Source organism: Carya illinoinensis, chromosome 14 (genome assembly GCF_018687715.1).
Source record: "Carya illinoinensis cultivar Pawnee chromosome 14, C.illinoinensisPawnee_v1, whole genome shotgun sequence".
NCBI classification, from domain to species: domain Eukaryota; kingdom Viridiplantae; phylum Streptophyta; class Magnoliopsida; order Fagales; family Juglandaceae; genus Carya; species Carya illinoinensis.
The window spans coordinates 2,205,730-2,494,087 of record NC_056765.1 but is presented as its reverse complement, the minus strand read 5'-3'; the positions used below and the strand labels follow the sequence as shown (position 1 = coordinate 2,494,087).

The following is a 288,358-nucleotide window of genomic DNA, read 5'->3' as shown; positions in this document are numbered from 1 at the left end:
AAATGTCTTATTCTTAATCAAAATTTCATGAGTAATGCAAAACAAATAACTGAGGTGTTTCAAAATTATTTTCATAGCAAAACATGCATACTTTTCCAAAAATCAACCTCAGTTCATTTATTTTATGCAAAATCTAGCATAGGAACCCTGCTTACCTGAATTTCTTAGCTTATCCAAACTTCCTCACGACAGTGCTGAATGAAAAATCAATCATCACCTATAAAAATTCATTTAACTTGAATAAATCTCCAAATAAACTTATAACTCGTATTTACACTTGAAACACCCATTTTAATTCTTCAAAGCCTAAAATTTTTCTTAACCCAAAAATAGTTTCACTTTCTAAATTCCTCAATATTCTCATAATCGAATAAATATCCTGCTAACACGGAAATAAAAACTAGTAAAGATATCTTAAAATATCCAACATATTAATATCATTTTATAAATTGGAATAATACTTTAATCATTTTAGATTCCCAAAATAAGTAAGTCTCGAAAACCTTCTCTCTTAAAAGAAATTTACTAACATAATTTTACTTGAAAACATAATTTAATCAAGCATTCATCTAATAGGCTCAAAGTGTTAAAACAAATAAGAGATTGAACACTTACAGAATATTTCCAAAAATCCAACCGTAAAAATAACACCAAGTAATATAATTAAAACCTTCAATATATTTTCTGTTAAACAACAAAAAGTTTCTGAAATATTATGAAACAAAAATTAAAATAAAATAAAGCCCCTTTAAAAAAAAATACTAAATCCAATCCACTAAAGCATTAAAAACAGTGAAACTAAAGTAATACCACTAGACCCAAAAAAAAAAAAAAAATAGTTTATGGTCCAAGTCCAAAATCTTTCACCAAAATAAAAGAGTTAACTCAAACCAATAGAAATAAAATAAAATAAAATAAAATAAAGTTAAGCCCAAAGGAAAAAAAAAAAAAAAAAAAAAACCGGAAACTCTAAATTTTTGCCAAGTTCACTAACCAAGGGTATGAAGGTAAAAGATCCATCCTTAGCAAATACTAGGCTTACGGAAGCTTTTAGATCAAAACAATTATTATAGAACACAGAAATACCAAGAGAGAAAAAGGTTGGGCGGTGACAGTTTGTAGAGGCTTACCCAAAAGCAGTGTGACAACCAGCCAAGGAAGCTAGAGGCAACGTGTGGAGAATGTGGAGAATCGTGGAAGATAGAAGGTAGCGGCAGCAGAAAAGGGGATGTGTTTCGAAACCTAAGTCTAAGTCTGAGATGAAGTGCTGCGCAGAACTGAAGGAGGAAGCTTCGGTCAAGGATCAATGCACGTGTTAGGAAGTGAATTGAGCTGGGTTGGGCCTTGGGCATGGGTTGTTTAGAGTCCAGCTGGGTTGAGGAATTAAGGGTCATGTTCGGCCCGAAGCTATGTTAATTTGAAAGTCTGTGTTTTATTTGATGTTTGTAAGTCAGCTTTAATTTAAAGTCCAGTCCAGTTAGTGGCCCATGGCCCATTTACGTTTCTGAGTGTAAGCATGGTGACCTTATAGAAGGTGCCGCCAGGTCTGTAGTTTTCCACCTGAAAAGTAAGGCAAACCTAATTTCCTATTTTTCCTCTCTATCTATCATTTCTACTTGGAGGTGCTATCCTCGAAAGAGCCTGCAACAAGGGTTTTGTTACAAGTGGTATCAAGAGACTCATCCTGTAAAGAAGATGGCTGAAGAAACTAGACTAAATCAACTACAAGATGGGTTCAATGCCCTAAAAAAAGCTACAGATGCTCAATATCAAGAAATAAAAAAGTCTACAGATGCGCAATATCAAGACATTAAAAAATCTATTGATGCTAGGTTATCTAATGTAGACAACGACATGGCTACCCTAAAAAAACAAAATGAGGCCATTGTCCAACAACTGGCCATCCTCACTATTGAAATGCAGAAAAGGAATCCTAGTAGCAGCTCTATTTCTGAACCGTTTGAGGGACCCCCACCATTAGATGAAGCGGGTAACCTGCAGCTACAACAACACCTACACAAACAACAGGCCTATGTGCAGTAGAACTTTCAGCAACAACAATAGCAACAGCAACAAAACTTTCAGCAACAGATTTTTTAGCATCAATAGCAGGCTTTTCAGCAACATCAGCAAGCTTTTCAACAGCAACAACAGAACCTAAACATCATACAAGTGGGTGAGACACAGATGCAGCCAAAAGTGTTGAGACTTGACTTTCCTCTTTTTAATGGAGATGACCCTACAGGTTGGATTTACAAAGCAAATCATTTCTTTATGTTTTTCAATGTCATTCCACAAAATAGAGTCAAGTTGGCCTCTTTTTACATGGATGGTAAGGCACTAATCTGGTTTCAAGAGATGGAAGACAGTGGGCACATCCCAAACTGGGATGCCTTTACAAAGGCTCTGCTTATTAGGTTTGGTCCAAACATTTATGACGACGCTATAGAGGAGTTAACTGAGCTAAGACAATCGAGTACTGTGGTGGATTACCAATCTAAGTTTGAAACTCTATCGAACAGGTTTCGTGAGTTATCGGAGGCCTACAAGCTCAGTTGCTTTGTGAGTGGTTTAAGGGATGATATTCGTTTGACATAAAAATGTTTAATCCCACAAACCTGATCTCAGCCTTTGGCTTGGTGAGAATCCAAGAAGAAAAAGCAAACATCTCCAAGAAATACCCAAGACCCAGCCTAACATATTCACCCGCCCCTGGAATCTTAAAAAACCCACAACCCCATCCAACCGAGAACTCCAAACTCAAACCAAATCTGACCATCCACAAAATAAACCAGAGCCAAATGAAAGACGGGAGAGAAAAGGGTCTATGCTATCACTGTGACTCTAAATGGGCACCGGGCCATAAATGTCAAAATCCAAGATTGTACATGTTGGATGATATAGCATTGGACAGTGAGAAGAGTGGGAAAGTTGAGGAAGAACCTTGTGAAACCAAAGAAGAACCCATCCCAACCTTAGACCTATGCACCACCAAAACCAAACCAGAAATTTATCAATGGATTACCATACTGATTGATACGGGCTCCACCCACAACTTCTTAGATCCTGCTATACTCAAAACAACCAACATACCATGGAAAAATCAAGAGCCTGTGAAAGTGAGACTTGCTAATGGGGAATTCATTGTTAGTGAAGGAAGTTGCAAGGGAGTAAGGGTTGTAATTCAAGGGACTACTTTTCTCTTGGAATTACTAGTGTTGGTATTGGCTGGTTGTGACATGGTGTTGGGTATTAAATGGCTTCAAGAGCTTGGGAAGGTGCTATGGGATTTCGAAATGCTGACCATGCAGTTTTCCTATGGGGGTCAGGAGGTTAAGTTGCAAGGCCTAACAGCAGCTAAAATGATTGAGGAGGGTCCTTTGACTAAACTAAACAAGCTGGAAAATAAGGGGATAATTTTACAATTGTTAGAAGATGAAAACATTCTGGAATAGCGGGCCAAAAATGAAGTTCCAGCCCCTATAAAAAATCTGTTACAGCAGTTTGATGAAGTATTTTTTGAACCCAAAGGCCTTCCACCCCCCCGTACCCACGACCACGCTATCAACCTAATACCCGAGACCAAGCCCATTTCCATACGACCATACCGTTACCCTTATTACCAAAAAGATGAGATTGAGAAAATTGTTCAGGAGTTACTAATGACAGGGGTAATCAGGCCAAGCCGAAGCCCCTACTCGTCTCCGGTGTTATTGGTGAGGAAGGCAAATGGAACGTGGCGGTTGTGTGTTGATTACAGGGGCTTGAACAGCATTACTATCAAGGATAAGTTCCCTATTCCTGTGGTGGAAGAATTAATGGATGAGTTGCATGGATCAGTACTTTTCTCAAAGCTGGATTTGAGGTCCGGCTACCACCAAATTTGGGTTAAACACGATGATGTGCCAAAAACTACTTTTAAGACTCATGAGGGACACTATGAGTTCTTAGTAATGCCTTTTGGGATTACCAACGCTCCATCCATATTTCAAAGTCTCATGAATGAGGTATTTCGGCCCTTTCTAAGAAAATTTATTCTTGTTTTCTTTGACGATATTCTTGTTTACAGCAAGTCTAAAAGGGAGCATGTCAACCACCTAAGAGTTGCTTTAGAGACTCTAAAACAACACCAGTTGTTTGCAAAGAAATCAAAGTGCTGCTTTGGTTGCAAGGAAGTGGCCTACCTAGGCCATGTGATTTCAGCAATGGGAGTCAAGGCGGATCCCGACAAGCTAAAGGTGATGGTGGAGTGGCCCCTACCAACATCCCTAAAGGCATTGAGAGGGTTCTTGGGTTTAACAGGCTACTATCGTAGGTTTATAAAAGGCTATGGGGAGATTGTAGCCTCGCTGACTAGTATGAAAAAAGATGGGTTTCTATAGTCTGCAGATCCTAAAGAGGCCTTTTGCAAGCTTAAGGAGGTGGTTACACAACCACCGGTGTTAGCATTGCACGACTTCACACTGCCATTCACAATTGAGTGTGATGCATCGGGAACAGCGATAGGGGCAGTTTTGATGCAAAGGGGGCAACCAATTGCATTTTTCAGTCAAGCATTGAAGGGAAGATCTCTCTATGTCAACCTATGAGAAGGAACTGTTTGCTCTTGTTTTAGTGGTCATGAAATGGAGGTCGTACTTGTTGGGAAGAACCTTTGTAGTGAAGACAGACCAACAAAGTCTCAAACATTTGATGGACCAAAAAGTGGGCACCCCTATGCAACAAAGGTGGATCACCAAGCCCCTAGGTTATGATTTTATTGTGGAGTACAAGCGAGGGGCTGAAAACTGGGCAGCGGATGCCTTATCAAGGAAGGATAAGTGGGAAGAAGAGACACTGATGCTAATCACCTTCCCTAGTGTAGAATGGGTGGACGAATTGAAAGCGGCGTATGAGAGTCATGTGCACGTGAAAAACTTGTTACAGAATTGTTCAGATGGCAAAATGGGGCCCAAGTACTCAGTTAGAGATGGGCTGTTATTATACAAGAACAGATTGTATATCCCTGATCAAGTGGAGTTTAAAAACAAGCTACTGGAGCTAACCCCCAGCAGCCCGTGGGGGGGACATCCAGGCTACAATAAATTTGCCCATAGGATGAGAAGAGACTTTTATTGGCCTGGGATGAAGAGGGATCTCAAACAGTTCATTAGGGCATGTGACCTGTGCCAAAGGGTCAAAGCTGATAATTTTTTTCCAAATGGGTTGCTGCAACCCTTGCCTATACCCTCTCAACCATGGACCCAGATATCCATGGATTTTATTGAGGGCTTACCTAACTCCCATGGTTACAACAGTTTGTGGTTGGTGGTTGACCGCTTGACTAAGTATGGTCATTTTGTACCCTTAAAGCACCAATACACAGCCAAAACAGTCGCGGATTCATTTATGAAGAACATTTTTAAGTTACACGGAATGCCCCAATCCATAGTGTCCGACAGGGATACTACGTTCACAAGTCAATTTTGGCAAGAATTATTCAAGTTACAGGGTGTCCAGATGGCTATGCGCACATCATACCATCCTCAGACTAATGGACAATTGGAGGTTGTCAACAAAACAGTGGAGAATTACTTGCGATGTTTCACGGGAGACCGACCGAAGGACTGGTCAGTGTGGATACCTCTAGCTGAGTGGTAGTACAATTCCACTCAGCATCTGTCAACTAAGGTCACACCCTATGAGGCTCTCTATGGGTACCCCCCACCCCGTGTAATGGACTACATCCTTGGCACCTCACGAATGGAATCAGTGGACCAAGTCTTGTACAATAGAGACCAAATGCTCAACATTCTCAAACAAAATTTACAAAGTGCTTAAAACAGGATGAAAAAATATACAGATCTTAGAAGAAGGGAACAACAATTTGAAGAAGGAGATCTAGTATACCTCAGATTGCAGCCATACCATCAAACGACGGTGTCCCATAAAAGGGACCTGAAGTTAGCTCCTAGGTATTTCAGGCCATATCGAGTGCTGAAAAAGGTGGGGGGCATGGCTTATACCTTGGATCTTCCTCCATCCTCACGCATAGACCCCACCTTCCACGTATCCCAGTTGAAGAAAAAAATTGGTTCGAAAATAGTAGCTATTCCGTCACTGCCACCTGTGGACGTTCACGGTGTACTCCATCCAGAACCAAAGGAAGTGATAAGGAGGCGCATGGTCAAGGCTGGGAACCAAGCAAGGGACGAGCTGCTCGTGAAGTGGCATGGCCAGGATGCTGCAAATGCGACTTGGGAGGTCTATTTCAAGCTTCAAGAGGATTTTTCCCACCTAGAGGGCAAGGTTTTTTAATGGGGAATGGAGTGTAACAACCGGCCAAGGAAGCTAGAGGCAACGTGTGGAGAATGTGGAGAATCATGGAAGATAGAAGGTAGCGGCGACAGAAAAGAGGATGTGTTTCGCAACCTAAGTCTAAGTCTGACATGAAGTGCTGCGCAAAATTGAAGGAAGAAGCTTCGATCAAGGGTCAATGCACGTGTTAGGAAGTGAATTGAGCCGGGCTGGGCCTTGGGCATGGGTTGTTTAAAGTCCAGCTGGGTTGAGGAATTAAGGGTCCTATTCAGCCAGAAGCTATGTTAATTTGAGAGTTTGTGTTTTATTTGATGTTTGTAAGTCAGCTTTAATTTAAAGTCCAGTCCAGTTAGTGGCCCATGGCCCATTTACGTTTTTGAGTGTAAGCATGGTGACCTTATAGAAGGTGCCGCCAGGTCTGTAGTTTTCCACTTGAAAAGTAATGCAAACCTAATTTCCTCTTTTTCCTCTCTACCTATCATTTCTACTTGGAGGTGCTCTCCTCAAAAGAGCCTATTTTCCAGTAAACAAGGGGTTTGTTACAAGCAGCAAAGGTGACTAGCGAGACGGGTCAAGGCAGAACCCCAGTGGTGAAAACTCTAGCAGTTGAGCATGAAAGAGAGAGAGAGAGAGAAAAAAAATATAAGAGCTAACGAGAGAGAAATCATGGGAATGTGAGAGGAAGAGACAAAGGCTTACAGTGAGTGGCTGGAAAACTTACGAAGGAGGAAGGCCATGCTCTGTTTTATTCATGCAAAACAGGGGCTGAGCAGTGGTTTTAGATTCACTGAAAACTAAGGCTGCGGCAACTTCTTTGAGGGACAATAAGTGTATTTATAAAGATGATTGAAAACCCTAGATGAGGGAAAAAAAAGATGTCTGAGAGACGTGCATGCCTGGAAAAAAAAAAAAAGGTGTTGAGATGTGCATGGATAAGATTCTGATAAATGGTTCTCACGGGAATTGGTTTGGGTTTAAGGGTGATTGGGTAGGCCCCATAACAAAAAAAAAAATATCTCGGCTCGTAGTGTAATTAAATATCAAACCCAAATTCAAAAAATCATAAGACACCAAAATAGAGATTTTAGGCCCGTAGTGTAATTAAAAGAAAGAAGAAGGGAAAAAAAACATTTGAAAACTCAAATGGGCTTTTCACACATACAATAAAAATCCAAAAATTCTTTAAAACGGTCTCACACTGGACTCAAGTGTTACATCAAGGGTTCAGTGTCAAAGAGCAAAGCAGTAAGCTCTTCCATCTCTATATTAATCTATACAGCAGCAGCCTCGCTCAAATGTATAGAAGGGGCCTCGGCCATTGTGTTAAGTTTTAGATGGAATTAAGAAAATGGAACTCGGGATGAAAAGAGAGAAACTTGGAAACTGAGAAAATGTATTTGTATTGACTGAATTGAATTAATTACAAATAGAACTCTGTATATATATATATATATATATATATATACACACACACAAGAAAGAAGTAAAATTACTAACTAACTAACTAACTCTTCTTCTTCTTTCAATTTAACACGTGCTGCTTTAGACTTCAATTCCATTTGTTCAATCTTGGATGCTATACTCCAACACCCCACCTCAAGATGAACATGGATATTAATGATGTTCATCTTGCGTAAAGTGTGATGAAATGGGAGAGAACCAAGGTTTTGTCAATATATATGCCAGCTGTAATCTTGAAGGAATATGAAATAGCTTGATGACTGTTTGCTGCAATTTTTCTCTGATAAGATAACAGTCTATTTCTATGTGCTTTGTCCTCTCATGTTGAACATGATTTGTTGCTATAGATAAGGCTGCTTTGCTGTCTGTATAAAGCATTATTGACTGAGAATGATTAATGCCCAAATCTTGCAAGGCATAAAGAAGCCATTGAATTTCACATGTTGTTGATGCAATGGCCCTATATTCTGCCTCTGCAAATGACCTACTTATTGTTGCCTGTTTCTTACTTTTCCATGAAACCAGTGAGTTGCCTAGAAAAATAGCAAACCCTGTTACACTTTTTTGAGTGTTAATGAACCCTGTCCAGTCACTATCTGAAAAGGCTTTCAATTGCAATTCTGATGATGAGGGAAAAAATAATCCATGTCCTGGTGTTGCTTTCAAATATCTAAGAACTTTAGTGGCTGCTTGATAATGACTGATTGCTAGCTTGGAAAGAAACTGACTTAAAACTTGAACTGAATAAGCAAGATCAGGTCTGGTGAGGATTAAATACAACAATCATCCAATCATTCTTCTGTAAGCTGATGGATCATCATACAAGGCAGAATCTGTTCCAGTGGATTCCATTAGGAATGCAGCAGGCTTAGCAGCAAGTATCCCAGTATCTTGAAGTATATCAAGAGCATATTTCCTTTGGCATATTGAGATTCCATTCTTGGACCTTGCCACTTCCAAGCCAAGGAAATATTTGAGTTCTCCCAAGTCTTTAATTGTGAACTTGTTATGTAAGAAATCTTTGAGCAGTTGAATTTCAATCAAACTATCACTAACCAATAGGACATCATCCACATTGACCAGTATAGCTATGAAAGATGATTCAGACCTCTTGATGAACAAAGAAGAACTTGAATTACCTTGGACAAAACCATATTGAAGCAAGGCCCTTGACAGTTTTTCAAACCATTGTCTACTAGCTTGTTTTAAGCCATAAAGACTCTTAAGAAGTTTGCAAACTTTTCTTTCTCCCTTTTGAGCCATACCAGGAGGTAATTCCATATAAACCTCCTTATGTAAGTCACCATGTAAGAAAACATTATTTACATCCAGTTGGTGAAGAAGCCAATTTCTAATGGCAGTTATGGCTAGGATTAACCGAATAGAAGTAACATTTGCTACTGGAGAAAAAGTGTCAAAAAAATCCAATCCCTCTTGTTGATTGTAGCCTTTAGCTACCAATCTAGCCTTGTGTCTCTCTATAGTACCATCTGCTTTATATTTAATTCGAAATACGCACTTGTAGCCTATGGTCTGTTTGTGTTTAGGAAGAGTAACAAGTTTTCAAGTCTTATTTAACTCTAAGGCATTTATTTCTTTTTGCATAACAACTTGCCATTCAGGTATTTGGATAGCTTGTTTAAAGGTTTTGGGTTCTTGAGAGGCTGAAAGTGATACTAAAAAGGCTTTATGAGATGAAGACAGTCTACTTGTAGATATAAATTCAGAGATGGGGTAGAAAATACCTTTGTTAGGAGAACAAGCAGCATGAGGAGATGAAGAATTTGCCTGTATAACATTTTGGACAGAACCACAAAAATAATTCTGCAAGTACATAGGTGTTTGTTTCATTCTTGAGGATCTTCTCAGCTGCTAAGAATGATCAACATTTTGAGAATGTTGATCACCAGAGGATTCAGTATTGACAGTTGATTCAATGGAAGAAAAGTTTGGTTCTTGCATAGCATTTGGACAATTCAGTTCACTTTGTGTTTCAGTGCTTGGCATTTGTTCAATTGGTGGATTTGATGCATTGGAAGATGGATTTGAGGGAGTTTCAGGAAAAAAGAAAGAAAATTCTGAAGCAGGAGTATTTGGTGGAAATAAAAAAGAATTAGCCTTAGAATTAGGTGGTAGGGCTTTAAAAGGAAAATGGCTTTCATAGAGTATTACATTTCTTGAAATGAATATTTTGTTTGTGTTTAGATCTAGCAATTTTTATCCTTTGATATTAGAGAGATATCCTAAGAATAAGCATTTTGAAGTTCTTGAATCAAATTTATGCCTGTGATTTAAAAGAGTTGATGCAAAGCAAAGACATCCGAATACTTTTAGATGAGAAAGATGAGGAGCTTTATGGAAGAGCATTTCAAAAGGTGTTTTATTTTTAAGGAGAGGAGTAGGTATTATGTTTATGATGTGTGCTGCTGTCAACACACAATCACTCCAAAAGGTTAAAGGGAGGTTTGCTTGAAACATTAGAGCTCGAGCAGTGTTTAGTAGGTGTTGATGCTTCCTCTCCACAACACTATTTTGTTATGGAGTTTCCACACAACTCCTTTGATGTAATATGCCATTATCATGATAGAATTGAGGAATAAGAAATTTAGACCCATTGTCTGACCTGAGAATTTTGACAGAAACACTAAATTGTGTTTCCACCATTTTACAGAACATTTTTAAGATGGAGGAAACTTCAGATTTTGCCTTGAGCATATATACCCAAACACAGCATGTGTAATCATCAACTATTGTAAAGAAAAATCTGGCACCAGAATAAGAGACAACACTAAAAGGGCCCCATATGTCACAATGTATCAAATCAAACATATTATTTGAATTTGTCTAAGAAACGGGGAAAGAAAGCTTTCTTTGCTTTGCAAAATGACATGTATCACAAACATTTTTTGAATCAAGAGATATGGAAGGTTCTAATTGTCTAAGAAAATGTAGGCTAGAAACAGAAACATGGCCTAATCTGTTATGCCAGATATCTAAATGGTGTTGGGTAATAGCTAAAGCAAGAGGTAGAAAATGAAACTTATTCTTGGTGCAGGTAGTAACTTGTTTAAAGTGGTAAAGTCCATGTTTTTCATGAGCAATCACAATCATCCTCTTTGCTGATTGGTCCTGTAAAAGGCAATAAGAGTTAAAGAAAGAAACAGATATATTAGTATCTTTGGTTAATTTTGAGATTGAAAGCAAATTGAAGGAAAAGCTAGGAACACATAACACATTATTTATAGATAATGTGTCAGAGAGGCAAATGGTGCCAATGTAGGTGGCAGAAACTAATTGGCCATTAGGTAGGTTGATGAGAGTATTAATGGGCTTAGGTGTAAAAGAATACGAAAGAGGTGAACAGATCATATGATTTGTTGCACCAGTGTCTAATATCCATGAAATTTCATGCTTTAGGATTGAAGAAACAGAAAAACAAGAAAAGTTTAGAGAGTTACCAAAGAAATAAGAAGTGGCAAGATTCACAGCTGGTGTGGGATTTGTTTGAGTAGGTGGAGTATTCAAATTAGCAAGTGCTAAAAGTTTAGTAAATTCCTCATGAGTTAAAGAAAACTTTTGGTTCTCATTACTGTTGGAAATTTAGACCTCTTCATTGGAAATAGCTACATTTGCAATAGGTGAATGGTGCTTTCCTTTGGGTCCAGTTCAACCAGGGGGATAGCCATGCAACTGGAAACATTTCTCCACAGTGTGTCCATTGTACCCGCAGTGAGTACCGTATAGGGAGGATCTCTTTGACTTGTCTTTCGAGAATTTAGGCTGGTGATTAATTTGCTTGACCAACAAAGCATGAGTTTCATGCTCAACAGAATTATGTAATTGTCGTTGACTTTCCTCTTGAATCAACAAGGAAAATACCTTTGCCATGCTTGGCAATGGAGAACAGAGAAGTAATTGACTCCTTATATTGAAGCATAAGAGTCATTTAAACTAACTAAAAACTTTAATACATAGTCAGAATGTTGTCTCATAAGCAAAAAATAAAACAAGTTGCAAGTGCATGAAGCCATCTTCCCACAGCTACAAGTAGGAAAGGGTCTGTAATTGAGATATTCATCCCAAAGTGTCTTAAACGAACTGAAGTACTCAGTAATTGTTAAAGAACCTTGAGTAATGGAACTTAGAGATTTTTCAAGATGAAAAACTCTAGGACCATCACTTCTCAAATATCTGGTCTTCAATTCATTCCATAAATTGACAGTAGAGGCAACATAAAGAAGACTACTTTGTATTTCTTTCGATATGGAGTTCATGAGCCAAGAAAGTACCAGATTATTGGCTTGAAGCCAAGCAGTGTGAAGAACACGTTGATCAGCAAGAGGAGCAAGGATTGATCCATCAATAAATGCAGCTTTGCTCTTAACAGTTAACGCAATGATAATCGATCAACTCCACGCAATGTAATTATCACCAGCAAAGATTTCTGAAACAAGCAACGCACCAGGATTATCACTTGGATGCAAGTAGTATGGACTAGAGGAATCGTCCAAAGGATTTTGACGAAGGTGAGAGGAATGAACAGATACATCATCATCATAACTCATTTCTGGAAATTTCCAAGAAATGCAAGAAAAAAAAAATGGTCGGAGATTACAAAGATTTCGGATCAAAGAACTCTGTAATCGTATCAAAAAGTGAAGTTGCGGAAGCAAAATTATTCTCAATCTGATACCATGTTAAGTTTAAGATGGAATTAAGAAAATAGAGGGATGAAAAGAGAGAAACTTGGAAACTGAGAAAATGTATTTGTATTGACTGAATTGAATTAATTACAAATAGAACTTTGTATATATATAAGTACAAGAAAGAAGTAAAATGACTAACTAACTAACTAACTCTTCTTCTTTCAATTTAACGCGTACTGCTTTAGACTTCAATTCCATTTGTTCAATCTTGGATGCTATACTCCAACACATTGTAATCTCCAGTCCAAGTACTGCTTCCTTTTGCCTACATGATCAGTGGTCGACGGATCAATAGATCACAATCTTTTGAAGATATATATATATATAGCCAATGTAATCGATTCTTGTAATACTTTTTTTAGTTATTATATTGCTTTAGACTAATGCTAGATCATATATTATAGAGTCGTAGTGTGTATAAATTGATAAGAATTATAATTTAATTTGTAGGATACCTGATTTAATTTGTATGAAATAACATTGCAGCCTTGCCACATCTTATTTGTTAAAATTACACTTAATTTCTACAAATTAATTATTGGCAAGAAAGTAATTGGATAATTTGTAGAATCGATAGGAATATATATATATATATATATATATATGTGTGTGTGTATATATATATTTGGATACCTAAGTGTGTGTTTGTGCAAATCGGAAAAAATAATTAAGAACTGTTATAATCGGAGTTACAAACTTGCATACTCTGCAGAGAGGTAGAATAGATCAACACTTTCAAATGATGCTCGAAAGAACTTCTTGTACACTTGAGATCGATCGAGAGCCTGATCTTAAATGCCACAGCCAGGACGGAATGAGATAGTTGGCTGGAAAGCAACTCCGCGTGGCCGCTATCTGATCATTGCTTGATAATATTATATGTTGCATGTATCATCCTCGATCCTTGCACAACTCGATCGTGTTTATATATATGTAGCAAGAAAGTTGTACTCTCATTTTCGCCTTTAATTCTTTACTTTGCTTTATTAAATTACGTCTAATTAGTTGAAAGGGGAAAAAAAGTGCGATTCGATCTCCCACACAACACGAGAGCTTTTGATCTTTAAAAAAATAATAATAAAATAAAACAAATAAAAATAAAAATAAAATTATTTGTTAGTTAGTGTAGATATTACGTTCATTATCCATGTGACCATAGGGGTGGGCAAAAAATCCACCCATTCTGACTCTATTTGAACTCCGACAGCACTTCGACTTTGACAGAATACTTCAAGTTTTCAGAAAAAGAAATCGGAGTCAGAGTTGCCCTAATCGGAGTCAGAGTCCAGAGTCCATGTTGGTTCCGAACTTTGATAGTTTTTTTTTTTTAATTTCACAGAATCAAAATGATGTTGTTCACTTCAAGAGGAACGACATCGTTTCATTCAAAAGGGGGGCCAAAATGCATGACCCTTACTAAAGTAACTAAACACGTCATTCTGCTTGAAAGCAGAACGACATCATTTCGTGAAGAAGTGGTCCAAAACACAAGACCCCCCCCCCCTTTTCCCCCTTTCACTTTCGCAATTCCCATTCCTCACAGCCACACTCCACAACACCTTGCACCATTTATCTTTCTCCTCTCCACATTGTGCTTCACCTCCCCGCTGCCATCAGTTGTCACCTAAGGCCAGCGGAAGCCCCCTTCTAAAGTTCATCAAACTAAAAATTATTTGTAAGCTCACGCACTCATTTATTTATTTATTTTTAAATAATTTTAGGGTTCCAAAATGCTTTAATTGTCACATTGTGGTTTGAAATTTGTAAAATGAGTATGATTTATTATTAGCATTTCAATGATTTCAATTTTTGAATTGTTAAATTCAAGAATTGGAGGACTTAGATTTTCAAAAAATTGGGATTTTTGGATCTAGATAATGTTTGCTCGATGCCCGCTCGAGTGTGGCTCAAGCAAATTTCACACAGATTCTTCGCTCAAGCCTTCGCTCAAGTATGACTTAAGTGAACTTCATACAGATTGCTTGCTCAAGCCTTTTCTCAAGTGTAGCTCGAGCTACTTCATACAGGTTGTTCGCTCAAGTGTAGCTCAAGCAAACTTAACACAAATTGGTTGCTTGAGCCTTCACTCAAGTATGGCTCAAACAGACATTCAATTTTGTATTTTATTTATTTTTAAAACCACAAATATGCCTAGACATATATGTTTTTCCTTTTCAATATGTTTCCAATATGTAGATAATTTTTATAATATGCTAAATGACGGTTGTTTGTTAATTATTTTAGATAATTTTATACCAAAGTTGAGTAAAGCAAACTTTCAATGCTACACCATCTTTCCCCGATATTCCACAAAGGATGATGAACAGTCGTTGGCGTCAGCAACAAGTACTTTGGGCCGTAGACCCCCATCTAGAGTAGCTACCTCTTGTGCAAGTAGTTGAGTCCCAATAGATCTAGAAAATGTTGATATGTTTAATGAGGATGAGGAGTTGAGGCCGATCGACCAACACAATCTAGTAAAAAAAGGTCGTGGAAATGAGAACATTTCACCAAAATTTTTGGTGATCGTGAGAACCCTTAGGCTCGATTCCACTACTATGGACAACTATGTGGTTGTTATTCGAAAAAGTAAGGCACATCAGTATTGATAGCACATCTTACGGGCAACCAGTGGTATAAGATACACAAAGAGTTGGTGGCAAGTGATTAGCGAAGCTGAGTTAGGAGACTTATATAGCCACTGATGGCACGTAGATTAAAAAGTTGTCAAGCCCTCGATACAGTGAAAAGATATTGAGGGATGTTCTTGTGGAGATGATCATCATTGATAAGATGCCTTTTACCACGGTTGACAAAGCAAGCTTCTGCAAATTTGTGCACACTTTAGGGCCATAATTTTTCATGCCTTCATGGTATACGATGATGCACGATTGTTTAAAGATGCATGCCAAGGAGAAGGCAACGATAAAGGAAATGTTTGTTGCCACTAGCTAGAGAGTTTCATTTACGATTGATACGTGGATCTCCATATAGAATATGGGCTACATGTGTATCACAACCCACTTTTTTAACAGTGAGTGGATGTTGCAAAAGTAGATTATTGGCTTCAACTAAATTTTTTATCACAAGAGTGGCAAGGAGATGGATGACTATATAAAGGATTGAGAGATCATAAAAGTGCTTTCTATCACAGTTGACAGTGCTAGTGCGCATGACACTACCATTGATTGGTTTATACGGAATACGATCGTAAAAGAGTATATCATTCATGAGTACCAATTTATCCATGTTCAATGTTGTACTCATATCATCAACCTCATAGTTTGTAAGGGGTTGAAGAAAGTTGATGATTCCATTACTAAAGTCCAGAACATTGTGAGATATGTGAGGGCTTCCCCCCAACGGCTCTGCCAGTTTATAATAATAGTCGAATAGCTTGAGATCCCATCTTCCAATATGTTGCAACTAGATATTTTGATTCAATAGAACTCTACATACATGATGTTGGATGTAGCGTAGAAGTACCAAAGAGCATTTGAGTGGATGGAGGTTGAGGATGGGGGTATGGGGTATGTTTTGCTATAGTCAGTTGGGGGGAGAAGGGGGCTCAGTGCGCCAGACACAATTGATTGGGCCAATGTCAAGTATTTTGTACAATTTTTAAAGTTATTTTATGAAAAAATTATGCAGATATCTAGGTCAAAATATCCTACTGTGAACATGTATTTCAAAGAGCTCTCGAGGCTTTATACTTGCAACAAAGTTGTGTTGACAGTATGAGTTTGTTGAATGCTATGCCTATGAGGTTGAAATGCAAATATAATAAATATTGGAGGATATTGATAAGATAAATAGATTATTATTTGTTACTGCAATCCTTGACCACCGATATAAGTTGGCGATTTTAGAATTTTATATTAGGGACGTCCTCAGTGATAAGGATGCTGATTAGTTTATTAGAGAGCTTTAGGCTCCGTCTGGGTACTGGAATATTCTGACAATACTCCACTACTATTTATTATTTTATCATTACTTTTCACATTTTTTTCCTACCTTTTACTACTATTCAATATTTTATCATTAATTTTTCATTACTATTCACAAAATATATGAAATCACCTCATTGCCTAAACGCAACTTAAATGTGATATTGATTATTTATATAGCCATTCCAACAACAGTGGTCTGTCTTCAATCGAAGATGGTAGCTCCTCCTCACGCTTGACCGGCTTGACATCTTTTTTAGATGACACACATGCGCAAAGTTCAAATGTTTTATTGCTACGATGGTATCATCAAAACTGTGTATCGTGGAATATTATGCAATGTAAGTCTAAGCTCGAACGTTACTTTATAAAAGATATCGAGACACCTAGTGAAACATTCCATATATTAACTTGGTGAAAGGTGAATTCTAGCAAGTTTCCAGTACTAGCCATTTCTATCACTATGATTGCGTTGGAGTCGGCGTTGGAAGTCATGTCTTGAATGCTTATTTGAGTTTATTGTCTCCGACTATCGTTGAGCCCTCGTTTGCACACAAAACTAGTTAAGTTCAATGCCCATTGAAGTAGAGACCGTTGATGCCAAGAGCTATAGGCTTGAATTGGATAACTTTATGGTTTTTAATGATTATTTACATAGTTTTAATATTTTCATTATTTAATTTATAATTTATATGATTATATAGACCTAGTTGTGAACCCCAGACTAATTGTGGATGATTGATACAGACGCACCATGGGATGAAAAACCCCTTGGCCCCTTCATTGATGATAAAGTCAATACCATGATTACCATCAGACAAAACTTGTCAGAGTTAGAGGTGAAGGTGAATTCATAATATGTCCTAGTTTATGTCATGTATCACTTGGCTAATGGTTTAGAAGTATATAGTTAAATGACTAGATAAAAAATTGTGCATCTGATCAGTAAAACTTCATGCAAAAAATTACTATCAAGTTATTGACTCAAATGCATGGATTGTCAAGAAGGATGCGGGGGACTGTGACTATTTGAATCAAATATATGATAGTATTTATATTTTGGTGCTAAAAACTTGAATTTATTGCAAATTTGTAGTTTTAAATTTAAGTTTATCGTTTGCACACATTAAATCACTTATTTTTGTATTGTATATGATTTAGTCATTGTATATAAATTTTAGCTTTTTAATTTACTTTTTACTGTATCTTACATTTTTCAATTATTTTTTACATTATTTTGTCTTTTTTTTTTAAATATATATTTTTAGATATGGGTGAGATGATTTGAATTTCAGATTAGGCTTTGAATATTGTGTCATGGGCCCAAGCGCAATCTGAGTAGGGCAAGCTCACTTAAACTCTGATCGGAGTCGAAGCCCACCCCTACATGACCGTTTTGCATTAATTACCTAATAAAATTTAATTTTTTAGAATATTTAGTTTTAATACTCCTTTTATAAACTTAATCATACTATATTATCTATGTGTATTAATGTCGTGTACCGCCTAGTGTATGGGACCTTTTTTTTATGGAAATCAATATCATTAATCAAAAAAACATTACAAACATTTATAAAGCCATATGGCTTGATAAATTAAGTCTATAATACAATCTTGCCACATCTCTAAAGTTTCAACATTCCAAGCATAACGGAGTACTGGTCTATAATTAAGCAGCCTCATTTCCTAACCAATTTACATGCTGAATCTTGTATTTGCCAAACAAAAGTAAGATTTTCTTTGTTTCTGATTCCCTAGCATTGATGAAGAAACTACTGCATTTTTTAGCTCCTCTATTATCAATAGACAGTCACTCAAGTATTAGCTTCTGAATGCCAATATTAGCACATGACAATTGACGACCTTTGAATATTGCTAGCAGCTCAATATCTTCTGGATCAGCAATTTCATTCTCCATCTTACTTACAGCCATGACAATGTCTCCTTTATCATTTCTTAGAATAGCCCCAACTCTAACTCTGTGCAAATCACTGAACATTGCCCCCATCCACATTAAGTTTCAGAAAACCTATTGGGGGTGATTTCCAGCAGCAGTAGGTCTTTGTCTTGTTGTTAGGCAAAGACTTGATATCTATGTACATCCTCTGTAGTGATAAAGCAAGTTCAATTACCAGTCTAGCCTCAATGCAAATTTTATCATTTACCATATTATTTCTTCTAAACTAGAAGCCCAAGCTATTATGTAAAATATTGTCAGTTCTTCAACTTTTCTAGTCTCTTTCACTTTTATAGCAACATCTACTACAGGCAACTCCCTGTCCATTTCTCCCGTAATAGGCACAAAACTACTCTAGTAATCCTTTATTTTAGGACAATGAAATAATGCATAAGGCAAATCCTCTCTTCTTTCATTACAGAAACAACGATTCTTTACTGTTAGGACATTCTTCTCTTGTAAATTGTATTGACTAGATAACCCTTCTTTGCAAGCTCTCCATGCAAACACTTTTACTTTGTTAGGAACTTTCATCTTCCATAGATGATAGAACCTTATGTCTGCTCGCAAATAAGCACCCACCTAGATTGCTTTTTATCTTCTCTCTAATTAATCTGTAAGCACTCCAAACACTGAATTTCTCACTTCTTTCTTGTCTCCATATCAAGGTTTTAAAAACCATTCTGTTCCGGTTGGAACGGCCGAATTCCGTTGTTTCAACTAGAACACGTATTATGGTATAGAATTGAGTGAAATGGCAATTTGGAAAATATTCTGAAAAGGAAATGGCAAACTTATAAAAGCCTCAATCCTTTTCTTCTATCCAAACAACTTGCGATATCTACATTGTATCTCGTTTACACCCTTTGCTTTTATCCTGACAAATACCTACACTGGGAACTTGAACGAGGTGTTGATTCTCTCTCCGAAACCCCTCTCCTCTCTCCCCTCGAAACCCTTCATCCTTCTTGTTCTTCGACTGGGGGGGGGGGGGGGAGCCGAACCCTTCTCTTCCCTCCCCCTCCCCTCTTTGCTCAACACTATGTTTTTTCCCGTTAGATTTGGTTTAGTTTCCGTTTCCAGTTTGTGTTTTCAGGCAAATAAGGAGGAGTGCCGACCGAGTTGCCTTCTAGCCGCCGTCCGCCAACAAGGGCCCCGCCAGGAGCTTCGCCAGCCGCCGATCTTCAAGTCCGCCGAACGCGACGCCAAACAGAGTGGCGCGTACCTCGCACGCTCGGGACGAAGTCTCAGTCACTCCTGAGCGTGGCCGCCACGCGCCACCAAGGAGCTACCGACCGTTTCAAAACTAGGCTTCTCTGGGACCCCAAACTTCGGGAAAGCATATTCCGACCGTCGGCTCTCCTCCAGCTTCTCTCTGTGGGTCTGTTTTGGTTTTGGTGTATTTTGTGTTGGTTTTCAGTGGGTCTGTTGGTGTCTTCCGCCTCTGTTGGTGTCGGCGCCACCAGGGTCCTCTGTTTTTGTGTCTTCCGCCTCTGTTTTCAGTGGGTCTGTTGGTGTATTTTGTGTTGGCTTTTGTGTTGGTTTTTGCTGCCAAGTTTTTGTGTTGGTTTTTGGTGTTTTTGTACGCTTGAAGTCCACGGTGAGTGATGAGTTGTTGGGCGGCCTCAATCTGAGGCAAAGAGTTGAGAGCAGCAGACGATGCTACGGTCGGTGTATGTATGGCCGGCCTTCATTGAGGAGGTCTTTGTGGTCCATACGCAAGCTGGATGCTCGTGCTGTTGGGGCTCGTTATGCCGATTGCCTATGGAGGATGTGCCGTCGAAGCTCAAGCCATGCTCGTGGTTGTGTTTGTTTTTTGTTTGGTTTTGTTTTGGAGGTTGTCTGTGTCTTTAGTTTTTAGTCTAGGTATATGCTATTGGACCTTTTGTTCATAGCATTTGTCTCCGTATTCCGCCTCCTTGGAGGTAGGAGGGGTCATCCAGTCTCTGGTCATACAGAGATGTTACTCTCTCTTTTGAGAGTTTTAGAAGTTTTAGACAATGTCCATCACTTTGTGTGCAGGGAAGCTCCTGAGCAGCTGCGTTAGTTGATCTTATAGTCGGGTTCTCTTGACTTATAAGTCACAGTTGTAACTTCGGTTATTGAATGAATGCAATGAAGCATATTTCCATCAAAAAAAAAAAAAGATACCTACACTGTGATATATATGCATCCTTTTCCGTACAAGCAAGTAAAAGCATATATGCATTGTGGAAATAATATCATACTTTAAGGTTAAAATATTATCCCTTGAAAAGTAAGGTCTAAGCTAGCGTATATGCATTGTGTCTTTTTTATGAAGATATGTGATTTTTTTAGTAGTTGGATTGAGAAATAATTACAACTTAGAAATATTATTGAGTTTTTCAAATATGTGTATTTTTAAGACTTGAATTTATTTTGGAATATAATTTATATATATATATATAATTTATCCATATATTTACTATCCCGAAACGGTACATCGTACCGGTATCGATGTACCGGTATCGAAATATTCTATTCAGTACTTCAACTGGAATGGAATTCAAAACTTTGGTCCATATCCACTTATCTGGTTGCTCTCTAGGATAGATTATGATTTTTAGTATATATGTGGCTACTTGGATTGAATTGAGTTCTTATCTTCTCCACATTCCACCCTTTATTATTGTCAATAATGCTATCCACTGTTTCTGCTCCATGGTCTGCCCTTGAGTCTATGCTTCCCATCTGTAATACTTGATGTCCTAAGATCCAATTATCAGTTCATATTTTTGATGTTTTTCCATCACCAACTCTCCACCTACATCCTTGGAATAGCCATTTCTTTGCTGTGCATATTCCTTTCTATGTGTATGAAGGATTATTACCCAGGCCGGCCAGAGTCAAAGAAATTGTCTCTTGTGAAATATATGTTGCCTTATAAATTCTTTGTAGCATAGAACTTTCATCTTGTAAGATACTCCACCGCTGTTTGGCTAACAAAGCCAAGTTGAAGATTCTCAAGTCTTTAAAGCCTAAACCACCTAATTTGAATTTAGATTCACACATTCTTTCCCAACTAATCTAATATATCTTTCTCTCATCCTTTATGACCCCACCAAAACCTTCCCATCATGGATCCCAACATACGTTATGACCTGCTTCTTATTGCCTAGTGAACGGGACTTGATACCAAGAAAGATTGCGTACGCAATACCATATATGCATGGAAAGTATTTTAAGCATGCAATATGGTAAGCAGTTCAAAAGCCGTGAAACATTGAAGCGTACGTGGAGATGAGCAATCGAGCAAATAATCTTCTGGAGTTTACCGTCAAGTATTATTTCACTCTTGCCTTGCCAACTTTTCTCGCACATATAGATTTTTTTACAGGAACGGACAACAGTGAAATTAATTGTTCTTGATTGAATCAGTGATGAAATGTTTTCCTTCCTTTTGATCCCTGGGAATGTGCTCAAATTCAAGGAAAAGTACTTACAGTCCAGAAAGCTCGAGAAAGGAAGTAATTATTAAGTAACATGATCATGATTTCCTTATTAGTTCAGCCATAAATTACTTATTATATGCATCATATTACAAACAACATAATGAAAGTATTCGGTAGAACATTATATAAAGATGGAGGCTACGGATCGATCCATTAAAGCAAAGCACTCCAAAATATTAGACATCTACAAAACATAAGGCCTAAGAAAATTCCAGAAAGTGAATCCCAGGATAATTAGCCCAACTACAGTTGCAGTGCCTCTCCAAATATCAGGGAAATACACGCTTGACATGGTTGCCAAGGTACGGTTCCAGGGGTTATCACAGTGCCTATTCAGCCGTCGACTGAGTTCATAATAAATGGATGAAGCATCCCCAGCCTGATCGGGGCACAGATTGTTAATCAGAGTCACCACTTCTGCATTGCTACCAAGCTGATTACGAATAACCTTTTTGTCGACAAGCAATTCCACATCTTTTTCAGTGGATATAAGAAAATCCAATAGGGTAACGTAATTACAGAAGTAAGCTTCCCTTGGATAATGGCACTCCTCCAGGGCCATGATGTTTCGGAAAAGAGTTTCAGTTCGATCTTCTACCACCAAGTGCGGGACTTCCAAGAAAGTTTGCATGCGCACCATGCATGGGAAGCATTTCAAGCACGGTAAGCAATTCAAAAGCCATGAGGAAGTGAAGCATGGACTGAAATCCAAGCAACTATTCTTCTGGAATTTTATGTCAAGAAAGCTTCCGTCTCCTTCTACTACCTTGAATTTCACTCCTGCCTCGTCCAGCTTTGTTGCACTATATAGATGTTTGATGGGCTTGACCACCATCTTCTGCCTGATCTCATCCTGGTCTCTTGTTGCCAGGATAGTCTTTGAAAGGAACGGACGACAATGAAATGTTCTCAGCAAATCGGTGAAATGTTTTGGGTCTCCTTCCTCTTCCATGTGTCCCTGCTCATAACTCAAAGAAAAGTAAGTACATGTAAGCTTAAGAAAGGGGTTAACAACACGTTTCTGCTCGATTCGATTATCGTCCCTGAAGGCATATTCATATAATTCCCTGAGAACAAAATATGGAATCTGATTCTCAAGTAACATCAAGTCAACCCTTATAGCACGTCTCAGCCATGGTTTACTTAATATTTCATCGTCTTGGTCATCTGGGTTCCTATCAGTATTCAAGAATAACTCGATGATAAAGATGGCATCCAAGAGGATCACTTTCATTAAATCTTCAACAACGAGATCACACTCTGAATAGGACCTTAACACTTGAAGGTATTGCTTGTCAATGAGTTCATAAAAATCCTCCTGTTTTTTCTGGGTCCGATAAAAGAAATTCCTGACATATCTGAGCTTCAACATGTCCCTCTTTATCAGTCCTTTCTTGCCATGATGAAGAGGGCCGATTGAAATAAGCCTTGGAGAGTAAGCCTTTTCGTTTAACATGCGGAGCTCTTTGGGGATCTTGTAGATGCAACACTCGGGCCACAGGAAGGCAGGCTGCAAAGCTAGCTCCATGTCAATGATCGTAGTCTGATCAGACGTCCCGTCCTCCGCTGCCATCAGTTTTGAACCTCAAGTTCCCTTTTTCTCCTATAGAGTGACATGCAGATCATGGATAAGCAACGACAATCAAGACTAAGACGCACAAGATCAAATAGAAATATTCAGTTCCTGCTCATATCAAAGATCAGGCACCATTTGCTCCAGCCCCCGGCCAATTCCATATCAGAATAACTATTTATATATTTTAATCATGATTTCTTATTGGCCTGATCGTTAGATTGAAAAGTTTGCCAAAGCCACTACTGCACACTGGAGCTAGCTAGGAGAAAATCACAATATTGTTGCTTTTTTGCTTCTCCCCTCTTTTCATTTTCAACTTTCTTTTCTTTTTTTTCTTTTTTTTATAAGAGAAATGTTTTAACTATAAATAAATTTTATAAAAATAAATTCATAAATTAACGAAACATAATCATATGGTACGTTAAATTCTAAAATTATTTTTATTGTAAAAAAGATATAATATATATAATATAAAAAGTCAATAAATTTATTTTTATATAATTTGTCTGTAGATATAATACTTCTCGGTTGGTTAAAAAGACTCGAGCAAGAAATTCCATTGATCATAGAACCGGGGACACATGCAGCTTAGTAGTACTTTAACCCGGCCTTGTAGATCTGGAACGTTTTGACATTGATATATATATATATAGTACTGTCCTAATGTGTAGAGGATTATAACGCTATATACCTCAATATATATGACTAATCAAATTACATATGAACCTCTCTACAATTATTTACGTAATTAATATCCATGCATGCAGTTTCATGTAATAAGTACCAACGCTAATTAATTTGTTTGGCCAGTATTCTTTCTCTAGCTGCCACACGGGGTGACAATTCGTGTTTTCAAATCATATTAGCGTCGTCTCAAAATATGAACATTCGACTATATAGGTTAATATATCCGAATCCGACCCATTGAACTAAATATGTCAAAGTTTCAAACCCTAAATCTAACTCATTTAGATAACAGGTCATGTCGTATCATTCGTTTTAACCAGTTTGATAAGTAATTAGAAATAGGTTAACACGATACAACTCATTTGAACCCATTTTATGTAAATAGAATAAACTAATACGCATAACTCATTTGACTTAATTAATATAATTTCACATAAGAGTTAAAATGCATATTTATTAGTGACCACAATATCTTTAAAAAAATTAAGACTACCAACTAACAAAAAATATTAATATTTTTCAAATTTTAACATATAATAAAATTAATATTACAAACTCTAAAATAACAAATATGAGCATGGGTCTAGAATTATAATTACAACAATAAAAATATAAGTATATTGAGAAATGCCAATATCACAATTCAACAATAATAAAATTGTAATTATTTTGAAATAAAATCTAAATAGGTCAAAACAAGTTGATTCATGTTAATTAACAAGTTGACCCGTTACCGACCCATTTTGTTCTCGTTGAATTCATGGATCGTGTCACATAGTCACCCCTAGTTGCCACACAAATTACAATCATAAGGATAACCAAATCCAGTAGCCAGTATCTAATTACCTATCTATATATGTATCCAGGTCATGATGAGTTATTATAAGAATAATTATAAGATAATGTACGTACAAGAGTACACCACTCGTATACGCAGCTCAGCTCACTGAAATTTCGGCTTTGAATTATTGTTCTAAACCCAAAACTATATATATATATATATATATATATATAAATATAATAGGTATAAAGAAGTGAAACTGAAGAAGTAAATTAAACACACCTGCAGAAGTTTGCTAGAAAGAAATGATTGTACACCTGAGAACGCGCGCCTCACCACACTGATGGAATGTTCAATTTCTCTCTTTAAGGTAGATCACAATGTTATCCTCCCCTCCTATATATAGTACATAGTCTCTCTCTCTCTCTCTCTCTCTCTCTCTCTCTCTCTCTCTCTCTCTCTCTCTCTCTCTCTCTCTCAAAACTGCATGCTTTCCACGTCAATGCGATCACAAATTAAAGAGCTTTGGTCTTCATTACTACTCTTAATTTCTGCATGCAAGTTACAAGTGATTCCAAAATCAAAGTTTATGAAAGATCTTTAAGCTATTAACTCTTATGCTTCTTTTCTCCATCTGTTTCTGTTTCTGTTTCTGTTTCTTATTCTTGAGGTAAAAGATATTGGATACATGATGACAACGTACGTACATTACGAGTTTAAAGTTGAAAACGTTTCTCATGCACATCGATGATTGTTACCAATTAATCATATCCAATGATAAGTACTTCTATGACAGCATGAATATCAAACCCATACTCCACTTATTAATTAAGCTTTATAGTTTAAACTCTTGCGTACGTAAGGTAGCTAATCATGTTGTGTTGAGACTAAAAAAAAAAGATTGTGTCAGCTTTGCTCGATTCCTTTCGAATTTCTTCTATGCTACTCCATCTTTGGAAACCAACAAATTAACGTTATTCTATATTTGGAAACAGCTTTTCTCGTATTGACAAATATGGTATCATTTCTCTTTGAAGGATGCATGGATGGGGATGGAGTCACTTTATAACTAGCTGATCATCTAGTCACTAGAAATTGAAGGCTTATTAATAAAATTGGGATGCCATTTTACTAAATATTATAGGGATCATATTATAATGTGTCTGGAGCTAGCTTTCAATTCAATTACATGAATCATAAAGGAAATTCAGATTTAAGACATGATCACTTTTAACTCATCATCGGTTAAGAGCAAAGTGTTAACTAATCTTGAGGTTTAGGCTTTTGATAAATAATTTCTCATAAATATTTTGGATAATTTAAAGAAAAAAGCCTGATTTCTTGTAGTGTGACTCTAAAGTTTTTGCACTTAGGAAAGTTCAAATCTTAGGATCAGATTAGAGAGTGAGTTGAGAATTTTATAAATAGTAATAAAATAGTTTTTTTTTTTTTAAGAAGAGGACGATACCCCAATTTTATTGATTGCCCTCACTTATGGCAGAGGAAAACCATAGTTACAACAAGATACCTGAGGGATACAAATAAAGCAATAAAACCAAAACCCAGGCATCAAAACACTAAATCAAATTGAATCAAAATTACATAAACAAACCATAACAAGGGAAAAGACATGAACTAAACTAAAAAGAGAACCTGCAAAAAAGACACAAACAAAACAGGGTAAAATGGCCAAAGTAAAACACAAAAACAACTTACCAAGGAAACCATTAATAGGTCCGCAAATAAGGAAGACCAAGTCTGTCCATATGGATAAGACCTCTTAATCTACTAGGCAACTCACCAGACCAATTTGAATTTAAACCACCAGCTCCCCTCTTAGCAAGGTAATCAGCCACAACATTACCTTCACGAAATACATGATTCACTCTATAATCCATACAATTAAGATAATCAAGTAATTCCTCCCAAAAATATTCTAAATACTAGTTATTACAAGCACCCTTGGTAAGCCAAGTAACCAACAACTGAGAGTCAATCTCAATTTCAACACGAAAGAAACCCAAGTAATAGCACCTGCAAACACCTTCCAACAAACTACGAAGTTCAACATAATTATTAGACCCCTGGTTTAGAAAAACAGAATAAGCATCAAGTAACCTTCCACTATCATCTCGAATCACACCCCCTGCACCAGAAGGACCAGGATTACCAAGGTTACTCCCATCAGTATTAAGCTTGACCCAACCCTGAGGAGGTCTGGTCCACCTCACCACACGAACCCTTTTAGGTCTAGGAGATAAAATAGGAATGTCCAAACCTTGTAAAATAGCAGCATCCTTATTAGAAAGCCTAGTAACTTTCATGATCAAATCCATAATACGGCGAATCCATAGCCTAATAGCATGCCAAACTGCCTCAACACTATCAATCCTATCCTCATACCAGGCCTTACACCGTCTCTTCCAAAGCTTCCAAGAAACAATAGAAGGGAGAAGACCAAAGATTACCCGTACCTGGGAAGACTTTCCCGCACGACGAAACCAAAAATTTGATTGCTCTTGCCAAGTTTGAAAAATATCCATATTCACACCTAACTGGACAGCAGCCAATCTCCAAATTTGTCGAGCAAAATCACCCGTACAAAGCACATGATTCAAATCCTTAGTGTAACCAATTACACTTAGAAGCCATAGAGATGCCAACCCTTTTGATCCTGTCATCCACACTCAAACAATTATTAAACGCTTTCCACATCATAATAGAGATTTTCTTAGGCAAATGAGTATGCCAGATCCAATGAGCCCAAGGTAAAGGGGATGCCGTGACTCTAACACAATCCCAATTAAGCACTTTTGGTAGAGAAAGACCCACTAGTATCCTTTAACCAAATTAAGGCATCTTGTCCTTCCTTGCGCCCAGCCAAAAATTGACACAATTCTAAAGCTTTCTGACGACCCACTAGGCGATCCAAGAGATGAATATCCTACCTATTATCAATACAGCAATCTTTAATTTTTAAATGAGGTTACTCAATCATGGAAAATTGACTGTTAAGAGGTCCGTGCTCCTCCCAGTTATCATATCAAAAAGAGATATTACCCTCTCTCACCTTCCACTTAGACCCATTTAATACCTTTGGGATACAACAAACAATCGATTTCCAAATTCGAGTGCCTTTATTAGGCTCCAAAAGAGATAAATGACTATTTTTAATATACTTTCCTTTAAAAAAATCCGCCCAAAGAGACTGTCCCTGCATGAGTCGCCAAGCAAGTTTCATGTGAAGAGCTTTTTGAATATCCCCAAAATTCCTTATACCCAAACCGACTTCATCAGTAGGATTACAAATATGATTCCAAGGAATCCATTTCCTCTTAGCCTTACCATCAGAATCACCCCAAAAGAATGAACTCAAAAGCTTATTCAACGCTCCTAGCACAATCTTAGGAACATGTAACACTGCAAGAAGATGGGTGGCCATACTCACTAACACATGATGCAGAAGAATAGTTCTACCACCTACCGAGAGCATTTTCATCTTCTAACCTGCAATTTTCTTTTGGACTTTACCAAGAAGACCCCAAAATAACTAGCCTTAAGTCTCCCTACCACAATAGGAACCTCCAGATACTTGAAAGGGAAAGAGCCTTCAGAGAAACCAGTAATATTAAGAATAGCATGCCGCCTAGCAATAGGGATTTTCTTAGAGAAATAAATAGCACTTTTATCCTTATTAAGAACCTAACCTATCCAATCTTCATAAAGAGTCAATACCTTCATCAAATTCCTCATAGAATTTTTACTACCATTAGCAAAAATAATAACATCATCTGCATACATAAGGTGGGAAATGATCGGGGTACCTCTAACTTGAGAAAATGAGCCAATTTTATCAGTAGAAAAATACTGCTTAAGCAAGCGAGATACTCTTGCATGATAATAAACAAATAAGGGGATAGAGGGTCACCTTGCCTCAAACCATGCTCGCCTTTAAAAAAATCCAAAAAGGTCCCGTTCATCATAATAGAATACTAAGGAGAGGAAATACAAGCTTGAATCATATCAATAACTTGAGTAGAAAAACCAAAGTTGGCCAAAACATGAAGTAAAAAATTCCAATCTACTCTATTATATGCTTTGGACATGTCAAGCTTAACCATATCATTACCCCCAGAGGATCTTTTATGAATAGAATGAACCATCTCTTGAGTTAAACTGATGTTCTCAAATATGCTACGACCCGGAATAAATGCTCCTTGCTCCTGTGAGATCATCTTAGATAACAAGAAGGTAAAACGACCCACAATAATTTTAGTGCAAATCTTATAAATCACAGAGCAAAAACTAATAGGCCTAAATTTATCAAAACCAGAAGGCTTATCCACCTTAGAAAGTAAAACAATATACAAGGCAGTGTAGAATCTAGGCAAAGAATGGTTTTCAAAAAAATCCATAGTGGCATCCAAACTATCCCCTTTAACAATATCCCAACAAACTCTGAAGAAACCCGAACCAAAATCATTCAGACCCGGGCTACTATCAATGGGAATACTAAAGAGAGCATCCTTAACCTCTTCTAAAGAAGGGGCACGACAGATAGCCAGATTATCCTCGTCAGTGATAACAGGGTCAATCAACTCATTTAAATTAGGCAAAACCCTATGACGAGTATGACCCAAGAAATTTTGGAAGTATGGAACAGCAGCCTGATGAATATCATAAGGAGAATTTAAAATTGTGCCATCACTCAAACACATCTCCTTAATCCTTTTATGACTCTTAGTATTCAAATAAGCATGATAAAATTTAGAGTTCTGGTCTCCATCTTTGAGCCAACTTTTCTTGGCCATATGAGCAAGGCGAATGTCCTCTCTCCCCATCCAAGTTAAAAGTTCCAACTTAGAAGCCAAGAGGTCAGTATCATCCTCCTCATTAAAACCAACTTGGAGGCGAGATTCCAAGCAATCAATACGTTGCTATAAATCTTTGATGATCTTATAAGTCTTACCAAAAACACGATGATTCCAATCCTTAAAAGCCACTTTCATCCTTTTTAGTTTAAAAGCTAAGTTAATAAGCCCAGAACCAAGACCCTTTTGCTTCCACACCCCATCCACAAAATGAAAAAAATCAATATGATCAATCTACATAAATTGAAAACGAAAGGGACTAGGCCCATACCGAAAAGGATCTATACCCATTTGAATCACCAACGGGGAATGATCAGAAGTGATACGAGACAAAACCTGGAAAAAAATGTTAGGAAAATAATGAAGAACATTAGAATTAATGAGGCAACGATCTAACCTTGCCCAATTGCGCCCAACCCGCCTTGGCCATTGCACCAAGTCATCTTTGGACCTTTAAAACTCATGTCAAGCAGTCCACAGTTTTTAATGCAAAAATTGAAATCTTCCATAGCGACAAAAGGATGGGGTCGACCACCTCTTTGATCCGAGTCATTTCTAATAATGTTGAAATCTCCACAAAGAATCCACGGAAGAGAACCGCTATGACTAGCCTCAAGATCCGCCCAGAGACTTTTCCATTCCATGTAATTACACTTAGCATAAACAATGGTGAGCAGAAACACATGACCATTCTCCTCAACACGAATAGAAACATGTTGGTTCGATCTCTCCAACCAATTAACTGTAACAGCTGAGTTCCACACCAACCAAATTTTTCCTTCTTTCACTTCATTAGTAACAAAGGACTCACAACTGAATCGACCCAAATAATCAAGAATATTTTTCTCCATAAGAAAAGGCTCAGCCAAAGCTACTATATTAGGCCGATATATTTTAATAAGTTTCCTCAACCGCATTTTGGAGGTTCCCACACCCCTGATATTCTAAAAAATAATCGGACTGATCATAAATTAAGTTTAGAAGGACGAATTACTGCCCTAGAAGAACTTCTTGTGTGATACTTTCCAGCAACTTGCTTAGGTCTCTCCGTATCAGTGCAATATTCTTTACAATTATCATCCCGAAGACTATCTCGTTCAAGTTCTGGATCTAATTGTGTATCACCAAGTCGTTCCTCTTCATGCATGAATTCTTCAGTTATAGATTCAGTCACTTGGACATTAAGGTGAGGGGCTTTTTCAAACCCACTTTCGTCATCCCTGATAACACGATAAGGCACATCCTGAACAAGTTCATTTAGATCTACCTTCCCAGAAAAACCTTCAGTCATATTGTCTACTTCACATAAACCCACATTTGGTTCTTGTAACTTTCCCTTACTACTTGCATCATGGCCCACTGCTACTACTACTAAACTATCCCCCGCAAGACCGTCAGACTGGCCCAAGTCGCCCACAACTTCGAATTCTTGTGCAACATATGGGCCCACCTCAGTGTCTTCTTCCCCATGCAATTGATGAACGTAAGCCTTCACTTCCGTAGACTTAGCAACAACCTGCACTGATGCTTCATCAATTTTCATCTCATTAAGCTGGGAATCATCTCCACCGTTTGTATTATCATCAATCTCTTGCACCACCAAAGTCTTAGAACCTGAAGTGGTACCCTTCTCCAGACCGTTAACTTGAATCTGGGTGTTTTCCTCCCCAGACTTAACAGATTTCTTAACCCAAGTTAGTCCCCCCTTCGGTTTCTTTTGAGTATCCCGACCCTTACGACAGGTCTTAATATTATGTTCCTGGCATCTGCAATCTGCACAATATGCAGGCAAAGTTTCAAAAATAATATTCTGTTTCCTGCTTCCTTTCATTCCAGGGGTGCCGATCCAGAAATATGGTATAGGGTCTTTTGATGCATCTATTTCAACACAAACTCTACCCCCATCTGTCCTAGTTGCACAAGTGGTAGAGTTGTCACGCCTAATAAACTTACCGATCGGAGCAGTTAGGGCTTTCAAGACTGAAGCATGATAAAAGTTTGGTGGAAGCCCTGGGAGGAAAATCCAAGCCGGTACACAAGGGAGTTCATAATCTTCATCAAAATCTGGATTCCAAGCAAATGATCTATGTGGGACCCCATTCACATCGCAGGACTCCCTGGATAATGCCTTCTAGAAATCGGATTCAGAGGACATCCGAACAAAAACATGTCTCGGTCACATCATGGATGATATCACCGGCATACTGGACAAGCCCCATCATCTACAAATGAATGCTCGTATGGTGTCTAACGAAGGTCTTTGCCAAAGAAATTTTAGAACTATAAAGAAACAGAAGGGCTGAGTGGTAGTATCCAACTCTTCTGCAAAGAAAATAAAACAAAGCTCTCCATCTATGACTTTAGGAGGACGAAATGGCACCTCCATCTCAGGCAGCGGTTGCTGCACCGTTGAGACGAGATCAGTGAACGACCGGGGGCCAACCGGCGGTGGCAAGGCCACTGCAGCCGCCATGCATACACGTAAGGAAAACACTCAACCCTAGCAGAGCATAATTCTCAAAAAGGAAACAACGTAAGCGCGTTATCTGGAGCTTGAAAATAACAAATAGTAATAAAATAGTTTATGAATAATAGTAAAATAGTTTGAGTTGATTATTTTTTAGGTTTTAGAAAATGTGAGAGAAAAATTTGAATAAAAAATATTATAAAGTTAAAATATTATAAAAATATAGTTTTATAATATTATTTTTATTTGAAGATTTGAAAAAGTTGGAATTGTTTTTTATTTTTTATTTTTTATTTGAAAGGTTGAAAAAGTTGTAATAATTAATTTGAAGATTTTTTATTTGCATTATATTTAAAAATAAGATAAAATAAAATAAAATAAAATAAAATAAAATGAAATCAGATTATACTATTATATCTCGTGTGAGGCCCCAAACCTATCCTAGTCTTCTAGATAGCTTACGAGAAGCGGGTTCTTGCTACTTTATCTCCCCCAACGGATTATCATTTAAGAAATAAATCAGTCGTTGGCGGTAGTACTACGGTCTTCATTATAAACAGCATTCTATATGGCAGTACTAAAGCAGTATAAACCATTTGTCTTTCTTTTTAATAATTTGTGCTTTTATATGTCTACGCACTTTGCGTAAAGCTTGATCTTATTTATATATATATATATATATTTAAGGACATATTTCGCATCACCAACTACAAAGACACCTGCAACAAAATGAGAAGGCGGTATAAAATACTCAATTAAACTCTAATATTTAAGTTAGAGAATTGATCTCAATGAAAATGTATGAATAAATATAAATGTGTTACTTTTAAGTGTTATTTATAGAGGTATGGTGTGGTGATGATGACCAACCTCTAAAGTATATCCACTATAAGATATCTTGAATATTCTTCATATTAATTGGAGCGATGATCACTTCCCTGTTGATTAGTCGGAGTATTTATCCAATATTATCTATAACGTATATCAATAAGATCTATTTTTGGGCTTGCACTTGTCCATTAGGCTTTCATAACAATGGACCTATTAGTATGTAGGATCGAAATATCCCTTTCATATATATATATATATATATATATATATATATATTATACCTACCCTGCTGCATGCATATGATACAACGAAAAGCAGGAATTACGCTTCCTCTCAAGAAGTAACGAAGTCGATGTAGCTCAGGTAAAATGAGGTATAAAGTAGGCAATCTCAAAAGGTAAACAAGCTTACAAAGTTCCATGAATGCATGCTGATGATGATCTGATCGGTCGCATGCAACTAAAATCGAATTAGCACTTAAACAAACATTATTAAACTACGTACAGCCAATACTAATTGCTGGCCTCTTCAAAGCGGCATCCAGTAAGACAAAAGGCCGAATAAAATTCCAGAAAGTGAAACCCAGGAATGAGGATCAGGAAAAGTCTAAGATTAGTTGCATGCATGAGTGAGTACGTACCTGATCTCCAAGGCAATTAATATCTGGGAAATACAAAAAATGTCGGGTTTTAATTAAATCATTCTCGGTTCACACAGCGAGCGAGGTACCAATCGTACAAGAAGCTATGTACTATTAATATATATAGGGGTGTTCAACCGGGTTTCGGACCGGGTATCCGGGTATACCCAGGCCGGAATCCGGATTCAAAATCCGGACTGGGTTCCGGCCCAGTCATATCCGAGTTATGACCCGGTCCGAAACCCGGATTAATCCGGGTTTTTACAACCCGAAAATCCGGGTTCCGGATCAAAACTGGGTTTTTTTTTTTTTTTTTTAAATACTGAAACTGCATTCATCAAATAAAATTTTAATCAACAAGCAATTCTCTTTCTTGGCATAAACAACTTGTTGGGAGATGCAGGGGTCTTGTAGGAGGAAGATGAGCTCGGGTTGAATATCAGATCGGATTACTGGTAGCAGTCCGAACAGGGCTGGCATTGGAGCCAGTTGATGTCACTACCGGTGTCAAGGACCATGTAGAAGGGCTTGGTCGGGCTTCCCACACCCACGAGCGAGAAGTACTCGCCGCTACCCTGGCTCATCCCGAACACGATCGGAGTGGACAGGACCTCAGGGCGAAGCTCCGTCTTCATGGGTTCAAGATCCGACTCGCTCACGCCGTTTCAGGGTTCAAGACTACAATTTTTTCGGATCCTCTTCGTCCCTGTTCTGAGATTCTCCTCCTTCTCACATTCACACTCTCATCTGAGTCTGTTGCAGAAACTCCACTGAAGGAGCGGGAACCATTTTCAACAGTCTTCACTAATTTGCGATTTACATCAAACAACTTCGTGATGGACTCCTCGGCTTCATCCAACTGCCCAACGACTGGACCATATTCAAACTAACACAAACCCATACAACCAAGACCATCTACAACAGACCAAAGCACGAACCCTGAAAATCACGAGAGAGAGAGAGAGAGAGAGAGAGAGAGAGAGAGAGAGAGAGGAAATCTGAATGGGGGCGGGGTGGAATCGCAGTAGAGACCTAGGGTTTTTTTTTTTCATTTTATAAAACCGGGTACCGGGTTTTAAACTCGGGTTTCGGATTTAAAATCCGGTACCCGGACCGGATTAATCCGGTTTTTTAAATCCGGGTATCGACCCGGATTTGACCCGGTCCGAAAACCGGAATCGGAATCCGGTTATCCGGATTTCCAGTCCGGGCCGGATAAAATCCGGCCCGTATGAACAGCCCTAAATATATACTATTAATAGATGGTAATGTTATATATTATATTTTATCTTATTTTTATCTTATTAAATAAGATATAGCAATTCATCACTATTAGATGATAAAAGGTCTGAAAATTCTATGCATCATACTATCATCCTATTTATATCTCACTAAGTAAAATATGGCACATTTATCGTCATTGAATGATCATTTATTGCATGCTTCTTTATTATTAAATGGTAAAAAATATACCACATCATATACAGTAAGATGGTAGTGTGTTGTATAGCATTACACATAAAAAATAATTTTTTAATGTATGTAACAGATTTAGTACTTATTTTTTTCAAAAGTAATATTCGAAAAGTACACACTCCAAAATTGTAAATATATATGATCATTTCTCTATATACATATGGTATCATTTCTCTGTTAATTTGGAGCTGGTAAGTAGGTATATATATATATAATATATATATATATATATTTATAGCTTTAATTTGTTCGGAAATTAAAGCAATTATCGTTCTTATATACCTTCGATCGATTCTTCCACACTCTCTGTAGTTTTCGTTATATATAGAAGATCCCAGCCAATAGCAGGCTTGCAGCGCTTTGTTACATGAGCAATTGTGAAGGGGCCCTTAAATCGATGAAAAAAAAAAACAAAACAAAACAAAAAATTTTACTTCTTTTAAGGTTTAATTTTTGGAAAGATTTTTTTTTTTTTTTCTTTTTAAGAAGAGGGACGGTATCCCCAAATTTATTAATAACCCTCACTTTCAGCGGAGGAATACCATGTACAAAGATTAAGAACTTAGAAGCTACAAAATTCTCAAACCAAATGGAAGAAAACTAGCTACAATCCATGCCTAAACTTTGACAAACCTTTAGCACTAGCTTTTGCAAGTTAGTCAGCAACCGAGTTTCCTTTTCTCTATAGGCGTGGTGCATAGAAATAGATAAAGACTGACTAAAAGTAACTATGGCATCCCAAATCTCCAAGAATGTACAAGATGGAGAAGAACCATGATAAGGCCAATGAATCAAATCTTCAAAATCAGACTAAAAAATGACATTATTAAACCCGAGCTGCAAACAACATAATAGCCCTTACTTCAACTAATTGAGAATTTGAGATGTTGGTTAGATAGCGAATAGCAAAAGTTTCTTCTTTTTAATGGGTGAAAAGGCAAGTGAAATAATTGAAGTAGATTGGGAGATCCAACGTACGCTTGTCAATCGTACTCAAAAACATTTATTTTAACTAAGTATTGAACATTAAACATGGCAAAAAATCATCATTACTTTTTCATCATTTTCTCATCATCTCATGATATTGTATTAGATGATAAGTTCACAAGTGAAATATAATAAATGATTTTCAATCATCTAATGCCACATTATGGGAAAATAAGAACATGATGAGAATTAGGATAATGAGTAACATTACTCTAAACACAAATGATAATATGGTCGGAAAATATGCCACACAGAGAACGGCTTACCAGCCACATGAACAACACTGCAGGTTCTCTGAAAAAGGCATTCCAACTAATGTAATTAGCCTCAAGATTCTTTAATAATTCAGAACATTAATCCACAACATTCAAGCTAATGCAGCAGCACTCAATGAAGCTTCATGTTAGCCAGGATGCATCAACAATGAATGGTTAAGACTGATCCAGCATGCATCATATCTAACTAGTAATGCATTCTGCACGTGATTGGATAAACTCTAGTTTTTCCTTCAACATGATTGTTGAAGTTTCTCTTTTGGCCGTTGCCGATAGGAAGAGTAGGGGTCAACACAGAGAGAAGTAAATATACACCCATAGGTCAATTTTCTTAAGCTTTCTTTCTTTCTTTACTTTTTCCTTTTTTTTTTTTTTCTTTTTTTGACAATTTTTGTAAGTTAATGAGTTTACAATTGGCAGATTAAATAGCTTATATGACCAATTAAATAACCTAGAAAGAGGTCATCAGATTTTGAAATCATCTAGAAAAACCAAATAAACAAGGATAATACTACAACAGAAACTCTAACCTAAAGCTAAAACAATAGATCTAATTATGACTCTGATTTTAAGAGCAAAGCTACCATTGAAAGAAATGAACGGCTGCTATTTTTTTCCTGGGAATAGATTCACTAACAACACAGAAAACAGAAAAGGAAAAAAAGAAACCAGCTATAAGGAGCTTGGAGCTTATTCTACAACAATTGTTCCCACTGAGTGGGGCACAAAACTACTAGAAGAAGGGAACCTGAGAAAGGTACGTTTAGAGACTCATATATAGGAAAGAAAGGTCATGACCAGCGCCATTAGAAGATCTTAGACAAAGGGTTCGTTTTGAACTGACTTAAAAAGGGCAAGTAAAAGGGTTATGCCATTTACTTTCCTGCATGTTCCAAAAACACTGGTAACTATTTCCCATGCACCCGCAGCATTCTAGTTTAGCATACATCGCTAGACATTCCTTTAATTGAAAACATAAATGGAAACACGGTTTGCTCTGAAACTGTTAAGCTTCATGAATAACTACATAAGTATGATACCAAACAAATCTTTTAATGGAAGTATCCCAACATCCTGATCAGTTCTAGAAAACAAACTCTGTTTCGCTCAACAAAACAATAGCAACCTCTTGTAAGCTAGTATGTAAAGAAGTTCTCCAAAACCATACTCATTCAAAGGAAATATAAAACATAAACACAAAAATTATTCTAGAGTCTCATCCTTCAAACTACAATAATTTTAACTCCTATATATGTACGTCAGTGACTTCTAATAATCAATAAAACGAGCGGTATAACTCTTATTACATTAATTCTGATTGACCTCCTCCCGATGTAGAGGACAGGAGGGCATCACATTAAGATACAAAAAGTCATCCATTTATCTTCTAAATTTTCTAGTTTGTTAGTTTGTGGTTTGTCTATACCTTCCTCTGAAGTCGAAAGGGGTCAGTAGACCAGTCGAAAGATCATAAATTGTCAGCAGTCTCAATTACCCTGCAAACACCACAAGCAAAATTCATAAACACTCCGGTCGCTTAAACCAAGAAATTATATAATCAAACATAACAATAACCCATTATTTTCCACTGCTTCAACCAAAGAAACCGAGTTCATCTTCTCCTTTAAAAATAAAACAAATTCAAATTGAAAAGGTCAAAGCAGAGAGAGTCAACGTTTTAGACCTTCCCGGGAGCAACGCTGACGTTGTATGACTCCGGCGTAATCGAAGTCAGCCACAATCCCGGAAAAACACTCTGCCAATAAGAATATAAAAATCGATGATAAGAGATCAACGATAATTACGAAATTATTTTGATACATAAACAATAAATAAATGAATACTATTAGGCTTCTAAATTGAATTGCAAAGTTAATTTACATCGAGCTGTTTCTGAACGGTTTTCGCACGCTTCTTGGGTCTCCTGGCAGGCTTGGACCCAGTGAGCATGAAGATATCCTCTTCGATCTCTTCCTTCGACAGCGCGATACAAAGTCTTGGAATTGTCTCCGAAACTTTCGAGTTCGTTCCTTTTCGTGCCCGAGCCGAAGCGCGAACCGGATGCTGGGTTTTGGTCTCCTGTGCCGGTGCTCCACCAGCTCTTAATGCTATTCCTACTCCATCGCCGTGGAGAGTCTTAGGCGACGGTTTTTTAGGCCTCAGATTCCACGGCTTTGGCGGCAGTTCTTTGACTTCGACGGCAACCGGTGAGGTTTGCTCCGTTGCTTTTGCGACACCATCAGCAGCAGTTGACTTGTTCTTGGTTGAAATACGAATGTAGATCTTCGGCTTCGGGTCAGGTGCCTTCGATTTATCACCCGGTTTCAGCATCACACGGCCAGAGTTCGCAGATTTGTTCTCCGAAATTTTCTTCGCTTCCTTTACGATCAAGCGCTCAGACGAACCGACGAAGGAGAGGCCATTCGTCACGCCAGGCCCCGGATCATTTCGACTCCGGGATTTAGAATGCGTCCTAGTCGAACCGGCTAGTTTACCGAACAAGTGGTGACCGTACTTCAGCGGATGAGCGAGCTGAGGTTCCGAGCCAGGAAACAGAGCCGAATCTGCGAGTTTACGGACCGCCAGGGAACTATGATCTTCATTGACCGCGGGAAGATCATTCGCATGGGGCTCCGAGTCGGGAGTCGACTCGGAAAGTACGTTGCAGAAGCGGTGGTGGTGATTGGAGGCTGTGGTGGAGGAGCGATATTCGAGAGGCCACTTGAAGTTGGAGAAAACGAGGCTTCTGAGAGGTTGAGGCTTCGAAGAGGGAACGGAGGAGGACATGGGTGGTTGTGGTGATGACGGTGGTTCAGTCGACGCAACTGGTGTTTTTTGGGTCTCGAACACGGAATGTAACACCATGTTTCGGGGTGAACGTATGGAAGGGAACTCAGAGGTTTAACAATGGAGGGAATCAATGGAAGTGAAAAGGGGAATCGCAGAGAGAGTGATGAGGTTTAGATCTCGCCGGAATTGAGAAGAAAGGCATGCGTTTGTAAATGATCTTGTGTAATGAAGGATATGGGTAGTAGCTGTTATCAAGGTCTTGAGATTGTTTGGTTGTGGTAGGAAACTGAACGTGTCTATTTTGTTAGTCGATAGAATCCTAATTCCTACGTTTACCCATTTATCCTGCATCCAGAGACAGAATCTAAAGCAATGTGCACATGCTCATATCAAATTTTAAAAAATAATAATAAATTTAATATTTATATTAAAAAAATTATTTTTTATAATAGTAGATCTTACATTTTTTTTAAATAGGGCATTCAGTATTTTCACATCTTAATCTTAAGACTGTTTTAATGTTATTCTACTCAAAACACCTATTACAGATGCTTGATTTATGTCTATTTAACGGTCTAGATTTTTCCACACGGACTCCATGCATAGAATCAGACGTGAGTTTGTTGTAGGTTCATTTTGAGGTTTTCTGGCTCGTATAATCGTATTAATCTGTTTAAACAATTAAATTTTGATGCCCAAATGATAGGATAATAATTAAATGCCCAACTTATAAGGTATTCTTATAGGTGATTGGATAGAGTGAGTCGTTGGGTGGGCAACCACTTCTGACCCAAATGTGTGTAGATTTCTCATTCCCAATCTTCCATAAGAGGCCTTCCTTCACTATCTCCAATGCTGACTAGATGCTTTTCCCTATGAGTTTCCAAGTGGTGCCTCGAGAAACCGAAAGTTCTTGTAGTATTTATCCTTGAACACTTCGGCAACTAATGACTGAGGTTCTTTAAGTAGTCTCCATTCTTGTTTTACAAGTATAGTTTTGCTGAAATATTCGAAATCTCTTAATCCTATACCCCTCCTCCCTCCCCCATTTTGCCAATCCCAAAGATCTCCACTTCTTCCAATGGATCCTTTTTTTTTTTTTTTTTGACAATGATTCCACCAAAATCTAGACACCAGGATTTCAATTTCTCTACATAGCTTCTTGGGCAATTGAAAGACATTATATACATTGGAATGGCTTGAAGTACTGCATTTATAAGCACTTCCTTCCTATGATTCCATCAAATTCTAGACACCAGGATTTCAATTTCTCTACATAGCTTCTTGGGCAACTGAAAGACATTATATACATTGGAATGGCTTGAAGTACTGCCTTTATAAGCACTTCCTTCCTTGCCTTTGATAGAAAACTATTCTTCTAGTTTTGCATCTTCATCCATATTCTTTCCTTAATGCTTCGAAGAGCATTGCATTTTGACCTCCCAATAACTATTGGAAGCCCCAGATACTTCTCATAACTATCACATACCACTGCCCCAGCATCTCGAAATATCTTCCTTCTCACTTCACTAGTTGTATTGGAGCTGAAAAATATGGAGGTCTTATGTTTATTTAGTGTCTGCCCTGAGGCTTTTTCATAGACTCCTAGTATCTTGCAAAATAACATGCAATCCTTAACAAAAAGAAGATGGTTAACTCTCAAGCCCCCTCTACTAATAGCAGTTTCCCTTATTCCACCCTTCGACTCTAACTTTAGCAACAGCTAGCTAAATCCTTTTGCACAAATAATGAATAGGTAGGGGGATAATGAATCTCCTTACCTTATGCCTCTAGAGGGTAGAAAGTTCTACTCAATATTGCCATTTACCAGTATTGAGTAGCTTATTGATGAGACACACTTCATAATCAATCTGTTTATTTACTCCCTGAAACCAAGCCTTCTCGACATGGCTTCTAAGAAAAGCCACTCCACCCTATCATAGGTCTTTTACATGTCCAACTTGATTGCCATGGTCCCAACACTTCCCTTTTGTTTTGTTTTCATAGAATGCAACATCTCATAAGTAATCATTATATTATCAATTATTAACCTTCCCGGGATAAAGGCACTTTAGTTTGAGGAAATAATTTCAAGCAAAACTTTCTTAATTCTATTTGTCAACACCTTTGAGATTAGTTTGTACAGCATGTTAGAAAGGCATATTGGCCTATACTCCTTCACTGTGGTAGGGGACTTAACCTTGGGTATAAGAGCAATAAGAGTGTGGTTTAGGCCTAGACTCATCTCTCCACTATTTAGGAATTCTAGTATTGCTCTACATGTATCCTCCCATACAGTGTGCCAGTGGTTTTGATAGAATCCTGCCCCAAAGCCATCTAGGTCGAATGACTTTAGAGCTGACATTTGTTTTAGTGCCACTCCCACCTTATCAGCAATAAACTCCCTTTCTAGCCTCTCATCCCCTCTGTAACCCTTAGCTTAGTTAATGGTACACACTTCTCTATATCCTCAATTGTGGAAGAAGAAGATGAGAAAATCTCACTAAAATAGGAACAAAAGGCTTCCTCTATCTCCCTCTCCTCCTTTACTAGTCTTCCAACCAATGCTTTTTTGCCCTCTATTTCCACCTCAAATCTTCCGCTTTAGCAAAACATTTAACTCCCCTTTCAGCCTCTTCATCTCTCCCATATTTTTTGGACCCTCCTCCTCCTCAAGAACTCTTAGCTTCTCAAACAACTCTTTGATAGCCCATTCTCTTCTCAGAACATATTCTCTACTCCACCTGCTCAATGAGCTTCTACAGCTAGAGAGTAGGTGTTGGATCTTGTTCAAAGGCCCAATTATTTCAGTGGCCTTTTCCCAATCAGCTTCTACAATTCTTTCACACTCCTCCATGCCCTAACTCATCTCATACTTAACATTTCTTCTCTTATAACATTCACCCTCCCATTTGTTGTGAGAACAAGAGGCTTATGATTTGAGACCCATGTCATTTGAGTCTCCACACCCATTTCCTGAAATCTGCAAGCCCAAACATGGTTGGCTACAGCCCAATCCAACCTGTCTTTTACAAAAGTTTCATCCTCATGGCCATTACTCCAGGTAAACTTGTTGATGGTCCATTCTAGATAAAAAAGACCAACCATCTCTAAAGCCTTGTTGAAAATTCTATCTACCTTTCACTTCTTTCCCTTCCCCCCACCTTCTCATCTTGAGTCACTATTTCATTAAAGTCCCCTATAACACACCGTTCCACATTTGATGGTGGTTTTAAAGCTTTGCTCCCATGAAGACTATCTCTTGCTTGCATCTGGATTGCCATAGAACCTAGTCAGCAATCATCTAACACCCACATCATCTCTTTTGAGCCATATACTTATGTGCCATTGGGAATAATTCATCAACTCTACCTCTTCCCCATTCTTCCACAACATCATCAACCCACCTCTCATTCCCCTTGCTTCAACCACTATACAACCCTCCATTCCAAGTTTTCTTTGCATAGTGGTAGTTTTTATTATTCTCAGTTTTGTCTCTATCAAGAAAATAACATCGGGCTTCTTTTCCTTTACTAATAAGAAAATGGCTTAAACCATTTAGAGATTTCCAAACCCTCGACAGTTCCAACTTATGCTTTTCATTGCCTTGGCGGGACTGTCTAGTAGTATCCACCACTCTTTTTTTGTTGACAAATCAGCCTCATTTCCCTCCACCAGTTTCAGTTTCTTTTGTCCCTTAAAACTGTCTTCTTTTGCACTTTATCCCTACCACCTTTTTTTCTTAGGCTCAAATGAATAAAGGAACTTGATAGCATACCTTTTCTTCTTGCTCTGCGCTTTCACTTGCCAATCTTTGTGGTATTTTGCTCCACAGTCTTCCCCTCCACTCTTCCATCATCTCCAGTCATCTACCTATTGCATATATGCCCATAGAAAGGCCCCTGATTGTTACCAGGGCCTGAATCCACCTATTGTTCATTCATGGATTTTGATCTCTCCCAAGTTCCAGTTTCTTTAGGATACATTATTCCTCCCTTTTTTACCTCCGTAAGCAACTCTATCTCCACCAATGAGCAATTATCCTTCATATTTTCCTCAACATTCTCGGATCTCCCCTTCTCTTTTTCCTCCACACTACTTTCTACACCCGTCCAACTCCCTCCTCTCACATCCACAGGCCTGCTTTTCATCCCCTTATTCTCATAACTACTTAAGAGTTTCTTCCCCTCTCCTCTCTGACCATCCTGGGCCCAGGTTGATAAGATCTCCTCCTTGTGGCTACATTAACACTCAACCATGTCCCAAATTGGAAATTCAACACCTCTGTCATCTCTATTCAGCTAGCCTTTGCTTCAAACTCGTCTCTCAATGTAATATCCAACCACATTGAAAACACATTTGTGGTAGCTTCTTATACTTGAGGTTTACCTAAACACTATGCCCATTAATCTTGATAGTCTATGCCCTTGCTATTACTTTTTGTAGTTGGATTTCAATTTTCACCCTTAAGAATTACCCCCATCCCACTCCATCATCTAGAACCTCCACCTCCATTGCCTTCCCCAGTGACTTGCCAATTTGAGTTCATAATCCCGCATCATGTATGCCATCGGTTAGTTATGAATTTGAATCTAGAAGAATTCACTAACAAACCTCCATTGATGTGGTTGGGAAAAGTCATCAAACACTTGGAGGATGAATAAGTGGTTGTCAAAAAGTCATGGGCATCCATCCAATACTGTCATCTTATTAGCATGCTAAAGGTGATGATGAGGTATTGTTGCCCACCTCCTGAAATGTTGTCGGGTAGCTTACTCTCCAGATCTTACCCATGTTGAGTCTATCACCTCTTTCCCAATCACCCTCTCTATACACACTCTCCCAATTAAACTTCTATCTCCTTTTTCTTTTACCACATCCACAGATTCACCATCTAGCTCAATTCCCACTTTTTCTTCCTCTATTAAACATAGGTTCCCACATAATTCTTCCAAAATCTCCATCCCCCTCTCCCCATCTTTAACGAGGTCTCAGCCGCTTGTCCTTTTCGAAAGTTCAAGAATCTTCTTCACCACCTCTGTTTTCTTGTGAAAACAAAGAGGAGACTCAAACTCAATCAAAGCAACAACACTCAAGTGGCATTCTTTTTTTCCTAGTCATTCTTATTTTCTCGTTGTATAAGTGTCCAATGACATAGAATTCACATGATATATTTATTTCTTTAAAATCCCAATTCAGTCAAATAAGTTTTGTTATTAATAAATTAAATTTTATTAATCATAAAATAAACAAAGGCTCGAGTGCATGAGACGTATACAAGAGCATCATTTATGCATACTAGTTTAATGATATAAGGAAAAAATGAAAAGTCATGCCATTGAAATCAATTACAATCGACGAATAAAGTAAAATATTGAAAAATAAACTTCAAAATTTATCTATTGATCTCTCTCAATTCTCATATTCTTCCACATATACCACGATAGATAAATTAGAACCATCTTTCTTAATGTTTCAACAAGAGAGTTGCCCTAAATGACTTGCCAAGAAGTTGAAGAGGTTAGTTGCATTAAAATCAAATAATGGTACGAGTCAGACCAACCACTTCACTAAGCATGAGTTCTGAGCTTGATATGTTGACGAACATCGGTTAAATTGGTTTGATTTCGATACTTTCTTTTTCTATTTTCATTGAACTGAAATAATCAAATCAAGTTTAACTGTGACGCCCCCAAAATCCCCACGCCCGAACACGGGGAAATTGAGACGTCCGAATGGTGACAACCCGGGTCACCATCCCATCGTCGGGTGCCGAGTGTGTGCAAGGCAACAGATGTGTACAGAGAAACACGCAGCGGATAAAGAAAGCCATAACTAAGTACCAGAATTTTTTCTTAACGTAATACAAGCTGTTTAAAACGTACATAGATAAATATTACAAAACACGAATACAGTTTTAAACAAATATAAAGATAGCATCAGCAACCCGGCGGAGCCGCATCCTCGGGCTCAGCCTCCTCCTCTTCGTCCTCTAACTCTGCACCAAAAGCTACGGAACCACGAATGGTACCGCAGGTAAGTAAAACTCAAACACTACCAGATAAAAACACATAAAACTCATACAAAATGCATGAAACATGCCCAATGCACAAAGCCCACAAAAACCCAAGTTTTCCACACACGCCAAAAAACCCATTTGGCCCAAAAGCATATCCTTTCAAAAAAACACGCCAAAAGTCACATTTGGCCGCCAAAAGTCCATTTGGCCCAATATCTCGCCGGAAGTCCATCCGGCCCAATATCACGCCAGAAGTCCATCTGGCCCACGCCAAAAGTCCCATTTGGCCTCACAAACCTTTATCCAATTTTAACCATATGCACCATGACCTCCCCTAGGGGTCACCCGCACACCCTGGCTCCGGTGTCACACCGTAGAGTACCACCACGCATGTGACACCTAACGAGCGATGCCCAGTTCCGCGCCTCCCGCGCGTGCGTAGCCAAGCATCTTCTAGCCCTCGCCAGCGAAGGGCCACGGAGTCGGTGAGTAGGGCGATGCCCGGTTCCGCGCCCGGCGCGTTCGTAGCCAAGCATCCCCTAGCCCCGCTCCTGTCATCTCTCTCGACAACTCAGGGGACATCACTCAGTTTATTCCGCTCCCGAGTGACCAGAGGAGCTCCACCGAGATAATAACTCATCCCGGCTTGGGCTCGTGATACACACGCACCCGTAAAACCACTCACGCCAATACACAGGCTTTTCACACATGAACAAAAACACACATGCATGCACCATGAAATGCCATATCAATGCATAATAAATTAACCAACCAACATACATCAATTAAACAGACAATTCCGTCCTCCATCCATCCGACCCCCGAAACTCCTCGGACTCAGTCCGGAATCAACAACCAACAACAGTAAATAATTGAATGAGCAATATATATTAAAATCTGAAAATAGGGTTTGGAAAATACTTACAGCGCTATACGGCAATTTTAGAAAACAAGCGGCGTTGCAAGCGGCGGAAAAACAGCAACGTCACAGTGAAAATTCACTGTGGCCGTGGGTCTGAAAAACCCACTTTTGAACGGGGACAAACTAGGACACGAGATTGATGGGGAATGGTCAAGGGATGGTTGTGAAGCTAAAGGAAGTGACGGACGGCCGTGGGTGGCGGCGGAATGGCCGGAAATGGCCAAAAAGAGCAAATCGGAAAACAAGCTCGTGGGAGCTGCTCCGGTGGTCGTTGGAGGCCGGAAACGGGTGGGTTAGGACGGCAAGGGACCGGTGATGAAGTGGTGAAGAATTGGTGGCCGGAGGTGGAGCGACGGCGGTGGATCGGAGTGAAATCTGTGGAGGCTTGTTGGGCTTTTTCCGGCCAAATGGCCGGCCGGTTGGGGGTAGTTTTCGGTGGGGAGGCGCACCGGAGGGAGGGGAAGAAAATGGGACCGGTGGGGGTCCGGTTGGTGGCCGGACGGCGCTGGGCTGGAGGAGAGAGAGAGACGACGCGGGGGAGAGGGAGGAGAGAGAGAGAGCACGGGGGGGGTTCGGTCGAGCGGGAGAGGAGAGAAAGAAAAAGAAAAAAAGAAAAAGAAGGAAAAAAGGAAAAGAAGGGAAAAGAAAAAGGAAAAAGAGAAAAAAAAGGAAAAAGATGTGAAAAGAGATGAGGTCCAATCCTCACTCCGGGAAAACGAAACAAACCGCCAAGAAGATTAAAACCACAAAACAACTTAAAGAAATAAAACACAACCTCAAATAAAATAAATTAAATTAAAACCCAATTTTTAAAACGCAAATAAATTAAAATAAATAGCTAATATATAATTAAAATACAAACAAATATTTCAACGAAAATACACTCAAAAACGGGTCATCACATTAACCATACATGCTAAAACAAAATCACAACAATTTCTACATAAAAAACTGACCTTTTGGGCAGCCGCTTATACTATTATTATTATTATTATTATAATATTCATGGACGGCTTCTAAATTATTGGCTAATGAAAGTAAGACTGATTGCCAACAAATTAAACTGTTACTTTTTTGCAGCGGAGGTTACACCGCCTCAAGCAATGGTTCTTTGTTCGCTTTCATGCAAATATCTTAATTCTGTCTTTCTATAAGAGGGTATTTTTTTTTTTAAGATTTAGGTAGGAATCAAGAAATTGTTTCTAAATAATTTTTTTTTTCATAACTATGCATTGTTATTTATTACTTTGGAGTGTTTATTAAGGAACCCTACCTTCTTATCATGTATTATCTTTTTGATATAATGAAATCAAACTTGTTTTAAAAAATAAAAATAAAAATTAAACTGTTACTTGAAGAAAAACCAGTCCAAGTATTTCATGGATGCAAAAAGGCATAACAAAGATACAAGTAATGTTATATATAAATTTTAAATAGATAAATTTCGTATAAAAATTGGATTTCATTAATAAAGAAGAATTTTTTTTATACTTTTTTATGGTCTTATCTATTTTTTTTTATAAAATCTTGCGTGAAATTTGTATAAATCATTTCTCTAAATGTATTAAGAGGTTGTAGCTCTCGATTACCTGCAAAAATGCAAAACAGAATGCTTGTAGAAAAGTATGATCATTAACATATAATCATAATCATTAACAAATCATATTGTATTGTCCCCTTCTTGCTTAGGTGAGTCCATAATTCTAATCGGAAGTCTTTGCATTACACTATATTTATTTGATATGATTTAATTTAAAATACATTTTAAAATTTAAATCATATAAATTAAATCTGGATGGTATATAATATAAAAGTTTTCAAATAATACTGCTCTAGATAAGTATTTGACCTGCGTGATAAACGGGCAGATATATCTTATTACATACGGATGGATAGGTGCAAAATCTAATTAGAGAAATGATATTTATAAACTTATACCCGCACGTTCATTTAAAAAATTTAAAAATTATATAATTATATAAAAATATCCTTTTTTTTTTTTAAGATAATGCAAAAGATTATAAAACTACATCGAATATTGCTCGTAAGTCTGCCACAAAAAGTCATAAAAGGGTGAGTGTCGTCCGTACAGCGTGACATGTTGACAAATAAAACAAAGTGAATCATGTCAAATAAAACAAATTGAATCTAATTCGAATAATACTATTTACAATTACAGTGTACACAAATATTATATAATTATTTTAAAAAAATAAAATTTATTTTAAAATTAATTTTTTTATGTAAATCTCATATTTATTTTTTTTAAAATAATTATACGGCGCTTATACACTCATGACTATAATTATTATTTATTAAAAATAAATTAATTTTTTAAAAATAAATCTCTCTTTTTTAAAATAACTTCACGACGCTTGTATACTCCACTACTTTGCTTAATATATATATATATATATATTTTGAAGTCCTCTGCCTAATATCTAAACAGTTCCGCTGCTAAGCAGTCGAATCGATTTTTAATGAATAACAGCCCTCCACTCAGCAGCTGCCACCTCAGCTAGCACACTAAACTCACGCTACACTCATGCACACGGGATAATAACGGCAAATTGAGCTCTTCTATTCGAACCCGTGCTTCTCCAGACGACGTCGACCCTCAGCCAATCCCAAACGATCTCCACCACCAGTTCACCACCACACATCCATCGAGAATCCGTCCGTCATCCTCCTGTCGTCCTCCTTGGCCGATTTGGTCCAGGCCGATTTCTGTATGATTGTACCTGACGTGTGAGTCACCCACGCAAGCTCCGTTCTCATCTTCCACTGGTTTGTTGCCCACCACAATTCCTGACCAATCCGTTCATGGCTGACTCCATTGGGCTTGGTGTTTCTCAGGTGTTTCTCCATCCCAATCCACGGTTGTTGTTCACTGCAATTTTTAAATGGGCAAAGTTTAGTACCGGTAGCAGTTTACACGGAATAAAATCTGCATTGCTTTCGATTTGCTATTTTTATGAAATGTAATTTTCTGTGATGTATTAAATTTATAATGTGTGCTTGGAAGAAACAGAGCATTACATATTACTGATTTGTTGTTGAGGGTTTGCAGTGGCCAAAGGTGTTTGACAAGATGACTGAAAGAGATGGCCAAAGGGCTTATGTGATGTTGGACTTTTGTAAAATATATTATGATTGTAAACATAATTTTTCATCAAACATGTTTACTTTCTGATTTGCTTATAGGGAAGGATCAAGAATTAGCCAACAAGAGAGTATTCATCTCAATTTATTTTACAAAATGACTAGTAATTCAAAGTTTTAGTATAAGGCATGACCAATAATTAGAAATATTCATTTTGAAAATATAACTACTGTGAAGAAATGATTTCCAAAAAAAAGAAAATGAAGAAGAGATGATTTTTTTAGAATATGGCATTACAAAAAGAAGAGGATTAAAAATTATGATTGTTGGAAAGAAACAATATAGAACGTGTGTTGTTTAAAAAAAGAAAACTAGTTAGGTGTATATATTATTTTGTTTATTTTTTTTTATACTTTTTCAACAACTAGTTAGGTGTATAAACGCTTTCAATAATGGTTATATTATAATGAGTTCTAATTGATTGTGTGGTTTTGTATTGAAGGAACCACTTTATAATCTTAATAGTGATGAACTTGAGACTGAAAGTGTAGACATTCAATGTGATGTGAATGTTGAAGATGGGGTCAATGTTGAAGATGGGGTCAATGTCGAAGATGGGGTCAATGTGATGCCCTCTTCGACTAGTTGTCCTTTGGAGCCATACATTGGTATGTTATTTGACGATGTGGAAGACGCCCAAGCATATTATAAGGCATATGCAAGGCGTAAAGGATTTGCTATTCGGACTAATCATACTCGATTGTCGAAAGATGATAAAAAACTACTTACAGTAGACTATGTATGCACAAGGGAAGGATTTCGGAGGATAAATCGGAAAGAAAAAGAACAAATAATGCCTGAACCTAACGAGACAAAGATTGGATGTAAAGCTTTGATGGGTATAAAAAAAGATGGTGAACACTAGATAGTCAACAAGTTTGTGGTTGGACATAACCATGTTTTACTCACACCGAGAAGTACTAGTTTCTTACGTGGACATAGGGGAATCACTAAAGTTCAAAAAAAAACTTATAATGACTTTGAATGAGTCCGGGGTACCGACAAGGAAGATTATGTCGGTGTTGAGTAAAGAATCAGGTGGTGACTTCAATATTGGCTGTATTGGCAAGGATGATGTTGGCTGTATTGGCAAGGATGTAGAAAATTTCTTGGGCACCAAAAGGAGAAAAGTTTTTGAAGAGGGTGATACACAACGACTATATTCCTACTTTCGTGATCGCCAATTTAAAGAATCTGGATTTGTGTATTCCATGTTTTACTCACACCGAGAAGTACTAGTTTCTTACGTGGACATAGGGGAATCACTAAAGTCCAAAAAAAACTTATAATGACTTTGAATGAGTCCGGGGTACCGACAAGGAAGATTATGTCGGTGTTGAGTAAAGAATCAGGTGGTGACTTCAATATTGGCTGTATTGGCAAGGATGATGTTGGCTGTATTGGCAAGGATGTAGAAAATTTCTTGGGCACCAAAAGGAGAAAAGTTTTTGAAGAGGGTGATACACAACGACTATATTCCTACTTTCGTGATCGCCAATTTAAAGAATCTGGATTTGTGTATTCCATGCAAGTTGATAAAGATGGGTGTATGGGAAGTTACTTTTGGGCTGATACTAGATCAAGATAGGCATACCAGTATTTTGGAGACGTTGTCACATTTGATGCCACATACCTGACCAACATTTATAAAATGTCATTTGTGTCGTTTTCAGGAGTTAACCATCATCATCAGACAATCATGTTTGGTTGTGCTTTGTTAGTTAATGAGACGGCAGAGTCATATACATGGTTATTGAAAACCTGGCAAGAGGCAATGCTTGGGCATGCCCCTTCAACGATAATTACTGATGATGATAAGGCGATGACGAAAGCCATTGTAGAGGTACTACCGAATACAACTCATAGGTTGTGCTTGTGGCACATTCTCCAAAAGTTTCCTGAACACTTGGCCCATGTATATAACAAGTTTCCTGACTTTTAAAGAGATTTTCGTCATTGCATCCATGAGACTATTACAACTGCTGAGTTCGAAGAGCAATGGGCATTGATATTGATGAAGTATGATTTAGAAGAAAATAATTGGCTACAAAATCTTTACATTTGACGAGAAAAGTGGGTTCCGGCTTACTTGCGTTCAACATTCTATGCCGGGATGTCAACAACTCAACGGAGTGAAAGTATGAATAAATTTTTCAAAGACTATGTTCGATCCAGTACTATGGTGAGTGACTTTGTTTATCAGTATGAGGCGGCTATAGATGCACGTTATTTTAAAGAGAAAGAGAAAGATGTGTGGACGAAGTCTACTCGTGCGATATTGAAGACACCTCTTAAAATTGAAGAGGAGGCAGCACTGATTTATATAAGAAAGTCTTTTATGATCTTCCAGGATGAGTTGTTTGATAGTCTACGGTACATATCAAGAAAATTGTCCACAGAGGGTGAAAGCAATACTTATGGGGTGACACCCTATGGTAAAGAAACACCTGTTTACCATGTCACGTTGAAGAGTGGTGAAGGTGTTGCGACATGTACGTGCCATAAGTGGGAGTTTATGGGGATTCTCTGCAAGCATATCTTGTGTGTTTTTGACAAGAAATGTAAGTTAGATAGATTGCCACAGCATTATGTAATGGAAAGATAGACTATTAATGCTAAGAGTCGGCCTATCCATGACATACCAAGTCCTACAGGGCCCTTTCAGCTAGGATTAGATGATCCTACGATGAGAAAAAGCAAGTCCATGATACAACTTTATGACATTGTTGAACTTGGGTCGCAGTCAGAATAAAAACACAGTTTCCTCACCCGTGCATTAGAGAAGATTCATAAAGAATTACTTGCAATGGAAGATCACGTAGATACTGAGGGAACACATTATTCAAATAGAGGAGAGACTTGCAGTATTAATCAAGTATTAACAAGTCAAGTTGTATCAAACTTTTCACAAATGGTCCAGGACCCTCCACGGGTGCCAACAAAAGGTCGACCAAAGTCTTTGAGATCCAAGAATCCAAAAGAAATGCAAACAACAAAGAAAAGACGCTGTAGCATTTACAAGGCTGAAGGACATGCTAAAAACAATTGCCCTTCAGTAAGGTATGTAGCTTTTGAATTATTTGTGAGTTCGGTTCATTGGTATTTAATTGAAGAAGTTAGTAAAATTTGTGTTTTTTGGTTTTTTATGTAGGGATCTTCGGCCAACATTTGTCAACCTGTCACAACCAATGTAATTGCAAGTTTTTATATGGAAGTCTGTGAGTAGATCATGCGAGTCTTAGTTTGTGGAGAATTCCTTTATTGTCAAGTTTTAATGTATACTGCCAATGGTTCCTTTGTTAACTTTTGGAGACTTTCGGACTTGGTTGCTATGTTAAAGATTTTGTGACTTTAGCTTTATAAAGTATTTGATTGTTAATGGGACGAGTCAAATATTTACTTGTTTTTGTTTATAAGCAAGCTGTCAATGTTTCCATTTTTACGTGTTGAATTAATGTCTTTAAAGCCATCTCAAGCAAACATTTTACACATGGGATATACAAAATCAGTACAGGTTTCTGATTTATAACCGATTTTGTTCTTCAAGTATTATTTTAGGTGTTTTGCACAGGTTCAGTATGTGAGTCACGGCTAAAAACAATTTCTAGTTGTAACTTTGTTTCTATGACAAGCAAATTGCAAGTTTTGAGGATACAAAATCATTACATAAATTTAGCATCATAGCAAAGCAGTACAGGTTTCTTCTCCTTATAGATACAAAAAATACACTAACTCTTGATACCAATCTGGTCAAACAAGGCTGTATAAGCCTTTACATTTAAAATAAATCCAAAAGTTACATCCAAAATCACAGTTCTGGTAGCATTGGCAGATACATATTGTGGTTTTTTGGAGACATCAAAATTACAACACAAAATAAGATAAAAAATGACCATGATAAGATAAACGCTTTCAATATTCTCTTGTACTTCTTCTCCATGACTTGGAATTTGGATTGTTCGATGCTGAGACGTTGATGAAGTATCCTCTCATTCCTTTGCTCAGCTAACTCCAATGTTATCTTACAGCAGTTGTTCTGGTCACTTTGAAGATCAATCCATTCAAAAAATGAACATTGTGCATTATTTTTATAATTTGGACAGTTGTAAAATCTTCTACCAAAACTGTTTGACTTCCCAGAAATCTGTAATTTTGCTTGAATGCCACAATAGCAAAATGGTCTCTCCAGTGGAACTTCTTCTCTTCTTGCAATCCATGAAGATGAACCAGAAGAAGCCGAACTTCTCATTTTTTGTCATAATATAAAAGCAGGGCATCAACTAATTTGAAAACATAATCTGTCAAACTTAGAAGGGCATCAACTACTTTGAAAACATAATCTGTCAAACTTACAATCCAGAACCATGAGAAATAGCATATTGAGACTTGATATAAAAGAAGCCATGTTCATGGTTCACAGTTCCCATTAAACAGTCACAAAATATCTGTCATAACCCATAAGAAATAGCAAAGCAAAGAACCATGAGAAATATCTGTCAACAAACTTACCACTTAAAGCATACTGAGCTTTAACCAAATATCTATCAACAAACTTACATATAAGATGTATCAAAAATAGCAAAGCAACTATACCACTTAAGGAACTCATGTTCATGGTTTGGCACATTCGGTTCAAAGTTCCCATTAAACAATCACAAAATAATTGAACTATTTATAAGCAATTGTTAACAAATCTATCATAATATGAAAGAAGGGCATGACTACTTTGAAAACCCAATCTGTCATAACCCATAAAGTTCAAAAAACGAAACATGAAAAATAGCAAAGTTCAGTTCACATTAAACAGTCACAAAATTGATGTACAATTTAGAAGCAGTTCATAACAAATCAAGTGGTAGCATTCTGAATCCACAATATAGGACATAACAATTTTGTGAAGACAAACTGCAAAATCTAAGGTTATGAATCCACAAAGCAGAATCCACAAATCTAACAGACAATAAATAACCCACGAAGTGAATCTGTCTATTAATACACAAAGTAGTATCACAAACTTCCGGATTAAAATACAAGTTTGAATCTGTGAAGAGATATGAACGAAAAAAAAAATTAATCTGTGAAAAGAAAGAACCCAAGTTGTCGCTAGGGTTTCTAAATTCGTCCCAAAGTTGAATCTGCCTGTCTCCTTGCCACGGTCGCGGGATGGGCTGTCGTCACTATTCGAACCAACGGCAGGGAGAAGGGAAGCCGTCTGTCTCGATTCGAACCTCTCGCAGTGAGAAGGGGACCTCAACGAGAAGGGTCTGAAGCCGTGTTGATTCGAACCTCCCGCAGCGACAATAAACAATACTTGGTCGCGGGATGGGGCTGTCGGTGTGATTCGAACCACCGGAGCGATTTGGGAATGAAGCCGTCTCGAGATGGGGGGACCTAGATGGTATACGAGCTATCTCTGCTCGAACCAAAAGGAGACATGAATGGGGACCTGAATGGGTTTGAGATTAAATGGACAAAGATTGGATGTATTGTGGTTTAGACATAAAGAACATGAGATGCATACATGGCAGGCAATTACTGGAAGGCTGTTATTTGAGTGTTAACAGCCCGTCTCAGGTATTCTCATATCTAAATTACGGTTGCAATAGATGAAAGGAGGAATTAAAGAAGGGTAGTTCCGTAAATTAGTTCGAATCCAATGATTCCAATCGGCTTCATATATAACCTAATTGGTAAATTCGATGGTGCTGTTCGTGATCTCTTTCTTTTTCTTCTTCCCCCAAAACCTCTGTAAATTTCTCTGTAAAAACCCCTTAACAATGGCCCATCCAGGCCAAATCCCCATGAACCCTATGATGCACCCGTCAGTACCGGTACCGGTTCCTGTACCTGTACCCGTACCGGTGTCGTTTCCCGTACCAGGATCCGGACCTGGACATTCGTTTGCCGGGAAGCGCCGCCGAGAGGACGAGCTTCCGTCATCTTTGGAGACCGAGGAGTCGGCAGCGAAGCGACGCGCGAGCACGGCGCAGGACGTGCTGTTCAGAGTTGTGGTGCCGTCGAGGCAGATCGGGAAGGTTATCGGCAAGGAAGGCTGCCGAATCCAAAAGATTCGCGAAGATACCAAGGCCACTATAAAAATCGCAGATTCCATCGCTGTAAGCTTTTTGTTTCTTTGAATTTTGTTTTTTCAAATTTTTATATTGTCGCGTCAGGGTTCTGAGAGAAGTTAGAGAAAGGAAAAATGCTTTTGTAATTGAAACGAGACGCTTGGTTATTGTTGAAATGTTTTTTATACGTGGAACGGAAAGCTCACAACTCGTAAGCTAAAATCGGGTTCTTTGGGGAAACGTCGAAAGAGCCCTAGATAGAGCTCAAGTTTCTTTCGCTGATCTTTAATACGTGGTATTGTATTAAAAAAAGCATTTGCAAGCATTTATGTTTCAGAAATTTTTTTAATTGGTAAGATATTAGAGGAGGTGATTTTGAGTTACTGCTCGTTGGGTTTTTGTTTTACTGCTTATGATATTATTTACCCACCTCAAAAGAACTTGCGTTTTACAACGTTGACCTTAAACGTGTAGGAAGGACTCAGATGCCATTGGAAGTGCTAAAGAGTTCCATTTACCTGGCTGAGAAATTGCCAGATATTATTCGTTTCAATTTATTAGAATTGAAGCCAAATTTGTTTACAAACAAATGGGATGACTAGCCTAATTCCACCTTTTAAGTGGCTGTGACACGTACTAAATCTTTCTTATGGATTGCAGCGACACGAAGAGCGGGTAATTATTATAAGTTCTAAAGACAGTGACAATACAGTGTCTGACGCAGAGAATGCACTCCAGCAAATAGCAAGTCTAATACTAAAGGTGATGTAATTTATGCTGCTCAGCTCAACTAAGCTTCATGTGGTGGGTTCTTGAAATTTAATGTCAATGCACATTGTTGTTGTTAATTTATGGGTGTGCTTTTCGGTAAATTCCTTTCTCAACAGTGCGCATTGAGTTTTATATGGTTAACTATTTCGTGGGTGACCCTTAGTTGATGGACTTCTTGAAATAAATTCAACAATAGACAATGCTCTTATTTGTAATCACTGGAAAGTGGTTGATCAAGGATCTCATTCCAGACATCATCCTTACCACCAAAAAGACATCACAAATACTAACCTGGTGCAATGGTGGATCGCATGATATTGATAAGGTGGCTAGACACTGTCTCCAAAGCATTCTATTCACTTGGATGCATATAGTCGCTCATGAATTATTGGGTTGCCTCAAGTGGTAAAGATGTAGTAAGTCTGGTTCCAACTGCACTGATGTGAATTATGAATTCGTATATGATGCTCTTTCCATTAGAATCATCAAACTGTCTTTCTATAAACCAATGGCTGAGTTCTGAAGCATTTTTTTAGAAGTGGAGGTTGGAAGCATTTAGTTTGAAGACTTTCCCTTACACTAGCTATCTTCTAGAAGTAGGCAAACACTGACCATTTTCTTATTTTTGGGTTCACTATGTGTTAATGTGATGCTTCCTAGGTGTTTCATGTTATTTCATGTCCTCAAATCTCCCGTTTCTGGTAGTTTGCTTGGAATGCTCTTACAGCACATACAACTAATCAAAATATAAGGAAACATCAAATCCACTGAGTAGTAGTCTTTCAACAACTTTTTATGAAAACTTTTGGAGTTTCCATAAAACCTTACTACATTTGAAGTTCATTGGGCATGAAGTTCTTAATCATTTGAAGATTACACGTTCTGGAAGCCCCTGGATACGCGATACACTTGGAAAATGAGCAAGAGTGCTTGGAACCTTGGATTGTTTCAAGCTTCTTAGGATAATGGTTGTCATTTGTACTTTCCATTTCCATAGCTATTGTTACCAAGTTAAGAAGTTGAAGACCTGTGGGATTGGATTTTTTTTCTTAAACTTTGCACAAAAAATCTGGCAAATTGTTTTTCATGCTGGTGGCACTGATGAAGTAAACCGTTTTCCCTACAGGAAGATGATAGTAGTACGGAGACAAAAGTAGCTGCAGGGCATGTGGCTGCCAATACAATTAGGCTTTTGATTGCTGGGTCCCAAGCAGGTTCTTTGATTGGGATGTCTGGTCAAAACATTGAGAAATTGAGGAATTCCTCTGGAGCCACAATTACAATTCTTGCTCCAAATCAGCTACCTTTGTGTGCTTCTGCTCATGAATCAGATCGAGTGGTCCAGGTGAGTTTGTGTTAGCCGTCAATGTTGAACTGAAGTAAAATCGATGCATTTGGTGCAGGTGATGTTCCTGCACTAAATTCCAGTGCTAATTTACAGCGCTAATTTAATTTTAATTTACCTACTGTTATTCATGCTTAGTTATGCCTCTAGTTTCTTTCTAATGCTAACAATGAATAATGTTTTGGGTTTCTGTTAAACTCAGATATCAGGTGATGTTCCTGCAGTACTGAAGGCTTTGGAGGAGATTGGTTCTCAACTAAGGTCTAAATTGAATTCGGGATGGATAGTACTTTCTTTTAGACATTAATCAAATTTTTTTTTTTTTAAATCAATGTTTATAATCCAGTTCCATTTTATTCAGGGAAAACCCACCGCGACAAGTGATTTCTATTAGTCCCGCATACAACTATACTGCAATCAGACCACCCCAACCATTCTTGGACCCAACTTCAGGTTATTGATATTTTCCCATACCAAACTACTCATTTTGCTCAACTGCCATGTTTTGCAGTTATATCAAGTTTTAATATTTGTCATAACCACATCATCTTTAGGACAACCAATCTTGCAGCTGATTATGTAACCTTTGAGATGGTGATATCGGAAACGCTTGTTGGTGGGTTGATCGGCAGGTGTGGCTCAAACATATCGAGGATCAGAAATGAGTCTGGAGCAATGATCAAGGTAGGCAGATCTAAAATCTTGAGGTTGTGATCTCTTGCCGTGAAACATCACATTGTCCCTAGTTCTGTTAGGAAGAGTGAGGATTAAGTTGCTGCTTGCTGTCCCTAGGTCTTTTATCATTTATTGGTTTCAAATTTCAATGTTTTCCCAATTCCAACCAGTAAAAATAAATTCTTAGCGTCCAGGTAAAGTTCATGACTACATTATTGCTAAAAACCCTTAAAAATTTTTAGGACCTTTGCATTTGTTTCAGCTGTTATATATATATTTTTTTCCAGGTATATGGTGGGAAAGGTGAACAAAAACAGCGACAAATTCAATTTGCTGGTAGCACTCAACAGGTATGTCCATCTTTCTTGGTTATATAATAATCATTTGTTAATACCACCAAAATGATGACAGAAAAAAAAAATATAGAAATAAGCTCAATGTTAAAGACATCCCATTATTAGGCGTGGATGGGTACCCCCCCCCCCCCCAAAACAAAAAAAAAACAACCCAAAACAAAAAACACCTACAAAAAAAAAAAAAAAAAAAAATCAAAAGTTCTAATAAATTTTCAAATTGATTGGGATCATATCAATCTGATAATGATCCCAAGTTTAACTACTTTCGTTATCTCAAACCCTCACAACAAACTAAATATCTTTTACCACGCAGAAGTATGAATTGTGATCTCTTTTTCTTATCATCTTGTTCGTAGATAACAATTTTTTATTCTTGTAATTTGGAAAAAGTTAATATTTTTACATTACAATCTATCCTTTCTCCCCCTGCCCAAAAATAAAAAAACTAGGAAAAAACCCAAATAGAAGCAAGATAAGTCGTTTCATGCACAAATATAATCCATTCTCTAAAGCACTAGGAAAGATTTAGAACATTTTTTCCCTTTGCATTGCTTGGCTTGCAAGAGGATATTTGTGCAAATTGTGAAGTGAGGGAAAGAAAAGGACCAGGAAGAGCCAGCACTGTTAGGTTTGAAATGTTCTAGGGTCAAGTAATTCATGTAATAGAATAGTTTGATTAATATAAAAAATGCTGCATTAAGTACTTGTAAAAAAGTATTAAGTTCAAAAGAGTGATGTATATTGATAGGGAATATATCACTGTGATATATCGGTAAAAATCTGATATCTTGGCAAAAAGAAAAATGGCATTCTTGTCTTTTCCCCCAATGAATAAAGAGGCTGATTTGCTTTATTTTTTGGTTGAGAAAATGGATATGTATGCATCATGGATCTGCTGTCTCCCTTTCTATCTCTCTCTCAAATGTTTAGATGCTTAACAGGTAGCGTTGGCTAAGCAGAGGGTTGACGAGTACATATATTCTCAGTTGATACAACAAGCTAGTGCTCAACAGGCAGCATAAACCATCCTTCCTGCCTCCAAAAATGCTCTTTGTTGTCCCCATATGGGGTTTTTTTTAGGTCTGATAGCGTATTAACAAATTTTCAGGAGTTTTGTGTGTAGGTAATGGCCAGAGTTGGTCATTTTCCATTTGTTGATTTTCCCCCGTTAAACTCTCGTTGCTCCTATGGGACCAGCTGCAAACCTGTGTAACATTGACCTAGCTTGATGTAATCACAAAATGATTATTGAGGCAACCACCGGACATTAAAAAAAACAATAGAACGATATAGATAATGCCTTCCAGCATTGTTGCTTTTTATATTTGTTTAAACTTCCAGCATTGTTACTAAGTGTAGCTATTAAATGTGTGATGTACAAATTCATTAAAAAAAAGAACTGTTTGATGTACAAGGTGTAGTTGTGGACATTTCAGGTAATCAACTTGACAAACTCATATAAAACAAAAATTCTATGCACGGTTATTTTTGTATACATTAAATAGTTGGATGTTCGGTTAATAGATGCATCATATAGCAAAAAGAGACATCTTATCTGGAGAATTGACCAGTCTACATGTAATTCTACAAAAGTGATTTTACAAGCTAAATGTGTTTTGTCAGTTTTCTTCTGAATTGAATTTACGAGAGAATTTTTGGTTGAGCAAAAACTCGCCAAATCAAATATGTAACTTATCTGTTGAACTTAAAGTTTTAAGTTTTGTATAATTATATATTTACAGATAGATTTTGATGATAACAAATGAATTTAAAGAATAAATAAGTCTCAAGGTCAAGTTGTCTACACAATAGGGTTAAGTAGATCAAGGAAATAAGTATGAGTAAGAAGGGAATAAGTTTACATTAAAGTTATAGAGTAATGTTGTAAATATCTTAAAAATCTGAAACTAGAATTAAGGTTCAAAATTAATATTTTATCATAAAGCATTAAAATACATTTTTCACATGTGCATGAATATTTTAAAAATTAAATTTAAAAATTTTGAAAGATGATTGATTGTCATCTTTTACATGTGCATATCTTGATTAAAGGGTTGAACTTTGAAAATATTAAAGATGATTTATTGTCATCTTTCACATGTGCATATTTTATTTGAATATTTTCAAAAGTGATTGATGCTTTTTTTGACTTATGTAAAATGTAGATGATTTTATTTGAAAATTTTGAAAAGTAAAGTGTACTCCTTTTGTAATATACAAAAAGTAAAAAGATTAGATTTGAATTTTTTGAAAAGTAAAGTATGTTCCTTTTGTCATATGCAAAAAGTAAAAGATTAGGTTTGAATTTTTTGAAAAGTAAAGTGTGCTCATTTTGTCATATGCCAAAAGTAAAAGATTAGGTTTAAAGTATTTGAAAAATGAATGATATTGTCTTTGACAATTGAAAAAGAAGAACCTTTTATTTTTATTTTTTTTTAAAATGAATGATGTTGTCTTTGACATGTGTATCTTTTTAAATTTGAATATGAAGTCTTATATGCCTATAAATAGATCGTTTGAAAGTTTCATATTTACAACACTAAGAGCATACAACATTCATTCAAAGTTTTCATTCTTTTTTCTCTAAGCATTGGGCCTTAATTCTTGTTCATTTTGAGAGATATATTTTGCGCTCTATTGTTCTTATTCCATTCATTGAGGAATGTTTTCTGATAACCTACCTACTATCAGCTCTTGTATCAGTAAAATAGTGTATAACTCTTGTGCGTATAGAAAGTGTTCTACATAGGGAATAGTTAAATCACCACGTGTAAGGTGATTGCAAGTATAGAGGGTGTTTTACACGAATCCTTTGTAGTGGTATTGTTCAAAGGTGTAATAGATTTTTATTTCCACCTGAAAGAAGTTGAATAGTGAATTTGAAAATCCTCAAGGGGTAACTTGAGGTGAGAACGTAGGCAGTGGGGCCGAACCTCGTTAACATACTAAGTTTGCTTCTCTCTTACCCTTACTTTTTATATTTATTACTATTTCTTATTTTGTTTATATTTTATATTGTATATTTGATTTATAATTATTATTTTTTTAATACAATTTAATTCACCCCCCTCTTGTGTTAGTCATCTGGGCAACATTATCTTTTGTAAAATCTTTTTTGCGTAAACAAAATAATTCTTTTTTAGTTTTGAAAAGCATCTATTTAACATTTTTTTTTTCATTTGTTTGCACCAATGAGAAATAGAAATGTGCAAATACTGTGTAATTACTTTAAAATAATAATCTATTTTTAAAAAATTAATTTTCCTTTTATTTTTTTGCACATTTGATACTTGCAATCATAAATATGCAAGTACCGTACAATCATTTTGAAAAAAATAAATAAATACAGAATCTACATGAAATGAAGAAAAAAAAATTGATAGTGGACTCTATTATTTTCAAAATGACTACACGGCACTTACATACTTCACAATTATATATAGAATTACTCATAAAATAAAATAAAATAAAAAATTGAAAACCATACTCCAGATATAAAGCATGAAGTAAAGTAAATAAATACAAAGGCAATTTCGTTAACTGATATTACATATTGGCAAGCCTTTGACTTCATACGACCTTACGGCTGCCCCACTTGTGCATGAGTACTAGACTACAGAAGCTGGTTTTTGGGTTTTCAATCCAAACAAATTGTCAAATAATTTAGCTGCCATAGGAGGAAGATCCATAGACTGAGGAGCCATAAAATTGACAATCTTTTCATGAACATGGTACCTGCAAAATTATAGTGCATGTGAACAATTATGTTCGGATATGCATTAATTTAGAGAATTACATGGCAGCAACTTCTAAGGATAAGTTACCTTATTTTACGACTCTTCGAGGCCTTCCGATCTACCATCTTTCTCTTCTTAGTTTGCAACCTTTTCATAGCATAAAAGGCTGAGTCTGCATGTAATATTCAAGAGTCAAAATCAGGAGTCAATCACTGATTCTCTAGCAAGTAATTGTCCCTTAAATAACTATCGGACAGGTATGGAACCGATCCTCTTCAAAAACGAAGTTCAATTTGAAAATGTACAAAGCAACTTTTTAACAAAAAGAGGTATCCATAAATTGTCGGTTGCAAGTCCACTTTCTTATCCAAAGCAGTGCTGTAATTGGAATGTCTAGCATGAAACATGGAATATAGAAATAAAATTTTCTGTTCTTTTTTGGATTTAAAAAAAAAAAAAAAAAAAAGGAAGAAGACAAAACAGAAGAAATTGATGTCACAATGCAAATGCGCAATCAAACTTCCACGGTATGTTCATAGCATAAAAAGTAATAAACTGGGTCCAAGTACAAAAACGTGGATATGCAAACTACAAGATGCCACAATATCTTACCCGATGATGTTGGGTCAATCATCTCAAAGAATTCCTTCAATAATTGCTGGTAAAATTCGGTGTCGTCTAGAAGTTCAGGGTCACCATCGGGTTGTACTTCCTAATCAAAGTAAAAGGATTAATAAACATCAAATTGTCACAAGGAAAACAGAACTTCAGTATTCCTCTCATTAAAAAAATGTCATTTTATTTAGAGCAATGCTATTTTTTTCTTGGATTTGTCATTCTCTGCCACACCGACTGATGTGATGTATTTAAGTGATACAAAATACAGAAAGAACTTTGTTTCTCTTTTATTAGTCATGCATGAATAAGAATGCAACATATCTAATATTGGGGTCATCATTTGCTAATGCTGGCAAAATTTTCAGTCATCCAGCGATACAGGATGTCTATCAGCAAGTGCTTCTTGATCACTTCTTGATCAAAGTAGAATAATGTAAAAAGAATTTGTGTCATGAGGTTGGAGGAGGTGGTCTCAGTACGTCCAAAAAAATTAATATGATTATGGTCCCATTTTTCACGATGGGCCTTTCCAGGCAATGAATGTATTGGAGAATTGGCCATTTGCAATTTGTTAAATATACAGCACACCAGATAGATTTATTTCAACAGTATTTGGAACTTAAACTTCCACTTTCAGATGAGGTCCTAGAATTAAAATGAAAACTATATAACTCAACTACGTGAAAATTCGGTTACCTCTCTCTCAGAATTATCCTCCCTTCCAAGACCCTGCCATCAACATGTCAGGTATTAGAATATGAGCAGAAGAAGTATATGAATACCTTGTTTATTTAGTCTACATGTGCGTATGGAAAAGAGAAGATTATCTTTATTTTGATAAGTAAAGAGAAGATTATCTTACACTCCCAAATATGCCAACTGTTGATTTCCTCAGTTGCATCTGCTTGATCATTCTACTTGGATCTCTCATATAGGCAGCAACTTGCTCACTAATATTCTGTTACAAGAGAAGGATTGAGTTAGAAAATTGTTCATCTAACAGGGCAGCATGGTTGCCAGTCCACTCACGGTCCTTACCTGGTTAAAAGCATGCAATTTGGCTTTCATGGCAGCAGCACCGGTTGTCACCTGTGTCTTCCTCTGCCATTTGTCTATTGATTTGTCTCTGAAGGAAGCTATCCTACAAGATACAAGCACGAATACGCTCAAATAACTTGGAACACCCAAGTTAAAAAATTAGACCCACTAGAAAGGTTTAATACATGCAAAGCTGACATTTGATATTTTTTCACAAGTAATGGTACATAAAAATACATATATCATAGGAAAAATGCTATATTCTACAACCTCATCCCAATCCTATCCTACCACATTGATGTGACATTATTCATCAACCTTTAAATTAATTGTTTACAAAAATAGCCAAACAAATGGTTGATGGATATTGCCACATCAGCATAATGTAATGGGAGTAGAATGAGAGCGTGGTATATAGCATAAAACATATCATAAACTACAATTTAACAGATATGCAAAACTGAAATGCAATAAAGCATGCAAGGGAAGTTGTCAAAGCATGAAAGAAGTGTACATAAGGTGAAACATTAATAATACCAAAGCATATGAGTATTACATTACCAAGATTCAGGTAAGGAAGTTCGAAGAACCTCCATAGCATTGGCTAAATTAGATGGGATATTCAAAACATGGTTTTAACATGCGAGGGTTGGCTATTGTAGGAGATGATCAAAGTACCTCATCTGCATCTGAGAAACCCTAGACCAATCTTCATCCCCTTCAACACTAGAGTTCATAGCAGCTTCTGAGATCTTGGATGATCTTCCAAAATTACCTTAAGAAAATAATTTTATGATAAGCAAGCCATAACAACAATTTCTATCGCATATAGATTATCAAACAATGAACCACAGATTCATCTTCAATGCTAAAATCTCCAATAAAATTACACTAGTTTAGTAACACAATCTATTGGTGTTTCTACAATCAGGTCATCATTTATCATTAGCTTTACGTTGAAGAAAATTGCACAAGAATACTAGAAATATCCGAACCCTAAAGTAGTTTTAGGTAAAACGTTAATTCAAGATGCCTAACTTGAGAGAGGTTGAAATTATAACAAGTAACACTTGGTGGAGGATAAAGAATCTAGAAAATGGCAACAAATTGAATAAACAATGGGAGGTGTACAAATCATGGAAAAGTAAAAAAGAGGCAAAACTTGTCCATACCATCTGTGGGTTGAACAATAGAAGGATTCTTCTCAAGCAAAGCCTGTCGCAACAGAAATACAACAAGATGAATAGAAAAAATTGAGTGTCAAAGCCTAATTTATATAGCTAAAACAAAACATTCACTGCTGAATATTCTTTGAAGGTAATTGAACAGGGTATCAAGAGACACAGGAGGCAGAACAACTTTCCAGAACATTCATACCTCTTGTAATCCCACTAGAGAATCTAAAGTCTTCTTAGATGAGGTAATCAGGTTTGAATATGCTACGTTGACATCCTCATCTGAATCACAGAATGAAGACCTAACTGGCTCCTGTAGCCAGCACATCATGTTTAGTCAGTATGTTTGGATATAACAAAGAGCCAGAGTCAAGGTAAACAAGAGTTAAGTTCCAAACAAGACCTGGGGTAATCTATTTGAACTTGAGAACGCTTTCTGAAGTAAGAATCTGAATTCCAGAGTTTTGTCCCAGAGAGCCTTCAGGAAAAAGGGGAAGGGAGAGATTGTCAATGCAGTGAAGAACATGCACGTATACGAAAAAAATTACATGGCAAGGGAATGAATATCATTTGCTGAATCCATAGAATCCATATAACCTATATTATGGTTTTAGCAATAGAATTCCGAGTATAAAAACAGCACTCACACCTTTTGGTTCTTCACTGCCTGACCCTTAAGAAGATCTTCATCCTTGTGACGCTTCATATCCTTTAGAATATCTCTGAATGAAAATCAAAACTTAAAAATAATACAATAGCATATATTTGCAGATATGCAAGGACAAGTATGTCCTCAAGTGCCTGTGTACATATAATGTGTGTGAAATTGATCCTCTCCGTGTCACCAATATTCAGCAAAAGTTGTCGACAAATCAAAAAATAAATCAAACTTGTATCCAGTAGCCCAGAACAGTTTCTACGCTGGTAAAGAAATCAAGTGCATAACCCCATACGGTAAACAAAAAAGAGTCTTACAGCTCCTGGCGCTGAAGAGCTTTGTACTCTTTCTCAAGCTCTTCCATCTCCGCATCTCTATCAATACCTTCCCCTTCATCTTCCTCTCCATCTTCATCGTCGTTGTCGTCTTCTTCTTCTTCTTCTTCTTCATGCTAAAAGGAGTAACAAAAACCATAAATAGAGCATAACACCCCCCCCCCCCCCACCCGTCTCCCACAAAAAAAAAAAAAAAACATAACAAAGCCCAGCAATTGTTAAAAAAATATTTGCTCACAGTTAGATTCTCGCTATCCATGCCATCATCGTAATCTTCGAAATCACTGTCACTGTCTTGCGCTTTCTTCAACTGCTTCGAAGGTCCCATCTTGAAAACTCTTAACAAACTCAAAGATCCAAATATATGTTATACTAGAAGACCACCGTCGACGGGGGTTACCAGGGCGCTGCCAGAGATGGTTTTGAACGAATTCCAATTCCTGCACTCGAAGACGAAGCCCAATGTAAAGCTAGGGTTTTGATGGCAAAAACCCCTAGCTGATGCTGTTCAACCGGGTTCCAACCCGGGTTATCCTAGGTCAATTTGACCCGGGATGAATCCGGAATCTTTTTTTTTTTTTTTTTTTCCTTTTTATAACGAAAGTCTACATGTTATTATTATTATTATTTTTGTTTAAAAAAATACCCTAATACCCATAACCGAAGGTGACACCGTGACACGATTGTTAGGGTTTCGGCTTCCCAAACACACCCTTGATACGAAAGAAACCTACCCCATATAGAAGAGATCTAAATGTTCAAAATAGAGAGAGAAGTTACTAATTACTCTCGAGGCTATTAATGCCGGCCGGGTACTAAGCGGAGCCTCCCAAAGTGAGATTGAGTGACGGGGGCGGCGTGCAAGAGTAGTCGACGGCGCTGCTCTAGCTGGGGCTTAGGAAGTGAGAGAGAAGTTAATTTGAGGAGTTTTGCTACATACAAGCACAGTCGCGTACTAATTTGTGTACCAATACTGATTTATTCATATTTAAAATTTAAATTAATACTGTTTTCAATAAAACCTACTTTTTGACCAATCACATCACATTAGTGCACATATTAGTGCATAATTGTGCTTGCAACTATATTTTTCCTAATCTGAGCAAGAGCTAGGGTTTTTGTTACCAGTTCTGCTATAGGTAGTCTATTTTGCGCGGAAAAAACTAATGTAGACGATTTCGTGCACCCACAACAAAATCATGTGGCTGTTAAATGAAACGGTGCGCACGGAGAAGCAAAACGAAGACAAAAAATGGTGTCGACGTTTGAAACGGTGCATACCAAAATGGTCTCATCTTCTCTTCGTCATGCTCTCCGAAGTCAAACTGAAGCTTCTCTTCTTCACAGCTCCCTTCTCTTCTGTAACCCTAACCATAGCCGAAACAACGAAAACCAAATTTTCTCCATTCCGCCATAGCCTTTGATACCAGCTTATTCTCTCATTTTCTCCTCTCCAATCCTCGGCAAGGACTCTATCGCCATTATTGCGAAAATCTTCCCACAAGTGCAGTCACAAATTAACCAGAGTTTTGAATAGAACTGCTGAAAACCTAGACCTATTACACCTGACGAATCTCTCTTTCTCTTGCAAATTCAATGAAATCAGCTATCCAAATGACGAGAACTAGAATGATTGGTACAAGATGAACAAAATTATTGAAGGAGATGAAAGTTAGGCACTGATTCTGCAGCCGAACTTGGGGACTGTACGGAATGATTCTGCAGCGGAACTTGGGGACTGTACGGAAAGGCCGCTGCCTTGAAATTGCAGGAAATAAGAACTGAAAGCAACCACGAGAGGGTAAAGCCAAGCATTTCTAGGGGCTAGGAAGCTCGGAATCCTCCAAGTGCAAAGCTTTTTTAGATTAAAAGTAATGGAAAAAACTTAATAAAAGATTTTCCTGAGAACTTCAGTTTCTTTTCTCCTTCCTTCGCTTCCCTTTTACTTCTTGTGAAACATGTGAGAAAGAGGGCAGTAGGTGAAAAGCTAGCGATGACTAGACGGCATAGAAGCTGCTTCGACTGTATCGTAATCGGAAAAATCTTGGAAGAATTTGTGCATCAATTCGTGCATCGGCATTGATACGAAATGTATATGTCTATAAAACGATGTGAATTAAAAAAGAAAATAATTTTTATAAGTAAGAATTTTTTTTTTCTCACTGAAATTTTCTTATATTTAATTTTAATAAAAAAAAGCATCAATATGCTAATTAATGCGTAAACTTACTCGTATTTCAAAACTCAAAATTTATAATAACCAGGTCTCTCACCCTTTTACCAATTATTTTTTTAAATTTATCCTGCCATGTCAGCAGGAGTGTAAAAAGTGTGCGCTAAATGACAAATTATTCTTGCAGTCTGCGCACTAAATCGCATATACATGTTAACATATAATCATTTAATAAAATAATTTAAATTAAAATATAAATAATTTTTATGAGATAAAAATTTTTATTTTCTCTTTATTTTTTTTAATGCACCAAATCGTTTGTACCTAACCAGACTCATAAATTTTATATATATATATATAAATATAATCCAAAATCCGGATTTCATAATCGGATCAGGACTGCATTGATCTGGATTTTATAATGCGGTTCCGACTAATAAATCCGCCGAAATCCAAAACGGAACCGGATACTCAGTTCAGTTGAAAAGTCCTACTATCTTTCTCTCTTTATGTGAGAGGAAGTTGACGATAGTAGTTTGGGCTGGGCTTGATCATAGTTTGGGCTCATTGTTATCTCAACCAAGATACGCAAGACGAAAGAAAATATATAGCCCAACTCGATCGTTCCCATCCATTGCCCATTAAAATATAAATGCTTCGGGGGTTAAAATCTCTGTTAAATATTTCATATATTATTAAAAAATAATTTTAAAATATCAATTTGACTTTTTTTTTAAAAAATAGCTAAAGAAAGCAATTCTCCATCTATCGAGAAGCAAGGTAATAAAATATAAATTAAATTATAATATATTTATATTATCATAAAAATAATTTTATAATTTAACACATCGTTAATTTATAAATTTATTTAGGTAAAATTCTGATCTTATTAGAGCATTTCTCTTATAATTTATTATCAGGAACGTAAGGAGCGCGTGCTCCAAGCTCAAATATGAGCACGTGAGAACGACGAAACGGCTTTGATTGAAGCATGGAATCCCGAAAGTTTGTGTGAGATGGAGGGTATCCAATGATTGTACAGAAGTGCGTGATCGGTCGAGCCGAAGCAATGTGACACGCACGAATGCAATCAGGAACCACTTGGCCTAAAGTAAAATGCTAGTGCACGTGAACCCCCTGCATGTTCCCCACGTGACCTCCACTCTTCCTTGTCCCCACAAATCTCTTCCCATCCTACTCAAAATTAAACAAATAATTAATTTTTGTTATAAACTATCTTGAATTGTATGATCAGATTTATCTAATCGTCAAATGCATAGTGCCAGCATAGTACTAGCATAGTGCCAGCATAGTACTGGCATAGTGAATGGCCAACATAGCACAGTACATAGTGCTAGTATAGTACTCCATAGTAACTGGCATAGTGAATGGCCGACATAGCACAGTGCATAGTGCTAGCATAGTACTGCATAGTAAACTAGCATAGTTCCCTTTGTACGCCTATATATATCGTTAAATTTTTTAAGAAATTCATAAGTTTCATAACTTCTCTGAGCTCTATCTCTCTATCTCTCTCTCATTTAAGAAAGTTTTATAACACGTTATCAGCACGAAAGTTCTGACAATTTTGAAGCTAGTAGTCCTCTACTTCAAGTAAGTTTTTCAATATATTTTTATATTCCTGATTTATATATGTAAAAAATGTCAAATCTTACAAAATTGGAATTCGTTGCTCTTGACATTTCTGGAAAAAATTATTTATCTTGGATCCTTGATGCTGAGATCCATCTGGATGCGATGAAGCTAGGAAATACAATTAAAGAAGGAAATCAAGGGTCCCTGCAGGACCGTGCTAAGGCAATGATTTTCCTTCGGCACCATCTTCATGAAGAATTAAAAACTGAGTATATAACGGTGAAAGATCCACTTGTTTTGTGGAATGATTTAAGGGAGAGATATGAACACCAGAAAACTGTAATCCTCCCAAAAGCTCGTCATGATTGGATGCACCTGAGGTTGCAAGACTTCAAGAGTGTTAGTGAGTATAACTCTGCACTCTTTAAAATTAGCTCTCTATTGAAATTATGTGGTGAAAAAGTCACTGATGATGACTTGTTAGGGAAGACATATACTACTTTTCATGCCTCGAATGTGCTCCTGCAGCAGCAGTATCGAGAGCGAAAGTTCAAAAAATATTCTGAACTTATATCTTGTCTTCTATTAGCTGAGCAAAATAATGAGCTTTTGTTAAGAAATCACCAGTCACGTCCTACTGGTTCTATATCATTTTCTGAAGTGAATGGTACTAGATTTACATCATTCCCAAAAGTGAATGGTGCATCTTTTCAAAGAAAACGAGGGTGTGGACGTGGTAGGAAAAACTATGGAAGTGAAGGTTCTAGAAGTGACCACACTAAAAGGGACAATAATAGATATACACCGTACCACCAGAAGTGGTTCAACTCAGAGAAGGGCAATGGTCCCCAAAACAAATTTTTAAAGAAAGATGAAGATGGATGTCATAGATGTGGTATGACTAGACATTGGACTCGTATATGTCGTACAGATAAGCACTTGGTTGACTTATACCAATCTTCTATAAAAGAAAAAATAAAGAAATTTGAAACAAATTTTACTGAACCATCATATGCTTTAGATTCTATAGATGGAGAAGATATTACAAGTCTTGATGTTTCTGATTTCTTTGAGGATTCTAGTGGTAGAGTTGATCATGAAAGTGTTCCTTTTTAATTAATGTATTTCCTTTATCTTATTATAAAATATTTTTATATTCTGCAATGTTTTGTAGTAATGAAAGTTTTATTTATTCTTTTACACTTGTTATAAATTATTGATGATATGATTTATCTGAAAATGGAAATGGAGCATCCCTGAATGATCACCCTAAATCAATAATTTTATTGAGTATCTCATATGAGTGATACTTGTACCAAAAGCTCATTATGATTTATGCACCTGAAGTTGCATAATTGAAATTGTGGAAAGAATATATATTTGAATGAACGTCTCGAATGTGCTCCTGAAGTAGCAATATCGAGTATGCTCCTGAAGTAGCAATATAAAATGTAAACGTTCACAATATATTATAAATTTATATCAGGTCTTTCAGTGACTGAACAAAATAATAAGCTTTTAATAAGAATCATTAGTCACGTCTTACTAGATCTATATCATTCCCTGAAGTGAATGATAATGAATTTATATCATTCTATTCCCTGAAGTGAAAAGAATAATGCGTTTCATTCAAAAAAACTAAGAGATTGGACGTGATAATGAATATCTTTTCGGGCCAGAAGCTCGTATTGGAAAAGCTGTAAGCTTTCTCTTTGAGATGATATTATACAAATTATTGAATCAAATATTATGATGCATCAAAAGGTGATATGATTCAAAATATTTATATCTTTTCATAGTTATCTTGATCATCCAAAATCAATTACGATAAGTCGAATAATTTTCATATGGACGTCCATAAAAGAACCAGAAGATTCTTTTACTATAAAGTCTTACCACTAGAAGTGGAAAGAAAAATTTGCTTGAAGCAAATAAGATGAAATTATTCAACGTTATCTTGATTATTATATGTGAACCAGAATTTTAGATGATAATTAAATTTTGGATGCAATAAGATGAAAATGTCTCATATTCTAGCTGCTAAAATCCCAGCGAGGATTGAAGTCCCTATAGGACAATTAAGAAATTCAGCAGTCTGAAAGCATGTGAGACGTATTGATACAAAAGATAGAGCATTTCAAAAGAGAAAAACACAAATAATTTGGTACTCCTGAAGAGGCCATACCCACAGAACAAGCAATAAAGTCCATCCAAATTTTCTGTATAAAATTCTCCTATATAAACTCTTAAAGAGTATAAATCTCCTGAAGAGTGCCTCCTGAAGAGGTTTTTCATGAAAATGTCTTCCCTTGAAGAGGGACAGGTACCTGAAAATAACGAGATCTCGATACATTTCATGAATATTGGAGAAATTATGGATATAAATAAAATCGTTGTCGACAATGTATTTCCATATGAGATGGCAATTGACATTACCAGAAGTAATGATGAAAGTGAATCAAGAATCGTCGAAGAATACGACGTAAAATATTGGCCAAATTTGAAAGAAACAATTCCTGCAGAATTGATTCACTAGTAAAATATGATGCATCGGGACTTATAGTCCAAACACCTAAAAGAGGTGATGCTTGTTGAATGTCAGTGGGTATTTATGGAAAGAAAATAAAAATGTGATATATATAAATCACGAGTCAGTTTCTCAATTCCTGCAGAATTGATATCACTAAGTAAAATGTGATAAATTTGGACTTGAAGTCCAAACACCTAAAGATGTGATTTTTGTTAAATATCAGTGGATATTTATATATATAATATAAAAAGCCTGAAACTTTTAATATGAAAATGTGATATAGAAATTACAAGTTAGTTTCTCGAAAAAACAATATTGATATGATTTTAAAGTGGTTGAAATCATATTGAGATTTTTATTAGCTTGAAAGTTACCAAGAGTTTGGATATGCATGATTAACTGCATATTTATATGGATCATTGGATCATGATATATATATGAAAATCCCTGAAGGATAGAAAATGTCTGAAGCTTCTAATATGAATATATCTGGAAATATGTATCCTATCAAGTTTCAAAGATCCTTATATGATCTAAAGCAATCCAAATGCAAATGGAAACAAACTATTATTGCAGTTTATATATATGATTTAAATGTCATTGAGGCTCCAAAAGAGCTCATAAAAACTGTACATATCTGAAATATAAATCTGAAACCTTTGCGGCTTCAAAGGGAAGATAGATGATGTTATTAGTCATGAAATACCATCTTTTAATACAATTAATATTTCAGATTCATATTATGGGTTTGATATGAAGTGTGCATTATTAAAAAAGAAATAAAAGGGAGCACACAGAACATCTACCAAAAGATAGAAACACAAATATGAATATTTGTGAAATATTATTTTATTATCTTGAAGTAAGAATTACAGAAATTTGAGGCACTTTGGCTCATTCTTTAAATGTTCTTGTTCTTCAAGAATTTGCATGGCATCCCTATCTAAAGGGATGAGCAATCGAAAAGAAGATTTAAGCAAGGATTTTAAATTCCTATTCTCTTACTTTATTGATTCTATCTTCATGTTGGACTCCAGAAGAAGTCGCTGAAGTATAGCAATATTCTCGTGGAGATTGTCAACTCCACAAGTTCTGGATTGCAGTCGCTGAGAAAATGCGACAATGGATGATGAGTATCGGGTACCGAGACTCACAAGCTCATAGATAGCTTCATTATCTGACCTATGAGTCAGATCATTATATTGTATGATAGCACCTGTGGTAGAAGCAGGAACAGCTGATGAACGAGGTGCAGAGTACCTCATATATTGGCCACGAGAAGATCGCTGAGCCATTGTAGGATAAGAATGCAGAAAGAGATTGCAGAGTAAAAATGCAGTATGATTACAGAAAATTGAAGAAGATGAGATGCGAATGAAGATGAGCTGAATATCTCTTTTATAGAGAAAATTATGATACAGCATCTCTCGTGAAGCAAGGGAAAAGAGACGGAATATAGCTTCATAGCTCTGCGGCGCCTGATAGCACGTCTGACAACTGCGGTGCCTGACAGCACGCCTGACACCTACAGAGGAGTTGAAAATCTGCGGTGCTTGTCTGATCTTAAAAGGCTGGCCACCTTTTTTATTAAAAAATGAGGTTAGCAGTTTAATGTTGATGAATTCTCCACTAACTTTGTTATTTACAAGAACTCCAGAAGAGTACAACTCCAGAAGAGTAGTGATGAGCAGAAAGATCCAGTTGTGATTATTTTATCAACATGGATCAAGTCCACAGTTAGTTAGATGTACAAATGCGAGTTATCTTTCAGATACACACAAGAAAATTATTGCAATTCATGAGAAGAAAGTTGAAATTGATATCAAGAAGATACGGTCAAGTAAAAATCTGGCAGATTTATTCACTAAAGCATTACCAACTGCAACATTTAAGAAGATTATGCAGAACAGTGGAATGCGGAGGTTTGAAGACTTGTTATCATGCACTACCAACTGCAACATTTAAGAAGATTATGCAGAACATTAGAATGCGGAGATTTGAAGACCTGTTATCATGCACTTTTCAGGGGAAGTAATGTCTTGAAGACTTGTGCTGATTGTACTCTTTTTCCTTCGCTAAGGTTTTATCCCACTGGATTTTCCTTTGCAAGGTTTTAATGAGGCAATCCTAAAACACTCGGCGATACACATGAATACTGTACTCTTTTTCCTTCGCCATTGATTTTTTCCCACAGGGTTTTTCCTTGGCAAGGTTTTAACGAGGCATATTCTTTAAATATGGTCATCCAAAGGGGAAGTGTTATAAACTATCTTGAATTATATGACCACATTTATCTAGTCGTCAAATGCATAGTGCTAGCATAGTGCCAGCATAGTACTGGCATAGTGAATGGCCGACATAGCACAGTGCATAGTGCCAGCATAGTACTGCATAGTAACTGGCATAGTGAATGACTGACATAGCACAGTGCATAGTGCCAGCATAGTACTGCATAGTAAGCTAGCATAGTTCCCTTTGTACGCCTATATATATCGTTGAATTCTTTAAGAAATTCATAAGTTTCATAACTTCTCTGAGCTCTATCTCTCTATCTCTCTCTTTTAAGAAAGTTTTATAACAATTTTAAAATAATACTAGGTAGAGTTAAGATGCAAAGACTCGCATATTCTCTCTCTTTTTTTTTTAAGAATTTATTATTAAAAAAATAATTTTTTTATAATTTTATATTTATTTATTTTTAAAATATACAAAATTTATATACTCTAAAACTATAAATATAATTTTTATTAATTTTATTTTCACTAAAATTGACTTTCACAATCATTTTTTGACTGAGCACAAATAATAATATTTATTAAAAATTGTAATCATATTACGCTAATTACTACTTGATCACCAATTAAATTGCATCTTGCTTTCTTACAACGCCAATAAGTCCATCCATAGGATAGTTAATAAAGAATTGAGCTTAGAAGACAATCTAATATAAAAGGAGACCTAAAATAAAAATTTATTTATTTTTGTTGACCTCACTTCTTCTTTTTAAGAAAGAAAACATACTCATTTGTGGTTCGAATTTAAAACCCGCGTTTAAATATTACATAAAATTATCGCTCATTTTGAAAATTTAAACTGAACAGGAGAGATACATATAAGATTCGTTTAGACACATATAAGATTCGTTTAGACACTTATAATATCTTATAGTGTTTGATAATAGTAATAAAATAGTAGTGAAATAGTTTAAATTAAAATATTTTATTAGATATTAAGAAACAAGAGAATAAGTTTAATAAAAATATTATAAAATTATTTGAATTTTATTTTTATTTTAAAATTTAAAAAAGTTGTATTATTTTTTGAATTTTATTTTAAAGTTTGAAAAATTTTTATTAGATTTTATATTTGGATAATTATTAGGTACTGAAATGAAATAGTTAAAAAATTAAAATTAAAAAATGTTTTATAAAATGATATTTTTGAAAGAAATATAAGAATATATGAGATTATCGCATGTACTAACTAGCCCTTAAGTATTTATATTATATTATTAACATATTATTTAATTAATGTCATTTAAAATATTTATACAAATAAAAGTAAATATTATAAATTTAATTTTTTTAATTGAGATTTTGAATATTTTTGTCAGCTTTCAAGGTTTCATTACGTAGATGATACAAAGCGCGTGACGCTACGAGAGCGGAGAGTCGGAAACCCATTTGAAGTTCGTAGTCAATGGTCAACCAGCGACAAAGCCGCTTTCTAACAGATAGTGGTAATAAAAGCTGAGACAACGACATCTTACAAAACTCTCTCTCTCTCTCTCTCTATATATATTCTTAACCACAGTTAAATTTAGTATTAACCATGATTAAATCCAGCAAGGTTAATAGCAAAGCCAATTATCAACTCATTATTTTGGCAATGCCAATTGTATTTTCGTTGAGCCAATGGCCTATCTGACACGAATCATCATTAAATCTATTCCCTCTCTGTCTGTTGCTATATATATACAGTCCCATCCATTATTCCCACTGCTACTGCAGAAAGATAGAGCGAGAGGGGCTGTGGGCATCACACCACCCTGACAAAAGTTCCAGTAATTTTCCTATCTTTCTTTTCGGTTTTGCTTTCTCAGAATCCAAACGCTACGCCTGTTATTTACTGGAAGAAAACAGAGCAGCTTGGTGTTTGTTAGAGAGAGAGAGAGAGATAGGGAGAGAGTTTGGACGTTGCTTTGATGGGAGAAATTAGAGGGAAAATGGGTGAGAAAGACGATGGGTTGGGGTTGGGATTGGGATTGGGTTTGGGTTTGGGCTTACGGTGTGATGGGAGTCGGAGTTCTCTGAAAGTGAGTCCCATGCACAACCCTTCACAGTTGGTGCAGAAACACAAGAGTTCTTGGAATGAGATGTTTCATTTACCTGGTAAGCTATGGAATTTCATTTTATTTTTCTCTCTATTTTAGTTTATATGATCTTTTTTGTCCTCATTTTTGAACTAAAGAATCTGATAGATTTCAAGATTAATGTCGGTATTAATAGACTGCCTTTTATGATCTACTGTCTGAATATATTCATTTGTTGCTCGAATAATACGATTTTTTCCCGATAACTGTTGCATTTTTGCTTTTACTGGGCTTTTGGTCCTTTTCATTTAGCAGCCGCGATAGTATATCCCATTAAAGATAGAAGCTTTCAACCTCAGATCCGCGATATTTGCTAGCCATTAGAGCACATGCCTTTATTTTTTGTATGAGGACGTTCAACATTATTTTTCTGACATATTAAAGAACTGATTCGACAATCTTTTCATTTTTTTCTCTACCATCCAGAAGTAATTATTAGAAAATTTTATCGGAAATATTTCTTCGAAATTCACGTAGAAACTCGTTCACAGATCGAAACCCAGATGCGAGGTCGACGTTCCTGGGTGGAGTGGACGTGAACCAGTTGGCGGACTGTGAGGATGAAAATGCGGTTTCTTCACCGAACAGCACGATATCGAGCATCAGCGGAAAGAGGAGCGAGAGATCAGAGCCAAACGGAGAAGAAAATGAGGCTGACAGGGATTCGTGCCCTCGCGAGAGCGACGAGGAAGATGGCGGCGACCCGTCAAGAAAGAAACTCAGGCTGTCAAAGGAGCAGTCTTTGGTTCTGGAGGAGACCTTCAAAGAGCACAATACTCTGAACCCGGTGAGTGATCACTGGTCAATACTCTTTTTATGTTATGTTTTCATGTTGGGTTGAATTGTCAGTATTAATTGGAGAAGAATTGAGTTGGCTCAGAGGGGGTTACAATTTGGTAATTTTTTGGTGATACGAGGGTGAAAGCTGAACATGGATTTTTATTTATTTATTTATTTATTTATTTTATTTTTTTTATGCGGAACTAACGTGGTTTCAGAAGCAAAAGATGGGTTTGGCAAAGCAGCTGAATCTGAGCCCCAGACAAGTGGAGGTGTGGTTTCAGAACAGGAGGGCAAGGTGAGATATTTCTCCCCTGAAGTAGGGGTATTTTTGTCATTTCATATATAAGGGTGGAATGGTCTTTTCAAGTAATAATATTGTAACATTACTAAAAAAAATTTTATGTGCAGTCATTTATGCGTATTCTATTAATATGATTGGCTGTGTTATTTTTTTAAATATAAAATAAATATTTTAGCCAATTCCACAAGTGAAATGTACAAAAAAATATATAAAGTGATATATATATATATATATATATATTGCAAAACTCAACATTACTAACTCCTGCTTCTATGATTTACATCAAGATTTTTGCTGCTTTCGAAGACAACGTGGATGGCTGCCAAGACATGATTGATTTTTCCGAACTTTTTGTCCAAATTACTGTTGGTAGCAGCATTAGTGGTGGATTTGGCGGATGTCTCAAATGCTTTTGTCTTTGTTGTTTTGGGTGCAACTCATTTGCAGGACCAAATTGAAGCAAACAGAGGTGGATTACGAGTACTTGAAGAGGTGTTGTGAGAATCTAACGGAGGAGAACAGGCGGCTTCAGAAGGAGGTGCAGGAGCTTAGAGCACTGAAACTCTCCCCGCAGTTTTACATGCACATGAACCCTCCCACCACCCTCACCATGTGCCCTTCATGTGAGCGTGTGGCTGTCTCATCTTCCTCCACGGCTGCCCCGATTGGCCCGACCCCTCGCCTGGTGGTTCCCAACGTCCAACGGCCCATACCCATTAACCCGTGGGCAAAAGTACCATTCGATGCACCCACTTCACGATCGTGATTCCTTACTCGAGTAAGGGCATTGCGGTCAAGCTACGGAGTCGAAGCAAGGGCAGTGTGGTCGTCAGGAGATAAAGATAATTAATTGGATATGATTTGGTCAACTGAAGAATTGGGCATATGAGCATATCCAATTTTCTCAAGTCAAGTCAAGATAGAGCAAAAAGAAAAGATTCCAAAAGGTGGCCTAGATAAGATAAGAGAACATTTTTGGTCATGCATGTCAAGTAGGATGACAACACAACTCCCACCCCAAGGAAGATGATCGAGTAGGATGATTTTAGTGGCAACAATGAGATTCTGAAACGTTATTTTTTCTTTTCTTTTCTTTTCAATTGCTATTGTCAGTTGATTATATATGAAGATTTATACAAGGATTTTCTATTTTAACGAATATTCTCTCTCAAATGTTTCTAGAAATGTCATGAAAAGATGATTTTTTTTTTTAATGTCGAAAATGGAAAACAAAACGTATTTAAGTTATAGATATGTTTACTATTTTGTGCAATTGATCAGAGATGGCATCATCTATATATCGTGGTGAGATAATCAAATCTCATTGAGATGATTTTCTACAAATCCAAATTTTGGGAGATCCTAAAGCACAATGAGATGATTTTGAAGATGCATGGCATCCTCTGTGCAAGGTTGTCAATTAGAGTAGATAAAATCCAGCTATTCCCTGAGTCAACACAAAAGTATAGAATAATATGGACATCGAGAAGAAAAGAAAAGTGGGGCATCGACCACTCTGCTCATTCCTTAAGCATTGATTTGAGAGCATCAGAATCTAACTATTCTGGTTTCCACCATCGGTAGCAACTTCTCTAACAGGAATAAAAGTTGATGGGTCCTACCATAGAATGGGAGCTTCTTTTTCTCTTTTTTCTTTTTTTGACAACAGGAACCATCCCTCAGCAGAGCCCTTTGGACTCACCTATGGAATCTAAACTCCCGGGGAGACCAACACATCAACCCACCACCATGGCCTCTCACTTAAATCGCAGTATGATCTTAGGGGAAATCAAACCTGTGACATGGAGCTCATTCATATAAGTTTGCCCTTACCACTTGGGCTACCCACTAGTGGGTGAACGGAAGCTACCTTTATATTCCCTCACAAACCAGAATGTAATCTGTACAACATACAGATTTTTTTTTTCTTCTAACACTTATGCTTACATTTATTAATTGTATGGTTTCCAAATGTTTTTCATCTCAATCTCCTTAAATAGCAAATATTTCCATTATTTCAAATAAGGAATAATGCTACCTTTATCTTCAATCTTTTAACTGTTCCTACTTCTCATCTCTGCATACCATTGACAACTCCTGTATGACAACTTCAAGGCTAATCAATTCAAATCAACAACCAATGATAGTATTTATTTCAATTGGGAGCTACATTCCTTTTCATATATTAGAAATCGCTTATCTACTATTTTGGGTGCGTGTAGTGGGGAAGACTACAGATGAGTCGGTGCTTGTAAATTAATCACTGATCCACCCGTGGGAAGAACAATTTCACTTTCTCTAGGTGTGCCTCAACAAAGAACTAATTGCACCAACTACTATCACAACACAAGCCCTTGAATTGTTATGCAATGCTAAGCTGCATTCAACTTCTGAGTTCTGAACACAACTTCGATGCCTACACGTTATCGTCACAGATCTACCAACTTCTACTTTTGGTGTCACTGATATTTTTCAGTCTCCATATCGCCAAGCATAGGCGAATCTCTGTGAAGTTAGGCCTACATAGAGGCAATTGAACAGAGCAAAGCAACCAAACATTTTCTACCCAAAGTGAGGAACCATCTTTTAGTGTTCTCAAGAACAAATAATTCATATTATGAATGCCTAACTATAGACAAAGATGCAAAATTTATTCTACAGTGAAATTTTCCAAAAGTTCTTACAATTAAAGACAGATTATAAGCTGCCGTTCGACATACATACCTGAGGGGATGATAGTAAATGACAATAAAAAATTCTTCAAGACATCGTCTTTTTTTATGCAAGGTGTGGGGAAGTTAAACAGTATTCACTGTGTCAGCAAGGGAGCGTAGTATGCATCCCAAACCGGCTCTCTCTGTCAGTTTTTCATGGATGTGAAGGCACTGATCACATGTGAGGCGATCTCCAGTGGACAACCCTCTGTACAAGTACCTGGGAATGATACCAACAATCTCAAATTGTTAAATTTGCCAAACATATTACATCCTCTTTGTTTTATGTGGATGGTTTTTTACACTTTCTGTGAATGGAGCACTGTTATTGGCAATGATTCTTCTACTTTGTTGATTTTCTGGATCCCTTACAGCTTAGAAGATTCTCTTGTATACTCAATGTGCACTTGAATTTTTTTTCTTTCTTTAAAACAGTTTTTCCTTAATAAAAAGACAGGAAAGGAAAGAGAGAAATTCCGCATAGGCATGAGGAGTTGAGATGTTTTACCGAGAAGTTGAAGGCAGCCTAGAAGAAGTCTAATGACGCATAGCAGCGGAAAGGTAGGCCAAAGACTGTACATGCAGAGAGTTGGTTTCGAAGAACAGGATGGATGCATAACAGAGTAGATTGCTAAATATAACATTATCAGAGAATCTCTTTTACCTAGTGACATCATGGTAGTAGAGATTTCAAGTCATGTGCATAACAAACCCCATTTTTGAATTGCAGTTTTCTTTTGAGATAAGAGCACAAATTAAAAGAAGGTAAAAAGACAAATGTTATGAGTGGAGGTGAACGGTGAGTCATGCACCATTTGCTCCTTTGGCATACTAGGCACCCTAGCACCGTTTCTTTCTTTGTTTTATTAGGCACCCACCCCTTAGTTTCTGCAGCAGATTGCTGCACCGTAAGTGGCCTGCTCTCCTATAAATAGGAGAGCTTAAATGTGCAGAATTGAGTAGAGTGTGGGAGAGAAAGAAGAGAGCAAGAGAGTGGGTGAGCAGAGAGAGTTTACAAGAGAGTTTTTTGTAAAAATTATTTCATAGTGAAATTACAGCAGCTGTGGACGTAGGCAATTGCCGAACCACGTTAAATTTCATCCCTCCTTTATTTAGAATCATCTCTGTCTCCGACCAACTCCCAACAACTGGTATCAGAGCTCTGGTTCGAGCTGTCTGAAAATTCAAGTTGCTCAAAATCAATTTTTGACATCTCCAGGGTGTTCCTCGCGTCAAGACGAATCCGTTGCCGTGAACAGAATAAAAAACGGAGGTCAGACGAGCCCACAAGCGCCCCTAGAAGATCGGCGCGTGCATCTGTTGCAACCCATGCGCTCCCACGCGCATCGGAGGTTGAAGACGAGTGATCCACATGTGTCCACGTGCCCCCACGCGCTCCAGAAGTTGAAGACGCGTGAAGGACATGCGCCCACGCACCCCCACGTGCCCTACAGAGGTTCAGCGCGTGTACTACACGCGCCTCACTCTCCCTCACGCGCACACAGTGCTGTAGCGCGTGCAATACACGCGCCCACTCGCACTGTGCAGCACGTGCATCCCACGCGCCAGACAGATCAGAACCGTCCATTTTTCAGATCCTTTTTGGGCTAGATCTAAGCCATTCGAGTCCGATTTCAACGATCAAATAGTGCTTTCCAACTATTTGGATCATTCCGGACTCATCTGTACAGTGAAAATTTTGAGATTCGCCATCAGTACATTCGATCTGAACCATCCACATGTTGCAGATCATTTTGGGTTAGATCACGCCAGTTGGAGTTCCATCGCGATGATCAAATAGTGCTGACAAACTATTTGGATCATTCCGGACTCGTTTCCAGCTAATTCGAGTGTTTCGGACGCAACGGTGATCTTTGTTTGTTTAAATTTGAACTCATTTATAAAGTTATGGCTGGAGAAGAAGCTAAAGGTGTTGGTATCGAGAAATTTGACGGTACAGACTTTGCCTACTGGAGAATGTAGATAGAGGATTATCTCCATGGGAAGAAACTACATCTTCCACTCCTAGGAAGAAAGCCAGATGACATGAGCAATAAAGATTGGAGTTTCCTTGATAGACAAGTGTTGGGAGTCATTCGACTAACACTGTCAAGATCAGTTGCACACAATGTGGGAAAGGAAAAGACCATAGCGGATTTGATGAAAGCTCTATCAGACATGTACGAGCAGCCATCAACCAATAACAAAGTGCATTTGATGTACAAGCTATTCTACTTGAGAATGGCAGAAGGAACTCCAGTTATTCAGCATCTGAATGAGTTAAACACCATCATCAATCAATTAGCTTTAGTGATGATTGAATTTGATGATGAAGTACGTGCACTGATTGCTCTGGCTCAATTGCCAAAAAGCTGGGAGGCCATGAGAACAGCTGTTAGCAATTCTTATGGCAAAACAAAGATGAAGTATCAAGATATCCGGGACCATATTCTTAGCGAGGAAGTTCGCAGAAGAGATACAGGAGAAGCATCAACTTCCAGTTTTGCCTTAAACCTCGAGACGAGAGGTAGAGGAGCTAGTAGAAGTTCAAATCAGGGCAGGTCAAAGTCCTGAAGAGGCAGAAGTAAATCTAGGTCCAGAAAACAAGTACAGTGCTAGAATTGTGGCAAGATTGGCTACTTCAAAAATAATTGCAAGGAAGCAAAGAAAAAGAATGAGCATGACTCTGCTAATGCCACAACAGAAGATCTCCGAGATGCCTTACTCCTTTCAGTCGACAACCAAATTGAATCTTGGGTGTTAGATTCAGGAGCCTCATTCCACACTACAACACACCGAGAAATCATGCAGAATTATGTCACTAGTGATTTCGGGAAGGTGTACTTAGCAGATGGTGAAGCGTTGGAAATCAAAGGCATGGGAGATGTACCAATCAATCTGCCCAATGGAAGTGCATGGTTGCTACAGAAGGTGCGACATGTTCCCAAACTCATGAGAAACCTTATTTCTGTAGGACAACTTGATGCTGATGGGCATTCGGTACTATTTACCGGTGGCACGTGGAAGATAACAAGAGGAGCTATGGTAGTAGCTCAAGGCACAAAAACAGGTACTCTATACATGACTTCTAACATTAGAGATACTGTTGCAATTGCTGACGCAAATGCCAATCTATGACATCAAAGGCTTGGTCATATGAGTGAGAAAGGAATGAAAATACTATTATCCAAGGGGAAGTTACCAAAGTTGGAATCAACTGATTTCGACATGTGTGAAGGTTGCATTTTTGGGAAGCAGAAAAAAGTTAGTTTCTTGAAAAATGGTAGAACTCCAAAGTCTACAAAGTTGGAGTTGGTGCACACAGATTTATGGGGGCCATCCCTAGTCGCTTCTCTTGGAGGATCGCGGTACTATGTTTCCTTTATTGATGACTCAAGTAGGAAAGTATGGGTTTATTTTTTGAAAAATAAATCTGACACATTTGATACTTTCAAGAAGTGGAAAGCCATGGTTGAAAATGAAACAGGCTTGAAGTTAAAATGTCTGAGGTCAGACAATGGTGGAGAGTACATCAACGGAGGGTTCAAAGAATTATGTGCTGCAAATGGGATTAGATTTCAGAAGACTATTCCTGGGACACCGCAGCAGAATGGCGTAGCTGAACGCATGAATAGAACTCTCAACGAACGTGCCAGAAGCATGAGGCTGAATTCAGGCTTGCCTGAATATTTTTGGATTGATGCAGTTAACACTGCAGTCTATTTGATTAACCGGGGACCTTCAGTTCCCTTAAAGTTCGATCTACCAGAGGAAGTCTGGAGCGAAAAGAAGGTAAATCTTTCCCATTTGAAAGTTTTTTGGCTGTTTATCATATGTTTACATAGATTCTACTGATCGTAACAAGTTAGAAGCCAAATCTAAAAAATATTTTTTCATCGGTTATGGTGATGAAGAATTTGGCTATCGATTTTGGGATGATAAAAATCGCAAAATCATCAAAAGTAGAAATGTGATATTTAATGAGCAGATTCTGTACAAAGCTAAGTCACAAGCTGAATCTGAGGAGCAGCCAAAGAAACCTGAGGTTGTTGACTTTGATGTTACTCGAGTCAACACTGATCAGAACGAGGATCAAGAAAATGATGATACACAGATCGAACAACGTACACCACTCACTGTTATTTGAAGATCTTCAAGGACAATCAGGCCACCACAGCGGTTCTCACCATCTCTATACTACATCTTGCTAACAGATAGTGGTGAACTGGAAAGTTATGATGAAGCTCTACGAATTGAAGATTCGATCAAGTGGGAGAAAGCCATGCAAGATGAGATGAAGTCACTGATGTCAAATCAGACATGGGAGCTAACTAAGCTTCCAAAAGGCAAGAAGGTTTTGCACAATAAATGGGTGTACAGAATTAAGGAAGAACACAATGGTAGCAAGCGCTACAAAGCCAGAATGGTCGTGAAGGGGTTTCAACAAAAGGAAGGTGTCGACTACACATACATTTTCTCCCAAGTTGTAAAATTGACCACGATCAGGCTAGTGTTGGCAATTATGGCTGCAGAGAATCTACATTTTAAGTAGTTAGATGTGAAGACTGCATTCCTTCATGGTGATTTGGAGGAAGACATCTATATGCACCAGCTACAAGGATTCTCAGTGAAGGAAAAAGAGAATCTAGTTTGCAAACTGAATAAGAGCTTGTATGGCCTAAAACAAGCTTCACGACAATGGTACCGAAAGTTTGACAACTTCATGTGCAGTAATGGATTTACAAGACTGCAGGCTGACCATTGTTGCTATATGAAGAACTTTAACAACTCTTATATTATCCTACTGTTGTATGTGGATGATATGCTCGTTGCAGGGTCAAGAATCGAGGAGATCAATAAACTGAAGAAGCAGTTGTCAAAGCGGTTTGAGATGAATGATTTGGGTGCTGCAAAACAAATTCTTCGTATGAAAATTATTAGAGACAAGTCTAATGATACTTTTAAGCTCTCGCAAGAGGAGTATGTGAAGAAGGTGCTCAGAAGGTTTAACATGGACAAGGCAAAACCAGTAAGCACACCCTTAGCTAGTCACTTTCGACTAACTAAGGATCAGTCACCAAAGACGGAGGAAGAGCAAGAATGCATGAACAGAATACCCTATGCATCTGCTATTGGTAGTCTTATGTACGCCATGGTCTGTACAAGGCCAGATATTGCACAAGCAGTGGGAGCTGTGAGTAGGTACATGAGTAATCCAAGAAAGCAGCATTGGGAAGCAGTCAAGTGGATTTTAAGATATCTACAAGGCTCTTCAGATACGTCACTATGCTTTACAAAAGCAGGTTTAAAACTACAGGGATATGTAGATGCTGATTTAGTAGGTGACGTTGACAGCAGAAAAAGTACTACTAGATTTGTGTATACGCTGGGTGGTACAGCTGTATCGTGGGCTTCTAAGTTACAGAAAATTGTTGCTCTCTCAACTACAGAAGTGGAATACGTTGCTATAACTGAAGCAGGGAAGGAAATGGTTTGGTTGCAGTCATTCTTAGAGGAATTGGGAAAGAAGAATGAAAAAAGGTATTCTGCACAGTGATAGTCAGAGTGCTATTTTTCTTGCAAAGAATCCAGCCTTTCATTCCAGAACAAAACACATACAGTTGCGATACCATTTTATCCGATCTTTTCTCGATAGTGGACATCTGATACTTGAGAAGATTTGAGGAATAGAGAACCCAGCAGACATGTTTACAAAAGTAGTTACTGCTGACAAACTGAAGCTGTGTGTAGCTTCAGCTGGCCTCCGTACTTAAAGGCATGACTTGAAGTTGCTGTGATAGTTGCTATGAAGATATGTAGACTCATTTGTCTCCAAGTGGGAGATTATTATGAGTGGAGACAAAACGGTGAACGGTGACTCATGCACCGTTTGCTCCTTTGGCATACTAGGCACCCCAGCACCGTTTTTCTCTTTGTTTTATTAGACACCCACCCCTTAGTTTCTGCAGCAGATTGCTGCACCGTAAGTGGTCTGCTCTCCTATAAATAGGAGAGCTTAAATGTGCAGAATTGAGTAGAGTATGGGAGAGAAAGAAGAGAGCAAGAGAGTGGGTGAGCAGAGAGAGTTTACAAGAGAGTTTTTTGTAAAAATTATTTCATAGTGAAATTACAGCAGCTGTGGACGTAGGTAATTGCCGAACCACGTTAAATTTCATCCCTCCTTTATTTAGAATCATCTCTGTCTCCAACCAGCTCCCAACAACAAAGACTTTGCCTACTCCCAATATAAAAACTTTGGGTACTCCCTGATAGAGTTTATGAAAAGTGTAATATCAATTCTCATTATTTCAGCAATCCATACATTGCGGTATATATAAAATACAGAGGAGGCTTTCCTGTACAATAAGACAAACAGAGTGCGTGCTGTACATTTGGTATTTCATCACAGCAGAGTTTGTTTTTATTCTCTGCCAAAAAACGTTACAGGCGTGGCCAGAGGCCACACACCAACCTAGCTACGTGATTCCTGAAGTTTCTGGATCCTTTGCTGAAATGGTGGAGCCTTGTGCTGAAGTGGTGGAACCTTGTGATGTGGAGGCCAGCGTGGATGGCTCAATACGCCCCCGCGAGCCTAACGGGGTGTCAACAACTGTGAGGCTCGTGTGAAGAAGGTGGAACCGAGATGATGCAAGAGGCTTTGTAAGGATATCAGCTAGCTGATCCTTGGATGGGAGAAAGGAAACTTGGAGGGTTTTGGCAGCAACTCTGTCATGAAAAAAATGGAAATCAATTTCCATATGTTTTGTACGAGAGTGTAAGATGGGATTAACGGACAGATATGTGGCACCAAGGTTGTCACACCAGAGAATGGGAGTTTTGGGAAGAAAAATCTGCAGTTCTTTTAAGAGATTTTGAATCCAAAGTAATTCAGCAGTAGTATTGGCAAGGGCCTTATATTCGGCCTCTATGCTTGAGCGAGCAATAGTTCGTTGCTTGCGAGAACACCAAGAGATCAAATTGTTACCCAGAAATATACAAAAACCACCAGTAGAATGACGGTCATCTGGGCAACCAGCCCAATCAGCATCAGAGAAGGCTTGGACCTGGAGAGAGGAAGACTTGTTGAGAAAAAGGCCAAAGTTCAGGGTCTGTTTAAGGTATCTGAGAAGAAATTTAACAGCTTGCCAATGTGAATGTTTCAGATTATGCATGAACTGACAGATTTTATTTACTGTGAAAGCAATATCTGGCCGAGTAAGAGATAAGTATTGGAGACTCCCAACAATGCTACGATAAAGGGTAGGATCAGAAAAACTAGGAGTGTCTAAAATGGATAAACGACTTGAGGGTGTCATTGGAGAATTGGTGCCGTTGGCAGAGAGCATATTTGCTCTAGATAGCATATCACTTATGTATTTCCTTTGAGATAATAAAATGCCAGTGTTCAAGTAGGAAATTTCAATGCCAAGGAAAAAAGAGAGTCGGCCTAAATCAGTAACAGGAAAAGCAGAGGCTAAAAATGAAATAAGGTGGTCAATCTGAGATGGGTCAGAGCTAGTTAAAATTATGTCGTCGACATAAACTAACACATATATGATGATTGACTAAGAACTATAAATGAATAAGGACGGGTCTGCTTTTGATGGAAGGAATCCATACTCACATAGACAGGAGCTTAGTTTTGCAAACCAAGCATGTGGTGCTTGTTTAAGGCCATATATGGCCTTATGCAAACGACATACATACTCAGGGTGATCGGGATGAACAAATCCAATGGGCTGAGACATGTAAACAGTTTCGGTAAGCTCACCATGGAGAAACGCATTTTGTATATCTAGCTGGCGAAGGAGCCATCCGTGAGACACGGCAAGGGACAAGACCAATCGGATTGTAGATGGCTTGACAACCGGACTGAAGGTTTCGGTGTAGTCAACACCTTCTTGCTGGTGGAAGCCCTTGGCAACAAGCCTGGCTTTGCACCGTTCGATGGAGCCATCGGCATGGTACTTCGTCCGAAAAACCCACCTGCAACCAACAACATTAGATGAGAGAGGGGGAGGGGGAACAAGAGACCAGGTTTTGCTCTGAAGAAGAGCTTGAAATTCACGGCTCATAGCATCATGCCACTCGGGAAAGTGAGAGGCAACAGTGTAGGATGAAGGATCAGAGGGAACAGAGACAGTGAGTGTAAGGCAATCGCGGGAAGAAGGGTATGGAATCTGACCGTCGGTGAAGAGTTTTGGGCGAGAGCTGTTTGTTTTTTAGCGGGTTATGATGGGTGACCTGGGAGGTGGTATGAGAGAATTTTCTAAGTTAGGGTTAGAGTGATTCGGAGTGCAGGTAGAAGGGGGGAGATCGGCTTGAGGTGATGAGGGGCCGAAAGTGAACGGGCTGGAAGTTGGGGTTGAAGGGGTGAGAGTGTTTGAAGTGAGTGGGTCGAAAGTGGTCGGGTTGGAAATAGAAGGTGAAGGAGTGGGATTATCTGAAGTGGGTGGGCCGAGAGTGGACGGGCTGGGATTTGGAGGTAGAAGGGGCAAGACTGTATGTGTTGAGGAAGAAGAGTGGGAGTTCGAATTGGGAGAAGAACTATAGGGAAAAGAATTTTCATTAAATAGAACGTCACGAGAAATGTATAAACGTTGGGTAGGAAGGTGAAGACATTTGTACCCTTTTGTGAGTGGGGTTGTAGCCAAGAAAAAGGCATGAGAGAGAACGAAAATGAATTTTGTGGTTATTGTAGGGCCTTAAATTAGGCCAACATTCGGAGCCAAAAACTTTGAGAAATGAGTAGTCTGGATCTTTATTAAAGAGAAGAGAATGTGGTGATTTGTTGTGTAGAGATGGTGAGGGAAGAAAGTTAATGAGATAAGCTGCCGTGTGAAAAGCATCGGACCAAAATTTGAAGGGAAGGGAAGCCGTTGTTAAAAGAGCGAGACCGGTTTCTACTATATGACGATGCTTTCTTTCCACTACACCATTTTGTTGGTGAGTGTGTGGGCATGAGAGTCGATGCGTGATGCCTTGATTTTTAAGAATATTGGTTAGGGGTCGAAATTCACCACCCCAATCACTTTGAACAATTTTAATTTTGGCATTGAATAATCGTTCAACATTTTTTTGAAAATGAATAAACGTGGAAGTTGCATCACCCTAAGAGGCCAATGGATAAAACCAAGTATATCAACTATAATCATCAACAAAGGAGATGTAGTAATGGAAACCATCATGAGAAAGATAAGGGGATGGACCCCAAACATCAACAAAAATTAAATGTAAAGGTCTAGTAGGCCGACTAACATTGAGATTAAAAGGATAGTTTGCCTACATTTGGCAAGGGGACAACTGGAACCAAAAAAAGAAGATTGGGTGGGGATAAATGGTAGACACTTAGTACGTAGGATATGAGATACAAGCCGTAAGGTGGGGTGGCCTAATCTGTGATGCCATTGGGCGATGGTAGTCCTTTCACCAACTAGTGTAGTAGGAGTAGATGTGGAAGTGGCCGGAGGAGGGAAGAGATAAAGCCCATTATGCGCTGTGCCTTGAAGGAGCAGGGTCTTGGTCTGTTTGTCCTTCACAGAGAAAAAAGAGTCATGAAATTCAAAGAAGACACAGTTATCACGGCAGAATTGATTTACAGAGATTAAGTTCTTTGTAATATGAGGTACATGCAATAAGTTATGAAGAAAAAATTTAGAGGATGAAGAAGAGATGTGAGAGTCACCAATATGAGAGATGGGAAGAGTGGTGCCGTTGCCAACAGTGATTTGCTCATGACCAGCATATGGTTGAGAGGAGAGGTTTAAGTTGTGGAGGTCAGATGTTATGTGGTTTGTGGTTGCAGAATCAGGGTACCATTGGGAGTTAGAGGAGGGTTGGGAGGTTGTGTAGTTGGCTGAAAAAGATGGAGGTGGATCATATTGATAGGCTTGGTTGAAACGGTGGTAGCACTGAAGTGCAATATGGCCAAATTTATTGCACACTTGACAAGTGGGTTTGGTTGAAGGTGATGAAGAATTGGAAGGGGAGAAAGAAGGTCGACTGCCACGTCCTGGATTTCGACCACTACGTCCAGCATTTCGAGCAGTATGGAAGGCAATGCATCCACCACGGGAAAAAGAGGGAGTGGTGATGTTAGCTGTTGGAGTTGGAAGGAGGCCATGCTGGATTGAATGTAGGGAGAGGCGACTTTCAAAAGTTAAAAGTAAATTAAAGAGTTCAGCTGAGGTGACAGGCGTCACTCTAGTGGATATGGAGGTGACAAAGGATTCAAACTTAGAGTTGAGGCCATTAAGGAGGTAGGACACTACCTCAGAATCACGAAAAGGTTCTCCAGCTGCTGTCATTGTATCAGATAGAAGGCAGACCTTCTAGTAATAGTCAGTGACTGAGAGAGATCCTTTTTTGAGGTTAGTGAGTTGATGTCGAATTTGGAAAATCTTGGCTTGAGACTGAGATGTAAACATAGTTTCAAGAGTTACCCATAGCTCACGAGAGGTGCGGGATGAGATGACTTGAGCAAGAATGGGTTCAGTAAGAGAAGAGAGGAGAGTGTTGAGGAGGAGTTGATCGGTTCGGCGCCATTGAAGATAGACAGGACTGGTTTTGGGAGGAGCAGTCATAGGTGATGAAGAAGCAATGGGTGAAGAGAGAGGAGGAGGTGGTGGGTTTGAACCATTGATGAAGTGGAAAAGTTCTTCACCATGGAGATAAGGAATGATTTGGGCTCGCCAAAGGAGGTAGTTATTAGTGCCGAGCTTAACAGAGACAATATGAGAAAAGTTGGTAGGAATTTGAAGGATGGGGGGAGTGGGCGTCTCCTGGTCTGAAAGAGAGGAATCAACCATGGCTGAGAAAAGAAAAAAAAATGGAGAGGAGGTGAGGACGTGAGTCACTTTCTGGCTCTCGGTACCATGATAGAGGTTATGAAAAGTGTAATATCAATTCTCATTATTTCAGCAATCCATACAGTGCGGTATATATAGAATACAGAGGAGGCTTTCCTGTACAATAAGACAAACAGAGTGCGTGCAGTATATTTGGTATTTCATCACAGCAGAGTTTGTTTTTATTCTCTGCCAAAAAACGTTACAGGCGTGGCCAGAGGCCACACACCAACCTAGTTACGTGATTCCTGAAGTTTCTGGATCCTTTGCTGAAGTGGTGGAGCCTTGTGCTGAAGTGGTGGAACCTTGTGATGTGGAGGCCAGCGTGGATGGCTCAATACTCCCAAATAGCATCTCAAGTGCGATGTAAAACATGAACGAAAAAGAAAATCTAACTCCACCTCCTAATCTAACATAATCAGGAGATTGATATTTATTTCTGCTAGACAAAATGATTCGAGACACCACTTACATCGAAAAAGCATACAAATTTTGTAAAGAAATTCCCGGTAAAATTCACATGTTACCAAGAATGTACGTGAACCGCTGTTTAAGGACTCTCACTTCATGAGGATATCGTAGTACTCGGGATCCAAAGAAGAAAGCAACCCGCCCACATCCTTTATAGCCATTAGAGCTATATGCACCACTATCTAATTTGCCGACTGCATAACCCCCAGATCACATCAAACTCTCTTCACTTTCATAACAAACTAATCAACAAAAGAAAAAACGTAATCACAACAATGAGAACACGTTTGATCGTTGAGAAAATGTGGCAAAGAAAGGGAATTCGAACTTGGAAGTTAGAAAAAGAACTTATTTAGAGAGACGAATGAGAGACCTTGCAACGACTCGACTGGTTTAGAACTATATGGAACAAAACGGAAATTTTCGGGGTGCATTTTCTGGGTAGAATCAAAGAAATGAGAGGGCTTTAATGGAACGTAAGCGAAATTTGATGAAATATTATTACTGTTTTAGTAGGCTATCGATCGTTCGAGACTTGTGCTCGATTCTCGTGATTATGGCCTCCGCATTGTCTGCTTCCACAAATGCTTCAGTTGCTGCCATTCTCTCTCTCTCTCTCTGATTTTCTCATTAGGCAAGGCAATGGGAAAACATTTTCCCAATTAGAGGTAGTGGACTGACTGCAGTCTGCAGGGGCAATGAATGAAAAAACTGTAAAGAAGCATCAAAATTTGGATGAGGAAGCAAATATAGGAATGATAAAACAAAGGATGGAGTTGATAAGTTGTGCCCTATACCAAGGGTCAACATTCTTAGATTATGACAAGAAGAAAAATGGAAGAATACTTTGAGAATGTAGCTGCAGGGTCTGAAGAAGACCTGCAGAGTGAGGGTGAAAACTTTCATTCATGCAAGCTCAGATGAATGTGATGTGTCTGCCTCTTTCAGTGCTGCTGGACAATATTCTGATGAGGTTGACAAGAAAGCCGAAGAATTCATTGCCAAGTTTATAAAGCAGACTATACTTCAGAAAACCGCATCACTTCTCTATTGATTTCCAACAAGAGGGATTTGAAGTTCACCATTCATCGTATAATCTTCATTTCATCCCGGCTCTGATCCATTTATGCCTTTTCTTTCCTCTGTACTTGAGTATTCACGCGTTTACCATTTATGTGTGATAGACCTTCGAGAATTTTCATCCGGAAAGCCTTCCTGGTGGGAGAAACGAGGTCATTTCTTCATTTTCTCATCATGATAAGAAAGTCTTTAGGGAGTTGAAGTCCCAAAATTTTTTTTCCTACAATAAAGAATCAGACGGAGGATTAAGATTAAAAATGCTAAATATTTTTCTAAAATTTAGGAGATTAGCGACTTTAGGCATTCGGATAGGATGCTTTTGAGATTTGAATGATAAAAATTGAATAAAATATTATTATAATATTATTTTTTAATATTATTATTATTTTAAAATTATAAAATATTAAATTATTTATTATATTTTGTATCAAAATATAAAAAAATTATAATAATAATATGAGATGAGATCAAACATCTTCATTTCAGTTAAAGTCATTTTAATTTTTTTTATTTAAATAAAAAAATAAAATAAAATAAGTCAAAGAAACTATGCAAAGTTAGTAGAAGAAGAGGAGGAAGGAAGCTCAAAGCAATGGTTTGCGGCGGGGCTACTGAACCCGGGCCGTTCTCCAGAAGTTTATTAACAGAAATTTCGTAAATTATATTCAATGTAAAGACTAGTCCTAGATATATTATTCAAAGGAATCATAGCACTACTGCATAGGAACACGTCTAGGCCATAGGAAGCATATATCCAAAGTCCAACTTAACGGCCCTCTTCCCTCAGATCAGACCAGGACCAGATGAAGTACTTCTTGGCATCCAACCATGTATACTTTTTTCTATAGGAAAAATATAGTTACAAATATAATTGTGTACTAATCTGTGTACTAATGTGATGTGATTGGTCAAAAAGTAAATTTTATTAAAAACAGTGTTAATTTAAATTTTAAGTATGAATAAATCAGTGTTGGTATACAGATTAGTGCGCGACTGTGCTTGTATGTAGCAAAACTCTTTCCTATAACCTCCAAAGTCCAAGTTCTACAGCTATCTATATATTCTCATACCAGGTCTGTACTTTTAAGTTATTTGCAGCTAACCGTGTAGACTCGTTCCAAGAACAAATCCCGTGCAGCACTAAAACAAATGAAATGATATGATCAAAAGAAACTACATTATATAAGCTTTCTTCTTGATGGCAATTATATTAACCAGGAGGGTTTCACCTGTTGATCCACATCTATTGAATCATGGATTACCGATCTTTATGTTCTCTCCTCCTTTGTTTCTTATTTTCTTGCTTCTCTTTCACGGTCTCTGTAATATGTATGTCAATATATTTATCTGTTATGTTTTATTTAATCTTCTAATGTGCTCTCTTGAAGCGTTTGATTAAAGGATGATGTACAAATGGCCAAATCTGGATCGTTGATGTGTTTAAAACTGAGCTGATGAAATCACGTGAGAGGCTCGTGCTTCCTTCAGAACGTTTAAGAGTTAAGCCGCTGGATTACTTACACGTGTCGGCATCTCTTGTAACATATATATCTATGTGCTATACGGTGTAAACCCTAGTTGATTCATTCGGTACATATTGGCCGTTTCAGAGAGAGAGAGAACAGAGAGGGGGATTAGGGTTTCGGTGAGTTTTCTTTGTAGAGAGAAGAAATCAGAGTGATTTCTTGGGATTTCTGTGAGGGATCTGTGACTCTATGTGTACTGAGGCTTCTCTGTGAAATATTGTTCATCAATAAAAGCTCTGAGGCCCATTCCTGCCGTGGACGTAGACCATTAGGGTCGAATCACGTATATTGGTGTGTTCTTTCCTTGCTTTTAGATTCTTTATTGTTCTTATTGTTCATATTTGATTCTTGATGCTTTCTTGCGATAATATTGGAAGATATTCATCATTCTGTTGATCTGTATAATACTGTCCAATATCGTGGCATATGTATTGGTAATCTGGACATCTATTGGTATACTGCTGTTTCTAGGGTTTTGATTATCATCAAACTGTGGTTATTATGAATATCATGTTTCTGTTTGGATATATAACAGAGGGTTTATATTCGGTAAAAACAGAATAGCTATATAAAATAAAACTATAGACTACTATATCATAATAACATTAAACCTTTTTCAACCAAAAGATGGTTACTTTTATAACAACTGGTATCTAGAGCCTAGGTTTTATGGCAACCATGAGGTTTGATATAGAGAAGTTTACTGGGGATAACGATTTTGGCTTATGGAGAATTAAAATGAGGGCACTGCTAGTCCAACATGGACTGCAGGATGCCCTTCTTGGTGAGAAACAAAAAGGTTCTTCCTTGAAAGAGGAAGAAAAAGGGATTGTCCAAAAGGACATCCTCCAGAAGGCTCACAGTGCCCTAATCCTCTCTCTTGGGGATAAAGTCCTGAGAGAGGTGGCCAGTGAGGACACTGCTGCAGGCATATGGCTAAAATTAGAAAACTTGTATATGACCAAATCCCTAGCTAACAGACTACACAAGAAAACTAAGTTGTATACCTTTAAGATGGTCCCTGGAACACCAATAGGACAGCACCTTGATGAGTTCAACAAGATTATTTTAGACTTAGCAAACATAGACATTAAGGTGGAGGATGAGGATCAAGCCATCCTTCTAATGAGTTCTCTGGACTCTTCATACCTAAGTTTAAAAGAAACCATGATGTATGGTAGAGATTCTCTGACTCTTGATGAAGTACAATCAGTACTTCACACTAGGGAACTACAACATAGAGGAGATACCAAACAGAATCATGGGGAAGGCTTGTCTATAAGGGGCAGATCAGAAAAAAGAGAGAAGAAAGGAAAATATGAGAATAAGAAACATAGGTCTAAGTCAAAGGGGAAACAATTTAAATGCTTCCACTGTCACAAGGAAGGACATTTTAAGAAAGATTGCCCAGATAGAAAACCTAACCTTGGGAATAAGACCAAAGAGGCAGGGAATGCCTCTGTTGTCTTAGAGGGGTATGAGAGTGCTGAGGTACTTACAGTGAGTGAAGTTGACTCAAAAACAGAGTGGATAATAGACTCTGGTTGTTCCTTTCACATGTGTCCAATCAGAGAATGGTTTGAGACATTCACTAAGATGGATGGGGGGCAGGTAATCCTAGGAAATAATAAGACCTGTAAAGTCATGGGAATAGGGTCAGTGAGACTCAAAATGCATGATGGGATTGAAAAGGTGTTGAGAGAGGTTAGGTACATACCTGAACTAAAGAGAAACCTAATTTCTCTTGGCATGCTAGATTTGGCAGGATACACCTTCAAATCTGAGGCAGGGATTCTTAGAGTTACTAAAGGCTCTTTAGTCATTATGAAAGGAGTAATTAAAAATGGGTTGTATACATTACTTGGGAAACAGTAGTTGGGGAAGCATGTCCAGCTCAGAACATAGTAGAAAACAAAGCCGTACTATGGCATAGGAGGCTTGGACATGTAAGTCAAGGGGGACTCTTAGAACTTCAAAAACAAGGATTGCTGAGTGATAAAAACCTAGGTAACTTACCTTTCTGTGAAGATTGTATCTATGGAAAGGCAAAGAGGGTTAGTTTTAAGTCAGCAACCCACAACACTAAACAAACCCTAGATTATGTTCATTCAGATCTATAGGGATCAGCTAGAGTGAATTCACACAGTGGAGGAAGTTATTTTCTTTCTTTAGTAGATGATTACTCTAGGAAAGTTTGGATATACATCCTTAAAAATAAGAGTGATACCTTTGGTAAGTTTAAGGAGTGGAAGACTTTAGTGGAAAACCAGGTAGGTAGAAAACTCAAGATTCTCAGGACTGATAATGGTCTAGAATTTTTGTCAAATGAGTTTAATATGTACTGTCAAAAGGAAGGAATATTTAGGCATAAGACAGTGAGGGAAACACCCCAACAAAATGGTCTAGCTGAAAGAATGAACAGAACCATTTTAGAAAGGGTAAGGTGTATGTTGTCAAACTCAGGGCTGCCCAAAACATTCTGGGCAGAGGCTGCCACTACTGCTATACATCTCATAAATAGATGCCCTTCATCTGCCATAGGGTTTAAAACACCACATGAGTTGCGGTTTGGAAAACCTCCTAGCTATGACTACTTAAGAATTTTTGGTTGTGTTGCTTATGCACACTCAAAAACTGACAAGCTGGAACCTAGGGCACTCAAGTGTATATTCATAGGGTATCCTGAAGGGGTTAAGGGTTATAAGCTTTGGGTAGATGGACCTGGTAGGTATAACTATATTGTGAGCAGAGATGTGACCTTTAATGAGTCACAAATGGCTTGGGCACAAGAAGAAAAGTGTGATCCTAAGACTGACCAGTCCCCAAGTGGATCTCAGATTGAGGTGGAGCAAGCAAGTGCCCAATCTGAACCTGAAATTGGGGAAAGTAGCAAACCTGAGGAAGAAGACTCAGGGGACAAAGATCTAGGTGGTGATAACTCATATAACCTAGTTAGAGATAGGAAGAAGAGAGTTATAAAACCACCTATAAGGTATGGGCAGTCAGATCTCACTATGTTTGCACTAACTGTAGCTGATGAAGTGGTTTACCAGGAACCTAGGACCTATAAAGAGGCAGTGAATAGCAAGGATTCTTCAAAATGGATTTTTGCTATGCAAGAGGAAATGGAATCTCACTATGTTTGCACTAACTGTAGCTGATGAAGTGGTTTACCAGGAACCTAGGACCTATAAAGAGGCAGTGAATAGCAAGGATTCTTCAAAATGGATTCTTGCTATGCAAGAGGAAATGGAATCTCTAAATAAAAATAAAACCTGGGTTTTAGTACCTAAACCTAAAGGGGTAAAACTTATAGGATCCAAATGGATCTTTAAGAAAAAGGAAGTCATACCAGGGGTAGAAGGGACCAGGTACAAGGCTAGACTTGTAGCCAAAGGATTTTCACAGAGAGAAGGAATAGATTTTAATGAAATCTTCTCTCCAGTGGTTAAACATACCTCAATTAGGCTACTGTTAGCTTATACTGCTTATGAAAATCTGCATTTAGAACAACTAGATGTTAAAACTGCATTTCTGCATGGAAAACTTGAGGAAGAAATTCATATGCAGCCTCCTGAAGGCTTTACAAATAAAATTAAAAGTAATCAAGTGTGTCTACTTAAAAAATCTTTATATGGTCTTAAACAATCACCTAGGCAGTGGTATAAAAGATTTGATACACACATGATTAACAATAATTTTAAAAGAAGCTGCTATGATAGTTGTGTCTACTACAAGGAAGAAAAAGGAATATGTGTTTATCTCCTTTTGTATGTTGATGACATGTTAATAGCTCGTAAAGACACTGTTTTGATTAATCAAGTCAAAAGCATGCTGAAATCAGAATTTGAAATGAAGGATTTGGGCCCTGCTAAGAAAATTTTAGGAATGGAAATTGAAAGAGATAGAAGTGCTAGTATGCTATATTTATCTCAGAAAAATTACATTTCTAAAATTCTAAATAGATTTGGTATGGAACATGTAAAACCTGTAAGTACACCCTTAGGACAGCATTTCAAATTGTCCTCAGATCAGGCTCCTAAAACAGACTTATGCAACAAATCCCATATACTAGCATGGTTGGAAGTATAATGTATGCGATGGTTTGTTCCAGGCCTGATCTAACCTATGCAGTTAGTATAGTTAGTAGGTTTATGAGTAACCCTGGGAAACCTCATTGGCAAGCTATTAAATGGGTGTTAAGGTACCTAGGAGGCACTACTAACTTGGGTCTTAGTTTTGGAAAAAATGTTGCAAAGGGTTGTGAATTGGCTGAGTTTGTAGACTCTGATTACGCAGGAAGCATAGACACTAGGAAGTCACTGACTGGTTATGTGTTTACTGCATTTGGGGGAGCTATTAGCTGGAAATCACACCTACAATCTGTGGTGGCCTTATCAACCACAGAAGCTGAATATATAGCACTGACAGAAGCCATTAAAGAGGCCATATGGCTGAAAGGTATTGCTAGTGAGTTAAATATTTTCAATGGTAATATCACAGTCCACTGTGATAATCAAAGCACACTGCACTTAGCTAAAAACCAAGTTTTTCATGAAAGATCAAAACATATTGATGTGAGGCTTCATTTTGTAAGGGATGTTATAGAATCTAAAATAGTAGGTGTGGAAAAGGTCCCAACTGAGGACAACCCCTCAGATATGATGACCAAGTCAGTCCCTTGGTCCAAGTTCAGACACTGTCTTAACTTAGTGGGTATGGAGTCTAGGATTAGTCCCTTTTAGGGGGACAATGCAGGAATGAGCCAATGATGAGAAATTTTTTTTAAAATCTTTTGGCAAATAAATGTTTTGCCAAGGTGGAGATTTGTAATATGTATATCAATACATTTATCTGTTATGTTTTATTTAATCTTCTAATGTGCTCTCTTGAAGCGTTTGATTAAAGGATGATGTACAAATGGCCAAATCTGGATCGTTGATGTGTTTAAAACTGAGCTGATGAAATCACGTGAGAGGCTTGTGCTTCCTTCAGAACGTTTAAGAGTTGAGCCGCTGGATTACTTACACGTGTCGGCATCTCTTGTAACATATATATATATATGTGCTATACGGTGTAAACCCTAGTTTATTCATTCGGTACATATTGGCCGTTTCAGAGAGAGAGAGAACAGAGAGGGGGATTAGGGTTTCGGTGAGTTTTCTTTGTAGAGAGAAAAAATCAGAGTGATTTCTTGGGATTTCTGTGAGGGATCTGTGACTCTATGTGTACTGAGGCTTCTTTGTGAAGTATTGTTCATCAATAAAAGCTCTGAGGCCCATTCCTGCTGTGGACGTAGACCATTAGGGTCGAACCACGTATATTGGTGTGTTCTTTCCTTGCTTTTAGATTCTTTATTGTTCTTATTGTTCATATTTGATTCTTGATGCTTTCTTGCGATAATATTGGAAGATATTCATCATTTTGTTGATCTGTATAATACTGTCCAATATCGTGGCATATGTATTGGTAATCTGGACATCTATTGGTATACTGCTGTTTCTAGGGTTTTGATTATCATCAAATTGTGGTTATTATGAATATCATGTTTCTGTTTGGATATATAACAGAGGGTTTATATTCGGTAAAAACAGAATAGCTATATAAAATAAAACTATAGACTACTATATCATAATAACATTAAACCTTTTTCAACCAAAAGAGGGTTACTTTTATAAGAGTCTCCATGGTAAACTTCTCCTTCCCGTACTTCCCACCCAATGACAACAACATCTCTGTTGTTCCACCGGCTACAAAAGCTGTTGTTGATGGGCACTCATCAATACGACTCACTGATAATCAGATTCGTGGGGACGTATTTAATGCCACAAGCCGAGCTTACTACCACCAACCCATCCAACTGTGGAATCCCATGACAAATATAACCACAAATTTCACTACTTACTTTGAGTTCGTAATCAATTTTATGGATTCTTATCCAAGCAACGTGAGCTCCGGCGGGATTGCGTTCTTTCTGACTTCAGAAGATTCTTTGGATATTCCTGAAAATTCTTTTGCAGGTTGGATGGGTCTCTTCAATGAGACAACGGACGGAAATCCATCCAATCAAATGGTAGCTGTGGAGTTCGATACATACCAAGATCCATGGGATCCTAGTAACAACCATGTCGGTATTAACGTGAACTCCATCATCTCCAAGACTAACCTTACCTGGAACAATACTATGGTCTCTGGGGACATTTTGGGTGCGACAGTCTCATATGATGGAACGTCCAAGAATCTCAAAGTAGCGTTGAATGATCCAGATGTTCCTATGATGGCTAACATGTCCTTAAATCTCACTTGGAATTTAAATTTGAGGGATCTTCTCCCGGAAAAAGTGATCGTGGGCTTCTCTGCATCAACCGGACAAGCAATCCCAATTCAAGTGCTCCGAAGTTGGAACTTTAGTTCGACTTTGGATCTTGATACAATTTTCATCCCAGATGGAGGGAATTCTAAGGTGTGGTTGGCAGGATTAATAATAGGAGTGGTACTTTTGGTTGCAGGGATGAGTTTTGTCTTTTGGATTTCGCGAAGGAATACATAGAGAAAGGAGGTAGCAGATGATGATGGGGACAACGATGACGACGAAAAATGCATTATAGACCCCATGGATGACGATCTAATAGAAGGGACTGGACCAAAACGGTTTGCCTACAAGGACTTAGCCATGGCAACTGATAACTTTTCGGAGGAAGGGAAGCTTGGACAAGGAGGTTTTGGAGGCGTATACAAGGGTTTCTTGGCAGAACTAAACATGGAAATTGCAGTCAAGAAGATATCAAGCAGCTCTAACCAGGGAAAAAAGGAGTATATTTCTGAGTGAAGACCATAAGCCGTTTGAGACACCGGAATTTGGTTCAACTGGTTGGTTGGAGCCACAAGCAGGAAAGCTTCCTCCTACTATACGAGTACATGCACAATGGAAGCCTAGATCATCATTTATTTCGCCGGAAAAGTCATCTCTCATGGCCCGTGAGATACAAGATCATTCGGGGTTTAGCCTCCGGATTGCTCTATCTCCACGAGGAATGGGAGCAATGCGTGGTTCATAGAGATATCAAATCAAGCAATGTGATGTTGGATTTGAACTTTAACGCCAAACTAGGGGACTTTGGCCTGGCGAGGTTTGTTGATCATGGACTCGGCTCTCACTCTCAGACAACGGTTCTGGCCGGGACACTGGGCTACATGGCTCCGGAATGTCTCATCACAAGCAGGGCTAGCAAGGAATCAGATGTGTTCAGCTTTGGGGTGGTGGCGTTGGAGTTGGCTTCTGGGAGAAAAGCAGTGGAGCCTCGGGCAGAAGAGGAAGAAGTTAGTTTAGTCAATTGGGGGTGGAAAATGTATGGAAAGGAAAGGATTCTGGAAGTTGCAGATGCAACACTAAATGGGGAGTATGAGAAGGAGGAGATGAAATGTTTGATTACTGTTGGATTATGGTGTGCTCATCCAGATCACAATTCAAGACCTTCTATAAGGCAGGCTATTCAAGTTCTTAATTTTGAAGCACCATTGCCTAGCCTTCCATCCCATATGCCTCTGCCCTCTTATTATCCATCTGTAGCAATGGCTTCCAATGAATCCTTGTTCACTTGGACAGGCGAGGCTACTGGCAAAACTGCTACACCATTAATGACCTGAAGCTAGATCGAGCAAAGACGATAATTTCATATTTTCCTTTGTGCTGAAAATAATTTCTTGATTTGAGCGATTGGACAGTTTATTAAGTAGCAAAAGCTTCTGATTTTGATGAATTTCCCTTGTTCATATCTTTGATTATTCACACCTCCAATGGCATCTTCTTCTGAATTTCTTAGCTATTCCTAGCATGATATTTGGGGATGACCTTTCTTCCCAACCCATCACGAGTTTGACCTTAGACCATGGAAAGCTACATGATTTCCCTCAACTGCAAAATAATATCTCCTTTGCGGTGAATCGGTAAAGTTGGAGATGTATCTTTCAGTGAAGTGAAGATAAGAAAAGTTAAAAAAGGAAATATTTGTAGGCCCCGGGGATGGTAGCAGTATTAGACAATCCCGTAGGGGAATAAATGATAATAAAAGAAATAATGGGAAGTTAAATGATATTTCTCATTTTCAAGCGAACTGAGGATAACAAGACAGGGTCACTGGAAACGGCCAATCGTTATTCCCTGTTGGGTCTCTCGTCTTCTGGTTTACATACATATATGCAGGACGCTTCAGCTTAGACCCCCCCATAGAAGCCATGCTGCTTACTTGCTCTGCTCCCTCTTTCATGTCCAAGCCTCCTTTTCCTCGTAACTCTCTCTCTCTCTCTCTCTCTCTAGAATTTGGGGTGTGTTGAGTGGGGGTTATCAGCATTTTATGGGTATTGTAGCTTTGATGTTTGAGAAAATATGACACAGGAAATGGTTCTGGAAAAATCCATTACCCATCTCGTTCGCAGCAAATAAAAGTCGGAACCTTTTTTGCTTGCTATTTTTCTTCTTTTTTTTTTTTCCTAGTGGAGAAATTGGCGTTCAAGGGACTTTGTTTCGTTGCAAAAGAATGCATGGGTCACCGAATTTCCAAGTGCTGAATTCACCATTTTTGTGCCAGCAACTTGTTTATATAGATCGACTTATCTTTGTGCTTGAAATTACTTGAGATTTGAGAAACCAGAGTCTTCATTTGCATATTCCGTCTCCAGAAAATCATTACTAATTCATTCAAAAACAGAACGAATGGATGAAAGTAAGAAAATGATTGGATTCTTCCATTCTTTGGGTTTAAAACGGTCTATGTAAGGAAAATCTGGACGTTCCTTTCCTTTCTCGTCCGGAGTAACCAAACGGAGCAAGAGTGTAACTATGTTTTACCTCTTCCGTTTTTATCTATCAAACTAAGATCCGGGAACCCTAACCTCTTCCTTTGTCAATATACACTCTGCAGACAGAACGCTTTCAACACGTACCGTGCTTGGAACTTTCCATACTCAGAAAAAGCAAATAGTGCATTGCTGCTCAATTCACAGGTTGAATGATCAAAGGTTAGACTTCGCTGAATTGAATGCTGGGTTTTTACCAGTCTTTGATACTTTTTTTTCCCTTTCAACATAAAAGTAAAAGTTGCTTATAACACTTTGATTTTTAAGCATCCAGCGCAAAAAATAGTTATTTATCATACTGTGATGAGAACTTGAGGCGGAGGCTTCTCCTATTCGTTTCGGTCACAACAGCCTTGTTTCCAACTTTATCTTCTTCTGGAAAGACAAAGAGTAAGAATCCCTATGATGAAAAACGCTTGCTAGAACAAAATAAGCGGGTACAGAAAGAAAACAATGCACCTGAAGACTTTCCAACTTTTATTAGAGAAGGTTTGTGTCATGGCTTTTGTTGTAAATGAAAGTGCTCTTAATATATTCTATGCTGTAAGCTAGTCATTCATTTATTAAAAAACTACCTTTTTTCAGACCCAATAATGAGTCCAAACTCTCTGATCAATATTCTGTGATCATGACAAAAGTTTCGAGTGCAATTGCGCACTCTGCCTCTCTCTCTGCCTGCTATGTCACAACCTTCTGTAATTATTATCTTAATAATTCATGGAATCAACATTTATTTTGAAAAAATGTTTCAGGATTTCAGGTTAATGTGGTGACACCAGAGAACTACATTAAGAGTGACTCGGGGCTTATATACAGGGATTTTGAAGTTGGTAAAGGTGATTGCCCAAAGGATGGTCAACAGGTTTTCCTTTCATTGTCTATAGCTATAAAGCTATGTGTTTTTAAGGATTCATATATTTCTAGAAAACTTCTCTTCCAATCTTAGACTGAACTGGTGTGAGGTCCTTTGCAGGTGACTTTTCACTATGTTGGCTATAATGAGTCAGGTCGCCGTATTGATAGCACATACCTACAGGGTTCCCCGGCAAAAATCCGCTTGGGCAATAACGCATTGGTCCCAGGTGAGAAGAAATTTTTCTGGAGATCATACTCATCTTGCCTGCTTTCTTTGTAACTTTATGGTGAGGCATAAGGTATCTTCATTATGACTGTCTACTAAGGTGAAAATTTGTGGGAGTGGCTAAGAAACAGAAATTTGTGCAGGATTTGAGCAAGGGATTCGAGAAATGAGACCTGGGGGAAAGAGAAGAATAATCATTCCACCAGAACTTGGACCACCTGTCAGTTTCTGAAATCCCTCGTTTCCTTTCCCTTTTTTAATGTGAATTAGCCTTGTTCAGTCAGAATTAGCCGTTCCCCGAATAATTCCAACAGATAGAAACTGAAAAAGAGTCAAATCTTTCAGTCAAATTTCTAAGAAACTTTGTAGTACAGAGAAAATTTGTGTTTTGGGCACAGTAGGATTATCAGTGTTATGGTTCCAGCTTGGGTCAGGACATAACATGATCATATTGCCCAGCTTAGAGGCATAACATGATCATATTCCCTGAGCAAGAACTGATTTCTCAAGTTTTCTTATTGCCCAGCCTTGTAATTAAGTTTTGGTACAATGCTCCTCCATGATTTATGACATTGATCCTGAAGTTGATACCTAGGTAAAATAATGCTTACCACTCCTTTTCGGTTGAGGTTGAAATGTCATGTATGGTATTGCTACTAAACTTTGGGGGAATAAATGCCTAACAATCAAATTCACGATCACCATATGTAACTTTTTCCGGCCTCATGTCCAGTATGTGTTATTGAACTAACTCTATTGATAAGAATATTTCATTTCTTCAGGTTGGGCCTTCCACCTTCTTTAGCTCAAAACAGTTTGAAGTTTTTGATGTGGAGCTGCTTAGCGTTCAGGACTGTCAAAGGAGGACCATCGGTTTTTACTCCGATGTTGTGTGCAATTAAGTGAAATTCAGTGATGGGGACTATGTTGTTCCTATATAAGTATCTCTTCATTTTCTAAAATAGATAGGTCATCTTCTTTGAAAGACATTTGAAAGAAAAAATGGCATCTTCATTGTAAGGTAGATTTCTCAATTCTCCCTTGGAACAAAAACAGATTAATTTGTCTGGAAGTGAAAGTATTTATCATGTATTGAACAAAGATTTGGAGCTGTTTCCCCAATGATTTGTAGAATAAAATATATTTGGACATATCTGTTAGGTTAGAGTCAGAATCTGTTTGCTAAGCTCGGGAGAGGGTTCAAGCATAGGGTCCCGTCATTAAGATAGCAAGCAAGATAAAGAAAGCAGCTAGCTCCATGTGGCAAAGTTGCGGCTGCTAGACCTGTAGAACCATGTTGGCTCAGTGGCTGTTTTGGAGATTGCTGACAACACTACCCAATTTGTTGTCGTAGTCAACAGGCAGCATCAGGCTCCGAAGCCCCATCTAGACGCGTTGTTTGGTAAACGCTTAGCACTATGGAAGGGTTCCAATTGCTTTCCAAAGCTAAGATTCGGCTCCAAAGAGATACTTAGCATGGTCTTGGAACAGTCGAACGCTCAGATGCCCTTGTTCATTCCAGAACAAATAAGAAATACAGGAGACACCATCCCATCCGCGGATAAATACAAAAGAATTGCTGGAGGCCCCTCTTAAAAGCCATTCACAGAGTGGTTTTATAGAATTTATTTGCAAATCAATCTTAGATCTATTTCATTGCTAGCAAGCAAAATATGCTATTTCTTGAATCCTAGATATGAATAAAGTAAGGAAGCATCATTAATGCCACGGAAAACCAGACAAATGGAAACTTGCATTGGATATGGAAAACTTAACCCTTGATCTGATGGGGATTTTCTGCAGCTTGAGCTGGATAATTTACAGGAAGTTCTCAATATAAAAATACAGGAACACATTTTCACAGCTAATGATGACTAAATAGATGAATAATATTTGTGCTGTAATGATACAATTTAGGTTTGATATACAACAACTAATGCAACATCAGGTTAAAACTGATTATCAAGCATCTTCTCGAGGTGCCCTATGATAAATAACAGTCTCTTCTGAACTCGGATCAGCATGATACTGCCCATAAAATGCATAAACTCCAACCGTAATAATGCCAAGGATGACAAATCTCACCCATGCTTCATAGTGTAACTGGCCAAAACAAAAAGAAAAGTTCAGACATATCACCTTAGACATAAAAAGTCCTTTGATATTCAGTTCATCAATATCTTCCCTGGCAGTGCTAAAGGGTTTATTTCTAAGATGCCGTTTGGATGGTGAGTTAAGAACTTGAGATGAAAGTCGAATAAAATATTGTTCGAATATTATTTTTTAATATTGTTATTGTTTTGGGATTTAAAAAAGTTAAATTATTTTTTATATTTTGTATGGGAATTTGGGAAAGTTGTAATAATGAGATAAAATAAGACAACATTTCTTATATCCAAACTGGGCGTGTACCTGAGCAAATAGGAATGAGTTGAAGAAGATGCAAACAACCGGCAAAATGGGAACCCAAGGACAAGAAAACCCTGGTGGATCTGCATAGACCTGAGAGAGAATGAATTGAAAGAGGTTAGATAGAAAATGAACAATGATAAGCCAAGATGGAATATAAGCTTGAGATTCTTTTAGTGACAGCATCACCCACTGGAAAGCCATCAGATCCCTCCACCCCACTTCTTCCAAGGTACGGAATCTACTACCTATATAATTTCTGAAGCCTCCTCTTTGTATTTTATTGAGCCACCTCATCATTTCATTTTATTTTATTAACCTATCCCAACCCTTCACATGCTAAAAAAAAACCTTTTATTGTGTTGAAACAGAGAGCTTACAAAGTATAAGGATATGATCTAATATTCTAGATATATTCTAAGATTCAAATATATACACTAACATATTGTATTGTCTTTATTACTACAATAAATCCACTCATTTTATTGGCATTAAGATTATTAAAAGAGCTTTGAAGATTAAAGGTTTGCTATCGTTTATGACTACTAATTCAGTAGAGGGAAAAAAAATACTTTTCCTCTTATAGTGATGATTAATTTCCCATTGCTTCTCTCTTTTAACTTTCCCACCACTTAAGTTTTACAATAAAGAAAAAAGGTTATTCATCTTATTGTTGTTATTGACTTTTCTGCATCTCTGTCACCATAATCCCTGAGATCTTCATTCTAACATGTATTATTTGTCACACAAAAAAAGAAAAAAAAAAAAGAGAGAGAGAGAGAGATAATAATAGAAGGACACAAGGAAAGGTATGAGACACAATTTTGTAAATTAGACTTCTCAAGTTGCTTCCATCTTTTTTTAACAATGTCCTCCTTGTCATGTTTCTCGAAGAAATAAGTTAATGCCAATGAACAATACTTCTGTTTTCATTCCAACTTCAAGTAAGGCCAATCTTTAATGTCACTATGAACAAAGAATTTGTTGACAAGGGTGTGAACCTTGTATGTATATGATTGACCAAGATAGGGGAAAATATTGATTTTATATTTATTCTCAAATTACATTCAAGAAGGTTATGTCATTTTTAATCGGCATTTTTCTCAATGTTGTAGAATCAAATCTCTAAAAACATCCCGTCACTGTGTAACAAGCTTACATTTTACCATTAAGAACATCTATAAAAAAGATAGCACAGGTAGCATCCATTTAGCAAAAGGGAACGTCCTATTTAAATTAAAGAGTGTACTCACTTGGCGGAAATAAAGATCAAGAGTAGCAATAATTCCCACAATGACAGCTAGAATCAGGAAGATAAATGAAGCATTAACTCGGTAGAGTAGTCCAGCACCAAAACCACATAAGGCGACCGTAATTAGGCATAAGAGACCTTCCCGCCAGGATGAAGATGACACTTGACTCTCTGTCTTATCTTTCCAGCGAAGCGCTACAACACATGCCGAGACAACAGAATAGCCTGTCTGAAACAAACCCAAGCTATAATATGAGGTGTCTAAATCAAATTTTATAATGGAAGAATATATACAGGCGTATAATTCTTGAAATAATCACATCTTGTTTCATGGAAAAATACAATGCCCATCACAGCATGCCAATTATTTAATTAGTTTTGAGAGATCCAAGTTATGCATGAATTGAAGGTATTGTGATGACTGATGATGTGATTGGTAATTGCCTGTATTGCGTGCTAACTTGGGAAGATAAAATCCTAGCTTCAAACAAAAACAGATATGGATAAAAGAAAATAGCCTTAACATGTTGAATAAAATAATGGAAATAAAAAATCTAAAAGTACTTACCAATGTGCCAACTGAAAGTATGTGTGAGAGCACATGCACATTAAATAGCCCTGCCAAAACGCCAGCAACAATACCAACCCAGACCTGAGAATGAATAGGTGTGTGGAGCTTTGGGTGTACTTTAGCAAATATTGAAGGTAGTAAACCATCCCTTCCAAGCCCAAGGTATAACCGAGACTGCTCATGATAAATATCCCGTCATTTAAATTAGTACATGCTACATGATGAAGGAACATCAATTATGTCATAAGTCCTAAAGTGATTCACCTGAACATAAAGCCCAACTAGAAGGGTTGTTGTAAGTCCAGCAACAGCACCAATACTAATCAAAACAGAAACATATTTCAAGCCCTTGGATGCAAAAGCTTCTGCCAAAGGAGCATCTTCCCCAAGGAACTTGTAAGGTACCATTCCAGTGATCACTAAACAGACACCAATGTACAACGTAATACATATAAGAAGGCTTGCCATGATGCCTATTGGCAAATCTCGCTGAAAGACCACAGTCAGAGAAAATGAGCAAAATGTTGGACAATAAGATGTTCTAATATTTCCACTGACAACAAAAGAAAAATCAAATTACTACGGTATTACATTCTGGGAGGCATCAAATCAATCGCAATGTGGCATACCTGAGGTCTCTTGGCTTCTTCAGCAGAATTAGCAACTGCATCAAATCCAACATAAGCAAAGAAAACTACAGTAGCTCCAGTCAGTATTGCTTTGACACCATTTGGAGCAAAAGGGGACCAATTTGAAACATCAATCTCAAATGCACCGACAAAGATGACAATGATAACAATGACAACCTGGAGTAAAGCTTGGGTAGAGTAAGTATTCCTGATTTGATTACAAATATATGCTTGATTACAGATAATGGTAGGATGGGAAAAGAACCTTTAGCACAGTCATGAATGAGTTTAAAGCAGAGGATTCTCCAACACCCCGACAAAGCACTATAGTTAAGAGCGCAAGGAGAATTGGAGCTAATACATTAATAGATAGAGTTCCTCCAAGAATCTCTTCACCACTGCCAATCCAGCTTGGAATGCCTTTGAAAAAGGGAAAGAGCTCTAGAATAGTAACTACATAGCTTGCTAGACTTCGTGCTATGCTAGCTGCCCCTATATGATAATCGAGCATTAATTGAGCAAATACAAGAAAAGCAGTAAGTTCATTGAAGGCTGTGTATGTATACAAGTATGCTCCCCCAACAACAGCGGGAAAACGAGAAGCAAGCTCGGCATAACATAGCGCATTTAACACACATGACACTCCAGCAAGGACAAAACTTATTGTGACTCCTGCGTTGCAGAGACAAATAAGGAATAAGATCACTGGCAAAACCAACAAGCACAATTGCAAGCAAGTATATTAGAACAAGTTTTCCAGGTTTTACTAACAAATAGAAATGATGTTCTGATGCATAATTCTTGGAGTTTGAGTGAAATCTATCGTCAAGAATAACAACCGAAGTGGTAGTTAAAATAACGTTATTGGACCCAAAGTCGTAGGCTTAAGTTTTTTCTGTTAAGATGGCGTCCCACATTTTAAATCAAGGTTTCACTTTGAGAGCTCTAAGTCAGCCGTGTTCACAACTACCTTAGTCTTGCATTCCTTTTTATTCTCCTTGTACAGAAAAAGTCTAGTATAGAAGATAACGCTAAGTTGCACTTTGGAAACCTATTTGAGTCCATAGACTCAATTTCTAGCAAATCCTATTTGAAGCATGGAAAGCATGAAAGAAAATCAAAATGACTCATAGCACGCTTTCAAGCAGTGTCAAGATTGAAACCAAATTGCAAACCAACTCCATAGTGTCAACTTCTACCAAATTTTATTCAAACTACAGGGTAAAAACAAAACAAGTCAACTCCCAGAGTCAGAAATGCTCGGGATTTTTTTTAGAGTAATTCCCCCGTAAAAGTACTAAGCTTCTACTCGTAATTTCGAATTAGAAGTTTATAAATTTTCAGCTCAGTATCTTCCTAGGTAGAAAAGTTTTGAATAAGGTAATTATGATTTATAAGCTAAATTAGTAAAATATGAGAATACCACCTGAAAAGATCTAGAGTATACTCGCCCAATTATTACAGTATGTCATTTACATATGTATGCTATGAATGATTGAATCGACCGATCAATTAGCGAAAATAGAAAGATCTTTATGGGGTGAAAACCAGACAGACCGGGGCCGGTGTCTCGAGCGACAGTTCCGGTGACGACAAAAATTCCCGCACCGATGGAAGCGCCGACGCCGATGAGTATGAGCTCGAACAAGCCGAGGCGGCGGACGAGGCCATCGAAAGAGTTTGCACGGATGGAGGTTTCCGAAGGATAAGCCAGGGGCTTGGTTCTACCCGCCGAGGACCAGAAATTAGACAGCCAAGACGAAGACGAATAAGAATTAGAAGAAGAGTTTCTGCTACTCTCCTTACCTCCCATGGCTTGAGCTGCGAGATCAGGCGGACATGAAAGAGGACCCACTTTCTCTTTCAACCATCATGTTATTTATGATGTTCAGAAAGGGTGTTTTAGTAAATTCGTTTTGTTCGTAAAACGGGACCCACCAAATGAATTTTATTGGAGAGATAGTATTGTGGTGTCGGGAGTACGTGGACTGCTTCTCGAACAAGATCCACGCCTAGCCTGGATTCTCCTGTCCGGAATGTCCCCATACGCTATATTATTGCCGTTTGATGTTATATACTCACGTGCAAAATCCAGGTACGAATCCAATATCTTTTTGTTTTGGACGATGCTATCGGGGGTGTAAAAATAAATGGATAAATTAGACCGGATCGGACCAAACCGGTAATATCAGTCCGGTCTCAAGATTAGTTCGGTCCGGTACTGATTTTAATTTTCTTAAAATCGATCAAAATCGATCCGGTTCCAATTTTTCTTTTTTTAAAATCAGATCGGACCAATTTATATATATATTTTAAATTTTTATATTGTATATAATATTTATATATAATATATAACTATATATAAAATAGTTTTATATTATATGATAAATTACTAATTAATATAATATTAAATTTTAAAATCTTATATTATTTTTTTATTGTATTAATAATTATACTAGTATTATATAGTGCATATTAATAATTATATTAAGACTATATCACTATATATTATAATATACTACAATATATTATTATATTATATATTGTAATATATCATTATAGTCTATACTATAATTATAATATATATTATAATATACTACAATATATTATCACTATAGTATTATATAATATAATATATTACATTAAAACCGGTAAAATCGGACCAAATTGGACTGGAAACCGGTAAAACCGGAGTACCGGTTTAAGAGGATAACCGGTGCGTAATCGGTTTTGAAAAATACAAAATCGGTACATACCGATTCGGTCCTAAATTTTGTCCAAAACCGGACCAAACTGGACCGGTTACACCCCTAGATGCTACGGACGGATGTCCTACCGATAATCCAATGCATTTAAATTTTTATTTTTTATTTTTTTAACATCTTTAAATATTTTTTTTTACAAAAAAATAAATAAACTTAATAATATTTACTTACTCAATCGTTAAGGAAAAAAAAAATGGATCAACCAGCGGTTATCTATTGGTTCAAACAGCATTATCTTTTTATTTTCACTCATTTCATTCAATAAATCGGTCCCTACTTGATTTTCCACCCGATTATAATTTTTGGAGCCTTAATTTTTACAATAGCATCTTAAATTGTCGGTCTTAAATGAATGTACAATTGCCAATGTTCAAATTATTGCTAGTGATTATTTTTTTTAGAACTACTATAGTTATAAAAAAATCTTATAAAATTAATTTATAAATTGATTTATTTTATATGATATTTTATATCTATAGATTTACAATTTAATGTATCAAATGATACGTTAGATCTATATATTTATAATTTAATGTATTATATTAAGTCACGTCAATTTGTAAATTTAATTTTACGAAATCTCTTCGTGAATAAAATATTTTTCCTTAACAATTTTGGTTGCTTGAAGTTACAGAAAGAAGGAAAAGACAATAAAAAAGGAGTTTCGATGCTCAAAATTACAGAATGACCATACGTATAGTTTGGTGATCACTCAGGTTCCAGTTTGGGTACCTAGGTATAGAATCGAATTTCAAACTCGGGCCAGGTTCTAGCTCGGATTAATTATCCCGGTTATGACTGCAACCCGGGTTAACCCAAACATGCTGTACCCACAATTTAGGTTTTAGGGTTTAGGATTTAGGCTTTAGGGGCTTTAGGGTTTAGTGTATAGGGTTTTAAGGTTTAGGGTTTATGGTTTTGGGGTTTAAGGCTTTAGGGTTTAGGGTTTAGATTTTAGGGGGTTTAGAGTTTAGGATTTAGGGTTTGAGGTTAGGGGATTTAGGGTTTTTGGGTTAAGGGTTTAGGGGTTTAGAGTTTAGGATATTTGGGGTTAAGGTTTGAGGGTGTAGGTTTTTGAGTTTAGGATTTTAGACTTTAGGGTTTAGTTTTAGGGTTTTGGATTTTAGGCTTTAGTGCTTTAGGGTTTAGGTTTTAGGGTTGAAGGTTTTAGGGTTTTGGGTTTTGGGGTTTTAGGGCTATTGGGTTTAGGATTTTAGATTTTAGATTTTAGGGTTATGGATTTGGGTTTTAGGGGTTAAGGTTTAGGGAGTCCTCTGTCTCACTCAATGCACCCCGACAGCAAAGAAAGAAACATAATAGAGAAAAAGAACTTTGAGTTTTCTTTTCTAAGATCCAGTCAAGTATTTCTCTAATTTGGAACATGTGATTTCTCGTAAGTAGTTCAAAAGGCAAGAAAGATGCCATAATTTGCCTCAGGTTCCTGGGGATGGAGCTGACCCTAAGGGATGTGGAGTGGACTAGTCTGCGTGATGACACGATGATTAAGCTGTTTTCGTGTCTGAATTATCGTGATAAGCAAGCTTATCATTAACCCACAAGGCATGGAGGGCTCTAAGAACTTCTCCTTGTTTGTGGAAGTCTTTGGATTTTCATGCAGTACACAAATTAGATGCCACCACGACATCTTCACCCTCTCACAGGTGTGTGAATCTTCAGTTCAAGCTTAGGTTGTGCAATACTTCATCTTTAAGCTAGGAATCTGTGTGAAATAAGTGGCGACTATTGCAGGAAAATAGCATATGCGGCTCTTTCTTTGATCGTGGCTCGACATGATGAGGCACTTGAAAGCCTTAAGCTTGGGCCAGATTTCTGTGAAAGAATCAGTAGTGACGCTATAAAAGAAGTAGCCTTTTGTTGTCCCAAATTGAAGTAGATTCTAATCATTTGTTAGTATATTCTTAATAGAAACTCCATATTTGTTGTATTTTAATTTCGATTTACCATTCCTGGCAGTCGGCATGCCATGCACCATGCAAGGCTTATGCAAAATGTAGGCTATCGCTGCAGCAACGCTATTCCTGATCTTGATGCCAAAATATTTGCTAGAATTTTACTTCATAACCTCAAGCACCATTGCATGAAACTATCGATTTAAAAGACTATTTCAGCTGTCAAAGTCTATCTGTTGTCAAATTCATATCAAGTATAATCATGCAGAAAAGCCTTTTATGCCCAAAAAAAAAAAAAAAAGCCCCTCTCTAATGCAACTTCCTTTGTTTTTGTTTTTCATATGAACTACTGTATGTCAGTCAAGCATTATTTGCAATTTGTAACAAAATGGATCCAACTACGATAGTCTTAGGTTCCCTTTTATTTATTTTTTTCATTTTGTTCTTCCTTTTTATTGCTAACGGGAAAGGAATAAAATGAGGGGGTGACACATCCAACAAATACCCTTAACAGAGCACAAAAAAAAGAATCGAGAAAGAGAGCCAATAAATTTGTTGGTCTTGTTGAAGTATATGGCTCATATACTAAACGTAGGCAGATGGCGGAGCGTAGCGTAGTAGAGCGACAGCTAGGATTAGTATAAATACACATTATGTAATCCTAATTAACTGTTACTGAATTTCGCGCTGCTCGCTCCCTATGGATGTAGGCATATCGCCGAACCACGTTAAATCTCTATGTCGATTTCTATTCTTTTTATTATTATTATTCCGTACAATTTATCAACAATTGTCACATGTTTCATAATAGGTCTCATGTATTTTTTTGTGGAGTAACAAGAAAGGGTTAGTTCCTCATCTTTGGAAGGAGAGAGTTGACTATTGAATAGAGGAAGCTGGTACTATGGTGGCGGTTCTGCTACTAAATTCTGCCTCCCATGGTTTCTGCTGCGCAGGTCATCAAGGTCAACTAGTCAAGCGGACGAGAAAGAAGAAAACACTCTCTCTCTCTCTCTCTCTCTCTCTCTCTCTCTCTCTCTCTCTCTCAATTGATTGGGAGAAATGGTATTTATAGTATCCATAATGGATGTTTTCGTGAAGTTGGAAGATTACCTTACTTTCAAAGGAAGGAATTTTATAAAAGTAAATTATAAAAACATTTTTGTTATAAAATAAATGAAGCTGATTAATTTATGATTTATTTTTATGAATTTTTTTTATCACTTTATATTTATGTTTTGAAACAAGATTTTTCATTTTAATATTTTATGGGCATTTTATTTTTTGTTTTTTGTTTCATCCTTTATATAAAATTATATTCCTAACATTTTCTCGTTGAATCTAGTCAATAATTTTTTTAAAAGATTTTTATTATGTACAGTCACTTTTACGTATCTTTTGTACACTCTACTGATATAATTGGCCAAATAAATTATTCATTTATATGATTCACATTTTGAATTGCATTGTATATGTAAATTTATTTATTTTTGTTAACACTAAATTACTCGATTTGAAATTATTTTATAATCTTCTGTACTCGACAAATTTGGTTCAATGAATTAGTTTTTACTTAATTCAGAAAAACAAATATATATTATTCTCTAAGCCACGCATGAGCTAGCTATTAGGGTTCAGATTGGGCCCATATTAGGCCAGGACTTCAACTACTGGCTATTTTGGGCTACTGGGCCTGGCTTACCATCTATTAAAATAGAATTATACATCTGTTATAAACCGACATAAAGTTTATGTATGACCACTGCCATAAACCGACTTACTCTCACTATATATATGTGGCCATTGTTTTATTGTACGGTTCTTAAGTTTTCTGAGTTAATAATAATGCTTTCTCTTGTCATATCATTTTTTTTTTTTAGTTTTATAACACGTTATCAGTATGAAAGTTCTGCCAATTTTGAACCTAATAGTCTTCTATTTCAAGTAAGTTTTTCAATATATTATTTGTAGTTCCTAAGATAAATATGAAAGGTTACATTACTTATTATTACTTGATAAAACTCTGTATTTATTCTCATGATTTTGTGAATGTATTTCTTATTTACAATATAAACATACTTATTTTCTTGATTTATATATGTAGAAAATGTCAAATCTTACAAAATTGAAATTCATTGCTCTTGACATTTTTGGAAAAAATTATTTATTTTGGATCATTGATGTTGAGATCCATCTGGATGTGATAAACCTAAGAGATATAATTAAAGAAGGAAATCACGCGTCCCGGCAGGATTGCGTTAAGACAATGATTTTCTTTCACTACCATCTTCATGAAGAATTAAAAACTGAGTCTCACGGTGAAAGATCCCTTATTTTGTGGAATGATTTAAGGGAGACATATGAGCACCAGAAAACTGTAATCCTCCCAAAAGCTCGTCATGATTGGTTGTACCTGAAATTGCAAGGCTTCAAGAGTGTTAGTGATTATAACTCTGCACTCTTTAAAATCAGCTCAATATTGAAATTATGCAATGAAAAAGTCATTGATGATAACATGTTAGAGAAGACATATACTACTTTTCATGCCTCGAATGTGCTCCTGCAGCAGCAGTATCGGGAGCGAAAGTTTAAAAAATATTCTAAACTTATATCTTGATAGAAACCAAGGCAGGCCTACTCTTAAAGATCCTTTGCAAATTTCAGATGGACTAATTATAAGATCGAGAGCCAAGAAGATCAAGGAAGCAATGCAAGAATTAGTACAAACCACTTGGGAAGAAGCTAGCAAAAGCTCAACATTCAAGATGAGATTGAAAGAAGAATAACCAGCTTTGATCCACTTGATCCAAGCTGTGGAAGACTTGACTTAGAAATATAGCCTTTAGATATTAAGGTTTTCAATTTGTTTAAAGGATTTTTATTATTAGTTTTGAATAAGTGGGTTTGAGGATACTTAACTCATATATGTCTTACTTATTTGAACTAGGGTTTAGAAGTACTGTAACATGACACTGTTCACGCTACAGTACTGCGGCTACTGTTCACTAAGGGCATTTTTGAGAAAAAGGGTCTCAAATTTTAGTCTAGGGTTTTATCATGTTTTGGGGAGGGTATTTAAAGGATGTAACCAGCCATTTCAAGGCAGACATTATTTTATTTCGAATTTTAATTGTGAGTGAGTTTTCTCCTCTTGTTCTTAATTGAACTCTTGAATTTATCAAAGGTAAATCACAACATTTGTGGCGTTCCTCCTCGTAATTTGGGTTCTTGAGACTGGATTTCAACGGGTCTAGATTTTGATATAATCTAGGTTCTTGAAACGAGTTCTCAACGGATCTAAATTCTCCATCCATAGACTTCAGTTTGGCGTTCTTGGGTAAGTTTTCAAATTGATTGTGGGTTCAAGGGATTCTCTTCCCACGGGTTCATATCATTTGGTATTCAGAGCAAGGTTTCCATTCAGATCTAATTTCATCTTTTATTTATTGCATCTTTAATTCTAAAGCTTCATTGTTCTAAGGTTCCAAAAAAAAAGTGCAGAAATTCGTTTTTCCTAGAGCTGCAAAAATTTGCACCATTTAGGGTTGAAATTTCTATAGTTTCATTGATTCTCATCTATTTCCTTGTCAATTTTTATGTGTTTGAATTCAATTGTTTGATTATCCCAATTGAATATTTCTGTTTGTGGATGAATTGTTGAGAAAAGAAAAGAAAGGAAAAGAAAAGAAAAAAAAAAGAAAGGAAAAGAAAAAAAAATCGTCCAGAAAAAAAAGTGTAGAAAAATCCAAAAAAATTTTCTTGAGCCTTTCATCAAAGGGGTTGTGCATCCTTCATTATAGTTGGTATCTTGTGTTATAGTCACTCTTCCATTCGTATAATTTTCGTAATTCTCGTGTCGTTTCTTTCCTTCCCGTGTTTCTCTTGTTCTTGTTTCTTGGATCTAATTGCTAGTTGGGATTAAACAAGCTTGCTTTGTCTTGATTGAGTTCAATTAGTTATAAAAGAACTTGAGTGGAAAAACTCGAGATAAAAGGTAAGAGAGTGTGAGATTATTATCGAAAAAAAAAAAAACCAATTCAGAGTGAAACACGAGTGGAGTGCCATCATTTGAGTGTAAACACGTAAGGGAGTGTGTGAGGTCCTTTCTTTTTCTGCTAACATTTTCTTTTTGCTGCACATTACAATATCTCACCGCAGTGGCTCATCACCCAAGGGGATAGCAGAGAACTCATTTGTGTTGCAAGCCATGCAACAACAGTTTGAGCGGATGAACATGCTATTGGGACAAATGGAGAATAGGATGAATCAACAACAAGCAGAGATTAGAAATTTGCAAGGTGGGAGAAATCGGAGGCGACGTGAGCCTAAGGTTGAAAATGCATATGAAAATGAAGGAGATGATGAGGATGAGGAAAACCTAACATCTGAAATTGGGTTGGGTAGACATAGAGGAGTTAGGCATAAAAGAGGATTTGAGGAGAACCTAGGGGGTCGGGATAGTGTCGATAGAGACTTAGGGAGCATGAAAATGACAATACCATCTTTCCAAAGTAGAACTGACACAGAGGTTTATCTAGAGTGGAATAAAAAAATAGATTTGGTATTTGATTGTTATAATTACTCTGAGGAGAAGAAAGTAAAGTTGGCAGTAATTGAATTAACTGATTATGCTATTATTTGGTGGGATCAATTAGTGAACACTAGGAGGAGGAATCATGAGAGGCCTATAAAGACATGGGGAGAGTTGAAAGCTCTCATGAGGCGGAGATTTGTACCTAGTCACTACTATCGGGACCTTTATCAAAAGCTCCAAAATCTTACACAGAGGTTTAGGAGTGTGGAGGATTACCATAAATAGATGGAGGTGGCTATGATTCGGGCTAATGTAGAGAATGACCGGGAGGCCACCATGGCTAGATTTTTGAGTGGTTTGAATAGAGATATAGCCAATGTGGTTGAATTGCAACATTATGTGGAGATAGAAGACATGGTGCGGTGCACATGGCTATGAAGGTGGAGAGGCAATTAAAGAGAAAATAGACAACAAGGTACACTTCGGTTTCTAGCACTACTTAGAAATCAAAGTGGGATAGGAATGATCATGCTGAAGCAAATAGAAAGATCGAACCATCTAAGGGCAAAGATGAGGGACCTAGCAGCAAAGCCAAGGTAGAATCTCAACCTTCAAGAAATAGAGATATTAAATGTTTGAAGTGTTTGGGTTCAGGGCACATTGCTTCTCAATGTCCAAATAGGCGAGTGATGATTATGCATGACAATGAGGAGGTGATGACTGAGAGTGAGGATGATCGTGATGGAGTGCCCGAGTTGGTTGATGTTAGTGATGACGAAGGAGTGATATACGCTGTGAGTGAGTCTCTTGTTCCTAGGCGTGCTCTCAACACACACATTAAGGTGGATGATGCCGAGTAACAGAGAGAGAATATTTTCCATACTAGATGCCACGTCAACAGCAAAGTATGTAGTATGATTATTGATGGAGGGAGTTGTACTAATGTGGTTAGCACTACTTTGGTTGAGAAATTGAATTTACCAACCTTAAAACACTCTAGACCATACAAATCGCAGTGGTTGAATGATTGTGGGGAAGTTAAGGTGGATAGACAAGTGTTAGTTCCTTTTTCAATTGGGAGGTATCAGGATGAGGTGCTTTATGATGTTGTGCCTATGCATGCTGGCCATATTTTGTTGGGGAGGCCATGGCAGTATGATAGGAGGGTGACACATGATGGGTTCAAAAACATGTACAGCTTTGTAAAGGAGGGCAAAACAATCAAGCTTGCTCCTTTAACTCCAAGCCAGGTCTATGAAAACCAACTGAAACTGAAAAGTGAGATTACTCAAAAAAGAAAGAGTGAAAATGAGAGTGATCAAAAAAGAAAGAGTGAAAATGAGAGTGATAAAAAAAGAATGAGTAAAAAAGAGATTAAGCAGAAAAGAAAAAGTGATAGTGAAAATGAGCACAATAAAAAGAGTGAAAAAGAAAGTAGAGATGTGGCTGAGAGTAGAGAAAAAAGAGTAGAGCCACGAGAGAAAAAAGAAAGAGAGTCTGCAGAGAGAAAAGGAAAGACAAAAGTGAGTTTCTATGCAAGAGAGAGTGAGGTTAAGAGGGCTTTCTTCGCAGATTGCCCTATGATTTTTCTTGTCTATAAAGAGTCTTATCTTACTCTTGATGACACTCACCAGTTTCTTCCTAGTTTGGCTATTTCCTTGTTGCAGGAGTTTGATGATGTATTCCCAGAGGAGATGCCTAATGAGTTGCCACCCATTAGAGGCATTGAGTATCAGATTGATTTTGTACCTGGAGCTGCTATTTCAAACCGACCAGCCTATAGCAATAATCCAGAGGAGACAAAGGAGCTTCAGAGGCAAGTTGAAGACTTGATGAGCAAGGGGTACGTGAGGGAGAGCATGAGTCCATGTGCAGTACCAGTGCTATTAGTGCCAAAGAAGGATGGGACGTGGAGAATGTGTGTTGATTGCAAGGCGGTCAACAATATTACGGTAAAGTATCAGCATCCCATTCCTATATTAGATGATATGCTTGATGAATTGCATGGCTCTTGTATTTTTAGTAAAATTGATCTTAAAAGTGGGTACCATCAAATTAGAATGAAAGAGGGTGATGAATGGAAAACTGCTTTTAAGACCAAGTATGGCCTTTATGAATAGTTGGTTATACCATTTGGACTTACAAATGCACCCAGTACTTTCATGAGATTGATGAACCATGTCCTACATGCATTCATTGACAAGTTTGTGGTTGTGTATTTTGATGATATCCTAGTGTACAGCAAGGACTTAAATGAGCATATTGAGCATTTGAGATGTGTGTTTGATGTGTTGAGATGTAAAAGGTTGTATGCTAATTTTAAGAAATGTACTTTTTGCATGAAAAGAGTTGTTTTTCTTGGATATGTTGTTAGTACAAAGGGTATTGAGGTGGATGAAGAGAAAGTCAAGGCCATCAAGGAGTGGCCAACACCAAAGAGCATCACTGAGGTAAGAAGCTTTCATGGCTTAGTTAGCTTTTATCGACGTTTTGTTAAAGACTTTAGCACCATTGCTGCACCACTCACTGAAGTCATTAAAAAGAATGTTGGGTTTCATTGGGGGGCTACTCAAGAGAATGCTTTTGCCACCATTAAAGAAAGGTTGTGTTCTGCACCTGTGCTAGCATTACCTGATTTTAATAAAACTTTTGAGATTGAATGTGATGCCTCAGGTATAGGAATTGGAGCTGTTTTGATACAGGATAGGCGGCCCATAGCCTTCTTCAGTGAAAAGTTAAGTGGGGCCTCACTCAAGTACCCTACTTATGACAAAGAACTTTATGCTCTTGTTCGTGCATTGGAGACTTGGCAGCACTACCTATGGCCTAGGGAATTTGTGATCCACACCGATCATGAATCATTGAAGCATCTCAAGGGTCAAGATAAGTTGAATAAAAGGCATGCTCGTTGGATGGAATACATTGAGACATTTCCATATGTCATCTGTTACAAGCAAGGTAAGAAGAACATTGTTGCTGATGTTTTATCTCGAAGGTATGTATTTCTTACTTCTATGAGTGCTAAGATGCTTGGGTTTGAATATGTGAAAGACCTATATGCCGATGACACTGACTTCTCTAATGTGTACATGGCATGTGATAAGGCGGCATTTGGTAAATTTTACAAACATGGGGGTTACTTGTTTAAAGAAAACAAACTTTGTGTGCCAAGTTATTATATGCGTGAATTACTAGTGTGTGAGGCACATGGTGGGGGATTAATGGGACACTTTAGTGTCAAGAAGACTTTGGATATTTTGTATGAACATTTCTTTTGGCCTAAGATAAAGAGAGATGTCACTCGCATTTGTGGCAGATGCATTACATGTAGGAAGGCTAAATCTAAAGTGTTGCTACATGGGTTGTATACACCCTTACCCGTTCCTAGTGAACCATGGATCGACATATCTATGGACTTTGTTTTGGGGCTACCTAGGACAAAAAGGGGTAGAGATTCTATTTTTGTGGTTGTGGATAGATTTAGTAAGGTGGCACATTTCATTCCATGCCATAAAACAGATGATGCCACAAACATAGCTGACTTGTTTTTCAGGGAGATAGTGCGACTCCATGGTGTTCCCAGGAGTATTTGTTTTTTATAGGGATATTAAATTCCTTAGCTACTTTTGGAAGATGTTGTGGGGGAAATTGAGTACCAAGCTCTTATTTTCCACTACTTGTCATCTGCAAACTGATGGTCAGACTGAAGTAGTTAATAGGACCTTAACTCAGCTTTTACACACTGTTGTTCATAAGAATTTAAAAACTTGGGATGATTGTTTGTCATTCATAGAGTTTGCATATAATAGGACCATGCATACTACTATTTCATATTCTCCTTTTGAAATTGTTTATGGATTCAATCCGCTTACCCCTTTAGATTTGATGCCTTTATCGGTTGATGGCAGGAGTAGCTTGGATGGACAAAAGAAGGCAGAGTTGGTGAAGTCACTCCATGAAAGGGTATGGCTTCAAATTGTGCAAAAGAATTAAAGGGTTGCTTCCCAAGCCAATAAAGGGCAAAGGCGTGTCATCTTTGAACCTGGAGATTGGGTTTGGGTTCACATATGCAAAGAAAGATTTCCAGCTCATCGGAGGACTAAGTTGCATCCTCGAGGAGATAGACCTTTCCCAATCCTTGAGAAAATTAATGACAATGCCTATAAAGTGGATCTCCCAGGTGAGTATAATGTGTCTGCTATCTTCAATATTTCTAATCTTTATCCTTTTGATGTAGATGAAGATTCAAGGTCAAATCCTTTTGAGGAAAGGGGGAATGATGGAAACCAAGGCAGGCCTACTCTTAAAGATCATTTGCAAATTCTAGATGGGCCAATTACAAGATCAAGAGCCAAGAAGATCAGGGAAGCCATGCAAGGATTAGTACAAACCACTTGAGAAGAAGTTAGCAAGAGCCCAACACTCAAGATGGGCTTGAAAGAAGAAGAACCAGCTTTGATCGACTTGATCCAAGCTGTGGAAGACTTGACTTAGAAATATGGCTTTTAGATATTAAGGTTTTCAATTTGTTTAAAGGATTTTTATTATTAGTTTTGAATAAGTGGGCTTGAAGATGCTTAACCCACATATGTCTTACTTATTTGAAATAGGGTTTAGAAGTAGTGTACCATGACACTGTTCACGCTGCAATACCCGCGGCTACTGTTCACTAAGGGCATTTTTGAGAAAAAGGGTCTCAAATTTTAGTTTAGGGTTTTATCATATTTTGGGGAGGGTATTTAAAGGATGTAACCAGTCATTTCAAGGCAGACATTATTTTATTTCGAATTTTAATTGTGAGTGAGTTTTCTCCTCTTGTTTTTAATTGAACTCTTGAACTTATCAAAGGTAAATCACAACCTTTGTGGCGTTCCTCCTCGCAATTTGGGTTCTTGAAACGGGATTTCAACGGGTCTAGATTTTGATATAATCTAGGTTCTTGAAACGAGTTCTCAATGGGTCTAAATTCTCCATTCATAGACTTGAGTTTGGCGTTCTTGGATAAGTTTTCAAATTGATTGTGGGTTCAAATGATTCTCTTCCCGCGAGTTCATATCATATCTTGTCTTCTAGTGGTTGAGCAAAATAATAAGTTTTTGTTAAGAAATCATCAGTCACGTCCTATTGGTTCTATATTATTCTCTAAAGTGAATGGTACTGGATTTACACAATTTCCAGAGGAAAATAGTGCATCTTTTCAAAAAAACCAAGGGCGTGGACGTGGTAAGAAAAATTATAGAAATGGGGGTCTCAGAAGTGACCAGACTAAAAGGGATAATAACAAATATACATCGTACCACCAGAAGTGGTTCAACTCAGAGAAGGGTAAAGGCACTCAGAACAAATTTTCAAAAAAAGATGAAGATAAATGCCATAGATGTAGTATGATTAGACATTGGTCTCGTACATGTTGTACAGCTAAACACTTGGTTGACTTATACCAAATTTCTATAAAAGAAAAAACAAAAAGTTTGAAACAAATTTTGCTGAACCAGCAGATGCTCTAGTTTATATAAATGTGGAAGATATTGCCCACCTTGATGTTTCTGATTTCTTTGAGAATTCTAGTGGTAGAGTTGATCATTTGATTGGTGATGGAAGTGTTCATTTTTAATTAATATATTTTCTTTATCTTATAGTAAAACTTTTAATATTTTGCAATATTTTATAGTAATGAAAGTTTTATATATTTTGTAGAATCATAAGTCTTACTGATGAACTTTTTATATCTGAGATGAATGATAGAAATATATGTCTAATTGACAGTGCTACAACTCACATAATTCTTAAAAACAAAAAATATTTTCAAAATCTAACATTGAGTAAAGACTACGTCTATACCATATCTGGTTCATCGAATCTAATTGAAGTCTTCGGAAGAGCTTATATTGTGTTGCCTAATTATATCAAATTGTGTATTAATGATGCTCTATTTTTTTCATAATCCAGAAGAAATTTATTGAGTTTTAAGGATATACGTCGTAATGGTTGTCATATTGAAACTACCAACGAAGACAGTAAAGAGCATCTTCTCATTACTAAAATAATTTCAAGCTAGAAGCTTATATTAGACAAACTGTCTGTTCTCTTATCTGGATTGTATTATATAGAAATGAGAACAATCAAATCACATGTGGTAATGCACTAGAAGTGCATTGACCCCAAAGTATTTATGACTTGGCATGATAGCCTTGGACATCTAGGATCAATAATGATGGGACGAATAATTGATAATTCGTATGGTCATCCCCTAAAGGATTAGAAAATTATCTTACCCAATGAATATCCGTGCTCTGCTTGTTCTCAAGGTAAATTGATTATCAAGCCATCCATATCAAATGTTTTTTTGAATCTCCATCATTTTTACAAAAGATTTATGAAGATATATATGGGCTATTCAAGCATCAAGTGAATTGTTTAGATATTTTATGATTTTAATTGATGCATCAAGTCGATGGTTATATGTTTGTCTACTTTCCACTAGAAATGTTGCATTTTCTAAACTTCTTACCCAAATAATTAAACTACGAACACAATTTCCTGACTATCCAATTAAAACTATTCGATTGGATAATGCATGTGAATTTACATTTCAAGTTTTTGATAACTATTACATGTCAATAGGAATAGATGTTGAACATCTAGTTACCCACACACACCTCAAAATGGTTTATCTGAATCATTAATCAAAAGGTTTCAGCTAATTGCTAGACTTTTACTTATGAAATCAAAACTTTCTATTTTTGCCTGGAGACATGCTATACTTCATGCAGTATTGTTGATTTGGGTTAGACCATCAACATATTACAAATATTCTCCATTATATTTTGTATATTTGGTCAACAACCAAATATTTCTCATATTTGTAATTTTGGATATAAGGTAGCACCTCCATAACGTACAAAGATGGGCCCTCAGCGTAGACTTGAGATATATGTTGGGTTTGATTCTTCATTTATTATTAGATACATTGAAACTCTTACAGGTGATATGATTAAGGTACGTTTTGAGGATTGTTATTTTGACGAATCAATTTTTTCAACATTAAATAATGAGAAGTCGGTGCCTGAAGTACGATAGAAAATTACTTGCAATCAAGGGTTCCGTTGGCAAGCCGTTTGGTCTTGAGGACCCACTATGAAGTAAGAATATTAAGATCAGCTGAGAATGGAATGAGGTCCCATGTTCGGTTAGTGAGTAAAGCTTCAAACTCGAAAGCCATAGCTGCTCTCCACTCAGGATATTTGGATGCTTCCGATAAAGATGAGGGTTCTTTGGGAACATTGGGGGAAACTGAGATGGTGAGATTAAGGGAAGGTTTTGGAACCGGCCAAGGGATTGTTCCATCTGAGCGGTGAAGAGGATAGTGAATCTGGTTTTGGAATCATGTAACCATAGGGTGGATAGAAGAGGAAGATGATGGAAGAGTGCATGAGGAGGTTTGGTCTAGTTGCGGTGTAGGAGAGTTTGAAGAGGAATAAGGTGACCTAATTGGGAGAGTAGGGTTCGGATCAAGTGGAATGGGTGGAATTGGTTGGGCTAAGGTGGCCTAATTAGGAGAAGTGATTTGACAGTTTGAAGGAGGCCCAGGCAAAGGTGGAAATAATTAAGATGTTGGGTTATCATATGGAGATGGGCTGAGAGAGGAATTGGGTAATATGGCCATATGAGAGGTATCAAATTGAGGGCAAGTATAGGTGTTCACTGGAATGGAATTTTGTGAGGCAAAAGGAAAAACATGCTCATGAAACTGGACATCCCATGGTGTATAAATGCTTCCAGTGGGAAGGTGAAGGCATGAGTAGCCTTTATGGTCCAGGCTGTAGCCTAGAAAAATACAAGGCTTTGAATAGAGGTTGAGTTTGTGATGATTAAATGGCCATAAGTTGGGCCAACATAGGCACCCAAAAGTCCTTAAAAATGTATAATCTGGAGATTTTAAAAAAAGAAGTTGGTAGGGAGATTGGTGATTGAGAATTGGGGTAGGCATTCGGTTAATGAGAAAAACCGCTGTAAGGAATGCTTCGGCCCAAAATTTTTGTGGGACGGAAGCATGGGCTAAAAGGGATAGCCCAGTCTCTACAATGTGAAGATGTCTCCTTTCAACAGTGCCATTTTGGGCATGTGAATAAGGACATGTTGTACAATGGTTAATGCCAAAGTTTTGAAAGACTTTTTGTAGGGGCTGAAATCCCCCACCCCAATTGGTTTGGACAGAGGTAATTAGACGAAAAAGAAATTTTGCACATATTTATGAAAAGCATAAAAAAAAAAATAGAAGAAACATATGATTTTGCTTAAAGTGGAAAAAGCCAAATATATTTAGAATAGTCATCAACTACAGATAAGTAAAAGCGACTCCTATTAGAGGAGGGCACGAGCTATTCCCTATACATCTAAAAATAGAAGACTAAATGGTTTAAGTGATCGAGAGGAGGTTAATGGATGAAGGAGGGAGTGAGATTTGGCCTGGGGACATGTGGAGCATGGGATGAATTGGGTATGGGAATTAAGAGGTAGATTGAAGTTTTTAATGGTGATGTTGGTTGTACTGGACAGGGGTGGCCAAGGCGAGAGTGCCAATTTTGCGTCTAGGTACGTTCACCTAGCATAGCTTGAGGAGTAAAAATGATGGAAGTAGAATTCTTCTGTGCCGAGACATCAGTAGGCAATTCTTAAAGTCTGTTCCTAACATGGCCCCAAAGAAGAGCTACCTGGATGTGCAAATCCTTCACAAAAAAATAATTGGAATGAAATTCAAAGAAAACGGAGTTATCAAGACAAAATTGATGAACAGAAAGCAAATTGCGAGTAATGGAGGGAACATGTAAAAGTTTGTGAAGTAAGAAATTGCCAAAAGGAGATTGTAAATGAGCTAATTCAATGTGCTGAATGGGAAGAGTTGAGCTATCCTCGATGCTAACTTGGTTAGATCCTTGGTATGAAGCTGCATCCAAATTTTAGTTAGTAAAATCTGTAGTAAAAGGGTTCGTAGCTGTAGTATCTGGGAACTAATTGCCAGCGTTCGAAGCAGGAGAAGCAACGTAGGTGTAATTAGCAAGGAAAGAGCTGGGAGGTGGGGCCTAATAACTATGATTGAACCTATGGTAACAGAAAATTGTTGTGTGACTAGGTTTTTGACAAACTTGGGACACTAGACAACCATTAGAGCAATTGGGAGAAGGAGTGAAATTGCCACAAGAATTCCCACGACCTCGGCAACCTTATGAAAAATTGCCCCTACCTCGATTAGGACCTGAGTTGGGAAAGGGTTGCCTGGATGCAGTGTTGGCTACGAGGGAGGTACTTGAGAGTAGAGAAGTGGTTTGATGGGAGAGCCTTGATTCATGATTTAAGAGGAAGCTAAAAAACCTGGTGGATGGAAAGAAGGTCAGGCCATGTGGTTAAGGAAGTAACAATTGATTCATAATCACTTCCAAGTCCAATAATAAGATAAATCACAAACTCAGAAGATGAGAGGGGTTGGCTAGCGGCTCCTAATGTGGCAGCAAGAGCAGTGGCTTTGTGGAAGTAAGTGGTTATAAAGCTCTTTCCCAATTTGATCCTCGTACAAATGAATGTAAACTAGAGGTTCAAAAGATTATTCATTTGTAAAATATTGCAAATCAATTATCAGATGTATTTACTGATACTAAAGGTGTAGTAAAATCATATATTCCTGCTGTTAATGTTCCAGTAAGGATTGCAATATCTGAATAACAAGTTGTCAAAATAACAATAGATTAGTCTAAGATAAACCTGAAACATGGACTGCTTATTGGTGCAAAGGACAAAATTTATCGGAAGAGAAAAATACAAAATGAATTTGGTACTCTTGAAAAGTTCATGCCCACAACACAGGCCATAAGAGTAATTGATGCATGAAGAGACTAACTATCCTGAAAAAGAACCTCCTGAAGAGGTATTTCATGAAATGTATTCCCTTGAAAAGAGGCATGTAGCTGAAAATAACAAGATTTTGATACATTTCATGAGTATCAGAGAAATTTTGGATAGAAATAAAACTGTTATCAACAACATATTTTCATATAAAATGACTCTTGACATTACAATAAGTAATGAAGAAAGTGAGCGTAGAACTGTCGAAGAATGTCGACGTAGAAATGATTGACCAAATTGGAAATCAGCTAATAAAGTTAAATTAAACTTGCTAGCAAAGTAAGAGGTCTTTAGACCTATTGTACAAACACCAAAAGGTATAATGCCTGTTAGATATAAATAAGTATTTATATGTAAGCGTAATGAGAATAATGAAATTGTGCGGTACAAAGCACAACTTGTTGCATAAGGTTTCCTGCAGAAACCAGGAATTGATTATGAGAAAACATACTCTCCTATTATGGATGCAATCACATTCAGATTTTTTATTAGTTTAGTAGTTACTAAAAGCTTGGATATGCAGTTGATGGATGTAGTCATTGCATATTTATATGGATCATGACATATATATGAAAATTCCTGAAAGATACAAAATGTCTAAAACTTCTAATTTGAATACATCCAGAAATATGTATTCTATTAAACTTCAAAAATTTTTATATGGGTTAAAGCAATCCAAACGCATGTGGTATAAACACCTTAGTGAATATTTATTGAAAGAAGGATTTGAGAATAATCCAATATGCCCATGTATTTTTATTAAGAAATCAAACTCCGAATTTGTTATTATTGCGGTTTATGTTGATAATCTAAATCTTGTTGAAACTCCTGAAGAGATCACAAGAACCGCTATATATTTAAAGAATGAATTTGAAATTAAAGATTTTGGCAAAACAAAATTTTGTCTTGGCCTGTAGCTCGAGTATTTGTAAAATGAAATTCTCATTCATCAGTCAATTTATACAGAGAAAGTCTTAAAGCACTTTTTATATGGACAAAACTCATCTCATGAGTACTCCAATGGTTGTTCAATCACTTAATGTGTAGAAAGATCCATTTCGCCCTTGTGAAAATGATAAAGAAATTCTTGATCCTGAAGTACCTTATCTCAGTACAATTGGAGTCTTGATGTATCTTGAAAATTGCACTCAGCTTGATATTGCATTTTCAGTTAATTTACTTGTAAGATATAGTTCCACATCAACTCGAGTATATTGGAATGGTATTAAACATGTCATTCGTTACCTCCGAGGTACAGTTGATATGAGATTATTTTATTAACATGGATCAAATTCACAATTAGTTTGATATACAGATGCAGGTTATCTTTCAGATCCACACAGAGGTAGATCTCAAACTGGATATGCATTTACTTATAGAAATTCTACTATATTATGGAGATCTGTCAAGTAAACACTATCTGCTATATCTTCAAATCACTCAGAGATCACTGCAATTCATGAGGTAAGTCGAGAATATATTTGACTAAGATCAGTGATTCAATATATTCAAAAAAAGTGTGGTCTTCCTGTGATTAATGATAGTCCAACAATTTTATACGAAAATAATGCTGCTTGTATTACTCAAATTAGAAAATGATATATCAAAGGTAATAGAACTAAACATATTTCGCCTAAATTCTTTTACACTCATGAACTTCAGGAGAAATGTGAAATTGATGTCAAATAGTACGGTCAAGTGATAATCTGGCAGATTTATTCACTAAGGCATTACCAACTGCAGCATTTAAGAAGATCGTGCAGAACATTGAAATATGGAGACTTAAAGACCTATCATCATGCACTTTTCAGGAGAGTAAATGTCATGAAAACTTATGCTGATTGTATTCTTTTTCCTTCGCTAAGGTTTTATCTCATTGGGTTTTCTTTTGTAAGGTTTTAATGAGGTAATCCTAAAACACTTGGTGGTACATATGAATACTGTACTCTTTTTCCTTCACTATTGATTTTTTTCTTGATTTGTTTTCCTACTAGGTTTTTCCTTGATAATGTTTTAACGAGACATATTCTTAATGGATGGTCATCCAAGGGGGAGTGTTATAAAGGATATTATAAACCGACATAAAGTTTATGTATGACCACTGCCATAAACCGACTTACTCTCACTATATATATGTGGCCATTATTTCATTGTACGGTACATAAGTTTTCTAAGTTAGTAACAACGCTTTCTCTTGTAATATTATTTTTCTTTTAGTTTTATAACAACATGTCAATTTTTATTTTTTTATATTTTATTTTTGTTGCTGTTCCAAAGCGTTGGTGATTCCCAATTCCCAAATACATCTTCTGTAGTTCATATTCTGTCTTTGCTAAGGGGGGAGTTAGCCAACAAAATGCTACACTCACTTCCCCTATATTCTTGTTGTCAAATGGCTTTCTACAAGTCTATCACTTTTCTTTTCTTTTCTTTTCTTTTTTTGCAAGAATATTGGTATTGAGCTATTGGAAACTAACCATTCAGATGACCTTCTTGACAGGCGGTGCCACATGATTTATTAAAAAAATAAAAAAATATATTCAAAACAAAAAAGATGTCTAAAAACATAAAAAGATGAAGATTGAAACTTTAAGTTTCTTCTATCAATTTTATGTTTGTATAAGTTTTTTAATAAACCACGTGGCACCACATGATGGTATGACATCAAAAGGGTCATTTAAGCAGTAAGTTTCAGATGGTTAAACAATGTTATTATTTTTTTCAAATTACAATAACCAAGACTTGAAGACTAGTACGTGGACTTGGAAGTTTAAAGAAATGTGCCAATTTGATATAATTCATTTGGTATTTTCATATTCAATAATTCACATGTTAATGTTTTGAAAAATACAATTTACGCATATAAATGGTGTTACAAGATTGAAGAAAACAAATTCTTAGTCTTTTCTATAGATAGTGGCAATTTGCTATGGGGGGTGTGGTAAGGGGAAAGAAAATCTACATCCTATATTAAAAGAAAATAGAAATGTTAGCACTAGCTTCTAGTACATATTGAAGAATGTCAACGCCTCATGGATGTAAACAACCCTTTAGGGTCACACCTTCAGTAAAAAGTTAGCGATTTAACCAGTTTCATGTATAGAAACTTTCGAGAGTGTGGTGCATGAACCAGGATTTAATCTACATGAGTGGGTTCGAAGGGTCCTGCCTTAGAGAAGTTTCCTGTCGTAAAAAAAATAAAAAATAAAATGAAGAATGTAATTTTGTTGGAGACAAATTTGAATAAAGTACTTCAAAATGAATATTAGTAAATGCAAGAATATCTTCTATATATAAAAAGTGTGTATGAAACGGAAAATCTTGTTTTAACGGTTTTTCTTGTTTTTCCGTTAAAGTTAACACCGTTTATTTTAACGGTTTGGCACATAAAATGAAGACATAAATGTTGAGAGAGATAGCATTCAATGTTATATAATTTATTAATCTCAATAATTGTAATACTTAATAGTTTATATAATAATAAGTAATTAAAGATTAGTTATTATATTTTTCTCTTTCTCCTTAACATATACACGTGTATTAGGTGCATAAGACGTGAATCCCTAAGTATAATATACATATATTATACGTTTCATTAACTCAGATTATTGAGTATTCCAAATTTAAAAATCTCATATAATATATAATACAAGTGTGTTTAATCCAAGTGTTTTTTTTCCCCATGGTAGTAGGACGTAACTTCCGCTAAGTCATATTCCATACGAAGGCTTGCTATGATAGGCACGTGACAAAGGCCGTGATCCTTGAACTAATCAAGAAAGAGTAAATTCGGCCAACAATTTCAAAATATATTTTATGATTTATATATATGCTATATATAGAAAATATTATACCACAAATTTTATAAAAAGATTATGTTTTAACTTTGTGTTGTCCCTGATCGACTCAACCAACAGCAAAATAAGAATTTCAATATTGTCTCTATTGATTGTCTACAGGATGACATAAATTGATGAATTATAATACAAACATCAAACGACACATATTTTGAACTACCGTTTGTGTTAGACTTTTATTAAATTTTACGCATACATCTTTGCTAAAATTATAGATGTTATAAACATGTATTGGATTATATGATATTTTGAACTAATTTTTTTATTTTCTCCAATATGCCTTAAATTATTAAGTGACATCAATAATTTTTATAAAATATATATTATTTTTTACAAATAATCATTTCCTAAAATTAGACAAACGTGCTTTGCACGTTACTCCCAACTAGTATATAAATATATATATATATATATATATATATTTTAGCTTAAAAGTTACAACAAATTGGTTCTTATAATCAAATCAGATTCCAAACCAATTTGAACTCTCACTTGAGTATAATATTTGGACTCTCATATATACCAATTAAGTTGAGGTACCAATTAATAATACAAACCAATTACGTTTGAACTTTTTAGTGCTCAGTTCCAATCAATCCATACACAATAAGCCATCCCATGATCCCCTCTCTTATTTTATACTTACTTCATATATATATATATATACATATATATTTTACAGAGAATGTCATATATATGTAAATATATATATATATATACACACACATATTAGGTAGAAAAAAGAAAAAAGAAGAAGAAAAAAAAAAGAAAAGAGAAAAAGAGAGTAGAAAAGGAGTTTGGACTCAAAATTGCTAAAAGACCATATATACAATCTTCAAATACCGTCAATATTGTACATCGGAGGCGAGGCTGAATTGGTAGTCCTTAGATGAGCTGTAGTTCCACACCTCAATGCTGTAATTGTCTTCTCAATTCTATTCTTCCCACATCCCCACCGATACAATCCTCTTTCTCGGTGCACAACAACAGCGACGACGAAGACAACAACCAAGAAAGAAACATAGGGGAGAGGCGTAGACACCTGCTTTGAGGGTTTGGCTTTGTTCCCCATCTGTCTTGATGCCCATCTGAATTCTCTCCGAGCCTTCCTCGACACTGTCTTTTTTCTCTCTCTCCCTCTCTCTCTTTCTATCCCTCTTTCATTCATTGAAAGCTCCATTGGAGCTTCTTCCATGTAATTCCATAAGAGGCATTTAATTTCTTCGACAAGCTTGAATATTTTAAGAGTTGCCCACAAACCCACGCAACCTCAGCTCTCAGGTAGGAAAAACAATCGTTGATTTTGCCTGCTGTAATGATTTATGATTCCATATTTTTCCGGGGTATTGAATATGGCCTTGCATTCTAGTATACTATGAATCCTTAGTTTTCTAAATTATGTTTACAATTTTGTGAATTGTTTGAGTTTCAGGGTATTTGAGGTGAAAGAGTATTGCTTTCTGGGTTGTTTGTATTCCTTCAGTGATTTTAAGACTTGGGTACTGAGGTTAATGGTATATACTTCTTGGTCTGTGTCTATGATTATATGATTTCGGCATTTGAGGTTGAGCAGCATTGGCATCTGTGTCTTTGTGAATTGATTGAGACATGAGTCGTAGGGTGCGGCGGAAGCTGGCGAGGAAGGGGAAGGTTGTTTCACCAATTTATACTGAAACAGAGGACGAAGATTTGGGATTGAAGCGAGAAGGGGATGTAGATTGGACTAGCCTACCTGATGACACAGTGATTCAGCTATTTTCATGTCTGAATTATCGTGACCGGGCAAGCTTATCATCAACCTGTAGGACATGGAGGTTTCTAGGAAAATCCCCTTGTTTGTGGAACTCTTTGGATCTTCGTGCACACAAATGCGATGCTGCCATGGCGTCTTCACTTTCTCCCAGATGCGTAAATCTTCAGAAGCTTAGGTTTCGTGGCGCAGAGTCTGCTGATGCAGTAATTCATCTTCAAGCTAGGAATCTACGTGAAATAAGTGGTGACTATTGCAGGAAAATAACTGATGCTACTCTTTCTGTGATTGTGGCTCGACATGCAGCACTTGAAAGCCTCCAGCTTGGGCCAGATTTCTGTGAAAGGATCAGTAGTGATGCTGTAAAAGCAATAGCGTTTTGTTGTCCTAAGTTGAAAAAGCTTCGACTCTCAGGAATTAGGGATGTTCATGGTGATGCCATTAATGCCTTGGCAAAGCATTGTCAAAATTTGACTGATGTTGGGTTCATAGACTGTCTCAATGTAGATGAGATGGCTTTGGGAAATGTAGTATCAGTTCGTTTCCTGTCAGTTTCTGGGACCTCAAATATGAAGTGGGGTGTGGTTTCTGATCTCTGGCATAAGCTGCCTAACTTGGCTGGGTTAGATGTTTCAAGAACTGACATTGGTCCAAATGCTGTTTCTAGATTGTTATCCTCATCGGGGAGCTTGAGGGTTTTGTGTGCCTTGAATTGTCCTGTTATCGAAGAATATGCTAGTTTTCCTATCAATAAAAATAAAGGTAAGCTGGTACTTGCCCTTTTTACTGATATTTTCAAAGGAATAGATTTGTTATTTCTCGATGCTACAAACAAGGGGAAAAATGTGTTTTTGGATTGGAGGAATGTAAAGAATAAGGACAAAAACTTGGATGAAATCATGATTTGGGTTGAGTGGATCCTTTCCCATACACTTTTGCGGATTGCCGAGAGCAATCAACAGGGTTTAGATAATTTCTGGCTCAAGCAGGGTGCAGCACTGCTTCTCAGTTTAATGCAGAGCTCACAAGAGGATGTTCAAGAAAGGGCAGCTACAGGACTTGCAACATTTGTTGTCATTGATGATGAAAGTGCCAATGTAGATCGTGGACGGGCTGAAGCAGTTATGCAAGATGGAGGCATACGCCTCCTTCTGGACCTAGCAAAATCATGGCGGGAAGGTCTTCAATCAGAGGCTGCAAAGGTAAATTTATCGATGCAATTATGAGCCATCTACTTTTTAATGAGTTTAAATTGGTTCTGATCTAAATAGATGGATTGGGTGGATTCTAATGATATGCCCTGGATACAATGCATGTCATGCATTCATAATATATGGAGATTATCATCACGATTTTAGTATAGTTTGATCTTATAGGTTTAATTATGGGATTTGGTTAATTATTTTCCTTCCTTCCTCAATATTTTCACCATAGGCTATAGCAAACTTGTCTGTGAATACCAATGTTGCAAAAGCTGTTGCTGAAGAAGGAGGAATCAATATTCTTGCTGGTTTGGCAAGATCCATGAATAGGCTGGTTGCTGAAGAAGCTGCTGGAGGATTGTGGAATCTTTCTGTTGGAGAAGAGCACAAGGTTTGATGTTTTGGAACTTATTCTCTTGGTAAGGGATATACTCTTAATTTCTAATGCTGAGTATGTGAGGATTCCCTGTTAGGGTGCCATCGCTGAAGCTGGAGGAGTAAAGGCCTTAGTTGATCTTATATTCAAATGGTCCACCGGTGGAGACGGAGTCCTGGTATGTTTCTGTATTGTCATGCATTCTATTTTCTTAGGCTTGAGTCTTTTATGTCATTCTTGATTTTCACTTGTATATAGTTAGAAGTTGCCATTGCACCTTAATTCAGTGGTGGCTTTGTTCACTTTTTTGTGTTTTCAGGAACGTGCAGCTGGTGCATTAGCAAATTTGGCAGCCGATGACAAGTGTAGCACAGAGGTTGCAGTGGCAGGCGGTGTACATGCTTTGGTCATGCTTGCTCGTAATTGTAAATTTGAGGGAGTGCAAGAGCAGGTACTGTTCATTGTTGGTATTGAGCATCCCAAACAAGCATATTGACATTTCCATTAGCTTGTCTGGTATATGTAACTTGTAAATTGATTCAAGGTGGCATGCTTTCAAGATATCTATGGGCTTATTATCAAATATTAGCATATGAAATTTGGTAGGTTTTGAACATTTAGTTTCGACATAATAAATTAGTTTAATTTTCAATTTTGGTTGTAGAATCATTAAGATAGCATTTTTGTTGGATGCATTGAGTTTCTTTTGTTCTTTACTTGAGATGATAATTTATCAACTCTCTATGATTTTGCTCTCAATGGTTGGAGTCTTTAGAAAAGAAATAAGCCTTCATTTATGGTCAGGATTCATGATTATGGTGGATCTTGGATTATGAATCTCGCCCTATAGGCTCATAATTGCTTGAAGTGACTGGTCTCCTCTAACATATGAAGAATGGGCCACATGTTTTGTTATGGTGCTTGAATTTTCACTTCTATGTCAAGTTGTTACTGTATGGTATGCATTTATGCTGGGTATGGTTACAAATGATGCAATATGCAGGTTTCTTTTGAATGTTTTTTTCCCAATATCTAAGATATGCTGTTGTCTTACTGTCTCCACTTCTGTTTTGAAATCCATCTTCTTTAGGGGTGACTACCTTATTATCCATATGCACTTTCTTTTAGGACTTGGTTATTGACTTTTGATTTGCTTTGCTCAAATGGTGTGATGACAGCATTTTTAAAGTTCACGTTCCCACAAAAAAAAAAAAAAAACCACACCCACCCATCCCCATTTGTCTCTGCTTGTGGCTTTGTGCAACTTTGTTAAGCTCCTTGTAAATAACAGGCTGCTCGTGCCTTGGCTAATTTGGCTGCTCATGGGGATAGCAACAGTAACAATGCTGCCATTGGACAAGAGGCAGGCGCTCTTGAAGCACTTGTTCAGCTCACACGTTCTCCTCATGAAGGTGTCAGGTAGTTTACAATTTCTTCTGCATCTGTATCGCTCATTTAATCTCCCCATGATTTATGGCTTCTAACTTATGTAATGTTGTCATTTTAATTAGCCTTCTGAGTATTTTCATTCTTTTGGACAAGTGCACTTTTTTCTGAGCACTGAATGCCAGCCCCCCTCCTTCCTCTAGTGGGGCACCCCCAAAGGAAAAGGGGAAACAAATAACAATATGAAACTGCTAAATGTTATATTCTAAATATGGAAATAATTTCTAACACAAAAATGGAACCTTATTTATTTATTTATTTATTTTATAAGTAAAATCAAAGTATATTAATAAAAAGAATAGGCAAAAGCCATGTTCAGTACAATGAATACCCTACTGTACTGAACACCCTACTACATAGGCTCAATAGATACAAGAAAATCATGAAGATTTTGGCCATTAAAATCTCCAAGTACAAAGAGTTCTAAAAAAGAAAGCTTTTAGTTTCTCCATAGATCTCTCTTTGTCCTCGAAAGTCCGTTCATTACGCTCTTGCCACACACACCACATGATGCAAATAGGGATCATCTTCCACATAGCCTTGATATGTTGGGTGCCTCTCAAATCTGTCCAACAAGCCAAAGCCGCCGCCACTGTCTCAGGCATAACCCAACCCAAGTCTAGTCTACTGAATATCTCATTCCATAACCCTCGAGCTACCTCACAATGTAGTAAAAGATGGTCTACAGATTCCCCCCCATTCCTCCACATGCAACACCAATCTGCGATGATCACCCTTCTTTTACTCAAGTTGTCCGTTGTGAGAATCTTACCCAAGGAAGCGGTTCACACAAAAAACACTGCTTTGGGAGGTGCCTTATGTCTCCAAAGCCTTTTCCAAGGAAACTGAATGGGGGGCTCTTGTGAAAGAGACTTATAAAACGAGCGAACTGAGAACAATCCTTTACTTGTAGGAATCCACCATAATAAATCAGCGAGCTGACTGCTCCTTTCGAGAGAATACAGGAGGCTGAAAAAGGCTGCAAAACTGTCCATTTCCCAATCGTGTGCCACCCGGCTGAAGTTGATGTTCTACTGGATTTGTTCCCCAACCATCACCATGACATCCACCACTAAAACCTCCTTGTCACTTGCTACACTGAAGAGAGCAGGAAATTGGTCCTTTAGAGCACTATTTCCACACCAAGTATCATGCCAGAATTTATATCTCCCAGACGGAGACTTGTGTGACGGGAGAAAACCCCCCATCCTCCTCTTATATATTTCCATAGCCCCACTCCATATGCCCCTCTCACCTCGTTGGTACACCATCCCCCCCAAAGGCTACCATATTTACTCTCAATTACCAACTTCCATAACACATCTGGTTCTTTGTGGTATCTCCACAGCCATTTTCCTAGTAACGCCCGATTAAAAGTTCTCAAATTTCTGATACCCAAACCACCATTAGGGAGAGGACTACACACTTTCTCCCACCTAATTAGGTGGAATTTGAACTCCTCACCTAGTCCTCCCCACAAAAAGTCCTCCTCACCTTATTGTTAAAGATGAGTATGGTTTGTCTTGGCCCCCCAACTATCAAATTTGTGTCTTTGAAAATTTATCGTTCGATTTAGGGCTTTCATTGACTTTGGGACTGTGAGGAGGAGGATTGTATATATACATTTATGGTAAGGAAAAGGGCCCCCTCCCCCCAAAAAGAATGTTGGGATTCATTACTGTTTAAAAAACATTGGTCATTGTAAGTACACAAGTTCCAATTTGTCTATCCATGAGATAATAATATTCCCTTATTGGTTTTGTATGACAAAGACTCCTTTTTATACCATTATATCAACTTATTTGCTATGTATTGTTTCCTTATTACTTTAATCTGATCGCTTTAGCTACTGGTCAAATAGGCAAGAAGCAGCTGGTGCATTGTGGAATTTATCATTTGATGACAGAAATCGAGAAGCGATTGCAGCAGCTGGCGGCGTTGAGGCCTTGGTATGGTATTTGCCTTGCTAAGTCCTAATCGTTGTAGTTTTCATAATCATACTTGGTCTTTTGCATAACTTCCTATGATAAGAAGTGCTTCAAGAGGAAGTGCTCGATGCGAATGCTATAGAAGAGGAGAGTTTTTTTATGCCTATTTAGAATGTGCTTCTTTATTAACTAGTGCTGCCAGTAGCATGGGGGAAAAAGTTGAAGCCCTTCACCTGAGAAAATTGTTTCTAATTGACTAATGAAATTGTTTCCTTTTCACTAGAAGTAGCATTTCTGTGAGAATAGAGCATAATAAAAGGTACATGATCTACAGGTTCCTGTTTACTGAAGTTGAAATTTAAGAAGTTAGGAATTGTTGGGTGTACTCCTTTTGAACTTCATAGAAAGTTACTTTGCATGGGAATACGTTGTTTCTCCTGTTTAAGAAGTAGCAGCCAAATTGAAGCTATATTTAAGTAGTATAATGTTATTTTTAGCAAGTTCTTCTACTCAACAACCCTACACCACACTTGTTGAGAGGAAAAATAAAATAAAAAGATAAAAAATAAAAGCTGGTGTGTGGTGTAGGGCTACTGAATAGAATTTTTCTTTAGCGAGGGAGTTCAGCCTTAAACTGTAAGCATGTATAATCAATCATGCATCAATATGCTTACTTTAGCAGATGGGCTGGAAAATTATTTACATGCAATGTTTTGATTTCAGTCCCTTTATAAACACCATTTTATCTCCTGAATTTGTTAAAGGATTAGTGATTAGTTTCAGTTCATTAAATGCTTCAAGCGTCTACAACTCTTCTCTTGAACCCTTTACCTCAGGAACTGGCCCCTATTATAGTCTGATGAAATCAAGAAAATATCTTGAATTTGATGAAATACATTTTGTGAATCAAGCATTTCCCATTTGCAAAGGCATCGTTATATGTGCATAATAGGCACTCTTTTGTGGCCTGCTTACAAAATCCATTAGATATAATAATGGGAAACCAGAAAACCCATCTAATATAGAAATTTTATAGCAAGTATTTGTTTTATATTTTGTTAGTGCCCTTTTTCATACATTATTAAAATTTATGTCCTAAGTATATATTTGTTCAATAAGATTTTTTTATTACTCTAATTGAAAGCTTTAATTTCATTATCCTTTTAATTCTGTAACCAATTTATTCTTTACTATATTCACATGCATCGCATACACATCGAAGAACACACACACCCGCATGCACATATGAACCCATCACCATTTTAATTAATATGCTTTCTTGATAAGGACCTGATAATTCGTATGCTTCTTTCAAGTTATGTGAGAAATATTGATTTCATGTTGAAGGTCTCTTTTACCTATATAATGTTTGGGAACAATTCTGTGTAGTTAGGCTATGCCTAATTAAATTGTTTATTAAACTTCTTTTTACCTATAAAAAAAAAAAAAATGTTCGGGAACAATTTGATTGAATGCTTAGCTAGACAGTCTGACAGCTATGCTGTAATGGTTATAGCCTTCTCATGACTTGGTTAGTTTTTTTGAATTTAAATCATCAAAATTGCAAAATGGTTGCCAGCATTGTCTCATTTAAAGTCTTACTTTACCTTGAAGTTTTGTCCTTGGTAATTTAGGTTGCTCTTGCACAATCATGTTCAAATGCCTCCCCGGGTCTTCAGGAGAGGGCTGCTGGTGCTCTCTGGGGTTTGTCTGTGTCAGAAGCCAATAGGTATGTGCTTGAGTTCAGATCTTTTTCCTATAATTGTTCTCATTTGTTTCATACATATATGAATCCCATACAATCTGTGGATGCATCTCGCAATTACGTATAATTTCTTGCCTGACTATCTACAATCTATCAGGGAGTTAGAGCCTCAAAACTGCAGAGGAAAGATTTTTAACCTAAAAAGTCTTGTTTGCAATAGCCATGCTGTGGAATTTATGCACCGACACACAAGTTTATATATCTGAAACAAATTAAAAAGCTGATCCTGCCCAGTGTCTGAATCTCTTTTTTCTTTCCTTTCTTTTGGCTTGAAGAGAAGCGATATGCCTTTCTTGAATGAACTTTAAGTGTTATGAAGATTTTCTTCATATATCATTACCTCTGCTAGAAACTTTGATGCAACCTGCAGCTGTCAGTGGTTTAGATACAAATCAATCACACTATTTAATTGGATTAAAGGTGGTAGAGTTTTGATAGGGTGTTCAAATTCTTATATCAATCCAGCTTGGATATTGTATTTCATAAATTTATGTGGCAAGTAATCAAAAAAATGTTTTGCTTATTTTTCATTGTGTCCAAGAATGTGTTTACAATACTAATGAAAGACAGTGGCAGATCCTTATATTAGGGGAAAAATATATATATATATATATATATATTTTAAAACCAAATTCGACCTGCAATTGGAATCATAGTTAACAGCATCTATATTTTCAATTCGGTATTTTGTGTGATCTCTTAATTGATCTCTTAATGGCCCTATGTAGACATAATTAGATTGGAAACTAGGCATGCACAAACTGCATTGTAGTTTATGATTCAGACGGCTTCAAAGTTTTATTCTGATTCATTGCATGAATTTCCTTGGTTGTGCATATCATAGCTTGTATATAGCAATCAAGTCACAGCTCATGGAGTTTTTATTTTCATTTTTATGAGTTAGGCTCTGATTTTTAATCCAGTAATACTGATTGGAAGGTTGGGTTGGTATGGAGTACTGTTAATATATTGGCTTATCCTGAGAAAGTTAAAGATGGTTCTCTCTTTTTATAGTTAATAAGAATTTTATTACCAAGCATAGGCACAGTCCAAGTACACAGGAAGTATACAAAGGAAAGTTAAAGATTATTCTCTTCTTTTTGTTTATTTGTTCCAATCCCACGGGCAGCTTTTTAGTAAGGGATTGTTGTGTAATCTGTGTGGGCTAGTGGAGTAACTGGCATCTGAATAAATAACGAGTCTCTGTGGTATTAGAAGTGGTTCATAGGCTTTGTTAATTTAGCAATTTTAGTCATTGAGGCTTGCATGTTGAGTGGTCACTTGATCTCGGCTTTCTTTATTAATGGCATACTCTTGTCATTTTTATTTTCACTTTTGAATTATTTTCTACTGTGTTCTCCTTTTGAATTATTTTCATATTTTCCATTGTCAGGATACTATTTACCGTGCCTAGATATCCAAAATGATTCACTTTTTTCTCTTACATACAAATTAGATGATGCTGCTTATGAAAACTTCTGTTATACTCCTCTCACCAATGTTATATTGTTGGTCATATTTTGGTACTCATATGCAGAGTAGTCCTGAATTTCTTTTTGTTTAGGAGGATATTTATTCTACATTCTATGTCACATTGATACTAATGCCCCATATCTTCTTTGGTCTTTGTTAGTGTTGCCATTGGACGTGAAGGAGGTGTAGCACCTCTAATTGCATTGGCACGCTCTGAAGCTGAGGCAAGCATTTCCTCTTCTTATTAATCCATGTCCCTGGAAAAAAAATTCTTTTTAACCTCTTCTTTAAGAACTAGTATGGCATAAATTTGGCTTAATTGATATTTTCCTTCCAGGATGTCCATGAAACAGCTGCAGGAGCTCTGTGGAACCTTGCTTTCAATCCTGGTAATGCACTCCATATAGTGGAAGAAGGGGGAGTTCCTGCCTTAGTTCATCTTTGTTCTTCATCAGTATCAAAAATGGCACGCTTCATGGCTGCATTAGCATTGGCCTACATGTTTGATGGGAGGTATCATGTTTTCTCTGTGACTTATAGATATAACATGTTCTCATATTACTCATCCTTTCTTTGTCAGGTTCACACATCTGATGTTTTGTTTCTACATTTAGTTGTGTCCTCTTCTTTTTGGGTTTTTTACTTTTTTTTTTTTTTTTTTTTTTTATGTATTCATAAAGTATCCGTTGTGTATTATGGTCTATGTCCTGATTAGAAATAAGCTTTGGCTACAGAAATGCAATTACCAATAGAAGGCTAATTTACACCACCAACGCATTTAAGACTACCATTGATGTTTTGGGACCAATCATTTGTGTTTTTGCCTTCTGTATCATTATATATCTTTTTATTTGCTTTTTGGACGGATATTGGAGAACAAAAGGTGTGGACAGAAACAAAACTAATTGTTAATCTTTATATTATGTATAGAAGAAGCCCAGGCGCCACAATACTCGGGAAATTTTCTTTCGGACTGGGAGAGCCATGAGAGACTGTTACTTCATATAATAATCGATCTAATTATATGAAATCTTCTGTTGTACTTTCTGCAGAATGGATGAATTTGCTTTGATAGGGGCTTCCTCAGAAAGTAGTTCGAAGAGTGTGAATTTAGATGGGGCTAGAAGGATGGCTTTGAAACACATCGAAGCCTTCGTGCTCACATTTTCTGATCCACAAGCATTTGCTGCTGCTGCTGCATCATCAGCCCCTGCAGCACTGTCACAAGTGACAGAAGGAGCTCGTATTCAAGAAGCAGGGCATCTGAGATGCAGGTTTACCTTATCTCTATCAAATCATGTTCTTTTTGGCTACGCATATACTTTTTATGAATATAACTCTGACCCCATTCATTGCGCTCTTAACATTTTCTCATATCTGCAGCCATTTTCTTTTGACCTTTTCTTGAAATTTTATTCATTAATGAAATGCATCTTATTCATTTTCTTCAGATAAAGTAAAATCGATTAGTTATTGTTCCCCATACTGCAGTAACTATATTTTCAGTATCTATTAGGGTACTACGAGTAAGATAATTGAAAATACTACATTATTTTAGCAGTGGACCCTAAATTTCTTTAGTTTGTAGGTCCTTCATATTTCTTTTTTAAATCATTTTTGAAGATTTGACCCGTTGATGCTGGCATATGGACCACTTTGTTGATACTGCTGTGCTCCTCCCCCCCCCCCCCCCCCCCCCAAAAAAAAAAAAACTGGCATATAGTTCTTACTATTCAATTTTACATTTCTTCCTTTCTTTTTCTTATTTTTGGACAATTTTCATATTTGTTAGTGGGGCTGAAATTGGGAGATTTGTTGCCATGCTACGAAATCCATCATCTATACTCAAGGCATGTGCTGCATTTGCTCTTCTCCAGGTAATTGTATATGTTTAGACTCTCCCTCCCTCTCAATGTGTGTGGCTTATATAAATGTTCACATTCAGCGCCTTTTGAATTAGTGGAAACTACATAGTTGTCATATTTTAATTGCAGTTTACCATTCCTGGCGGTCGGCATGCTATGCACCATGCAAGCCTTATGCAGAATGCAGGAGCCGCACGCGTTCTGCGTGCTGCAGCTGCAGCAGCAACTGCCCCTCTTGAAGCCAAAATATTTGCCAGAATTGTACTTCGCAACCTCGAGCACCACCACATGGAACCATCGCTTTGAAGACGACTACAGCTGTCACAATCTGTCTGCTGCCAATTTCATAACAAGCTATGGAGGTTCCCATTACTAGAAAGCAACAAAGCAGCATAAGGCAACATAAGAACACATTCTGCTCTCAGCTCTACGAAAATTTACCAATTGTCCCCTAGAACCATGTCTAATCTTTTTCCCCCTTTGCCCCCCATTCTTAGGATAAAGCTGGTTTATTTAGGCTTCATTAATATTTCTCCTCTTTGTAACAAATCTTCACATGTTAGAGGTACTTTACGTGGGGGGATTGACCCAAGAGTCATTTCCTTCTAATTTTTCTTTGGTGTCCTAATTCGTTGTGACAAAACCATACATAAAAGCAGTTTTAGGCTTGTTGAGGCTTTTGCTCATTGGGCATATCAGTTTGGTGGAAATTAAACCCTATAATCTTGTTTGCTTGACTCAAGTCAACGAAGGCTTACTCTGTTTGGATTTTAACTTGAAATTTTTTTTTGGAATTTGATGGATCCTTCTGTTTATATTGAGGGCATCCTGTTTTGGGAAGTATGATGCTTCCATATCCCCTAGGCTACAAAATGTAGATGCCTTAAGAAATAAATGTCACCGTTTAAAATTATTCTTGAAATCTCAAGATGACCCTACACCTTTGCTTGTATGATTTTGCTAGATATCGGTTATCCTTCCTCTCATAATTCCTTCTAGCTTTAAGCTTTGATCTCAGATTCTCAAAGGATTTTGGAAAAAGAAAGGAATATTAATTTAGCATTGGTCCTGGCCTGGAGGAATTAAGCGTCTGTCATGCATGGTGATTCCGATCTTTTACCTTTTCTGCTGCCTTTTCTGCTGTTGTGAATTTAGGAAATGTAGAAGGGAATTTTACGAGACTTTGCAATGCTTGTGGTTTTATCTCTTGGACAATGCTAGGGGGGCACTAGTGTATTTGGGACTTTTGCCTTTTTTTTAAAGTATTTTTTAACATATTTAGCCATTAAAAAGTATATAATTTCACTAAAAATTACTTCTCTAGTCATTAAATAAAAAAATAAAAGAAAATTAAAATCGTCGAGTATTAATATTGAGGGGGCTAAGTAGCATTTTCTTTATTTTTTACCGCTATAGGGAAAGGGAGGATAAGGTTTTGTAGAAATAGAAAGGGAAATGATTTATAGCGTGAAGTCTGCCTACTTCTATTAGAAAAAATACGAGAAATTTGAAATGTATATGAAAAAATTAATTTTTTTATATTAGATTTTACTTTTTTTTTTAAATAAATATACAAGACTTAGGCACTCTAAAAATGTATGTAGCAAAGTCGGTGACCAAATCATCAATTGAGAGTTCTCCTTTTATTCATACAAATGTAAATAAGAATAGGATTATCCATAATCACAAACATTATGTATTTTCTTTGGCGTATCAGACACATTTCAGGATGATATGCCCATTAAAATCCTTTTGCAGAACTTTACACTTACGAGAGCCAACATCGTTGCCGAGGGAACAAAGACAACATCAGGAATGACCTTTATCATATTTAGCTGGCTCACACCCTCTCCGGCTCTCTTAGCCACCATGGCTCCCGGAGGTGCTACTATTCCAGCGATAATCATTGCGCTGTCTGGTTTGTTCTGTTTGACGTTCTTCATCATAAAGTCGATGAACTCCGTCTTCTGATCTTCTGAGTGATTTTTGGCTTCTTCCCATTTTGTAAAACATTCCTGCTCATGGTGTGATATATATGTATATATATTTACGTAAGAATGAGAGAATATTATGAATGTTCAAGCAGTCTAAACTGACCTCTACATCCTTGCGTGATGGCACATCGTAGTGCTTACCAGGCAATGCTGAGTTGAGAGAGCTGCAAAAGATAAATTAAAGAGGGCAATTAGCTTAATTTGGGCTGATGCAATATTTATTTCCATTTGTGTCCCTTCTCCATGTTCTTTTTCTGTGCTACTTTTTCCTTTTCTCTCTCTCTCTCTTTTTTTTTTTTTCCCCAGGATGATAATCAAGACAACAATGATTAGTTATAGATATATACTTACATGAAGATATCAAGAACAGCAATATGGAAGTCACCAAAGGTCTTGATGTCTTTCTTAACGAACTGATCGTAGAGTGTCCCAGATACCAAATCCGACAACTGTTTTGACTGGCCGAATCCTACATTATTTTATGCAAATTTGCATCTCAGAAACATTATGGTGTTATGGGTAATGATATATATATAGCAGTAATGTCATTGAAAATAGCATCAAGAAGGGAGCAGATTCTTCCATTTTATCTAATAAGATCGAGCTTATTTGCAACCGGACAACATCTCTGGAACAAGAACATGAAAACATGCGGAAACAAAAAGACAACATACAGCAATCATATATACTAAAACGAAAAGAAAATTCATTCATAAAATTACATGAAATGAGAAATGAGATGACAAACCTTTTCCCATATAACTCGGAGCTACACCCATTTTTTGTGAAGATGTAATCATGTCCAACAATGATGCGTGTATCTATATATGAGAGAGAGAGAGAGAGAGAGAGAGAGAGAGAGAGAGAGAGAGAGGAAGGTATAAACAGCAGGGATAGGTTTTCAGTATGCTTGATCAGTTCAAGCAAGGTATTTTTTATGTTTTGATCTCTTTTCCATTGTAAAATAGGATTCTTGGCTTGGAACTAGCCTGTTCCTTGAAGGAGCAGCTCGTGGGTTTGGGTTCCTAGGCATCCTACCTTGTATTTTCTATGGTTTTTGCCCATTTGTCTTACCATGCTTCCATACATCTTGCATTGCAAAAGTTGCGATGTTTCAGAGACAACTGCAATGCAAATTCTTGTGTGGCACCAGAAGGGGAAAAAAAGGGGTTAAAATTCTTGAATTAGATGCCCTAATTATCTTGAGAATAAACAACTTTATCTGTACTACCTAAAAATTTAGGAGTTCGGCATGTGGTTACTGCCATAACACAATCTAGTTGCTACATTAAGATTTGATAGAGACCATATTTTTATGCCCTATATTTGGTTTCAGCGTTCACTTTCATACTTAGTTCAGAAGAAAATGAAGATTCCATCTTTCTGATTTAATGAAGGGGATACCCTGGACCTCTCCCGGAACTCAACTCAAACTTCTCAAAGCCTTTAACAATGCTCCTCAGAAAGGATAAGCTGCTGGCTTTCATCCATAATGTAACAGGAATACAAAAATTCCATGCACTGACTTAACACATTCTCATAAATAATTCGAACTTTTATCTCCGTCTGTTCAACAGGATGTCTGACCTATATTTCTAACTATAAACATTATAAAATGGCATGTCTAACATGCATGGATACACTACTTGTTCATCAGTGTTCGGGAAACATTAAATTTTTTGATAAATTTAGTACAACACAAGATATGCTCAGGTATGTGATGTTTGGTATGTCATCACATAAGAATCTAGGCGTTTTATTGATTGAGTATTGGACAATTGCTGAATCCGTGGTGTACCACAACAGCCTTCTTTGCATTTTTCTTTACTAATTTTGTTTTTCCTCTTCTAATGGAAACAGAGAAAGGAATAAAGACTTCAGAGGGTGTAGTGCTGGTTCATGGCATCAATGTCAAGACCCCTCGGCTTGGCATTTGACTCAACCTTGCCTTTCAAGGTGTGAAGCTCCCTCATCCTGAAAAAAGAAAATGAAAGGAATTAAGAAATAAAATCTCATGGGACCGATGCATTAATACGATAATAATAATGGTAAGGGTCCTTCAAGAAAGAGGACAATGTATGAAAAATATGCAAAAATTAGTAACCTAACTAAAATCTTGAGACAGATATGCATCATAGTATGAAATAGTTGGAAAATATTGTGAATTTCAGTTGAAAGAAAAACCTTGCAATCTCTGCACGCCTTTTAGCTTCCTCTGCCATGAGACTGACGTCCCTAAAAGTGCTCCTTTCAAAAAACTTTTTTGCTTCAACAGACTGGAGGCCATGTAGTGTTCGCTGCTCGGCTGCCCATGCAGCCTCACGAGCTTCCCAACCGAAGTCTTTTTTGTTGGTAAAAGCAGTCTGTTTTAATAGACAAACAGGTGGCCATATTAGTAGTATTATTTATGAAGCAATAGCAATCATGAGGAAGTCAGGATCTTAGGACATGATCCATGAAATGAAATGAAAAAGAATTTCTGCATAGTTTCCTCAAGTAAAAAGTTCATGATATTTAGAAAGTTCTAGACATAATCAAGTCATCATTGGGAAACTTCAGTTTCACTTACTCTTCGGTCTACCACAAGATCCCAGGCACGTCCACTTATTGCATATCGGACTGCAAATTTTAAGGGATTGAGCAAGAAATAAGTCACAATACTGTATAACCAAATGATGCTTGTCCAACCCCAACCAATGCTTTTTATTCCAGCGAATCTCCAATTTGCAGTGGCAGATATTACTGTAGGCTGTAGCAACCCGCAACGATGAGTCCTAAGCAATGGACAATTTGAAAAGGATAGAAAGGCGTTCTAGACAATTTGAAGCAAATAAGACGTTTAATTGTGAGACAGCAATGATATTGCTTGACTTCCATATAATTTTAATGTACTCAGGGTTTCAAATGAGTGTGAATGAAATCTTTTTGTGCCATGAGATGAGTCCATTTCTACTTCCCCCTTTTTGAATTTTATTGGGATACTAATCAATTATAGTACCAAATGGAAGACTTCAAAGCAGGATTCCGAGAATACTCTAAATACAAGTGTTTGTGCGTGATATATGTATGAATGTATGTATGCATGTATCAGAATCGAAAAGCTTCTCTGAACTCGTGGGACTTGATGAGGATGCTCCTATATTGTCAGCAGCATAAGCATCTTTTGGCTCCTATCATCCAAGAGCTCAAAACAATGGAGACATTTGGATTCAATATATATGATCCGAACAATATCTTGATAATGATGTATGTAATTGAAACTCGAGATATTGAGGGGAGGGAAGAATTGATGAGCTTTTCCCATCCTTGAGCTGTAAGAAATTCACAACCTTGCAGAAGTAACCAGAACCATTAATCGTATACAAAGGATCAGGTTATATGTCCTTCTCAAGTAAGGTATAACTTGATAGAGTATGTGTTTCATGAATGGTAGGAGTTTTTAAATATGGTTTTCACTAGATAAAGGTAATGGACTATTTCTACTCTATGGTCTACTACTTATGCAATAGAAGCCCCATCTTTCTTCAGTATGTTGCAATCCAAGTATGTTTCTACCAACTAAATCCATTTGGAAGAACAAGAAGATGTTAAAATTCAGTACCAGCTGAGCAAGAACAAAGGCTATAACGAGCAAAATGTTGCGGATGGAGACAAAACGGTGAACAATGAGTCATGCACCGTTTCTCTCCTCGGCATATTAGGCGCCACTCACAGACACGCACAGTGTCTGCAGCAAGTGACGCCTCAATTCTCTCCGTAAATCACTGCACCGAAAGAAAAAAAATATGTAAGCTGCTCTCTCCTATAAATAGGAGAGAGCTCAGTTGGTGTGTGTATCAGAGAGCGCAACAGAGAAGTGTAGAGAAAAAAGAAGAGAGTGTGTGCTGCGTGTGTGCAGACAGTGTAGAGAGTGGGTGAGAGAGAGATTTCTGTAAAAATCGTTTTATAGTGAAATTACAGCAGCTGTGGACGTAGGCAATTGCCGAACCACGTTAAATTTCGTCCCTCCTTTATTTAGAATCGTCTCTGTGTCAGAACAGCTCCCAACACAAAAACCCAGGTCGTTCCATGAAAGACCAGCCCCGGGAGCGTGTCACAAATATTAATGCTTGGCTGATGATGCTGACTTGAAGATACACAGCAGATGCCATTTTCTCTTTTGCACTGATGTCCTCCACATTAAACTTTTCCTGCAAGAAGAATGGTATAAAATAAGTTCATTTAGTTAAATGAAAATCTCCTACTCAAATCCTCTGTAAGAGCACATTTATGCAATTCAGGATCAAACACAGAAGGCTATGCAAGACATAAAGCAATGCAACTGCCAAAGGAGGGAAGTTACCTTAAAGAAATCTGTTTTAAAAGCTACCCCAAAGAATACGATAGTCATTAGGGCAAGGTAACTGCCAAGGAAAATCCCAGTTGCAAAAATCTCACTGAGTTTCCAACTGTCAGGAAGTGGAGAAGGCTTGACCCTGTCTTTGGATATGGTCGTGATGGTACCTGCAAGCAGACTAACAGTCACATAACAAGCGAAAGGAAGGAGATATAGTGACAGAAGGATGAAAAGTAGGGAGTGTCGGGAGCTGGTCGAAGACAAAGATAATTTTAAGCAAAAAGAGAGACGAAATTTAACGTGGTTCGGCAATTGCCTACGTCCACAGCTGCTGTAACTTCACTATGAAATAATTTTTTTACAAAAAACCTCTCTTTAAACTCTCTCTGCTCACCCACTCTTTCTGCTTTCTTTCTTCCCCACACACACTACTCCGCACAATTAAGCTCTCCTATTTATAGGAGAGCAACCCACTTTCGGTGCAGCAATTTGCTGCATCAATTACGTGGGTTGTGTGTGTGCCTAATAAACCAAAAAACTAACCGGTGGGTGGGTGCCTTTTGGTGCATTAAATAAGCAATGGAAATGCATGACCCACTAACCCACTAATTATTGTCTCCACTCGTAACAATCTCCCACTTAGAGACAAATGAGTCTACATATCTTCATAGCAACCATCACAGCAATTTCAAGTTATGCCTTTAAGTACGGAGACCAACTGAAGCTACACACAGCTTCAGTTTGTTAGCAGTAACTACTTTTGTGAACATGTCTGATGGGTTCTCTGTTCCTCGAATCTTCTCAAGTATCAACTGTCCACTATCGAGAAGAGATCGGATAAAATGGTATCGCAACTGTATGTGTTTTGTTCTGGAATGGAAGGATAGATTCTTTGCATGAAAAATAGCACTTTGACTATCACTGTGCAAAGTACCTTTTTCATTCTTCTTTCCCAATTCTTCCAAGAATGACTGCAACCAAACTATTTCCTTCCCTGCTTCAGTTATAGCAACGTATTCCGCTTCTGTAGTTGAGAGAGCAACAATCTTCTGTAACTCAGAAGCCCACGATACAGCTGTACCACCCAGCGTATACACAAATCCAGTAGTACTTTTTCTGCTGTCAACGTCACCTGCTAAATCAGCATCTACATATCCCTGTAGTTTTAAACCTGCTTTTGTAAAGCATAGTGACGTATCTGAAGAGCCTTGTAGATATCTTAAAATCCACTTGACTGCTTCCCAATGCTACTTTTCTGGATTACTCATGTACCTACTCACAGCTCCCACTGCTTGTGCAATATCTGGCCTTGTACAGACCATGGTGTACATAAGACCACCAATAGCAGATGCATAGGGTATTCTGTTCATGCATTCTTGCTCTTCCTCCGTCTTTGGCGACTGATCCTTAGTTAGTTGAAAGTGACTAGCTAAGGGTGTGCTCACTGGTTTCGCCTTGTTCATGTTAAACCTTCTGAGCACCTTCTTTACATTCTCCTCCTGCGAGAGCTTGAGAGTATCATTAGACCTGTCTCTAATAATTCTCATATAAAGGATTTGTTTTGCAGCACCCAAATCCTTCATCTCAAACTGCTTTGACAACTGCTTCTTCAGTTTATTGATCTCCTCGATGCTTGACCCTGCAACGAGCATATCATCCACATACAACAGTAGGATAATATAAGAGTTGTCAAAGTTCTTCATATAGCAACAATGGTCAGCCTGCAGTCTTGTAAATCCATTACTGCACATGAAGTTATCAAACTTTCGGTACCATTGTCGTGGAGCTTGTTTTAGGCCATACAAGCTCTTCTTCAGTTTGCAAACTAGATTCTCTTTTTCCTTTACTGAGAATCCTTGTGGCTGGTGCATATAGATGTCTTCCTCCAAATCACTATGAAGGAATGTAGTCTTCACATCTAACTGCTCAAGATGTAGATTCTCTACAGCCACAATTGCCAACACTAGCCTAATCGTGGTCAATTTTACAACTGGGGAGAAAATGTCTGTGTAGTCGACACCTTCCTTTTGTTGAAACCCCTTCACGACCATTCTGGCTTTGTAGCGCTTGCTACCATTGTGCTCTTCCTTAATTCTGTACACCCATTTATTGTGCAAAGCCTTCTTGCCTTTTGGAAGCTTAGTTAGCTCCCATGTTTGATTTGACATCAGTGAATCCATCTCATCTTGCATAGCTTTCTCCCACTTGATCGAATCTTCAATTCGTAGAGCTTTATCATAACTTTCCGGTTCACCACTATCTGTTAGCAGGATGTAGTGTAGAGATGGTGAGAACCACTGTGGTGGCCTGATTGTCCTTGAAGATCTTTGAATAACAGTGAGTGGTGTACATGGTTCGATCTGTGTATCATCATTCTCTTGATCCTCATTTTGATCAGTGTTGACTCGAGTAACATCAAAGTCAACGACCTCAGGTTTCTTTGGCTGCTCTTCAGATTCAGCTTGTGACTTAGCTTTGTACAGAATCTGCTCATTGAATATCACATTTCTACTTCTGATGATTTTGCGATTTTTATCATCCCAAAATCGATAGCCAAATTCTTCATCACCATAACCGATGAAAAAACATGTTCTAGATTTGACTTCTAACTTGTTACGATCAGTAGAATCTATGTGAACATATGATACACAACCAACTACTTTCAAATGGGAAAGATTTACCTTCTTTCCGCTCCAGACTTCCTCTGGTAAATCGAACTTTAAGGGAACTGAAGATCCCCGATTAATCAAATAGGCTGCAATGTTAACTGCATTAGCCCAAAAACATTCAGGCAATCCTAAATTTAGCCTCATGCTTCTGGCACATTCGTTGAGAGTTCTGTTCATGCGTTCAGCTACGCCATTCTGTTGCGGTGTCCCAGGAATAGTCTTCTGAAATCTAATCCCATTTGCAGCACAGAATTCTTTGAACCCTCCGTCGATGTACTCTCCGCCATTGTCTGACCTCAGACATTTCAACTTCAAGCCTGTTTCATTTTCAACCATGGCTCTCCACTTCTTGAAAGTGTTAAATGTGTCAGATTTATTTTTCAAAAAATAAACCCATACTTTCCTGCTTGAGTCATCAATAAAGGAAACATAGTACCGCGATCCTTCAAGAGAAGCGACTGGGGATGGCCCCCACAAATCTGTGTGTACCAACTCCAACTTTGTAGACTTTGGAGTTCTGCCATTTTTCAGGAAACTAACATTTTTCTGCTTCCCAAAAATGCAACCTTCACACATGTCGAAATCAGTTGATTCCAACTTTGGTAACTTCCCCTTGGATAATAGTACTTTCATTCCTTTCTCACTCATGTGACCAAGCCTTTGATGCCATAGGTTGGCATTTGCGTCAGCAATTGCAACAGTATCTCTAATGCTTGAAGTTATGTATAGAGTACCTGTTTTTGTGCCTCGAGTTACTACCATAGCTCCTTTTGTTATCTTCCACATGCCACCGGTAAATAGTACCGAATGCCCATCAGCATCAAGTTGTCCTACAGAAATCAGGTTCCTCATGAGCTTGGGAACATGTCGCACTTTCTGTAGCAACCATGCACTTCCATTGGGCAGATTGATTGGTATATCTCTCATGCCTTCGATTTCCAACGCTTCACCATCTGCTAAGTACACCTTCCTGAAATCACCAGTGACATAATTCTGCATGATTTCTCGGTGTGCTGTAGTGTGGAATGAGACTCCTGAATCTAACACCCAAGATTCAATTTGGTTGTCGACTGAAAGGAGTAAGGCATCTTGGAGATCTTCTGTTATGGCATTAGCAGAGTCATGCTCATTCTTCTTCTTTGCTTCCTTGCAATTATTTTTGAAGTGGCCAATATTGCCACAATTCCAGCACTGTACTTGTTTTCCGGACCTAGATTTACTTCTGCCTCTTCGGGACTTTGACATGCCCCGATTTGAACTTCTACTAGCTCCTCTATCTCTCGTCTCGAGGTTTAAGGCAGAATTGGAAGTTGATGCTTCTCCTGTATCTCTTCTGCGAACTTCCTCGCTAAGAATATGGTCCCGGATATCTTGATACTTCATCTTTGTTTTGCCATAATAATTGCTAATAGCTGTTCTCATGGCCTCCTAACTTTTTGGCAATTGAGCCAGAGCAATCAGTGCACGTACTTCATCATCAAATTCAATCCCCACTGAAGCTAATTGATTGATGATGGTGTTGAACTCATTTAGATGCTGAATAACTGGAGTTCCTTCTGCCATTCTCAAGTAGAATAGCTTGTACATCAAATGCACTTTGTTATTGGCTGATGGCTACTCGTACATGTCTGATAGAGCTTTCATCAAATCCGCTGTGGTCTTTTCCTTTCTCACATTGTGTGCAACTGATCTTGACAGTGTTAGTCGAATGACTCCCAACACTTGTCTATCAAGGAAACTCCAATCTTCATTGCTCATGTCATCTGGCTTTCTTCCTAGGAGTGGAAGATGTAGTTTCTTCCCATAGAGATAATCCTCTATCTGCATCCTCTAGTAGGCAAAGTCTGTACTGTCAAATTTCTCGATACCAACACCTTTAACTTCTTCTCCAGCCATAACTTTATAAATGAGTTCAAATTTAAACAAACAAATGTCACCGTTGCGTCCGAAACACTCGAATTAGCTGGAAACGAGTCCAGAATCATTAAAATTGGATCAAAATTGAGTTTAAACAAGCCAAAACAGTTTCGGCCAACCAGAGTGCGACACGTGGCAGGATGACGTCGGCTCGGCTCAGGAATACGGCTCGACTCAGTCACGGCTCGGCTCAGGAACACGGCTCGGCTCGGCTCGGCTCGGCTCAATAACGGCTTGGCTCAGGAACGCGGCTCGGCTCGATAGCGGCTTGGCTCAAGAACGCGGCTCGGCTCAGGAACTCGGCTCGGCTCGGCTCGACTCAGAGAGTGAAGTACATGCGCGGGTTCCTATAGGGCGCGTGGGAGCGTGGATTTCACGCGTCTTCAACCTCGGGTGCGCGTGGGGGCGCGTGAGTTGCAACAGATGCACGCACTGATCTTCTAGGGGCGCGTGTAGGCTCCTCCGACCTCCGTTTTCAATTCCGTTTGAGGCAACGGATTCGTCTCGACGTGAGGAACACCCTGGAGTTGTCAAAAATTTATTTTGAGCAACCTGAATTTTCGGACAGCTCGAACCAGAGCTCTGATACTAGTTGTCGGGAGCTGGTCGGAGACAGAGATAATTTTAAGCAAAAAGAGAGACGAAATTTAACGTGGTTCGGCAATTGCCTATGTCCACAGCTGCTGTAACTTCACTATGAAATAATTTTTTACAAAAAACCTCTCTTTAAACTCTCTCTGCTCACCCACTCTTTCTGTTTTCTTTCTTCCCCACACACACTACTTCGCACAATTAAGCTCTCCTATTTATAGGAGAGCAACCCACTTTCGGTGCAGCAATTTGCTGCATCAATTACGTGGGTTGTGTGTGTGCCTAATAAACCAAAAAACTAACCGGTGGGTGGGTGCCTTTCGATGCATTAAATAAGCAATGGAAATGCATGACCCACTAACCCACTAATTATTGTCTCCACTCGTAACAGGGAGGAAAGAAACAAATTATTAGTCCATTAAACATAGGACGATGGTTTAAGAAAGTAAGTTAACCATCATTAAGAACGGCGATGACAAGAACCATGAAAGGAGGGAAATTAAAGTTCCAGATGATATTCAGCACCAAGAAACCTAGCTGTTATACAAAAATCAGCTGCAAATGAGACAAGCTTGGTTGTGGGATGCAATTATAAACAAGTTCATATACAAGAACTTAGTTTAGAATGGAGCCTACCACAATACGTATAGTGATAGAAACAGCATATATCTGGATGAAGGGGAGCAAAGATAAAGAGTCTCAACATTTAATCTAACAAGGAGTAAACTAAGACTGATAATTTCTTCAATATATCTAGTAATTGTTAGATTACCGTGTATTTTTTTTCATTCTCTGGAAGATTGCCCGGCTTGTTAAAACAGCACTAATGATTACACTCAACCCAGGTTCTGTTAGAACAATATCTGAAGCACTACGAGCAGCATCTGTGGAATCTGCCACAGCAATTCCTATGTCAGCTATCTTCAAGGCAGGTGCATTATTTACTCCATCCCCGGTCATTCCACAAATGTGCTTTCTAGCTTGCAATTTCTTCACAATCTCACACTTATGCTCTGAAGGAGAAAAACTTATTATTAGAAATTTTCTGAAAATCAAGATTTAAGGACTCACTCTTATCATTAATGCCTCACTAACCTGGAAAGACGCCAGCAAAACCATCAGCTTTCTCTATAAGTTCATCAATTGGAGACCAGCAACTTCTGCATCTTTACCATCACCAAGCAGAGATGAAGAGGGGTACATATTCGTGCCCATACCAAGTCGTCTCCCTGTTTCCTTTGCAATTGCAAGTTGGTCACCTGCAAGGGTTATAAAAAGGTGAAATCACCGAGCAGATGCATTAAGGTTTCATTGTTGTTACATAGCAAGCTCTGTAGGAATCCATTGCGGTGGTGTGGAATGGCCTACGATACATGTTTTGTAATGGTGCAAGCCAGAGTTAAGAAGAGTTAAAATAAATGTAGATAGGAGCAGCTGGTTTTTTCCTTGCAGGCTTCTCTTCTAATTATGGGAGGGGAACAAGAACTCATACTCAGGTAAGCGCGGTTTGGATGGATTAAGACTTCGCTTGAAACCGAACTAGTTTCCTGTTGATTTGGTGGCTGACTCGTAATCAGTAGTGCATTGATTAGATGTCTCTCGATGTGTGCATTGTAGTCATGAGATTTCTCTGAAAAGCAAATGTGCCCAATTAAGTGAAGGGATGCCTGGTGGTGGAGAGGATAGAGCTCTCTTATTTGCATTGTAAATGAATTTGAGCCGTATGATAGTTTGATTCCCTTTGAAAAGAAATGGCTAATGTTGATGTTAATCTCAAAACCCATATCTTCACTTCCTATGTAGAAGATACAACCGATTCTAAAAATGGAGACACTTGTTGTATGCTATGGAGAGAGATTTTTTTTTTTTTTTCCTTCTTTTTTCTTTGCGCCTTCAGTTTGAAAGTGGTATTATATTATCATGGATCTTTTCTACCTCAAATGTCCAAAAAGAAAGCTTCAGCACTCACCTGTGATCATTTTAACACTCACACCGAGGTCCAAAGCTCTTCTGATTGTTTCGGCACTATCATGGCGAGGAGGGTCAAAAAGAGGGAGAAGGCCAACAAACTGCCAGGGGCCACCAGGATGGTCTTTGGTACCAGCAGATACTTCCTAGAGAAAAAGAAACCAGATTTTTCTCAAGAAACTACAGATAGGAACGTGTGTATGATACAATGAAGAAACCTTGAGAGAGTACTGGTACCTGGCGAGCAACTGCAAGGGAACGTAGTCCACGTTCTGCAAACTTGTCAATCATTGCATGTACTTTCCGTTCAAGTTCCGATTTGTTATGTGCCAGATTGAGAATCTAAATAGCATAGGTGCAAAAGAGTTCAGAACTTGCGGGTGCACATTTAAGGTTAATAACTCAACTGGAAGTTCAGTTATAGTTTCTACCTGCTCTGGTGCACCTTTGCTGACTCTGCGTTTTACCAGCTTCATCGATGTATGTAAGTGCAGTCCTTTTGTCAGTTGGATTGAATGGTAGGAAGTGAACTTCTTGGATTCCAGCTCGTGCCTTACAAAAACAATAAAATTATCGTAAATGAGTTGTTTTTCTCTTCCTTTGATGTAGTTGTACCGTGGTTTACTCACTCCTTAATGTGAGTACTGAGGAGTTAGATGAAAGTAGCCCTTTTTTGGTGAAAAGAAAAAAGCTCAATTCAAGATAATAAGCAATCATGAGAAGATAAATTTTGCAGAAACTCCTAGAGCTGGGTTTCAGAACCAAACATCTATCAGTTCTAAAGAGTGTCTTCAACATGTTGTGATTTGTAAGAAAAAGAAATGTAAGACTCCCATAACCCATTGCAGAAACAGCAACAACCAAATGCTGGTGATGACAATGGAAGATGGACAAGAAGCATCTTTATACCTTCGGTTGATCACACCCACCACGCACATAAATTAAATAAAATTGAGTATAATCCTCTTTAAAAGAACATACACACACATTAATGGAACCATTTTCTGTAAAAATGACCTTATAAATATTTTCCTAGTCAAATACCTCCTTAGGGTCACCTAACATTGAAACAATTGCAGCATCAATAGCATCTTGATTCTCTAACCTCGATGCTCTTGCAGCCATAAGTACAACCGTATCCTTCTCAACACCTTTGTCAAAAACCTGTAATGGTATGGATGGTTGAAAAGTCCTATGAAGCAAGCACAAATAGCATTTCACAACTTTAAAAAAACAAATATGCCAGACAACCAATAGAAAGACACAAGAATTCCATTGTCACTTTTGTTTTGGTTGGGGTTAGTAGCGGTGGAGATGATATCTTGTTTCTTTAGATGTGTCTCTTGGAATAATGAAACTTTTTATTTTCTAAGTAATAAATAATTTTATCAATTAAGGTAATAGACATAGCTCATGTACACAGGACGTACACCAGAGAGTCTCTTGGAATGGAAACTGAGACAAAGTAACATGAAATGCACACGTGCAAGGCAAAATGTGATTGAACATCTAATATTTTGGTTTCTACCTTGAAGCTATATCCAATATGCCCATTTCCATCTCATGAAGACTAAAAGGCAAAATAGAGCGTATTACCTCAATCATATTTTTATCAACCGTAAGCTTGTTTAGTGTCAGTGTGCCTGTTTTGTCACTGCATAGCACATCCATTCCAGCCATTTCCTCAATAGCTGTCATTCTTTTTGTTATGGCACCCTGCACAAGACATAATGCCCAACATCCAATAATATTCACAATTGAGAACCATTAATTCATTCTTATTCACTGCCATTAATTTTCCAAATCAATCTAGACAGTGGCTGTGGCTTCACAAACCTGCTGTGGTAAAAGATGTGAACCAATGGCCATTGTAACAGAAAGAACAGTTGGCATTGCAATTGGGATGCCCCCAGTTAGTGGGACAAGTAGATTATCAATGCCAACACGAAATCCCCTGTGGTGAATCACATATATCACAATGATTTCTGTAAACATCCCGACAGCAATAGAACAAATGCAGAAGTTTCCAGTTGATGTTAAAACCTGAAAAAATTATTTAAATTCAACAGTTAGATAATATTAAGCATGAATATGAAAATATTTATAGTTATGATTTGGAGAAATTCTTGACAGGAGTGCTTAAAACATGTTTTGGATTGACAGTATGGATATAAAGTTTTTGTAAATTACCTGTTGGAAATGCCCAACATGTGTAGTGTTTTCAACAAGAAAGTGTGAACACTGGTTGCAATAACAACTGCTTCGATTTCCCCTTGCTTGCATGTGGAGCCTGAATAAACCCCATCAGCAGGATTCTTTGTTACTGGAAGAGATTCCCCAGTAAGTGCAGACTGAAAGTGACAAAGAAAATAGGTTAAATTCAGGAGGCTAGATTAGGAGATAACAATATGGGATACATATTGCGGTCATAATGGCACTAGGGCCTAGTTTTCAAAGGATCAATAACAATATTTACCTGATCAATTTTCAAAGGATCTCCTTCAAGAAGACGTGCATCAGCAGGAATAATGTCACCAAGTTTGATACTAATTATGTCTCCGGGAACGAGCACTGAAGCATCTTCTTTACTCCATTTTCCTTCACGTAGTACCTGATCAAGAATAATTAGAAGTAAAAACAAAGTGAAAACAAGATAAGATGTCTCTGACAGAGTGGATAATCAATAACAAGGTGGAACTAGTTCTTGATGGCAAGGTTTAGCTGTCATGAACTTAGGATATCAATATGCAAACAGAAGAACCTTTGCTTTTGGGGCCAAACGTGCCATAAGAGCGGCAGCTGCATTGCCAGGCTGCCAGCATTGTTTTCCTCTATGAAACTGATAGTAGAATTAATGATTAGTAAGACCAGGATGCCAACAAAGTCATGATAATCTGCTTCTTTACGCTGCACAGATAAGGTTTTGTCAACATTCTCCCCAAAATAATTGACAGAAGACTCCAATTTGACTAAATTTCAACATGTCATTTCAACTTCTAGTAGGGAAAACTAATGAACAGAAAGAATTAAGGACTTCTTGATTTCAACGTGGTTCAATGAAGGTAAGAATCTTCAATGATGACTAATATTAGTACTAATTTTTTTCAACTCACAGGGTCAATGTCATATAGCCGACCATATTAGAAAAACAAGAGTAGATAAAGAAGAAAACTCGAATATTCATATAGACTTACCCCTCCTTGCGTAAGAGAAATGGCCATGACAGCTGCAGCCTCCATAACCCATGATAAAGGATTCCACATAAAGCCGAAAAACTTCAGTATTTTGCTTTTCTAGAGCAGGGTAGAAGAGCAGAGAACCAATACAATGAGGGAGACTGAGAAAGCAATAATGAAGCAATAGAAAGCAAGGAAACAGTGAGATTAAATTGAACATTGCTTCTTCAACCTTTTTCTCCTCAAGTTTGTTGTAACCAAACAAAACCAGTCGCTTTTGAACTTCATCAGAAGTCAAACCTTCCCTTGTACAAGTAAGATGCTCAAAAACTTCTTTAAGGGGTATATTCTCCTACAATAAGCAACTTCCAATTTAGCATATCGTTTTGTGCCAAACAAATAAGATTGAAGTAGTGAAAAATTCTTTGCATTTCCTTCCGTCTCTTTTCCATTTTTAGGTCAAATCAAATTATCACCATGATACACCATTAACCATACACAAAAGAACCAACTTCAGTTTATTTTCCAATCTTACTGTACTTCAACAAAGAAAACGAATAAGAAAAAAGAGGATCTTTAATGCAGAACCAGACTTTATTCTACCAAGGAATCAAATTTTCTCATTATTTTACATCTAACTATGGAGATTGCATTTGGTTCTATTATTCCTAGGTTTGCAGTTATGAATCTTCAAAATGAAAACAAACAAACAAAAAGAAACAAACAATGTCAACCAGCCTGGCACCTTCATCACTAAAATCTCTTTTGTCATGTTTTAAGTTTCCTTTTTTAAAAAGCACATACCAGATCAACAGCTTCCTGGTTAACAGCATCAAGGGAATGCGACATTTCAACCATTTTGGATTTCCTTTAGCTTCAACCCGCCACCAAGAAAGTCTTTACCAGATTAACTGTAAGATCAGATAGTCCATTACATATGCAATCTTTACATTGAGTTTGCTAATCCATAAAACAAATAGGTTGATGTTAGTACTTCTTATTTAATTTCAACTTGAATGTTAAGTCATTTGAATCCACCTCTTCTTAATTCAATCTATTGTTTTTATATGAGGAAAAAGAAAAATCAAAACCCATTGCCTTGTCCTCTTTTCTTTCTGTCAAAGCAAACATCCTAAAAAACGCACTTCTTGCATAACTGCAAGTATGAGGCCTCAAACATAGAACATTAACCATACATCCGGTATTCAATATTCACCAATCTCAGTAGCAACAAATAAACCCAGAAATCCCATTAGCAACACGAATTCAGAAAATAAAACAGTAACTTTTGGCACCTATGAAACTAACGATCCCACTTTTGGCACTTACATTCGTTCTTGATGTAATTTTTCCACGGTTGTTCCTTCGCCTCATTGAGGGTATTTATAATAAGACGCTTTGACCTCGCCTATTTAATTTTTTTTTTTTTAAAAGACACGTAAAAGATGCCTTCAAATCTCTTTCTCACGCATCAAACCCTCATGTCCTAGAAGCTGCACCGAACCTAGGGCGCTAAAAGCTGGACAGATTACTCCAAGAATGGGACTAAAGGAACAGTATATATAGCTGTACTTGCATGTACGACTAATCAACATTAGTGCCAATTAGGAAAAGTCTAAGAGCATTAGCATTGGCTTCATCAAAAGTTAATAGATCTTCAAATTTTGATGAATTTACTTAAAATGAACCTACATTGGATTCATCAAAGAGATATTTGGGAAACTTTGAGCTATAGTAATTGTTGCTCTTCCTTCAAATTTAAAGGTCTATTATTCCACATTCAAACTAATATTTTATTCTAATTTTAAAAGACAATAGTTTTATTTTATTTTATTCTAAATTAGTTGGGAATCAATTATTTAAGTACTAAATTAAACTATTAATGTCTATGTAGTTAGTATAATTACAAAATATGAAGAAAAAAATTAAAAATATTATTATTAAGAAAATAATATTATATTATTATTTTGATGAATCTAATGGTTAATCTAATGTGGAATTATAGATATGAAGGTTTTGAATTTATGAAAAATATGTACTTTTTCTTAATTTTTAAAGATGAATTTGATGAGTCCAATGCTAATGGTCAGAATCAAGACAGAAGAAATGAAAAGGATCAGCAGTGCTCGAAACGACGTCATTGGCTTGTGAACATCGCCGGCTAGCGTCTGCATTCACTCATCATCATATACAGTTGGACTTTCCAAATGGCAGTTAACTTTGCCGCCATGCATTGAATATATCCTCTTTGAAACCAACGTACTTCGTCCGTACCATGTTATATTATATAATAATATTATATTCTCTATGACATATAATATATAACTTAAAATTATTTGTATCTATATTATATTATATATACATGTGTGTGTCGTAGAGAATGTTATAGGTACAAAGAGATTTTATAAAAGTCAACATATAAATTGATATAATTTAATGTGATATTTTAGATTTTTACAATAAAAGTAACAATACAACATATCACATTAAAACAGGTAAGTTTATGAGTTTATTTTTGTAAAATTCTTTTGTGGATAAACCATTTCTCTGTTTATATGTTTTGTTGTCAAGTGACAAGAAAATGCATACTGTACACAATTCTATTGATGTTATCAAAATTAATAATTAATCTGGTTCAATATTCCAATTTGAATAAAATGAAAAATCTCCATATTTTTCTTCATGTATTTGTTATTTAATAAATAAATAAAAGGAAATAATTCAAGGGACTCAGGGGAGGGTAACCTATGGATATATATGTGTGTATATACTTTTGCTCTATATATTATATAATTTTGCCTGAAATCCATTATCATAAAAATTGAAGATTTCATGGGCATTGGGGGTGTAAATTCATGGAAATTTCACTTGAAAATATATTGAGATGAACGCCTGCATTACACAGGATTAGAAGATTTATAACGTGGGAAAGGCTACCTCATCAAGATTTTTTGTTGTTTTATGAAAAAAAGTGAAACAACAAGGAAGTTTTTAATGTGTTGAGTGTCTCATATAGTCATATATATGGATCTGGTTCATTGTCACTTCGGAGACATCTGACGTTGTATTTTTCGGAAATACAAACATTCTTGGATGGTACAGCCGGGTTATCGGATTGTTATTCTTTTGATAAAATGACCTATAGGCATGAAAGGCAGGGAGAAGCATCTATACAGCTGGAGTTGAAACTAGAAAATTTCGTGCTTTCAAATGAACTACAATACTACCTAACAAACCATTGGATCCCTCACCTTCAAACCATTATACTACAAAATCTTTTAAAAAATGCAGGAATGGTTCAGAAGAATTGTAGCAACCAATGCTCTGTTGTCATCGATCACTTCTAATAAAGATTCTTTTCTCTCTTTTTTTTTTTTATTTAAAAAAAATGTTGTTACGTAAAAGTAAATTTATAAATTAATATAATTTCATGTGATCATGTTATATCTATTTTATAATAAAAGTAAATTTATAAATTAATATAATTTCTTGTAATCCCATTAGATCTACTTTACAATAAAAAAAATTTTACGATCTGATATACTACATCAAGTTACATCATTTTATATATTAATTTTGTATAATCTCTATATAATTAGAATATTTCTTTTTTATTTTTATTTTTTGTGAAAGTGATGACCCATATGGGATTTCTTCCATCTTAATTTATGGCTTAAGCAGACAACTACATGAATACTTATCACGTGAAAATTACACGTAAGCTATTTGTAATCAGCGATTCAGCATCAGTTTCAACCTGATCTTAAAGGAAAAATATAGTTACAAATATAATTGTGTATTAATATGTATATCAATGTGATGTGATTGGTCGAAAAGTAAATTTTATTAAAAATAATGTTAATTTAAATTTTAAGTATAAATAAATCAGTATTAGTACATAAATTAGTTTGCAATTATATTTATATACAGCAAAACTCGGTCTTAAATGATATGAATAGAGTGAAGGATTCTCTCATTTGTGTCGGTTTTCTCCTCACTGCTTTGCACCGTACGACGCGAGAAGGACGGTCTTGCTGTACTTAGCCATCTCGGCCGAGACCGTTTGTGAATCCACCAATGCATTTGGCCTCGTTAACTCAACTTCTCAAGTCCCTCACGAAAAGGCAATACCCAGCAGAGCACATAAATTATGTATAATAAATATTTTAATAAAGGGAAATTATTAGCCTACAACTCTCTTTCAACTCTATATATATATATATATTATAAAATTAAGTTTATTTTTAATAAAATAACCATTGATTGATTGTAAAGTTAATTATAAAAAGAGTTATAAGATAATTGTCGTAAAAAATATATTTATAAGTCTCATTTTTTACACACTCGACACAACGTCGATGTGAATGCCTTCTACATCATCTTTGTTAAGAAATAATTAGTATTTTAACTTTTTAAAAGTTTTTTAATAACCACATACATACAGAAGAAAAGAGAGCGAGAGATGAGTTCAAGATTTATTTTTAATAGATCAAAGGGTAAAGATTACATTATCTTTCGCCACTTTAATTTTCAAAAAGAGTAATGCTACTCGTCATCTCATGATATAATATTAGATGATTAAAAACTATTTATTATATTTTACTTATGAACCTAAAATATAATGCCAAATTATGGGATGATAAATATATTTTTTCCATTACTTAATACTTTATGCCAAACTGCAAAATCTTTTGCAACCTATCCCCTATTTTAATTTTCAACCACTGAGATCGTGACACATCAGTATGGAAGAAAGGGCTAGGTACCTTTTCTATCCATAAAAAGTAAAAACTCTCCACAATGATAAAAATCATTTAGAACTACAAAATCTTTTGCAATCTATCCCCTATTTGTATCAGCCTTACTGAACCAGAACCCATTTTGTATCAGCCTAGCCTCATATTCATCAACAGTCATGAAGAAAAGAAAACTCTAAAGTATTAATAGTTTTGATAGATTATCGCCACAGGCAAAAGCACTAATCAATTGACTACCTAAACAAGTTGTACTCAATAACCAAACGACGGATGGTCCAGATTTCCACACATTGATAACTAAAGTTCCCCAGAAAGACAAAGTAACAAGATGTTATACTGGCTAACAGCACAAAAAGTGAAAAAAAAAATATACATAAGAATATGATTCTATTATATCTTTTATGAACATGTTTGTTCTTTTCTCATTCCCTAATGCTAACAAATGATTCCCTAATACACATAGGTCTGGGGGATTTAAGCTATCCATGCACAATAAGGAAATTATCTACTTGCCAGAGGCTGGCTTCTCGTTTCCACAATCCTTGCGGTTGCAAACAGTTCGAAAGGGATAATTAAGATTGCCGCATTTGTCACAAGTCCAACTGCCTTCAGGGGCACCGGTGTTTGTGGGGTTTGGACCCTGCTAAGGAATGGTGAGCAAACAAACTAAATATATGGAAATGAGCTATTAAACCTGAAAACACCATCACGTGCATGCATGGCATGTAAATGCAAACTAACCACACGCTAAAACTGAAAAATATCATAAAAGCAAAATTTGTAAATGTCTTCAAAGATGGCATCACTTTTGCAAATGAAAATTACAGGTTCAGTGTAACTTATCAGAATGACAAAATGTGCTAAAAAATCATGCACTTGAGTCTATGGATAGGGTTATTCTATCACTCCTCACCGACCGTACGGGTTATTCTATACCAACTAGGATTCTGAATCAAGGTATAGGGCGATGTAGAAATGTACTCGTTCAATCTAATTTTAACACACAAGATCATATCAACGTCCTGGTGTTACAGCCCATTACAGCCATTCTACCCTCCCATTCTAGTTTGTTCATTTCAAAATTCTTTCCACTTATATAACAAATTTTCTCAGCAGCCAAATATCAAGCAAGAAACCTTCGCAATTCCATCTCCCTGCTCCCCCGGTGCCCCCCCCTTCTCTCTCTCTCTCTCTCTCTCTCTCTCTCTCTCTCTCTCTCCAAATCCCTGTCCTTTTCTTGTCCTTAACTCTCTCTCCCACAGTATGCATTATTAAAAAAATATGGTTTGGCGAGTTCTTTTGGGGGGGGGGGGGGGGGTGGAGAGAGAGAGAGAGAGAGAGAGAATCTACAGATTTTATGACATTTGGAAAAAGATGGGTGGTCCTAGTTTGAAAGGTACGTTGATGGAGGTTTCTATTGTGGTGGGCAATTTCGTGACAGGCAATTGTGAGTTGGATCTCAATGGTTTAAATCCATGGATAACGGAGTGCTATACCACCTATGCAAACTATAGCTAAGTTGGTTTAGGGCCGACTTCCCAGACAGTCTTTCCATTAATATTCTTTTTAATAGGTAAAAGGAAGTCAACATTAAGAACTGCAATGAAAAAATTTTGTGCAATGATATAAATCTCAATGGCAACCATCAAATATCAAACAACGAATATGTTCTTAGTGAAATCGCTTACAAGAGAAGGTCTGGGAGCCCCACATTTCTTGATGTTGCAAGTGGTTCTAAAGGCAAAGTTAACATTCTCACATTTGGGACAAATCCAATCTCCCTCGTGAAAACCATCTGGCCCTGCATGTACAAACAATTTCTTTTTATAAGTAAAATAAACTGCATGTAGCAAGCATATGTAGCTTGCTATAAATAATTAGCATGTGGCACTGCAGAGAGATACTCAAAAAGGGCCGTATTGAATCCTGGGTATCAAGCTTCAGAAAAATCTAAAGTTTAAGAAAATAGGACTAAATCAGGGTCCACTTGAAATTATAATATGCAATCTAGCATCATATAGGCCCTATAAATACCAAGTCTCACCCCCTGCGATTTATTGCAAAACCAGAAACATTAATACAAACTAAAAGAAAGCTAAGAATTCTGAATATGATTTCCAATAAATCATAAAGAAAAATGTTAAAATCTAGAATCTGACAGAAAAAAATTCCATATAAGTATTGCAGTTTAACAAAATAATCATGATCGCTTATAGGAATGATAAAATCTCCCAAACAAAATTAAAAGATGGAATGGTGAAAATACCTCCACGACGTTTACGAGAAGCAGGATTATCAGGTAATACTCCTCCTGACCATGGAGGTCCTTGAAAGCCAAATCCATATCCATGGGCAGCTGGCCCTGAACCATAACCCACGCCTGAATCATTAAAATAACAACCAGTTATGCACACAGACTAAACAGTGTTGGACATGCTTGAACCAAACCTACACTGGATGCCATTGTGCAGAACATTTTTTTGGATAAAGAGCCATTGATAATATTATTGCATAAAGAGCCATTTGACGTGTGTATGTACCAGCATAATTGAACTTGCACTTCCATCATTTCTTCATGATGAATTAAAATTTTAGATACAGGTTTTTTTTAGAAAAACAAATTCTTAAATCAAGATTAAACTTTTATATGTTGGTTTTGGTGGGGTTTTATGAAAGTGGTGGAGCCCACAGAAAATTTCTTTGGATTGAGAAAGTTTAAGGGATACATTTTTATTGAAGTTTGAAAAAATGGTGAGGTCCATAACCGTCCATTGCAATGATATTTGGAGAAAGAATTTTTGCAAGTGTTTTTTTGTGAAAAATGTTTTCCTTTTTTTTTCTTTTTTTTTTTTTTTGGTTTTTTTAAATCACAAAAACCAATGCAAATGATTGGATGAAAATTATTTTCGGGAGAAACATTGTTATGGTGTGCACAAGATGTTTGGACTGAACGTGAGTTTTTTTTATTAAAAACAAGTGAAATTGTTTTAGAAGTTTCATGCTGCCAAATATGCCCTTGGTAACTTGGGAGTTTCATTCATAAACAAAACAATTATTCATACAGCTATTTCTTTACAAATTAATTTCATTTGATACGTAAAATCTTGTGTATGCTATTAAGGACATCTATGTTAAAAGTTTTCATCCATTTCTTTATGCTTCCAAAAGTAGCATTAACACTCTACCACTGTTATGTCTCTATGCACACCAAAATGTTTCTTTATTTTGAAAAGACATTTTTGTAAAAGAATTTACAAATGTAAAAGAAAAAGTACCTCCATAACCTCCAGGTGGAAATGTAGGCATAGGACCATATGGTCCATGAGCACTTGAAGCGAAACCATAGTCATAACGCATCCCAGAATGTGTTACAGGAGATCCATACCTGCTAGACAACCCATAAGGCAAAGGCGGAGCCCCAACGCCTCCGAAATAAAATGGGGGAGGAGTGTTATAAGGGCTAAATGGAGCAGGCTGCACCAAAAAAATATATATACACACGCAAGAGTAATATGTCAAAATAGAAGTAATATGAAATACAATTCTCAGATATAAAAGTTTCTTACAAGTAAAATTTCAGATTATAAGATGAACACTAACATTTTAGTAAATAAGGTAGGCCACTAAGGGCCTCATTTTTGTCAGTTATAACAATAGCGGAAAGGACAAGTTCTTGACATTAATTGTTTGCACTGAAGGCAAGGATGGTGCAAGGATCTTGCCAAAGGTGGTTCTGAAGGCAAGGGCAGCGGCCTCAGATACAAGAGCAAATGATTGCTGCAGAGGAGGTGGTGTTAAGAGCACGGGACTGGCAGCAAGGTATGATCAGTGTTGATGAAAGTGCTAGGTGCACTTAAGCGCAAACACCATCTACAGCCTAGGTGCAAAGTGCAAAGTGCAAAGCGCAAAGCACAGGCGCAAGCCTGATTGAAGTAAAGTGCACATTTTTAAAAAAAGATGCTAATAACAAAAAGTTCATAGAATACAATAATAAAAAGGTTTAAAAAGCAAAAGGGTAATATATTTAGCCTTTTAACTCAATTTATTAAGAGTATTACGCAACATGTTAATTTTTTTTTTAATAAGTAATCGAATATTTTATTAAAAAAATGCAAAAAGCATAGCTCAAATACATAGAAAGTATATATGCGGAACACGTACATTTATGATACTTGATAGCTATAATCAAACTAAAGTACATGATTTGAATCAATATATCCCAAAAACGCCTTGACCAAAAAAGCTCAAGAATTGTAAGTATGAATCCTATGTTAACTCGAGCAATCATATATCAATCCATCTAAAAAGGCAACTTGGACTTTATTCTTGCATATTCTGTGTATTTGGGCTGTGCCTATTATCTCATGAATAAAACTTCTTGATTACCCATCAAAAAAAGCAATTTGGACTATTATAGCTGTTCAAAGCACATACATCACATGAGACAATATGCCACGCCATTGTCGGTAAAAGATCTTCAATATCAACTTAATATTTAAAAATATTTGTTGACATCATCTTCAGGGTCTTGAACCAATATTTTATATTTTGCTTCCAAAAAATTACAAAATCATACTTTTCTGCACTTTAAGCTTGCACAAAAAGGGACCAAAAAGTGGGCTTAAAGAGCATATTTTGTAAATGTGCTAAACTTATTTCCTTTTTTGAGGTTTCCCTGCCAAACACACATCCATCTCATCACTGTTTTAGATATCTACCTCATTTCCAAGCATCACTTCGGTTGAGTATCATGATTTTCATATTAATCTACTAGAATAAGAATATTTTGGTCCCTTTGTCATTCTTTACTTACAGATTAGACAGCCAGCAACACAAACTCTACAACTTCAACCACTATATGACAATCTCAAATCTGTAATTTCCACACTATCAAACCCATAACAATTTCCGGACATTGGTTCTTCACTTGGCCCCAACAAACCAATACTGCATATATGTTGCTTCAAAAGGAAGTTTATTTAAATATATTTATTAAGAATCTGGAAACTTACTGGATTAATAGTCGGTCGAGGAGCACTGCAGTTTTCACGATTGCAAACAATTCTAAACCCGAAGTTCACATTTCCACACTGAGGACATGTCCAATCTCCGTCACTCCGTGAAGCTGACACATATTGAGTATGATAGTTACAAACAATTGAAAGTGTAAAAAAAATTAAATTAAAGGCAGAAACAAATTACATAAACTAAAGACAATTGTTAGGAGTTAGATATGTGAAAATCTCTAGTGCCCTTAAAAGAAGCTATAACCAATGAATTTGCCAAGTTTACTGTAGTAAACTGGACCTAACTGTAAACCAGTATGTTCATCTCGAACCATTTCTAAAAAAGGAACCTCGACATAATTTTTGAGTCTATAAAGAAGAAAAGATAACTATGAAATATGAATAAAGCTATTAGTGTTATGAACTCATTACTCATCAAAGCTCTTTACAAAATGAGAAGAATCATGTATACTACTTCTAGTAAGCTTTAATTATTCTCAAACATAAGGTCAGTCTGATATATTTAGCCGAACCATGATCAACACATCATCTAAATCAAAATTGAACCTGTGATCAAGCTATTGTATAATTACTTCCTCAGAATCATCTCTCTTTGGTGAGTACCCTCAAAATCATCCCTCAAAAACGATTTTCTTTTGAGGAACACAATTATATCAAAGTGAAAGGGAAGTAACACGTATCAATTATTTTTAAACCTGATGATAGGTGAAAGACTTTGGGTACATCACTCTGGCGAATGACATAATGACCTCACATCTGTGAAAAGCTCGCCAACAGGCTGCATTCTTTATTACAGAGTGAAATATTGAGAACGAAACCAGGAAAGAGAGCTACCCAAAGATGGAGAATCCGAGCTTGCCCGCACAAGCAAATAGAATGTATTTTTCCGGGGAAAAAGAATAAGAGAGAAGAGAGAAGAGAGAATTCAACATACTACATTTATTAAAGTAACATGAGAAATTTACAGAGACTTTTAACAACAGAACTTATATACTATACTATATTTCAACAAATACTACCCACATAAGCAGATAGAAAATCAAAAACTACAGCTGATCAAAATGTCATACAGGCTAATTTCCCTATTAATCATCTAACTTATGTGATTATTGAAATCATCATGGTATGGCGAAACTAACAGAAAAATATATACTTGAAATTTATACCACATGAAATAAAAGGAAACCCCACAGAGTTTAACTTACCATCATTACGAGATCTCTTTGATCCAAATGGGCCCCGATTATTATCAACCTACGCAAGAGAAACACGGTGGATAAAAAAAATAAAAACTAAAATGTAAGAAACAGCGATGGAGTGGACAAGAAAATGAAAAACACGCTCAAACGGTTGGTCTGACCGAATATATTCAGCCATATATACCCACAAACACGTCTATATACTCAACCTCATAAAGAAAATTGCCCACCTTCGTAGAAGCCATTGACGGAATTTGGAAAATAACTTGACACAGAGAGAGAGGTGGGCAGAGAAGCAGAAAGCTGAATCTGTGACTGTGAAGTCACCGTTGTCTTATTCTTACGAGAAAAAGGGAGGTACTGGCTTCGTTAATTTCTGTTCTGTTTCAGGGGAAAACCAGTATCTTTAGGGTAAAATGCAACTTTCCCCCGAGGAATGGACGGATCAAGTTGACCATTTCGGGTCGGGTCAAATATACCCACCTGGACTCGGGTCTAGAAAATTCGACCCAGAACCGAGCCCAACTTATGTCAATTTGGATCACTTCAAATTGCCATCCATGGTAACCCATTGAGGTGATTTGAAAGCGAAGACGTAAGTTATGAAAAATATTATCTATATTTAAATTTTTATTTATATAATTATATGTGCCAATGTATTAAATGTGATTGGCTCATCTTTTTTTAATATAAAATAATTTTATTAGTCAATCACGTTAATAAACTACGTAAATAATACGTAAAATTAACTGTATCTAACAGATCTGTTTAAAATTTTATTTACATGATTATATGTGCTGATATATCAATTAAATTTAAAATTCAAATTAAGAAATATAAATACTGGTAAAAGAAAAAATCTTCCCACTGATCGGTTTGATCTCTTTCAAGGGAAATGCCTCTTTGCCACCTGGGCTTGACTATTCAGTTTGACTTTTTTTTTTTTATTTTGTGATTAAGAAAATAATTTTAAATATATTAATGTATTTTTTATTTAATAATTAAAAAAATATAAAAAAAAATACCGCTAGACTGCACGGCCAGCAGTATAAATGGGGCAACATAGTAGCAGGACCCCTCCTTCAAATAACAGCCCTCTAATATGTGGTTGCCGCGTAGGGCTCCCACTTTTCAACCCATATGGCTGCATAACAGAAGATAAACGCTAAAAAATTAAAATTCCCTCAAGCCCTTCCTCTCATCTGCACCCCCTTCCCCTTCTCCTCGAAGCCCTCCTACCCTCTCCCTCTCCCTTTGACCCTCCCACTCTCCCCGTGCAAAAATCGTCGGCAAACTCCCTTAAACCCGAGCTACAACCCTTCCCCTCTCTCTTAAAAAAAATGCACACAACCCAGAAAAGCTGAGGGAGTAGAATGAGTGTGCAAACAAGGACAAGGATGGCTAGCGTTGGTAAAGAAGCCATTGGTGTTAGCCGCATTAGGCTCTTGTCCGAAGTTTATGAGGTTTTGATTACCGAGTTTTGAGGATAGAGAATTTCCATGTTAAAGTAGGGGTACTACCCGCATATGCGGGAGCGGGGGCACCCCTTCCCCACACCCCGCTCCCGCATATGCAAGAGATGGAAATTCCATCCCGCCCCCGGCAGGTGGGGGCCGGAACCCCCCGCCCCGGTGCCGGGGGGCGGGGTGAACACCCCATCAACCCCGCCTCCTGTCCACTTCACTTAAAAAAAAAATTTGGGTCTAAAAATATTTTTTTTAGACCCAAATTATTATATAATTAAATTGTAAATTAAAATTATATATAATAATAATTTAAAAAATAATAATATAAAAATTATGTTATTTATTTTTAAATTTGTTAAACTTGTTTACAATAATCACAAGAGAGTAGAGGTGGGCAGCGGGGCCCCACACCCTGCTACCCCGCCCCCGTTCGCCCCGCCCCCGCCATGGCGGGGCGGGTAACACCGCCTCGCATCTAGTCCCCCTAGCGAGGGCGGGGGCGGGGAGGGCCCAACCCCGCTCCGCATTTACCCTGCCCTGCCACCTACATATATACATATTATATATAAAAATAAAAATATATATATATAAATATAAATATTTATATATATTCAAAAGCATAAATATATGTTTATATATATAAATATATTTTTATATTTTACAAATTGTGTATATATAAATATATATATATATATATATTACAATTTCTTAGAGTTGTTTACAAAGTATGCAATGTGCATTAACAAATTTAAAAACTATATAGTTTAAAATTACTACACTACAACTTACATAAAATATACACTAGTAAATTTAAAAACTACATAATTTTTAAATTATAATCATATTTACAAAATTTAAATTTATAATTTAGATCTAAAAATATATTTTTAATCACTTTTGAATTTAGAAATAATTTTTAAATATAAAAAAAAAAAGTAATAATTTTTTAAAGGAAAAATGAGGCGGGGCGAGGCGGGTATTCGCTCCGCACCCTGCCTAGCGGAGCGGGGTACCGGTACCCCGCGGGGATGCGGGGGCAGGGGACGGATGGAAAAACCCCAACCCCGCACCATGCGGAGCGGGGTGCGGGGAGAGGGCTGGTGCAGGTAGGCCCCCTATAAGAGAGTGAGACTTGTTCATAAGATTGCAAATGACATGAACATCCTAGACCACCTTATATAAAACTTCAATACCATACAAGAGTCTTACTTAAATAATGTGGGACTTAACTATTAAGTCTCACATTATTCAAGTAAGAATTTTGTATGGTCTTGAAATTCTATATAAGATAGTATAGGATGTCCATACCATTAACAATATCGTGAACAAGTCACTTAAAGGTTTATGTGTTATAAGCTAGAAGTTAGAACTCTGCATAGAGAAAGAGAGAGATTAGCTCGAGAGTTTAGAAACAACGAACAAATTGCCATGATGTTGAGTTGCGCAAAAATATAAAAAAGTTGCAGTAATGTTGCGATTGTTATAAACTATCTTGAATTGTATGACCACATTTATCTAGTCGTCAAGTGTATAGTACTAGCATAGTACTAGCATAGTACTGCATAGTAACTAGCATAGTAAATGACCGACATAGCACAGTGCATAGTGCCAGCATAGTACTGCATAGTAACTGGCATAGTGAATGGCCGACATGGCACAGTGCATAGTACCAGCATAGTACTGCATAGTAAGCTAGCATAGTTCCCTTTGTACGCCTATATATATCGTTGAATTCTTTAAGAAATTCATAAGTTTCATAACTTCTCTGAATTCTATCTCTCTCTCCTTTTAGAAAGTTTTATAATAAATCTATCTCTCTCTTTACTTTTCGATAGTTTCATAACACGTTATCAGCACGAATGTTCTGACGATTTTGAAACTAGTAGTCCTCTACTTCAAGTAAGTTTTTCAATATATTTTTATATTCCTGATTTATATATGTAAAAAATGTCAAATCTTACAAAATTGGAATTCGTTGCTATTGACATTTCTGGAAAAAATTATTTATCTTGGATCATTGATGCTAAGATCCATCTGGAAGCGATGAACCTGGGAAATACAATTAAAGAAGGAAATCAAGGGTCCCTGCAGGACCGTGCTAAGACAATGATTTTCCTTCGGCACCATCTTCATGAAGAATTAAAAACTGAGTATCTAACGGTGAAAGATCCACTTATTTTGTGGAATGATTTAAGGGAGAGATATGAACACCAGAAAACTGTAATCCTCCCAAAAGCTCGTCATGATTGGATGCACCTGAGGTTGCAAGACTTCAAGAGTGTTAGTGAGTATAACTCTGCACTCTTTAAAATTAGCTCGCTATTGAAATTATGTGGTGAAAAAGTCACTGATGATGACTTGTTAGAGAAGACATATACTACTTTTCATGCCTCGAATGTGCTCCTGCAGCAGCAGTATCGAGAGTGAAAGTTCAAAAAATATTCTGAACTTATATCTTGTCTTCTATTAGCTGAGCAAAATAATGAGCTTTTGTTAAGAAATTACCAGTCACGTCCTACTGGTTCTATATCATTTCCTGAAGTGAATGGTACTAGATTTACATCATTCTCAAAAGCGAATGGTGCATCTTTTCAAAGAAAACGAGGGTGTGGACGTGGTAGGAAAAACTATGGAAGTGGAGGTCCTAGAAGTGACCACACTAAAAGGGACAATAATAGATATACACCGTACCACCAAAAGTGGTTCAACTCAGAGAATGGCAAAGGTCCCCAAAACAAATTTTTAAAGAAAGATGAAGATGGATGCCATAGATATGGTATGGCTGGACATTGGGCTCGTATCTGTCGTACAGATAAGCACTTGGTTGACTTATATCAATCTTCTATAAAAGAAAAAACAAAGAAATTTGAAATAAATTTTACTGAACCATCATATGCTTTAGATTTTATAGATGGAGAAGATATTACAAGTCTTGATATTTCTGATTTCTTTAAGGATTCTAGTGGGAGAGTTGATCATGAAAGTGTTCCTTTTTAATTAATGTATTTCCTTTATCTTATTATAAAATATTTTTATATTCTGCAATGTTTTGTAGTAATGAAAGTTTTATTTATTCTTTTATACTTGTTATAAATTATTGATGATATGATTTATCTGAGAATGGAAATGGAGCATCCCTGAAGGATCGCCCTAAATCAATAATTTTATTGAGTATCTCATATGAGTGATACTTGTACCAAAAAATCATTATGATTTATGCACCTGAAGTTGCATAATTGAAATTGTGGAAAGAATATATATTTGAATGAATGTCTCGAATGTGCTCCTGAAGTAGCAATATCGAGTATGCTCCTGAAGTAGTAATATTAAATGCAAACGTTCACAATATATTCTAAATTTGTGTCAGGTCTTTTAGTGACTAAGCAAAATAATGAGTTTTTGATAAGAATCATTATTCACGTCTTACTAGATCTACATCATTCCCTGAATTGAATGATAATGAATTTATATCATTCTATTCTCTGAAGTGAAAAAAATGATGCTTTTCATTCAAAGAAACTAAGAGATTGGACGTGATAATGAATATCTTTTTGGGCCAGAAGCTTATATTGGAAAAGCTGTAAGCTTTCTCTTTGAGATGATATTATACAAATTATTGAATCAAATATTATGATGCATCAAAAGGTGATATGATTCAAAATATTTGTATCTTTTCATGGTTATCTTGATCATCCAAAATCAATTACGATAAGTCGAATGATTTTCATATGGACGTCCATAAAAGAACCAGAAGATTCTTCTACTATAAAGTTTTACTTCCAGAAATGAAAAGAAAAATTTGCTTAAAGCAAATAAGATGAAATTATTCGACGTTATCTTGATTATCATATGTGAACCAGAAGTTCAGATGATAATTAAATTTTGGATACAATAAGATAAAATGTCTCATATTCTAGCTGCTAAAATTCCAGCGATGATTGAAGTCCCTGTAGGACAATTAAGAAATTTAGCAGTCTAAAGACATGTATAAAGGCATGTGAGACTTATCGATACAAAAGATAGAGTATCTCAAAAGAGAAAGGCACAAATAATTTGGTACTCCTGAAGAGGTCATACCTACAAAACAAGCAATAAAGTTCATCCAAATTTTCTATATAAAATTCTCCTATATAAACTCTTGAAGAGTACCTCCTGAAGAGGTTTTTCATGAAAATGTCTTCCCTTGAAAATGGACAGGTACTTGAAAATAACGAGATCTCGTTACATTTCATGAATAATGGAGAAATTATGGATAGAAATAAAATTGTTGTCGACAATGTATTTCCATATGAGATGGCAATTGACATTACCAGAAGTAATGATGAAAGTGAATCAAGAATCGTCGAAGAATACGACGTAAAATATGGGCCAAATTTGAAAGAAACAATTCCTGCAGAATTGATTCATTAGTAAAATATGATGCATCGGGACTTATAGTCCAAACACCTAAAGAGGTGATGCTTGTTGAATGTCAATGGGTATTTATGGAAAGGAAATAAAAATGTGATATATAAATCAAGAGTCAGTTTCTCAATTCCTGCAGAATTGATATCACTAAGTAAAATGTGATAAATATGGACTTGGAGTCCAAACACCTAAAGAGGTGATTTTTATTAAATATCAGTGGATATTTATATACATGATATAAAAAAGCCTGAAACTTTTAATTTGAAAATGTGATATAGAAATCACAAGTTAGTTTCTCGAAAAAACAATATTAATATGATTTTAAAGTGGTTGAAATCATATTTAGATTTTTATTAGTTTGAAAGTTACCGAGAGTTTGGATATGCCTAATTAACTGCATATTTATATGGATTATTGGATCTTGATATATATATGAAAATCCTTGAATGATAGAAAATGTCTGAAACTTCTAATATGAATACATCTGGAAATATGTATTCTATCAAGTTTCAAAGATCCTTATATGATCTAAAGCAATCCAAACGCAAATGAAAACAAGCTATTATTGCAGTTTATGTATATGATTTAAATGTTATTGAGGCTCTAGAAGAGCTCATAAAAACTGCACATATTTGAAATATAAATCTGAAACCCTTGCGGCTTCAAGGGAAAGATGGATGATGTTATTAGTTATGAAATACCATCTTTTAATACAATTAGTATTTCAGATTCATATTATGAGTTTGATATGAAGTGTGCATTATTAAAGAAGAAATAAAAGGGAGCACACAGAACATCTACCAAAAGATAGAAACACAAATATGAATATTTGTGAAATATTATTTTATTATCTTGAAGCAAGAATTACAAAAATTTGAGACACTTTGCCTCATTCTTCAAACGCTCTTGTTCTTCAAGAATCTGCATAGCATCCCTATCTAAAGAGGTGGGCAATCGAAAAGAACATTTAAGCAAGGATTTTAAATTCCTATTCCCTTTCTTTATTGATTCTATCTTCATGTTGGACTCTAGAAGAAGTCGCTGAAATATAACAATATTCTCGTAGAGATCGTCAACTCTACAAGTTCTGGATTGCAGTCGCTGAGAAAATGCGACAATGGATGATGAGTATCGGGTACCGAGACTCACAAGCTCATAGATAGCTTCATTATCTGACCTACGAGTCAGATCATTATATTGCATGATAGCACCTGTGGTAGAAGCAGGAATAACTGATGAACGATGTGCCGAATACCTCATATATTGACCCTGAGAAGATTGCTGAGCCATTGCAGAGAGAGATTGTAGGATAACAATGCAGAAAGAAATTGCAGAGTAAAAATGTAGTATGATTACAGAAAAGTGAAAAAGATGAGATGCGAATGAAGATGAGCTGAATATCTCTTTTATAGAGAAAATTATGATACAGCATCTCTCGTGAAGCAAGAGAAAAGAGATGAAATATAATTTCATAGCTCTGCGGCGCCTGACAGCACGCCTGACACCTACAGAGGAGTTGAAAATCCGCGGTGCTTGTCTGATCTTAAAAGGCTGGCCACCGTTTTTATTAAAAAATGAGGTTAGCGGTTTAATGTTGATGCATTCTCTACTAATTGTGTTATTTACAAGAACTCCAGAAGAGTACAACTCCAGAAAAGTAGTGATGAGCAGAAAGATCCAGTTGAGATTATTTTATCAACATGGATCAAGTCCACAGTTAGTTGGATGTACAGATGCGAGTTATTTTTCAGATACACACAAGAAGATCATTGCAATTCATGAGAAGAAAGTTGAAATTGATATCAAGAAGGTACGGTCAAGTAAAAATCTGGCAGATTTATTCACTAAAGCATTACCAACTGCAACATTTAAGAAGATTATGCAGAACATTGGAATGCGGAGGTTTGAAAACCTGTTATCATGCACTACCAACTGCAACATTTAAGAAGATTATGCAGAACATTGGAATGCGGAGGTTTGAAGACCTGTTATCATGCACTTTTCAGGAGAAGTAATGTCTTGAAGACTTGTGCTGATTGTACTCTTTTTCCTTCGCTAAGGTTTTATCCCACTGGGTTTTCCTTTACAAGGTTTTAATGAGGCAATCCTAAAGCACTCGGCGATACACATGAATACTGTACTCTTTTTCCTTCGCCATTGGTTTTTTCCCACAGGGTTTTTCCTTGGCAAGGTTTTAACGAGACGTATTCTTTAAATATGGTCATCCAAAGGGGAAGTGTTATAAACTATCTTGAATTGTATGACCATATTTATCTAGTCGTCAAGTGTATAGTACTAGTATAGTGTCAGCATAGTGTCAGCATAGTACTGCATAGTAACTAGCATAGTAAATGACCGACATAGCACAGTGCATAGTGCCAACATAGTACTGCATAGTAACTGACATAGTGAATGGCCGACATATCACAGTGCATAGTACCAGCATAGTACTGCATAGTAAACTAGCATAGTTCCCTTTGTACGCCTATATATATCGTTGAATTCTTTAAGAAATTCATAAATTTCATAACTTCTTTGAGTTCTATCTCTCTCTCCTTTTAAAAAGTTTTATAATAAATCTATCTCTCTCTTTACTTTTCGATAGTTTCATAACAGCGATTCCTTTATGCTCTTTTATCATGAATGAATCTTGCGGCAGCAGACCTGGTGTCGAGTTTCAAAGGAGGCTGCGACATTTCTCTTCGGGACTTTGTTGGCTTTATCAGATGAGACCAACTTTATTACATTTAATATATAATTTTACACGTGGCTTTTTTGAATTGGGGCTAGAACAGCCGACCATTCCAAAGAGTAACTGTTGATAAAATGAGACTGTATAATATTACGCGTACGTGTAATACCACTCAAGATCATATAACTGCATCTGTTATATGGCATCTGTTATATGGCATGACACACGTGTTCTAGATTTTTTTATTATCACAAAACAAATTGTAATATAAAGTATAAACCCCAAGAAAAGTTTCAAAATGGGGGAAAAACTACACATAATTAGTGTTTCATATTGAATACTACAACTTCATTACAGCCTGATTTATTTAATGAAATCATTTCATATTATTTAATTATTATAATTATTTTAAATTTTTAAAAAATATATAATAAACAATTTAATTTTTTTAAATTTTTAAATAAAAATAATATTATAATAATATTTTATTCATCTTTAAAATGTCATATCATCTTATCACATTTCATCTTAACTCATTATCTAAACGAGTCTAATTATTGTAGTGATTGGATATAATAAAATTGGAAATAAAAATTATCTCATTTAAATGTGAAAATAATCGAGGTCATTGTTTTCACAACCATTATCATTTTTTCTCATCTCAAATAATCATTAAAATTTTCTTAAATTTATATATAAAATAAAATAACCAATTAATTTAACTTTTTAAAATTTTAAAACAAAAATAATATTAAAAAATATATTCTAATAAAATTTTATTTAATTTTCATCTCAACTCATCTTATCGCGTCGAATCTACAAAAACAAATGAGTGACATCACCTACAAAAAAACCAAATCACGCAAATAAGAAATATGGATTTTTATTTTTAAATTTTGTAATCTTCAGTGACATTAACTGGCGTGACATAGTTTAACAAAAGTACAATTAAAAACAAAAATAAGAATTAAAAAACAAAGTGACCTCAATCTTTCATACGTGGAAAGATTGTCGACTCTTTAAAGGAGTTGTTGACCAATGTCACCGGAAGAAAATAGTAGTCTTAAAGAAACACAACGATTTTCACGTGGGAATAAAAAACTGAACAAAACATATTAAAGCGCACATTCTTTTTAATTATTTATATTCACACTATCATAAAAAATAAATCATATTTTTAAACTGATTTGAATAACACATATAGTAAAGATGAATGATATATACAGTCATAAATGTATAAAAATTACATAAATATTTAAAAAAATAAATAAATCCATATTTATATATAATAATAATAATTTTTTAATAATAAATTTTATTATTTTTTAAAATAACTGTATAGTACTTATACATAAAAGACCATTTTTGAGAGGGACAAAAAAATAAATTTGCTTCTTTCTTTTCGTACTTCCTTTGCGGTCGGAGACTACTCGATCGGGATGTTTGAAATTTTGTTTGGTGGTTATGTTTTAAATTACTTTGAAATTTTGCTTCTAGAAATACAATTTATTTATTTATATATATTTTCTTGTTGGTTTCTCCTTCATATGGGTCCAAAACTCCAGGTAATTACCATATTCAGAATGCTACCCTTTTTACTTTTAACAGAGAAATACCTTTTAACAACATTGACTCGTGTTATATATTTTTTTAAGAGATCAAATTAACATGAGTACTTGCATGTCTCACTCTCCAGATACATGTTTTGCTAATTAAATTAAATTAAATTAATTATATTTTCCATTTTTCCCACAATTTATTTCAAATACAAACGGGTAAGTCCAAAATGAAAAAGAGAAAAATAAATAAATATTAATTTTACAAGGTCTTAAAATAAAAAGTTATGAACCCCTTTATACTTTTAATTAATTAGCTTACAATTCTTCTATATGCAACCGGATTTGCGGAACCGGTGCGACATCGGCTGACGTGGCGGCTGACGTGTACTGCCACGTCATCTAAAATTTAAATTAAAAAAAAAAAAAAAAAAACAAACAAACAAAGCAGAAAAATGAGAGGGAAATCGAAATAGAAGGATTTCAATGTGGCTGAAGCAGAGAGAAGAAAAAGGGCCGAACTTGCTGGAAAATCGCAACCTGAAAGTCGCCGGCGTTGGAGCCCACAGGCTGGTGAGGTCGCCGTCTGTCAGTTGTTAGCCCCATTTCCCTCCAGCCCCAACTTGAATTCAGTTCAACCCGCGACACTAGAAAGCTCGGTAAGTCAGAATGTTCTGGGTTGCAAATATGAATCTTTATTTTTTTTTTTTTCTGCTGTATTCTTTCCGTGTAGATCCGTGTAGACAAACCTGGATCCTTATTTAGTCGAACCTGGATCCGTGTAGACGAACCTGGGTTTATCCGTGTAGATCCTTATTTAGTCTTGCTTTTAGACAAACCTGGAGATCAGTCCGTAAGCTAGTAGAGAGTATAAAATAAGGAAAAGTTTATTCTGAGATTCAGTGCAGTTTTTTTTTTTTTTTTTTTTTTTTTTTTTTTTTTTTCTGTTGTATTCTTTCCTTTTTGAGAAACCTGATTTAGTCTTGCTATTTGGTTACTACATATTTTTTGGGCTGTAGTAAGGATGTTTACGGGTCTCCAGTTTTCGGGTGTTGATGAAAGTCCTGTTTCAGCTTACGGGAAAGAAATGATAATGCTTATTCCATTCAAAAAGTCTACATCTCTATTTTAATTTTTACAACTACAGCATACATGGATTTGGATGCCATAATAAATTTGGTTCTATGATTAAATTTAAAGTTTTTAATCAGCATGAAAATATGTTAATGGTAGTTGGTTGAATAAATTTTTGGATGAATGCATATTTGCTTCCCATTGTAGTATTAAACCGTGTGGCTTCAAGCCTCTTAACTATATCCAATGATGGTGAAAACAAATTTATAGCTATTTATTTATCTGTCTCATGAGCAATGCCTGAACTGGACGTCTAAGCAAAACAGATTTTCCCCTACATAAATTGCTTTATGAATTAAAATAGAACATGCCACTGATTATTTAGAGATCAAATTCCACGGTGAGTAGGATTAATATTTAGAGATTAAAGAGGGAAAAACAAGTGACAAGACATTTGAATGTTTGCTAGAAGAAGATTTTGACAACTTGGTAAACCTTTGCTATTGACAATTCATTTGCCTCCATCTTAGCATGGGAAACGGAAAAGAAGACATGTCTAATGCAGAGCCATCTAGCTCAAATCCCCCACCCGCGGTATGTTGTATTATGTAATTTATCGAAAACATTATTTGTTTAGTAGTTGATATTTTACTGTCAAAATTCATCAATAACTTATACAATAATATTTTAGGACATACCATCAACGTGTCCAAACATCCCGAATTACATGCACGGTTACTATGGACCAATGCCTGCGTGGTCACCGGCTTTTTTATCATATCCTGGTGCCAACCAATATCCAAGCAACCTACAGGTGGTGATATTATATCAAACATGTTTAATTTTAATATTTAGAGATTTTTAAAAGAGTTTAATTGCATTGTTTTTTTCTTTTTGCCAGCATGGTGGTTACCCATTTCAACATGGCATGGAAGACCCAGTATCTCGCATTAGTACAAGCTCCATTACAAGCAAGTTCGAAGGTATAGAGGATAATAGACCCGATGGTTGGGAAACCGAATCGCCATGTACATCCTCTAGAGTTGATGAATGTGTTGCAGATAGACCAGATGCACAGGATAATAGGCCCGATGGTGGGGAAACTGAAACCCCCACCACCAGTGCCGGAGCATCTGAGAAAGTGCAAATGGATGGTGATGATGTGCCAAAGTCCAAGATGGAGTTTAATTCGTTAGAAGATTTAATGAGTTATTATAAGGAATATGGTAAGAAATGTGGGTTTGGGGTGATGACAAAGAGGAGTGAGAGGGGAGAGGATGGGACTGTTAGATATGTCACACTTGCCTGTGCCCGTGGTGGGAAGGCTCAGAATCGGATTTTGAACGTTGCCAACCCTCGTCCGACAGGAAAGACAGAATGTAAGGCAAAGATTAATGCCTCAAAAACTGCTGACGGAAAGTTTCGGCTGAATACAGTTCACAATATCCATAATCACAACCTGAGCCCAAAGAAATCACGCTTCTTTCGATGTAATCGAGAAGTAAGTGAAACTGTAAAAAGAGTCCTTGATACAAATGATATGGCTGGGATTCGTATGAATAAGAGTTTCGGATCGCTTGTTGTTGGTGCGGGTGGATTTGAGAACCTCCCATTTTTGGAAAAGGATTGCCGTAACTACATCGACAAGGCACGACATCTACGACTGGGCGCAGGTGGTGCTGGGGCGTTGCAAGACTACTTTTTAATAATGCAGTACAAAAATCCGGGGTTCTTTGCATTGATGGACCTGGATGATGATGGTAGGTTAAAGAATGTATTCTGGGCAGACCCCCGGAGTAGAGCTGCGTACCAATATTTCGGTGATGTGGTCACATTCGACACCACATACCTGACGAACCGATATGGGATGCCCTTTGCACCATTTGTTGGTGTAAACCACCATAGGCAATCAATTTTGTTGGGAGCTGGCTTGATTTCCTCAGAGGATACTGAGACCTTCGTGTGGTTATTCCGGACCTGGTTGCAGTGTATGGATGGTATAGCGCCGAAGGCTATTATCACTGATCAAGACAGAGCGATGAAAAATGCCATTTCAATTGTTTTCCCCGAAAGCCGACATCGATTTTGCCTTTGGCATATACTTAAGAAAGTCCCTGAAAAGCTTGGAAGCTATGGTTCCTACAAATCTGGATTGAAAACTACACTAATGAAATGTGTGTATGACACCCAAACTCGGGAAGAGTTTGAGAATTGTTGGGATCGGTTCATCACCACGTACAACTTGCATGAGAATGTGTGGTTGAAGAGTCTATACACTGAGCGTGAGTACTGGGTACCGGCATTTTTTAGAGATGTTTTTTGGGCTGGAATGAGTACAACTCAGCAGAGCGAGAGCATGAATGCCTTTTTTGATGGCTATGTTCATGCTAAGACAAACCTGAAAGAGTTTGTCGATCAATATGATAATGCCTTGAAAAAGAAAATTGAGAACGAAAATGTTGCGGACTTCCACTCATTTAATGTCACAATTCCCTGCATCTCTAGATCTCCAATTGAAAAGAGATATCAAGATTTGTACACCAATGGGAAGTTTAGGGAAGTTCAGCAACAACTTGCCCGCGTCATCGACTTGGACCCAGTTTTACTCAAGGTGGACGGTACAGTAAAGACCTTTGTAGTAGAGGATGAAGTTTGTCTCGAAGAGTTCACGAAGTTGGTTACACATTCAGTCCAGTTTAGTCAGGAAGATACAGGTGCTGCAAAGTGTTCTTGTGGTTTATTTGAAATGAGGGGGATAGTGTGCCGGCACATCTTCGCTGTTTTCAAATGTAACGGGGTTAAATCATTGCCAGATAGGTACATTTTGGATCGATGGAGGAAGGACATCAAAAGAAGATACATGTTAATCCATAGCAGCTACGACACAGTACATCAACGGGAGGATTCTATTGCTTATTCTAGTCTTTTGAACATCTGTTATAAGATGATTACTCATGTTGCGGGTTCGAGAGAACATACTTTGGATGCAACTAATAAGTTGCATGCAATGATTGACCTCTATTCTGGGAATTTGGATCCCACAGCACATGCAAGTGATACCGCAAATGTTACAGCAACTGTTGGTTCTTCAAAACAAGTTCTCAGTCCACATATTGTCAGAGGGAAAGGGAGACCCCCATCTCTGAGGAGAGCATCTAGGATGGAGAGAGACTTGCGAAAAGTTAAAGAGAAGACCAAGCGAGCACAGGGAAAGGGAAAACGCAAGCAGGTGCTGATCCTCTATTTGATTTCTACCTTGTTGATGCTTAATTTTTGTCCTTACTACCTGAAAAATTTTATATCTTATTTTCAGCGAGACGGAGAAGATATATCAGTCGTAGACGTCCGCAAGAATTTATTTGGTGTCGTGCAAGTAATATATTCCATTTAAATTTATATTTGAATTATAAGTTATATTTGAAATTCTGTTTGAACATCGTATTAAGCATTGTTTTAAATTTTGCCTGTGCCGTATAATCAGACTGAGCTTGAAAGCATACCAGCTGCTGACCCCGTAGGTGCCCAACCCGAAGAAAGACTAATGCAAAGCCAAGAAAGTGTACGTGAATCCTAACTTGTGGTATGGATGATAATTTTAATACTAAGTTTGACATTATATGGTGTTCATGAATTTTATTGGTCTACAGATGCAATTTGGGTTGGTTGGATCACAACCGCTAGAGGCTATATTGGATGGTTCACAACCACGGGAATGATTCAAATGATTGTCGTGGGTATGCCTTTCCGTGGTTAAACATGTTTAGGGTGTTTTATGTAACAGTTTTAAAGATTAGGGTGTTCTTTGTGGGTTTTAATGAAGGATTTGGCACCAGGCTTAATTCATTTATTTTCCCTGTAGGTTGATCCCGTGGTGTACCAGCTTATATCAAATGTTAATGATGAGTTGGCCTACCAATATTTAAGTCACACAGATGTGAATATTAATCTTGTTGTTGGTGGTATTTTGGGAATATTTATACTTGTTGGTGTAAACATTTAATTTTGCCTTTGAGGATGAGGGGGGAATATTAAAGCAAGTTATTTAATATTGAGGTGGTGAAAATTTTCACCGGCTATTAAGCATCTATTGTGTATTATAACAGCATGTTAAATTCTGGCAATATGACGGTACAGGACGGTACTATGTTGTTGGTGAATTCTGGCAATATGAAAATGGTTTATTTGAAATTGGTGGGTAGGTGGTGACAATTGGAGATGGATGCATGAATCATATGTGGGATTTTATGGCGTTAAATCATTACCAGAATTCTGTTTGATTGAGTCGGTTCTGTTTGAACTTGTCAAAATCATCAAAGTTTTGGTCTATACGGTACTCAGGTTGGATTGGCAACCTGGCCAACAAGAGGCCTCTTTTTTAAATCATCAATATCATTGCAGGGTACACCATTTGTTGGTGTAAAAATACTGATTATTTCGAGTTGCATGCAGCGGGAACAAGTTGCCTGTGCACGTTTTCCCTGTGCCGTATAGATGTTGATTTTAGACTTCAACTTCTGAAAGCACAATTCAGTTTATGCCTGAATTCTAAACATCCAGCAAGCAAAATTCTAATACAAGAGCCTTAATAACAGAATTCAAGTCCCTAACTTGAATTGTACCATACATCAATACAAAAATCATCAATAACAGAATTCAGTTCCCATACATTAAAACAGCATTAAGTAATCAGTTTATAACAGAATTCTAAACATACAACAATAACAGTATTCAGTTCCCATACATGTTAATATAAGAGCCATCGTCCAATACAAATTAAAAGTACCACTAATGCAATCCCACATAAATGTTTTCCCAGTTTGTGCTCCCTCTTCATATCAGGTTCTTGTGTCTGCCGCAGCAACTCCTTCTCAAGGTGATCCACCATTCTACGCAGGTCATTCTCCCTTTTTTCGAGGAGGTCGACTATTTTTGAGAGATCTTTCTCCCTCTGTAACAGGTCATTGATTCTTTCTTGAAGCTGGAGCTCAGTCACTTGGTGATGATCTGCCCACTGGAAAAACTTGCAGAAGGGTAATCCCTGAGCATTTGTCACACAAATTAGTTAATGAACACTGAAATAAATGTTAACAGAAAGGAAACTACACTAATTACCTCTGTGTTGTACTTTGGACACCCTAAGAATGGCCGGCCAGGATTTTTTGCTGTAGTTGAAAATTTCAGTGTGGCTTTCACCCCACAGCAGCACAATGGTTGCCCCGTGGTACGTTTAGCAAAAGATGAAGAAGACATGGATGAGGACGATGACATTTCTAAGATGAACCAAAGAAGAGAAAGCAAAAACTAATTTCCCACAATTAGTTAGTAATATATATTTGTATTCAGAAGATAAAATATTAGTGCTCAAAATCCAAAACTAATTCATCACAATTATTTGGTAAGAAAACAGTGTATAGTTGGTAACAAAACAATATATTGCTATTATTTTGTAACAAAACAGTGTCTCCCACGGAACGAGCTGGGTTTGAACATGACAAATGATTCCAGGATTCCCAGCTCATTTGACACTTGACAAATCAATGGCAGTACATTAAATATTTAGTGAAAAATATCATCATTAAAAAATAACTATTCAAAAAGAAATGTATATAAATTGCTTAATCATTCATAATGATCCCACACCTAGTTTTTCAAAACATGACCTGTCATCTCATTTATAGCTACAAATTGAGTTATGGATTGAAAAACTAGTAGTATTACTTCAAATATTGAATAAATTTTTATTAAACAGTAGGGTCTAGAGATCAAAGTAGATATTGACCAAATATTGCCTTTGGTTGTATCGACGCAATCAAAGTAGATATTTAGAGATCAAAGTGTTTGTGTGGAATTGACCATGAATTGTGGTTAGGCATGTCAAATTTGGGTTAGGCCGATTAACTTGGATCAGTTTATTGTCAATTCATAAATACTTTCGATTTTAATGACCTAATACTAACCCAACATGACACAACCCGATTGTAAGCAACCTTAACTATCATTGATTAATTACTACAAACCCATCTCCATCTACACATTCAGTTCCCATACACTAATTTCACAATGTTGTGAAATTATTATAACTTAGAGGAGGAATAATACAAAAAAGGCCCTGTCAACCACAAATTAATACACATTTTCAACAAAAAGGACCTTTCAACCACTAATTCATATACATTTTCAATAAATGAAGCAGAAGACATTCACTTGTTATAAAATAAGGAAAAGTCTACAATGGAGTGTCAAACGGGCATATCAAATTCATGGACCTATTATTATAACAATAACAGCCAAAAATAATAACAATGACACATGACCAAGTATGTATAGCATGAGAATGTTGGAAAAAAACCAAAACACATCAAAAGGAGAAATCTAACCTGATTTGAAACTCGGTCTTAGGGTTAGATTTTTTGTCGGTGTTAGGGTTAGAGTTTGGGTGAAATGTGGGCTTCACATTTCAGATCTAGTGGAGAAGAGGACAGATCTAGTGGTTCGGGTTTGTGGTTCGTGGGTCTTCGGTACGAGATGGGAAACGTGGGTTTGTGGGTCATGGGTTTGAGTGGAAGACGAAACCCGATATGAACGGGGACTGCTTTCTGACCGGGCTTTAGATATCAGATCTGGTGGAGAAGATGACAGTGCTTACAGGCTCTGGTTCGTGGGTTCAAAACGGGTTTGTGATTCGTGGATCTTCAAAACCACATGTGAAGCTTTGGGTTTGTGGGTCTACCGAGGAGAAGACGAAGAAGAAACTGCCGGCGACAAGACGAAGAAGAAAGTGCGCTGCCGGCGACTGGGATGGAAGGACAAAGACCAATGGAACGGGCTCTTCAAAACCCAAAGTTTCAACTTTGGGTTTGTGGGTCTACCGAGGAGAAGATGAAGAAGAAAGTGCCGGCGACAAGACGAAGATGAAAGTGCCGGCGACTGGGACGGAAGGACAAAGACTAATGAAACGGCGATTGGGATGGAAGGCAGAATGGGGAAGACGAATGGGGAAGACGATGGGAATCGGAAGGGTCTCGCAGTCGTACGTGTGTCGGCTGGTTTGAAAGTGAAAAGCAGAGAGAAAAGTTGAACGAGGGAAAAGTTGAAGGGCGCTGGGTCTTCAATTAAAATCTCTTCAATTAAAATCTAAAATCTAAACGGCGCCGTATTGGAAACGTGCCACGTAGGACACGATGACGCCGGTTCCCCAAGACCGGTTGTAAGTAGACTTTTTGATTAGCTTAAGGGTTGATTTTAAGACATGGAATATTTTAGAACTTTGTGATTAGTAGTGAAATTCCTTGTGATAGTATCTGTTTTGGACGTGTTTCGCATGCGCAGTTGGATCTCCTTGGACACCTAGGGTATATCGGCTTCCTTTTTGCACAAGCACAATTTAGAGAGGGCTCGGGAGTGGTCTAAGTATTCTCTGATGCCTAAGTTAGTTTTATCTAAAAGAGTTTGGACAAAAGTATTTTGCCTAAGTTAGTTTATACCTGACGGCTTTTTATACGATGGATGGGGAAGCAACTCACATGTATCGTCAAGAGGCAATCCATCACCTTCACACTCAGGCCACCGAAAGCATGATTTAAGAGAAATACTTTTTGCAGTCGGCATGCAGTCGACTGTAAAAAAGTGAATTAATACGTGACCTATATGAAAAAAAAAAAAATTTATTTTTATAACTTTTTTTTATTCATGTAAGTCCCCTTGAATATAAAAAAAAATAATTTTTTTTATTCATTCCGTACAGCCGACTGCATTTGCTGACTGTATGTAGCAAAATCCATGATTTAATACAATGTAACGTACCAGAGAAAGGTAATTAAAACGGTGCAGGTATTTGACAGACACATCGACGACTTCTCAGCACGTGTATTTAAAATTTTTATTTTTTTATTATTTTAATTTAAATATTTTTTTAACATTTTTAATCATTAAAAAATATATAATTTTACTAATAATGACTCTTTTAACCATTAAATAAAAAAATAAAGAGTATAATAAATAGATGGTGGCGGCGATTATCCAATTAAATTAAACCCATGCACGTGGTAAAGACAGCCGATATGGAGTATTAATTGTAAAAAATACACGTCGCACAAAATCGGCCGACGTATAATCAAACTTCTAAAAACAGAAAGAATCAAATCAATAAAATAATGAATAAAATAATAATAATTAGTATTTAATCAGAACATGATCAAGTACTTTCCACGCGACTAAAATCGATCGCGAGTCGCCACCCCACTTGCGAGAACTTTCATGGAAGCATGCAGCGCTGGAGTCTGAAACCACCCCCCCGTAAAGCTATATCTTTCACACAGTTACCGACACGCCTTCAAACAACCTCGTTCACGATCAGGAATTACTCCTTAAGATCTAAAGAAATACGTACCTAATTTCCAAATATTGTAAGTTCCGGAGTCCGGACAGGGCTCGGTAGGATGGAGTTCTCGGACTTGGCTATCCTTGAATCCATTCGGCAGTATCTCCTCGGCGATTCGGAGACCACTGGGATTAGTTTTTACTCGACAGCGATGGGTTTAGATTATGATGCAAACACGGTTTCTAGGAGCGCGGGTTTTACCGGCGTTTATCTTGACCAGAGTAATAGGGGTGGTGCATTTCCGTCGAAAGTGGAAGACGCCGGGAACGAGGTTTTTTCCGACGCCGTTAACTTTGGACGGGTTTTATCTGATGAGGTTGATCGCGTAAAGGAAGCAACGGTGAAATCAGAGCAACCGGAGACGAGAGAAGTGGCAGTGGCGGCAGCGCCTGTTCATTACAGGGGAGTGAGGAGGAGGCCGTGGGGGAAGTACGCGGCGGAGATAAGGGATCCGAAGAAGAACGGCGCCAGGGTGTGGCTCGGAACTTACGAAACACCGGAGGATGCCGGGCTGGCTTATGACAGAGCGGCTTTCGAGATGCGCGGCTCCAAGGCTAAGCTCAATTTCCCCCACTTGCTCGGCTCGAATGAAGCCCAACCCATTAGACTGACTCCCAAACGCCGCTCGCCTGCACCGTCATCCCCCTCATCGGATAGAGGGTCTCCGCAGCCGAAGAGGAGAAAGATCAGTGGCGGCTCAGCGGGTGCAATAGAGATTTCATGCGAGCCTATTGACCCTCGGTGCTCTGTGCCCTTTAGATCACTTGAATAATGACATCTACTTTAGCCATAAAGAGATTACGTATAAATAAATTTATAAATTGATGTAACTTTATGTATTATATCGAATTATAAAATTACATTTATTACAAAGTAGATCTAATAGATTCTATGAAATCACATCAGTTTGTAGATATGTTTTGTACAATCTCTTTACATCTATAAAAGTTTTCTTTTAATTAGCTCCCCAATATTATCAACATTTGTCTCAATCTATCAAAAAAAGTGACCAATTGTCATTAAGAAATCAATTTGATCATTGTATGAGACGAATCACGGAACAAAAGAAACAAGCAGTTCATAATGCAAAATTTTCAAGAGAAGAACATGAAGTTTGTTGGAATTTTTTTTTTTTTTAAAAAAAGGTTGCCAATTTCATGTTTTGAGCTTTAATTGTGCATGTCTAAGGAAAATTACATGGGCCAATATCTTATTTGGTTAGATTGTTTAAAGGGAGTAAGAGCTAGCCTAGTCAAAGTTTGACTAAAATTTAATTAGTAAATTCATTTTTATAAATTTAGTTAGCCACCTTTTAACAATACCAAATAACGAATTTTTCAAATCTATCACTGTTATATTAAAATATTGATTTTGACATTTTTATTTATTTTAATTGTAATTATAATTTGAATAAAAAAGATCTATTATTAGAAAACAACTTATAACATGACATTTATGGATTCAATCATAGAAAAAATTCTACAAATTAAAATTTCAGGGAAAATTCAAATCGTAGGAAAATTTAAAGAAAATTAAATTAGTATTACATGTAAAATTCAAATCAGTTGGTGAGGCAAGGTTTTGCAAAGAAAATTCAAATTCAACCGTAGAAAAAATTATAGAATCCCTAAACTGTGACACTAGGGATTTTCCTACTTTCTGTTTCAATCAGAGGTTGATGAACAAGCAATAGTGGCTAGTGGAAAAATAATCGAAGAAGAGGGGAAAAATAAAAAAGGATGAACAGGCTTACCGAAGGTTGATGAACGAGCGACAGTGGCTAATAAATGGGTTTACTGGAGGTTGATGTTTTTTATTTCAAAATCTAGTATGCTCTGTGATTTGGATAGTGGCCATTGAAAAAAAAAGACATGTAGAGTATGCTCTAGGAGATGTGTTTTGTGATTTGGTGTGATTCATGCATTTTTGAATATACGAGTGGAAAGAATTTTTTAAGGCAAAAAAATTATTTGGCCAGTTTGAGCTGACTAAATTTAGCCGTAAAAAAAATAATTAAATTTATTATATAAATATTGAGTTTAATGCATATGTGTTTTGAGAAATTTAGCTAAATTTTAACCAAAATATGACTTTGTCTAGGCTACTACTAATGTTCTAATGTTTCTTCCCTTATAGCTATATATATATATATTTATATATAAATCGAGTTTGGATAATTTATTTATTTTTTATTAGTACCAAGTGTCCATGAACAAACTTCCTATTAATCTTGACTCTCGAGGGTGCACACACTTTTAGTAAGAAGTTTTTCATAAGTATAATTCATATAATTCAACGAAAGACTCTTCTAATCTGATAACTCCTTTAAATTGTTTGTTCTTGAGATAATTCAAACCTTAGATTGAAGGGAACATACTACCAAGACCAAAATCTTTACCATTTAAAGCAATCCCTAGAAATTAAGTCCGGATAATTTATAATTAAAAGTGTAGATCTAAGTACTCCTTGGTGACATATTAATCAATATCTAAACTTGTGAAATTTAGATGCAACTTATTCACCTAAAAGAAAAGGGAATTGATCATATTTAAATTAATTTATTAATAAAAATAATAAAATAATGAATATTAAAGCTTCTCCATTTCACCACTGCATGTCTACAAGAGAATAGGAGAATTATGGGATCCTTGTCGACTTTTCACTAAACAAAAATGGTTTCTTCTTCTTCTTCTTCTTCTTCTTCTTCTTCTTCTCATAAGCAATCAAACACGTCTTCTTTTCCTTTTGTCATGTTAGACAATTACAGAAACATCACGTATATAGCTAGCACTCCGATCTGCATCCCAATAGGAGCCAAGATTAATCAAGTATTGACTAGATGGGTGAGCCCTACTACACCACGGTGTAGCACGAGGATAAGTTATAAATGTTTTGTTTTAATTTTATTTAATTTTATTCATTTTCTTACATATCTTTAAATATTATTTTAAAAATTTTTATAATATTATTTTAAAAAATACTATCTTAATCATTATTAAAAAAAAAAAAAATCATCGGAACCATCCTAAGATGGATCCTCGCTGAGTTTAGAAGACGGATTGCCTATGATTATTAGTTAACAAAAAAAAAACACACACACACACACACAGACTTCTTGAGAACAAAAACAAAAACAAAAACAAACAAACAAACCAAAGTCTTGACAAGATTGATGAGTGGGGGATCCGCGGAACGTAGAAAGGTGGTGAGGGAAATCAAGTACTCCTTTGAATAATGATTTACATTTCACCTACTTTTCCGTGCATTATAATCTGCTGCACAGCTCCGGAACAGTTCGGTTTGGTAGTATAGGAATTTGATACGAGAATTTTGAGTTTAAGATAAAATATAATATTTTATTTATTTTAAAATTTAAAAAATTAAGAAAAATTTAAATTATTTATTATATTTTTTATAAGAATTTAATAAAATTATAATGGTGAGATGAAAATTTAAAATTTAAAATAAAAATTTTCAAATGCCCAACTAAATGTAAAGCAAGATATATCCAAATAACATGAAACTCACGTGTTTTAAAAAAAGAAAAATGAAAATGGCTTAGGTCACATATGGTTGCCAGCTATTATTTTTTTTTATTTTTGTTTTTTTACTTAATAGTTAAGTAAATATTTTTTATTTATTTTTTAAAATTTTTTAATGAATTTAAAAATATAATGAAAAAATAAATAAAAAAGAGATAAAAATTAAACTTGTTTCTTCGGTGGAGCTTTCGGTGGACTCCTGTGGGAGTAGCACCGTCCAAAATGTTGTCGATCAATCTCTCTGTCCATAATTGGGGGAGTGTGGTTGGCCACCTTTGAAAACCAGTCCAATATATATAATATTCGACCATCCTATTAAATTAACTAGGTAATAATAATAATAATAATAATAATAATAATAATAATAATAATAGTAATAATCGAGACATGAAAAACACGTGACTAATTAAAGAATGCTACGTAAATCGTTTGAACCAAAAAAAAAGTTTAACGATAATGACATGACGCATTAATATGTCATATTGGGGTGACTTTACGGTTAAAAGTGGGTAAGACACGGACCACGTGGCTTTTTCTACCTTCTTTTTCTGTTCCTTTGTTTAAGGTATGCTATTGAAGTTGAAGTTGAAGTTGGATCGGTTCCGTTGGATCAAGATCATCATCCCTTGATGTAATAGTGAGAACGAATATGACCTTTTAATGTAAACTAAATAAAATTAGATTAGAAGCATGAAGCATAAATATAAACGAATATGGTCACAGCAGAAACCCAAATCCCTAGGGAGACTAGCACAGAAACCTATTAGGGCACTCGTGATGACTTTTGTAAAATGCATTTTCCTTTAAAATATAAAAAAATATTTTTAAAATGCTACTCTATTAGATTTTGTATTTTGAAAATATTATACATTAGTAATCCCTCTACATATAGAAGATCATGTTCATCAAATGTAAACATTTTTAATTACTTTCTCTTTCCTCATGTGATTTCCTATTTCCTTCTCACGTGTAAATATTTTTAAAAATATTTGAAATGAATAAAAAGAAATAAAAAGTATAATATTTAAATGATATGAAAAATAAATAAATAAGCTGATATATGATATATTATAAAAGTCAATATATAAAATAGAAAAAATGAATTTTTGTGATGTATTTTAAAAGATAAGACAGAAAAGCCATTGTAAGTGCACTTAGCACGGCCTCCTACTTAAATCACAAATTGATTCAAGGGGAATCAAACCTGTGACATGGAGCTCATGTACACAAATTCGCCTTTTATCACTTGGGCTACCCACAGGTGAGATTAGAAACATAAATACTAAAAAGACGGGGGGATCAAATTCAAAATGGAGTTGGTTATGTTAAAAGATTTAGGATCGAAAAATAACTAATTAGATCCTGCAAACTGGATAACTGCGAAAATACGGTAGCTAAGACGGGAAACATGAAACTAGGAAGCCAGAGAGAATCTGGATGTAGTATATAGCATATGCAGCTACTTTCAACGCAATACATGTTGATTTAAAAACAGCATCAATTGGCATAAGTTACCAAACTACATGGGAAAAAGAAAAAAGAAAAAGAGCCGCACCACCAAATCTGATCTAGTTCTAGCCAACTCAGGAATACAAGCAAGTGAATTTCAAAACATTAGTTTAAAGCATCAATGACAAGTTCACCAAGTAAACATTGCTCCCAAACACAGACGGGATCATATCCCGTCGGAATTCCTTGAACAAAATAAATCAGGCGGGTAGCCTAAATGACAATCCCATAAGCTCCCACTATCCATGTGTTCAAGGTATTGGATGCCGCCTCCTGCGTTTTCAAGTCGTTGATCAAACAGTAGACTTTTTGGTAGAATTAATCTTATAAACTGATAAATAGAATGCAACTATAATTAGGTCGCTTCCGCATTCGTTGATTCAGCCATACTTCTTTGCATTGAATCAAAATGGAAACAAACAGAGAAGCTGAGAAGTTCAAATGTAATATTTGAGCGCTGTACTATGACAATTAAATTAGGAGACCATATTACTGATAAGAGTTCTTGCATAGTAAGCAATTGAAAAAGAGAGAACATTGACATAACCAATCGATTCAAGAATGGCAGTAAATAAATCAATAGTTGAAATAATAATAAAAACACACCATCATATCAAATCTTTGACCATGAATTCATTGATGCAGAATCACCGAAGTGAAGATGTATTAAATTACCTCTTTGGACGACTTCGGTCTTCCTCATAGTCCATCACTCCACCAGGTTCAGAGTAGATCTCCTCATGCCCTCGGAAGTCAATGTCGGCCTGCTTACAGTTTGTAACTTCTGCCACAACGTAAGTAAGACACATCGACCAACATATCCCCAACAATCAAATAAGCCTCTAATCTGATAACATTGTGGCTATGGGAGATAAAAAGAAGCATATCATAAAACACAGGCAGTTTTACAAACCAGAGTCCAACTTTGATCGCCTAATGATATTTTCAAGGCAAATTTCTACCTCGTTCATAAACCCTAAAACCATGGGACTCCCTGATGTTTTGATTTGTGACGCCCCCCTTGGGCTTAGAAGAGGACCTAAAAATAAACAAAATAAAAACATAACATAACTACAATTGTATCCCTCAGTTATTATGGAATGGTACGGTTTTATTCCAATTCAATTTCAATATCCAAACAACTCTCTCTCAAAAAAAAAAGGAAGAACCCCACTTGGCCAAGTGATGTATGGCCAGTGCTTTAATCACAGATCAATTGCACCTCAAATGAGCATAGAGCTGTAAGCTAAATGAATATTTATTGTTTGATAGGCGAGTTAAATGGTATTTCTAAAAGAATTAAATGGAGAAATAAGGCAATTTCATTCCCATGGGATATCCTATCTTTAGCATTCAGATGTAAAGGTGCATCCCAGTGATAAGGTGGAGTTAGTGGTGCCAGGGAAGGTATGAGACGAGCATCTGAAAGTCTGGGCAATGGTCAAGATATCGAGATCCTATGCAAAGAATTGATGCTGGCAGGCTAGCTGTTGGCTAGGCATAGGGGAGTGTACTCTCTACGCTTCTGGACGTGAAGGACCATATATGCTTCCTTCAGAGTAGAGTGGATTTTTCAATTCGTGTTGAAAAGGAAAACTATGTAGTTGGGGTGGGCTTGGAGCAAGGGAATCTTAATATGGGCCCAAGTGTGAATGATATTGGCCTCACTCAAGAGATGGGCAAGTAGGTGGGATGCATCAAGTGGGCCGTCTCAAAGGGGGGCCCATCAAGAGATAAAGGGAAGCAGATAATGGGCTCAGGGCCTCAGGCCTAGGACCTGGGCTGATCCTTTGAGCCTTTCGAACCATCAACAGCTGGTGGGCTCATTATGGAGGAGACACGATCCTCCATATGCAGGTCCATCGTCAAGTGGGCACCCTTCATCGGCACCTGAAAGGGAGTCGATGGTGGAGGCAATGCCCGGTACGTCGTTGGAGAGGACAGTCCCGACCGCATTTGCTTCTTCTCACGAACCCATCACGACAGGGAGCAAAGAGAAGAGTGGTTGATTCTCATGGGAGAATCTCTGCCGACAAGCCAGCCTATGGTGGTTACCTCAAGCTCTGACAAGCGGGCTAACTGTGATCTTACAAAGGGTGGACAAAATGAACCGATGGAAGGCACATGGGGCGGGGAAATGGAAATTGTGATGGTTGATGGTGTTGAGGAAATTAATGTGGAAACTTCACAGTCGACAAATCCTAAGAAGTTAATGATCTGAAATGTAGATCTCCATCTACTGAAGAGGAGGCAGGTCTCTTGGTGGCATCGAAGTGGGCACTAGAGGAAGCGACAAAGATGTATGGGGAGCCGATTCCTTTGAAGTTTGTACCTCCTTCGCAAAACTCTATTTTGGACTGGGTTGTGAATAAGGTGCAAGATATACAGCACTGTATGGCCATTGATGTTAGAGGTTATGAAGAATAATTTATGGCTTTGTTAACTGCCAAGGGAGGGGGTCAATTTTACTTCCATGAAGCCGAAGATTTTATCAAAGAATGTCCAAGGGCTTAATTACATTAATAAGCGCTGCGATTGCTCCGAGAGTGGAAGGCAGATATTGTGTGTTTGCAGGAAACCAAGATGGAATTTATTTCACGAAGAATGGTCAGAAGCTTGTGGAGTTGTCCTTATGTAGATTGAGTCTTTCCGGCTTTGATAGGAGCATTAGGTGGAATACTAGTCGTCTAGGATAGAAGGGTGGTGACAAAAATTGTGGAGCACATTGGGGAGTTCATAGTGGCTATTTCTTTTCAAAATGTGGAGGATAACTTTAAATGGGCCTTTGTTGGTATATATGGGCTGACAGTGGACAGCAATAGAACCCTTCTTTGGGAGGAGTTGGCTAGGTTACACAGCTGGTAGGGCTTGCCGTGGTGCACTGGTGGGGATTTTAATGTTGTGTGTTTCCTCGGTGAAAGATCAAGAGACAACAGGTTGCGAGCAGCCATGGTGAATTTTTCAGACTATATTTTAAGCTGGGTTTGGTCGATCTTCCTCTTATGGGTGGTACCTTCACATGGTCCAATAATTAATCGTGGTTGAGATTAAACAAGTTTTTCATCTCCCCAAAATGGGAAATTCATTACCCAGAGGTATGTCAAAAAGGTTTGCCTTGCCTTTGTTCCAATCATTTCCCTATTTTGTTAGATTGCAGGGGAATTCAAGGAGGAAGAAGATACTTGAAATTTGAAAATATGTGGTTAAAGACGGAAGGTTTTGTGGAACAGGTTAGACAATGGTGGTCCTCCTACCAGATTCAAGGCACTCCTAGTTTCATTCTTGTAAGTAAGTTGAAAGCTCTGAAAAAAGATTTAAAACTTTGGAATGTGCAAGTTTTTTGGTGTAGGTAACCGTAAGAAGTCACTACTGGAGGAGCTACTTGGAAGGGCTCAGGTGAGTCAACCATCCTCAGCAAAAGATATAGTTCAGACGGCAGAATTGATCTAAGAACTAGAAAGGGTCACCCTATTGGAGGAGATTTCCTGGCAGCAGAAATCACAGGCTTTGTGGCTGAAAGAAGGGGATTGTAGTACTAAGTTTTTTCATAGAATGGCAAACTCTCATAGGTGATGCAATGCCATTGAGAGAAAACTTAAGAATGGCTATTTATAGCAAATGAAATGGATTACACACCACACATATTTACCAAGCTAATTAAATATCTACCACATCTTTCTAACTGAGTGGTCGCCATGTTACTTCTCAATTATCGTTTATAATGCAAGCTTGATAGGTAAGCAATGACATCAATGACTCAAATCGGTTGTGGGCTTTATTTGGGCTATGAACTTCTTTTGGGCTGGTGTTGTATATCTCAACACCAGCTCCCATTCTTTTCACCATGTGCGGATGATGACAAAATTTTTCGAAATTGTTGATACTCAAAACTTTTTGTGAACAAGTCTGCAATTTGATCATCCGTCTTAACTTGTCTCATCTCAGTTTCTTCTTGCAAAACCTTCTCTCTAATGAAGTGATAGTGTATTTCAACATGTTTAGTTCTTGCATAAAAGACTGGATTTTCTGCCAAGCGAACTGCAGACTGATTGTCAAACTGCATAATCTACTGATTGATGTAAATCATTTAACAGTTGTACCAGCCATGTACTCTCTTGAGCTTCCATTGCTGCTGCTCGGTACTCTGCTTTTGTGGTTGACAAAGATACTGCTGGCTGTCTCTTGCTACACCAAGAAATCGTTCCAAAACCAAGCTTAAACACGTACCCGGTAGTTGATCTCTTGGTGTCATGATCTCCTGCATATTCAACATCACAATAACAAACTAATTTGCAGTCTACGCCTTTTTTGTACTCTTTACATATCTTAATATTCGTCAAACTGCTTCCAGATGAGAATTCTTTGGATTTTGCATGTGCCGACTTATCACACCAATTGCATAAGAAATGCCAGGTCAAGTCAAGGTCAAGTAGATCAAACTACCTACCAACTGTCGATACATTGTTGCATCTTCCAAATCTTTTCCTTCATGTGCACACATCTTGGCATTTGGTTCCATTGGTGTCGAGATCGGCTTGCATTTGAGCATCCCGAACTTCTTCAACAAATCTTTGGAATATTTTTGCTGACACAGAAGTATTTCTTCTTGTGTGCGATGAACCTCTAAACCAAGAAATTGCTTGAGTTGTCCAAGTTCCTTCATTTGGAAACGAACTGATAAATTCTCCTTCGTTTGAAGAATTTCTTCCTCATCATCACCGGTTATGATTAAATCATCCATGTATACCAATATGATAGCTAACTTTCCTCCATTAACTTTGACAAACAAGCTAGAATCTGTAAAGTGCCTTTCGCAGCTTACACACATGCTCACGATCATATTGGTTCTGAAAACCCATTGGTTGAATCATGTAAATCTCCCAATCCAACTCCCCATGTAGAAATGCATTCTTCACATCCATCTGCCACAAGTTCCAATGTTGGCTGCAAGTGCAAGTAGGACTCGTACAGTCGTAAGCTTTGCCACTAGACTAAACGTTTCATCATAATCTAGTCCATATTGTTGAGAGAAACCTCAAGCCACCAATCGAGCCTTGTATCTTTCAATTGATCCATCTGGGCGATGCTTTAACTTGTAAACCCATTTGCAGGATATGGGATTCCATCTACTTTCAGTGGAGTAGTTAACATCATCATGCCACTATGTCTTGTTTGGTCTACAAGATGTGAAGGTGTATCATGACCTCAAAATCTTAGAAAAGCCAACGATGGAAGGACGGCGACTGGAGTCGATCTACGTGATGTTAGCAGAGTCTGCATATGTAGACAAGACAAGGAGAGTCTATATATGCATACGAAGATCCTGACGATCCAGGACCATGTGGTTGGTTATTTTGAGCAATTATTTACCAAACTTGAGGGGTGGAGGCCGAAGATTGATGGGCTAGTTTCTGAGTCCATTGAACAACAACATGTAACTTAGTTGCAGAGGCCTTTTGAGGAGGCTGAGGTTCATGAAGTGGTTAAAAAGATGGCAAAAGATGAAACACCAGGGCCTGATGGCTTTTCTATCGGCTTCTTCCAAACCTACCAGGAAGTGGTGAAGGAGGACCTAATGAAGGTATTTCATGAATTCTATTCGATGGGGACATTTGAGAAAAGCCTCAACGCCACTTTTATTGCACTAATTCCGAATAAGAATTGGGCGTCAAAGGTTAAGGACTACAGGCCCATTAGCCTTGTAAATAGGGTTTAGAGTAGTGTGTTGGGGCAGATCGTTACGAAATCGCAAAATGCATTTGTATAGGAGAGACAGATTCTGGTTTCAGTTCTTAAAATCACAAAATGCATTTGTACAAGGGCACTCCTACTTTGCTTTGAGGTAGGCTCGGGTTTGAAAGTGAATTTATCCAAGTCATAAATAGTCCCCGTTGGCAATGTTCGAAATATCAAGTCATTGCCTAACACTCTTGGTTGTAAGCTCTCTTCATTTCCCATGAATTATCTTGGGCTTCCTTTGGGGGCCAACTCTCGGGCTAAAACTATTTGGGATGTAGTGATTAAGAAGATTGAACGAAGGCTGGCAGGTTGGAAACGATCGTATTTATCAAAAGAGGGTAGGATTACTCTTATCAAAAGTATTCTCTCCAATCTACCTACTTTTTTATCATTGTTCCCAATCCCTGCAAGTGTGGCGGCACGCATTGAGAAACTGTATCGTGACTTCCTTTGGAGTAGTCTTAGGGATGAGTTCAAATTTCATTTGATAAAGTGGGGCATGATTTGCACCCCAATCTCTTATGGTGGCTTGAGAGTAAGAATCCTGAGATTGTTTAACCAGACTTTACTTGGGAAATGGCTCTGGCGATATAGTACCGAACCTGAAGCTCTATGGAAGTTGGTGATTTATTCAAGATACAGAGGCCTGTGGGAGGGAGGGAGAGGGGGGGTGCTCTAAAGAGATGAGAGGAACTTATGGTGTGGGTCTATGAAAGCATATCAGGCGAGTGTGGGGGGCCTTTGCTCGTCATACTAGACTTGTGATGGGCAATTGCTTAAGAATTAAGTTCTGGCATGACATATGGTGTGGCAATAGAGCTCTAAAGGACTTATACCCTGAAGTGTTCATGATTGCATGTGAGAAAGAAGCTTTAGTGGCCGAACTCATGGAAAGGGTTGGGGATGTACTCCAGTGGAATGTGAGCTTCACTAGGGCAGCCCAAGATTGGGAAGTTAGCAACTTTGAGAATTTCTTCTGGCTCTTATATTCCATGAAACCGAGTACTCAACAAGCTGATTCTCTCTGATGGACACCTACCAGGAAAGGTACATTTCCAGTTCTCATTCTATAAGGCCCCTCACACACTTGCTTTTGCCTGCATAGCGGCTTTGGGGAAGATTTTGACAACATATAACCTACGGAAACGTGGGGTGATTATGGCAAAATGGTGTTGTATGTGCAAACAAAGTGGAGAGATAGTGGACCATCTGCTACTACATTGCGATATTGCTAGAGCTCTAGTCGAAGCATTCAACAGGGTAGAACTAGCATGGGCCATGCCTGCTACAATGGCTAAGCTTTTGGCTTGTCGGGTTAATTTCGGCGGTATACCCCACAAATTTCAGCAGTGTGGAAAATGATTCCTATATGTCTTCTATGGTGCATTTGGAAGGAACGAAATGATAAGACATTTGAAGATAGGGAGCGTTCTATGGAGGAGATCAGATTATTATTTGTTAGAACTCTTTTTCTTTGGGACAAGCAGTAGATTTTAATGGCCTGGACTTTCATGAGTTCCTTTTCTCTTTCTTCCTCCTAGATAAGTGTTATCTCTTGTATACCCCCTATGTACTCGGGCTATGCCTATTCTTATTAATAATATTTTAATTGTTTACCTAAAAAAAAAAAAAAAGGCATTCAGATGTAATGCTAAATGACGGCAAAAAACAACTCAAAATATGAAACTAGATGCAACTGACCTTGAGTGAAAGGGACTTCTTGACTTCTTCCACCCTATCTTCAACCTCCTTCCGGTGCTTCTTGTCCAAATCACTCATACTATCAGCCCATTTAATCTTCTCTTGAATTGACAGGAGTAAATTATCTGATGTAGCCAACCTATCAACGTGTATAAATGAATTTTAGACCAAATACTTTTTATGATTAGTAGTAATATTAGACATAATACTGACATATATGAGAACAATTATCTTGTATAAAAACTTAGTAAATAATAAAGCTGGGCAAATGCTGTTTGAACCAGAAACATACCAGTTTGACAGCGTCTGTATCATGCTCCCGAGTTGACCAGGTCTCAGATCCCTCCCTGCTGCAAATTGAACCTGCAATACACAAATATAAACAAGTTTAAAAACAAATAAAGAAAAAAAAAGGAAAAAAATAGAAACTTAAAGAAAGACAATGGCAATGAGCTCAAACCTCAAAGCATCTTCGCAACTGATCCAGCTTCCCTCTGACTATGCCCTAATAGCAATAAATATCAATCCAACAATCAGCACATTCTCATCATGCCTTCTCTCCATCTTACCCAGTTATAGTTATTATGTCTGAACTACTTTAAGATATCATCTGTAAAATTACAAATGAAATTGATGCCAAGAATTGAACGACGATATCCTCAATGCTGTGTGGGAATTGGAGTTCTAATTGGGGGCATTATAGTTTACTCAAGTGAGATGGGATCATCCAAAAGAAGAAAATTTATTTAAATGAAATGGGATCACAAGAAGTTTGTGTTTGGTAAAAATTCCTTAATTGGTGAACTCATTAAAAAAAATTGGACCTACCAAATTATTATGCTTTCTGCATATTACTTTTCAAAATAGAGTTATGCCTTGTGCATATGCAAAAGAATTATGCCTTGTACTTGGGCTATGCCTTTTCTATTAATACAATTGCTTACTTATAAAAAAAAAAAAACAAAATCGTGTTAATATATATGACAAAAGGTACTGTTATTTGATTTATCAATTACTTTAGTAAAAAAATTGATGCAAAGAGCAAACTAGCATTAGAAAGGCACTAGGTGCAAAGCACAGGCTCCAGCGTAAATAAGTGAAAGAAAAGAGTAACCATCATAACGTGATTAGAGCAGTTGAACACCGTTCCTGGGCATTGAAAGTATGATATTATGCAAACAACATATAGTTACACTTCATCATGGAAACATAGCATACCTCGGAAAAAAAAATCTAAAATAAATAAAATAACTATAAACTGCAATTTTGGTGATATTAACTAACTACTGTAGTGATTATCATCCAACTCAATGTACAAATCTCTATAGAAATGAGAACCCAGTTTCCCCACCAGACGACCATGTTTGCACAGCAGTTAAGATCATGTCCCAATATCATAGGTCATTATAATGGAACAGCGACATGGAAATAGGAAGGAAGAATACCTACCGCATACATGCATTCATTGATTAGGAAATCTTCAAGTTCACGTACATTTGTGACATCTAACTCCTTCATTAGTTGATCGTAGGGTAGAACCTGAGAAAGAAATAAACACCTAGACTCAGATGAGAAGGCATGAGAGAAAGAAGACACCTAATACAACAAGAAGGGAACACCTCTGAATTATCATTACCTATATGGGTCTCCCCCATAATATATGTACGCAAGAGGCACACAGAAAACGTGTGCAATGCATCCAGAAGAAGTTAAACAGAAGGGGAAGTTGAAAATAAAGATTCCAGAATAATAAAAAAGAACAAGTAAATCAGAAATATCTCAATATCTAATCAGGGAATACGTACAAAATATTTGCTAAATCTGCCCAGGATTCAGGGCAATGAAGCCTTAAGTGACATGAATTTCTTGTGAATAAAAGAACAAACAAGTGATAAAATCTTACATAATAAGAAAGGGTGCTGCAACTCAAAACTCTCACCTTAACTTTGATTTAATACCATTCCAGCATTTAACCCAGAATTCATTTTTCTTGCAAAAAGGACCTTGGATCGAAAAATATCCCTATATATTACAGGAATCCTAGCCAAGCAACCTGTCTGAACTAGGTTGCAAGTTGACTTCCATTTCAGAAAATATTTAAGATGACTAAGGCCTTATTTGTTTACACAAATCATTTCATTTCATCTCATCTTATCTCATTATTACAACTTTCCCAAACTCCCAGACAAAATACAATAAATAATTCAACTTTTTCAAATCCCAAAACAAAAATAATATTAAGAAATTATATTCTAACAATATTTTATTTAACTTTCAACTTTCATCACATCTCATCTATGTAAACAAACAAGGCCTAAGATTGTTGGAAATCAAAAACATGGCACAGTAACCATTATCACTCAATCAGGCAGGTAAATTAGCCTGTTCAAAAATATATATTTTTAATAAATTAAAAGAATTTAGAAGTTGAGGATGAATACCTTGTTTGTCTCAGCCAGTGTTAGTACAGTAAGTTGTTTCAGTTTGAGGATTTGTTCAGGGACCAATTGCGGAAGATGGCCAGAGATACCTACAACAAATATTTCAACAAATTACGTCTTGCAGAAGCACAGCTCAGACGTAAAGCTTAAGGGCACTAAATTATTAAAACATTCATAGAACAAATATTACCATGATAATATCCGAGCTTTCATTAGTTTATTGCCATATCATTCACTATCTTGTTTCCCTTTGTTAAGGTAAACAGATGCAGACCCAGTGATTTCACAAGACATACATACTCCTCAGTGTTCTGAGAGTTCGTATAGCTTAAGGTGAAAGGCAGTATCTTGTAGTTTAAACATTCTAGCCAGCATCTGGCTCGTATGTGGGGCAAAAGGTAGGAACAAAAACTAATAGATCACAAGGGCTGGCACACGTCATCAAACATATCAATTTTGTTTCTTGAGATTACATATCATCCTCTTCAGCTCTTAAGTCAGCTAATTATTTCTTATATAAAATTATTGGGAGACTAACAAGCATTCACATCTGCAATAAATCTTCACATTTATCTCATATTTCAAAAATATGGATATGCCAAATATAGATTTGACCCGAAAATGAACATTCGAACCTCTTTTTTCCAGAAACTCTGAGGAAAAAAGACAATAGACCAAATGTCCCAACTAAGAGCAAAAAAAACTTTTTTTATTGGCACCGAATGTCTGGGAACAGTGTCCCAACTAATCCCGGGGGTGCACATGCCCCCGGCAAGGAGTTTCCCGCAAGTGCACCTCAGGATAATTCAATGGAAAAATCCCTAGTCCGATGGCCCTTAGAAATTATTTGCACCCAAAGGGATTTGAACCTTAGACCTGGGGAGCATAACCCCAAATCCAAGGCCTTCACCACTTGAGTCACACCTAGGGGTTAATTAAGGGCAAAAACTCACTGAAATTATTATAGTTGCAACATAAAAAAGAAAACTGAAAAGCAACAAAAGTAAGGACATTTTTTTAACATTTTACAGGCCACTTCTCAAAACCAGGAAGTGAGGCACTTTATTCACCTTTCCTTCATGAAATCTGACAGGGAAAAAAAAGGAGAGTTTGTTCGCTTCTCTTTTTCTTTCTTTTAATGCCCCTGCATTTTACACGCTCCCTAAAGTTGTCACGTACCATGACTTTCAAGAATACCATGTATGCGGCATGTGACCCATCCACATTGACAATGTTCAACTAATGAATTCTACCATGTACATATAACCCCCTGTCCCCATCGATACAAGTACCAATAAACCTGCCTAATGTCCCCCTACACCCCATATTACTAGTCCATCTCTGTAAACTTATCTTTTAAAGAGATAGTCATTTAATGCTGTCTCTTGTACAGAAAGAAAAAACAACTTGTCATAGTTATCGTTAGAAGGTTACGTCAGTCTTACAATCATATCATAATTTAATGAAAGTTGTTATGAGTCAAACCAACAATTAGGGAGCAATAAAAAGGAATGCAAATACTAAAATAAGCAAGATTTAATATGCTTACGTTTGTAATCACTCCAGGTGCCATGAGCAAACAAACGAAGCACGTCAAGGTATACAGAATTGGTCGTTCCTTCAACCTATACACGTTTATAGTTAAAATCCAGAAATGAATTTACTTCATACTGAATAACCCGATGCCTCGAGGCCTCAACCCAACAATATCAAGAAAAGGGAAAACTACAATTGCAAGCAATAATAAAGAATAAAACGTTTCCAACAACACAAGAGTGATGAAATGAAATCAAATGGAACATCCAAAAAACAACAAAGGAAGAATCCCATCATTCAACATGTTGAAAAAAAAAAAAAAAAATCCAACGAGAACAGATCAGTATGACCATTATTAATCTACACTATCTACTTACAACTTCTTGACAATGGTTCATTACATAGAGCGAAAGATATAGCAGAAATGTCATTTACCATCATAACAGTTCAGAATCCTCTGTTTTATTCTTTTTTTGAGCAAGGGAATAACATCAACAATATTCGGCACTCTTGCATAAAAATAAGAACAAAGCCATCAAATTCACATAAATTCATCAATTATACCGCTAACGAACCCGAGAGAAATAATCAAAAGAGAATGCCAGATCTAACATAAACAAGGTCTTACAAAAAAAAAATGAAAAAAGGGAAAAAAGTGACGCAACAAAAGGTAGTCAAACATTAATCGGCATCAAATGAACCTTTATTTTCTAGTTTTTGCCTCAACACCAATTCTCACGGAAACCTACCCGTGAAAAACTCCATCATAACAAAAAGAAAATACAAGCTAAAAGAAGATTAAATCAACAAATAACAGGTCATTGCTATGTATCGATCCACGAAGAATAAATATCGGTATCAATTAAAGAAAAAAGAAGAGCACCTGTTTTTTTCCAAAAATCAAGTAACTAAAAACGATTATTAATCTCTTTCCATAGTTTACTCGGCAACCAAACAGAGCAGAGAGCGGAACACGAACCTGGAGGACGGAGGGAACGGTGAGAATCTCGGAGAAGGCAAAGAGGTAAGGGTGCGAGGTGGCCTCGGCAACGAGAGGCCCAAGGGCCGAGCCCTGGAGAGCCGACGCTTGGTTTACAAAGTGGTCTATGAGGTCCGCTTGCTTTTCCTCTATGTCCATGTTTTTTTTGCTTTTCGTTTACCGCAAACAAGAAAAATAAAAAACAGATTAAATTCTACAAAACTGAAATCACACGGCTATGAAAAGCGTGTCTGTGAGAAATGTGAGCGAGAGACTAGGGTTTATCAGGGTTCGAAGTTTGTGAGGTGGATGTGGATTATGGTTCGAGGGATCTGTGCAGACTACACTACGTACTGTACCACTCTGCTACGCAGAGTTCGTATCCGGAGAGTCTCAGGGACGAGTCACGACATGAGGTTTGTCCCTTGCCACTCTTCTTTGGGCTGGTTTTAATTAACTATTTTTGTTTTTTTTTTTTAAGTTTTAGAAAGAAAAAAGTTAAAAGAATTTTTTTTCTAAAGGAAGGCTAATCCAATTTTATTGATTAATTAGACCTGTGCATATGGCCCGCCAATACAAGCACCAATCCAAGCGGCCCGAGTTGCCGGACTGACCGACCCGGCATATACCGAGTTATTAAATAGGAAAAATATAATTACAAGTATAATTTTATATTAATCTGTATATTAATATAATGTGATTGATCAAAAAATAGATTTTATTAAAAATAGTATTAATTTAAATTTAAATAGTATTAATTTAAATTTTAAGTGTGAATGAATCGGTATTAATATACAGATTAATACATAACTGTACTTGTATATAGTAAAACTCTATTAAATAATCGGTTCCCTAATCCAATAAAATGATGGGTTGGAATTTTAATTTTAAACCGACCGAATTATTTCTTACCTCAACTTCAGTTCTCCCAAACCCTAGTAGACTTCAATTCCCATCTGTTTCAGTCCCAACTCTGAGTCAGTAGTCGTGGTGCTAGTCGGTCTCGTAAGTAGATGGGAGGAACTTCGAAAATTGGTGAGTCTTTGTCTTCTTTTTCTTATTAATAATCTTTCTCAAGAGAGAGCAAAATCTAGAATTGGGAAATAGAGACGAGAAATATAATAGGCGGCCACCAAGAAAAAGGCCTGCAACTTGAGTTCCATGGGTTGTTCAAGTAGGCGAGAGGAACAATATCGGATACAAGAAGGGGCTTGGCATACCCATGATGTGTGGGACGAAGTGAGTGCAGGCAATTTTTTCTATTGATCTCCTTTGTTCTAGGTGATCTTTAGTAACTCCCGAACTTTGTATTTTTTCAACTCTAATTTTTATTATCTGCATTACAGAGTACTATGGAAAAACGAAGCTTGTTTCTTTGTTTGGGTTTTAACCACATTTGGCTTTTTACTCACGTGAATTGAATAATTCGTAAATGGGTTCTCTTGGGAAGAATGATGATGAAATTAAACCGATCAAAGCCAAATGTCAATACTCCTGATATCCAGACCCAGGTACTTGACAGTCCATTTTCTGCTACTGGTTTTTAATCTCAATTTTTGTTACTTGTGTAAGGGTGAGTTTTGCTCTATTTTCTCTGCTACCTCATTTGTCTTGGTCTTCTTTGGTGGTAGAAATGGGAAGAAAAATTGTGAAGAAAAAAAAAATAAGTGTGGGGAGAGATAAAGATGGTTTCATGGATTCGGTGGCTTTTAAGATCCAGCCCGACTCGAATGGTCCGATTCGGATTGGCACATTGCTATTCATGGTACTAGGTCAGGTCAGATCCAAAACCCAATTGGGACAAGTTGGGTTGTAGCCCTATGATTAATACTTATTTATGGAGAGCAATGTTACAAATAATTGTGAAGTGTATAAATATCGTGCAGTCATTTTAAAAAAAAATGATATTCATTGTTAAAAAATTAGTTTTTTTCTATATATATTTCGTATTTATTTACTTTTTTCAAACTGATTATAGGACACTTATACACTCACTATTGTAATTATCATTTTTTAAAATAAACAAATATGATTATTAGTGAACAATACAGAGATTTTTGCCACATTCGAGGAACTTCTCCGGTGATTGTATCAAAACTAGTAAAAATTATTTAATATATTTCACTTTCAAACCAATCATTTAATTTCATAACAACAAATATTAAAAGAAGGTTGAATATTGTGGTATTTATAATTTTAAATAAATTTAAATAGATATTGTGGTATATATAATTTTTTTAATAATAATAATATTAAATTTTAAAATCCAATAAAGGTCAAGAACTAAAAAAAATTAACAAAAATAAATAAACATTCTAAAGAACATGAGTAATATATTTTTTCCTAATTCTCCGATCATACTTAGTGATATGATACATTTTAAATGAATATTATTTAAATAGTTGATAGAAGAAACTATTTCAAGTACGACACATCAAATTATCAATGTATGATGGGGAGTATAAATGATTGAGCTAAAGAGTATTCTTGCTAAAAAAAATGTATAACCTAAATTATGTGTAATATTTTTTATTAAAAAAACCGGCACTTGTTGGTTATCAAAAGAATAATGTTACATACAGTCATGTAGTGTACAAATGTCATACAGTTATTTTAAAAAAAATGGTGTCTACTAGTAAAAAAATTCATATAAATCTTATATTTATTCATTCTTTTAAGTGATTGTGTTGCCCAGATGACTAACACAAGAGGGGGGTGAATTGAGTTGTATTAAAAAAATAACAATTATAAATCAAATATATAATATAAAATATAAATAAAATATGAAATAACAATAAATATAAAGAGTAAGGGTAAGAGAGAAGCAAACTCAGTATGTTAACGAGGTTCGGCCTCACTGCCTACGTCCTCGCCTCAAGCTACCCCTTGAGGATTCCCAAATTCACAATTCAGCCTCCTTCAGGTGGAGATAAAAACCTATTACACCTTTGAACAACACCGCTACAAAGGATCCGTGTAGAACACCCTCTACATTTGCAATCACCTTACACGTGGTGATTCAACTATTCCCTTGTAGAATACTTTCTACATGCACAAGGGTTATACACACCCTTTTTCTGATACAAAAGCTGATAGTGGGTATGTTATCAGAAAACACTCCTCAATGAGTGAAATAAGAACAATACAGCGCAAACTATATCTCTCAAAATGAACAAGGATTAATGCTCAATGCTTAGAGAAGAGAGAATGAAAGTTTTGAATAAATATTGTATGCTCTTGGTGTTGTAAATGTGAAGCTCTCAAATGATCTATTTATAGGCATATGAGACTTCATATTCAAATTTAAAAAGATTCACATGTCAAAGACAACATCATTCACTTTTTCAAAAAATTCAAATAAAATCTTTTACTTTTGGTATATGACAAGATGAGCACACTTTCCTTTTCAAAAAATTCAAACCTAATCTTTTACTTTTTGCATATGACAAAATGAGCACACATTACTTTTTAAATTTTTCAAACAAAATCATCTACCTTTTGTATAAGTCTAAAAAAGTATCAATCACTTTTGAAAATATTCAAATAAAACATGCACATGTGAAAGATGACAATCAATCATCTTTAATATTTTCAAAGTTCAACCCTTTAATCAAGGCATGCACATGCAAAAGATGACAATCAATCATCTTTCAAAAATTTCAAATTTAATTTTAAAAAATGTTCATGCACATGTGGAAAATATATTTTAATGTTTTATGATAAAATATTAATTTTGAGCATTAATCCTAATCTCGAATTTTAAGAGATTTACAACATTACTCTATGACTTTAATGTGAACTTGTTTCCTTCTTGCTCATGCTTGGTTCTTTGATGTATTTGATTCTATTGTGTGAACAACTTGAGTTTGAAACTCCTTTATTCTTTGAATTCATTTGTTATCATCAAAATCCATGTGTAGATTTATAATCACATGAAATTTGAAACATTGGGTTCAACAATCTCCCCCTTTTTGATGATGACAAATACTTGATAGAACTTGAAACCTGTATTAATACTTAAACTCCTCCTGAAAATATGCGTTAGTTTTTCAAGCAAAAGTATAAATATAATTCCAAGCATATATAACAAGTTTAGCAATTTAAACAACGTTAATGTTTTAGTCTAAAACTTCTCCCCCTTTTGTCATCATTAAAAAGGATCGGCAGCAAGTAAATGGACCTGAAGAAAACGGTGCGTTAGTAGACACTGTAGATAGTTAAAATAAATAAATAAATTTCATCCGTCCGTGACCCGACAAGTGCAGCTGGAGATTTGAAAAAATTGCCTGATGTTGTTGACAAACGAGATTGAAGGCTCCGAGTTTCTAAAACATGTCATTTTCACCGATCAGGAAAAAAATACACTGTTCTTTGACTTGGATGATAGCTTGTCTTATTCTTTATGCTATTTCTATAAAATCAGTCATGAAGTTCATCCAATCCGCATCAAGTTTTCTTCTCATCTCTATAACTCATCTGCATTCCTTCAACATTCTCGTTTTAAGCCTTCTATTCTTTTCTCAATGGCTTATTCTTCTAACATTTCTCTAGATCCATCCATGAGGCATTTTGCATCTCAACCTCATGTTCTTTCTGCAGCTACCATTGGTGCCATGTTGCAGCAAGAAAATAATAATCTGACTAATAAGTTAGATTATGATGCTATTTATGACTTTGGTGAGTCTTGGGAATCTCTACTCTTCCTCTATTGTTGTTTTTTCTCAGCGGCTACAAGCCAAAAATCACGAAATTGAAAAGCTCAAAGAACAAATTTTTGTACTTCAACAAATTATTCAAGAGTCTCACACAAGGGAAGGAATCATTCGGCAGAAAAATAAACAGTTGAAATCTTTATTAGATTCTTCATTCCGCTTGCCGGTTCCCATGGATAAGAATGACATGATATTGTATTAAGAGAATGAGCGCCTCAAACATGAGGCTAAGAATCTCAAGTTTATGTAAAAGTATTTAAAAAATCTATCTCTATTTTTATTGACTCTGGTCTATCTTTTAAGAGATATTCATAGCATGCATCATACCTATTTCTCTTCTGATCATACATAATCTATCTTCTGGTAAAGATTTCGTGAAAATATATGCTAACTGATCGTGTGTGTTTGTGAACTCTAATATTATATCGCCTTTTTGCACATGATATCGAAGAAAATGATACCTTATTTCAATATGCTTAGTTCTAGAATATTGTATTGGGTTCTTTGAAAGATTTATAGCACTTGTATTATCACATTTGATTGGAATGTGATTATACATGAGTTTAAAATCTTCAAGTTGTTGCTTCATGTAGAGAACTTGAGCACAACAACTACCCGCAGCAACATATTCTGCCTCAGCAGTAGATAGTGCAACAGAATTTTTTTTTTTACTAAACCAGGAAACTAGTGCATGACCTAAGAAATGACATGTTCCACTAGTGCTTTTTCGATCTATTTTACAGCCAGCATAATCTGCATCTGTGTAACTGATTAGATCGAAAGATGTGTGCTTAGGGTACCATAACCCTAGGTTAATTGTACCACTAAGATATCTAAAAATGCGATTAACTGCAATTAAATGTAATTCTTTTGGAAATGTTGAAAGCGTGCACATAAACACACACTAAACATAATATCTGGTCTACTGGTTGTTAAATATAATAAGCTACCAATTATACCTCGATATATCTTCGAGTCAACTGGCTTACCGGATTCATCTTTATCAAGTTTAGTTAATGGGCTCATTGGTGTTCCAATTTCCTTAGCATTTTCCATCTCAAACTTCTTCAGTAATTTCTTAATATATTTTGATTGATTGATGAATGTCCCACTTTTTACTTCCTTAATTTGTAATCCGAGAAAGAATGTAAGTTCTTCCATCATGCTCATATCAAATTCTTCCTGCATAGTCTTAACAAAAACTTGACACATATTTTCATTAGTAGCACCAAATATTATATCATCAACATAAATTTTAATCAAAAGAATATCATCATTTTCATATTTAATGAAAAGAGTTGTGTCGATTTTTTCTCTTGAAAAACATTTTTCAATCAAGAAACCACTGAGTCTCTCGTACCAAGCTCTAGGAGCTTGTTTAAGTCCATATAGTGCTTTTGTGAGTTTGAAAACATAATTTGGGGAAATATGATTTTCAAAACCTGGAGGTTGCTCAACATATACTTCTTCATTTATAAAACCATTTAAGAAAGCACTTTTAACATCCATTTGAAAAAATTTGAAATCTTTATAACAAGCATATGCAAGTAGCATTCGAATAGCTTCTAATCTTGCGACAGGTGCATATGTCTCATCATAATCGATTCCTTCTTCTTGATTAAAACCTTGGACTACAAGTCGAGCCTTATTTCTAGTAATGACTCCGGACTCATCTTTCTTGTTTTTAAAAACCCATTTTGTTCCAAGAATAGTATAATTTTTGGGTCTAGGAACAAGTGTCCAAATATCATTTCTTTCAAATTGATTCAACTCTTCTTGTATGTTAGAATCCAAGATTCATCAAGAAGTGCGTCATCAATATTTTTGAAATTTGAGATAGAAAAGCAATATAATTGTAAATATTTCTAAGAGATGATCGAGTACATACACTTTGTGAAGGTTCTCCCAAAATTTGTTCCACTGGATGATCTTTCACAAATTTCCACTGTTTGGTTGCATCTTGTATTAAATTTTGATGATTTTTCCTTATAGCTCCATGTTGAACTTTCTCTATTGTTTTCTCTTTATTGAGATTGAGATTTTCTGTGTTATTTATACCTCATGTTTCTTCATCAATAGATTTCTTGGAGAGTGGAGAATTAGATTCATCAAATACTATATGCATAGATTCTTGTACAGTCAAAGTCTTTTTATTGAATACTCTATAAGCTTTACTATTAGTAGAATACCCGAGAAAGATACCTTCATCAGATTTTCATCAAACTTGCCTAAATTATCCCTGTCATTCAAAATAAAACATTTGTATCCAAATACATGAAAGTAACCAATGTTGGGCTTTTTCTCATTCCAAAGCTCATAGGGGGTTTTATCTAACTTAGACCTTAGCATAACTCTATTTATAACATAACATGCAGTACTTACCGCTTCGGCCCAAAAATAACTAGGCAAGTTGTTCTCATTGAGTATTGTTCTTGCCATCTCTTGAAGAGATCTATTTTTCCTCTCTACTACCCCATTTTGTTAAGGAGTTAGAGGAGCAGAAAAATTATGCACAAAACCGTTTTCATCACAAAATGTTTCAATATTTTTATTAACAAATTCTTTTCCCCTATCATTTCGGATACTTGAAATAGTATAGCCCTTTTCATTTTGAATTCTCTTGCATAACTTGGTAAAAGCATTATGTGTCTCATCTTTATGAGCAAGAAAGATGACCCAAGTATATCTAGAGAAATCATCAACAATAACAAATGCATAATATTTTCCTCCTAGACTTGCAACTCTATTTGGTCCAAAAAGATCCATGTGTATCAGTTGCAATGGTCTAGTAGTGGAAATATGTTTCTTAGTTTTAAAAAAAGTTTTTGTTTGTTTACCAAATTGACATGCATCACAAATTTTGTCTTTAAGAAAATTTGTTTTTGGTAAACCTCTCACAAGATCATTTTTTGAAAGTTTGGAAATAAGTTCCATATTGGCATGATCTAATCTTCTATGCCATAGCCAACTAGTTTCATTTTGAACTGAAAAGCAAATAGCATCTTGTGAGGTAATTTCTTCAAAATCGATTGTCTAAACATTATTGTTTCTAAAAGCAATAAAACAAATATTACAATCATGATCATTCAAAATAATGCATTTATCCATTTTGAAAGTAACTGTAAATCCTTTATCACATAATTGACTTATGCTCAAAAGATTATGTTTTAAACCTTCAACAAGTAGAACATTTTCAATTATGAGAGAAGATTCATTACCAATTTTACCTATTCCCACGATCTTCTCTTTCGAGTTGTCTCCAAATGTTACGAGTCCTTCTTCTTTAGATCTAAGATCAAAAAACTTAGTCTTGTCTCCCGTCATGTGTCTTGAACATCCACTATCTAAAAACCACTTATTTTTACTTGTGGATGACTTCATGCATACCTCAATGTCATCTTTAACCATAAGACAAAGATTTGTTGATTCTTCATTGCTTGCTTCACTATTTAAGCTACTTGAATCATCATCCCATGTAACTTTCGTTGCTTTCTTGCCCTTGTTTCGATCTTTTTTTAGCAGTGAAAAACCTGGCTTGATATGACCAGGTTTATTGCATTTATAACAAATTAAAGTTTCATTTTTACCTGAATCTTTCTTGGAAAACTTTTTGAAGGATTTCCTCGGAGGAGTTCTATTTTTCTTCAAGAACCTCTGAATTCTTCTTGTTATCATCGCAACTTCTTTATCTTTATCGTCATTTTTCTCATCTTCATCACTTTCACTTTCATAAGGAACAGCTTTAAGTGCTAAGCTCTTCTTTGGCTTTCCTTCTTCTTCTCCTCTTTTCAATGTGTACTCATGGATGATAAGTGATCAAATGAGTTCATTGACTTCGAACTTCTTGAGGTCTCTAGCTTCAAGAATCGCTGTAACTTTTGATTCCCAACGTTTTGGTAAAGAGTTGAGAATTTTTCTTACTATCTCCACCTTGGAATAAACTTTGCCAAGAGCTGTCAAGCTGTTTATGATATTAGTAAAACGAGTGTGCATACTAGAAATAGATTCATCATCATTCATCTTAAACATTTCATATTCATGAGTAAGAATATAAATTTTTGATTTCTTGACTTGCGAAGTTCCTTCATAAGTTACTTCAAAGTTATCCCAAATTTCTTTAGCCGTAGCGCAATTCATTATTCTATTAAACTCATTTCCATTAAAAGCATTATATAATAAATTCATAGCAGTTAAATTTAAAGTATAAAGTCTATCGTCTTCACGATCAAACTCTTCTTCTTCCTTTTTGACCTTTACTCCATCAACCACTTTTGTTGGAATATAAGGTCCATTTACAATACATTTCCAGATTTCTCTACCTTGAGCTTGAAGAAATATTCTCATTCTAACTTTCTAGAATGAGTAATTATCTCCACAAAAAAGTGAAGGCCGACTGCTAGATTGACCTTCACCGAATGAAGCTGCAATGTTAACCAAAAGATCTTAACTCAAAAGATAGTTAATCTTATAATAGAGCTCTTAGCTCTGATACCAATTGTTGCCCAGATGACTAACACAAGAGGGGGGGGTAAATTGAGTTGTATTAAAAAAATAACAATTATAAATCAAATATATAATACAAAATATAAACAAAATATAAAATAACAATAAATATAAAGAGTAAGGGTAAGAGAGAAGCAAACTCAGTATGTTAACGAGGTTCGGCCCCACTGCCTACGTCCTCGCCTCAAGCTACCCCTTGAGGATTCCCAAATTCACAATTCAGCCTCCTTCAGGTGGAGATAAAAACCTATTACACCTTTGAACAACACCGCTACAAAGGATCCGTGTAGAACACCCTCTACACTTGCAATCACCTTACACGTGGTGATTCAACTATTCCCCGTGTAGAATACTTTCTACACGCACAAGCGTTATACACACCATTTTTCTGATACAAAAGCTGATAGTGGGTATGTTATCAGAAAACACTCATCAATGAGTGAAACAAGAATAATACAGCGCAAACTATATCTCTAAAAATGAATAAGGATTAATACTCAATGCTTAGAGAAGAGAGAATGAAAGTTTTGAATAAATGTTGTATGTTCTTGGTGTTGTAAATGTGAAGCTCTCAAATGATCTATTTATAGGCATACGAGACTTCATATTCAAATTTAAAAAAATTCACATGTCAAAGACAACATCATTCATTTTTTCAAAAAATTCAAATAAAATCTTTTACTTTTGGCATATGACAAAATGAGCACACTTTCCTTTTCAAAAAATTCAAACCTAATCTTTTACTTTTTGCATATGACAAAATGAGCACACTTTACTTTTCAAAATTTTCAAATAAAATCATCTACCTTTTGTATAAGTCTAAAAAAGCATCAATCACTTTTGAAAATATTCAAATAAAACATGCACATGTGAAAGATGACAATCAATCATCTTTAATATTTTCAAAGTTCAACCCTTTAATCAAGGCATGCACATGTAAAAGATGACATTCAATCATCTTTCAAAATTTTCAAATTTAATTTTCAAAAATATTCATGCACATGTGGAAAATGTATTTTAATGTTTTATGATAAAATATTAATTTTGAGCATTAATCCTAATTTCGAATTTTAAGAGATTTACAACATTACTCTATGAATTTAATGTGAACTTGTTTCCTTCTTGCTCATGCTTGATTCTTTGATGTGCTTGATTCCATTGTGTGAACAACTTGAGTTTGAAACTCCTTTATTCTTTGAATTCATTTGTTATCATCAAAATCCATATGTAAATTTATAATCACATAAAACTTGAAACCTTGGGTTCAACAGATTGTATAACGTCTACAAACTCACGACTGCAATTATTATTTTTCTTTGTCAAGTTATTGAATGGGAGGTGGATTTTTTTTTTTTTTTGTCCAACACAAAGCAATAGTTAATTGTAAGGCGTCAACTGTAATTTGCCAAGGTTCTTAAGTTCATAGTTACAGGGATCAAATGGCTTTACATTTCTAAGAAATACTTAGTCCATAAAATAATTAAAAAATATATTGCCATAAAATTTGTTAATTGTATATAAACAAATCAGTTCAAATGAGTAGTGATTAGGACTGTTCACAGACCCTACTCGAATCTGTTCCATATCGATGACCGGTTTACCGATTACCCGATTACATTTTTGTTTGGGTTGGGTTGGGGAAGATTTCTCTCAATAAAAACCATGAAAATCATCACAGTTCTAAATCACAATCAAAACCACGAAAATCACGAGAATTGAGTCAATATCCCAATTCCAAATCACAATCAAAACTTAAAATCATCATCGGATGGAACGGAATACCAAATATGATGATAACAGAGAAACCACGAAAATCATCCTAGTTCCATATCACAATCAATACCACGAAAATTGAGTCAATATCCCAGTTTCAAATCACAAACTTGTTGCACAGCTTGTGGAAATACCTCATGCCGACCTTGCCAAAGTACCCCGAATGGTACTTGTCGAAGAGGATCGATGGTGGTGCATCCCTCCGGCGTTTCCCCTACCTCTCAGGTGCTTCCTATGCTTGCCGATATGGTCGTGCCCATCACTGACGTACTCGCGCTTCTTCCGATTCTTCTTGAAATGGGTCGTCATGTTCTTGCTTCTCTCCCTCTCGTAGCCTCGCTCAGTTGGGTTAGGGTTTCAGGGGAGACGGCCAGACGGCCAGGAAATCAAAACTGTAGTCCGTATATGTTAAAATCGGATAACGGGTAATACCTGTTTTTGATTTTAATCGTAAACGAGTTGGGTTATCGGATCAGGGTTAATTCGAAAAACGGGTCGAGCCAAGTTTTCGGGCTTTTTGTTCAGGCCTAGTAGTGAATGGTCAAAACTTATTTATTTAAATTGTATTTAAACTTATTAATAAGTTATATTTTATGTTTAGAAATAACTAATTTATTATTTGAGCAGGTTTGGATTTGTTCATCATTACTTATTTTAACGAAGATAAACATTTGGTTCATAGAGAAATATTATAAAAATAAGTTTACAAAACGTTGTGGCTTTATTATGACATGTCAAATTATAAAATTATTTTTATTATAAAATAGAGTTAATTTATCACATAAAAATACATCGTTTTAAAAGTTTTTGTTTGTAAAAATTATATGTAGATTTAGGGGTGTGCATGTGACCCCAAACGCCCGATAAATCCGATTAAAATGACCCAAACTGACATGAATTTATCGGGTTATTATTTGAGCGGGTCTCAAACATGATTAATAACCAGTTTAAATAATTTTTGTCAACTCATCCGAGAGTATAAAAGTATACTTAACTTCAAACCCCTAACAAGGAGCCACCCACCCACTTAGATTTATTTGCTCACTTAGCCTCAAGCCCTCCAACGACCAGCTCCACATCACTTTGGCCAAAATGGACGCCAATGACAACGGCACCATCGAGTTCGATGAACTTATCCAGGCTGTCTTGCCTGATATGAGCACCAAATTCACAAGTAACATCAACAAGCTCGAACAAAAACAAGAAACTCACAAAAAGGAAAACGCAACAAAATAGAAAATAGTGAAGAAAAGTTTTGGGTTTTCTTTTTCGACGTGAGTAATTCACCATGCATAACTGGCGTAGACTGGACTTCTTACTATAATAGAGTGACAAAAAACACTCAAAGAGAGATGGAAATGGAGTTTGCTATGTAGACTGGATCTATGCCCCCTAAATAAGAGAGAAGCAAAAAAAGATGAGCTCTTTTGAGTTTGCCATGCAGAGAATATAGGAGAAGAGGCTATTTTCTAATTAAGAGGCATAGGCTTACGGATGTATTCCAACACTCTCATTTGCACTTGCGGGGCAGCAGGTGTTAACTGTGACAACATAAGCTGTAAAGAGTCATGATGCCTTGCCATCAGAGAAACTTGCAGTAGTGGGGCTGACCTTGGCCACGAGGCAATGATTCGGTTCCTCTTAGTGGTGTTGGCAAAGAAAAGTAATTCGTTGTTTGTTTTGTGTTGGTTGTTGCCTTCTTCTTGAGGAAGAGTATGGAAGACTACTCTTTAAAGGGTGGGTCATACGGTTCGATCTCGATTTTATTTTGTTCAAGTCGGATCGATTAGTTTGGTGCCTTGAACGAGTCGAGCCGGGCCGAGCACAAACCCAGCTATGGCCTATGTAGACCTAACACTTTTCTTTAACAAAATATAATATTTATATTATATCTTATAACATCATTTGAAAATTTTAACAAAGAAAGTTTGAATTTTTGTAAATATTTATATATACCATATACATTAACACAAATATATATATACAGTACATTTATAATATATGACAATATTCACTAGTAATACTACTCATCATCTCAATTATCATTATATCATAACGTGACATTACATGATTAGAAACTATTTATTATATTTTATTTATGAATCTATCATCTAATATTATATCAAAAAAAGATAAAATGATGATGACAAGATAGATGATGAATAGATTTTTCTCAAAAATTAATCAAGTTGAATTAAAAAATAATATTTATTATTATTTTAATAATCATTCTTTAATATCAATTAATACGAAATTTAGAAAATTGATACACAATAAATAGGATTAGTCAAAACATAAAACGGACCATATATGAGAAAATAAAGAAAACGGAGAAATGGCGAAGCAGTACTGATTCCGGCAACAGAGCAGCAGTTCAGGCCACAAACAACGAAGGTACGGCCTGTAACCTTCATCTTCTCCTCCCTACTCTATCTACTTCTCTTGAGTTGTAAGCTTCATTTCACACCTTATTATCTTACAATCTCCTTTTTTCCTCTCATTTATGTCTGAACATGTTCATGATCACCTCCAAAGTATTTGTTCTTGTGATACTGTTTATTTGATTTTTTTTCCCTATACTTTCTGATTGTTTCCCGAGAAAAAGTGAGGACAAATGGGAAAATCTAGAGGAAAACAGAATTCTGATATGTTTACTTTTTGTCTTTCTCAAATTGTTCACAAACGGCCGGCGCATTAGTTGCACGTGTTACTCAGTACCATTCTGATTTATAGCTTGCTTGGGGTTGAAATGTGCTGGAAATTAGTAACAATGACTTTAGACTCAAGCACTATTCTATTATGAAATGGCTTTGAATTTTGATTCTATTGACTCATTATGTTCCGTGTTACAAGATCTTAGCATTTTAGTTTAAAATAATGGCAAGGATTTAAGAATTGGTTACTCTGGAAAATCTAACGAATCTTGATTTGATACGTGCGTGTCTACATAGTACATGCGTGTTGTTCGGAGTACATATCGACTTTTATGATTTTAGAATTTTTAATAAATCGGAATTTTTCTATGATGTTGCTCTAGAGAATACTACCAACGGTTAACCATATTGCTAAAAGTGTCAAAAAGGGTACATGAAAGATGACAACATCCATTTAATTGTAAGAAGGCCTGTGAGGAGATCTCCGTTTATTAACCGTGGTATGATTTTTTAGCTGCAAGCCTGCAAAAGCAAGCAGTATTCAATTTTGACATGATGGTCGTTCTTTTGCTATTGTTATTAATTCAGTGAATATTGTTGATTTTGGTTTTGCACGTATTAAGGTTACTTTGCCTGTTGGGCTGCTCTCCGGAAGCTTCTCTATCAGTTTCTTGATTGTGAAAGAAATACGGATAGAAAAGCTCGCACAATGAAACAGATATTGTCACTTGGAGCTGGCTTTAATATGACATTTGTTCAGTTGCAGGTTCCTGAGAGGAAAGTACCATCTCACTATGTGGAACTGGATTTCAAAGACGTGCAAATTTAACAAATTAATTATTATACCACGAGTTTGGTAGCAATACACTAGCTTAGTTTTTTGGTTTGGTTTGGTTTTTAAGTGTATAGCACGGGGAAGAAGCTTCCATTCCGGCAAGATCCAATCTTCGTTTACTTCAGTTGATAGTCAGCCATATGCCTAAAAAGGTAATGACAGTTGCCTAGAGCTTGATGTATGTCACTAAATTTATTTAAATCATGCAAGAAAGTTGTACGGTCCTCTTTGGTTAAGTGGTTCTGTGGTCTTTGATTGTTAGAAACCAGTTGAAGGGCGGCACTTATTGAAAGTTATAGTCAGTTGAGATACAAAGTTAGTGGAGCAGCATCACTCTCAAGAGGTAGCCCTGTGGATTCTTGATTGAATTTTCGATTAATGGTTTTTATCTGTTTTCAAATCTCATAATTGCCCATTTATTTTCTTGTTATGTATAACATATGGCAATGACATGGTAATAAAGGGGAGACAATTTTAGGAAAATGGCACCTTAACATCTGTGCTTAACATATTGCCATATAGATCATTTTTCCTTTTGAGAAGAGAAAAAGAAGAGGTGGGGTGGGGAGGCAAATGTGTCAATTAAGTGTAAGATATGGTTTATTGTGATTTCAGGAATTGAGTTGAGTAATGATGAGAAATGTTTGCTGATGTTCATGGTAGATAGCAATATCTTTACCTGAAAATACAGTTACTATGTACCATATAATTATTATTATCTTCTTTATTGTTACTCATCAAAAAAGTTATGTTATGTGATCTTCGTTAGATGTTCTCAAAAGAGAAATATTCATTGAACTGACTGCTGAAAACAAATAACAATTTGATGTTTGAGCAACAGATTGTTGAGAATGTGTACAAATCTTTATGTGACCCACCCCTCGGTGGCCGCCCCAAAAAAAAAATCATAAATATGACTGAAATTCAGCAATGGAAATTTAAATTGCTTCTTTGCAATACATTAGCTACCAAAGACCCCAAAATGGTGGTCATGAGTTCATTTGATCTTGGCTGGAAACTAGATTTGTGTTCACTCATTTTGCACTTTTCCCATATTAGCTGACCAAATCTGCGAATGCCATTGGACTTCCCATTTGGTTTGTTATGTATTGCTGTTAAGTGCAGAGAACTACAGTGGCTTTTCAATCAATCATACACTTGTTGGAAATGAACTGCTGATTCTATTTTATGATTTTCTTCTATAGTTACGCCTACAAATGCATCTGTAACTTAAACTCTTTAAAGTTTGTTGGACACACATACAATTGGGCATTTAAACTGTTCGGCTAAAACTAGTGTTCATATCTTGCTTTGCAGAGAAAGGAGAAGGGCTTAGCCTACAAGCTACTCCCCATTGATCTGCTTGATATACAAAAATTAGTTGATACCATAGCTTTGGCTTATATGGATCCCAGGTATGATGTAGATAAGCTGATTTCATCAAGCCCCAAAGTGTGGAGGAACCCTCGAAGACAGAACAGTGAATATAACATAAACCTCCATGGCACAAGGGTTCTCACCATTGGTAAATAATGATGGAGCTTCGATCAGTACATGAGCAAAACAGAAGAAGATAATAGAAAAATGCTAGGAGACATGAACTGCCCAATTTTTCAGAAGCATATAAAACACAGTAAAAAATTAACAAGAATGCGTTTTAATAAACCTAGATCCAGATTCAACCCAGGCGATAGTTGTCTGGACTGCAAAAACATTTTCTACTCATTCCTTTTCTTTGACTTTAGGTTGCCAATTTTTTCTTGGCACTCCTGGCTTCTTCTGATTGCCATCCGTGATCATAGCATTATATGGTTGCTTAAAATATTTTGAAAAATATGTTCACATACAGTTTCTTATTTTTTCCCCCAACATCTCATACAGACTTCATATGTAAACATCCAAGTATTATATTTTCCATCTTTGCACCTCAGTATTTGTCCTGTTGCTTGTTTTGTAGCTGGTTTTCAACATGATAGAGTTTTGCAAGTGAGAGTTTTACTGAAATTTCACTTCTGTGGATCGTCCTTCGTTGTTGCAATCCAACTTATCCTACTTCAACTAACCAACTTGATGTTAATTCTTTGCAATGTATCTCTTAACAATGAAATTTGTGCATGCCATTGTTCCAGTTTTGTGCCAATATTCGAAGATCATCAATACATGCAAGAGTCTTGTATGAGATAATTGTATGAGGAGAATCTCTGCCTCATGCTGTTAGGAACTTTGGAATCTGGAGTTATTGAAGTATCTATGCTTCCTGCCCTTAGGAACTTTTTGAAAAGGAGAATCTCTGCCTCATGCTTTTAGGAACTTTCTTTTTTTCCTGATTTTAGCTATACCCTGATTCCTTTGATCTTAAAATTTTTTATCCTATGGTTTTGAGATAATTGAATCACATCTTCTTTATGAGGTTCTGAAGTTTTTTGTTTCGAGTAGGATGTAAAGGGTACTTCTTTCCTTCTTTCTTTCTCCGTCTTTCTTTTTCTTCACTTTACGGGGAAGCTTTTATTCTTTCTAAAACTTCCTTGAAAGAGGCTCATCTGTTGACGTTTGTTGATTAGGATTGAACGGCTGGATTTGTTAGATGAATTTGAGGAGTGGCACATGATGCAGGCAAGTCAATCTAAATTTTTTATAGAAGAAAAAGACGAAGGCTAAGATGCTTTGTCCGTAGCAACTCAATGAAGTGGGTTAGGCAGGCCGAAGAGAGTTGGTCCTCCCTCTCTCCTGTGGTCCAGATGTGTAGGCTTGGTATTTCCCAACAGTTCAGTTGTTGGAGCTTGGAGCGCTAGCTCACAGCTGTGGGGAGGTTAGAACACTACTTAAGAGTATTAGTAATGATCTCAATAAATTTTAGCTACAATTTGATTAATAAATTTACTTTTACAAATTTAACAGCCATTTTTCAATAATATTAATTAATAGACTCAACAAATCTATCACTGTTCTATTAAAATATTGATTTTAAAATTTTCATTTATTTTAATTCTAAGTGTAATTTAAATATTTATTCATTATTAAAAAATTACACATTAATTTTTTAATTCTCATAATCAAGAACTACTTTTTCCTTAAAATAAAAATAATAAAAAAACATTCAATACACTAAATTCAACCAATTGCATAATCAATAACTCATTAATACATATGTCTCTGTATGTGTCGCTTGTGTGTGCGAGAGAGATCCAGCAGGTAGCAGCTTGGGAGTAGAGGCAGCAGGAAGGAATTTTTAAGTCACAAAATAATATTTAGCCAGGCACTCATTTAGCCAATGAATTAATCTTTGGCTATAAATACTATTTATTTGTTGAGTCTGTTACAGTGCATTAATTGTACATCCTAGTTATTTTTTAGCTAAAATTTAATTTTGTTGAGTCTATTACTAGTACTCTAACACAGTTGGCTGAGAGACCCATACTGCCTACCTAGCCACTATTCTTTTTTCTTAGTTTTGTTATTTTTTGTTATTGTTTTAATTTTGAGCTTTGCACTCATTATTCTCACACACCACATTTATTTTTATTTTATTTATTTATTTATTATTTTATTCTTTCTAAATTAATTGAGTTCTTCTACTCATCATCGATATACTACATATTTGTTAAAAGAAAAAAAATAAAAAAAACTATGTATGATGTATGATGTGTAGATATGATGAGTAGAATTTTTTTTTTTTTTAATTTTTGTTTCAATTTCTAATTTTCAGGAGCACTATTGTCTTTCTTACGCAATCAACAATGTCATGTTACGGCTTTAACGGACTCCAAAATCTGGTTGGGCATTTTTTCGTTCTGTCTTTTTATAAAATTATCATTTATCTCAAAAGTTTAAGTTGATGGGAATAAGTAGATTTTATTATTTATTTTATATTTTAACATTTTCCCTTGCGTGTGAGCCAGACTCCCCATCAATAAATGAGTCCAATACGTGGAATATTTAATTAAATAGGGTAAAGTGTAAAGTTAGAGTTTGAAGTCAATCACTCATGACCTCTGCTCTGGTACCAATGTTGGGTGGTCATGGGTCTTTTTTAACTTCAAAAACTAACTCAAGAGGTGAGACTTTCCCTCACACTTATAAACTAACCACCAGCCCTTTTTACAATCGATGTTGGACAATCCCAATAATGGTGTTGGGTGGTCGTCGGTCTCTCTCAATCTCAAAAGCTAGTTTAAGAGATAAAACTTTCTCTCAGTCTTGTAAACTTACCACTAGCCCATTCTACAACCAATGTGGGACAATCTCAATAATCTTCCCTTCACACATCGGGTTCTAATTTGAGCAACGACAACTTATTTTTTTTACAGATTGTCAGGCCTGAAACTATTAGTAAACCTGAGCTTTGATATCAATATTTGATGGTATTTAGACCGTACATAAAAGAGAGAAAGTGCATTAGAAAGTGTGGCATTTAACCAATATAGCTATACAAGAGATACTGATCTTTCTTTTGCCAAAGAACAAAATCTGGACTTATTGTAGTAGTAACATTTCCTTCATAATCAAGTTGATATTTATGAGGGTAAGGATTGATACCATCAACAATGTTGATAAGATCAAGTCTACCAGGAACTGAAAGAAATTGGAAAACTCAGAGAAAATAATTTGAGCTGTGAAGCTTGATAGAGATAACAGGAGCAAGGTTTGTGGCTGAAAAAGGAGCGGCAGGGGACGCAAAAGCGGAAGACAAGGCCATAATAGGAACATAGAAAAGCTGTGAACTATACAATGATAATACGTGGAATTATTACTTATTTTAAAATTTTAAATTTATAAAAATAGATAAATTTTATTATTTATGTTATATCTAAACACTTTCTTCTTTAGCCCTGTGATTTTCCTTCAACTCTATAGATATTTGCTGTCACGGTCATACATTCTGCAATGAGCTATTTGTTATTTTATATTAAATGTATTTTATAATAAAAAAATATTGGTGAAAAAAATTGCATCCCGTTTATTATGATTTGGGTGTTGAGAAGTGTTGAGGAGAGTTGTGAATAGTAATAAAAAGTAGGTGAAAAGTAATAATAAAGTAATGAATAGTAATAAAAAGTAGGTAAAAAGTAATGAATAGTAAAAAAAGTAGGTGAAAAGTAATAATAAAGTAATGAATAGTAGTGAGAAGTGTTGAGAAGTGTTGAAGACACCGAAACACAGCTGACATGATAGTTTTTGAACCATGTTACTGCACGTAACGTATAATCAGAAACTTTCAATGATCGATCTCTGAATTTAGTGAACACCGGCCTGCTTACTAGAGGATGGTCCTGATTCTTTTGTGACAGTGATCTAGGTAGATCATTATGTTCTTCTCGTCGGCTATATACATTAATTATTTGGTGAGGTTTGACTCTTTTGCCAGATCAGATATACGCGGCAGGATATATCATCGCTTTTCTCTGTCCTTTTCTGTTCTTTTTGGGGATTCGGGGCGTATGGGATGCCGGAAGGTATAAAGTTGGTGGTTGTAAGCAAGGCTTGACACTTTTTCTTTTTGGTTTTCCTTTTAAATTTCAGGGTCTTTTCGGAAATTTTGGTTTTCCAAAAGAACAGCAGCACGTGCTTCAAGCCCTCACCAGCTCCCCCACGAGGGCCTGGAGATACACCATAGAACATATTTTTATTGGCAAAATTTCGTTATGTAATGGTATCAATGAAGCACTTGCGACTGGCACGTGCCAGTACACCAAGTTGGAGTTTGTCAGGTAAAGAAGGATCTCTCTTAACTGGTAGTTGGTCTAAACACCAAAGTCTCCAGAATCATGATCAATGCGTTTTGGGTGGGTCTACAAGCACAGCTGCTAGCTCCCGCCGGTTCCGCTTATTGCTTTTGTATATTATATATATATATATTTAAGTAATATTATATATAATCTTAAAGTGTATAAATACTATATCATTATTTTGAAATAGAGTAGAGTTTACTATTTAAAAAATTAATTTTTTTATATGAATCTTATATTGATTTATTTTTTAAAAAAAAATTATGTCACTTACACGATTGTAAATATTATTTTTTTATATTTTTAAATATTATTTTTTTAAAAATTCATAATATTATTAAAATATATTAAATTAATTATTAAGTAAAAGAATAATTAAAAAATAAATAAAATGTCTCAGCGATATCTCCAGTGGAAACCATTTTTTTGCCATTCTATCTCCTGTTTGTGCTTCTTTTCTTCGGTTTTTTGAAGTCTTCCCTGCTAGCTGTTTTGCAAGGAAAACGTGGTGGGCTCCACACAGCACCAAAATATGTCTCAATTTATCGGCTTTGTGGGGTCGGGGCCATGTGATGTGGAGAAGGAGAAATATAACTTGCATGGTTGTTTCTTTGCTAGTTGTCAGTGTCAGTTTATCCTCTTTTTTCTCTTATCAGTTTACTCGCTATTTCCGTTTATACAGTTTCTAAGAGTTGAATTGAAATAAAATGTGAGTCGAATAAAATATTATTATATTATAAATTTAATATTATTTTTATTTTAAAATTTTAAAAAATAAATTATTTATTATATTTTATTTAAACATTTAAAAAAATTATATTGATAAAATTAAAGGAGATAGTTTCTAAAATAAGCCTCAACTCTAATTGGACCAAAAATGATAGCCTGGCATTTTGGCCAGAATCGTACTGTCCTGAGTAAAGAAGACTCACATTCCACTCAGATGCGTTGGCCTAGCTGTAGAAAGTGCATAGGATAGGGTAAGAAAAATTTGACTGTTCAGATTGGGGTAAGAACTAAGAAGCACACAAAGGTTGAGAACTTGAGAGTTTAGAATTTTTACCTCTACACTTCCTTCGGGAATATGCTTTCTTTTTCCCTTCTTGACAAGAAAGGTTGGGATCTTCCCCGAAAAGTGGAAAAAATGGCCATTTGTTGCTTCCAAGCATAAAGATCTCGTTTGATTATATGAAATATTTTATTAAAAATAAAATAAAATATTATTATTATAATATAATTTTTTTGATATTAATTTTATATTAAAATTTAAAAAATTTAAATTATTTATTATATCTTTTATTTTAAAATAAAGGTGTTCTAGGTGAAGTTTTGTGCCCTTCTGCCACATTTTTTTAATAGAATTATAAAAAGAATCATTACTCTTTTGGATAATTATTTAGTTACTCAGCGACAATATAAAGACGCCAACTATAGGTAATTGGTTCAGATCATTGTCAACTTGGACTTCTTTTGAAGCTTCTTTTATGATCATCTAATGCCAAAGTAGCCATGATTCTTGATACATTAACATCCAATGTATCCATCCCGAGGTAAATTGGACCCTCGGCAATAAAAAGTTCATCACAAAATAATTGGACGATTTCATAATCTAATGTGAAATAATGGACCAACCTAGATTTTTTGGTACCATACCCATGAAAATTGCCCACTGTCGTGCCAGCTTTTTATAAAATAACAGTTCCATTCCATAATTTTCTTGGATTACCGCCCCTCAGTTGCATGCATCACTGTTTATCTGTCAACCCAAGTGTCTGCTTGGATTGCATGCTTATAAAACCCAAATTTCAAGGAAAAAGTAACTTATTTGTTGCAGCTTTCAAGGAACCGAAGCTTTTGTTTACTGTATTCAAACTTCAGAGGGGCAGATGTTGGGCTCCGCCACTTTTATATTCCTCTTCAAGTATTGGAAAACCTTGTGAGAGTGAATTGTACTTGTTCATGATGCTATCTGAGGTATGTTTGTCGCATTGCTCTATTATACTGTTTAAGGGATTTTGGGAGGTACGGCTAGCCGCACTAGGGTAAGGCAGCTGCCCTCTTTTGGTTTTCCATGGAATGAGCTGAATTGATGCTACGCTTTGCTTAACACATTGTTTGAACTACTTAATTGGTCATTATTTGTGAAGAAGAATCACATCCAAGAATGTAATGATGATTTTTTCTTTTGCTACATAAAGGGAGCAAGTCATGTTGAGAGGTGGCTTGATTCCAATTGAAAAGACATCTCTATAGATTATTTGCTTGAGTGGTGTCTGTGCTGCTTGAGCGAAGTTTCAGACAAATTGCTAGATTGACAATTGCTCAACAGTTAGCTCGAGCGAAACGCCAAATCGCAAGTTCTCTATTCACTTGCTCAACACTCAGTTTGAGTGGCATGCCAATCTGTGAGTTAGCTTGACACTTTGGTCAAGTGAGCGACAACCCTAATGTTTGCTCGAGACTCACTCAACATACCGCTTGAGTGAATGTTTTGATTAAAGGGCTCCATGTAGTTTGAGTATAAATACATACTATACTTCATTGTAAACCACTTTGAGCAATCAAATATGCAGAAAAGTGAAAGTGAGGTCATTTTGTGAGAATCCCAATAGTCTATTGGATGTATTGTGGCTCTGGGATTGATAATTTTATGATTGATCTATTGTACTCCACTTTTGTTGATAGTGAATTCATTGAAATCGACTTTGCCAATGGACATAAGCTCACATTGAGCCAAACTACTTAAATTTTGATTTTTTTGTGTGATTGTCGATTTTTCTTTTGTTTTAATTCTACTAATTCAATTTAACTTAACCACTAATAGCCAATCGATCCCAATAAGTAAAGTCGAGTCTCAAGTCTCATTTTGAGACTAGGGACTCAATATCAATGCAGCTTAATGTCATTGGTGTGTATTAATCATTATTTGTCCTTGATGTGTATTAATCCTTATCCCAAATGGACAAAGATGTGAACCTTAGAAGTGTTTAAGAAAAATGTAAAAGTTGAAGAGTTTCACTTATAAATAGATCAATTTTGTAAAATTATCAAAGAATCGGATGCTCTCGAAAGAGAATAGGACTGGATGGAGGACACCCCCCACAATGACCGGTTTCAAGGCTAATATGAAAATACTCAAAAGCCAGGATCAGCAGAGGTCCATTCACACCGTTAAGTTTCCTGTTGATTTTAACGGCACAAGTCCAAAGTTAGAGAGACATAGAGAGGTTTGGAATGGAATGCTTGGAGCCAAAACTCAATAAAATATATACCCCCTTCACCGATTTCAAGCTATGCCTTTCACCTTCCTCCCCCACTCCTTTTTTTTTTTTTTTTTTTTTCTTTCTCTCATTTGCTTTTTTCTCCAAAAGGATCCACTTGTTTTGGGAACATCTGTTGGGTATCTTGCCTTTCTATGCTTTTCGCTTCCCCTTTGTACAATGGCTACCATTTATTAGACATGAGAAGGAAAAAAGAAAAGAGAGTTCAGAAGGTGTCAAGACCTCAAGAGTGACCATTTTACACTGCATATAGGTTTGATTTGAAGTTGGTTCTTGACTCCACTAATTTGCCAAAATGGTTTGTTGATAAGTGCCTTGGATAAAATCAACCACTAAAAAAATAAAAATAAAAACCTAATTCTTTTCCTATTTAACGAGTAATGCTAGATATAAAAATAATTAAATCTCATTTCTTTTTAAAAAGTTTACGTTAAATTTATGCATCTTAAAATTGCATAAATAATTTTATATAAACTACTTTAAAAGGCGACCCAAAAATTATATACAAAACAACTTTGAGATCTGATTCCCCACCAAGATTGACAACTTACACCATCTGAATAAAAAAAAAAAAATCATGTCGAAACAAAATTCTATTTCATTGTATGCTTTACCCAATAATCAAATCAATAGGCCCACCCACACAATTTGATAACAACATCATCTTCTCTAACATCTTATCTTTTAAATCTAACTAAGCGCCAAGAAAAATTTAACAATATAAAAAAAGAAATAAATAAACCTCCCATTTTTTAAAAATTAATCTAAACAAACGCATCTTATCTCCCTCGTTTCAATATTAAATAAATAAAAATTTACTCACTAAACAACACATCATTAGATTATGAGAAATAATATTTACAGTCGTAGTTGTGCAAGTGTCATGCAGTCGTTTTAAAAAAAATGAATTAATATAAAATTTATATAAAAAAATAATTTTTTAATCGTAAATTTTACTTTTTTTTTTAAATAATTATATTATATTTACAATTTTACGATTATATGTAACGTTACTTTTTAGATTATATGCTGCTCCCATCACTAAAATATTTTGGATTCGGTGAGTTCACACTTCACACGCGGTAAAATCTAAAAACAAACGAAAAAATAAATAAATAGAAGTCTCCGAAAAAGAAAAAGCAAAGAAAAAGGTCTCCACTATCGACGGTAGACTAGGGAGTCCAACCATTACACCTTCCTTCCTTCCTGGCTCTCTCTTTCTCTCTCTCTCTCTCTCTCGTCGCTCGTTACTTGAATACCACCACTTTCAGCACTCAGACCTGTAGTTCGTTTTTTGTACTGGACATGTCTATACTATATATATAGAGAGAGAGTGAGTGAGAGTGAGAGTGAGGGAGGGATATTTATATGTAGAATGGGTTGCGCGACGTCGAAGCTGGACAACGAGGACACGGTGCGGCGGTGCAAGGAGCGTCGACGCCTCATGAAAGAGGCTGTTTACGCTCGACACTACCTCGCCTCGGCCCACGCCGACTACGTCCGCTCCCTACGACTCACCGGTTCCGCCCTCTACTCCTTCGCCCAAGGTGAATCCCTCTCCGTCTCCGAGCAAACCCCCGCCGTCTTCCTCCACCCACCAAACCCCGTCCCTCCACTTGTCCCCTCCCCTTCCCCTTTCCCTGCTTTCCATCAACCACCGGAACCTCCTCCATTGTCTACTAATATCCCCAGCTCCAAGCTTCCCCCCCACACTCTCTCTTCCTCCACTACCACTCCTCACCGAACGACGTCGTTGAAAAATCCAAAACCGAAACCGAAACCGAAACCAAGGCTTCCTCACATCCTCTCCGAGTCGAGCTTTTCTAGTTCCTCCCCACGAAGCGATTTCTTCCCCACCGGTTACCAGGCCAATTCCACCTACTCCAGAACTCCGTCCCAAGCTTCCTCCTCTATCTGGAACTGGGAGAACTTGTACCCTCCCTCCCCTCCCGACTCCGAATTCTTCAACCAACGGGGTACCCAGTTCCACAATGGAAGAATCGACCATCCGCAGCAACACCATTTGGACGTCGACGACGACGAAGAAGAAGGAATCGAGAAATCGGAGTACGACTTCTTCGACAAAAAATATAGGGAGGAGGAGACAGAGACGGCCACCGACGCGAAGCGGGGGCGAGAGCGAGAGGAGGTGCAATGTAGCGAATGGGAAGATCGTTACAGCACCACCAGCTCGTCGGAAGAAGAAGAACTGGCGGGTGAAGGCCACGGGGATTTGAGATCCGAGATCGGCACCCACTCGAACTTTGGCGGGGCATCATCGGTGGCTGCTCCTGAGCCACCGCGGAACTACTCGAAGAAGACAAAGTCGGAGGACGCGGGATCGTCGGCAGGAAGCTATCGGACCGGGGAGATCTCGTCGGACAACATGAAGATAGTGGTGAGGCACAAGGATTTAAAGGAGATTGTGGAGGCCTTAAAGGAGAATTTCGAAAAGGCCGCCACGGCCGGCGAGCAGGTCTCGGTGCTGCTCGAGATTGGCAGGGCTCAATTCGACCGGAGCTTCAGGCAGCTCAAGAGTGAGAGATTTGCCCTTATATTTAATTCTTACTCATATTCTTTTGAAGTAGTTGTTTCGTGGATCATCGACCGAATTTTGGGATAATTGGAGAGTAAACAAAAATTAAGGAAAATCATTTTCCTGCATTTTCTTAGTACCACCCAAACAGGGAATTAAGATTCCAAAATTAACGGATTTTGACAAATAAATTTGCAGAGACAGTGTACCATTCAAATGGTGTGTTGAGTAACCTGAGCTCGACCTGGACCTCAAAACCGCCACTGGCAGTTAGGTATCGGCTTGACGCCGAGTCGCTCAATGAACCGGGCGGTCCAAAGAGCCTCTGTTCCACCTTAGAGCGGCTCTTGGCTTGGGAGAAGAAGCTCTATGAAGAAGTTAAGGTAAATAAATTTCTCCCTTAATTAATTATTTTGATGGGATTTTTTTTTTTTTTAAATTTTTCCTTTTCGTTAGTAGGATATGTAAATTGACAACAATACCCTTATTGTGCGGGAATTTCTCTAAATTATTCAGCCTTCTCTTTTTGCTCTTAATGACCGTAATGCCCTTCACCATCATGTTCCTATTTTCACTTGTAATAATGCCCTAACCATTTCTTTACCATCATCTTCTCACCAACACACGATATAGGATTAAATAATTGGAATCTATTTGTTATGTTTCATTTTATCTTTCAACCATTTAATATCACGTCAAAAAATATCGAGAGAATGATAGTAAAAAAGATAATGAATAGAATCTCCTGAGTTTAGGCCATTATAGGTACTACCATACTGCATGGGTGAGTTTTAGTTTTTTGGACTCCTTATGAGGAACACTTGTTAACCAAAAACCCTCCAGTCACAAAAAAAGTTGGTCAATGGGATTTTGTAATAAAAATTTATTGACTTTGTTGTGTATTACATTTTTATCTTCTACAAAAGGCTTATGCTCCCCACAGTTACAACCATTAATAGGTAGAGCAAAAGCTGGGAGCATGGGGGGCCAAAATTTGCACAAGGTGTTACATGTTGCATTCAAAGGGGGTGAGGCTAGATTGAAGGATGGATGACTATTTTTCTGGAGTTTTGCTACGTACAAGCAAAGTTGTTTATTAATCTGCGTACTAATACTGATTTCTTCATATTCAAAATTTAAATTAGTACTGTTTTCAATAAAATTTACTTTTTGATCAATCACATTAGATTAGTGCACATATTAGTGCACAATCGTGCTTGCAACTAGATTTTTCCATTTTTCTATTGCAATCTATTTATGTTGAAAACATGTGGTTTCAAAATTATTGAGTGCTGATGGAGGCGACAATTCTATCTGTGGATTCTTAGGCTAGAGAAGGCGCGAAAATTGAACATGAAAAGAAGTTGTCCGCTCTGCAGAGTCAGGAATACAAAGGGGAGGCTGAAACCAAGCTAGACAAGACCAAGACTTCAATAAAGAGGCTGCAGTCACTGATTATTGTCACATCTCAGGCTGTCTCTACCACCTCAAGTGCCATCATCGGCCTTAGAGACTCTGATCTTGTTCCCCAGCTTGTTGAACTCTGTCACGGGTGAGTCTTTTCTTTTCATTTGTTTTAGTGGGTTTATTTCTGTGCATAGACTGATCTGATTATGCACAAAAGTTTAATTAGTTATAAATATGGATTATGTGGATCAATTGGGTTTCTGAGTGTAAAATTTAGCCAAATAAAATTGTTGGACTTTCAAAATATCAAATCCAAAATATTTAGTGTAATCTGAGATACAAAATTGAACCTACGGTTTTTCACTTTCTCAAACTGACAGATTTTTGGCCACTGTATACCTATATAGTGTAGTCTAAAATCATGTCATCAGTTTGCATTGACAAGCTCAAGGAAGTATGGCTTAGTTTTGCATTTTGCTATTGTTCATGGTCTATGATGATAAAGAGTATCAAGGGTCTGAATCTTGACTTTGGTAGTTGAAGCATTATGAATCACTGCTCCCCTTTGCCACTTGCTTCATCTCCTCTGTGACTACTTTTGCTTTATTGTACTGGACCATTCAATTGTTGGGCTGCCTCTTAAAATTTGACGGTGGCCCCAACTCCACCTTTTCTACAATTTTGTTTTCTTTCAGCTGTAAGCCCTTCTGGGGCCAACGTAATTGATGAGCGGAAGTAGGTATGCCAGACTTCACTGTCATATGGCACACATTTCTCTGTTTCTAGATGAATGGACTGGTTGGTCGACATTGATTAATTGTTGAAAACTTTCTTTTTTAGTGCTTTGTTCCCTTGGGTAGCTTCTATAAATTGTAATGGGCTCAGTTTCTATGATTTTCTTGTCTCCTTTCCCATTTCTGTTCAAGCATTCCCCTTATACTAATTGTATACGTAGGCTATGCCTTTTAGTTTTTTAAATAAAATCTTCAATTACTTATAATAAAAAATTCTCTTCATTATTCCAAACTGTTTAGTGGGCTGAGATGGTGGCATTAAGATAAAGCATAGGACCACTGTAATAGCATGATGATTGCGAGATAATTTTTGGTTGGAGCAATGTTGTTTGGCTATTAATTATGTATTTCTTTTAGAATGATCTTTGGTGCAAATGACCGAAGCGTCTCAGGTCGTGCTGGTTGGGACACCTAAAGGAAAAGAATGAATGTGATGCTCGTGTTGTACTGTGTGCAGGTTCATGTACATGTGGAGATCAATGAACGAGTACCATGAAGTTCAGAACAACATTGTGCAACAAGTCCGGGGCCTCATGAACGGGTCAACCAAGGGTGATTCAACCTCGGAATTACACCGTCAGGCAACTCGTGACCTTGAATCGGCTGTCTCTGCCTGGCACTCCAGTTTCTGCAGCCTTATAAGGTTTCAAAGGGACTTTATTCGATCCCTCCATGGTTGGTTCAAGCTCACCCTTTTACCAGTCAACAACGACAACATCAATGGCAACAGGGAAACCTCTGATGCATATGCCTTCTGTGATGAGTGGAAACTTGCCCTTGATCGTGTTCCCGACACAGTTGCTTCTGAAGCTATCAAGAGCTTTATTAACGTCGTTCATGTGATAACTGTAAAACAAACTGAAGAGCTCAAGATAAAAAAACGTACTGACACTGCATCAAAGGAGCTTGAGAAAAAGGCTTCATCTCTTAGAAACATAGAAAAGAAGTTCTACCATTCATACTCCATGGTAGGTATTGGTGTTCCTGATCCTGGGCCTGAGAATGGGCAAGTATTGGATGCCCGGGACCCACTTGCCGAGAAGAAATCCGAGCTTGCAGCCAGCAAAAGACGGGTGGAAGACGAGATGCTGAGGCATTCCAAGGCGGTAGAGTTGACGAGAGCGATGACACTAAATAATCTTCAGACGGGCTTGCCAGGAGTTTTCCAGGCATTAACCAGTTTTTCTGCCTTATTCACAGAGGCACTCCACTCTGTATGCACCCGTTCCTATGCAATCAAATAGGTTACATACAATTATGCTGCTTGAGTTTCTGGGGTAATTTGGATTCTACAAGGGCTGGTATTTTTGTTTTTTGTTTAGAGTAGGCAGTCTCTTATTGTTGTAACTGTTAGTTTTGGGGGTTCTTTTGACTTTGTAAATATGAGGAATCACTCGTTTCGTGGAAAGGAGAATTTCTCTGTATAGGAAATTGCTGGGATTGTTATGTCAGGAATTGACAGATACTGCAAATGAATAAATATAAGCCTTCTCTCTCTCTCTCTCTCTCTCTCTCTCTCTCTCTCTCTCTCTCTCTCTCTCTCTCTCTCTCTCTCTCATATACAGCAAACATTGTATCTGTTTTAATGTTAAGGAGGCAAAAAATAGAGATACATGATTTTGGATGTTATGGATGGAAGGAAAAGGAAATACCTTTGCTGAAACATAAAAAAAAAACATAATTATTATGCTACAACTCCTGCTATAAGGTGTTCATATTACGATACCAATGTGAGTTTCCAAATTGAGTTTCCAAATTGAAATTATAGGAACTATTTTCTTGACTCGAAGTTAATTTAGAGGTATGTAGTTGGTTTTTTTGGACTTAGAAAGCATTAGATATGGTAGTACTTTGGGACGTGATGTGTTGGAATGTGAAAAGCACACTAAAGTATATACGTTTGAACAATGAGATGAGATGAAATTTTTTTAAAAATTTATCAAAAGTTTTTCAACTTATTTCTAAATATCTCTCAAACATAAGATACTTTTTAATTTCAAATATTTAATTTTTTTATCTAATCGTTACCACTTATACAAATTTAAAAATAAAACACAAAAACAGATATAACTTTCTCAAACTGCAAAACAAAAATTGTATAAAAATTTATATTTATACAATTTTTTAATTTTTTATTCTACTTATTTTTTTAATTTTTTCTTTTTTTAAAAAAAATCTAACCAAATGTCTTAATTTAAACTATTTTATTATTATTTACAGAATTTTAAAATATTTCAACTGTCTAAACAAGCAACTTCCTAAGCCTTTATTTCTTTGGGCCTCTATCTCATAGCCCTTAGCTTCTGGGATAATTATGACAAGGTTATGACATGAGTAGCAACTACTTGGGCCTTTATCTCTTTGGACAGGTCATGATAAGCTTACTAGATCGACTGAGCATGAGGCGGCCGATGATCTTCTGGCCGAATGCCCACTAGATCCTTAGGCATCATTATCTAATCATGATATTTTTTTTTAAAAAAATTTAAAATAAAATATAAAAATAATGTAATTTTTTTATTTTTTAAAATATAAATAATATTAAAAAATTATATTATAACAATATTTTAATTTTATAATTTTTTTATTCAAATTTCTCTCTTATTTCTCAAAACTCTATAAAACATCTTAACTCAAATTATTTTACTACGATTTACATATTATTTTTTTATTATTTACAAATTCTTCATCTCATCTAAACATCCAAACTAATAAAAATTAGTTTTGTTTTATTTTATTTATCAACAGTAGGTATGGTCTGGTCTGGCTGTCACTGTCATGACTAAGATACTGTTTGGTTACAAAGAATTATCATCTCAAATATAAAATTATCATCTTATCATTATAATTTTTTCAAATCTTCATACAAAATATAATAAATAATTCAACTTTTTTCATACTTTTTTAAATTTTAAAACAATAATAATATTAAAATATAATATTTTAATATTTAATCTTAAAACTTAAAATTATCATATGAGAAATTTTAGTGGTCAAGCAGAATCTAAATGGTAGTGGTAGCTTTCAGAAACCATTTTATGTTCAAGAAAGAATAGATTGTTTCATGATGAGTAAATTGTTGTAACAAGGCTGAAAAGACTACACATAATTAGGTTCAGGCTCCGCATGCATGTAAACATTTGTGTAGAGTGGAGAACAGGGGACCGACTGAAATGATGAAAAGAAAGCAAAAGAAAACTCAATATTTGTGGGCCTCGGTTCTTCATAATCAAGCCAACAGCTTTTTTGTTTGGAGTATCAATTAAAGGGTTATCATCTTGAGTATGTTGGTTTTCCTCTTTTTTAACAAAAGTAGAATTTATGGTTAAAAAAATAATTTTTTTTTACGAGAATTTTAGATTTCTTTATTATTTTTTTTTAAGAAAATGTACGAAATTTACAAACATTAGGACTGTAAATATCATTTCTCATTTAGTTACATTTTCCATCTTGAACTCCATGGTTTCCAAGTTGCTCTATATTTTAGCATTTGGTCATTAAAATGTAGAAGTTGGTATACAAAACTCATTTATAAATCATACATGGTTGCTTAATGTAATATTTAACGTAATCCATTAAGACAAGCGCTTGTGCACAAGTTTATTCTTAGGAAACAAAAATAGTCAAGGTTCCTTGCTTGGGAACAAAGGGAGGCAGGGGCTGGGGGCCTGTATCGTGATTTTGAGGTCACGACTCACGGGGTTTCAAGAGCAATAGCTGGCCAGTTTGGGTGCCGGTTTATGGCACTTAGCTAAAGTCAAATTCATCTTAGATTAGCTAAAAGTGTCCTTTAACTTTAGCTAATCCTAAGAGAGCTCTTATGTCTGATGCCTCACCCTTATAATTCTATAGTAGGGCTGGTTAGTTGTTTCTATTGTTGCAAACAAAAATTTCATGAATGTTCACTTTTATGTATTTTTTATACACTCCACTAATGTGATTAGTTACGTCACTTTTTTTTAATATAAATTAACTGGTTTAGTCAATCACATCAGTAGAGTATACAAGAGTACGTAAAAATAACTGTATGTATCAAAACTTGGTCTCTTGCAAAGTATATTGTATTATTTTTTTTTTTCTAATTAGTCTTGACATTAGTTGGGTTTTTATATTAGTTGTTTAGCAAGGTAATGGAAGTACTTATAATCATTATTTGTATAAGCAGTATTTGTACCAGCTGGCATTAACATCTTAGCTCACATTTTCCTCATTTTGGCATAGTCAATGACAGCAGTTTCAACTCTCAACTCTGCGTGTAAACCTTTATTCCAAAACTTCATTTTGGATTAACTGATGAAACCAATAAAATAAAGTGTCAATCCTGTATTTTAAAACTAGAAGAACTCGAAGTCCAGATACTTACCCCCGGGTCTCATGTCTGTCCCTACCATCCTTTTACTGCTGCCACCAACCCCAACTCTATCTACAGCTCCGAACTTCCCAGGAAGTTCGGTTTCCACTGGTCTTGGCACTTCTGGTGGTGTGCTACATCGTATCAGGGCCCAATTAACACCTTCAAAGAAGGGGTGTTGCTTGATCTCAGTCGCACCCCTCTTCACTCCAAGCCGGTGCTGTGGCTCCTTAACCAGCAAGCCCCGGATGAGATCTCGGCTTGCACAAGTGGTTGATGGTGAGTCTGGGAATTTGAGTTGCTGCCCCACCACATTAAACAGTGTGGCACGGTTTCCTGATCCTTTGAATGGGGTTTTACCATATAATAATTCATGCAAGAAAATGCCAAATGTCCACCAATCAACTGCACTGCCATGGCCTTCTGCCTTGATAATTTCTGGGGCTAGGTATTCATGGGTTCCAACGAAAGACATAGATCGTGCTGCAGTAGGCTCGGCAACAAGCTCTGGAAGTGTTCTGGCTGGCAACCCAGGTGCAGCTCGAGGTCTTCCGGTCTTCTTCTTGCTTTTTTGAGGGAAGATTCGTGGAATAAAACAGGCAGGCTGTATGCATACTGAAGAAGGTTCAATACAGGCAGGCTGGACACAGAATGCACTGCCAGCAGCCCGTTTTGAAGGGTCAGAATCAAATGAAGTTTTTATCAGGGTTGGTGAGACTGCACATCTTAGGGAAAGGTCAAAGTCTGAAAGCATTATATGGCCATCATCACGAACCAGCACATTTTCAGGTTTTAAGTCCCTATAGACAACTCCAAGCATGTGAAGATACTCGAGGGCCAAGAGAACCTCAGCAGCATAAAATCTGCAAATGCCAAGAAAGAAAATGTTAATACTTCTGTCAACTGGAAAATACTTGTGTAAGTGAAATGCACATGCTTAGGTCAGCATAATGAGAACACCACTATTGTGTTAAAACTAACAGAAGCTTAAAAGAGCACCCCTTGATGATAGTGCGGTTAGTATTTTCAACAATTGATAATAATCATCCAGCATTTTTCTAATATCACTACAACAAAATTAATCAAGTATTACAGATCATCCTATAAATATCATAATGGCAGCAACAACATCAATGCCTGTATAAGGAAAAAGAGAACTTTCACAAAACTTTCATCCTGCCAAAGAGAAGCATACGACCGAGAAATATTAACTTTACAAAACCATATATACTGGATACTTAGGACCAGTCACATCCTTTTTTACCATTTTGTTTTATCTAGGGCTATGCTACATATACTTCAATTCTACGACCATTCTAAAAGAAGAGGCAATCAAATGGAGAAGATAATCATTGCATAAAGGCCTCCAATCCAAGATGACTAACCAACCATGATGAGCCTCATCAATTTATCTTTGTTCAGCCTCTTACCTGTTTTATGCCTTTCAAAACTTTCACAACTTATGTTTTCAATCGAAGAGGATCAAACTAGTTTCTCAAGTGCTGTCATGGTCCACAACCCATCCTCCTGGAATAGGAGTATGGTTCAGAACTGATTAACCACCAAACAAGATTAAGCTGCCATTTGGCCATGACAGGTTTTAGATTGCTGGAGAAATGTACCCACACTCTGTACAGGTTTCAGAACTCAGAAGGGAAAACATAATGATTATACATAGTAACTATACTCAAACCTACTAGCATAATTTACAAGACAATACTCGTCTTTCATTTCCGTAAAGTGAAACTTCATTACGATGAGAGACACAATTTACTGAACAAGTTATACACAATAATCAGACATGTTGACATGAAAGAATTAACCTTCCAGTGAATCACAATGGACTGAAGTAGCAATAAGCATGACTTCCACCGTCTAACAGAGATACCACTTTGTTGAGTAAGATTTTCCACTGGCTAATAGCCCACTTATGCATGACATATAAAGGCATGACAAATAAAGCATCTGTTTATGATTCTTATCACTAATTCTATTTGAAACCTCTTGATATGAAAAAGCATGAAAAGTGAACAAGACAGATAACCTCCTCAAATGCAAACTTCAAATGAAGCAAAGCATAAATTATGCAACCTTAAAACTTTTTTTCCCTGAAATAAAGGAAAGCGAAACCAAAATAGAGTAATATGACACTGCATACAGAAATAAATATGAGAAGGCAGGCCCCATGGCAACAACAAATGAGAAATAAATGCTAAACAGATAAAAGGGAAAATGTGTCTGCATTATAAGACATACCGTGCAGCGTACTCAGAGAAATGTTTCCCTGGTTGTCGTTGCCTCAAAGTGTGCAGATCACCCCCAGGACAGTATTCCATGACTAAACAGGAGAATCTGTCAGTCTCAAAATGTGTATATAAAGTTGGAAGAAATGGATGGTCCAGCAGCTGTAAAATCTCCCTTTCTGTTTGAGCCCTAGTCAGTTTCTTCCTACTAGCAAGGGATGCCTTGTCCATTACTTTCATTGCAAAATAACAGCGAGTTCCACTCAGCTCTGAGAGATACACACTGCCAATATCACCACAACCAAGTCGCTTCAACAATTTAAAATGACTCATGCCCAAAATTCCATCCCTTGCTCTGATGGCAAGAATAGCCTTCCACCTAGGATCATCTCCTTTGTGAGGTTTATTAGCACTCCCAGTAATGTTGCTCCAATTGCTATCATCACTAAGGCCACTGCTATCACTTGCTCGACTAACACTAGTTTTTGCACTTTCAAGCAAATACCCTCTAACACTCCCTTTTTTACTCTCACAGTTCCTCTCCACACTAAGCATTCCATCACTGGTGATCGCATCACTCCGATATGTACTGGCACAGCTATAGACAACACTCATAGCCGTCACAACACCAGTACTATCAATACTACTATGCGGGCTTACATTGCCGCTTGGAGGCAAAGAAGCATCCCAAACACATTCCTTCTCCTCTGTCTCAAACGGAAGGAGAGGATTTCCCGTATTTTGTGATTGACGAGGAACTGAAAATGGTGATGGTGAAGGCAATGCACTGATGTCATTCGGTTCTTCAACAAAACTTTTAGTAGGTGAAAGAACAGGTGGGCTTGATTTCTTGGGTGGAACCCGGATTGAAAGGTCTTCTAGAAAAGGACCCTTCATAGACATGCTCTTCATTAAGCATCCTGCGTCATGCTTGTCTTGACCTATTGGTACGTAAACTGTTCTCATTAGATCCGTATCAACAGGTTCAGGGGGATGACTTGCACCAGAAAATAGGCTTGGACCACCTTCCTCAAACGAATTCTCACTGGCCTTAATAATAATGGCGTCAGGCATAAGTTCTTCATGTTCAGCCAAATATGTTTTTCCTTTCCATGTTCTTACTGGTGCATGCAAGTCTAAATCTTGATAGTCTCTTGCATCAGATCTGCCCACATCTTCCCTTACCAAAACCATACGCACATTTGGCATCTGACCCACGTCTTTCACAGAGACCATACGTACATTGGATAACTTACTCAATTCTCTTACTGAGACTGTATGTGCATATGGTAACTCCCGCATGTTTGACAGCTGACCTACATGGCGCGCATTTGATAGCTGAACTACCTCACGCACGTTTGATATCTGACCAAATTCTCTTACAGGGGTCATATGTGCATTCGAGAACTCACCAGTAATTGACACCTTCCCAGTAAGTGCCCTTGATTCTGGAACCCTCTCCATGTCCTCAAACCGTGTATCATTACAAAGAAAATCTTTTAGCGAACAAATCTGCAAATAAGAAATAGACTTAGTTCAGTGGGTGCTTTACCTTTTTTAGTTAGATTTTAGTGGTTACCCTGCTAAACATGATAATATATTGGTGGTTCCAGATAATATATAATCAGTGCAATATTATATATTATCAAAGAACTTCTCTGATTCCACCCTACGCAGGCGTAACATGAGATAGCATTTTTCTTACATAGCTTAGGCCACGAAAAATGCAGATATCATCAATAAAGAAACATTTAAATGAAACTCAAGAGGCACACACAAGCAAACCTACTGCCTAAACCTCCATTTGATTGCTAAGGAAGCTTTTTGCAAGATGGAAATCCAAAATCAGTCTATCATAATGCGGTTTCCTAAAATTACAAGATACTCACTTCAATTAAAACATATAGTAACTCCACAAAGCAAATAGAGAAAAAGAATCCATGAAAAGGCGGCAACAAGACAACAAAGGGCAAGCAATTATGGAATGTAAATGGACTTGTAAAGAATCCCAAAAACCATGCTGACCCTTTACTATAAGAAACTTTAAACGCAAAACCCTGGAGCAGAAAACCCCAATTCGGAAGATTCTCGTTAAGCCAACCAGATCAAGCAACTAAAATCAGATGAAAGACACGTCGTGTCCTTTAGATTCGAGCACAGTCAACCATATTTTTTCATATTCTATATAATACAAAAAACATAGGCAGAAAAAAAAACACAAATGATTTAAAAAATTAAAGCAGAGGAAAAATAAAACCCACAAGCTGAGAAAAGCAAAAAATGCCAAATCCCTTGACATCTTCGCTACTGCATTAGAGCACATTCCCCACATAACCCCTTCATTTCCACGCAAAACCTCCAAGAAAATTACAAAAAAGAAAAGGGATGAAGAAGGAGGAGGATTAGACCAGAGAAGGAATCTGATTTCTAATTTAAAGAGAAAAAAAAGGGCGGAGCAGAGAGCAGAGAGAGGTCTTCAAGTCCCAGAAAGCAATAAAACCAAATATTTCCAGAGAAGAGAGAGAGAGAGAGAGAGAGCCCACCAGCAATTAAACCCAAAAGAACCGAAACCCGTACGGACGAGACACATCCTGTACAGCAACAACAACGACAACGACAACAAGAAGTAGGTAATGTTCTTTCTTCCTTCTTCTTTGACTAAAATAGTAGGATGGTGAAAACTGGCAACACGTATAGTTTTTCTGCGGAGCTCGAGCGGTGAGAGAGCGCCATGCTCGAGCTCCCCTAATCACTGCTTGTTGTCTCGCCAAGTACAACTACAATGCCCGGCCCTGCAAGCATGGAAGCGCCGTTGTTAAGGTTGTAATGGTCTCAATGTTGTCCTCCATGTCGTCGTGTTTATGTTTTTTATCTCCTAATTTTCTATTTCATCTGCAGCTTTTGCTTTTTTTTGTGTTTGTTTGTTTTTTGTAAGTACCAGTACCACTTTTGCAACCAGCTGACCCGTGTAACAGTGTCTCTGAGACGCGAGAGAGAGAGAGAGAGAGAGTTCTTTTTCCTTTTCTTTTATTTGTTTATATTATAATGGGTCCAGAGGGTGGGGACGAGTAGGCTCCGCATCAGAATTATTTTTAAAGTAAATAAATAATTTATTTTATAAAATAATATTACTTTATAACTATTTTATAAAATATAGGTGGTAAAGATAAATTATATTAAGAATAGAGTGTGCGAACATCACTCATTGTTTTTAATAAAAATAAGTAAATATGATATTTATTTGAATAACCTTTTTTTTTTTTTTTTGTGATCGATCCTATTTTTTTTTAAAAGAATTCTAAGCACTTATATAACTTATAATTATATATAACATTACTTTCATATCAAATATCAATATTGACAAAAATGTAAAATGTATTATATGTGCGGATGTGTACTTTTATTTTTTGGAGTTCGAAACGTAGCGTATAAATTATTGTGAAAAATGATGATAGAGAAGTAAAACAGAACAGTAAGTCAATCACATGACACAAAATTTGACGTATCTCGACAACATACCTATATCTATGAAGCTGTAGATAATTTTATTCTCTTGAAAAATGTCAAAGTATACTATGAGGAGAAATTACGGTGCTTATAATTACCATACTATTTATAATAAATATATATATATAATTACATGGCGAAAGCCCTGCTTTTCCAATTATCTCATTTTTGCTCGAACGAGTTTTGAGTAAACTTTTTATTTGATGTTCACTAGAATGAGTATCAAGCAAATTTTCTGTCTTGCGTTTCTTGAGTCACACCCAAGTAAAAAAATATAGCCTCATTGAAAATTCACAAAAAAAAAAAACCGTAATGAATCTTTATCGATAAGGACATTGAATCAAACCACCATAAGAATAAACCAAACTCCACAAACACAACATAAATAATGTGACTAGTACAAGAAAATTTATATTTCATTAAATGATTTGTATAATTTTAAAATGTACTTGCAAGTTATGTGTAGTCCCTTTAAAACAAAACTCACTTTTTTAATAGTTGGCCTTGCATTTTATTCAAAATTATTGTTAGCTTGCATATTTTACAACTCTATGGAACAATACTCTTCTATAATGAGTTCAAGTATTTGTGTGATTGTTAGCCCACATGAACGTTCGTAAATAACACAACTAGGTTGAAAATCATGTCATTCTTAGCAAACATGAACAGGGACTGCAAACAGAATATGATTCTCCACCCACACACACACAGTAGGCTACGAAGAAAGAAATGGGACAATGCAAAGAACATGGGTGAATCAGTGTCTGCTGCCATTGGGCAGTCGAGAGAGTGTGTGTCTGTGTGCGCGCGCATGAGGGGTCAACCTCTTCTGCATGCGTTCCACTGCCGCCCGCTGGTCCCTTGTGTAGCCGCTTAAGACAATCTTTGCTGCCTCCCTCTAACAGCATTTCGCTTGGTTTGTTTTTCACTTTAGAAGTTTAAAAAAGTAATTAAAAAAAACGGTTGGTTTATAAATTTGTCTTAAGCATTCAAAAGAACCATATATCTTTTTTTTACTAAATTACAAAATTAAAGATTTTGTTGAAAACTCATTGTAAAAGAGAAATGATAGTTAAAATCGGAAGTATGCAAGCACCGTACAAATTGTATAATCACTTTGAAAAAAGTGAATAAATATTAGACCCACATAAAAAATAATAATTTTTTTAGAATAGATCCCAATTTTTTTAAAGTAACTGTATGATATTTATGCACTCTATGATAATATATAGCATTACTTATAGTAAAATAGTATAATTTTTTAACAAAATTCTATAATTAAAAACTATAATGAAAAACTATATCACCTGTAAGAGAATAGCATTGGACTCATCAAATTCATCTTCAAAATTTGATGAAAAGTATACATTTTTCATAAATTCAAAGAGAAATGCTACGTACAGTCGTGAAATTATAAACGCTGCGCAATCGCTTTGAAAAAGAGTGAGGTCTACGATTAAAAAGTTAGTTTTTTTTTTTTCATGTGGGTCTTATATTAATTTATTTTTTTTCAAAGTGACTGCACGCCGCTTACACAACCACGACTGCAAATATCATTTCTCAAATTCAAAACCTTCATATCTATAATTCCACATTGGATTAACTATTAGATTCATCAAAATAATAATATAATATTATTTTTTTAATAAAAATAGTTTTAATTTTTTTCTTCATATTTTGTAATTATAATAAACATATGGACATTAATAGTTTAATTTAGTACTTAAATAATTGATTCCCAACTAATTTAGGATAAAATAAAATAAAATCATTGCTTATTAAAATTAGAATAAAATATTAGTTTGAATGTAAAATAGTAGACCTTCAAATTTAAAAGAAGAGTAACAATTACTGTAATTCAACTTTTCAAATACGTTTTTGATGAATCTAATGTAGATTCATTTTAAATAAATTTATCAAAATTTAAAAATGGATTGACTTTTGATAAAACCATGCTCTAACAATCCCATATAGACAAAACATCTCATTATAATTTGCTACAAAAGTATCAAATCATATTTGCAAATTGATAAAAGATACATGCACGTTGACAATTCTTTCTTAGAAAAGTCGAATTTGCAAATTGATATAAAAGAAAATAAAGAAATAAAGAAAAATCGTATTTGACCAAGACCAGTCAAATCATAAGTTTCTGAATTATTTTGTATTTTTCGCGAGTATCTTAAGTTTCTGATTGATATCAAACTCGGCCCAATGTGAACATGGAGGATCTCCAACCTACCTGTATCCGCACTTTACCCAATTCCCAAATGCACTGTCATTTCCCCAATTATTAATGCGTCTACACAAACAAATTAAAGTCCTAATTTTGGAGATATAATGCCACGCGTAAAAAGACAGAATCCAATGACACAGATTAACAAAAATTCCTACTGTGGAATAGATGACGTGGCAAGAATGTGGATCATGATTTTGTTTAATCTTTTGATGTCGATGGTCAAGATCAGTTGGACATGAGTTGTCATGTGAGGTAAGGTATCTCCAATCCCATGAAAGTTCACATTAGGTGGTGGTGATGAAGATGATTACCTCAAAATCTCACTACTCAAGTGCTAAAATCCCGCACCCACATTTCCCAAAAGATATTTAATTAATTATTTATTTGTTTAATTATTTATTTATTTTGTTGGTGTTGTTGTAAGCTGGTGTTTGTGGGGGCCTTGCACTTGCACTTGCTCCTTGCTTTTTGAAAGGTTGAGCAAATTAGACAGGGTTTTGGTATTGGAATTAGGAAAAGGTGCAAGGCATTCAAAGGTGGGTGGGTGGTTCTTTCATGATTCCTTTCTCCCTTGAATTTGGTCCACAAAAAGGCTTTTTCAGCAAGTGTCCTCAGCTACTATTAGCTGTGAATATGCAAGAGCATATGTTCAATTTCCCTCCCTCTTAGATGAGAGATGGAGGTGGTAATACGTGAGGGTTGTATATTCTAAGATTTAGAGTAAGAGAGATAAATATATAAAGAGAAATAATAGTTACAGTCATGAGTTTGTAAGTGTTGTGCAATCACTTAAAATAAATAAATAAATATGAGACTCACATAAAAAAATTAATTAATTTTTTAATAATGGATCATACTATTTTTCAAAGCAACCGAATGGTACTTATGTACTTCACGGTTGTATATAGCATTACTCATATATAAACTGACTCTTACAATATGAATTGGCCAAGTGAATTTATTGAGCAGTATTAAATATTTAATAAATGTTGTGGGATCTATTTAATACATATATATCTCTTTTCAACTCTAGAGTTTTGGTAGAAAGTCTAAAAGATTGAAAAATGAGAAGCTCTTACAGCATTTGAGACGTGCTACAACAACAACGATATCTTACATAAGTAAATCTACAAATTGACATGGTTTCATATGATACGTTAAATTTATTCTATAATAAAAAATAGTTTTACAATCTAACGTACCATATCCAATCACGCTAGTTTATAAATTTATTTTTGTGAGATCTTTTTATAACTAAAGCATTTTTCATAATATTTATAACTAGTTATTTTAGAATATATACCCAAATATGATTTAAAAGTATCATAGAATTTTGTAAAGGAGAAGACGGGGGATATCAGTTAATTCATTATGGTGTCATTGAAATTTCCTCAATGTCTAGAAAATATAAATCATAGGATTTCGAATAGAGTCTGTATTTTCTTACTTTTTAAAGATAGATTTTTGTGGAGTTTTGTAAATAATGATAGGATCCATAAAAATATGTTTGGGTTGAATTTTTTTAAAAATCCATTGAAATGAGAGTGATTTTATTTTACGTTAAAAATATGTTTGAATTGAAGGTGATTTTAAAAATAAAGATTTGTTTTTTTTAAGATTTATAGTTCCCCAACAAGGCCTCAGTACACATATAGTGGCCCAACACTGAACACAAAGACAAGCCCAAACTCTGCGTGGAAGAGTTTTTTCAGCAACACATATAGTACTAGTGCAGACAGATGACAGGTGAATCAAGTTGCAATTAGAACTTGAAAATGTCAGGATTGGGCAATTTAGCTAGCTAGGGCCCAACACATGCACTTCCTTGTGCACCCTCAAGCTGACTATGTGCTCTAGCAGCATACATGCAGCACCAGTATTCTCCCATTGTTCATGAATAATTAACCAGCTTCATGACTTTGAAATCTTGATCCAGATCCCTATGTGTGTGTATCATTCTAGTTAAAGAATCTTGTCATTTGAATTTTGAAGACCTTCATCATGTCTTGATTATGGGCAAGATTTAAACCAAAACTTTTTGTTTTGGGTTCTTTTTAAGCAAAAATGGATAGAGATCTAAAAGAGAGATCAACCATCTCGAGTTTGGCTTACATCCCATTAAGAATTCACTAGATATATATTACATCAAATGATAGTCTCACCATTCATTCTTACCGCTAGAATTTTTTTTTATTTTTAATTTTTAATTTTTTTACTTAATGATTAAGTAAGTATTTTTTAATAATTTTGTATTTTTTTTATTTTTTAAAAAACATTTAAAAGTGTTAAAAATACATATAAGAAAAGGCCCAAAAAAAGAAAAAAAAAAAAAAAAAACCTACAATTACAACTAACGGTAGCTCCCAGCTTCTGTGGGTGTAGAAGCATCTATTACTGCATCCTAATTCAAAAGTGAATAGACAAGATTAGAAAATTGATAGAAAAATCAATTTATTTTTTCACTAGAATCAATCTTATCCATTCATTTTTCAGATATGATGTATCCAATAAAATTTTAACAGAATGTAATTTAAAATTCGATAATATCTATATATTTATTTGCAATCATAATATAAGATCAACATTGTTTTAATTATTGTGAGAAACCTGAGTTTGGTAAGATCGAATAACAAGCAGCAATATGAGTGATGATCTTGTCCCTGGCCTTGTAACTTAAAATAACTTCGATCAGGATATAAAACGTAGCATGCATGCCAGCTACGTACTTACCTTTCATCTAGATGATCATCTAATATCAAGTATTGGCCCCCGCGCGGGGATACTTCAAAATACCGATAACGATGGGATCGAGCTTGATCATGGCATGGCTAGGGAAAACAAAGGCTCTGCAGTCATGATCGATCTGTCTCTATATATATATATATATATATATAGATGCATGGGTCGAGCTAGCGAAAATAACAATAATATTAGGGGCCACAAAAGATTCCACCCTTTTTGTGTGTAAATAATTTTTTTTATTTGTATTTTTTAAATCTATTTAAATAAAAATAAATCTATAAATTGACGTAATTTGATGCAATACGTCATATTGTAAAGTTATTTTTAATATAAAATAAATCTAACGTTTGACATAAAATTACGTTAGTTTATAAATTTATTTATTTATTTATTTTTGGTGTGTCACGTACCGTTATCTTCTCATATGTAATATTATAAATATTGCATGCATGATTTGGTTTGAGTCATTGACAAATTGTAGAAGCTGTCACCTTCGAATGGCATGTTCCACATTGTTTCTTACAGCTAGCTAGCAGCTCGTACGTTTAAACCAAGAAGCTGAAGGGATTGTTGTAACCATACAAATCTCATCAATTGGCTGCCTAGCTAGCTAGCTATTTATATATATATAGAGGACGGTGTTAGAGGTACTGCTGGTGGCTCCCATGTTAGGAGTCAGCGTTAGGTAAAAATTTTTGTTTTGTTTTATTTTATTTTTTCAAATCATTTTTTAATATTTTTAAATATTTTAAAAATATATAAAAAGTTTATAATAATATTAAATAATTTTTTCTTAATCATTGAGAGAAAGAAAAAAAATAAAAAATACTAGCGATAGCTCTTAACAGGAGCCACCACCAGTGTCCTAAGGGCAGGTTTAAAAATCTAAAATTTTCATTTCAAATTTAAAATTCTCATATCATCATTACACATTTTCTAAATCTTCATATAAAATATAATAAATACTTCAACTTTTTCAAATTTCAATACAATAATATTACTAAAACTAATATTTTAAATTCTTATTTCAAATTTAAAATTCTCATCTCTACCTCTAAACCTTCCTAACGTTTTCATATAAATATAAATATATATATATATATATATATATAATATATGATAAAGTTTTCGGCTATGAAATAAGACTCAAGTAAATTGCGGCGCTAGCTAAGATTCCTCAAGATTTAATGGGATTTTTTTGTTTTGTTTTGTTAATTAATCATCGTTTCACCAATAACTGTCATGTCTGGAGATTCAGACAAAATCTGTTACTTTTTTCCTAAACTGTAATATATATTAAAAAAAATTTCTTAAAATATTAGTCATATAAATATTATATAAAAATAAATTTATAAATTAATATAATTTTTTATTTTATTTTTATGTACGTATGTGTACATCGTTCACCGAGAAGAAAATTACAAAGTGGTACGCAACTTTGAAGGTCGAGTAATATTATATGTATTTATGATTTTACTTATATTTTTATTTATAAGATTTATTTTTTTAATTTAAAATTAATTTTTAATATATCAATAATTGACATATAGATAAATAAGTTTTTTTGTTTAATTTTTATTAAATACATTTAATATTTTCCGTTTTAAGAATTGAGATATTTTGGACGGCATATATATGCACGACATTCTCGTTTTGTTGCACGAATTGGATGGGGGTGGGATCGATATCTCTGCTCGATCTGCTGTGACTTTGCTGTGTGGTATTCTCATTGCTCTTAATAACAAACAAACATAATCAGATCAGCAGCAAAGCCACAAAGAAATGCATTGCATGCGTCAGGGTCAGGCGCGTCATGTCGTAATTCGACGTTCGTTTAGGCCTGTTTTTCGTTTTCGTATCCGTCTTTTTGCAACTTTCCTATGCTGTGAGAGAGAGAGAGAGAGAGAGAGAGAGAGAGAGAGAGAGGTAATTATGTTGGTCTTACGTTGGAGTTAGGATCTTATCCCATTTAATTTTATATAATTATTATAATCTTTTAAAATTATTTTCTAAAATATAATAAATAATTTAATTTTTTAAATATTATAACAAATTTTTATTTAACTTTTAATAAAATACCTCGTATCATCTAATTTGAATTGGGTAACTAAACAAAGTCGATTTTATTAATTGTTAAAAATATAATATTAATAATTAAAATTTATTAATTTTTATTAATTTTAAAATTTTAAGATAAGTAATGATTTTATATAATATCATAACAAATGTTTTGAATTTAAATAAGCTTGACTCTACACATGATTTAATTAAATATTCTAAACTAATTAAATTAATCCATATCATTTATACAAAAATAATAATAATGTTGGATACAGTTTTAAGGTGTACAGACCTCACATTTTTTCAAATCCTCACATATTTTATTTGAAAAAAAATGTGAAATCTATTATTAAAAAATAAATTTTATGTAAATTTTAATTTACTCACTTTTTTCAAAGGGCCGGTGCTCGAAACTTGCATACCATTTTATTGTAAATATTATTTTTCATAAAAAAATAATGTAAAACATGCTACAGAAAATAGCAAAAGAAGCGAGAGAGACTGTTAAAATATTAATATCAATATTTTTATAAAACAGTAAATCAAAGTAATTCAAATTTCTGCTATTACGAATAATTCTTGCACGCACGAAGGAAAGCTAGCTAGCCAGCCTTTAATTTTTCATGGCCCGAAAGGAAATAGGGATTTTTGGCCCATTTGATGCTTCGCCCCCTATGCTAATAGTTTTTATATATAGATAGACCCTTCACTTAATATTCAACTTTAAAAAAAAAAAAATCAATTTTCTTTTAAAAAATAAGACATTAAAATTTCTCTATAATTTTAAAAATATATTTACAATAAGTTCCAATGAATTGTAAATTTTCTACGATTGTATGATCATCAAATGGGAGGGGATCGGCATTGAGACAGGCGCTTCTTCCTTGTCGGATTTGGGTTTTTATATTATAGAAATGATATTTTCAGTTATAAAATATGTAAGTCTTACAAATCTATTTAGATAAATATAAGACTCACATAAAAAATTATTTTTAATAGTGGATCTCATTTCTGTTTAATAAGAGTGTGTATGACTTGTACACCCTATGACTATATCCAACATTACTTTATATATTATTTGACGCATTTACAACATCCATGAAGTAGTACTATGTACTGTCCGAGCCTTACTTGATTCACAAAAAGATCTCACATAAATAATTTCACAAAATAATATGGTCATATGTGATACGTTAGACTTAGTTTATAATAAAAATAATTTTACAGTCTAATGTATGCATCAGAACGAGCCACATCAGTTTCTAATTTTATTTCATGAGAATTTTTTGTCAACCAGATAAATTATTTAATTTGGTTAGCTTTTTTATGTGCTTATGAGCTTAATGTAATATTAATTGCCATTAGAGAAGTGATCTCTAGAACTAATTATGATTTCAAAAATTCTATATGCAGTTACTTTTACGTATTTTTTATGCAGTTCACTAATGTGATTGGCTCCATCACTTTATTTTAATATAAACTAACTGTTTTAACCAATCACATTAGTAAAGTACATAAAAGAATATACAAAAATGACTATATATAACAGAACTCATATGATATATATATGCACCTTTTGGATAAAATAGTGTGCACATGTTTTTTTTTTTTAATATATTGAAAGAAAGTTTCGTATTAGTTTGACAGATTTTGGCTAAATAACTAAAATAAGAAGTTAACTAAAAAACTACAAAATAAAACTGATCGACATATCAACATATTTTTTTTTTAAAGAGACGAAGGTCACTTGTCTATGAGTGATCACCTCTCAATTTTATTAAAAAAATCTTCACTTATAGCAGAGGAATACCGTGATAACAAATAACATCCCATTTAAAAATGCAAGACCCAATCCCACAAAATGTCAAAAACTAGCATCTAATGTAGGGGAAATCTCAACTATCCAAAAGTAAAAGACCTCTAAGTCTTCTTGTACCAATATCTTCCCTAAAAAAATCCAAGGACCCACCATTAGCACCAAGTTTAGGGAAAAAATCAGCTACTAAATTCGCTTCTCTAAACACCAATTTAAACTGAACATTAAGCTCCTTAACAAGACATTGAGCTTCCTCCCAAAAATCTCAAAGGTACCAATAATTACAAACAGTACTTTTACACGAAATTTTGCATGCATGACTTTTTTAATTTTGAGGTCTTTTTTCTTGAACCATTAATATTTATTTGATCTCGATCTGTCATGTATATAAATTATGCATTTCGATTTGATTTTGAGTACTGCACTTGGATATCTCGTGCTGTAAAAGTCCAAAGTTTGGTACTGATCGTGAAGGCTTGTTAGCCATGTTTGACATTGCTTGTTTCCTCGATTATATATCGTGAACCCCGTGGATTCCTTGGCTTGCTTGCTTTCTTCCCGGAGGCAGCTGTAAAAGTCCAAATCTTTGCCCCAAAGCGGATTATATGCCAATATTTGTGCTCGTAATATGTAGTAATGCTACTTATCATTTTAATTTTTATCGTCATTTCGATCATTATCATAAGATATGGTATTAGATAATCGAATACTATTTATTATATTTCACTTATAAACATATGATTTAATATCATATTATAAGATGATAAAAAAATAAATAATAAATAGATTTTTTCTATATAAAAACCACATCACCGAAGGCATTAAAGAAGTTGAAGACTGTTCCGGTTGTAGAATTGGCTTTATCTATAGCCGTATTGCACATTTGGCTGAACGCCTTTGCCAACAGAAGCGCCCCAAGCAATGGTAGATCAGCGACTCAAGGACATGATGATGACCGCTGCAGCCAAAGACACACCAGATCAGATGGAGTTCAAGTTGGCCGGCCGGGAGAGCATGACAAAGTGAACAGAGGCAAAAGATCATAATGAAGTATGTTAATTTGATGTTTTTACATTCTGGACAAACGTACGGTACGATCAGTGATTTCCCACCGGTGACATGCAAGATAGACTATGTTCACACCAACTTTCTTGATTTGATATTATCTTCAACAGAGGCCAGCCATGCACGACAGATTTCAACGTTTAACTACCTTGTCTGTACCAGTATTGTTTGTTTGTTTTCTTACAAGAAATCAACTTCAAATTATAAATTCAAAAGGTGCAAGCAAACATAGCATATATGGGACTTTGGCATTTTTGGACGTATATGAGCGATGCTATATATCATGTATATATACCATTTCGTACATATATATCATGATGATGATCTCCAATTAAACCATCTCAATCATGAAGCAAAGTTGTAATTATCTCCACTAATGGTGTCATGAACAGCGGCTAATTAATGCGTTCTAGTTATTGAACAGGACTCTAGGTTTGCAACTGACTTCTTAACGTCGAAAGCATCACTAAAAGAAAAATTACATTTATAAATAATTATATGCGATAAAATATTATTTATAATTCAAACATATTCATTTTAATAAAAAATAGTTATTTTTATAAAAAAAAACCACAACTAATCAATTTTCTTGTAGTACGAATATATTTTGTTTGGATAATGATATACATAATTTGTTTTTATAATTATGTTTTAAACTGAAGATATTTATGTTATTTTATAAAAATATTATTATTTTAAAATAATATTGTATAAATAACTGCATGTGTATATATACATATATATATATATATATATTCAAGAAAAGAGACAATGAAGTTCATGCATGATTGCATGACAAATAACTATATATATTATAAGTATGAGTAACACTGCTTTATTCCCCAAGTGTACCCTTAGTCATTTTAATTTTTTTTTTAAATTTTTTCTTATTTAATAGTTAAGGAAGTAATTTTTAATATATTAGTATATTTTTAAAATATATATATATTTAAATATATTTATAAAATAATTTTTTATTTTCTAATATATCTAAATATGTAATTATTATACGTATCGATTTATTATTATTCAAAAATATTTGGTAAAATTTGTTTTTTGTTCTGTATGCATTAAATTATTCATTAATCAAATTTAAAAAAAAAAACATATTATTTTTATAAAAAAAATATGTTTAACTCAATTAGATAAACTAATTTATAAGTACTCTGACTTGATGTATATATACATAACAGTCAATATAATAAGTGTATCGATCTAGAGACAAGTTATATTTAAATTTTCTCTCTCTCTCTCTCTCTCTCTCTCTCTCTCTCTCTCTCTCTCTCTCTCTCTCTCTCTCTCTCTCTCTCTCTCTCTCTCTCTCTCTCTCTCTCTCTCTCTCTCTCTCTCTATAGCATGCCCATCACCTCTTCTAGAAAGCATTTTCATTCATCGAGGGAAGGGGTGTTGATGTTTCGGCTCCACCCACCTCCCCTCATCGCCAGTCACCGTGGCTCCTTTACTTTTTTATTTATTTTCCTAGTTGTTTTCATAGCTTTTTCACCGTAGTGCCGAATCTTGCCGATCTACTACTGTCCGGTTAACTTCGACTAGCACCCGCCCACTTTTCCTTCTTTCGAGCCACCGATTTCAACTTTAGGGAAGAAATCTGTCATTTGGCTTGAAGTGTTTGTTGCATGCTCGGCACTTGCCGTGCATGTCTTCCACACACAGCCGCGTCCTAGAGCAAATTTGGAAGCCACGTGCGGCTCTGTCGGTCTCAGAGGTCTCCAACCCTTTGGGTCTGCCAATCCATTCACCTCCTCAGGTGGAGCGTGTCTTACATGCGTCGCCACCCCCAGTTGTGGCCCTTCGCCAACAACTCAGTCCAGATTTCAGCTACTATATGTTACCACTTTTCTTAACTAGTGATTTTGCATCTCTTAGCAAGAAGTGACAGTGCACCCGCCACCTTCTCCACTTCTAACGGAGGTTCCACAGCTTCCAGCTGTAGTCTTTAACTGTCTTTTTATAAGAAGGTTTCATTTTATAGGATATGGGTATGGATAAAGAAATTAGTCCTAAATAAACTTTTTATTTTTATTTTTTTTTACCATTTTACACTATTATTTATTACTTTAAAGTGTCTGTTGAAGAACCTCCACCCCTCCTCGACTTTTATCACTATGGTTTAATGAAGTTAATTTTCTTTTAATAAAAAAAGTGTATCGACCTTGGAGTTCTCACACCTTACATTCTAGGCTGAGGCCTCGGATGAGCATTTATATTGCAGTGACCACATACAAAAAAAAGTAATGTAATAAAGCAATGCCATGAGATACACGATAAAATTATATATATATACACATATATTATCAAATTAAGATACATTTCTCGATGTACAATCAGATATATTTGAAGTAAAATCCGCACGTATTTTCTATATTCTATAAATATATATAATCATGCAATTTCAAATTTACCGTCGTAGAGATACATTAGACAAAGCAAAACAGACACAAACTAAAGGGTTACCAATATCTCACCCAGAATACAACCTAAACCATTGTAAAGCTAAAGGATAAAAATGTATACAGACAAAGCAATTAAACAAATCACTAATAATATTCATAAATAGGTATGTAGTAAAATTTTATGTACTATACAACCATCGTATTAAGTAAGATGTGACATAATTATTACTATTGAATAATCATTTATTATATCTTTTTTTATCATCCAATGGTTGATAAATATTGTACTACATCTTGTCAGATTTACGCAACTCTCAAACTTCTAAAATGGAGGTCTTGGATTGGAAAACCCTTTCTCCAAATATAAAAAAACAAACGTAACATATTTTAGTTAATAAAATAAAAATAAAATGATAATAAGACGGCATCTTTATTGGATTATGCAAATGCAAATTCAATAAAAAATTTAACTAATAGAACTTTAAAATGTTTCACATTAAATTATCTAATTTCAAAACTTTTGACTTTTAGCTATAGGAAAATTAAGGTTTGTAGTCAAATTTGGTTGTTACCGTAATACAACCAAATGAATAAAAAATAATATTTTTGTACACTCTCTCCCTCTATTCTCTTTCCCTATTCTCATTATTTCTCCCATATTATTTCTCCATATTATTTTATAAAAATAATAATGTATTTCCATATAAGCTCTTAATTTAAAAAAATAATAGAAAAAAATATTATTAAATATTATTATTATTTTAATTAATAGATAAATAATCTAATGTAAAATAAGTTTTGAGTGAATTAATTAAATATAAAATCATATCATATTATATAAATTTTATATTTATATTTAAGTAAATAACACACATTTTTAAGGATGACAAAGACTCTGGCTGGGATGCTGTATAGCTAGCTGTTAGGATGTGGCCTTTGGTTAGGGGTGGAAATGTGTTACACGACCTGTTAATCCAACACGAATACTACACGACACGATAATAGCGGGTTAGGGTTTAGTCTTAATGGATTCAGATCAAAACGGATTGACCCGTTAAGACACAATTGCTTAACGGGTCGATAACGTGACCCGTTATGACACGATAAGAAAGTTAAAGTTACGATTATACCTTTATACCTAAAATAAAATTGTTAGAATTTTAATTTCGATATTTTTATTGTTTGAATTGTTATTTTGAACTTGTAGTTAGTTTTATAATTTTTATAGATATTGTAATTTTAACATTTATATAAAATTATGCTAAATTTAATCAAGTCAAATAGGTTAATTTTGGGCCTATTCAATCCATTTAAATAAATAGTTTAAAATAAGTCGTATTGTGTCATGTTAACCTATTTTGTAATATTTATTAGTGGGTCAAAATGGATTGACACGACACAATCTGTTATATTAACGAGTCATGTTAGGGTTTGAGATTTTGATACGATAAACTTAACGGATCGGGTTAAAATTGACCTATATAATATGATATACATATTTTAATACGATACGAATATGACCCGTTAATACGATCTAGTACCCCTACCTCTTGTGCAAAATAGTGCTCATAATTCTATGTACGGTCCCACGTCGGTGGTTTCTATAAAAAATGGCCACAAAACATAGGGTCCAGTGTCTTTTAATTCCTTGTTTCTAGGGACTAAGAAATTGAGTCTAAATCCTAATTAAATACTGGAAGTGACTGATCGATCGATATTATTTATGACCAGATCTACCACATAATTAGGGTGTGTTTTTAATTACTATAAAAATACCCCTGATTTTTTATTTACGTAGGTTGCAGGGTGATCTTATCTTTTTCTATATATATTATACATAGAAAAGAACAATACATCTCAATCATGCATGTACCTAATACTTATAGAGTAGTGCTAGCGGCACATTTGAAAATTAAAATTAACATATATTATAATAATATAATAAATATTATGAAATGGAAATGTGTGAGAGAATGAATTTAAAAAAGATAGGTAGAGAAGTAGACATAAAGAATGGAACAGAAGTTCGAGACGAAAGGAAAAAATGAATCTAGAATGAGAGAGATAAAAAAGGATAATTGTATTTTTAAAATAAAAAATAACAGACTTAATTATATTACAAATAGATTTAAATAAAAAATATTAAAAATTAATAAAAAAAAATAAGAAAAATAATTATAGCAGTTAAATAGTTATTTATTACAATAATTAATATAGGTTTTTGATGAATTATTTATGATAAAAATATATTTATTTTAATAAAAAAATAATTAATTTTTAAATATCTAGTTTTGATCTCGATGTGTCCTCGGACGTCACTATCATGTTTGCCCAGTATCCAGCCGTGCATCGATCGGTCATGTCAATTTGGGGGGGGGGGGGAGAGTTACAGCTCCTTTCATAGTGTTGGGTTATGGTCCCGAAGGAACATTAATTGGGTAAATGGAATAGTGAAAAAGTACCTTAATTGATTGATACACGCGTGCCTGCAGCGTCCGGCAGTTGAGTGTTACCTACGTAACGTACATGATCATGAGCTTGTGATGACAACGTTTTTTCTCTCTCTGTTTTAGTAACTGAATGATATTTTTATTAAAAAAAATATTATTTTATTAATAAATTATTGTAAATTCACATTGATGCTGGTAGTACCGCATCTGAGCTGTATGCGGTACTCGTCTTTCCGTGAATCTTGTCGGGAGCTAGAATACATGAGTAATTTGCTAGAAATTTAATTTAATTTAATTAGTATGAATGTATTTTTATTGATTTTTAATTAATATATTTTTATTAAATTTGTTAAATTAATTTTATAATAAAAATAAATTTACAATATAACTTATCATATCAAATCATACTCTCAATACCAATACTTAGAAGAATTTCTCCATACCAATTGCAATAATACAAAAAGGAAACTAATAGAATAAGTGTTGTAAATAAAATTATAAGTAAATATATAAGTACATATAATATTACTTTTGTATATATATATATATGACACCTTTAATTTGCATTTAGGCTCGCTTCGGTTAATTAATTCAGATGAAAACATCTTATATGGAGTTGTACCGTACAATAGTCTTGGCTATCTAGACGTAATATTTCATCTCTTAAGTATTAAAAATATCCACTTAAATCAACAGTAAATAAACAATATAAAATAGTAAAAACTAACATGAACAATGCAAAACTGCTGTCAACAATAAGTGAACAATACACTATTCGAGTACTCTATAAATACTGTGAGAATCACACATTTTTCAAATCTTAAAAAGTAAAAACTATCTCATCTCATTTTATTATCCAAATCCACATTTTCTTTTATAAATTATTTTATCTCATCTTAATTAAAAAATTTTACTATTATTCAATATATTTCATCTAATTTTATTTAAACTGCACGACTAAACGAGACCTAGTTAATATTGGGTACTTCTTTTCGCCTGGACTAATTAATGAAGGTAATTTTATGATAAAAACAAGTGAAAATAGTTGCTTTCTTTGTTAGTTATAAGACAGGTAAAGTCCCCAGCTTTGGGAGAAATCAGATTTTTATTTTTAAAATTGATATTTATAATTTTAGAATGTATAAATTTTACATAATTTATTTAAAAAAATAAATAAATTAAATTAAATTCATATAAAATTTGAGTGCATGAAACTTGTACGCCATCATGCATATTACAGTATTTAACATTAATACCTTTTTTTTTTTTTAATCTTTTTCTCAATTTTTTTTAATCGAAGTGTCGGGAGAAAACAGATAGATATCATCACGTAACATTGCCGTGATCTGTCCATTAATGGAAGCAGAAAAAATATCGGCGTGACGAAGTCCCGAAACCCTGCGTATGATCGGCCGGTCGGTGTCTGATCAGCTGGATATTTCACAGCCTAACAGGCGTAAATACTTAGATATGGTCGGCAAGAAAAAGAGGCGCAAAGTTTGCCTTTTTCACGAGTATCAAAATTTTAGTCGTCAAGAAACCAAAGTTTTGAAATTCGTTCCGTTCCGGCCGGAATGGCCGGAATTTTCCTTTCCGGAACAGTAGCCGAAACCGGAACGCTATATATTTCGTTCAGCTACAAATTCCGGCCGTTTCGCCCTGTTCCGGTCCATTCCAGCCGAATTCCGGCATTCCGGCTGGAATACACTTTCCGATCCGGAATTTAACACACGGTGGCAGTTTTGTAATTAAGGTTAAATTCTTACCATTTTCGTAATTTACTTTTTTTCTTCATTTTTCCGCACCTTTTTTTCTTTTCCCCGGTTTCTCTTTTTTCTTTTCCCCGGTTACTTTTCTTTCTCTTCTCCGTGAGTTCTTTCTCTTCTCCGTGCGCCGTCTGAACTCTGAAGACTCTTTGGTCTGATTCTCCGGTTCTCTTCGCGTTTCAACTTTCAGGTTTCAAGTTTCTCACTTTCTCTTCCATTTCTATTTTCTCTTCCATTTCTCTTCCAGATCTGATCTCCTCAGAGTCGGGACTCTAGGAGCACTCCGACGCCGTCGTGAGTCTTGGGCCTAGCAGCAACGACGCCGTCGCCGTCGCCCGCAGCCGGCAGCTCTGGTTTTGGCCTCTAATTTCGTCCGTCCAATCTGTGCAGGACAGGTATACCGAATCACCGATTACCGTATTTCATTTTCCCTTCCGATTTCGTCAAATGATGCTAACTTAAAATTATATATTGTAAGTAGACTTTTAATTTTTTGTATGAAGTGGCATATATATTATATATAATAAATTTTTAGGCTGAAAATTTATTGTGCAAGTTTAGACTTTAGAGAACTCCCAGTGTTTGATTTTAGAATTAAATTTATATATTATATATACCTCCATCAGCATAGCATCTAGTTTTATATATGCTTCTGAAGTTAAACTCTTTGTCTCTCTCTCTGTGTCTGTGACCTCTCCCCCGGCCGCCAACAGTATCCAAATTGCCTTGAAGGCATCTTGAGGTTGTAGTATTGCAAAAATATAAAGTAATATCATCATAAGTTGACAAACATTTCCAAGGGGTTGATCGAGTAAACGCATGATAGACGTACGTCTGCACAAACTTTTTTGTTAATTAATAATTAGAAGAAAAAGATTAGGAATAGGTCATTAGACCCGATCCATCAAATATTAGTAATTATAAGTTCTACGTACGTCGCTTATCCTAAAGCTGTACGTAATCTGGCCTACCGACCCTAGCTGCTACAAATTACTTGTACGCTTAAAAATAAATGTCAATGCTATAAAGTATTAGAATTTTAGAATTATTTGTACAAGTTGCTGTTATTAGTTGATAATTTGTACAATTTTGTCACAAAGTCTTTCCAAATATATGTGCATTTCTAAATGAGTTGATTCTTTTTTTTTTCTTTTTTTTTTTTTCATAATGTAGGGGTATATAAATTATAAATGTCTAGTTGTCAATCAAATAGTGCTACCTCTACGGCATTTGCTCCTGCTAGATCAGAGGATCCAGCATGGTCCCATGCACGTGTAGTGCCAGGAGCAAGAAATAGTACTCAATGTCTTTATTGTAGCAAAATCATTAGAGGTGGCGGAGTCACGAGGTTGAAGTATCATCTAGGTGGGATTTCAGGTGATGTAGAAGCATGTAAAAAAGTCTCTGATGATATAAAATGGCAAATGAAAGAGTTGGTCAATGAAATGAAAAAAAACAAAGAGAAGAAAAGAAAACTAAGCTTAGAGATTGGATGTGGAAGCCCTGTAGATTTAACATATGATGATGTTGATGTTGGTGATGATGAGTATGAGGGAGGGAGTCAAGGACCCGTTCATGATTCAAAGGGGAAGGGGAAGGGGAATGAGAAAGTAGGTGGAAAGTCAACGGGGCCATTTAGCAGATTTTTTGCTCCAAGAACAAGTCCTGGCTCTCAACCTTCTATTAAGAGTGCTATGTGTTCAAAGGAAATGATTGACAAAGCAAAAATGGCTATAGCAAATTGGTGGTATGATGCAAATTTACCTTTCAATGCATCTCAATCTAAATTTTATCAACCAGCTATAGATGCTATAGCTGCCATCGGGCCAGGATTCAAGGGTCCTTCTTTACATGAGTTGAGAGGAAATTTGTTGAAGAATTCTGTGACTGAGGTTCAGAATTATCTCTTAGATATTAAAACATCTTGGAGGGATAGTGGTTGTTCACTAATGGCAGATGGTTGGACAAATCAGAGGCAATAACCAATAATTAACTTTTTGGTTTATTGCCCAAAAGGTACAATGTTTTTGAAGTCTATTGATACATCGGGCCTTAGAAAAGATGCTGAAACATTATTTAAAATTTTTGATGAAGTTGTTCAAGAAGTTGGGGTGGAGAATATTGTGCAATTCATAACAGACAATGATGCGAGTTATAAGGCTGCAGGAAAAAAATTACAGCAAAAGTATGGTTCTTTGTTTTGGTCCCCTTGTGTAGCTCATTGTATAGATTTGATGTTAGAGAACTTTTGTGATCCCAAACATTTTCCTATTATCGATGAAACTATAAAGAAGGCAATGAAGATAACGAAATTCATTTATAACCATGCTTGGGTTTTGGCTTTGATGAGAAAGGACTTCACCAAAGGTCATGATTTATGTCGCCCTGCAGTCACAAGGTTTGCTACAAATTTTTTAAGTATCCAATGCTTACTGTTGTTTAAGAAAGAGCTTCGACAAATGTTCACTTGTGATAAGTGGATTGTATCAAGTTACTCTAAAAGCAACATAGGGAAGGAGATAGCTGAGATTGTTCTAGAAGATAGAGAGTTTTGGGCTCAATGTCAGTTTATTGTAACAATCAGCGAGCCTTTGGTTCGAGTACTACGACTTGTCGATGGGGATGAGAAGCCTGCAATGGAATACTTGTACAATGCAATGGAGAAAGCCAAAGAGAATATAAAAGCAAGATTGAAGAACAAAGTTTCTGCATTTATGCCATTCATCAGGGTCATTGATGCTAGGTGGGATAAGCAGCTTCATAGTCCATTACATGCAGCAGGTTGTCTTCTTAATCCTGGAATTTACTTTAACCCTTGCTTTAAAAGTAGAAATGATGTTTTTAGAGGGTTTACGACTTGCGTTGTAAAGATGGAACGTGATATTGATAAGCAAGATGAGATCATTCAACAAATTGACATGTATAAGAATGCAAACGGTGATTTTGGACAACCTATAGCAATACGCCAGCGTGAAAAAAGTAATCCAGGTAACCTCAATATCCTTTATTAAATAGTGTGAATCTATATTTTAATTCTTTTATTTAATTTTAAGTAATAATTTATAATTGCACTTTTGTTGTAGTTGCATGGTGGAGTACTTTTGGAAATGAGTTTCCAGCTCTTCAAACGTTTGCAATCCGCATATTAAGTCAATGTTGTAGTGCAACTGGTTGTGAAAGAAATTGGAGTACATTTGAATTTATTCATTCAAAGAAGAGGAATAAATTAGAGCATAAACGTTTGAATGATTTAGTATTTGTTCGTTATAACTTGAAGCTCCGTGAGAGGTAAACTTTTTCAAAAATAATGTTTTTAATTGTTGAAAAATATGTAATATTTTCACTTACGTGTGACTTTTATTTTGGCAGAAACATAAAGAGGGGAAGAGATGCTTTGGATCCAATCAATCTTGAGAATATTGACTTGATGGAGGAATGGGTAGGTGAAGAATCAGAGCTTATTGATGGAGAAGACTTGGATTGGGGAAGTATTGAGGAGCCATTAGCCTCACAAAATTTGGAAGAAGGTGTTAATGTTGGTCTTGATATTGATGATGATGGTGGTGACAATGACAATGACGAAAATATTTTGAGTAGCTTTGTTAATGTTGATCCTTTTTGTCTTATTGATGAAAATGAATGATTACAGTTGGATTGAGAACTTATGATATTTTATTTAGTTTTATAAATGTGTGTTTAAGACTTGTATTCACTATGGAGAAATATTATTAAGTTATCAGGTATGTATACTTTTAAGAGAATTGTATTGATTTTATTTTGGAATATAGTTATTATATATAATTTATCTATATAATATCTATCCCGAAACGGTACACCGAAACGTACCGGTACCGAAATATTCCGTTCCAGTACCTCAACCAGAATGGTCACCGGAACGGATTTCAAAACTTTTAATTAATTTTCTCTATTTTAATTAATTATTCGCTTTTCAAAAATAAACATCATAACTCTAACTTACAATTTCTAAATTTGATTTTTTTTATTGTATAAAATAAATTTATAAGTTAACGTATTTATATATATAATATGTTAAATTATAAAATTATTTTTATTATAAAATAAATTTAATAAATTATATAAAATCACGACTTTTTTTCTATAAAAATAAAATTTTTTAATTGATTTGCAATACTAATTTATTGGTACTGTCGTGGGAGCTGTGCATGTCTATTTATTTGTGAAATTCTAGGGAAGTTGCTATTAATGCTAAGTATTGTATAAGAGTTTGTATTCAAAAGAGTTTTGCTACATACAATCAAAGTCGCATACTAATCTGCGTATCAATACAGATTCTTTCATACTTAAAAATTAAATTAGCACGGTTTTCAATAAAATCTACTTTTTAACCAATCACAATAAATTAGTACACATATTAGTACACAAGTATGCTTGTCACTAGAATTTTCCTATTCAAAATATTGCTTTTAAAAATTGTATAAGAGTTTGTATTTGTATTATTGGGACTTATTTGTTTTTACAATACATCTTATCTCATTTTATTTTATTTTATTATTATAATTTTTTTAAATTTTCAAGTAAAATAAAATAAATAATTTACTTTTTAAAATTTTAAAATAATATTAATATTCAAACATATATATTTTAACAATATTTTATTTAATTTTTAACTTTTATCTCAACTAATATTGTGACGCCCCCAAATTCCGTTTGGAATCAGACGAACATTTGAAGCATGGAGACATGCAACACAAGGCTACTTGCCTCCGTTCATGACATATAAGATTCAATGTTCCTAACATGCATCTAACATTATGCAATATTCGCAGCGGATAATTTTCTTTTTTAGCAATACTATACACCAAATTGAAAATATCCCAAATACTTAAAACATACTTCATACATAAAGACCCATTGAGTAGATCACAACACTAGTCCAAAATGGTTATGATCCAAAAAATACTAAAAATGCAACTCCATTGTACAAGTAGTAATTTACGTTAACTACTATATTAACACTGACGTCGCACCGTCGCTTAGTCAACTGTGTCTAGTTGATCAGCTCCTGATTCTCTTTCAGGTCCTGTAACAAGATCTACCATTCGGGGAGAATGGTAGTTGGGACTACCAAAGTGAGATTTGATTACAAATCTCAGTAAGTTAACAAAAAAACTTCCACACAAGCTAATGATGCATGCATGACAGTAAAAGCATAAATGCATAATCAAATTCATAAGTAATTAAAGCATAACTTGGCATACAACATAGCATAATTGACATAACTTAAATTGAAACATGAACTGAATTTGACTTGACATGAACTTGATCTGAAACTTGACTTAACATGAAAAATACATACTCCACAGTTGTTGTGGCCCCATGTAATCTACACAAACTTGACTTAGCATGAAAAATACATACTCCACAGTTGTTGTGGCCCCATGTATTCTACGTGTAAATACATACTCCACAGTTGTTGTGGCCCCATGTAATCTACACAAACTTGACTTAACATGAAAAATACATACTCCACAGTTGTTGTGGCCCCATGTATTCTACGGAAACTTATTCTTTAACTGCTTAAATACATACTCCACAGTTGTTGTGGCCCCATGTATTCTACGTGACAAAATTGCTATGTCTCACGTAGTGTATGCGTCACAATTACTGTGACCCCATACATAAGTAATCAAAATGAAACGTGACTGGAATACGAAATGACTGAAACCCTGACGTAACATAACGTGACTTGAATATAACTTGAAATACATTACCAACTTGAGATAGAAATATTTCATAATATTGCATAACATATAATAGAAAACATATTTAACATGTCATATTTGTAACAGTAAATATTACATGACTTGACATACATGTAATAGATGACATACTTAGCATGACGTACTTGTAAGGTACAGTAATACATGACAGAATATATGATATAACATAAAAATTGACGACAGAATAAATTCTGTATAATAGACAATTACGTGATAACTTGGCATGGCATGACATATATGATAACACACATACATACACTGTAGTTCCTTTACTTAGCACACATACACAGTAGACTGCTAGTAAGTTAAAAACCATACTTAAAACATCCATTTAGAAAAAGCTAATAATCAACACCAAACTTTTTTTGTAAAAAAATCCAAGCACTTGAATCACAAGTTTTGACCTTAAATCAAAACATCTCCAAGAATTTCAAAAATCAAATCTTACTTCTAACATATTCATAATATCATCCTAACATCAACCATGCTTTAAATCATCAAACTAAAGTCACCAAAATCACAAAATAACATTTGGAGTTTTTGGTTTTACACTTAGTCCAAAAACAGAAACTTTTTCCTCAACTAGTTTTGATAAATCTCTTGATCTATGACTTATAAATATATGATCTTCAAACCAAACCATTACATGGTTTAAAAAGATGTCCTAAAACATATATAAGCTTCTAATTCAAGATCACATGGTTAGAAATTAACCAAAACATAAATTTAGCCAAGAATATCCACACTTTGGCTTATCTGAATATCTCTTTGCATAAAATTTCATATCTTTGAAACTAACATCAAATATCTTCAAAATAATAATATAACATGTATATAAGATGTTTAGGATCCTCCAATAAAATTATCAAAGTCATTAGAATAGGTTTAGACCACCAAAGAGTTAAACTTTCTCAAAACAGAAACTATTTTTCCTCTTCCAGTTTCTAAGTTTCTAAATATAAGAAAATCTTTCATCAAAACCTTTAATCATGCAAAACTCCTCAACCAATAGTCATATATACATGTTAACAATACTCCATAAACATTTCGGACCAATATCTATCCATTAGCTTGGTCAAAAACTCCAAACTATAACATATTCTCCAGTTTATCTCCCAGAATGACCTTTCTATAGTTTACACAATATTTGACTGACCAAATGATCTTCAAATGGGGCAAATAAGATATCCATGTAAACTAGACTAAAAAAGGAACAACTTATATGAAGGAGACTTTATGATAAAATACCTACAACAGCTTCGAAATGGGTGTGCAAAAGACCTCCTAAAAGTTGTCCGAGAGAGAGTGTTTGATATTCTTTCAATGGAAAGTGTAAATGAAGATAATTTCGTGGGGAGAGGTGGCTGGAGATACTTATGGATGAGATATGGAAGAGATGAGGCTGGAGTTAAGAGTTGAGTGTAGTTTTCTCCTACCCAAAATATCTATAAAAGATTATCTCATAATATTCTATCCAATAGTACCTACAAAAAATCAACTTAAGATATTTTTATCTAATAATATCTACAGTTTTGAACAGACGTTTTGACCGAAAATATGAAAAAATGTTATTGCGCCATAAGATTTTAAATAACCATCCGAGTCTAATGGCACAAACCATAATACTTTTTGACACTTCTAACTATCTCTAATAATCAAAAACACACTTCTAATACCATAGTAAATAATAACACTAACTATGTAGTTAGACAAAAACCTATACGATTAATGGATTCGTGAAAACTTATGAGGTTTTCACGAGATTTCTAAAGTTAATAGAAATTTTACAATTAAATTTCTAGCGGGCTGTTACAAATATCATCTGATATCTCGACAAATACCTCAAAAGCATTATTGAATCATCAAGACTACTTGCATAACATGTCGGTATACGTTTTTAATCAAAGTATTATCAGTTTAGATTCAATTACAAGTTTGTTTAGTTTTTTTTTTTAATTATTTAAGGAGAATGGATATAAATGCATACGTTACTACAATATATATTAATTACTACAAAATTGATATATATCTCGCAATTCATATTTCGAAATGAGTAATGATATTATTTGCATAATATTTTTTACATTCGTTTATATAACATATTTTAAATTGAATGTATTTCTATAAAATGATGTTATTTTAACAAATCATTTTATAGAAATTTTTATTATTTAAAAGTAATATTACATATATTTATAAAGTGCGTAATCTCACGTAATCGATTTAAAAAATAATATAATTCATTATTAAAAAGTTAAAAAAAAATTTCCGTGAATCCCTATTTATTTTTGCTTAATTTTTTTTTTAAAATTACGTGAGACTAGCTCTCTATATCTGCAATCATTTCTATTTTCTTTTTTACTGAAGTTTTGCTCTGAAAGGACAAGCGGAGCTCACGAAGCTGTCGACCAGGTGGAGGTATGTCTTGAGCTCGTGACAGGTGGCGACGTTGAAGCCGCTGAGGTAAGGGGAGTCTCTACTGCTCAGCCGTAGCTCCCGCCCAACCTCCGCGTACATCAACTGCGTCTCCTCCACACGCTTTTGGATCCAGCTAGGAAGGCCAGCTGCCACGTGGATGCTATGATTGTACGGCACGTCGTCATTGCTATCATTTATAACGAAGCCTGGTAGTTTGGTTATTAGGTCTTCCGAGTTCACAATACGTAGAACTTTGGTGCCTTGTTTTTCTAGGAGTTGCCTGAATTTCAAGTTCCCGACGCGTGGACCGCCGAAGGAGATGACCGTGACTAGCTCCGGTGCCCGTTCCAAGGTGGTCTTGATGTCGTACGCGGTGAGAGTCGCTAGGGCAGCGCCAAGGCTGTGCCCGGTGATGGTCAAGCTCAGGGGCTCGTGGCCGTACGATTGGATGAGCCGGGAGATTTCTTGTCGCACCATGTGTTGGAGGCTGGGTGAGCCTGCGGTTCCGGAGGTGTAGAGGCTTAGGAAACCGCTCTCCACCATTGGTCCGCATGATGACCCGAGGTCGTCTGAACCAGCACCGGGAAGGTGGGTTAGGGTGGCGCGCAGATTCTCCAGCCACTCCAAGCACGTAGTGGTGCCTCTGTAAGCAATCACCACGTCTCGACGTCCTAGCCTGGAGATTTCACCTTTGTCTTGACAGACTGCCACGTAGCCAATCCAACTGGACTGGGTGGCAACCCAGTTGGGTGCCCTTTCCATCCAACGTGGCAGTTGAATACCGGAGGTCACACGTAGATTCCTGGTCAAACGATAACCGGTCTCGGGTAAGCCCGCTCGTTCTAACAGTGATCTTCTGGGGAACATGCAGGTGCCGTATGAAGGCGAGGAAGGGTCGAAGTCGAAGGATTTATACGTAGCTTCCACAAACTGGCCGTACCGGAGAATCTCTCGGCGCAAATTGTCGTCCAGAGGGTCGAGCAAGCCGTCCCAGTTTCTAACACCTTGGTACTCCATCCATTTCTTCCCAAGCTTTGCCGGTCTGGCCGGCATGAACCGGTACGGGAAGGATGAGACACTGGTGTCGTGAATGGGTTTGAGTGAGCGCTCCAGATGCTTCACTGTTTGAACATTCTCGGCCAACTTCTTGCTGTCTTGGGTCGCTGATTGTGTAGTACTATCGACGGTACTGCAGCAGAAGCGTACTGGAACGCGTTTTGGGGCCACTGCTGCTGCAGCAGGGAGCTGTGTGCATGGCCGTACTGCTGATCTCGTTGAAAGAAAAAGATCAGGCTTTCTGATTCTATACATAATATATATAAATGCTTTTGTCACAGTTCTCGTTCCCGACCAGTGGCTCGAAGGGTTTTAAAGATCAGAGTAAAGGAGAAAAGTGTTTCACTGCCGCTAATACTCAATCAGTTGCACTTAGCTGCTCTCACAAACGGTCCTTTAAGTAGAAAAAGTGCATTGTGGGGGAAAGAGGGTATATACTGTTCCTGTAAAGAGACAGAGAGAGAAATATGGTTGGTCGAAACTCATTGGACCAGTATCTAACTATCCATCGTACGTAGAGCTAGCTTTCTTCCTTTTTTTTTTATTTTTTGGCAGAACTTAATTTCTTCCATCAAAAGTGCAAGTTTTTATAGTACTACAACATATGTCTATTTCCAATTACGAACTGAGAAAGGAATATTAATTCTAGACTGTGATCATAGACGTACTGTAACAAACAGATATAACTGGAAATTTTATAACTTAACGAATCAAAACCAGTACTAGTACCACTCTGGCTAGCTAGGGATTAACTATGGCATGCACGAGGTGATAGCTAGCCGCAGGCCAGTTGGACCATTCATATATTGGTGAGATTTAGCGGCTAACATGCATACACGTACTATATACTATCGATGATCAGACCTTACATGGTTGAGTTCATGGACATTTGGACACTCTTGTAATTTTGTAAAAAGTAATAAAATAGTTTGAATTAATATATTTTATTGGGTTTTAAAAAATATGAAAAAAGGGTTAAATAAAAATATTGTAAAATTAAAAAATTGTTTGAATATCATTTTTTAATGTTATTTTAGTTTTGAAATTTGTATTGATTTTTTTTTTTAAAGTTTGTAGAACTTGTAATAATAAAATAATTATGATTAGATGAAAAAGTTGAAAACTTAAAATTGAAAACAGTTCTATATTTAAGTGATATTTGAAAAGAAAATTGTAAGAAGTTTTGAGAATTTCTAATATTATATCATCTCGTTTGCCAAAGATATTATTCATGTATATAATATATATATAATAGTATTTGGTCGTCGCCATGTTATTACAAGAAAAATGAGTATTTATAATAAATTATTAATTGTGTTGAGAATGAATATTACTAATTAGAATAAACTCATTTGAATAAGAAACGATAATCTTCTTAACATATAACTGACTACAAATACACGTACATTTTTTTTCGTAGCTGGCCAAAAGATCAGATCGAGATCAGTGCATGGGAATTAAATCCAACCAAAATAGAAGAAACGTGTTGGTCTAGGCGCAGGAGATCAAGAATTTCATGGGGCTACTGTACGTACGTACATGAATATTATAAAGTGTACGTACGTTCGTACGTACGTAGGTGTACAGAGAGTTAGTATGTATGTATGGTTTGCCCGACAGCTAGCCATGTATTAATATTGGCTGTTACTGCATGCCTAACGAGGCAGCAAATAATTAATGCTGTGTCGACGTACGTATAGATCATAACATGTTTGATATAAAGCTAGCTTACCTAAACACGTGACTTCAAAACAAGTGGATATTCTTCTTCAGTTTTTTTTTTTTTTACTCTTTTTTTTTTTATCTTTTGCCGTAGATGATCACTTGACTTGATGATTTATATGTAAGTTTTCCTTATCCTACATGTATGGTTCTGTTTAATTCCTTAATTTTTATGTTTTGAGCCAAAATATTTGGAAATTATAATATTGATTATCACCCTCAAATGGGTATTTGGTCAATTGCTTAATTGATTATGCACATGACTATCTTTTAATATCTGATCTCTTCCATTTCCTATTTATTTGAGGTTAATTAAACAAGCAACTAAAACAAATGAAACATAGTTAGTATATATATATATATATATATATAAAAGAATTATTCTATTATCAAGTCATGGGTTTAATTAGAGCTAGTTAATATGAAATATATACTTTTAACAAAAATTTTATGTACAATCATTTTTGTGTACGTACTCTTTTGCGCACTCCACTGATGTGATTGATTACGTATAAAAAAAATTGATATAATCAATTATATCAGTGGAGTGTGTAAAAAGTACGTAAAAATGACTGTATGTAACATTACTCTACTATTAATTAGAGCTAGTTAATTCCTTAATTAATTAGCTTGTTTTTCAAAAAATTATTTAATTATTTTCGTTCCATTTTCTAAACATGGGTGGTAATTATATTACAAGAGCTTATTAATGAGAGATCATTAAGATCATTTCTCATCCACATAATATATATCAAAGGAGATTATGTTTATATATATCCTGTCCAGTCATAACCCACTCATTGATCGTACCCTCGAACCCGTTTGAAACTAGCTACGTATATACGTAGGTAATTATTATTATTATTATTATATATAATAATAATATATAATAAGTAATAAAATTTACTATATATACAAAAAAATTATATAAAATAAAACTTATAAATGGTATGTAGTTTTATACAATCATTTAGATTATAAATTGACGTATCATATCAAATTATATTAATTTATAAATTTATTTTTATATAATTATTTTATATCTAAAATATTTTATATAATTAATAATGGTGTTACACGTGAGCAAAGGTGAATATTGGAAATGGATGGCAAAGTGCGGTAGCACTCGTCGTCATGATGGGTGGCGAATGCATGCGAAAGCTGGATCCCTAGCTTCACAAAAATGTATATTTGGGAAGGGCACTGCTACACCTACAGAGTGAATTTCGAAAAATAAATGGATAGCCTATTTTTTTTTTTTCAAATTCTTTAAATATATATTTTTAAAAATTACAAATATTGTTGATATTTCTCGTTGGAAGTATTATTTCCAATTTCAAAAACTTATTTTTGGAGAGAGTTAAAACATCTTGTTCGAATTCGATGATTTTAAATGGAAGAGATAGACATTTAAAGTGGACCATACAATATTTATTGGAACAGCTAATTACTAGCATTAAATGAATGATACTTATTGTAAAGTTTACTTCATATGTTCATAGTCTTCCTCCGGGCCACTTGAAGTCATCATGTTCGAACAATAACTTGAGGTGATTGTATTTTTGGTGGGCATAACATTCATTTTACAAGCAAATATAATAAATGAGTTTCCTAATTATTGAATTTAGATTCAGTTTTCCACTTTAGATTAATGTGGATAGAGAAATACTTTAGCTACAAAAGGATTGCATAAAATAAGATCATAAACTGATATAGTTTAATGTGATACTTTAAATTATAAAATTATTTTTATTGTCAAGTACTAGATCAAACAAATCATCACATGAATCTTGCGAAATTCCTATGTCTATAGCACTTTTCATGACGAATTGGATCTTATGGGATTAGTAAGCCACCAATTATTATTATAATAGTGTGACTCAGTTGTATGATTTTATACGTAACTAATTTTTTAATCGAAAACAATGAATAAGTTTCGATCATTGGTCATGTGAATTTATAAATTTACTTTTATAAAATCTACCCACGTCTTTTCGACCATTCAAGTTAACTCATAGTAATAGTACGTCTAGGAATAATAGAATAGTCATTTTGGGAAAAATTATTAGGTTAAGAGTCAGAGTGAAAAGACCTTTGATACCATTACTGTAGCATCAGTCGAAAAATTAGATATGAGATAAGATTTTATTTCTAACTATTTGTACCTCATCTGGGCATCCAAGCCGGGCCTTACTAAATTTTTAGTTGTGTGGGTGTAGTGGAGATCATGAAATCGCTGCATCATGTCAAAGTTTTGGGTTAAATTAGTTTCAAACCTAAAATTTGAGATCCAAAAAGCATTATAATGTGTTACCATATAAATTGGCCACCTATAAAAATATGGGTTAATTACACTTTGTCCCCTCTAACTATCACTCAATTTACAATATACTTTTAAAACTATTGATTGCATCAAAATGGACCCTCTTACTTTCAAAACGTGCCAATCCCCCACTTTCGTCTAAATTGAGCGTTAAATGGAACAGAAGACTCACCCAAGTACTTCTCACATGCACATCCTTCAGTGCAAAAACAAAATCACCCCTCACTCCATCAGCTTCCATTTTCCCAAACTGAACTTCATATCCCCAAATCCAAAATTTGAAAACCCTAACTCGGAAACCACTGACCATCGATCGATTGCTGTTCGCATTGGTGTTTTGTTTGGCTTCATCATATATTTTCGTTCATCTTCATCGAGTTGGTATCTATCTTCTTCGCATAGTGGGTGCCGTAGAGATGAGTCTATCTTGAAATGAGTTCATCTATGTCATAATCGAATTTATATATTTTTTGTGGGAAATTGACAAATTTGGAATGACAAATTACTCGGTTTTGAGGATGTCCGTGTCCAATGTTGCACGTGGGTGAGTCCAATGTTGTCCCAATCTGAAAACACAATAACATGTCCGTGTTGTTATTGTCTTTGTTGTTGGGTTGTGACAAAGGTACCACAGAGGTGTTCCCTTGCATAGGAAAAGTTTCAAATTTATCTATTTGGTCCAATAATTGGTATGAAGTTTACTTTATGTTGGTCTAATAATTAAGTACGGTCCATGACTAATTTAATAGACAATATTTTGTAAGATGTCTACAAAGAATTTGTTATTTCAAGTTCATAATGGTGGGGTAATTGATAGGAGGCAGAATGGAGAATATGTTAGGGGTAAAACTGATGTGTACCATGAACCATATGATGAGGATGAGCTATCATGGATTGAGATACATATGATTGTGACCTAGTTGACTATAGACAGCCTGGCTTGGAGATGCACAATGGTCTTAAATTACTTACATCTGACCATGATGTGTTGTCTATGGTGTCTGCGCTTCAGGATCAACAAGTGGCTCATTTATATCTTGTGTCTCATTCTCTAACTTTAGTGCGAGTCTTTTTTGCATGATCATCACGTTGAAGAAGATGTGAGTGAGGATGAGGAGGATGAGGAAGCAGCAGCACGTCGCCTTAGAACAGGCCATATTTGGTAGCCATAGAGATCAGTATGCTAAGGTATGGGACTATTGTGAGACCCTGAAGAAAAGGAATCAAGGTAGTTGTTTGTTAATTAGGGTGGAACGAATAGCTTATGAGTTACCTCCTATTTTTCAAAGGATGTGCGTATGATTGACAGCATGTAGAAAGGGTTTTAAGGTTGGTTGTAGACCATTAATTGGTTTAGACGGCTGTTTCTTAAAAGGACCATTTAAAGGGCAACTCCTAGGTGTTGTGGGTAGGGATGCCAATGATAACATGTACCCAATTGTCATGGCCATTGTGGAGGCAGAGTTAAAGGATAGTTGGGGATGGTTTATTGAGACACTTATATCCGATCTTGGACAGCAACCTGAAGGCAGGTGGACATTTATCAGTGATAGACAAAAAGTAATTTTGTAAATCTTTCAATATAATCTATTAACTAAAACCTATTAAATGAGCCACTTGTGGAATATTTTTTATAGGGTTTAAAGCCAGCAATGGAGGATTTGGTGCCTTATAATGATAGTTGTATTTGTGCGAAGCATTTATATGCCAATTTTTTGGCCACATGGGTGTGGCTCTGAATGAGAAATTGTGGCAGCCAACCACAACATACACCAAAAGGGACTTTGAGAGTGTTATGGAGGAACTGAAAGCCCTCAGTCAACCTACATCTAACTACCTGAACGTCATGAACCCATCACAATAGTCTAGAGCATAGTTTAAAACATTTCCAAAGTCTGATTTGGTAGTGAATAATCTTAGTGAATGTTTCAACGTGTATATTCTACAAGCACAAGATAAGCCAATTGTGACTATGGTGGAGACCATACGGAAGAAACTCATGAGACGATATCAGTTAAAAAGGGAAGTAATTGATAAATGGGAGAATACAATCACACCTCGGATAGTTGCGAAGCTTGAACTTATGCATGACCTGTCCATCTATTGTACTCCAACATATGCAGGATGTGGTCAGTTTGAAGTTAACAATATTGGTAGGCAATATGTGGTTGATTTGGAAAAAAGGACCTGCTCATGTTTGAGATAAGACATGACAGGTATTTCATACCCTCATGCATACACATGTATTGTGTATTTTGACCAAGACCCTAAGGAATATGTGCACCATTACTATAGTGCTCAGATGTGGAGGGTAGCATACGAGCCTTTAATTTACCCTATGCCTAGTGGGGATCAGTGGCTCACTACCACATACGAGAATCCCACTACTCCTGAGGTTAGGAAACAACCCGGGAGGCCAAAGAAACATCGAAAAAAAAATAAGGACGATCAACAAGAAGCAAACAAGTTGATGAAAACTGGTGTGCATATGACCTATTCGAGATGTAAGCAAGGTGATTACATTAGAAGAAAATGTCCGTGTGGGAAAGCAGGCACACCCTCCTTCACTTCTTCAGTAGAATTTCAAGCTATTTCCATAAATGTAGATGAACAAGTTAGTGCCTACCAGTTCCTTATTTACTATACAGTATTCATTTATATATATTGAAAATATTGAGAATGTTAATTTACATTTAAATGTGCTACTAGGTCATTTCACAACCTCAAATGTCAAAGCCTTCACAGCCAACAATATTGTGGGTCATATAAAGATGTTGGCCAAACGGCAACCCAGCAGGCGGTATGTAAGACTTAGGGGCCACCACTCACAGACTAGTATACATAGACTTGTGTTTGTAGACTTAGACGTTGATATAAGCAATCCAACACAAGTAAGACTGTGTTCTAGGGGCAATCCTGGAAGGGGAGGCATGCAATTCAGAGTTGGTCAACTGTCACCCAACACCCAAGTGCCTCCAGCCAAGGCTAATGTATCAGTACAGAAATGAAAGGGTATTGTAACAGTCCGCTAGAAATTCAATTGTGAAATTTCTATTAGCTTTAGGAACCTCGTGAAGATTTCATAAGTTTTTACGAATTCATTAATCGTATAGGTTTTAGTCTAACTACATAGTTAGTGTTATTATCTACTATGGTATCAGAAGTGTGTTTTTGATTATTGGAGATAGTTAGAAGTGTCAAAATGTATTATGGTTTGTGCCATTAGACTCAGAGGGTCATTTAAGGTCTTATGGCGTAATAACACTTTTTCATATTTTCGGACGAAACGTCGGTTCAAAATTGTGGATATTATTGGATAAAAATATCTTAAGTTAATTTTGTGGATATTATTGGATAAAAATATCTTGAGCTAATTTCGTGGATATTATTGGGTAAAAAATATCTTGAGATGATTTTTGTAGATATTATCGAGTAAGAGAGTTCTACACTTAACTCTCACTCTAGGTAAGAGAGACCTACACTCAACTCTCACTCCAGCCTCATCTCTTCCATATCTCATTCATAAGTATCTCCAACCACCCCCCACGAAATTATCTTCATTTACACTTTTTATTAAAAGAATAACAAACACTCTCTCTCTGACAGCTTTTAGGAGTTTTTTTACATACCCATTTTGAAGCTTTTGTAAGTGTTTTATCATAAATTCTCCTTCATATAAGTTGTTCATTTTTTAGTTTAGTTTACGTGGATATCTTATTTATCCCATTTGAAGATCATTTGATCAGTCAAATATTATGTAAACTATAAAAAGGTCATTCTGGAATATAAACTGGATAATATGTTATAGTTTGGCTTTTTTGACCAAACTAATAGATAAATATTGGTCCGAAATTTTAATAGAGTATTATTAACATGTGTATATGATTATTGGTTGAGAATTTTTGCATGATTAAAGGTTTTGATGAAAGATTTTCTTAGATTTAGAAACTTAGAAACTGGAAGAGGAAAAACAGCTTCTGTTTTGAGAAAGTTTAACTCTTGGGTGGTCGAAACCTATTCCAATGACTTTGATAATTTTATTGGAGGATCCTAAGCATCTTATATACATCTTATATTATTATTTTGAAGATATTTGATATTAGTTTCAAAGATATGAAATTTTATGCAAAGAGATATTCGGATACACCAAAGTGTGGATGTTATTGGCTCAATTTATGTTTTGATTAATGTTTAACCATGTGATCTTGAATTAGAAACTTATATATATTTTAGGACATCTTTTTAAACCATGTAATGGTTTGGTTTGAAGATCACATCCTTATAAGTTATAGATCAAAAGGTTAATCAAAATAAGTTAAAAACAAAAATCAATAGAAATAGCATATGAGAATTTCGGCCCTACGGAGTTTTAATAGTTGTGATTGATTTTAAATTTTTCTAAATTGATATTTGAGTTGAGGACAAAATTTACATGAGACATGTAAATTTTTGTGACTTTTGGAATTAGTATGCAAAATCCTTAAGTTATGGGTAAAACAGTCATTTTCCTACATGTAGAGAGTAAAATAGAAAGTTTACTCTTTAAGTTAGTATTTTACATATATCAAATTATTAGTGATTTAGTGCTAACTTTTAGAATTACCAATTACAGTTCCTCGTGATCGCGCTTGAGTTTTATAAGAAACGGGGAGATCGAGGTAAGTTAGCTTTTAACTTACTAGCAGTGTATGTATGTGTGTTATCATATATGTCATGCCATGTCAAGTCATCACATAATTGTCTGTTATACAGAATTTATTCTATTATCAATTTTTATCTGTTACATAATATATTCTGTCATGTATTACTGTACATTACAAGTACATCATGCTAAGTATGCCATCTATTACATGTATGTCAAGTCATGTAATATTCACTGTTGCAAGTATGTCATGTTAAATATGTTGTCTATTATATGTTATGCCATGTTACGAAATATTTCTATCTCAAGTTGGTCATGTATTTCAAGTTATGTTCAAGTCACGTTATGTTACGTCAGAACTTCAATCTTTTCGTACGCTAGTCACGTTTCATCTTGAGTTACATTCAGTTTCGTGGGGTCCACAACAACTATGGCATACGAAGTATGAGGTTACAGCAATTGTGACGCATACACTACGTGAGACACAGAAATTGTGACACGTAGAATACATGGGGCCACAATAACTGTGGAGTATATATTTAACTGCATTATGACGCGTAAAATACATGGGGCCACAACAACTGTGGAGTATGTATTTAACTGCATTGTGACTTGTAGAATATATAGGGCCACAACAACTGTGGAGTATGTATTTAACTGCATTATGATGTGTAGAACACATGGGGCCATAACAACTGTGGAGTATGTATTTAACTGCATTATGATGTGTAGAACACATGGGGCCACAACAACTGTGGAATATGTATTTACACGTAGAATACATGGGGCCACAACAACTGTGGAGTATGTATTTTTTATGTTAAGTCAAGTTTCAGATCAAGTTCACGTCAAGTCAAGTTCAGTTTATGTTTCAATTTAAGTTATGTCAATTATGATATGTACATGAGGCTACAACAATTGTGGAGTATGTATTTTTCATGTTAAATCAAGTTTCAGAATAAGTTCATGTTAAGACAAGTTTCAGAACAAGTTCATGTTAAGTCAAATTCAGTTCACGTTTCAATTTAAGTTATGTCAGTTATGCAATATTGTACATCAAGTTATGCTTTAATTACTTATGAATTTGATTATACATTCATACTTTTACTGTCATCCATGCATCATTACCCTGTGTAGAAGTTGTTGTTAACTTACTGAGATTTGTAATCAAATCTAACTGTAGTAGTCCCAACTACCATTCCTCCCGAATGGTAGATCTTGTTACAGGACCTGAAGGAGAATCAGAAGCTGACCAACTAGACACAGTTGACTGAGCGACGATGCAATGTCAATATTAATATAGTAGTTAACGCAAATTATTATTTGTACGATGGAGTTGCATCTCCAATACCTTTTGGATCATAAGCATTTTAGACTAGTATTATGATCTTAGTTGTTCAATGGGTCTTTATATATGAAGTATGTTTTAAGCATTTGGGATATTTTTAATTTGGTGCATAGTATTGCTAAAGAAAAATTTATCCGCTGCGAATATTGCATAATATTATATGCATGTTAGGAACATTGGATCTTATATGTCATGAACGGGGGCAGGTACCATGTGTTGCATGTCTTGACGTTTCAAATGTTCGTCCAATTCCAAACGGAAATTTGGGGGCGTCACAGGTATAGAGTCATCTTCAGGTGTGGAGAGGATAAACGAATATAAGAAGTGGAAACAAAAGAGACCAAACTGACAATATTGACGTGTTGTTGTAATGGTGTACTTTAGGGTTTAATGACATTTCTGTTATTGGAAAACTTTTGTTGTAATGGTCCAAATGGGCACATTTTTTGTTATTATTAGTGTTATGGTGAGATTAGGTTTTATGGTGTTATAATGAGATTAGGTTTTATGGTGTTATGGTGTTATTGAAAAACAAGTGTTGTAATGGTCCAAGCAGGCACATTCCAATTAAGGGATTTACTTATGTAGGGTGACATTATTATTAATAATTATTAATACAGTAAGTTGTTGCCACAAAATTCACTCCATAATCAAATTACATACAACAAGTGATATCCAATACAACAACTAGAGCTAATAGACATCAAAAAATTTACATTAACTAATCCTACGCTATCATCAAGTAATGGTGACCTTCATCAAGATGATGGGACATTTTCATGCAGATAACAGCAATAACTAGAACAATTACAGTGACACCACACCATATGCAGTTATTGTATTTTTTACACAAGTTTTTAGATTTTTCCTTCTCCTTATACAAAAATCTTGGATATGCTCCATGCTCTCCCTCTCCATCACTAAGTTAGCCTCTAATTCGGACTTCTCAATCTTGAACTCACGACTCCGTATCCGGAGTCTATCTTGTAGCTGGCCAACAACATCTCCATACATGAAGCAAAAATTATTTTCTACCCAATAAAAAAATGTACAAAACCTGTCTCCACCCCCATGTTGACAACCAGGAGTCCAATATGGGCATTTTCAGAACTTCCTTTTGTAATTATTATCCGTAGTTGACACTCTTAGACATGCCCAAAGTTTGCAATGGCAAAATGGACCATCCAGTGGTGCTTTACCACCCCAACTTGTGCTAGATGAACCAATGGACATCTTTCACAACTTATTGAAATATGTCATGATTATGAGTATGAAACCTAAGATCTCAAAATAGAGGTTGATGAGCCAAAAGCTTTTTGCTCTATAAAATTAATCAATACCATTCTTTACAGACTACTGCAGCTTTATACAAAAGGAGAAAAGAATCCTAACAAATTAAACTGGAATATTGTCTAAGCATGGTATCAAATCAATATCATGACAAATAAACTGGAACATTGCTAAGCTACAATGTATAGTCATTTAAAGCATTCTTGAGCTATAATAAACTCGAATAATTTTTTCACCTGACAACATACAGTTATTTCTAGCATTCTTGAGCTACTTCAAGGCCAAAGATTTGTTATCAATACAAGTAATATATTTATTGCGACTGAGAAAGCAATTTGAATTAGTGCTCTACAAAATGGATTCATTTCTAGCATTCGTGGTCGGTAGCTTTGCTAGGGTTCTTCCTCGCTTCACTCCATCTGCAATCTGCCCAAGCTTATTTCTCCATCACGCCCATTGGCTTCAAGCTAGATGTTCTTCACTTTGAAATGAAACCGTTTTCGGGCATTAATAAAACGAGTCGTTTTGGTGAAGGAGTTTGGGATTTTTCGGATATGAAGTTCAGTTTGGAGAAATGGAAGCCGATGGAGTGAGGGTGATTTTGTCTTTGCATTGAAGGACGTGCATGTGAGAAGCACGTGGGTGAGTCTTCCGTTCCATGTAACGCTCATTGTAGACGGAAGGGGGGATTGGTGCATTTTGAAACTAAAAGGGTCCACTTTGATATAATCAATAGTTTCGGGGGCACATTGTGAATTAAGTGATAGTTGGAGGGGGCAAAGTGTAATTAACCCTAAAAATATTCAAATTAAGTGAAAAAAAATATAAATGGGGATTGAAATGTTGTTTATTTTATTTTATTGTCTAAATTAAAAGGTCCAATTTGAATAAAGGCTATATGAATTAGTATATTTAGGGCATCCGATAATGAAGTAGTCGTTGGAATTAAAAGAAATGATATTTACAGTCATAGCTATATTGTATAAATTAGGCACACTCCCTTTTAAAAAAGAGATAAATATGAGATCAATATAGAAATTATTTTTTTAATTATAAGCCTCACTACTTTTTAAAGAAAATGTGCAAAGGTTGCATACCCTAACTAGGACTATATCTATCATTACTTTTGTGATCAATTACCTCCATTTAGTTGAAAATAGGATCATTTTCAGCAACTCGGACATATACAATTAAATATAACAGGATGATAATGATCATGTCGTTTTATACAATAGAAATGTTACGGCCATAATTAAATTTCATAAAAATAAATTTACAAACTGACGTTACTACATGTGATACTTTATATCTACTTTATAATAAAAATAATTTTACAATCTAACATCGCATCAAGCCATGTGAATTTGTAGGTTCACTTTTATAAAATCTTTTTATGATTAGAATATTTCTCTTTATATAATCTTAATAGATTAGGCAAATTATATGGCTTCCACCCCCCCCCCCCCCCGGTTTTCTTGACCAAGACTAAGGTCTCTAATACAAGGGGCATTTCTTCTCACTGCTTTGATGAAGTCTTGCACACAAAATTTCGGGATACTTCTGTACAATGGATAATACGATACATAGAAAAACATAATTCTTATTTCTTTCTTTCTAGTTGCCCATTTTCAAGTTTTGCTAAAATGAAATCGGATGCCAATGCTGCAAAATTGGCACTTGGGTTGGAGACTTTTGGAGGCAAGATACTAAAAAAAGTAAAGGAGTACAGTAAATTATTTCCGTAAGTTTTTAGTATAAGAGGCTGCTGCTGCTTGGTCCTACAATAATTGAGCAGAGTATTTTTTTCTGTTCTTCTTGCATGGTCTATCATGGAAGTTTGTATTTCAATGCAGGCCAAAAATAAAACTTATATAGTGAGGAGACATACCAATTGAGAAGAATGAGAGCCAACCAAACAAAGCACATGCTCAATATCCTTGGAATGAAAAACTTAGCGGCAAACTGGGCAGATTCCCACATCCTCTCCCATTGCTCCATGCGGTTCTAAAAAAAATCAGATCAATTAAAATAGATAAAAAAATATGGCAGAAAATTAAAACCGATGAGAATACTTTCTCATCACATCACCATTGAAACATGCAAGACAAAGGCATTGCCAACAAACTTATTTTGTTCTGTAAAACGTGCTTCACATGGTGAATCAAAACCCAATGGACTTCTTTTCATGTACCATTCGTATCAGACACAAAAGTAACGATTTGCTCAATTTTGAAATGCTCAATTTCAGAACACAATTTGAGAAGGGGCTAGAAGCCCATTTAAACCAAAGTACACAATGTAATATAAGAACTTGCCAAGATCTTCATCAGTTATTTAGGTTCAAATTAAGTTTTTAGCCATGAAGGATCCATGTGTTGATATAACATTAAGAGTACATGGTGAGGAGACACCAATAACTTTATTATACAACCAGAGTGTGCGCTTTTTCTTTCTTAAGAAAGAGAACGCTTTTTAGAAGGCAGCCTTGGCAACTTAACACATAGACAAGGCTTGCAAAAGACAAATTCTGAAATGCCAGCGCACCAATATTGGTAACAAAAAAAAAAGATGAAAAAGGGGACTAGCATATTGAACAGTTGCACCAGATTAAATATTATAGCATACATTTTGTTATAGTTTGTTACGTGAGCTGGAATTACCATGCATTATTTCATTTATTTTATTCCTTTGTAAATGTGATATATAAGTGACTGATTACCTTGTAAATGGAACGTACATGAATGAAATGAACTTTTCTTCAACCTTCGTATCCTCTGTTTTTTGCCTCATCTATGCCATACTCAATATGGTACCAGAGCAATGAGTGAAACCCCTCCTCATTCCGATTCTAAACTTGAACCCGCACCAGATATGGCTTCCAATCCTACGACCAACCCCCACCATCCCGCTAGTCCATACTATATTCAACCCGACGAGGGAGCCTCTTCTCCCCTTGTTCTAGATCTGTTAACTGCAGAAAACTATGTGACCTGGGCTCGCACCATGAGACGTGCTCTCAACATCAAAAATAAACTCGGCTTTCTCGATGGCTCAATCCCCAAGCCCACAGCTACTTCTGATCCTCTTCTTGCCCCATGGGAACGCTGCAATGACATGATCCTCGCCTGGCTCCAACACTCTGTTAGTTCAGACCTTCGATCAAGCATTGCATATGCAAACACCGCCGCCAACATTTGGAAAGACCTTCGTGACCGCTTTTCCATCCAAAATGATCCTCGCATTTTCCAGTTAACCAAATCAATCTCATCACTGATTCAAGACACTGATTCAGTGAGCCAATACTACAACAAACTTAAATGCCTTTGGGACGAGCTGGAAGTCTATGAACCAGCACCTTCGTGTACCTGTGGTTCTCTCAAAACCTTGCTGGACAACACTCATCGACACAAGGTAATGCAATTTTTAATGGGATTAAGTGACTCTTACGATTCTATTCGTGCTTAGATCTTACTTCAAGACCCCTTGCCTTCGTTGAATCGAGTCACTTCTCTGGTTCAACAAGAGGAACGCCGAAGACAGCTACATGCCATTTCGGCACCTCTTGCCATGGTTGCTAGAGTTCCTGACCAACGCCAATCTTCACAAAAGGAACGATTATTCTGTTCCCATTATAACATTCCAGGTCACTCTCTCGAGCGGTGTTTTAAAGCAAATCCCAATCTACCGGTTTGTGCTCACTGCCGCATCCCAGGACATACTAAAGAAAAATGCTATAAGCTTCACGGGTTCCCATCTGGACACAAAGCCAATCTCAGATACAAATCTTCAGCAAGTCAAGTTTTGCTCGAGCAGGACCAGATCATCAATAGACCGCCTATTACCCAAGAACAGTACAGCCACCTCCTTGCTTTGCTCAACCAAACTTCCTCTAAATCCTCAACAGTTGTGAGCAATGTGCAAGCTAGCTCTCTTGACTCTAACACGCTTCCCATGTCTAGTATTTCTTATTCCAACTCCATTAACACACACCACAAAGTCACTCACCTCAACACTTCATGGATACTTGACACGGGTGCCACAGATCATATGATCTGTAATCCTCATCTCTTCACTCATAATATCACAGCTGTTCACCACACTATCAAGCTTCCCAATGGTCACAACACGGTAGCCACCCATGTTGGTGATGTCTATCTCTCGGCTTGCCTAATTCTCAAAAATGCCTTATGTGTTCCAGATTT

General features: G+C 36.1%; 21 protein-coding genes, 1 long non-coding RNA gene and 3 pseudogenes across 31 annotated transcripts in view; 13 read left to right on the top strand and 12 right to left on the bottom strand.

Annotated features, from left to right (window-relative positions):
* Positions 1-1,300, bottom strand: part of LOC122293181 — a 2,244-nt gene extending 944 nt beyond the window's left edge. Inside the window, exons 1-2 of the long non-coding RNA XR_006237192.1 lie at positions 1,131-1,300; positions 1-217 (exon numbers count right to left, since the gene is read on the bottom strand). The exon at positions 1-217 is cut by the window's left edge and continues 944 nt beyond it. This is a non-coding gene — a long non-coding RNA (uncharacterized LOC122293181). The remainder of the gene's footprint in view (positions 218-1,130) is intronic.
* Positions 1,301-21,888: 20,588 nt separating this feature from the next.
* Positions 21,889-25,279, bottom strand: LOC122295026 (UPF0481 protein At3g47200-like). Its single transcript, XM_043104031.1, has 2 exons — positions 25,168-25,279; positions 21,889-23,444 (listed from the first exon to the last, which is right to left on the bottom strand). The coding sequence occupies exon 2, from the start codon at positions 23,412-23,414 to the stop codon at positions 22,026-22,028; it is 1,389 nt and encodes a 462-aa protein (XP_042959965.1). The 5' UTR covers positions 23,415-23,444; positions 25,168-25,279; the 3' UTR covers positions 21,889-22,025.
* A 12,297-nt stretch (positions 25,280-37,576) lies between these two features.
* On the bottom strand, positions 37,577-39,539 carry LOC122293356. Its single transcript, XM_043101915.1, has 3 exons — positions 38,314-39,539; positions 38,117-38,188; positions 37,577-37,928 (listed from the first exon to the last, which is right to left on the bottom strand). The coding sequence occupies exons 1-3, from the start codon at positions 39,295-39,297 to the stop codon at positions 37,920-37,922; spliced, it is 1,065 nt and encodes a 354-aa protein (XP_042957849.1). The 5' UTR covers positions 39,298-39,539; the 3' UTR covers positions 37,577-37,919.
* A 9,447-nt stretch (positions 39,540-48,986) lies between these two features.
* On the top strand, positions 48,987-50,191 carry LOC122294664 (protein FAR1-RELATED SEQUENCE 5-like). The gene is made up of 2 exons (XM_043103575.1): positions 48,987-49,019; positions 49,769-50,191. The coding sequence occupies exons 1-2, from the start codon at positions 48,987-48,989 to the stop codon at positions 50,189-50,191; spliced, it is 456 nt and encodes a 151-aa protein (XP_042959509.1).
* Positions 50,192-54,965: 4,774 nt separating this feature from the next.
* LOC122294896 (poly(rC)-binding protein 4-like) lies at positions 54,966-59,865 on the top strand. Of its 2 annotated transcripts, XM_043103881.1 has the most exons (8): positions 54,977-55,442; positions 56,055-56,156; positions 57,292-57,510; positions 57,713-57,771; positions 57,872-57,963; positions 58,082-58,194; positions 58,473-58,535; positions 59,483-59,865. In XM_043103881.1, exons 1-8 carry the CDS (start codon positions 55,026-55,028, stop codon positions 59,561-59,563), a joined length of 1,146 nt encoding a protein of 381 aa, XP_042959815.1. In that variant the 5' UTR covers positions 54,977-55,025; the 3' UTR covers positions 59,564-59,865. The 2 variants fall into 2 exon arrangements, 1 of the variants encoding a protein (XP_042959815.1); XR_006237790.1 differs by lacking the exon at positions 59,483-59,865 and having other exon boundaries at positions 54,966-55,442; positions 58,065-58,194.
* Positions 59,866-62,036: 2,171 nt separating this feature from the next.
* LOC122294756 (putative uncharacterized protein DDB_G0270496) lies at positions 62,037-66,674 on the bottom strand. Its single transcript, XM_043103689.1, has 13 exons — positions 66,341-66,674; positions 66,085-66,218; positions 65,759-65,831; positions 65,513-65,587; positions 65,312-65,422; positions 65,107-65,149; positions 64,613-64,709; positions 63,935-64,037; positions 63,759-63,854; positions 63,593-63,625; positions 62,891-62,990; positions 62,366-62,450; positions 62,037-62,276 (listed from the first exon to the last, which is right to left on the bottom strand). Exons 1-13 carry the CDS (start codon positions 66,428-66,430, stop codon positions 62,150-62,152), a joined length of 1,167 nt encoding a protein of 388 aa, XP_042959623.1. The 5' UTR covers positions 66,431-66,674; the 3' UTR covers positions 62,037-62,149.
* A 9,707-nt stretch (positions 66,675-76,381) lies between these two features.
* Positions 76,382-79,016, top strand: LOC122294755 (homeobox-leucine zipper protein HAT3-like). Its single transcript, XM_043103688.1, has 4 exons — positions 76,382-76,792; positions 77,265-77,560; positions 77,772-77,851; positions 78,305-79,016. Exons 1-4 carry the CDS (start codon positions 76,606-76,608, stop codon positions 78,621-78,623), a joined length of 882 nt encoding a protein of 293 aa, XP_042959622.1. The 5' UTR covers positions 76,382-76,605; the 3' UTR covers positions 78,624-79,016.
* Positions 79,017-100,181: 21,165 nt separating this feature from the next.
* Positions 100,182-101,045, top strand: LOC122294250 (seed lectin-like). Its single transcript, XM_043102837.1, has one exon. It carries the CDS (start codon positions 100,182-100,184, stop codon positions 101,043-101,045), a length of 864 nt encoding a protein of 287 aa, XP_042958771.1.
* A 63-nt stretch (positions 101,046-101,108) lies between these two features.
* Positions 101,109-102,782, top strand: LOC122294249 (annotated as a pseudogene).
* LOC122294251 (peptidyl-prolyl cis-trans isomerase FKBP20-2, chloroplastic) lies at positions 102,648-105,583 on the top strand. 2 transcript variants are annotated; one of them, XM_043102838.1, is made up of 7 exons: positions 102,648-102,782; positions 103,417-103,513; positions 103,626-103,840; positions 104,104-104,213; positions 104,325-104,433; positions 104,576-104,652; positions 105,215-105,583. In XM_043102838.1, the coding sequence occupies exons 1-7, from the start codon at positions 102,731-102,733 to the stop codon at positions 105,332-105,334; spliced, it is 780 nt and encodes a 259-aa protein (XP_042958772.1). In that variant the 5' UTR covers positions 102,648-102,730; the 3' UTR covers positions 105,335-105,583. The 2 variants fall into 2 exon arrangements, with proteins under 2 accessions (XP_042958772.1, XP_042958773.1); XM_043102839.1 differs by having other exon boundaries at positions 102,767-102,782; positions 103,619-103,840.
* A 591-nt stretch (positions 105,584-106,174) lies between these two features.
* LOC122294248 (cationic amino acid transporter 9, chloroplastic) lies at positions 106,175-111,159 on the bottom strand. 2 transcript variants are annotated; one of them, XM_043102835.1, is made up of 8 exons: positions 110,851-111,159; positions 109,559-109,965; positions 109,294-109,470; positions 108,929-109,153; positions 108,662-108,838; positions 108,095-108,322; positions 106,845-106,934; positions 106,175-106,535 (listed from the first exon to the last, which is right to left on the bottom strand). In XM_043102835.1, exons 1-8 carry the CDS (start codon positions 111,104-111,106, stop codon positions 106,395-106,397), a joined length of 1,701 nt encoding a protein of 566 aa, XP_042958769.1. In that variant the 5' UTR covers positions 111,107-111,159; the 3' UTR covers positions 106,175-106,394. The 2 variants fall into 2 exon arrangements, with proteins under 2 accessions (XP_042958769.1, XP_042958770.1); XM_043102836.1 differs by having other exon boundaries at positions 109,559-109,785.
* Positions 111,160-133,071: 21,912 nt separating this feature from the next.
* LOC122294057 (protein ARABIDILLO 1-like) lies at positions 133,072-144,750 on the top strand. Its single transcript, XM_043102517.1, has 13 exons — positions 133,072-133,540; positions 133,692-135,211; positions 135,444-135,602; positions 135,685-135,765; positions 135,907-136,038; positions 136,879-137,006; positions 138,895-138,982; positions 140,596-140,690; positions 142,360-142,423; positions 142,537-142,712; positions 143,252-143,473; positions 143,992-144,076; positions 144,194-144,750. The coding sequence occupies exons 2-13, from the start codon at positions 133,868-133,870 to the stop codon at positions 144,368-144,370; spliced, it is 2,751 nt and encodes a 916-aa protein (XP_042958451.1). The 5' UTR covers positions 133,072-133,540; positions 133,692-133,867; the 3' UTR covers positions 144,371-144,750.
* A 927-nt stretch (positions 144,751-145,677) lies between these two features.
* On the bottom strand, positions 145,678-146,966 carry LOC122294058. Its single transcript, XM_043102518.1, has 4 exons — positions 146,807-146,966; positions 146,410-146,527; positions 146,162-146,222; positions 145,678-146,079 (listed from the first exon to the last, which is right to left on the bottom strand). Exons 1-4 carry the CDS (start codon positions 146,856-146,858, stop codon positions 145,789-145,791), a joined length of 522 nt encoding a protein of 173 aa, XP_042958452.1. The 5' UTR covers positions 146,859-146,966; the 3' UTR covers positions 145,678-145,788.
* Positions 146,967-147,580: 614 nt separating this feature from the next.
* Positions 147,581-162,224, bottom strand: LOC122294059 (annotated as a pseudogene).
* Positions 162,225-165,701: 3,477 nt separating this feature from the next.
* LOC122294904 (ranBP2-type zinc finger protein At1g67325-like) lies at positions 165,702-172,118 on the bottom strand. 3 transcript variants are annotated; one of them, XM_043103894.1, is made up of 7 exons: positions 171,929-172,118; positions 171,705-171,753; positions 170,485-170,597; positions 168,748-168,946; positions 167,739-167,834; positions 167,161-167,273; positions 165,702-166,115 (listed from the first exon to the last, which is right to left on the bottom strand). In XM_043103894.1, the coding sequence occupies exons 1-7, from the start codon at positions 171,941-171,943 to the stop codon at positions 165,978-165,980; spliced, it is 723 nt and encodes a 240-aa protein (XP_042959828.1). In that variant the 5' UTR covers positions 171,944-172,118; the 3' UTR covers positions 165,702-165,977. The 3 variants fall into 3 exon arrangements, with proteins under 3 accessions (XP_042959828.1, XP_042959826.1, XP_042959827.1); XM_043103892.1 differs by having other exon boundaries at positions 167,739-167,852; positions 171,929-172,117; XM_043103893.1 differs by having other exon boundaries at positions 165,702-166,112; positions 167,739-167,852; positions 171,929-172,115.
* An 11,922-nt stretch (positions 172,119-184,040) lies between these two features.
* Positions 184,041-185,841, top strand: LOC122294657 (protein FAR1-RELATED SEQUENCE 5-like). Its single transcript, XM_043103556.1, has 3 exons — positions 184,041-185,186; positions 185,286-185,710; positions 185,838-185,841. The coding sequence occupies exons 1-3, from the start codon at positions 184,041-184,043 to the stop codon at positions 185,839-185,841; spliced, it is 1,575 nt and encodes a 524-aa protein (XP_042959490.1).
* A 19-nt stretch (positions 185,842-185,860) lies between these two features.
* On the top strand, positions 185,861-187,014 carry LOC122293240. The gene is made up of 5 exons (XM_043101763.1): positions 185,861-186,122; positions 186,207-186,266; positions 186,375-186,452; positions 186,541-186,627; positions 186,753-187,014. Exons 1-4 carry the CDS (start codon positions 185,901-185,903, stop codon positions 186,607-186,609), a joined length of 429 nt encoding a protein of 142 aa, XP_042957697.1. The 5' UTR covers positions 185,861-185,900; the 3' UTR covers positions 186,610-186,627; positions 186,753-187,014.
* Positions 187,015-187,637: 623 nt separating this feature from the next.
* On the bottom strand, positions 187,638-190,107 carry LOC122294656. Its single transcript, XM_043103555.1, has 2 exons — positions 188,006-190,107; positions 187,638-187,931 (listed from the first exon to the last, which is right to left on the bottom strand). The coding sequence occupies exons 1-2, from the start codon at positions 188,159-188,161 to the stop codon at positions 187,638-187,640; spliced, it is 450 nt and encodes a 149-aa protein (XP_042959489.1). The 5' UTR covers positions 188,162-190,107.
* Positions 190,108-191,187: 1,080 nt separating this feature from the next.
* LOC122294232 (ethylene-responsive transcription factor 2-like) lies at positions 191,188-192,216 on the top strand. The gene has a single exon (XM_043102813.1). The coding sequence runs from the start codon at positions 191,332-191,334 to the stop codon at positions 192,043-192,045; it is 714 nt and encodes a 237-aa protein (XP_042958747.1). The 5' UTR covers positions 191,188-191,331; the 3' UTR covers positions 192,046-192,216.
* A 4,014-nt stretch (positions 192,217-196,230) lies between these two features.
* Positions 196,231-209,155, bottom strand: LOC122294230 (COP9 signalosome complex subunit 7-like). Of its 4 annotated transcripts, none has more exons than XM_043102811.1 (9): positions 208,721-209,155; positions 207,755-207,830; positions 206,206-206,294; positions 205,214-205,303; positions 204,225-204,269; positions 204,057-204,127; positions 203,765-203,903; positions 197,000-197,105; positions 196,231-196,597 (listed from the first exon to the last, which is right to left on the bottom strand). In XM_043102811.1, the coding sequence occupies exons 1-8, from the start codon at positions 208,877-208,879 to the stop codon at positions 197,034-197,036; spliced, it is 741 nt and encodes a 246-aa protein (XP_042958745.1). In that variant the 5' UTR covers positions 208,880-209,155; the 3' UTR covers positions 196,231-196,597; positions 197,000-197,033. The 4 variants fall into 4 exon arrangements, with proteins under 4 accessions (XP_042958745.1, XP_042958743.1, XP_042958744.1 ...); XM_043102809.1 differs by having other exon boundaries at positions 197,000-197,088; XM_043102810.1 differs by having other exon boundaries at positions 197,000-197,108; positions 208,721-209,154.
* Positions 209,156-219,894: 10,739 nt separating this feature from the next.
* LOC122294654 lies at positions 219,895-226,007 on the top strand (annotated as a pseudogene).
* A 7,353-nt stretch (positions 226,008-233,360) lies between these two features.
* On the top strand, positions 233,361-238,438 carry LOC122293980 (nitrate regulatory gene2 protein-like). The gene is made up of 4 exons (XM_043102449.1): positions 233,361-234,741; positions 234,939-235,123; positions 236,069-236,292; positions 237,399-238,438. Exons 1-4 carry the CDS (start codon positions 233,580-233,582, stop codon positions 238,183-238,185), a joined length of 2,358 nt encoding a protein of 785 aa, XP_042958383.1. The 5' UTR covers positions 233,361-233,579; the 3' UTR covers positions 238,186-238,438.
* A 2,634-nt stretch (positions 238,439-241,072) lies between these two features.
* LOC122293979 (serine/threonine-protein kinase D6PK-like) lies at positions 241,073-246,464 on the bottom strand. 2 transcript variants are annotated; one of them, XM_043102447.1, is made up of 3 exons: positions 246,079-246,464; positions 243,549-245,047; positions 241,073-242,155 (listed from the first exon to the last, which is right to left on the bottom strand). In XM_043102447.1, exons 2-3 carry the CDS (start codon positions 244,997-244,999, stop codon positions 241,276-241,278), a joined length of 2,331 nt encoding a protein of 776 aa, XP_042958381.1. In that variant the 5' UTR covers positions 245,000-245,047; positions 246,079-246,464; the 3' UTR covers positions 241,073-241,275. The 2 variants fall into 2 exon arrangements, with proteins under 2 accessions (XP_042958381.1, XP_042958382.1); XM_043102448.1 differs by lacking the exon at positions 246,079-246,464 and adding an exon at positions 245,797-246,049.
* Positions 246,465-265,616: 19,152 nt separating this feature from the next.
* On the top strand, positions 265,617-266,463 carry LOC122294653. Its single transcript, XM_043103554.1, has 2 exons — positions 265,617-266,376; positions 266,426-266,463. The coding sequence occupies exons 1-2, from the start codon at positions 265,617-265,619 to the stop codon at positions 266,461-266,463; spliced, it is 798 nt and encodes a 265-aa protein (XP_042959488.1).
* A 5,252-nt stretch (positions 266,464-271,715) lies between these two features.
* On the bottom strand, positions 271,716-272,813 carry LOC122294652 (phospholipase A(1) DAD1, chloroplastic-like). The gene has a single exon (XM_043103553.1). It carries the CDS (start codon positions 272,790-272,792, stop codon positions 271,716-271,718), a length of 1,077 nt encoding a protein of 358 aa, XP_042959487.1. The 5' UTR covers positions 272,793-272,813.
* Between the last annotated feature and the right edge of the window lie 15,545 nt (positions 272,814-288,358).

Excerpts from the sequence above, each read along its gene's own strand:
- LOC122294652 (XM_043103553.1), bottom strand. The coding sequence starts at position 272,792 with ATGGAGTACCAAGGTGTTAGAAACTGGGACGGCTTGCTCGACCCTCTG.
- LOC122294755 (XM_043103688.1), top strand. The coding sequence starts at position 76,606 with ATGGGAGAAATTAGAGGGAAAATGGGTGAGAAAGACGATGGGTTGGGG. Across the intron at positions 76,793-77,264 it reads TGAGATGTTTCATTTACCTG|ATCGAAACCCAGATGCGAGG; the intron begins GTAAGCTATGGA and ends ACTCGTTCACAG. Across the intron at positions 77,852-78,304 it reads TTTCAGAACAGGAGGGCAAG|GACCAAATTGAAGCAAACAG; the intron begins GTGAGATATTTC and ends ACTCATTTGCAG.
- LOC122294232 (XM_043102813.1), top strand. The coding sequence starts at position 191,332 with ATGGAGTTCTCGGACTTGGCTATCCTTGAATCCATTCGGCAGTATCTC.
- LOC122294664 (XM_043103575.1), top strand. The coding sequence starts at position 48,987 with ATGGCTGACTCCATTGGGCTTGGTGTTTCTCAG. Across the intron at positions 49,020-49,768 it reads TTGGGCTTGGTGTTTCTCAG|GAACCACTTTATAATCTTAA; the intron begins GTGTTTCTCCAT and ends TTTGTATTGAAG.
- LOC122295026 (XM_043104031.1), bottom strand. The coding sequence starts at position 23,414 with ATGGCAGCGGAGGACGGGACGTCTGATCAGACTACGATCATTGACATG.
- LOC122293240 (XM_043101763.1), top strand. The coding sequence starts at position 185,901 with ATGATTGACCTCTATTCTGGGAATTTGGATCCCACAGCACATGCAAGT. Across the intron at positions 186,123-186,206 it reads GAAAGGGAAAACGCAAGCAG|CGAGACGGAGAAGATATATC; the intron begins GTGCTGATCCTC and ends TCTTATTTTCAG. Across the intron at positions 186,453-186,540 it reads TAATGCAAAGCCAAGAAAGT|ATGCAATTTGGGTTGGTTGG; the intron begins GTACGTGAATCC and ends ATTGGTCTACAG.
- LOC122293356 (XM_043101915.1), bottom strand. The coding sequence starts at position 39,297 with ATGGTGTTACATTCCGTGTTCGAGACCCAAAAAACACCAGTTGCGTCG. Across the intron at positions 38,189-38,313 it reads CCGTTCAGAAACAGCTCGAT|AGTGTTTTTCCGGGATTGTG; the intron begins GTAAATTAACTT and ends TCTTATTGGCAG.
- LOC122294230 (XM_043102809.1), bottom strand. The coding sequence starts at position 208,879 with ATGGACATAGAGGAAAAGCAAGCGGACCTCATAGACCACTTTGTAAAC. Across the intron at positions 207,831-208,720 it reads CCGTTCCCTCCGTCCTCCAG|GTTGAAGGAACGACCAATTC; the intron begins GTTCGTGTTCCG and ends AAACGTGTATAG. Across the intron at positions 196,598-196,999 it reads GACCGAAGTCGTCCAAAGAG|GAGGCGGCATCCAATACCTT; the intron begins GTAATTTAATAC and ends TTGAAAACGCAG.
- LOC122294250 (XM_043102837.1), top strand. The coding sequence starts at position 100,182 with ATGGTAAACTTCTCCTTCCCGTACTTCCCACCCAATGACAACAACATC.
- LOC122294248 (XM_043102835.1), bottom strand. The coding sequence starts at position 111,106 with ATGGGAGGTAAGGAGAGTAGCAGAAACTCTTCTTCTAATTCTTATTCG. Across the intron at positions 109,154-109,293 it reads AAGAAGCCAAGAGACCTCAG|CGAGATTTGCCAATAGGCAT; the intron begins GTATGCCACATT and ends GTGGTCTTTCAG. Across the intron at positions 108,323-108,661 it reads TACTTTCAGTTGGCACATTG|ACAGGCTATTCTGTTGTCTC; the intron begins GTAAGTACTTTT and ends GGTTTGTTTCAG.
- LOC122294904 (XM_043103892.1), bottom strand. Across the intron at positions 167,853-168,747 it reads TCCACCTGGAGGTTATGGAG|GCGTGGGTTATGGTTCAGGG; the intron begins GTACTTTTTCTT and ends TTAATGATTCAG. Across the intron at positions 166,116-167,160 it reads GGGCTCCCAGACCTTCTCTT|CAGGGTCCAAACCCCACAAA; the intron begins GTAAGCGATTTC and ends ACCATTCCTTAG.
- LOC122294057 (XM_043102517.1), top strand. The coding sequence starts at position 133,868 with ATGAGTCGTAGGGTGCGGCGGAAGCTGGCGAGGAAGGGGAAGGTTGTT. Across the intron at positions 142,424-142,536 it reads TGGCACGCTCTGAAGCTGAG|GATGTCCATGAAACAGCTGC; the intron begins GCAAGCATTTCC and ends TTTTCCTTCCAG. Across the intron at positions 142,713-143,251 it reads GCCTACATGTTTGATGGGAG|AATGGATGAATTTGCTTTGA; the intron begins GTATCATGTTTT and ends TACTTTCTGCAG.
- LOC122294656 (XM_043103555.1), bottom strand. The coding sequence starts at position 188,161 with ATGTCATCGTCCTCATCCATGTCTTCTTCATCTTTTGCTAAACGTACC. Across the intron at positions 187,932-188,005 it reads GTCCAAAGTACAACACAGAG|GGATTACCCTTCTGCAAGTT; the intron begins GTAATTAGTGTA and ends ACAAATGCTCAG.
- LOC122294657 (XM_043103556.1), top strand. The coding sequence starts at position 184,041 with ATGGATGGTGATGATGTGCCAAAGTCCAAGATGGAGTTTAATTCGTTA. Across the intron at positions 185,187-185,285 it reads ACACTGAGCGTGAGTACTGG|ACAAACCTGAAAGAGTTTGT; the intron begins GTACCGGCATTT and ends GTTCATGCTAAG.
- LOC122293980 (XM_043102449.1), top strand. The coding sequence starts at position 233,580 with ATGGGTTGCGCGACGTCGAAGCTGGACAACGAGGACACGGTGCGGCGG. Across the intron at positions 235,124-236,068 it reads AGCTCTATGAAGAAGTTAAG|GCTAGAGAAGGCGCGAAAAT; the intron begins GTAAATAAATTT and ends GTGGATTCTTAG. Across the intron at positions 236,293-237,398 it reads CTTGTTGAACTCTGTCACGG|GTTCATGTACATGTGGAGAT; the intron begins GTGAGTCTTTTC and ends TACTGTGTGCAG.
- LOC122294896 (XM_043103881.1), top strand. The coding sequence starts at position 55,026 with ATGGTGCTGTTCGTGATCTCTTTCTTTTTCTTCTTCCCCCAAAACCTC. Across the intron at positions 56,157-57,291 it reads TAGCAAGTCTAATACTAAAG|GAAGATGATAGTAGTACGGA; the intron begins GTGATGTAATTT and ends TTTTCCCTACAG. Across the intron at positions 57,772-57,871 it reads GAGATTGGTTCTCAACTAAG|GGAAAACCCACCGCGACAAG; the intron begins GTCTAAATTGAA and ends CATTTTATTCAG.
- LOC122294058 (XM_043102518.1), bottom strand. The coding sequence starts at position 146,858 with ATGATTACATCTTCACAAAAAATGGGTGTAGCTCCGAGTTATATGGGA. Across the intron at positions 146,223-146,409 it reads GCTGTTCTTGATATCTTCAT|CTCTCTCAACTCAGCATTGC; the intron begins GTAAGTATATAT and ends TATCTTTTGCAG. Across the intron at positions 146,080-146,161 it reads CATCACGCAAGGATGTAGAG|GAATGTTTTACAAAATGGGA; the intron begins GTCAGTTTAGAC and ends CACCATGAGCAG.
- LOC122294653 (XM_043103554.1), top strand. The coding sequence starts at position 265,617 with ATGTTTTTGAAGTCTATTGATACATCGGGCCTTAGAAAAGATGCTGAA. Across the intron at positions 266,377-266,425 it reads TAGTCCATTACATGCAGCAG|AAATGATGTTTTTAGAGGGT; the intron begins GTTGTCTTCTTA and ends CTTTAAAAGTAG.
- LOC122294756 (XM_043103689.1), bottom strand. The coding sequence starts at position 66,430 with ATGGGACCTTCGAAGCAGTTGAAGAAAGCGCAAGACAGTGACAGTGAT. Across the intron at positions 62,451-62,890 it reads GATTGACCCAACATCATCGG|ACTCAGCCTTTTATGCTATG; the intron begins GTAAGATATTGT and ends TATTACATGCAG. Across the intron at positions 62,277-62,365 it reads TCGAAGAGTCGTAAAATAAG|GTACCATGTTCATGAAAAGA; the intron begins GTAACTTATCCT and ends ATAATTTTGCAG.
- LOC122293979 (XM_043102447.1), bottom strand. The coding sequence starts at position 244,999 with ATGGAGAGGGTTCCAGAATCAAGGGCACTTACTGGGAAGGTGTCAATT. Across the intron at positions 242,156-243,548 it reads TTCTCTGAGTACGCTGCACG|ATTTTATGCTGCTGAGGTTC; the intron begins GTATGTCTTATA and ends TGGCATTTGCAG.
- LOC122294251 (XM_043102838.1), top strand. The coding sequence starts at position 102,731 with ATGCTGCTTACTTGCTCTGCTCCCTCTTTCATGTCCAAGCCTCCTTTT. Across the intron at positions 104,434-104,575 it reads CAATAACGCATTGGTCCCAG|GATTTGAGCAAGGGATTCGA; the intron begins GTGAGAAGAAAT and ends AAATTTGTGCAG. Across the intron at positions 104,653-105,214 it reads CACCAGAACTTGGACCACCT|GTTGGGCCTTCCACCTTCTT; the intron begins GTCAGTTTCTGA and ends TCATTTCTTCAG.